At 41.6% G+C, this 220,704-nt stretch overlaps 6 protein-coding genes and 3 long non-coding RNA genes across 18 annotated transcripts; 5 read left to right on the forward strand and 4 right to left on the reverse strand.

Moving 5' to 3' along the window:
* Positions 1-29,430: 29,430 nt before the first annotated feature.
* LOC105012823 lies at positions 29,431-41,007 on the reverse strand. Its single transcript, XR_828183.4, has 3 exons — positions 40,864-41,007; positions 36,828-36,909; positions 29,431-30,319 (listed from the first exon to the last, which is right to left on the reverse strand). It is a non-coding gene; the product is annotated as an uncharacterized LOC105012823 (long non-coding RNA).
* On the forward strand, positions 36,669-41,624 carry LOC105012824 (zinc finger protein 629-like). The gene is made up of 3 exons (XM_010873922.3): positions 36,669-37,005; positions 37,280-38,195; positions 41,025-41,624. Exons 1-3 carry the CDS (start codon positions 36,798-36,800, stop codon positions 41,227-41,229), a joined length of 1,329 nt encoding a protein of 442 aa, XP_010872224.2. The 5' UTR covers positions 36,669-36,797; the 3' UTR covers positions 41,230-41,624.
* Positions 41,625-41,822: 198 nt separating this feature from the next.
* On the forward strand, positions 41,823-47,492 carry LOC105012822 (zinc finger protein 90). The gene is made up of 2 exons (XM_010873921.4): positions 41,823-42,133; positions 44,555-47,492. The coding sequence occupies exons 1-2, from the start codon at positions 41,941-41,943 to the stop codon at positions 45,745-45,747; spliced, it is 1,386 nt and encodes a 461-aa protein (XP_010872223.1). The 5' UTR covers positions 41,823-41,940; the 3' UTR covers positions 45,748-47,492.
* A 2,840-nt stretch (positions 47,493-50,332) lies between these two features.
* On the reverse strand, positions 50,333-161,694 carry doc2a (double C2-like domains, alpha). Of its 5 annotated transcripts, none has more exons than XM_020050596.3 (12): positions 161,599-161,694; positions 160,524-160,618; positions 120,623-120,954; positions 119,117-119,196; positions 118,032-118,106; positions 112,688-112,797; positions 88,005-88,131; positions 87,648-87,707; positions 73,574-73,770; positions 55,501-55,582; positions 53,880-53,976; positions 50,333-53,177 (listed from the first exon to the last, which is right to left on the reverse strand). In XM_020050596.3, the coding sequence occupies exons 2-12, from the start codon at positions 160,550-160,552 to the stop codon at positions 53,041-53,043; spliced, it is 1,326 nt and encodes a 441-aa protein (XP_019906155.2). In that variant the 5' UTR covers positions 160,553-160,618; positions 161,599-161,694; the 3' UTR covers positions 50,333-53,040. The 5 variants fall into 5 exon arrangements, with proteins under 5 accessions (XP_019906155.2, XP_010872219.2, XP_010872221.2 ...); XM_010873917.4 differs by having other exon boundaries at positions 73,574-73,773; XM_010873919.4 differs by lacking the exon at positions 118,032-118,106 and having other exon boundaries at positions 73,574-73,773.
* Positions 161,695-171,805: 10,111 nt separating this feature from the next.
* On the reverse strand, positions 171,806-173,684 carry nupr1b (nuclear protein 1b). Its single transcript, XM_010873916.5, has 3 exons — positions 173,495-173,684; positions 173,153-173,290; positions 171,806-172,931 (listed from the first exon to the last, which is right to left on the reverse strand). Exons 1-2 carry the CDS (start codon positions 173,592-173,594, stop codon positions 173,163-173,165), a joined length of 228 nt encoding a protein of 75 aa, XP_010872218.1. The 5' UTR covers positions 173,595-173,684; the 3' UTR covers positions 171,806-172,931; positions 173,153-173,162.
* A 2,598-nt stretch (positions 173,685-176,282) lies between these two features.
* Positions 176,283-187,169, forward strand: sgf29 (SAGA complex associated factor 29). 3 transcript variants are annotated; one of them, XM_010873915.3, is made up of 10 exons: positions 176,283-176,301; positions 177,071-177,144; positions 177,499-177,574; positions 177,748-177,820; positions 178,108-178,172; positions 178,539-178,668; positions 179,525-179,671; positions 179,877-179,912; positions 180,105-180,267; positions 186,651-187,169. In XM_010873915.3, the coding sequence occupies exons 2-10, from the start codon at positions 177,079-177,081 to the stop codon at positions 186,765-186,767; spliced, it is 873 nt and encodes a 290-aa protein (XP_010872217.1). In that variant the 5' UTR covers positions 176,283-176,301; positions 177,071-177,078; the 3' UTR covers positions 186,768-187,169. The 3 variants fall into 3 exon arrangements, with proteins under 3 accessions (XP_010872217.1, XP_010872215.1, XP_010872216.1); XM_010873913.5 differs by lacking the exon at positions 176,283-176,301 and adding an exon at positions 176,533-176,650; XM_010873914.4 differs by lacking the exon at positions 176,283-176,301 and adding an exon at positions 176,696-176,829.
* Positions 187,170-189,424: 2,255 nt separating this feature from the next.
* LOC117595117 lies at positions 189,425-190,354 on the forward strand. The gene is made up of 3 exons (XR_004576380.1): positions 189,425-189,609; positions 189,712-189,763; positions 189,934-190,354. It is a non-coding gene; the product is annotated as an uncharacterized LOC117595117 (long non-coding RNA).
* A 143-nt stretch (positions 190,355-190,497) lies between these two features.
* On the reverse strand, positions 190,498-197,122 carry LOC109616226. Its single transcript, XR_002197345.3, has 3 exons — positions 197,035-197,122; positions 191,364-191,440; positions 190,498-190,854 (listed from the first exon to the last, which is right to left on the reverse strand). It is a non-coding gene; the product is annotated as an uncharacterized LOC109616226 (long non-coding RNA).
* Positions 197,098-205,943, forward strand: nfatc2ip (nuclear factor of activated T cells 2 interacting protein). Of its 4 annotated transcripts, none has more exons than XM_010873911.4 (9): positions 197,098-197,203; positions 198,807-198,920; positions 201,330-201,384; positions 202,029-202,146; positions 202,587-202,670; positions 202,780-203,038; positions 203,563-203,707; positions 203,978-204,084; positions 205,384-205,943. In XM_010873911.4, the coding sequence occupies exons 1-9, from the start codon at positions 197,189-197,191 to the stop codon at positions 205,543-205,545; spliced, it is 1,059 nt and encodes a 352-aa protein (XP_010872213.1). In that variant the 5' UTR covers positions 197,098-197,188; the 3' UTR covers positions 205,546-205,943. The 4 variants fall into 4 exon arrangements, with proteins under 4 accessions (XP_010872213.1, XP_010872214.1, XP_010872211.1 ...); XM_010873912.4 differs by having other exon boundaries at positions 202,780-203,032; XM_010873909.5 differs by lacking the exon at positions 197,098-197,203 and adding an exon at positions 198,521-198,645.
* Positions 205,944-220,704: the final 14,761 nt, after the last annotated feature.

Raw genomic sequence — 220,704 nt, forward strand, 5'->3', positions numbered from 1 at the left:
ACTGCCATGTGATTGGTTGATTAGATGATTGCATTAATGAGAAATTGAACAGGTGTTCCTAATAATCCTTTAGGTGTGTGTATATGATCGCATTATCTTTTTGATATATTTAAAGCGGTGTGTACATTTTCTTCTTAATTCTCACTATGTAGCTGTAGTGTATGCCACAGTCATATTGCAGTCATATTTATCTAATATTTCAATAACTATCAAAATACTGCTGCTCTATCAAAATACTATCCAGATTGCAGCTAATTTACAGTACTCTTTTTTTTAAATTGCTGCTAATGTTATGTATATTGTTGCTTTATTTTACTATTATTTTCTGTCAAGCTATATTTTTGCTTATATACTCTTCTTCTTAACTCTAAATGCGTAGTTTGTCGGGTGCCATGTCATCAGAATTTCATTGTACAGGATGACGCTAAGTTGTTTAGTGCATTTGACAATAAACCTTGAAACTGGAAACTGGGTCCATGGTAGCTCTAAAAGAGTTAATGGCTGAGCAAGAAGGCACTGTGGATACTGCAACAATTGCCCAGGTACTTCACAAAAGATTTTGGTTCACATTCAATCTCGCTAAAGCTTTTTAGACTAGACATTGTTTGGTGAAAGCAGAACGCTGCACAATATCCTGAGAACACCATCCCTACTGTGATGCGTGGTAGTGGTGGCGTCATGCTATGGGGCTGCTTCTCTGCATCACGGCCTGGAAAACTTGTATACAAATAGGGCAAAATGGATGCAGTCCAAAAAAAATTCTGTGTCCTGAAGTGGCCCAGATAAATTAACAATATGTGGAACATTTTAAATTTGCTGATCAAACAATGTCTTCATCCAACTTGACAGAGTTTGAGTAACTTTCCAAAGAAGAATGGGCAATTTGCTGTGTCCAGATGTGCAAAGCTGATAGAGACTTAAATAGACGCATGGCTGTGATTGCTGCCAAAAAAGCAATATTACGTTTTTTGTTTTGCTTTTGTAATTACTACAATTAAGAAAATTTTTTTGGTGTTGATTAGTGTCAAAATCCCCAAATTAAACCCCTTCTTGATTTCATCTTCCAACACAAAATGTGTAAGAGTCAAAGAAACTTTTGATAGCCACTGTAAATCCTGCATAACAATACCATAAGACATTATAACAACACCAATATGATATGCAGAGACAGACCAGTGTTGCTGTGATGGTGTGACCTGTTCAGATCTGATGACAACCCTATATTTAACCTTTCTATATCAAGTGTCAACCCCCTTCATCATTCGAGACATAATTGCTGTGCAAATGAAATGCACATTGGTCCCGAAATCTAGCCTCTGCAAACTGACTCCTGGTGGAGTATCCTTTTTTTACTACTCAACATAATTCAGACTTTTTATACCGATCGTGCTCTTCACATTAACTTGCTTTTCCTGATGAGAGAAAGTCAGAGAGAGAGAGAGTGAGAAAGAGAAAGACAGAGTGAAAGTGAAAATGAGACAGAGAAAACAGGAGTAAAGCATAGCTTGAGACAAACATCCAAAGAGTATTAAGGGTATACAGGGATATACAGGGTTAATCTTCAGGGATTTTATTAGCTCCCCTGACTGAATTACCTAATCAATAAATCTGAATGAATTATCAAATCAATAAATCAGATTAAGGGACTGCTTCCTCTCCCAGACAATCTACATCTACTCCCATGCTTGGCTAATGGCAGTGTGCAGTCCAGGCTAGGGAGCTACACTCCTCTTCTGCTCCCTGGCTCTGTAGCATTGCATGATCACTCAAGTATTTGATACACTGCCGATTTTGCCGTTTTTCTTTAAGAAGCCCTCCTGTTCTCCACTCATCACCTGTATTAACTGCACCTGTTTGAACTTGATACCTGTATAAAAAACACCTGTCCACACACTCAATCAAACAGACTCCAACCTCTCCACAATGGCCAAGACCAGAGAGCTGTGTAAGGACATCAGGGATAAAAATTTAGACTTGCACAAGGCTGGGATGGGCTACAGGACAATAGGCAAGCAGCTTAGTGAGAAGGCAACAACTGTTGGCGCAATTATTAGAAAATGGAAGAAGTTCAAGATGACGGTCAATCTCTCTTGGTCTGGGGCTCCATGCAAGATCTCACCTCGTGGGGCATCAATGATCATGAGGAAGGTGAGGGATCAGCCCAGAACTACACAGCAGGACCTGGTCAATGACCTGAAGAGAGCTGGGACCATAGTCTCAAAGAAAACCATTAGAAACACACTACGCCGTCATGGATTAAAATCCTGCACTGCACGCAAGGTCCCCCTGCTCAAGCCAGCGCATGTCCAGGCCCATCTGAAGTTTGCCAATGACCATCTGGATGATCCAGAGGAGGAATGGAAGAAGGTCATGTGGTCTGATGAGACAAAAATTTAGCTTTTTGGTCTAAACTCCACTCGCCGTGTTTGGAGGAAGAAGAAGGATGAGTACAACCCCAAGAACACCATCCCAACCGTGAAGCATGGAGGTGGAAACATTCTTTGGGGATGCTTTTCTGCAAAGGGGACAGGACGACTGCACCGTATTGAGAGGAGGATGGGGCCATGTATCGCAAGGTCGTGGCTGGGTCTTCCAGCATGACAACAACCCGAAACACACAGCCAGGGCAACTAAGGAGTGGCTCCGTAAGAAGCATCTCAAGGTCCTGGAGTGGCCTAGCCAGTCTCCAGACCTGAAACCAATAGAAAATCTTTGGAGGGAGCTGAAAGTCAGTATTGCCCAGCGACAGCCCGAAAACCTGAAGGATCTGGAGAAGGTCTGTATGGAGGAGTCGGACAAAATCCCTGCTGCAGTGTGTGCAAACCTGGTCAAGAACTACAGGAAACGTATGATCTCTATAATTGCAAACAAAGGTTTCTGTACCAAATATTAAGTTCTGCTTTTCTGATGTATCAAATACTTATGTCATGCAATAAAATGCAAATTAATTACTTAAAAATCATACAATGTGATTTTCTGGATTTTTGTTTTAGATTCCGTCACTCACAGTTGAAGAGTACCTATGATAAAAATTACAGACTTCTACATGCTTTGTAAGTGAGAAAACCTGCAAAATCGGCAGTGTATCAAATACACTGTACATATAGTCTAAAGCTGGCAGCGCTGATGTCGTATTTGGTGATGTCAAAACGACAACGTCATCACTGATTTCATCCTCACCAACAAATGTTAAATAGCAAATAATAAAATTGACACTTCCCGGCATGTTTTGGCTCTGGCCCGATCCAGTAGTTTCTGTGACCAGTCTGACCAGTTACAAACTTTCTTCTAGGATGTATTGAAATCGGGTAGCCTGTCAATGTAAATCCCTTACACTTATGTGTAGATGATCTAGTCCAGTCATATGGAGTTGGTTGGAAAACTGTGTGCCAAATGTTGCCCAATTACCTGCATAATGCGGATGAGCCATAGTCTAAAGCAGAATCGTAGGGATATGGTGTTAGTGGGACTCCAAATCCCAGTCCTCAGGGATTAGCAGTGAGTCATTCTGCACAGTTACCAGTGCCTGAAAACTCCAGGCCACATTTTTCCATTTCTGTCAGTAAGCAGATGCTATAACCCCCCCCCCCCCCCCCCCAACAGACTCTTCCGCTATCACAGTGTTGCGACTGTTATTAACCTTCTTAAGCACTTAGGTGACGCTAGACACTCCACTTACTGTATCTACATTTTCCCCAGAGAGACATTGTCTACTGCAACATGAGTAAAATTAATGCAAGGCAGGTAGAAATGAATTATGTTTTTATAGCCCCTCCCCACATACAGATAAAAATAAAAACTTCTCATCTTCTATTGTCTTGGCCAGTAATTCAACTCAATTTGATTGACCTCTGTGACTTGCTTCCTCTAAATGAATCGCTTTAGTTCAGCGAGTTAAACAGTCTTTGAGGAAAGCCAGCAAACTTGGTGCAAATTTGGTACATGACAAATCATAATTTGAGCTAATTTAATTTAAAGTCTGCCTTCCTCAATACGGTGTAGTATATTGGCTTGGCAAAGGCCATCTGTTAATGTTATTGGATTACAGTAGCATTTGGTTATGGAAGTTTGGAAAAAATGAACTTCACCATTCTAGACTTTTATTACATATATTTAAGATATTTTTGTGTAATTACAGTGAGGTGATAAAGCATTTGATCCCCTGCTGATTTTGTATGTTGGCCCACTGCCAAAGAAATGATCAGTCTATAATTTTAATGTTAGGTTTATTTGAACAGAGACAGACAGAATAACAACCAGAAAATCCTGAAAAACCCATGTCAAAAAGGTCAGATGTTTCTTGGAGTTGGCCACCAGGTTTGCACACATCTCAGGAGGGATTTTGTCCCAGTCCTCTTTGCAGATCTTCTCCAAGTCATTGAGGTTTTGAGGTTGACGTTTGGCAACTTGAACCTTCAGCTCCCGCCACAGATTTTCTATGGGATTAAGGTCAGGAGACTGGCTAGGCCACTCCAGGACCTTAATGTGCTTCTTCTTGAGCCACTCCTTTGTTGACTTTCCCATCTGTTTTGGGTCATTGTCAAGCTGGAATACCCATCCATAACCTACTTTCAATGCCCTGGCTGAGGGAAGGAGGTTCTCACCCAAGATTTGACTGTACATGGCCCCGTCCATCGTCCCTTTGATGCAGTGGAGTTGTCCTGTCCCCTTAGCAGGAAAACATACTCAAAGCATAGTGTTTCCACCTCCATGTTTGACAGTGGGGATGGTGTTCTTGGGGTCATAGGCAGCATTCCTCCTCCTCCAAACACAGCGAGTTAAGTTGATGCCAAAGAGCTTGATTTTGGTCCCATCTGACCATAACACTTTCACCCAGTTCTCCTCTGAATCATTCAGATGTTCATTGGCAAACTTCAGACAGGCCTGCACGTGTGCTTTCTTGAGCAGGGGGACCTTGCGGGAGCTGCAGAATTTCAGTCCTTCACGGCGTAGTGTGTTACCAATTGTTTTCTTGGTGACTATGGTCCCAGCTGCCTTAAGATCATTGACAAGATCCTCCCGTGTAGTTCTGGGCTGATTCCTCACCGTTCTCATGATCATTGCAACTCCAGGAGGTGAGATCTTGCATGGAGCCCCAGACTGAGGGAGATTGACAGTTCTTTCGTGTTTCTTCCATTTGCGAATAATCACACCAACTGTTGTCACTTTTTCACCAAGCAGCTTGGCGATGGTCTTATAGCCCATTCCAGCCTTGTGTAGAGCTACAATCTTGTCCCTGATCAACACTTTGGTCTTAGCCATGGTGGAGAGTTTGGAATCTGATTGATTGATTGCTTCTGTGGACCGGTGTCTTTTATACAGGTAACAAGCTGAGATTAGGAGCACTCGCTTTAAGAGGCACCAGAGGAAGCTGCTTGGACCACTTGACAACCACAGACTGGGGAGAAAAGTTCTACCCGACACTTTAACATCACTGGCCCACATTACCGCCCCCGCTTAGCCGCAACCACCAGCTTCAGAAAAGCGTGTCAATAGAGAGAGTGTGTTTCAGAGTGTGTCAATACAAGTAAAGATTTCTGTAATGATGACAAGTTAAAGGCCAGTACATAGAAGTTGCGATATTAAAAGATTTTAACCAGTCATAAGAAGTCATCTTTTGACATTTCTGGAAACTCCACGGTCATTGCACTTGCAAAATGAGCTCGTAACACTTGTCTTTTGTCCTCATTCTAATTTCAACAGTTACACTCAGCAGGCAACCTAAAGTTAAAAAGCAGTATACTTAAAGTGTTGTACCTTTGAACATAAAATTGTATAGAAATAGTTCAGTGAGTGAAAATGGACCCCCTTATTTCAACATGTTATATACTTGTTTATAATATGATTCAAATATAATTATTGCATCCATTGTAACACACTGAAATATATTTAGTATAATACATGGTTTAAAATAGTTTTTAAAGTACAACAAAAGTATATAAATAATATTTTGTTTTAATTTTTTTACAGTTTATGGATTATAGGGTTAAGACAAAATAACTTTTTGCTTTTGGAAGACAGTGTCAATTTGATTAGGTTAATTATTTGACTTTTGTTCCCATTTAAGAATAAGTTGATTAGGACATAAAATAAAAACAAGAATTGTAATAACCACCTTTAACTAAATATATGCCTATTGGATAAAAGCCCCCAGCGGGAAGCTTGAGAGTGTGATGGAAATTCCATGTATCGACACTCTTAAAGGAGAAAGAAACAGAGACAAAGTTCTCTTGGCACATTCTAACAGTTGTATTAACTATTATACAAATATGAGAGACGCATCAAACGCTTACATACATAATCATCCGAGGAGTCTCTAACTCCATACATGAACAATCCGTATTTATTACATAGAAAAGGGGTGTGTTAAGATGCTGCCATCTGTTTACCCCAAAGGGCGGGCTGTCCCCCCACCTTATCCTTCTCAACTCCTGAGGAGACACAATGTCTGGATAGTCAACAGAGACACTAAAGGGTTATACAGATTTACGAGTACCCCTCTAATCCACCTGTGCCGGTCAAGGATGTCTCCAATTCAAACACCAGACCCCTCTCGGCATCTTTAACTAGTAACTCATTCATACATGTATGGGACGACAAAGAATACATCCTTCTTCTAGGCAGGAGGACATGGCCCAAATACCTAATAATCCTCTGATATTATACAGACGTGTGTCACAATCAAAGTACAGATTTACATATCAGCCAATGGAAAGACAGACATTTCTCAAATACACCTTAGTTCAAAATTTCCATAACAAGAGTTATGCAGCCTATATGCATATAGTGATTGTCATATACACCGATCAGCCAACTAACCCTAGTAAAACATTATATATATATATATATATATATATATATATATATACCTAGTAAATTTACCAGACTATTGACTTTATTTTCTATTATATTTTGTTCAAATTGGTCGTGGGAACTGCTTGCATTCCAGGAGTCTCTTTTAGTCCAACTTGCTCTAGCTTACTTGCAAGGCACATTCCCTTTAGCATCAATGACAGCGTGCAGTCTTTTGGAATAGTTGTCCATGAGGCCCCGAATTCTTGCAGGTAGTATCTGCCCATTCATCTTGGCAAAATGCCTCCAGGTCATGCAAAGTCTTTGGTCGTCTTGCATGAATTATTTGACAATTAATCATCAACTAAAATTTCATAATCATGACTGATGTACTATTTCGATCATTATTATGGAGGACCAAACCTTCCATAATTTGAGATAAATGAATAAATGAATAAATGTATCAAAAAATATATTTATGCATAAAAATATAATAATACATTTATTAATCTCATAAAAAAAGTTCATCTTCAGTCTCGCTAGAAATTGCTAAATTCTTGTGATTATTCCTAAGAAGTTAGTAGATACCAGTAAGTCTATTACTGCCTAAGCTGTTCAAACAGCCAGTGACAAAAGCTAACAGCTCATAGACACTATTTTTGGTGGAGGTAAACTTAATAAGGAATGTTAGCCAGTTTAACACAATGCTCAATAGTGTTTAGCGACAGGTGAAATGCGTAATGCTGTGGCGATATAGTTAAAGACAGTGCCTCTCATGTGGAAGGCTGAAGTTCTAATCTATTGTGAACTATTACATTTATTTATTTTATTTCCACAATTCTCTGGTGGTTTCACTTGATGAAAAAGTTAGTTATCGTCACCTTTATTGATAGTTATTGTATCAATGTAATTCACGAATGAAAGAAAAAAGTATGTTGTTATGCCATGAAATAAATAAATACGTTCTTATGCCCTGAAATGAAATGGCTTTCGCGGACTTGCTAGCAATTTCTCAATTCCTATAACTATTCCAGTAAGTTAGTAGATACTGGTAAAGCCCATTACTGGTTATCCTTAGGTTAATGAGGGGGTGGGACTAACAGACGTAGCAATCAAGCCCAGAGCAGCAGATAGGATCTGACTGCAAAGACGGTGAGTGCTGTTTTACAGTAGATCCTTGGCGCATCCCCATTTTGCCAATCACTATTCCTCGCACATGCATCGTTTAAGCATAGCCGAGAGGAGTTTTCGAAAAAACTAAATATCATTTTCGCGAAATGAATAGGCTACGAGAATGGCGCGTCTTTGCGGGTCTGTCCCAGGAGTCCTTGCATTGAAATTGTTAATTTCAGTGCCAGTGTATAGGACCAGACTCGTAACTTAAGAGATCGTATTCTACCAAACTCTTTTCGGTTTGGACCTATGCACTGGTGTTGAAATTAAAATGGGGTTATGTAGATTATTTTGAATGGGTTTCAGTTGAGTTGTTATGTGTATACACTTACATCTAACAGAACATTGCACAGTAATGTCATATTTTATACTGCCGGGGGATAATTCTATTCGTATAGCATAGCATAGCATAGCATCATCTTCCGCTTATCCGGGGCCGGGTCGCGGGGGCAGCAGTCTAAGCAGGGATGCCCAGACTTCCCTCTCCCCAGACACTTCCTCCAGCTCTTCCGGGGGGACACCGAGGCGTTCCCAGGCCAGCCGGGAGACATAGTCCCTCCAGCGTCTCCTAGGTCTTCCCCGGGGTCTCTTCCCGGTGGGACGGGACCGGAAACACCTTCCCAGGAAGGCGTTCCGGAGGCATCCGAAACAGATGCCCAAGCCACCTCAGCTGACCCCTCTCGATGTGGAGGAGCAGCGGCTCTACTCTGAGCTCCTCCCGGGTGACCGAGCTTCTCACCCTATCTCTAAGGGATCGCCCAGCCACCCTGCGGAGAAAGCTCATTTCGGCCGCCTGTATCCGGGATCTTGTCCTTTCGGTCATGACCCAAAGCTCATGACCAATTGGTGAGAGTAGGAACGTAGATTGACCGGTAAATCGAGAGCTTCGCCTTGCGGCTCAGCTCTTTCTTCACCACGACAGACCGATACATCGACCGCATTACTGCAGAAGCTGCACCGATCCGTCTGTCAATCTCCCGTTCCATCCTTCCCTCACTCGTGAACAGGACCCCTAGATACTTAAACTCCTCCACTTGAGGCAGGCACTCTCCACCAACCTGAAGTGGGCAAGCCACCCTTTTCCGACTGAGGACCATGGCCTCGGATTTGGAGGTACTGATTTTCATCCCCACCGCTTCACACTCAGCTGCAAACCGTCCAAGTGCATGCTGAAGGTCCTGGCTTGAAGGGGCCAACACGACAACATCATCCGCAAAGAGCAGAGACGAAATCGTGTGGTCCCCAAACCTGACACCCTCCGGCCCCTGGCTGCGCCTAGAAATTCTGTCCATAAAAATTACGAACAGAACCGGTGAGAAAGGGCAGCCCTGCCGGAGTCCAACATGCACAGGGAACAAGTCTGACTTACTGCCGGCAATGCGGACCAAGCTCCTGCTTCGGTCGTACAGGGACCTGACAGCCCTTAGCAAAGGACCCAGGACCCCATATTCCCGAAGCACTCTCCACAGGATGCCGCGAGGGACACAGTCGAATGCCTTCTCCAAATCCACAAAACACATGTGGACTGGTTGGGCAAACTCCCATGAACCCTCCATCACCCTGTAGAGGATATAGAGCTGGTCCAGTGTTCCACGGCCTGGACGAAAACCACACTGTTCCTCCTGAATCCGAGGTTCTACTATCGGCCGTATTCTCCTCTCCAGAACCCTGGCATAGACTTTCCCAGGGAGGCTGAGAAGTGTGATCCCCCTATAGTTGGAACACACCCTCCGGTCCCCCTTCTTATAAAGAGGGACCACCACCCCAGTCTGCCATCCCAGAGGCAATGTCCCCGACTGCCACGCGATGGTGTCAGCCAAGACAGCCCCACAACATCCAGAGACTTGAGGTACTCAGGGCGGATCTCATCTATTCGTATAACTTTTCATTATTTTTCAAACAGGGTCTGTGACCATGTTATCCAGATTTAGTTTACTTTTGATTTGCCACTTTACATTCAAAGCATTTTTCTATTCATTGCAGGGTACGTCCGTTGTCAAATTCCAGCTTTTCGCGGGTATCTGGTGTGGGCGTAGTTGTCGGGCAGATGAAAATATCAACGGCCAAAATATGGCAAATGAATAAATAAATAGGTTAATAGTATATTAAATAACGTAATATTGTGTGACCTATATGATCTGTTGTCAAGAAAACACTACAGTAAGACATTAGGCTAGTGTGCCAGATTCAAAAGCAGCACACTTCGGCACCAGCTCCAGCAGATGACTCCGAAATGTCCAAGGCGAAGCAGACATCCCCGGGCCGGTTTGAAACAAACAAAACAAGTAATGACCACAGAAAAGCATAGTTATTTGAAATAGCCTCCCTTACAAAACGTGTTTGTTTAATGCAATGTATATAGGCTATTTATAGGCCATAGGCCTAGATTTTAATGGGCATTTTCTAATTAGGAAATATGGTTGGAAACAGAGGCGTTGCTACGATCATAATACATTCGGGGCTTCCCTGTGGTGCTGGCTGAAGTGTTGAAATTAATTTGTTGTGATGCCGCGTTGATGTAACCACCGTCTTAATATTAATATTATAGACCTACGTTAGATTGTGACATCTCTGAAACCCAAAATATTCCCTAACAGAAGATTAATTATTTTTCGGCACCAAATCATCAATAGTCTCTATCACATTGTCCTCTGGGTTCATTATCTTAAACAATCCTCTTCCTCTAACAGAAAACAGAACTCCGCACTATTCTTTGGCAGTACGCTGCATCTTGGATGTTTCTGATGGTTAGAATTTGCTGTTTGGAATGCCAGCACTGCTAATATCCCCCCAACCCACGCTTGTTGTAACTTTATTGGGTTATGGCGATTACTTTTGTTAGTTATAGAGGATGATTCTTAAAAAATTTTGATATTTTATGAATACTCACTTTAACTCACTTCTAATAAATTGGGAAGAGTAAGAGGCCTGATCAGAACAATGTATATGCCCTGTTTGTATAGTTTGATTGACAGATTTGAGACACACAACTGGACTTTTGAATTGTAAACGTTTGTCTTAAAATAGCAAAAGATAGGGGAAGATGTGTTGTAAGAGCGCTTGTATGTGTTGACTGACAATATCGTGCTGTTTGCTTGCCAGACTCCAACTTTTATACTAATAATCTAATAATTATGTTTAAGTAGGCAAATGGATTCTAAAATAATTTCCTAATAGGCCTAATTGTTATTGATATATGAATATGATTACAGTGAAGTTGGCACACCAGTACAAAACAATATTTGGATAAAAATAAAATGCAAAAATCGCAGCTTTCTGCGGTTTAAAAATCGCACATGTTCAAATTGCGGTGTCATTGGGATTTTCATTAATTGTGCGACCCTACTCTTCAGTTGCACTTCTTATATTGCTTTTGGAATAATGATTCAATTTTTTTTATTGTATACCCATAGCAGCCAGAATCAGATGGCAACAATGACAAGCCCTGTCAAACGCTCTGACATCCTATGAAAATTGACATAATTCGCATGGTAAGCTATTTCATTGACTTCCAAATCCCTTATTCTGATTGGAAACATGATTTTGGAATGAAAATATTGTGCAAAAATCTATAGAAATTGCGATCAGGATCAAATTATTACGATCAGGCCCTGGTGTAGCATATGTATGCCCAGTACGCAAAGATTGTGAATGGTTCATTCTGCTGACTAAATTCAATTTGAAAAAAATGTTGGATCAGAGTTTTAGTTTTATTGCTTTTTAAATGTTGGCTATTATATGGCTATTTAAAACATAAGTCCGGTAGCAGTTCTTTATGACCGGAATTCCTGAATTTTAACGGCCATATTGGCAGTCAAAAAAGTCTAGCGTAAAGTTGTGATAGGCTTAACCGCATTGGGCTTAACCGACTTTTGAAAGCGATTTCAAATGTTTTTAAGTAGGTTAGTCTATACTTCCGTGGCTTAGTTGTGTTAGATTACGTTTAAAATGATTGCTAAATTATTTAGTTTGATGTAGAATGTAATGGCATAATTAATGTAAAATCTCTGCCTTCCAATATTGTAGTTGTCAAGGTAAGACAAGCTAAGCCTAATGAAAATGTATTATGTTTGCTAGGGCAAACTAGTTGAAAAGTTATCACCCATACTTTGCACTGAGATTTATAATTGTATGTCTTCCACTATAAACTGAAATGGTAAAATGTATTATTAAAAACTTAACTGGATGAAATCTAATATTCGAGATAAATGCAGATTGTGTCTTATACTGGGACTGATGCATAGTTTATAGACTCACCTAAAGGATTATTAGGAACACCTGTTCAATTTCTCATTAATGCAATTAACTAATCAACCAATCACATGGCAGTTGCTTCAGTGCATTTAGGGGTGTGGTCCTGGTCAAGACAATCTCCTGAACTCCAAACTGAATGTCAGAATGGGAAAGAAAGGTGATTTAAGCAATTTTGAGCGTGGCATGGTTGTTGGTGCCATACGGGCCGGTCTGAGTATTTCACAATCTGCTCAGTTACTGGGATTTTCACACACAACCATTTCTAGGGTTTACAAAGAATGGTGTGAAAAGGGAAAAACATCCAGTATGCGGCAGTCCTGTGGGCGAAAATGCCTTGTTGATGCTAGAGGTCAGAGGAGAATGGGCCGACTGATTCAAGCTGAAAGAAGAGCAACTTTGACTGAAATAACCACTTGTTACAACCGAGGTATGCAGCAAAGCATTTGTGAAGCCACAACACGCACAACCTTGAAGCGGATGGGCTACAACAGCAGAAGACCCCACCGGGTACCACTCATCTCCACTACAAATAGAAAAAAGAGGCTACAATTTGCACAAGCTCACCAAAATTGGACAGTTGAAGCCTGGAAGAATGTTGTCTGGTCTGATGAGTCTCGATTTCTGTTGAGACATTCAGATGGTAGAGTCAGAATTTGGCGTAAACAGAATGAGAACATGGATCCATCATGCCTTGTTACCACTGTGCAGGCTGGTGGTGGTGGTGTAATGGTGTGGGTGTTGTTTTCTTGGCACACCTTAGGCCCCTTAGTGCCAATTGGGCATTATTTAAATGCCACGGCCTACCTGAGCATTGTTTCTGACCATGTCCATCCCTTTATGACCACCATGTACCCATCCTCTGATGGCTACTTCCAGCAGGATAATGCACCATGTCACAAAGCTCGAATCATTTCTTGAACATGACAATGAGTTCACTGTACTGAAATGGCCCCCACAGTCACCAGATCTCAACCCAATAGAGCATCTTTGGGATGTGGTGGAACGGGAGCTTCGTGCCCTGGATGTGCATCCCACAAATCTCCATCAACTGCAATATGGGCCAACATTTCTAAAGAATGCTTTCAGCACCTTGTTGAATCAATGCCACGTAGAATTAAGGCAGTTCTGAAGGCGAAAGGGGGTCAAACACAGTATTAGTATGGTGTTCCTAATAATCCTTTAGGTGAGTGTATTGTAGGCCTATTTAGAATTTAATTATTAAATAACAACAATCCCAGATAGCAATGAGCACTGGTAAAAGTAGCCTTTTACTTTGACCAGTGCAAATGTATGCCAGTTAGCAAAAACTGAGAGGGGGTTTTGGAAAGTCAATATAGGCTACAAAAACGGCGCGAATGTCAGTTATTTTGTGAGATGTTGGGGATAATGTGTTGATTTCAATGCCAGTGCATAAGTCCAAGCACAGTGGAGTTTGGGGTACCGACCTTAACTCATAGCATGTAGAATCGTTAACAAATTAAGGAAATTGAGGCTATAATGTGGCTTTAAGTGTGACTGCACCAACGTCTCCATAGAGATGCACTATACTTTTAAATGTGAATTTCTCCAAAATGCTACAGTAAAATTGCTCTTTATGTTGTAGACACATAGAGGGGACCTACCTTAACTCAGATAAAGTGGAATGGTTAACTAATTATGGGAATTGAGGCTGTAATGTGGGATTAAGTGTGACAGCAGCAACATCTCCATAGAGATTAAATATACCTTTCAATTTCTCCAAAATGCTGCAGTAAAATTGCTCTTTATGTGGAGGATATAGAGGGGACCTACCTTAACTCAAATCATGTGGAATCATTAATTAATTATGGGAATTTAGGCTGTATCAGATGTATAAAAACTAAAACAAGGTCTTACTACATCGTATTTTCAGAAATGTTTATTGCTTTAATGTATCTTAAAATAATAAACATTTAACCGATAGAGCAAGACACGCATATGTTTTGCGACACAGATTGCTTTTCAGAGCGCTTTCACGAAAGCTATGGTATAGACGGGCAAATAACTTTTCAGAGCGGCTAATTTGACTGAGTATTTTCAAGAGTCGGCTATGTTGACCGTAGTATCCTATGCACTGGCACTGAAATGAACCCATTTCAATGCAAGGACAGATTATCAGACCAACCGATCTTGGTTGGAGGGATGACCATTGCCCACAAGGAAAGTAATTAAACATGAAAAGGAACCAAGCAGGCCTAGTTCTGCCGCCCTTCATTTAAAGGGGATGAATGTTGTTGCCCAAACTGGATTTAATCCGTAGTTTACTATGTGACAGACTGTGCCTTTAACCACTATGCTATTTAAACAGCGGGTGTGGGTGCATGTGATACGTGTGTGGAGATGTGGTATCTGTTAACCTCTGCATTGTCAAACCAATCAGTTGAAACTCCACAGTTAGTTAACCAAACCAACAGGTATAATAGGATCACGACACTACATTCAACACATTTGAGGTTGCTGTAGATGCCTAGTTAATAGCTATACAGTTTCTATAATGAAAACAATGACTCAAATCATTCCATAGCTGGTTTGTTTCTTTAGAAAACAAATAGACAGCTGAATTGCTAACCACTATGCTGTGTGAATTCGTATATTGAAACGCTACGTATATTGTGTGAACGCTACGTATATTGAAAACAGGAGCAATATGTTTGTCGCCGGTGCAGTTCGTCGATCGTAATACAACGCAAAGTTGTAGTCTGGCCTGAACAAATCCTGATGCCTAATTTGTTTGGGATGGCTAGCTAATAGCTATACAGGAGCGGGAGGAGTCAGGGGAGCTGGAGGAGTTTGGGGCTCTAGGGGAGCTGGAGGCGCCAGAACAAGAGGTGCAGGAGAAGAGGCTCGTAGTCCCACCCTTTCAGGGGTGGCAGCAGGAACCACACTTCCAACCACTCCTTGAGGACCCCCTCCGGCTCAGGCCCTCTAAGAGGGCCCCATAGGCACCCCGAAAAATTATTTGGTTGTCGGATGGCCGCAGAGCAGGTTTGGAGTGATGGATGGCCAGCCGACTTCCTGTCCAGTTCACACAATATGGGGGAAGCTGTGGAACAGGGCTCGGACTAGGACTCTGGGGAGCCCACTGGCTTTGCCACCATCGCTGTGGTCTTTTCACCAGGGCTGGGTTCTGGGGTGGCCATAGGGATGGCAAGTCCTCCGGTGGGTGACGGTAGGGGTCATCCTCCTCGGAGTCGGAATCAGACCATCCGAGGAGTTCTCCTGCCGTCCACCCCTGCTGTGTCCATCGTTTCTGGGTGGTCATTCTGTCACAATTTGGCATGGGTAGCAGGACACAAGCGCAGAGGTTTCAAAAGCAAAAGTAGTGTAATCAAAACTAGCAAGCAGCACAGCCATAGACACATGAATACACACAATGACCAACCAGAAACACTGGGGCAGGAGGAACTTAAATTAGACACAATGAAAATGCAAACGAGACAAAAGGACAAACTGCATTCAAAATCAAAGGACAAAAACCAGCAGATAGCTGAAAATTCTATGCATTATGGCCTTACAGACAAAAAATAACCAATATCTGGTCCTCCTGGAATGCAAAGAGTCCCAGCCCAATGAAGTGTACAAGAGACAATGATGTGTGTTCAAATTGGCACCAGTAATAAACTGCAAGGCAGCATGACAGACTGCATCAAGAGGCTTGAACACAGAGGCTGAAGCATGCATATACAGTATATCACCATAGTCAAGTACTGACATAAAAGTAGCTTCTACAATGTCAACTCTATGCTGGTAAGACAGGCTGGATTTGTTTCAGTAAAATAAATCAATTTTAAGTCTTAGCTTCTTCACAAAGTCAGTAATATGTGTTTCAAAAGAAAGATGTTCATTTAACCAAATCCCAAGGTATTTGTAGGAGGGAACATGTTCTATAAAGAAACCATCCAGGGTACTAATTTTAAGACTACTTCATTTTAAGACTACTACCAATTTATGTGTGCAGCATAGTGCATTAATATATATGGATGTTAGTTAATGGTAATTTATCAGAATAGGGAGGATTTAGTCATGCTTTGAAGTGGACTACTGCTGTAGTTTGTTTTTCTCTTGTGATGCTTTGAAAACCAGAAAAGGAACCAGGCAAGCCTAGTTCAGCCAGCCTGTGATTAGGAGTGATAACTGTTGTTGCCCTCACTGGACTCAAACCTGGCTCGCCCACACAACAGGCAACATCTTTAATCACTACACCACAGAACTAGACATTTGCCAAGTGTCAATGTTGCATCACACCATGATTGAACACTTCGCTAGGTAACATTAAGCATTGTGTTAAATTGTGATGGCAATTCATTCGAATAGAACTATTTTCCAGGTAGGTAAGGCACAGATCAAAATACTCTTAAATACAATTACAGTTTATTATATAATATTTGCAAATAGAGAAAGGAAGACACTAACACAAGATCAGTGAGTGTCTGTCTGAGGAACGGTTCAGAAAACCTCCTTTTTATATAGGTAAGAAAGTGTTACAACATCTCACAAAATAACTGACATTTCCTCAATACATGTTAATCTGGTCTAAACCAGTTTGGTTTATTCCTCTTATCAGTTTCACTCTCCACCCAAGGTTTCACCCAAATGCAGGTTGCCCACCTGCATTTTACAAATACCTCTTGATTTCAATTGTCCACCCATGTCTTGCCTCCCTCTTACTTACGACACTATTAACATATCTAGCATTCATCCTACTTGGCAAAATACAGGTTTGGTACCTTTCTAATTAGCCCAATACTAAACCAGCAATTCTGTTCTCCCCTACACATCTGTAAAAGGCACTAATACATTAGTTAAACACATTTCTATAACATGCCTCTGATTGGTGCCTACTCAGTAATTTGCCCAGACTTGTTGAGTTTAGAACAGATAATTGATCCATACCCAAAGAAGATGGTCAGGGTGTGAAACATGTAGCTTGCCGGCTTTCCATCAACTTTTTTAGTAGCCTAGGCCAGATCATTTACACATTTCCGTAATGTTCTAGTTAACTATTTGACCCGAGTAGTAGCCCTCACAGTTAACGATAGCTTGGTACTTTCAGCCTATGTTAAGTTTTTGTTGGTTGTGCACACATTTTGTTTAAAAACTTTCAGTGTTGTACAGCATTACATTATAATGCCACGATGTGGTGCAACTTGTTAAATGCACACACGTGCCTTACTGTCATTAAAACTCACTCAAACAACAACATACCCAACAACCTCATTGAGCTGGATGGCCACGATATCAGAGCAGATAGGATTGAAATGCGGGTAAGACAAGAGGTGGTGGACTGTGCATTTATGTAAACAAAACATGGTACAAACACTAACTTAACCCCGGAGCCGTTGCTCAACCAATCTGGAATATCTGATGATTAGATGTAGCCTTTTTTACTTGCCTCAGGAGTTTACATCTATTGTTGTTATGGCAGTCTACATACCCATGGATGCTAATGCTAAGCTAGCAATGAAAGAACTGCAGGCTGCCATTAGTAAACAGCAGACACAACACCCAGATGGTGTTTTGGTGATTGCAGGGGACTTCACTCAACTCAGAAAACCGTTTCCTCAAATTCCACCAAAATGTCTCCGGCTCCACCAGAGAAGACAATACACGTTTTGACAACAAAGAGCCAGCCATTAAAGCTGAACACCCCCGAGACGCCCTCCCCCTCAGATTATCCACCACAGAAGTGTGGTCTGCACTGAGCAGGGTGAATGCACACAAGGCTGCTGGTCCTGATGGCATCCCCACGGATGTGCTCAGAGCATGTGCTGAGCAGCTGGCTAAAGTCTTTTCCGACATTTTCAACATGTCACTGGCCCAGGCGGTTGTCCCAACGTGCTTCAAGATCACAACCATTGTGCCAGTGCCAAAGCAGTCGACGCGTCTAGCCTGAATGACTTCCGACTGGTTGCCCCACCCAACACTTATGTGAAGATGCTATTCAAAGACTTCAGCTCAGCTTTCAGCACTGTCATCCCCTCTAGGCTGGTCAACAAACTCCATGACATGGGGATCAGCCCCTCTCACTGCAACTGTACTCTGGACTTCCTAACCAACAGACCCCAGTCTGTCAGGTTAGACAACTTCACATCCTCCACCTTGATCCTGAAGACTGGTTTTCCACAAGGCTGTGTGCTGAGCCCTCTCCTGCACTCCCTCTTCACCCAGAAGAGTTCATGCGCCTGGCGGCATGGTGCACCGACAACAACCTGGCCCTCAACGCAAAGAAAACCAAGGATCTCATTGTGGATTACAGGAAATCTAAAGGCTGCAGCCACGCCCCAGTCCTCATCGATGGCATTGAGGTGGAGCGTGTGTCCAGCTTCAAATTCCTGGGTGTCCACATCTCCAAGGACCTCTCCTGGACCGTCTACACCTCAGCCCTGGTCAAAAAGGTGCAGCATTGCCTGTATTTTTTTAGCAGGCTGAAGAAAGCCTGCCTGTCTGTCCACCAAGATCCTTGTAATATTTTACCACTGCACAATTGAGAGCATTCTGACAAACTGCGCTAAAGTGTGGTTCAGCAGCTGCTCCATAGCGGACCAGAAGGCCCTGCAACGGGTGGTGAAAACTGCCCAGCACATCACTGGTGCCCAGCTTCTTGCCATCGCAGACCTCCAGCGGAAGCAGTGTCTGTGCAGGGCACACAGGATCATCAGGGACCCTTCACATCCATGCCAAAAACTGTTTGCCCTCCTACCATCAGGCAGGCAGTACAGGTCTCTTCGGACCCACACCAGCAGGCTCAGGAACAGTTAATCCCATCTACTGGAACACTGCTGAACTCTGTGACCCAGACAACTCTGTGAACTCTGTGACCCATCACTTACCAAACCCCCACGCCTCTCTGGGACTTTGTTGCACTACTCCCTTTACTACTCCTGATAATGGAAGTTTACAGTTGTTAAAGGTTTGTGTCTACCTCAGGAACCTCACCGCTGCTATCCTTGCATTTCAGTTGCACATGCTACCTTAAAACATCACTCCTTCATTTGACTCGTTTGCACATCTAGAATGCCATTTTGTAATTGCCATTTGTACCCGAGAAAATATGATCTAACTTGTAACATACACTACACCTAATATTTGTAAAATGTCTGCCTTCCTCTATTTGCCTTATTGTATATTTAGTATTGCTCATCTACACATAACACTGGTAATACACATATACTAAATACTTGTAAATGCTTATACATTTTCTGCCCTCCTCTATTTGCTTTATTGCACATTTAGAATTGCCATTTGTACTGCATTTGCCTTCATTGCACAATCTACACATCATTCCACTGGTAATGTACATATACTTAATACTAGTAAATACTTGTAAATGACTATTTAAAAATTACATCACTCGGATGGCATTGCTGCCATCCGAGTGATGGCAGCAACACACCCTGAGGACGCACCTGTTTTCACTTAGTTATTAGTTCAGTATACACTCACCTAAAGGATTATTAGGAACACCTGTTCAATTTCTCATTAATGCAATCATCTAATCAACCAATCACATGGCAGTTGCTTCAATGCATTTAGGGGTGTGGTCTTGGTCACGACAATCTCCTGAACTCCAAACTGAATGTCAGAATGGAAAAGAAAGGTGATTTAAGCAATTTTGAGCTTGGCATGGTTGTTGGTGCCATACGGGCCGGTCTGACTATTTCACAATCTGCTCAGTTACTGGGATTTTCACACACAACCATTTCTAGGGTTTACAAAGAATGGTGTGAAAAGGGAAAAACATCCAGTATGCGGCAGTCCTGTGGGCGAAAATGCCTTGTTGAGGCTAGAGGTCAGAGGAGAATGGGCCGACTGATTCAAGCTGATAGAAGAGCAACTTTTACTGAAATAACCACTCGTTACAACCGAGGTATGCAGCAAAGCATTTGTGAAGCCACACGCACAACCTTGAGGCAGATGGGCTACAACAGCAGAAGACCCCACCGGGTACCACTCATCTCCACTACAAATAGGAAAAAGAGGCCACAATTTGCACGAGCTCACCAACATTGGACAGTTGAAGCCTGGAAGAATGTTGCCTGGTCTGATGACTCTCGATTTCTGTTGAGACATTCAGATGGTAGAGTCAGAATTTGGCATAAACAGAATGAGAACATGGATCCATCATGCCTTGTTACCACTGTGCAGGCTGGTGGTGGTGGTGTAATGGTGTGAGCCGTGTAATTGTTTCTGACCATGTCCATCCCTTTATGACCACCATGTACCCATCCTCTGATGGCTACTTCCAGCAGGATAATGCACCATTATCGTCACTAAGCTCAAATCATTTCAAATTGGTTTCAATGAGTTCACTGTACTGAAATGGCCCCCCACAGTCACCAGATCTCAACCCAATAGAGCATCTTTGGGATGTGGTGGAATGGGAGCTTCGTGCCCTGGATGTGCATCCCACCAATCTCCATCAACTGCAAGATGCTATCCTATCAATATGGGCCAACATTTCTAAAGAATGCTTTCAGCACCTTGTTGAATCAATGCCATGTAGAATTAAGGCAGTTCTGAAGGCAAAAGGGGGTCAAACACAGTATTAGTATGGTATTCCTAATAATCCTTTAGGTGAGTGTATATTGTGTGTTTGTTTGCCACTGCATTTCACAGATTATTTTTTCTGTCGCTTGAAAGTGAGGTGTGTACGTTGTTACTGTCCAAAGTCTAAGAAAACGTAAAAATAATGTAACTGTTTTCGCCTAAGTTTTGTTTTTTCTTTCCACTGCCAAATTTTAAGCACGCTTGGCACTCGCTCCGTCACAAGACAAGTATGAAAAAATTTGGTTGAATGTCAATACTGGTACCAGTTATACTTGTATGAACTGTTTTTTTTGGATGTCATTGGACAAGAAGTTGTCTCATACAGGTGCTGGTCATAAAATTTGAATATCATCAAAGTTTATTCATATCAGTAATTCCATTCAAAAAGTGAAACTTGTATATTATATTCATTCATTGCACATAGACTGATACATTTCAGATGTTCATTTCTTTTAATGGTGATGATTATAACTGGCAACTAATGAAAATCCAATATTCAGTATCTCTGAAAATTTGAATATTACTTAAGACCAATACAAAAAAAATATTTTTAGAAATGTTGGCCAACTGAAAAGTATGAACATGAAACGTATGAGCATATACAGCACTCAATACTTAGTTGGGGCTCCTTTTGCCTGAATTACTGCAGCAATGCGTTGTGGCATGGAGTTGATCAGTCTGTGGCACTGCTTAGGTGTTATGAGAGCCCAGGTTGCTCTGATAGTGGCCTTCAGCTCTTCTGCATTGTTGGGTCTGGCGTATCGCATCTTCCTCTTCACAATACCCCATAGATTTTCTATAGGGTTAAAGTCAGGCGAGTTTGCTTGCCAATTAAGAACAGGGATACCATGGTCCTTAAACCAGGTACTGGTAGCTTTGGCACTGTGTGCAGGTGCCAAGTCCTGTTGGAAAATGAAATCTGCATCTCCATAAAGTTGGTCAGCAGCAGGAAGTGCTCTAAAACTTCTTGGTAGATAGCTGCGTTGACCTTGGACCTCAGAAAACACAGGGGACCAACACCAGCAGATGACATGGCACCCCAAACCATCACTGACTGTGGAAACTTTACACGGGACTTCAGGCAACGTGGATTCTGTGCCTCTCCTCTCTTCCTCCAGACTCTGGGACCTTGATTTCCAAAGGAAATGCAACATTTACTTTCATCAGAGAACATAACATGTCAGCAACAGTCCAGTCCTTTTTGTCTTTAGCCAGGCGAGACGCTTCTGACGCTGTGTCTTGTTCAAGAGTGGCTTAACACAAGGAATGTGACAGCTGAAAACCATGTCTTGAATACGTCTATGCATGGTGGTTCTTGAAGCACTCACTCCAGGTGCAGTCCACTCTTTGTGAATCTCCCCCACATTTTTGAATGGGTTTTGTTTCACAATCCTCTCCAGGGTGCGGTTATCCCTATTGCTTTTACACTTTTCTGGGGTTTGGGGTTTTCATTAGTTGTCAGTTATAATCATCAAAATTAAAAGAAATAAACACTTGAAATATACATTATACAAGTTATTTTTTCCATCAAGTTTTTTTTTTAATGGAATTACTGATTACTGACACGCTGGAGGGACTATGTCTCCCGGCTGGCCTGGGAACGCCTCGGTGTCCCCCCGGAAGAGCTGGAGGAAGTGTCTGGGGAGAGGGAAGTCTGGGCATCCCTGCTTAGACTGCTGCCCCCGCGACCCGGCCCCGGATAAGCGGAAGATGGATGGATGGATGGAATTACTGATATACAGTGGGGCAAAAAAGTATTTAGTCAGCCACCAATTGTGCAAGTTCTCCCACTTAAAAAGATGAGAGAGGCCTGTAATTTTCACCATAGGTACACTTCAACTATGACATTGTAGGATTTTTTATGAATTCATTGGTAAATTCCTCTGTAAAATAAGTATTTGGTCACCTACAAACAAGCAAGATTTCTGGCTCTCACAGACCTGTAACTTCTTTAACTCTTGGTAGCCTATGGGGATTTCGGCCGGATTTCACTACTTGGACATTTTGGGTCCTAGATTCATTTCTGTAACAGATACAACCTATTATGATGTATCCTGGTAATAACAACCCCTCTGGCTACAATAAAAACACATAAAAACAGACTTCTGGGTCACTATTTATAAAACTCATCTGTTTGAAAAATTATGTGTACCGTGACGTCGCCCGGTATGGCGCAGCCGGGGCCCCACCCTGGAGCCAGGCCCGGGGTTGGGGCTCGTATGCGAGCGCCTGGTGGCCGGGCCTTCCCCCATGGGGCCCGGCCGGGCTCAGCCCGAACGGGCGACGTGGGGCCGCCCTCCCGTGGGCTCACCACCCACAGGAGGGACCATAAGGGGCCGGTGCGAAGAGGATCGGGCGGCAGTCAAAGGCAGGGGCCTAGACAACCCGATCTCTGGACACGGAAACTGGCTCTAGGGACGTGGAATGTCACCTCGCTGGCGGGGAAGGAGCCTGAGTTAGTGCGTGAGGTTGAGAGGTTCCGATTAGAGGTAGTCGGGATCACCTCTACGCACGGCTTGGGCTCTGGAACCACACTCCTTGAGAGAGGATGGACTCTTCACCACTCTGGAGTTGCCCATGGTGAGAGGCGGCGGGCTGGTGTGGGTTTGCTTATAGCTCCCCAGCTCTGCCGCCATGTGTTGGAGTTTACCCCGGTGAACGAGAGGGTCGTTTCCCTGCGCCTACGGGTCGGGGATAGGTCTCTCACTGTTGTTTGTGCCTACGGGCCGAACGGCAGTGCAGAGTACCCGACCTTCTTGGAGTCTCTGGGAGGGGTGCTGGAAAGTGCTCCGACTGGGGACTCTATTGTTCTACTGGGGGACTTCAACGCCCACGTGGGCAACGACAGTGACACCTGGAGGGGCGTGATTGGGAGGAACGGCCCCCCTGATCTGAACCCGAGTGGTGTTCAGTTATTGGACTTCTGTGCTAGTCACAGTTTGTCCATAATGAACACCATGTTCAAGCATAAGGGTGTCCATCAGTGCACGTGGCACCAGGACACCCTAGGCCGCAGGTCGATGATCGACTTTGTTGTCGTCTCATCTGACCTGCGGTCGTATGTCTTGGACACTCGGGTGAAGAGAGGGGCGGAGCTGTCAACTGATCACCACCTGGTGGTGAGTTGGATCCGATGGTGGGGGAGGAAGCTGGACAGACTCGGCAGGCCCAAGCGTACTGTAAGGGTCTGCTGGGAACGTCTGGCCGAGTCTCCTGTCAGAGAGATCTTCAACTCCCACCTCCGGCAGAGCTTCGACTGGATCCCGAGGGAGGCTGGAGATATTGAGTCCGAGTGGACCATGTTCTCCACCGCCATTGTCGAAGCGGCCGCTCGGAGCTGTGGCCGTAAGGTCTCCGGTGCCTGTCGAGGCGGCAATCCCCGAACCCGGTGGTGGACACCGGAAGTAAGGGATGCCGTCAAGCTGAAGAAGGAATCCTATCAGGCATGGTTGGCTTGTGGGACTCCAGACGCAGCTGACGGGTACCGACAGGCCAAGCGGGCTGCAGCCCGGGTGGTTGTGGAGGCAAAAACTCGGGCCTGGGAGGAGTTCGGTGAGGCCATGGAGAAGGACTATCGGCTGGCCTCGAAGAGATTCTGGCAAACCATCCGGCGCCTCAGGAGAGGGAAACAGTGCCCTACCAACGCTGTTTACAGTAGAGGTGGGCAGCTGTTGACCTCAACTGAGGATGTCGTCGGGCGGTGGAAGGAGTACTTCGAGGATCTCCTCAATCCCGCTGTCACTTCTTCCATTGAGGAAGCAGAGGATGAGGTATCAGAGGTGGACTCGTCCATCACCCGGGCTGAAGTCACTGAGGTGGTCAAGAAACTCCTCGGTGGCAAGGCACCGGGGGTGGATGAGATCTGCCCTGAGTACCTCAAGTCTCTGGATGTTGTGGGGCTGTCTTGGTTGACACGCCTGTGCAACATCGCGTGGCGGTCGGGGACAGTGCCTCTGGGATGGCAGACCGGGGTGGTGGTCCCTCTTTTTAAGAAGGGGGACCGGAGGGTGTGTTCCAACTATAGGGGGATCACACTTCTCAGCCTCCCCGGGAAAGTCTATGCCAGGGTTCTGGAGAGGAGAATACGGCCGATAGTAGAACCTCGGATTCAGAAGGAACAGTGTGGTTTTCGTCCGGGCCGTGGAACACTGGACCAGCTCTATACCCTCTACAGGGTGTTGGAGGGTTCATGGGAGTTTGCCCAACCAATCCACATGTGTTTTGTGGATTTGGAGAAGGCATTCGACTGTGTCCCTCGCGGCATCTTGTGGAGGGTGCTTGGGGAATATGGGGTCCTGGGTCCTTTGCTAAGGGCTGTCAGGTCCCTGTACAACCGAAGCAGGAGCTTGGTCCGCATTGCCGGCAGTAAGTCAGACTTGTTCCCAGTGCATGTTGGACTCCGGCAGGGCTGCCCTTTGTCACCGGTTCTGTTCGTAATTTTTATGGACAGAATTTCTAGGCGCAGCCAGGGGCCGGAGGGTGTCAGGTTTGGGGACCACACAATTTCGTCTCTGCTCTTTGCAGATGATGTTGTCGTGTTGGCCCCTTCTAACCAGGACCTTCAGCATGCGCTGGGACGGTTTGCAGCCGAGTGTGAAGCGGTGGGGATGAAAATCAGTACCTCCAAATCCGAGGCCATGGTCCTCAGTCGGAAAAGGGTGGCTTGCCCACTTCAGGTTGGTGGAGAGTGCCTGCCTCAAGTGGAGGAGTTTAAGTATCTAGGGGTCTTGTTCACGAGTGAGGGAAGGATGGAACGGGAGATTGACAGACGGATCGGTGCAGCTTCTGCAGTAATGCAGTCGATGTATCGGTCTGTCGTGGTGAAGAAAGAGCTGAGCCGCAAGGCGAAGCTCTCGATTTACCAGTCAATCTACGTTCCTACTCTCACCTATGGTCATGAGCTTTGGGTCATGACCGAAAGGACAAGATCCCGGATACAGGCGGCCGAAATGAGCTTTCTCCGCAGGGTGGCCGGGCGATCCCTTAGAGATAGGGTGAGAAGCTCGGTCACCCGGGAGGAGCTCAGAGTAGAGCCGCTGCTCCTCCACATCGAGAGGGGTCAGCTGAGGTGGCTTAGACTGCTGCCCCCGCGACCCGGCCCCGGATAAGCGGAAGAAGATGGTATGGTATGGTATGGTATGGTATGTTTGAAAGGCAAAAAAAAAAATTCTGAAAAAATTTCTGCCATTCAGCATAAAGATTTTTTTTTGAAAGCATTATGAAGTTTTGTGTCAATGGTATTTCCTCATACTTTCATGCCTTTACTATCAAATTACATTGTAATTGGGTTGAAAATAATGAAATAATGAAATAATAGAAGGTAGAAAATTCAGGCACCCCCAAAAAATTTGGTTCTTCTACCTATAAATAAAACACAATAGAATGAAAGATAATTATCTTATCTCACTTTTTTCCCCATGTAATGACGCAAAACGGCCAGCAGGTGGCAGCACTAGATCGCTAGTTACGTTTGGACTTATATATTTTAAAAACTCAGAAAAATTACCAACTTCTTCCCAAAAACTCAAGAACACCCCCATACTATGTGGACTAAATATTTATTTTTATATCATATTTATAATACAAACAATGTATTATGGTTCAAAACATCATATATAGTGATGTACACCCTTGTAATCCCTATTCTTGTCTACACATTAGCCTTTATAAGATGCATGGTCAATGTCGTTGCCTGGTGAAAAGTTCCCATAGCAACCCAAACAATACACAGACAACCCAAATTATACACGGACAACCCAAATTATACATGGAACGCTTCACGAAAGTGGCTACAAATAATATACCATTGGAATCAGACGATTATGGCGATTCTATTTTTCTAAATATTTATGCAAATGAGCAATGTCCGCGGATCCGCGGATGTCGTCCATGTAATTAAAAGGCTCCTCTGTCCTCCACTCGTTACCTGTATTAATGGCACCTGTTTGAACTTGTTATCAGTATAAAAGACACCTGTCCACAACCTCAAACAGTCACACTCCAAACTCCACTATGGCCAAGACCAAAGAGCTGCCAAAGGACACCAGAAACTAAATTGTAGACCTGCACCAGGCTGGGAAGACTGAATCTGCAATAGGTAAGCAGCTTTGTGTGAAGAAATCAACTGTGGGAGCAATTATAAGAAAATGGAAGACATACAAGACCACTGATAATCTCCCTCGATCCGGGGCTCCACGCAAGATCTCACCCCGTGGGGTCAAAATGATCACAAGAACGGTGAGCAAAAATCCCAGAACCACACAGGGGGAGGGGAGGAGAAAGAATGCTTAGTTGCATCCAAAGAACACTATACCTACTGTGAAGCATGGGGGTGGAAACATCATGCTTTGGGGCTGTTTTTCTGCAAAGGGAGCAGGACGACTGATACGTGTAAAGGAAAGAATGAATGGGGCCATGAATCGTGATATTTTGAGTGAAAACCTCCTTCCATCAGCAAGGGCATTGAAGATGAAATGTGGCTGGGTCTTTCAGCATGACAATGATCCCAAACACACGCCAGGGCAACGAAGGAGCGGCTTCGTAAGAAGCATTTCAAGGTCCTGGAGTGGCTTAACCAGTCACCAGATCTCAACCCCATAGAAAATCTTTGGAGGGAGTTGAAAGTCTGTGTTGCCCAGCGACAGCCCCAAAACATCACTGCTCTAGAGGAGATCTGCATGGAGGAATGGGCCAAAATACCAGCAACAGTGTGTGAAAACCTTGTGAAGACTTACAGAAAACGTTTGACCTCTGTCATTGCCAACAAAGGGTATATAACAAAGTATTGAGATGAACTTTTGTTATTGATCAAATACTTATTTTCCACCATAATTTACCAATAAATTCATAAAATAATCCTACAATGGGATTTTCTGGATTTCTTTTGTCATTTTGTCTCTCATAGTTGAAGTGTACCTATGATGAAATTAAAGGCCTCTGTCATCTTTTTAAGTGGGAGAACTTGCACAATTGGTGGCTGACTAAATACTGTTTTGCCCCACTGCAAATAATTTTTTTGATGATAGTCTAATTTTGTGACCAGCACCTGTACATTTCCTGGGATTTTCATGGAAGGAGGGGTTTAAAGACAGCAGACCATCTCCTTCAAAAGATGTCACTGAAAGACATTTGCACTGATGCTCATACCCAAATCATGGCACTGATGAGTAAGTGAACTATCTACCATATATGCTGTACAGATATTATCTTCATTGTTCGTTTGGTCTGAGTGTTGACACCTTTTCTTGCATTGGATAGCTGAATAACCAAATTGTCAATTCTGAATATCTGTTATAGACCCTGAGCACAGAAGGTACAAAAACCCTGGTGTGGTCCATACATTAGATATGTGGCATGCAGCCAAGAGCTTGTGCAAAATACTCCATGCGGTAAGAACATAAGTGTCTGATTTTCTGTATTCAGTGACTTGTGGATTCATTGGCTGTAACACTTACACTGTGTTTTGTCTATATTCCTAGACTGGAATCAAAAAAGAACAGCAGCTAAAGGTCACGGTGGTCCATCTCTGGTTCCGTTGTAAAGACGCCCAAATCATGGAGCACTTCATGGTTTATACTGTACTTCCAACTACCCAGGTGACTTTGAATGGATGAGACGATCTGCAAAAATGCAGTGGTCACACAAGTTAGGATTTAATGTAGTCGAGCCAAGTGTTTTGAAACTGCTGGAATATTGTCTATTTATGTATTTGTAGGTATATGAAGTAACTGTTGTTGGTCAAAGCTGTTTCGATCTAGTTACAATGGCTATAACCAACATGTATAAAAGGCAGTGTTTATATTGTTATATGTACCCTCCCTTTCCATCAGAACCTGTGGCGTGGTGTTCTGTTTCATGTGACAGGCCGGCGTGAGTGGACTTTTGGCTGCTGTCAGGATGAGCGAAGGCCGTCAGAAAGAGTGGATGGTTCCAGGGTTTTACAGCTCATGATGCACTTGATGATGTTATCAATCTACACTGGCTGAAAGATGTTCCAACATATCTGAACTTTAGCTAAAGATACATTCTTAATTTAAAATTGTGTAACAAAAATGTATTTTGTGCTAAATCAAGTGCTTTTCCTTCAGCCCTTCTGTATATGAGGCCAGGACAATGCTTGCAGCATTGGACTACAACCACCACATCCATCGACCACCAATTCTCAACAGAGAGGGAAAAAGATGTAAGACTCCTATTGATATTGGTGTTATCACTACATTGGGTAATGACACCCATAGAAAGTAGAGCTTTGTCCAGTGATTAATTAGTCCAAGCAATTGAGTATACCTCTTCCTAGATACCAGAAACAATACAACAAAAAGTCACAGCGATAAAGCCTGTACACTGTGAAGGCTAACAAGGACTACAATTACATCCCGGACCTACAGAGAGCCATTGTTGGGAGATGTCTGAGATCTGGCAAGGGACTGCCAAGAACACTCTGAGGCCCGATGATCCAAGGAACCTTGGACATCTACCTCCAGTACCACTACCAACAACTGCTAACCTGCTGCAAACCCAGATCTAAAGAGGACAGGTTTTCTAAAAAGATGACATTTTTAAAACCTCATGTGAAATGAATCAACTTTAATTCAACATTAAAATCGAATAGCTGTTACTCTGTCTTTGCCAGGCCATTCCCTGAATAAATAGGCTCTATAAGACTGCATCCAGTTCCTAAAAATGCCCCCCTGCTTTGCAGACCCCTAAGGACCACAACTTTGCCGCTCCAAAGATATTTATTGAATTTTCTCTCCCCCTCCCAATCATTCCATCTTGCCTTGTGGGCAACTCCATAGCAGGTAGGGGATGGAGGAGAGCGCTCGCATAGTTCCAAGCGTGTAAGTGTGTATTTTTTCTATCTATCTATTTAATGTTTATAAAAGTGTTACGGTAATCCCAAGGGCAGTGTAATAAATTATTACACTAATGTTTTGACTGTTCCTTGAGGTGACCAGGAAACAAAATGCAAATCTGATAAAATGTCTTTGTGAGGAAAACCTTAATTCAAAGTAATAGAAGTGACATTGAACAAGGCTTTATTGTACTGACTTTGTGAAATTTGACTCAGGTTTCCACAACAGTCAATAAAATGTAATCAAAAAGGTCCAAATTTAAATAACACTTGCACTTCAAAAATATAAAATATATTAAAATGTGTATTGCACAAGAACTCCAGTACCATGTACAGTGCTTCCCCTTTACAAAATAAGAATGTATTTCATAAATGGCTTGAAAGTCTCCTAGGAATGAAACCTGTGTAGTTATTGTGCAAGTCAGGATATCGGTCACAAATGTCTCACACCAGCAGCTTGGAATGACCTGCTAAGAGGCGTCCATAGAGCCACAGGACAAACTGACGGTATTCCGCCTGCTGATACTGTTTGTGGTCAGTTCCAGATTCTTGATTGTCAGTCAGTGCATAAATGGTGTTCCTGTACTGCCTTGCATGATGAAGGATCCCCTCTTCCAAGCAGATCATCTCCATGTGTGCCCTTCTCCTAATGCACCCATCAGGTCCTTGTCCACAACAATTCTGCTTGAGGAAAACTGCAGTTTAGACAAGTACACCACGTTGGTTGTCCTTGCATTGAGGCATTGGCAGACTGCTGTAACTCCCCTGAAGTCACAGACAATAAACATTACTCCTGGGAGACAGATGACAACTTTTTCCACAATATTTTTCTCCTCTGTAGATAAAGCTGCCAACTCAGTCTGCAAGGGCAACAACACAACCACAATATTTAGAAACATGCATGAATTACTGTCTGAATTACTGTAGTTATCCTCATTTCTGACTAACTTTGTGCTGTTGCAAATGGGCAACTCTTTTCTAGTCTTCCTGACTAATAAGGTCTGCAGCTCTACCTTGGCCTCTTCTTCTCCCCCTACCACGAACTTGACTTTTTCCTCTGTATACTCTTCCACTGGCCAGAAAAGTATGTTCTTCATCACTGTGACGTATGACAGAAACATTGTACAGCCCCATTATTGTTATAGTCTGCATAGCCTGAATAAGGAACAGTTCCCTTTATTCAAATAGTGCTTTCTGCAACTTATTAGCTTATTATTTCTATAAGTCTTCCATGCTCGGCGTCATGCGTGATGACTAACTGTGGCTAGCTAATATGTCAATTATCGAGCAAACTATACAAAGCTTTATCTTGTCAACTACTGTTAACTTTCTTTTGTAAACAATTTGCTAATCTCACGTTTCCGTATTTATATTACATCAGCTTTATTTAGGTTAATTAATTTTAGTATAATTAAAATAATGGCATGTCAACTCACCTGGTTGAATGAAGATGTTTTTTAGATGAGCTAAGTGCGCAAGATAACATGTGGGGCTTTAAGAGTGAACTGTCTTCACACTAGTGACAGCCGAGACTTCTGGGAAAATTATTTGTTTTGAAAGTTACGTACTTCAGCTTTAATCACCTTCACAGGTGATTGAGAATTATTTTAAACTTTAAAATGTCAATAGCTTTCTCAGCATGTGACTGAGACATATCATTTTGATGACAGATTATTCCCTACTTTAAATTGTATATATTTTACAATTTTAACTGGAAACCAAAGGCTGTGCAGTGATTTGACTTATCTAGGTCATGTGATCATGGAGCTTTTGAATGTCCAAGCATTTTTGTCATGTATATGTAATTTTAGAAAAATATGGAAAATATTTTGTGAAAAGTAAAGGTTGTGGAACATGCAGCTCTACATAGGAAATAATGTAGCGGTAAAATGATATGTCTCTGTACAATGTTGAGAAAGCTATTGAAAATGTACAGTTTTAAATTCTTCTGTAAAATTGTGTAGGTGCTTAACTGGGAAACAAAAGGCTGTGCAATGTGTGACCCTTCCCTCTGTAGTATACATCCTTGATCTGAAGCATCTAAGTCATTTTATCAGAGAGCTATTGATATTCTAAACTGTACATTGTTTTAATGTGTTTATAGAAAATGTATTAGACAGTTTAACATCGGTTTGCGGTTTAAAGGTGGTGTAGTTGAGAGTTGTTGAGATTTGAAAATGTTGACGCTCCCTTGTGTCATGCTTTGGTTATGTGCAGACTGACTACAATGTCGCCATAAATGTCTCCAGCAATTTGAAAACCACGGTCGGAATTGAAAGGTGTGCAGTGTTATACAACTTTTTTCTTTCATAATGAGACTAACCTGGGGTTTGTAGCTTAAATTGCTTGCGAGTTACTGAGCTTTGAATGTCTGCATATCTGAATATCAAACGTCAAACGTTGTTGAGACGTTTCTAACGGTGTAAAACTCTTATTCAGGTTGGAAACATATGATTTTGGAATCAAATAGTGTGTAAAAAGATCATCGTCATAAAAATGATTGCGATCTGGTTCAAATAATCGTGATCAGGCAATGTAATAAATGCGAGAGCTCTGATTTCAATAACAAAGTGATTCAATGTGTCAAGGAGAACATTCTTAAAAATCAGCAGGTTGAAACTGACCCACAGGAATAGATGGACACTTTAAAGGTTAGTTGCTCAATGCCCCAAAAGTTGAATCAGCACCTCTGTGACCCATTTTCCACACAAACTGTTGGGAGCCTTATAAAGCTGGAATTTATGGCTGGGTTTCCTTTCGGCAATCACTGGTATTCCAGGCCAATGCCCAAAGACCTCTCAGCAATGGAAAAAGGAATATGGGCTGATGAGTTGTCTTTCACCCTACTTCCTAAAGTACATCTGGATAGGTATGTGTTTAGAGCTAGCCAAAGGATTCATTCAGCCCAAAATGTCTGCTGACAACTCTTAAACACGGTGTAGGATCCATAAATGGTATAGGCAGCCATATTGTGGAAGTCATTGGGTCTGATGTTTGCTCAGCATGGTCATATAACAACCAAGGAATGAGGCCATTTTACAGGACCAGGTGCAGCATATGGTGTTAGCTGATGGTCATTATGCAACAAAACCCAACCGCTAAACAAATTCCAAAATATATTTTATGAACACCAGGATGATGTCAAATGCCTTCCATGACCTCCCTATTCACCCCATCTGAACATCGAACCTTCATGGGAAATTCTGTAGCAGAAAATGTGAATTACATTTCCAACTCCATCCCTAAAACAACCATAGGCTTCTCTTCTTAAGAATGGTTCAATTTCACACAGCAGAGGTGTTGCTAAGATCACAATACTTTGAGGACCCTGAAAGTATTGATATAGAATACAGTGATGCGTTTTGTAACCATCACTGGTGATAAACCTGAGTGCATAGTGGTAAATAGCATCCAGTGGTTTTAATGTGGTTGCCGAAGAACACATCAGCATAATCTAAGACGGACATAAAAGTAGCCTGAACAATTTGTCTTCTATTAACACAGGACAGACAAGCCCTGTTTACATAAAGGAACCCTAGCTTGAATTTGTACTTTTTCCCCCAGTTCATTCAAGTTTTTTAAAAGACAGCCTATCATCTCACCATACCCCTAAGTATTTATATGGAGAGACCTGTTCGATTTGCATATTATCCAAGCTAGTGAGTACAAATGTGTTACTAAATGAGAATTTGAAACATTCTACACAGATCTTAAACCTGTTTTAAATGCAGACTCCAACATCCTTAAAGCTGAAGGAGCAATGGAGTACATCACTCTGTCATTTGCATGAAAATTACAATTTTTTTATATCATCACCAAGATTGTTTATATGAAGTGAGAACATAGGCGGGACAATTACTGAACCCTGAGGAACCCCTCTAAGGGCTCGGACATGACCCCGTCAACCAAGATGGCCTGAGTTCTATATTTAAGATAATAAAACCATCCACAGGCATCAGTGCCAAGTCCTATGGATGGCAGCCTACTCAAAAGGATAGCATGGTATACAGTGTCAAAAGCTTTTGACAAGTCTACAAACAACACAGCACAGTGCTTTCTATCATCTAAGGCATTTGCAATATCATTTACAACAAACATGGTGGCCGTAGTGGTACTGTGTTTAGGTCTTAAACCAGATTGATTGATGCTAAGAATATTATTAGCAGAAAGAAAAGACTAACTGCTTGTTGACTAAAGACTAAAAGATCTTTGCCAGACAAGGGAGCCTAGAGATTGAAAATTATCCAAGTCATTAGTCACCTCCCTTATGTAATGTCAGAATGAGAGCTGCTTTCCACACCTTGGGAATATTTCCTGTGTTTAGAGTTAAGTTGAAGTTGTGTGTCACTGAACCAGCAATGATGGGTGCTGCACACTTAAGTAAGTACAGGTCTAAGGATTTTTTTTAGTATCTATGGTATGCAGGGCAGCTAGGACCTCTGCTTCTGTGAATAGCTGAAAACTAAAAACAGGATTACCATTTTCCAGGGAAACTAAAAGTTGAGAAAAAGACAAGAAATCAGCTGCCTGACCAGGATCACATTTGCCACTTTTTCGTTCAAATAAAAAAACCAGCAGTGCTTATTTAAAGCATCACAGATATCAATGAAATTGTATTAAATGTCAGGTTTTGTTGTCATAAAAAGTGTTTTTCCATGGTGCTTCAGTAAAGAGACAGCCATTATCACTGTCATTAAACAAGAAACCAGGCAAGCCGACTTCAGCCAGCCCGCAATAGGCTCTGTACACCAGCATAGTAACGAACTTCCACTTTTGTCTAGAAGTCTGCATTGCAGTTTCCGGTTTACTTACTAATACTCATCCGCATTAGTAAACACCTAAACTCACAACAAGATGAGTGATGCTGTTGTACAGAAAAAAAAAGAAATATAATGTACATGACTCATTTAAGTTTCAAGGTACAAGTGGGGCATCATTTTAATCAGGAGAATATCCTCTTTTTAATAAAATATGGCTTGTGCCATTCAATGACTTCAAACGCTAGACTAGAAATAGTCAGAAAAGTAGATTTTTTTTTATATACTTCCACGTAACGCAGGTTTAAGCGCAATTAATACCATATAGGACCAGGTGTTTACTTCCTATGCCAGTTGTTATTTTTCAGTTTCATTGTGAAATGAGGTTACAGTAGTAAAATAAAAGAGGAGACCTGTTTTGGTGCTTTTTTGAGGCTATGGAATTTTAAGCTTAATTCAGGTTAGAAGAGGCTAAATGAAGGTTCGCTTCAATTCACTTGCTATGGAGACGCGCTAGCGTTCCAGCTCAGCCAGCATTCTTTTGCCGTTTTTGAGGCTAGGGTGAATCTTTATGCGTTCTATTGTCCTGCCTAATACTACACTAAAAAGGAACACAACGCTAACTAGCTTACACCACAGTAAACTACTTACCCTCGTAGTTGTGCAGATAACTCGATACGTAGAGTTTGAATCCCTTGTTCCACTTGCCTGTTGGAGCAGGGCACCAGGCATCAACAATTTGATGGACATCACTAATGCTTATTTTAGACAGGTCTTGGAGACATCTACTAAAAACTGAAATTTCGGGCAACGCAGCCTTAAGTAAACCGGAAACTGATATGCCGACATCTGGCTAAAGCGGAACTTCGTCCATACGCTTGTGCACAGAGCCTATAGCACGTGTTGATCACTACGCCACCGAACTTGACATTATATAATTTTCACTCATTAACATTACGCCAAGTTTGAATATTTTGTTAGACACCATTAACTAGTGTTAAACTGAGTAACGTTTCTTATTAAGTTTATCTCCACCACAAATGGCATCTATGGCTTTTGTCACTTGCCGTTTTAACAACTTATTAGCCATTTGTGAATGGCATTGATACAATAACTACTGTATCAATATAGGTGATGATAACAGACTTTTTTGTCAAGTGAAGAGAATCAAACAAAGTGTTTGTCTATCCTGAACAAATCCTGAGACATAATTCTAAAATCCACCAGAAATAGTCACAATATAACAGTAAACAGTTTCATTTTAGGCTTCCCATAACGTAGCTACTCAAGGTTGTAGCCAGCGATGTTTTTGTCTATCCTAAACAAATCTTTTGCCACTGGCCGTTTTAACAATTAATTAGCCATTCGTGAATGACATAGATTCAGTATCCATCAATATACTGGTAGGTGACGATAACTGGTGAGGCCATTCGAGGCTTTATTAGCGTTATTTTAGCAGCAGGATATTATGCTGGCAGCACTCAGATTTTCTTTATAACAATAAAAGCCATAATTTAAATGTATAAGGCAATATAGTTAACAATCTAGTCTGTGAAAAAGAACAGACAAGAATAACATCGGAACGGACATTAAACATAAAATTTACAGACTAGATTGTTAACTATATTAACTTATATAGTTAAATTATGGCGTTTATTTTGACAAAGAAAATCTGAGTTAGCACTGCTAGCATAATATCCTGCTGCTAAAAGAACAGTAATGAAGGCTCGAATGGCCATCACTAGTGATTACTGACTTTCTTGTCAACTGAAAAGGCAAGGGAATCGTGAAGCGTTTGTCTATCTTGAACAAATCCTAATATCCACCAGAACCGTTTTATTTTACGCTTATTACATAGCTATGTAGGGTTATAGCCAGGGAAGTTCTTGTCTATCCTGAACCTCAGCCATAATGTGTTTTGACTGTTACGGGAGGCGAACACGAGACCTGTAGTTCCAGAGCCCGCGTCTATAACCACTACGCTATTTAACAAAAGGCAGTCAGTTAGTGACACTGGCTCTTCTAGGCTGGCTCCGCTTACACGGTCCAGCAAAAATGACACAGTGTGTTAGGATGTAATTTTACAACTCATTGATTATGTTCTGAATATAACATTTTCCTTAGGTATAGAATTAGATGTTGTTGGGGCTTTCACACGACAGGCTCTAAGCATCTCAGGAGAATCAAGAAACTACTTAATGCAGAGCCAATAACACAGGGTTGCAGTGCCACTTTATGGCTGAACATAAATAAAACAACCACTTCTCCTCCAAAACAGAAGATGGCGATGAACATACACATTTTCTACTATTCGCCCAACATACTACCAACAAATTAGAGGTGAACCACAACATCAGCTGAGAGAGACGAGGCGTTATTTTTGCACTATTCTATGTTTTAAAATGACCAAACTGCAGCTGTTGAATGCTTACCTGACAGAACGTTTAACGGTGGTAGTGCGGGAGATTCTGGACGTGGTCGGGGACACAGTGACGGAGTACAGAGAAGAGACAGCTAGAACGAAGAGAGAGAATGAAAGCACGAAGAGAGAAAATGAAAGCCTGCGGCGACAGCTCCGGGACATCTTACTTCTCGCAGAGACAGACTGGCGTAAGTACATTTTAGTAAATTGTTTTTGTTTACTTGTTGCTAAAACAGTAATTAGTTTAAAAGCTGGCGACTAGCTAGCTACAACTTTGGGTGACGTCTGTCTCTGTCTGGTATGACTTGTCACTGACAGTAGGTCGCGATAAGTGGCCGAATTCGAAATATCCCTGCAAAGCACCAATTTTCCTTGTCGTATGGAATTCATTATGGTGCCATATAGACTTACTCCACATGTTACTTATTCACTTGCCTTTGCCTAATGGATGTTTCTATGCAGGATCCACCACCCTTTCTCCCTCCGGGCAGCAGCCGCTCTGCGAGCAGGAGTGGAACTCCAGTCAGGGCCAGGCCCGTGACCCAGAAGCCCTACAGCAGAGCCAGGTCAACAGACGAGGTCTCCAGACACAGACCCAGGTAGGTTTGAGTCAGGATGGAGGTCTCATAGCACCAATCCAGGGACTCAATGAAACAGTCCGAATAGCAGAGAAGCCCAGTCCACTGGAGGCAATCCCTAAGACGGAGCAGAACTCACCCCCAGAACCCAAGGGTTTTGGAACCACTTCAAATTTGGCCCCGTCTCCATTCCCATCCAGTGCCCACTGTGTTGCAACAACCGGGGTAGCAAACTCTGAGGCACCGGCTTTTGGGGTGGAGGATGAGAGGTCATCTCCTGACCCAATCCAGGGACGTGTCAAAACAGAACCAGAAGAATGCGACATCACAGTGAACCTCGCCGACCCTGAACCTCACCTCAGTTCAGGCTACCTAGGTCCTCCTGTAGCACTGCTAGCCCACAACCATGAACCCTCGGGCGACGCTGTCTTCAGAGATCTTCCAGACATGACTGTCTCAGAGGTGCATAACATGCCAGTCCATGACCAGCAAACGCATGAAACTGAGCCGGAGCTCGAGGATGGCCCATACAACGAGGGTAATAACTGTCCCCCGTCCAGTGGCCCTGAAGGACGTTCCCACCGGTGCACCCGCTGCGGGGAGAGTTTCAGTCAGGCGGCCAGCCTCCGCCTCCACCTCCACTGCAGGAAGCCCTATGCTTGTGAATGGTGCTGCAAGTCCTTTGCCCAGTCTGCTGACCTGCGGCGCCACCACCGCATCCACACGGGGGAGAAGCCCCACCGCTGTTCCTGGTGCTCCAAAAGCTTTACTCAGAGAGGCAACCTGAGACGACACCTGAGGTAGGCATACATTATTGTGTATTGTAGAGCAGAATTTCAAACCCAGTGTCCCTACAGTGCTTACAGGTGTGTGCAGCACTGTTTTAATGAGGAATGTATTTACATTATTCAATGAGACTTACAGAAGTGCATACATTTTCATAAAAGACCTTCTGACCCATCTCTACACTCCATCATGACTCAAAGGGGTATAACAACAAATGTCTTGATAAATGTCAGTAAGCCCAAAAGCTATCATTGGAAGAGAGGTTCGAAAAGTTAAACTTTAAAACCTGCAACTGACATTTGTCACCTAAAATGTTGCATGGACCACAATTGAACACAAAAGGTTGTGTTTTCGTTGTGACAGAACATTTCTTTATCACAGATAATATTCACAAAGTTTGATGAAATTGCATTGGTGAGGGTAGAGCAACATTACCAGATGGTAATTTGCTGGCTTTGCTGCATTTCAGTCAGTCTGAACCATAATCCTAAGTCCTTAACATTAACCTGAATTAAAATGTTAAGGTTGCATATTGATATCATAGAGTTATAATAAAAAAGATTATGCTTTCCCAATGAATTCTGACCCCTGATTTGTTTTTTCTTTTTAAACACTGAAAACATATTTTAAGGTGACATTTAATTTGTTGAGAATTATTATTTTTTAATATTTGAGAAATAAAACAAAATATTTTGAAATATTTTGCTTTCATATAAATTCAACCAACACACTTATATTTGGTAGAGCCAAATGATGTTGGCCGATTTATTTTTGGCATATTTGCTCCAGGTTGTTCAGGTTGGTTGAACGACATTTGTGGACTGACATTTTAAAGTAGTGCCACAGATTCTTTGTGGAATTGAGATAAGCACTTTCACTGTGCCACTGTAGGACATTAACTTTTTAGTTCTTGAGCCGTTCCAATTTTGATTTGGCCTTTGGCTTGGGTGAGGGTATTATCCTTGACGTTTGTCCAAAAAAACTCTTGCAAACTTCAAATGTGCTTTCAGATGGTACTTTTTAGTTGTCTTTTTTCTTGCCACCCTCCCATACAGGTTCCCATACATACAGTTCTATGCAGAGCTCTTAATGTTTGGCCAGTGCACCATTGCTCCACTCCAATCCAAGCCACTGAACTCTGTTGCTACTTCAAAGTGAATGTTGGAGACTCACAGCTGTATCTTGAGGCACAGCCGTATCTTGGCAGCCCCTGGCTGGTGTGATGCATTGTCTACTTCATGGTTTTTCTCCAAATCCTCAACCAGATCCTTGATCCTGTGCTCACTGTAATATCCATACATTTGGATATTATTTTCTACCCCTTTTCCTAATGTATGCGTTTGTATTATGTATTACCTTATGTTTAACTCCTGTAGAATGGTCTTTGGTCTTTATTTTCCTCCAGATCCACAGCCTGACTTATGATCTTTATAAATGATTTTTACTGTAATACTAGTGAATAATTGATCTGAGTACTTGAGATATTCCACACTTAAACTTTCTCGTCCTAGATAGGTAATACTATTCTGGATCTTGTTCGGTAAGGGAGGAGGACGAGGCCACAAGTTGTGTTATTGTTAAGAGGCAGGATTCTACACTGCCCCTTTTAATATATATTAAAGTTTTTTTATTTATTTATTTTTCTACAAAATGTGTCTGCAACTTTAATGGTTGACAAGTGCAGACCAATGTTAAGGTGTGTCCTTGTTAAGGCACTTTAAACTGGAGGTTTAATACTTATGAAAGCAACATATTTACATGTTTATTTTCCTTACAAATATTTCCAAACAATAAAACCAATGTCACCTCACAGAACCAAATTAGTGTTCCATTTGTAATTCAGTATTAGGGCTGGGCATCTGCAGTGATCTCCTGATTTAGATTTCTATTCAAATTCCCAATTTGATTGCAATTTGATTTTAATTTAGTTTGGATAGTGATAATTACATTACTCTGCTACCTGTTCGGATAAACGAAACAGTCATTTAAATGAATGATAATGTAATTAAGTCTTTAAACCAAACCTTAGTGTATGTTTGTATCATCACAATCAATTATCAATTAACTGCACCTAATTATCAGTTATAAACATGTTTTCTGCCTTGCTTGATCTGTTATTCTCTGCAAACGTGAACAACCACTGTTCTGAGCAGGAGGACCTGCAGAGATTACCTGCTGCTGAAGTAGTTATTGATGTAACCACGTCAATCAGCAGCTTGTGTAAAGGCAGGTCTGGCAACTTCTGCTCCTCTCTAAGCACATGGCTGACCCTAGTGCTACAATGGAAAAAAAGGTGCAGTGTGCCTCACCCGACCAAGCAAGCATGCTGAAGGTTTGAGAGAAGCCTGCGATTGCAAGTTTCATTTGTGTTCAAAACCATCCATGCCATAAGTGTCATATTAGCAGCATTGTCCATCACACTGGTTGGTTCTTTCTCTCAAACCTCTCACTAAATTAACACTTCCAAAGAGAAAATGCATAGATTTATAAAACAGTTTTCTGGATTTTAAAGAAACGATTTCAGATCGTCCAATTCAGCAAGGAATTGGTCAGGGGTTGAATTATTTTGCAAGGCACTGTATTTTCAGGCATTTCTGCTTTACTGGATAGAGGCAGTGGGAAGAGTTTGAGGAAACAGTTTTTCATGAAAGACCACTGGGACAGATTTAAACCCATGCTCACCTTTCATGAAAGGGTGATATCCTTTGTCCCAGAATGGCTGCTGTAGACCCACTGGTTGTCTTGTCAACCCATTAGTTGTTGTTGACATGGCTAGTTGTTGGGTTAGTCTCTAAACACTGTCGTATTGTTATATCATGATGATTTACTGTTATTAATTAAAGGATCCACACTGGGGAGAGACCCTACAGCTGTCCTTACTGCCACAGGACCTTCAGCGATGGGGACACCATGAAAAAGCACAAACGGACTCACTCAGGGGAGAAACCCTACCGCTGTGTCCAGTGTCCCAAGAGCTTCACGGTAGCCAGCGGACTGCGAGTACACCTGAATACACACCTGGAAGATGCAACACAGCTTATCACATGAGGAAATGGGCAGCAGATTGGCTAATTAGTGGCAGAGTTTGTTACACATGGGGTGTATTCACTACAAAGCAAACTAGACAAAATGGGGACTTGCCTACCTGAATTTGTCCAATGAGAAAATCCTATTTTCTTTCCCATTGCAAAACTGTTTTCCATAGTGTGCACTGTTTTTAACATGAGGATGTGAGGAATCTGTCAAATGTTGATTAGCGTTAATGGTTTTAGCCCTAGGAATATCTACTAAATGTATTTATTGGGATTAATTAAATCACTGAAATAGAAAACTAATGGATAATATCATTTTGGCTGATGTTTCCAGCTTAATATATGTGTGCTTGTGTTTCTGAGAGAAAAGGAATGATAAACAGTAATTGATTTATAAAATTATTAAAACCACATCTGATTCCGTATTTCTCTTTCTACATCAAACACAGCAGCACCACACTAGTAGAGATTATAGAAAATACTCTCGGTAATAACGTTGTAGAACTATAAACGCAGTTTGTATTTTGAGGGGAATTTCCTTTCACCAAAATCCGTGACATCGCTTTTTTCAAGACTTACGGTAGCGTTTGTGTCACATGACCACGTTAAGTTAAATTATCAGGAAGTGAAGGTTTTCGCGGAGATGTTTACCAAACTATCTTAGGTCGTTACTAGGTACCTTTTGCTATATATTGTATCACATTAGGGGCGTCGCTAATTTTCAGAAATGGCAAAACTACAGCTTTTGAATGCTTATCTCACCGAACGGTTAATGGTAGCTGTAGATGAGATCCTGGAGGTGGTCGGCGGAACAGTGTCAGAATTTGAGGAGGAGACTGTCCGGACAAGGAGAGAGAATGAACTCCTAAAACGAAGGCTGCGAGAAATTGGAATCGACACGGACACGGAGTGGTCGGCAGGTAATTATCCGTATACTGTCTCAATTTTGTAAAACGTTTGTCCTCTTCTGCACTGATGCGGGTGTATATGGATCATGGGTGTATTCATTCTGACAAACAAAAGGTTGGGGATTGCGAATCGTTTCGTCTCTTGCTAAACGTTTAACATCTGCATTTTTATTTAAAGGTGACAAGTTAAAAGTTGCTGAGTTACGTAAATTGCCGTCACCCACATCTGAAGAGAGGTCTGCTAGGTTCCTTATAACAGCCGTTCAATTTATCAATAGAAAACAAGACTTAAGTACACTACAACTTCTACTAAACAACGAAAGGGAACTCAACAGCGTTGGCAAAACGTTTTACAGTAAACTTATTCTCGTTTGGAAATCTCTTCTCTGTGGCAACTACATCGTTATTTTGTGACTGAATGAATACACTCCAGGTGAAAACAGTGGCCAACTGTGACTATTGGAGTGGAGCTAGGCCCTCAGTAGCGGAAAGAGATCTGACGTCATACATATAGAGAATTCGTATGCCTGTGTATACAGAACCGGCGTGAAGTTCACTATTTTGGTTGAATTTGGAGCATGTTGGGGGGCTGAGTGACCTCAGAATGACCTTTAAAATATTGTTTAATATCTATAAAATTAGAGCAACACAAATATTTTGCCGACGTTTTGCGTTGGGTGGGGGGTGGGGGTGGGGGGGAGGGGCAACTTCACGCTGGTGTATAACGAGCATGACTTGAGAACTTTCTTTTGCAGACCAATGTAGGGTAAGCAATTATTTGATGACATAGTCCGACGGTCCTAAACCACGCCTGTGGATCACATTAGCAGCAAATGTACACAGCGTTTGCAAATATCGATCGCAGGAACCACGTTAGAAGAAAACAAGTTTGAGTCGTTTCAAATAAACATTTGACAAAACAGTCACTCAAATATTGGCAGAATGAATTCAACCACACAACTACTCACATTGTTTCAAGACAGTATACATAAAGTTGAGCTGTATTCCATATTCAACATGCAACAAAAAAAAGCACCACAACAAGAAATGTCACCCGTACTTCTAATTGCAACGTCATTACCTTTGCTTTTACCACACAACCAGTGATCTGTAGTTGAAATAATATTTTACACAATATATTCAAAATTATATGAACGAGGGCTGTTTTTAGCTGGCAACAAAAAGCAAGCTAGAATGAAAAAAGTCCACTCACAATTATGATTATCATTCAAAAACAAAGCCCATTCTCCTGTCCTTCTTCGTGAAATGGATAATGGCAGGTTCATGTAGCTTGTCTTTTGATTTTAAATCCCAAAAGGCAAAAAGCTAGCCAGTTAGCTAGACTCTAGTGTGAGAAAACAAGATAAGGCTCGCTATTGGCTCTGAATTAATGATCTGTACTTAGGCCATCTAGTGGGCCTTGATGTGTCATACAATTGTCCCACCTATTACAAAGCATTTTGTGATTGCATGATTCTGCTGTCATTACAAAATTATGTTTAATTGAAGTCAATGACGTTGAGGGCCTAGCCAATGAGCATTGAGCACAGCTGGATTACTACTTGATGGGATATTTTCTTCTCTTGGATATTAACCCTTCTTTTTCCAATACAAAGTGAAAATCAAGAGGAAGATCATTACAATTAAGACAAAGAAGATTAAATCAATAAAAACTAAATTGCTAATTATAATATATAAAGATAGATATATACATTTGTATCTATCCTTAGGCCCTCTCTGAGGACGTAGAGGGCCATGTTGGTTCTCCACTGTGTAAAAGTGAACTGTGTGAAAATTAACAAGCTAACCTATATCAAATTTATCAATCAAATTTATTTATAAAGCCCTTTTTACAACAGCAGTTGTCTCAAATTGCTTTACAGAGACACCCGGCCTTAAACCCCAAGGAGCAAACAACAGTAGTGTTGGATTTCAGTGGCTAGGAAAATCTCCCTAAGAAGGCTGAATTTTAGGAAGAAACCTAGAGAGGACCCAGGCTCAGAGTGGTGACCAGTCCTCTTCTGGCTGTGCCGGGTGAGATATTAAGAGTCCAATTAGAATAATAAATACATTTCTCTGGGCTAAATCCAGAGTCTATTTGATTCTAGACTAGGTCAAAAGTATGACCAGGTGGACAAGGACAGGGACAGCAACGGGCCCCCCAAACCAGGTAATCCGCAGGTGTAGACCAGGACCTCATCTCCTCCTAAAATGTAAAACTGGAGGAGACTGAGAAAAGTTAGAAAGTGCATTCCTCATATCCCCCAGCACAATAATATAGCAGCGTAACACCTTGGAACTGAGACAGAGTTCTCTCCAATATTAAAGATTCTAATTAAACATTGGTGCCCAATTTCTGTTTAAATTGTCCAAAGGCTTTCTTATTGGAACGGCCTAGTTGCTGATTTGCCTCTGCTTTCTGTTCGTATGCAGACTCAACGAGACCCATCTCTCTGTCTGTGTCTGGGCAGCAACCGTGGTGTTCCGACCAAGGTCTGGACCCTGGGCCTACTCAGACCCAACAGAACCACACACTAACGGGCCAGGATGAAAGGCCATCCTCCCCAGGCCAGCTACCCGCTGATTGCGCTCAGTGGAAAAATCTGTGTGAGTCTCCCCGTCCCCTCTCCTCACAACAGGCTGACACTTCAGACACCGCCCCACAAGTGGTTTCAATGACTTCAGCGTCTGTTAAAAGGGACTTGGACGAAGAAGAACAGCAACCGCCTTCATCGTCAGACCCTTTCAGCAGCGCATCATGCGCTGTGGACAAAGTCGTTTTGCGTTATAACTCTGAGGGTATCAAAAGTGAGCCTGCAGAAATCAGCCCTTCTCACTCTGGGTCTGTAAGTGCGCAGATGGGTTACGGCGAACCAAGCACCAGTTTAGGCCAAGTACCGCCCGCTGTTGAGAAAAGGTACGCTGTTTCTGATCTGAGTGCCGACCTGGAGTTGGTGGTTGCGGAGAGCAGTAGGTACGGCAGCACCACTGCCACGGTCACTGCGGAACTGGCATCAGCGAGTTCGGTCGCAATACCAGACACCTTTTTTCGACAGATTGGTAGTGACGGTTGTGTAACAAATGGACCAGAACTAGACTTTGCTGATGCCGCTGTTGTTTCCGGAGTTCCCCTGGCCTCCCAGTTTTACCCGGGTCCAACTAGACGTCAGCAGCAAACAAACAGACCAACCAATCGGGGTCGTCAACAAATAAACCGGTCCATGAACAACAGGTGTCCACAGCAACCACAAAGCCAGGGGGACCACAGGAGCCACCCTTGCCCTCAGTGTGGCAAGATATTCAGTCACGTGTCCCGCCTCAAGATTCACCTTCGTATCCACACAGGGGAAAAGCCATACGTCTGCGCTCTCTGCGGTAAGCGCTTCAACAACGATGGTACTCTGAGGAACCACCGGCGCGTTCACATGGAACTACGGCTGTACAGCTGCCCCGTCTGCGGCATGAGCTTCAAGGACGCCTACACTTGCAGGAAGCACCAGCGTGTTCACAACGGGATGCGGCCCACTGGTGGCGGGGCCCACACGTGCAGCCTCTGCGGAAAGGCATTCAGCGACGCGGCCAAGTTGGCCAAACACATCAGGACTCATGTGTCGGACATGGGATGAGAGTGTTAAGGATGAGATCTTCATGCTGTTGATATTGGGGTTTTGATGGCTGCTTGTTAATACTAAGTACATACCTTGGAATATAAATGCCAGTAAAAAAAAACTTGACTTAGTGTGTCTGTGTGTATGTGTCTGTACCTCTTCATGGACGCGACAAATGAAACAGCCTTTCTCCAATGCATTTTAAAAGAAAACAGGCAGGTGTAATCAGCAATGCGTGAGGAGAGGAGGGGAGAAAAGGCATCTAAGTGAACAACTGAAGACCTCAGAAAAGAAAGTGATTAAACAGCTTTCATTAAGATTGTTGCCGTGGACTGTTCCATTGGGCAGCGTCTCAGTCAACTGTATAAAACAAATCTCTATACTCTGATTTGATTTGTGATGGAGTATTTCTTTTTAGGATTTCAAAATATTTGCTTATAGACAATATGGCCAGAAGTATGTGGACACCCCTACTAATTATTGAGTTCAGGTGTTTCAGACACACCCATTGCTCACAGGTGGATCAAATCCAGCCCAGAGCCATGAAATTCTCCAAAGACAAACATTGGCAATACAGTGGGTCGTACTGAAGGGCTCAGTGACTTTAAATATGGCCCTGTCATAGGATGCCATCACAATGCCCGTAAGTGAAATTCATGCCCTACTTGATCTGCCCTGGTCAACTGTGCTATAATTGTGAAGTGGAAACGTCTAGGAGCAACAACCACCCAGCCACGACCACGCAAATCTCACAGAGCAGGGCTGCCAAGTGCTTAAGCATGTAAAAATCTGCTAATGTCTGTTGCATCACTCACCCCAGAATTCCAAACTGCTTCTGGAAGCAACATCAGCAACAAGAACTGCATTGGGAGCTTCATGAAATGGGTTTCCATGGCTGAGCAGCTTTCCGGTCAAGCCTCACATCAATATGCACAGTGCCAAGCGTCGGCAGGAGTGGTGTAAAGCACACTGCCACTGGACTCTGGATCAGTGGATACCTTCACTGGAGTGATGAATCATTTTTCACTATCTGTCAGTCTGTTATTTGGCGGATGCCAGGAGAATGGTACTTACCAGAATGCCTAGTGTCTACTGTTAAGTTAGGTGGATGAGGGATAATGGTCAATGTGTTTCAGTGTTTGGTCTAGGCCCCTTAGTTCCAGGGAAGGGTCATCTTAATGCTACAGGATACAAAGACATTTAAAAAAAATTGGTTGCTTCCTACTTTGTGGCAACTGTTAGGGGAAGGCCCTTTCCTGTTTTGGCATGATTGTGCCCCTGTGCACAAAGTGGGGTCCATAAGGTCATGGTTTACCGAGACTGGTTTGGAGGAACTTGAGTGACCTGCACAGAGCCCTGAGCTCAACCCCATTGAACCCCTTTGGGATTCATTAAAATGTCGAACTTCACGTCCAACTCCAGGGGTGGGGCAACTCTATATTAATACCCATGGTTTTAGAATGGGATGTCCAACAAGCTCCTATAGGGGTGATGGCCGGATATCCACATGCTTTTGGTCATATAGTGTGTCACGAATATTTGAAATACATCGGTTTTACTGTTTGTAAATTAAAGCACTTTTCTTGTCCACCTTGGTTAAAAAGTTAAGTATTAGGACAAATTCACTTAGTTTATGTGTATTCGTAAATTTGATATTTGTGTTCATGTTCCATGAACACAATGACTTACAAACATGTCAGTTGCATTTTGTGGTTGTTTGCCCAATATCAACTAAATACCACTTTGGAGTATGAATATATGTTTTTTAACATTATAACAATTATTTTCATGATTATGAAAATATTTGTAGTGTTAAGAAAAATGAATTCTAGATGCCCAAAAATTACACCTGCACCATAATCTCCTGTATTATTGGGAATGGTAATAGGTTAGTGTGTATTGTTTTAGCCATTGAACTGCATTCATTATTAAATTATGGTTGTTAATCATGGAAATGTCACAATTCATTTAGAAGTGTCAAAAACAATGATATCCACTCATTCCAGTAATAATTTGATTAAATTGTTATTAAGCATAACCACAGCCAAAACATGATCAACTTTGACCTGTAAATGTTTGGTGGATATTTTTTAAGCAGAGTATTTACGTGTCAAGTATATTGGACCAACATTTAGTTTTTACATTTAGGTAAATGGAACTCACTACTGTAAGTTGCTCTAGATATGAACGCCTGCTGAGTGTCTTAAATGTAAGGTAAGATACATTTGGGAGTGGTACCTAAAGTGCTTTAATTTCTAAACTGTAAAACAAATATAAATAATATTACCATAAAATTAAAAATGACATTGTGTAGTCTCTATATAAAGCATTTAATCCTAAATGCTGGAGTATACTAACTAAGAAAAATGCTTAACATTATTGTCCACATATTTATGGGGGGTATGTTGCCATGGCCTCAACAGTAGAGGCCCTTGTCTGCTCTGTATTTTGGCAGACTGTGTGCATCCTGCTTCATATTATACAATTATCAGCGAAGCCTCAAGCAGTAGTGGAAGCCAGGATTGTAGGTGACGGATTACCTTAGGCAAGCAGCAAGCAAATGTATGTTTAGTGTTGTTGTTGTTTTTTTTACTGTGTGTGTGTGTGTGTGTGTTTATTTTACTGTGTGTGTCAAACGTGTTGTGCAAGGGCACCTCAATGGTTTAAAAGGCCTGTCTGTCACTGTAAAAGTAAGGCTATGGATTTTCTGTCTCTTTAGCATTGATTTGTTTCCTTGTTTGGGACTCATGGGGGTGGAGCTTGTTGACATAGGCAGCAGAGGATTCCAGGACGACATTAAGTGAGTGGCATGTTAGTTGTCAATATTCAATTTCTGAATGTTCCAGAGCATAAAAAACTATTGAGATTGCAGTTATGCGTTGATGACACTATTGTCCAAGAACTTTGCCAAGTCTGCTAGATTTAGCTCTTTTTAAAATGTTTTGGATTCTAGACCTTCATAACCTATTTGTTTATGTTTACTTGGCATGAGACAAAAGGAAATGGTCTGAATGTCCATTGGGTTAAGCTTCTTCATTTTTCTGTTGATACATCCGATCTACACCTACATGAAGAACCAGGCTCTTGTTCAATTGGCACTAAAGAAAAAGGTCTGGAACTTCCTCAAATGAGAATGCATTCTCAGCAACACTAAATTCTTGGTAATTTGAGGGTTAACTAAAGATTTGTCCATTATAAAATACTGAAGTATAAAGGATAAATCATACCCTGGTTTATGAGTCCAAAGACACATTGTTTACCCCAATATACTTAATACGGTGACATTCCAGAAAAGTTTGTGACCAGTGAAAATAGTTATATACACTTTATAAATAATTTTGCTGTCATTGGAGAAAAAAAGTAAGGTTTAAAAAAAATCACCTAAACAAACATACCTACAATAAAATCCTTGCTAATTCTGTGTAGAGGATAATGTCATACTGGATAATGTCATACTGGATAATGTCATAACATTCGGGTTCACTCCCGCCCTTCCAACACCGAAAATAGCGTTTCAACTTTTCGCATACTTAAAGGCCCAGTGCAGTCAACAATAACATTTCCTTTTATAAATATTTCCATACTATAATGTTGAATGTTGAATGTTGAACACTCAGAAATGTTGAAGGTTATAATTCCTTTTTATATAAGAGCTGTTTGGAATAAGCAACAAAACAACATTTTATTTCAAAATTCAATTTCCAAAATTTTAATTTCTGCATGTTTAGATGGGATGTTACTTTAGTATCTTTTTCTTTTTTATTCTAACGCTCACACCATCAGACTGAGTTCAAATTCCCAAAGACTCAGGAAAACATACTCACACACACGGGCTGGACAATTACTCTACAGTAAAGGAACACTGTCTGTGCAATGATATTAGACCATCAAAGCCTTACTATTGACATCAAGACTGATTGTGCAACTATTTGTGTTAAGCACAGTATCCGAGAGGATTTTGAAATGTACGATTTTTGTATTTTATGTTTCCAATTGCCTTTAATAAATGTTGTTAAATACAGCAGAGCTAATAGATTCACCATTATTGTTGCACTGTGGAGTTGGACATGTGAGCTGCTGGCTACACATCAAACATTTTAATATGTGTAGCCAGTAGCATAGCAACATGCATCCAGCTTCTGAAGCTAAGCAGGATTGGTCCTGGCCTGTACCTTAATCTGAGACCAGATGCATCCGAGCGCACCAAAGTGGACATTACTATGCATAGTGCCATAATCTAGGTGGGATATTGAAATTGATGTCTTGACTCTCTGTGGTCACTAATGTTCCCATGGCAATAGTTGGGGTGTTAGTCTCAGTTGCCAGATAGCAAATTTTCTATCTGGCTCTCATCCAGGCCATCTAATCATCCCCAGCTTCCAGATGTCTCATTCATCCCCTCTCTGTGTAGTACTACAGGTACTAAACATGGGCATCACTAATGTCAGGGTGGACTGGGGGGAGCAGGGCTTCATAAAATGACTAACATGTAAATGTCTGAAATGTATACATTACACCACTAGGGGGCAGGAGAGAGTTAACTTGGCTGTTTTTAATAGCATTGAGAGGATGTCCCTGATAGAAAAATCAAGTCAGATTCATACAGTATTGCATTCCAAATTTATTGTCATATTGTACACAAAGATATAAATATAGAACAACGATCGTTAAAAGCACAACAAGATTAGATTGTATACAGCCATTGAAACGTGATAGTAAAATCCCACATTCATACATTCAGTCGTGCATTAAGGGACAAATATAAGAAAAACATCTCAGAAAACCAAAATGAAATTACAGGGAAGACACCTCAATAACATGTTACATTAGAATTTTTAGTTATGGATTTTTTTGAGTATTTTAGGGAGGGGACAACAATTTAATTTATTAATACTGTATTGCGTCATGCATCAACATGGAAGAACTGCAGTCATAATATCATTGACAGGTGTGAGAATGTTCCTGTCCCAAATGGAGCCCCATTACCTATGTAGTGCACTGCTTTATACCACAGTAGTGCACTGCTTTATGCCACAGTAGTGCACTGCTTTATACCACAGTAGTGCACTGCTTTATGCCACAGTAGTGCACTGCTTTATACCACAGTAGTGCACTGCTTTATACCACAGTAGTGCACTGCTTTATACCACAGTAGTGCACTGCTTTATGCCACAGTAGTGCACTGCTTTATGCCACAGTAGTGCACTGCTTTAAGCCACAGTAGTGCACTGCTTTATGCCACAGTAGTGCACTGCTTTATGCCACAGTAGTGCACTGCTTTATGCCACAGTAGTGCACTGCTTTATGCCACAGTAGTGCACTGCTTTATGCCACAGTAGTGCACTGCTTTATGCCACAGCAGTGCACTGCTTTATACCACAGTAGTGCACTGCTTTATACCACAGTAGTGCACTGCTTTATACCACAGTAGTGCACTGCTTTACAACACAGTAGTGCACTGCTTTACAACACAGTAGTGCATCTTGGGGAATAGAGTTTTAACAATACAGTCAGGATCTGTTATATATTGGTGATTTTGTGGTAATATAGGCATATCATTACAAATGTAGATATCCATTTGCCGTTGACCTAACCATAACAGTTACGTAAGTCAATCAAATCGGTTGAACAAGCGAAGAGCCCAAAAAACAGCTGAAACGTGCAGATGAAATACGATTCATTTGAAGGTGTGATGTTGAGTTCTGAATGTCAATGTTTGTATTAAGGTCATAAGGCAATTAGAACCGTATTCCCCATACCACTGACAAACCTATAACTTAAAACAGCAGTTAAAACCAGAAAATCATTGAGTCCATTCCAGAGCAGATAGGAGTTGTGTTGAATAAACATCCAGGCCTTGCATATGACTTGTCTTCAGCATGCATCTTCTCCATGCAGTTTAACGCTATATGGGTTTACTGTGCATAAATATCAATACATATTTTTGCTTTATTTAGACTGACTTGAAACAGCAGATTAGCAAGGAGACAGAGAACATAGGAAGGTTTGTAATGTAGATGGAGCCCTAGGTTTTCAATCACGGCAGTGTGATGGGGTGTTATAAAATACCTCTATGGACACAGAAACATACAGGTACATTGCTCCCCATGGTGGGGCAAGTCACCCCTACCTAGTGAGAGCCTGGAAATGTTCAAAGAGTTCCAAATCAAGCCATACCCACTTCCAAGGCGCTACGGTAGATTTGAAAGATTTAGATAGGATCAACATGGTCATTGCTTCCCACTTGTGCTCAGACAAGATGGGTTCCTTCATGTTGTTTCTCCATTCAATCCTCTCAGATCTGAGGGGCCTAGTATACAAATATAATCAAAATGTAACCTGTATGATACGATGAGAATAGATATAGTTAATAGAACAGGTGTCCCAATTAGAGGTGGCCAAAAGTTTCCATATTGCTATAAATTGCCTGAATAGATGTGATGACGATAAAAAGAACAATGTTTAAATCATTACTGTGTATTTGATTAATTATTATTATTACCCTTTAAGCTGCTATTGTTGTAGGTATCAATTATCCTATTAACAATTATCCTATTAAAATTGGCAACGTTATTTCATTTCAAACTTAAAATTTTTCTACTAAAGACTATTTATCATACAGAAGAATTGCAAGTGAGAAAATAATTTGAAAACAGGAATTTCTAAGCAGAAGTAAGTTTCTCTAAGCACATCAACCAAAGGCCTGTGATTAGTGGGCGTTGTAGTCTATGTTGATCATGTTACATCAGTCCCAGCACTAGTCCTCACTCAAATCATCAAGTCAATGATATGTCTGTTCTATTTATTTTATTACTATACATTTAATTGTATTTAATTCCAATTTCTGTTATATCACTTTGTAATATATAATCTAATATATATAAATGTATATATATATATACTGGGCTCAATAGTGCTTAGGTGGTAGGGGGTAAGAGGGGCTAGGCCCGGCATACTGATACCTCAGGCTTCTCCTAAAGCGTGCACATAGTTGCACACTCACCATCATGGTTTGAAAAGTATTGGACTGTTGTAAGCATTGACTGGGGTGGTTCAGGAGCATCGAAACAATGATCAAATTTTACTCATGGCCATTATATTATTGAACAAGGGTTGCCTATTTTCACTGCACCCTGATGGTCCCAGCATGACTAGGTCTGCTATAATGTGTATGTAAGGAATGAAAAATAGCATTTCTACCATTGAGATATCCATGACTGGTAGTGTGCAAGGGTGCATATTCTAATTGCACACTTTGCGAGTAGGGTGGAGAATTGGCGCACATCCTTGGGTCTCAGCAGATGTTTAGCTTCAGTCGTGAGATACTGATCTCGGGAGCTCGTTGGTCAGTACGTGCCAGCGCTCTACCCTCTGGCCCTTGTTTTTAAGGCACTCCATCCAATGTCGGTGGGCGTCTCCCTGTGAGTGACAGCTCAGGCACACACCACCTGCCAATAGAACGAATAGTGTCACCATGGAAACCTCTCAGGAGTTACTAGTCCCATTGGTACCTATGCAGAAACGGTGGGCTTCTGTGAGTCTAACCCACAGACTTGAAACAGGAGATGGGAATTGTAGTCTTATTCAATGTCCTACTTTCAACATTGCTAAGGGATATTTCACTCTTCCCTGTCGTACTGTTTATTTATTTTTAATGGTTTTCAAAACATTTGAGAGCAAATATGCAATCTGTTGACACCAGGATACAGAATACATTTAGATATACATTAATCAATAAAAACATCTGTTCTTTCTGATGCTCTGTTTTTATTGTTTTTAGCCAGCCATTTTATCAGGAATTGTCATAAGGGCATTCTCGTATTTTTGTAACAACATTTTGAGATTAAAGTGTCTAACCTAATGTAACTGCCATTCTAAAACCAAAACCTGGCTATAATTTTTTAATACTTGGCTCTGGGCACAGGGATGTGTCAGGCTAGGGTGTGTGTGTGTGTGTGTGTGTGTGTGTGTGTGTGTGTGTGTGTGTGTGTGTGTGTGTGTGTGTGTGTGTGTGTGTGTGTGTGTGTGTGTGTGTGTGTGTGTGTGTGTGTGTGTGTGTGTGTGTGTGTGTGTGTGTGTGTGTGTGTGTGTGTGTGTGTGTGTGTGTGTGTGTGTGTGTGTGTGTGTGTGTGTGTGTGGAAGAGTCTTACCTATGAAGTCGTTGGAGCGCCCAAGGTCATAATCCCAGACTGTGACCTCCAGTGTCTTATTGGACAGTTCTGACAGAGAGATCTCATAGAAGAATTCCTTTATGAGAGAGAAGCAACATTTAAAGTCAATCAACAGAGGATTTGATGCAGAGCAACTTACAGTAGTGATGAATTGGCTATTCATTCAGCTATTTATTAGAATCAGTTGTGCTAAATTAGGTTTGGAAAAAACACTACCGGAGATTAATTCTCCAAGGACAAGGTTGGAGTCAAAACCAACAGGATACCTCTTTGGGAACACAGTCAATGTTAAGACTAATTGGAGGAGAGTAGCTGTCCAGGAACAGGTTTGGAGTTAAAATCTACAGGAGGCTATCTCTCCAAGAACAGGGTTAGAATTAAGACCAAAAGAAGGGTAGTTCTCCAGGTACCGGGTTAGAATTAAGACCAACAGAAGGGTAGTTCTCCAGGTACCGGGTTAGAATTAAGATCAACAGAAGTGTAGTTCTCCAGGTACCGGGTTAGAATTAAGATCAACAGAAGGGTAGTTCTCCAGGTACCTGGCAATTTAATACATCAAGATTATACAGCTTTAGAAATAGGTGTTGAAATACAGTATTTACTGTATAATGTATTAAACAGATGACTGGGAGCACCTAGCATTAGATTGGCCTATAGCTTACTGAGCCTGCAAATTGTTTCCACTTGGATTTGAATGTAATCAGAAAGTAATAGGTTTCAGAAGAGCTACATTGCTGCCATTACTTCAGGGACTCATCAGAAGTACATTACATCTGACTACATTTAAGTGAAAGGCTCTGCATTTTTATTAGCATTCTTAATGCTGACAGTTTAAAAAAAGGGAGCTAGAGGGCAGAGAGGAAAACGGGAAATGATATTTAGCTATGTTAGAGCCAAACAGACAGCCGCTTTTGCACAAGTGGCAGAAGTGTAGAAAGTACTAGAAAGTGTGGGCTGTGAATAGGCACGTAAATAGATACTTCTAAAGCGAAAGAGCAAGGATTTATTCCAAGGCGTAGAGGCTCCATGAGATTGGTGCTAATTTGACAGGGGTGCATCCAATGACAGCGTCCACGATAGCCTGACTCGGCCTTACCACTCGGGGCTGCTTATGGGTTTGACAGCTCTAACATACCGCCACCGCCGACACTGTCAAAACAACTGCTGTATGCGAGTGTCAGGGAAAAGTGATCTGATCAAATCTGATCCCATGTTTTTATTAATACATTGATGTGTCGCCAGGGAAAGAACAAATGGAAGAGGAAAGAACAGGAGGTGCAGAGAATGAGAGACTGAGAAAAGGTAAAAGTACTGAACATTGTGTACAAGTGAGTAAGAGAGGTGAGACGGAGATGAGAGAGCTAAAGACAGAAGAAAGAGAGAGATGAGAGGAAAAAAGACAACACAAAGACTGCAACAGAGCAAAATATGAGAGATACTTGTGAGGAGAGTGCAGGAAATTTGACTGGACATCTCATTAGCACTGACATTAACATTGACCACCAGAGAGCAAAAATCCACTTCAGCACACAAAACATGCTGTGCGCGCACACACAAACACACACGGTTCCTTTCCCCCGGGTATTGAGCAGGGTCATACCTCATTGAATTCTGGGTTAAGGGTCTTTTTAATCACAGCTGTTTTGTGTTTGGATTTCTTCTGTGTGTCGGGCTTCAGGTATCTGAGAGAGGGATGGATGGAAAAAGGAGGGGGAAAGAGGGAGACAGTGATAATGAGAGAGTCAGAGGGAGAGAGGGATATATCAACACAATGTGTCACTCAGTACCATGTGGTGACTTCCCACTGTCTGTGGATGAAATGATGATATGCTTCCTAAACTGTGGGTAACACACACACACATGCAGGTACTTATAAACACACACACACACACACAGCCACCAAAGGAAACAAATGTGCACAGTGAGAGACTTGGCTTTGATCTGTCTGAGAGACGGGTGGGGTGACGGTGTGTGTAAGTGTGACAGTGTGTGTGTAAGTGTGACAGTGTGTGTGTAAATGTGACAGTGTGTGTGCGGGGGCGAGCGATAGCAAGTGGAGCTCTCATCTGTTCCTGGCCATTTTACCTAGGGATAAATAATTGCTTTGGAACATTTTACCACAATAGACTAAACGAAAATAAAATTCAGAGGAACATGGGGACACAGACATACATTTATTCCAGTTTCGCCAAGTGCTGATTCTAGATGGTGGAAACACATCTGGTTTTAATAGGTAGAAACAAAAAGTCAACCATTTTGGCTTACCAGGATGACTCACAGTCTCAAAGTAACTTTGTGCAAATACATACAAAAATAATGACAAGGTTTTGTGCATTTTTGGGACACCTGAGCTGTATGAAAGTGTACACATTTACAGGCCATATTTAGAGTGTTTCAAGGTGATCTAATTTGTAAGTAAATGCACAAATAATGTTTATGCAATACAATACTTTAATACAGTATGTTTAATACAGCAACTAGGTGTGTTTAATACAGCAACTAGGTGTGTTTAATACAATACTATAATACAGTATGTTTAATACAATACTGTAATACTGTATGTTTAATACAGCAACTAGGTGTGTTTAATACAATACTATAATACAGTATGTTTAATACAATACTTTAATACAGTATGTTTAATACAGCAACTAGGTGTGTTTAATACAGCAACTAGGTGTGTTTAATACAATACTATAATACAGTATGTTTAATACAATACTTTAATACAGTATGTTTAATACAGCAACTAGGTGTGTTTAATACAGCAACTAGGTGTGTTTAATACAATACTATAATACAGTATGTTTAATATAATACTGGAATACTGTATGTTTAATACAGCAACTAGGTGTGTTTAATACAATACTGTAATACGGTATGTTTAATACAATACTGTAATACGGTATGTTTAATACAATACTATAATACAGTATGTTTAATACAATACTATAATACAGTGTGTTTAATACAATACTGTAATACAGTATGTTTAATACAATACTATAATACAGTGTGTTTAATACAATACTGTAATACTGTATGTTTAATACAATACTGTAATACAGTATGTTTAATACAATACTATAATACAGTGTGTTTAATACAATACTATAATACAGTATGTTTAATACAATACTTTAATACAGTATGTTTAATACAGCAACTAGGTGTGTTTAATACAGCAACTAGGTGTGTTTAATACAATACTATAATACAGTATGTTTAATATAATACTGTAATACTGTATGTTTAATACAGCAACTAGGTGTGTTTAATACAATACTGTAATACTGTATGTTTAATACAATACTATAATACAGTGTGTTTAATACAATACTGTAATACAGTATGTTTAATACAATACTATAATACAGTGTGTTTAATACAATACTGTAATACTGTATGTTTAATACAATACTATAATACAGTATGTTTAATACACCAACTAGGTATTTTTAATACAATACTATAATACAGTGTGTTTAATACAGCAACTAGGTATGTTTAATACAATACTATAATACAGTGTGTTTAATACAATACTGTAATACAGTATGTTTAATACAATACTGTAATACAGTATGTTTAATACAATACTGCAATACAGTATGTTTAATACAATACTGTAATACAGTGTGTTTAATACAATACTGTAATACAGTGTGTTTAATACGGTGACTAGGTGCAGTAATAAGTCTATGGAGTTTTAAAGAATGCCTCTTTCTGATCACAAGCATTGGGGTTTGAGTCGGTTATGTTTTCCCTGGCCACCATCCCCAACAACACAACTCCATAGCAAAACCTAACATTGTCACACAAATCTGGTCCCCCTGAAATGAACAAAAACACACAAAATATGGCTTATAAATTTGTGCGGTTTCGCATGAATCAGAAGTGCACAAAACCGCACGCAGTCCTTGATGTTACTTTTTGTATGTTCACAAATTCACTGTGAGACTGTGCTGCCAGGATCAGGATTGGGTGAGACTGTGCTGCCAGGATCAGGATTGGGTGAGACTGTGCTGCCAGGATCAGGATTGGGTGAGACTGTGCTGCCAGGATCAGGATTGGGTGAGACTGTGCTGCCAGGATCAGGATTGGGTGAGACTGTGCTGCCAGGATCAGGATTGGGTGAGACTGTGCTGCTGGTTAAATTAGGCAAGAGCTGAGCATCCGTACTTCCACTGGTCAGCAGTTTAACACTTTAGATACACCTCGAAAGTAGAAAGTAGGGCTCCCCAACTTCCCAAATCCCAGTTTAACCCATGGCTAAATAATTAAAACAAAATGTAAATGACAGTTTCTTGGCCCAATTCCATTACAATCTCTCAGATCCAATTTAGTTAATTGCTAGCTTCTCCCTATTTGATACTTAAACAACTGAAATTTGGATTGGTCTAAGCCAGAGATATTTGAGTCTTGTGAATCAGTCCTTCACAATAGCAACAAGTAGACATCTAAAATAGCAATAGAAGCTTTGACTCTATTGATTTACTGTCCGACCAATGCCAAAGACGAGTTGGATGAGCAGAAGCTGAGAAGAATCCTAATTGGACTAGGCCCAGATAATCCCTTCTACCCTGATGTTTCTACCGCTTTGTATGCTACTCCACTCTCTCTCTTCACTTTTGGCCCTCGCTCTCCTTTCTCCTCACTCTTTAACCTATTCCTTTCAGCCAGCCTTCCATCCTCCTTATAATATTCAGTCTTTCTCACCCATTAACTCTATGTACTTCTCTCCCCCCAACTTTCTCTGTCTTGGATTTCCTATTCTGCCAAATCTTTTTTCTGTCTGCATTTGGGATCAATTTTCGTTGGTTCACCAACCATCTGATCTGATGTTGCTGACACTAAGGCTAAGTTGGTTTGATGTAGTACACTATTAACTTGTCCATAACCTCCTCTATTTGTTTTTTGAGCTTAACAAAACAAACAATATAACACAAATACATTTTACACCTGCAGTGAACCACTAGTAAATCCCACCTCCCAAAAAGTCCTCCCCCTCCTTCCTCATGTGTATCCGTAGGTAATCTGTGTGCAACTGTACGTTTGCATTTTACCTTATAGATGTTACCTTATAGATGTTACCTTATAGATGTTACCTTATAGATGTTATATTATAAATGTTATATTATAATTTATGGTTCCATATTTTTACAATTATATGCACAACTATACATGTATTCATATATGACATGCTCACTATAAATATACAGTATGTATATATTTAAATCCTTGTACAATACCTTTATTTCAAATATTACTGTTTAATATATACTATTGAGACTTGTTTCTTTACTCCAGGATAGCTTCAATTAGAATGCCTAATGTTTGGCAACAGGGCTTGACATTGGCACCCACCCACCAGCTAAATGCGGGTAGAATTTGGCTGTTGCGTGTAACGCAGTCACACTTATTAGCCACTTTAGCGGGTGGAATTCTACATATCTATACACTGGGTTTTTGCTGCATTCAAAGATTATAGGCAACAGCCTTCCCAAAATGTTGCACCGCCTCTGTGTGTTGGCATGGTAAAACATGATTTGGAGCTCATATATAAAATACCAACGAAACACTGCCGCAAAAATGACGGTAAGACGAAACCTTTTCCCTATTGTGTGTTGCCAGGTGGAGTGTGTTTCCTATGAAATTGGGCTACTTTTAATGGGCTTGGGCGAGTCGATTTGTTTTTCTGGAGAAAGTGGCAAAATACAATTTATGGTCAATAAAATCTGCAACCGAGCATAGTACAGCTGAAGAGGTCAAGGGAGATTTACGATGTGGCGTCAAGGCAAAGATGGGGGAAAATAACTTGACAAAGCTCTGTTTCGTTTTTTATGCAAGTCTGTTAACAAGAACATAGCATAACAAAATTAGACAACAATAATATTGACTGCGATTAATTATAAAGCTGATGGATGATTTCATATTTCTTTTTAAATAACATGTTAATAGTTCTAGGTTATGTTAAGAATATACAGGTGCTGGTCATATAATTAGAATATCATCAAAAAGTTGATTTATTTCAGGAATTCCTGAAACTTGTATAACGTACACATTCATTCCACATAGACCGATATATTTCAAGTGTTTATTTATTTAAATTTTGATGATTATAACTGACAACTAATGAAAACCCCAAATTCAGTATTTTAGAAAGTTAGAATATTGTGAAAAGGTTCAATATTGAAGACACCTGGGGTCACTGCCACACTCTAATCAGCTAATTAACCCAAAACACCTGCAAAGGCCTTTAAATGGTCTCTCAGTCTAGTTCTGTAGGCTACACAATTATGGGGAAGACTGCTGACTTGACAGCTGTCCAAAAGACCACCATTGACTGTGCTGCCAGGATCAGGAAAATCTATGGGGTATTGTGAAGAGGAAGATGCGATACGCCAGACCCAACAATGCAGAAGAGCTGAAGGCCACTATCAGAGCAACATGGGCTCTCATAACACCTGAGCAGTGCCACAGACTGATCGACTCCATGCCACACCGCATTGCTGCAGTAATTCAGGCAAAAGGGGAGCCCCAGCTAAGTATTGAGTGCTGTACATGCTCATACTTTTCATGTTCATACTTTTCAGTTGGCCAACATTTCTAAAAATCATTTTTTTGTATTGGTCTTAAGTTATATAAAATTTTTCGGAGATACTGAATTTGGGATTTTCATTAGTTGTCAGTTATAACCATCACAATTAAAAGAAATAAACACTTGAAATATATCGGTCTGTGTGGAATTAATGTATACATTATACAACTTTCACTTTTTGAATGGAATTACTGAAATAAATAAACGTTTTGATGATATTCTAATTATATGACCAGCACCTGTATATTGCTTGCATTTCTTGGTTGAAAATAGAGAGGACAATGTAGCGTGCATTAGCTGCACAAGTGGACATGGACAACATGGCAGATTTAACACTATGCTAGTTGTCTTTTTCAAGTGTGTAGCCACATTATATAAAGTATTTAATAGAGGGGTGTCCACCTTTGCCCAGAGGCGTCGCTAGGATCACAATACATCCGTGGCTTTTTTTTTTTCATTCCTGCGACAAAAAGTACAGGGTCTTGAATGTAGATACGGAAAATGTCGATGTACACGCTAACGACGTCTACATTGTCATAATGCGCGATCGGAATTAGAGATGAGTAGATCAGGGGCAATTTTTTTTGGGTCAATATGAGAACCGGGGCTAGTCATAAAAGAAACGTTGCATTAGCCCCGGACGCCCATGGCTAACGATGCCTTTGCCTAATTGTGACCAGCTGCCTTAATTCTTCGTAGGTTTCAATAATTATGCCTGAAGCTTGGCAAGATCCCTTTATCTTCTAGTGAGATATTGTAGAGTGCCTGAATGACAAGAAGATTTTTCTGAATTATAAATAAAGAAGAGACCGAACTGAAGTCAAGGTCGGTAGTCAGTCATCTCCAGTGTGCGGTTCCTACCCTTATTAATGGACATTTTGGCAGCGAAGCCTTTCTGAAGACTCACAACAACTTTGGGCTGTGACAATAACATGTAATCGTAAGCAGGGAAATGTGATAACAAATATTCATAAAAAATATAATCTTGTACAATGTATTTTAATTAATGGAGATTGTCCAATCATATAAGCTGAGGTTTAAACAACAACGTTTGTTTAAACCTCAGCTCTAATGCTGTCTTCTAACAAGGGCTGTTAAGTCTGCATTCTAATGCTGTCTTCTAACAAGGGCTGTTAAGTCTGCATTCTAATGCTGTCTTCTAACAAGGGCTGTTATGTCTGCATTCTAATGTTTTGAAGTAACATATCTTTACTAAGGGGAGGCTAACTCTCCATGACACAAATGGATTGCTTCATAAATTTGTAATCATACTCCCCAAAATGTTGGAATATCAGTCTGCCTGCCCGTCAGCACATTTTCTCAACATTTGCTCCTTTTGATTAGCTGTGTACATTGCAGCAGCTAGTGGTTGGAGAATTTGTGAAGTCATGTTAGTAAACGCAGCAACAGCCCTTTTATGTAGCTAGCTTTTGGCATAACATATTCAACGTCATGTCCAGCACTGGAATATATGAAAGGTTATGTGTGCTGCACGGATTATGACCAACCATATTCCCTTTGTTTTTATATTAAGTTGGACTGGCTGACCCATCTACATTGTTAGCAAGCTGTTTTGGTCTTTGTTAAAAAAAACGATATGACATGTAAAATAAGTTTCTGATTTGACCTTTTAAATAAAAACATGAATTATAGAATGTTGTGTGTAGTGGGATGGGTCGCATTTGTTTTGTTTTATCAAAAGAGTCTTAAAAGGGAGGCTGAGAACAATCTTACACAACAACAAACTACAAAACCTACAAAATTAATCTAAACACCAATAATAATTAATATATACAGCTGAAGTCGGAAGTTTACATGCACCGTAGTCAAATATATTCACACTCAGTTGTTCACAATTCCTGACATTTAATCCTAGTTAAAACTCTGTCTTAGGTCAGTTAGCATCGCCACTTTATTTTAAGGATATGCAATGCCAGAATAATAGTAGAGAAAATGATTGATTTCATCTTTTATTTCTTTCATTCACATTTTACATACACTCAATTAGTATTTGATGGCATTGCCTTTAAATTGTTTAATTTGGTTCAAACTTTTCGGGTAGGTTTCCACAAGCTTCCCACAATAAATTCCTCCTTGCAGAATTAGTGTAACTGAATCAGGTTTGTAGGCCTCTTTTTTAGTTCTGCCCACAAATGTTCTATAGGATGGAGGTCAGAGCTTTGCGAAAGCCACTCCAATACCTTGACTTTGTTGTCCTTAAGCTATTTTTCCACAACATTGGTAGTATGCTTGGGGTCATTGTCCATTTGGAAGACCCATTTGCAACCAAGCTTTCACTTCCTGACTGATGTCTTGAGATGTAGCTTCATTATATCTGCATAATATTCCTTCCACATGATGCCACCTATTTTGAGAAGTGCACCAGTCCCTCCTGCAGCAAAGCACCCCCACAACATGATGCTACCACCCCCATTCTTCACGGTTGGGATGGTGTTCTTGAGCCTCCCCCTTTTTCCTCCAAACATAACGATGGTCATTATGGCCAGTTAAATTTTTGTTTCATCAGACCAGAGGAAATTTCTCCACAAAGTAGAATCTTTTTTCACATGTGCGGTAACAAACCGTAGTCAGTCTTTTTTATGGTGGTATTGGAGCAGTGGCTTCTTCCTTGCTGAGCGGCCTTTCAGGTTATGTTGGTATAGGACTTGTTTTACTGTGGATATAGATACTTTTGTACCTGTTTCCTCCAGCATCTTCACAAGGTCCTCTGCTGTTGTTCTGGTATTGATTTGCACGTTCGCACCAAAGTACATTCATCTCATGGAGACAGAACGTGGCTCCTTCCCGAGCTGTATGATGGCTTCATGGTCCCATGGTGTTAATACTTGCATACAATTGTTTGTTACAGATGAAAGTGGTACCTTCAGGCATTTGGAAAATGCTCCCAAGGATGAACCAGACTTGTCGAGGTCTACAGTTTTTTTCTGAGGTCTTTTCTTTTACTTTTCCCCAGAGGTGGGGGACTCGAGTCACATGACTATTTTCAGGACTTGTGACTTGCTTGATTAAAGTATGAAAATGGCTTGACTTGACTTTGACTTGAGAACAAGTTACTTGAGACTTGACTTGACTTGAAGTGGAAGACTCAACAATGACTTGAACTTATAATAAACAAACATCAATACAATTATTTTATATGTTGTGACATCAGCAGCACTAATCAGCGTATGTGCCTTTAACGCTGCACAATTCAAACCGCGCCAAACATGGCAGACAGTAACGTTAGTCGAGCTCCACAAATAGTTTGGATACAAGGACTTTGAACTGGACCGTATGAATAAAAAAAGATTTGCCAGATGCAAAATATGCAACAACGTCAAATTTCATTCGTCATTTTAAGAACCACAAGGAAAGTTAAGAAAGTAATCTCAGTTTTCACCACGATTAAGTAATGAATTAATCTTTAGTTTGTCATAATTTGGCCTTGGTTGCATATTTTATTAAATTTTTTCTTGTAAGAAATGTGACCATTATCATTATAATATTTTTTATCATAATATTTTGTGTCAAATTATTGATTTATTTGGTAGGTAGCCATGTAATAAGCGGGATAAGGTATAGCGAGGCAGTTGTTATAGCGAATACAACCCCTTCAGAATGATTCAAGATCCCTCCGCTTCATCCCCCCAAAAAATTGTACCGCGGAGGAGAAAAATATTTGATTTTGAAATCGAGCTTTGCACCAAGCGCACGTCAGAAACAGAGGACAGTGTGTGTGTGTGTTCATCTCTTTAGTACTGTGACTTGACTTGACTTGAAACTTATAAGGACTCGACTTGACTTGCTTAGGGTGAACCCTTGACTTGACTTGCTTGATTTATCTGAACTGTGACTTGAGACTTGACTCGAGACTTGATGGTTAAGACTTGAGACTTGCTTGGACTTGACCATGTGTGACTTGTCCCCATCTCTGCTTTTCCCATTATTTCAAGCAAAGAGGCACTAAGTTCGAAGGTAGGCCTTGAAATACATTCACAGGCACACCTCCAATTGACTCAAATTATGTCAATTAGCCTATCAGAAGCTTCTAAAGCCATGACATCATTTTCTGGGATTTTCCAAGCTGTTTAAAGGCACAGTAAACTTAGTGTATGTAAACTTCTGGAATTGTGAAGTAGTGAATTATATGTGAAATAATCTGTGTGCAAACAACTATTAAGACAAGAAACCAGGTAAGCTTTGTTCAGCCGGACCGCAATAGAAGGTATTGCCCTCTTGGAATTCAAACCCGGTTTGCCCACAAGAAAGGCTGTGTCACTAACCACTACACCACAGAGCTCTACCTTTGACAGGTGTCAGTATAGCCACTTGTCTATAAGTCCTCTTTTGCCACTGACTGTTTTAACAGCTAATTGGCCATTCATGAATGATATTGATACAGTTAAACTGACTAACTATGTTTACCTCCACCACAAATAGCGTCAATGAACTGTTAGCTTTTGCCAATGGCCGTTTGAACAGTTTATTAGCCAGTAATAGGTTTTACCAGTATCTACTAACTTACTGGAATAGTCATAGGAATTGAGCAATTGCTAGCAAGTCTGCCAAAGCTATTTTATTTCATGGCATAAGAATGTACTTTTTCTTTCATTTGTGAATGACATTGATACAATAACTGTAAAGAAAGGTGACGATAACTAACTTTTTCATCAAGTGAAATGACGAGTGGAAATAAAATAAATGACGAGTGGAAATAAAATATATGTCGTTGTTCACAATAGATTCATACCTGAGTCTTCCACGTGAGAGGCACTCTCTTTAACCATAACGCCACGGCATTACGAATTTCACCAGTCACTAAACACTATTGAGCATTGTGTTAAACTGACTAACGTTTCTTATTAAGTTTACCTCCATCAAAAATAGCATCTATGAACTGTTAGCTTTTGTCACTGGCCGTTTGAACAGCTTATTGAACAGCTTATTAGCCAGTAAAAGGCTTACTGGTATCTACTAACTTCTTAGGAATAATCATAAGAATTTAGCAATTTCTAGCAAGACTGAAGAAACAGTCACAATATAACCGTATACAGTTTTAGTAAAGGCTCACTGTAACGTAACTACTGTAGCCTATGTTGTAGCCAGCAAATGTGTTTGTCTATCCTGACCCAAAACACATGCATGAATGTACTTTGAAAATCCACCAGAAATAGTCACACTATAACTGTAAACTGTTTTATTTCAGGCTTACTATAATGAAATCACTGGAGGTTTTAGCCAGCAAAGTTTTCTTCTATACAGAATAATTCATAAAGCGTACTTAATTTCACCTGCGAGGAGATACGAACTCGGGACCAATAGTTTGCAGGTCCGCTTCTCAAACCACTACGCTATTTAACAAGGGGTAGTCAGTCAGTCAGTCACTCAGTCAGTCAGTAAGAGACATTCGCTGTTCTTAGCCGGCTCCGCTTACGCGGTCCGGCACAAATTACTTTTGTCATGGACAAAGTAGATGTCCTAACAGACTTGCCAAAACTATACTTTGTTAATATGAAATCTGTGGAGTGGTTGAAAAATTAGTTTTAATGACTTCAACCTGTAATGTCTGCTCAGCGTGGCACCGCAGCTCCTCTTCCTATCCTGCGCTCCACCACACTGGTGTACTAACAACCGGCCAGAGAGTGCTGGCAGCAGCGCACCCTGAGGACACACCTGTTGTCACGTAGTCATTAGTTCAGTAAATATGGGTTCTGTTAGTCACACTGCTGCACAGATTATTGTTTCTTGTCAAAGGTGTTTTTCCTTCTCTAGATAAAGTTTTTAACCCTTTTGCTCAAGTTTTGTCTCCTTTTTTCCACTGACAAATTTTTACGCACACACTGCACTCGCACTGTCACACAACCTACGTGTATGTAAATCTCTGACTTCAACTGTATATTATTGATTATTATTATTGGCTCACATTCATGGAAATATCGAATATAAATATACTGTACATTATAATATTAAAAACACAATATTAAATAGATTTAATATCTAACACATGCTGGTAGTTAGAGGCTATATATAGGTGTACGTTTTGGAGAAGGGGCCTTAGTGTGGTTTGAAGAGGAGTCCTGGTAAGTGTTGAGGTTGATCTGGGGGGCCCTGGTATGGATTGAGGTGGAGCCTAGGGGCCCTGGTAGTAGTGGCAAACCGTGACTATTGGTGCTAGTTCATCAGTGGAAAGATCTGACGTCATACATATAGATAGAGAACTCGGAAGCCTGTGTGTACAGACCACGACGTCCGTCCTTTCTTTTGCAGACCTTTAAACAATTCTTTAATGACATAGTCAAACAGTCCTAAGTCACGCCTCAGCTGTGGCTCACAAAAGCAGCAAACGTACACAATGGTTGCAAATATCGATAGCAGAAACCATGTTAGAAGAAAATATGGTTGAGTCGTTTCAAAGAAACATTTGAAAAAACAGTCACTCAAATAGTGGCAGAATAAATTTAACCACACAACTACCCACACTGTTTCAAGACCACGGACAGCATATGCTGTCAGAGGGAAAAAGTTGTGCTGTATTCAATGTCCAGCATGCAACAAAAAAAAAGGCAAAGTCCATTCTCCTTTCCTTCTTTATGGAATAGATAATCGCAGGTTCTTGTAGCTTGTCTTTTGATTTTAAATCTGAAAGCAATTTTTCGATGGAAAGAGAAAAAGAGATAAGGCTCGCTATTGGCTGAATTAGTGAAGTATACTTAGGCCCTCTAGTGGGCCTTGAGGCATCATACAATTGACCCACCTATTACAAGACAGTTTGTGATTGGTTGATTTCACTGTCATTCCAAAATCCTGCTCTATTTGAAGTCATTGTCAATGATGTTGGCTGGTATCTTCTATTTAAAGCCTGAGGGGCTAGCCAATGTGCGTTGAGCGCAGCTAGATAATTTCTACCTAGGTATTACCAAAGAAAAATTCTGATTGGAATTTATTTTCTCTTGGATATTAACCTTTCTTTTTCCAAAACAAACTGAAGAAATTAAATAAGTAGATCATTACAATTAGGACAAAATCAATGTTTACAAAACTGCAAATTATAATATGCTCAAAAAAAAAGTGCTAAATCTTTACTGTACATTATGTAATTCGTTCAGAACAAAATGACGTAACAACGGTCAGTGGAAACCAAAATCACTAACCGATTGAGGGCTGGATTCAAACTCACACCAAAAATCTAAGTAAACATTTGAAATCACAGGCTGTTCCAACTTGCATGAATTTCAACACAGCAACTCATAATGTGACTTAGTAGTGTGTATGGCCCCACGTGCCTGTGGGCACTCCCAACAACGTCTGGGCTTGCTCCTGATGAGACGGTGGATGGTGTTCTGGGGGATCTCCTCCCAGACCTGGATCAGGGCATCAGTGAGCTCCTAGACAGTCTATGGCGCTACTTGGTGGCGTTGGATTCACTGATACATCAATCGGGTATGATGCATTCATTGGGTTCAGGTCTGGGGAATGTGAGGGCCAGTCAATGGCATCAATGCCTTTGTCTTCCAGGAACTGCCTACACACTCTGGCTACATGAGGCTGAGCATTGTCCTGCACCAGGAAGAACCCAGGGTCCAGGATTTCATCCTGGTAGCTAACAGCAGTCAGGGTACCGTTGGCTAGCAGGTGGAGGTCTATGTGACCCTCCAAGGATGTGCCTCCCCAGACCATCACTGACCCACCGCCAAACCGGTCATGCTGGATGTGGTTGCAAACAGCATAACATTCACCACGACGTCTCCACTCTTTCCTGTCTGTCACGTGCTCATTGTGAACCTGCTCTCATCTGTGAAGAGAACAGGGTGCCAATGGTGGATCTGCCAGTTCTGGTGCTCTCTGGCAAATGCCAACCAAGCTGCCTTGTGTTCGGCTGTGAGCACAGGTCCCACTAGAGGAAGTCAGGGCCTCATGCCACCCCCATAGTCTGTTTCTGATAGTTTGGTCAGAAACATGCACACCAGTTGCCTGCTAGAGGTCATTGTGTAGGGCTCTGGCAGTGCTCCTCCTGTTCCTCCTCCCACAAAGAAGCAGATACCGGTCCTGTTGCTGGGTTGATGCCCTTCTACGGCCCAGTCCAGCTCTCCTTGTGTAATGGCCTTCTCCTGGTATCTCCAAGCTCTTGAGACTGTACTGGGAGACACAGCAAACCTTCTTGCGACAGCACATATGGATGTGACAACCTGGAGGAGCTGGACTGCCGGTGCGACCTGAATGGGCTGCAGGTACCACCTCATGCTACCAGTAGTGACAAGGACACTAGCAAAACGCAAACATGAGAAGGCTCAGTCAGGAAGGATAAGGTGAGAGCAATTTTCTGTGGCCAACACCTGCAAAACCATTCATTTTTGGGGGTTGTCTTGCTGTTGCCTCTCCAGTGCACCTGTTGTCATTTTCATTTGCACCAAAACAGGTGACACTGATTCACAATTGCTTATGCTTCCTAACTGGACAGATTGATATCCCTGAAGTTTAACTGACTTGCTGTTGTACTGTAATTATGTAGAGAACAGTCCATGTGGATGGTTATACTATCAGTATGAATGTAGAGAACAGTCCATGTGGATGGTGAGACTATCAGTATGAATGTAGAGAACAGTCCATGTGGATGGTTTCATTATCAGTATGAATGTAGAGAACAGTCCATGTGGATGGTTGGACTATCAGTATGAATGTAGAGAACAGTCCATGTGGATGGTTTCATTATCAGTATGAATGTAGAGAACAGTCCATGTGGATGGTTTCATTATCAGTATGAATGTAGAGAACAGTCCATGTGGATGGTTGGACTATCAGTATGAATGTAGAGAAAAGTCCATGTGGATGGTTAGACTATCGGTAGGAATGTAGAGAACAGTCCATGGGGATGGTTTGACTATCAGTATGTATCCGTGCAGAACATGTACATTGGGTCATTGACTTTATTGTAAATGAGTGCTATAGGAAGGTCACCACAGCCTTGCTCTGCGAACACAAATCACACTCACAACATGTTCAGCGAGCTAGACCTACAGTAAATCCTACCCGTGTGAAAAGGCGTTGAGTGATCTGGAAGAAAGGCTAGTAGCATGAAGGCTAGTAAAACTGCAGTTGATTGTGCATATAAGACTGTGTGTCAGCTGGTGCTGTAGTTGTTACAATACTCATATTTTCATTGACGTTTGTAAAAAGTAAAGAAAAAATGAATTTTTAATATATAGCTAATCCAGGCAAAAAACTTTTTTAGATTTCCACTTTTATTGGGTCAGTTGTTTGTACAGTGGGCAGTGGGTATAGGCTACCTTTGAATGCATATAGTTGAGCAGGAGGGTTTGTCTTTTAGAGCGATTAGTGAAAATATATTTTGCTTGGGGAATGGTCAACTATCTTCATTTTTTCGGGGTATTTTTCCCTACGGATACCGGATGTTATAAATAACGATCAGTCCCTAATTGAATCTTCTTGCTACAGTAACCTTGTTTATAGGCACAATCAGCAAATTCTATAGATACCTCACCTACAACCTAGTCGCAAACTTGATTGATTTCAAGAAGGAAGAGGTGAGAAAAATGCCTATCATGGTTGGTAAGACAAGCAGCTTAGTGGCCAAGATGATTTAGTGACTAATTGATATGTTGCTGGTTAGAATCCCAAAACAATAAGATAAACCAAATATAAAAAACAGTAGTTGTGCCCTTTAGCATGGAGTATTTACTCTAGGAAATCGCTCTGAATATAAGTGTCTGCCAAATGCCTTTAATGTAAAGGACACATCAGACATTTTCATGTCAGATGTCATGCACTCCGTGTTACACTACAGACAGTTGTTGTAAGATGATGTCACAGAGGATGCAGGGGCAGGGGTCAGATTCCCCCGGGGCGGTCAGGGTTACAGAGAGGTCTGGATAGACTTGTGTTTGGTGAGTCATGGCCCTCTGGTGTAACTGGAATCTAAGGTCAAAGAAACAATCTTGCAGGCCCTGTTCATATCATTGCTACGCATACACTCTAGTTCTGGTGATAGACAGAAGCTGCTGGAATGGCTGAAAAGTTTGCGAAATTTGTTTTTCTCATCTCAGTGGCCTAGTTGCCTTTTACTCAACATCATTCAAATGCACAAAACCAATGCAGGAAATATGCCCAGGGAAGATAAGCCATATATTTGCTCCAGCAGGGTGAAACTTCTCACATTTGCTTTGCAGTGAGGATTAAAACAAGATATACCTCAAAGAACATCCTGAATACATTGTGTACCAGCAAGCTATTTACGAAGACAGTTTGCAGGGCAGACGTATACCTCGCACACATGAAAAGCTTTGAGCTCTGCATCCTTTTATCCACTTTCATCTGCATGTTTGCATACGCTGATGTGATGTTTGGAGATTTCCAAACAAGTACTTTGATTGACATGCAATTCTGCTTGCCCAGGATTTACTTTTTCTGTAACACTATAGAGGGGGAGAAATTAGAGTCCATCTGTGGGAACAATATGGGTACAACCAGGGTTTTAAGAGGGCCCAAGTGCAAAGGTTTCAAATAGAGAAACAGAAACATTTCCTCAAACTTTACCTTAGAAATATGGAAACAGAAGCCTTCCCCAACAAAGGAGCCTGTTCCCAAGGAATCAGGTAATGAAAGCCTTGGGGAAATGGAAACTCCAACTCTCTCCAACCAAGCATTCTCAAGTCTCGAGTAAAGCTATTGGCCCAATTTTGATCGGCTGCGGCTCAAAGCTGAAGTCACTGTGATGTACTGAATGCCTGACTTTAAGAGTAAGAGCCAGATGGATCTGTTCAACTCTCTTCAGCAGAACAGACTCATTGATAGTATATAAAATCTTTCTGCTTACCTGTCTAGTCTTGACCATTCACATGTCCACTGCCCCAGTAGAAAGGAAATTTTCTGCCCAGCAATGGATCAAGACTTACTCCAGGAACAGCAACGGAAAGGCACATTTTAGGATTGGCTTTGATCTCAATATGGAAGTGCTTCTTTCAGATATAAAATCAAAAGATAAACTATATGTGACCAATCGTGTGTTTGCCCATATCATAAAGAAGGACAGGAGAATTGGGATTTGTTTTCAAATGACCATATATTATGTGTAGTTTAATGAAAGATATGTTTTGGAAAGTCTGTGCAATATTGTCTGATGTCTCAGTGGTACATTTTAATCTCACACCAATGAACCCATTTGCTTCATAAGAGGAGCAGACATACAAGGTGGAGGGACAAAGTAGTCCCACCTGCTCCCATGAAACAGGTATGAAAAGAGACAAACCAACAAAGTACTACAGTGTGGCGGAATGTTACTATTGTAACTAATTACAGTTATTAGTTACAGTTCCCATAAAGTAACTGGTTATGTTACTTAGTTACTTGCTGTAAGAAGTAAGGTGTTATGTTACTTAGTTTAACTAAGTACTTAATTAGTTACTTTAAGATAAGTCCTTTGATTCTATACTCACGTGTTGGTCACTTTTAATGTGTTATTGTGTTATTACATGAGTCAGTCTCAGTCACCAGCATATTACATTATCAATCATTATACAGCAAGAGTGACTAATGAACTTGAACTTCCTATCCTCTCAAATAATCATACACCATAATCAGAAACAATATTTGTATACAAATTATTTTGTATTGCAAGTGCCTCCACATTTTCAGGCCAGGCTTATTATACAGCCTATATGTGCAGACTAGATTTACTAGATAGATCCATTGTGGTGAACAATGAAGAACAAAAATAACAGCTGTAGCATTGTGCACATTCCTTCTCAAAAAGAAAACTGCAATTTGAAATCACTTTGCAATAATGTGCATAATACATTTATGTTTCATGACTATATTCAAAGGTGAAAAATGACTAAATCTATTTAAAAACAATTCATAATAATCACGTTTTTAAAAATAACATGTATTTTGATGTTCTTTTGCAATCATCTTTGGTTGTCCAACAGAGGATGATTTGGTATCGAACTTTGGTTGTCAAACAGGCTAGAGATTACACCAAAACATACCAGCAACCCCGGTGATTTGTTATAGGTGAGGGTAATAATGATGTATTCGAAATAGTAAAGTGCTTCATATCGGCTTTGGTAGTATAATGAACTTCAGCAAGGAGAGCTGATGCTTTGTAACGCATTACCCCCAACACTGGTACTAAATGATATTATGTATTATATTAGTTGAATGAACCCTGTTGTTTGGACTATTAATGTGTGTACCATAAAGGAACAAACTCTCCTAAATTTTTCAATGCTGCACGTTATGTATAATTTGTGTTTATACTGGATGAAGAATTCAGCTAGATCAAGTGATCTACAGTTATGGCCAAAAGTATTTATTCCCATGCCAAATTTTCAGCTATAGTGAATTTTTATTTGACCAATAGGTTTCTTCTGGCTGGAAATGACAAACAAGTGACAAAACACGGTAAGACATTGTGCTGGAGATACAAATGAATAACGTAACTATTTCAATTTTTTTATGAAACATTATTATTTTTTTATGTCCAATATTATTCATACCCCTTGAAATCTTTGCAAATCTTCGAGAAAATGCTAGTTTCTATACCATTTAAAATGGTCTTGTAATTTCCTCCATGAGAGAGCATTCTAATCACCTATACATTGAGATTGAGAACAGCTAAACAGTAGTAGTTCTCTAGTCAGTTACTAGTCAACTGCAAGTCATAGCTAAGACCAGAACCTGGCTTGGTTCCCCAGTGATTTAGATGCATGCTGTCTCTGCAGAGCACGGCTGAGGCCCCTTTTATTTAGTCATCAAAAGCCTTGCTGCTGGAGTTGGCACTACATTGGTAAGAAGTGATCTTTGTGTTGTGTTCTTATTTAATTTCTTTAATTGTACATGACAGCCTCCAGTATTCACGGTCCACCACTGGCACCATTTTGTATGTTCCTCTCCATGACTTCTGGTTTCTCTGTTGTACTTCGTAGCTTGAGAACATAAAATATGGAATGCCTGTCCTTTATAACTAGACTAGGCCAGACAAGACATTCCACCTCGTGTCTGGTTAGTTTTTTAGGAAAATGACATGGGCACATACACAAGTGAGCTGGGCGCTTACGTTTTGACATAGGGGTCAGAGAACCCGTTGACATCCATGGCAGCCAGGTGTGCGCAGCGCTGCACCCCGACACACAGACCCTCGCCTCTCCGCACTTCTCCAACAGCCCTTTTGCCCTCGTCTGGCGGGGTCAGGAACTGCAGCGAGAGGAGAAGTCGGCCTCTCTCCTCCAAACTGTTCAGCTGTTCATTCTCCCACTGCTTGAAAAAGGTAAAAAAGAGGGGGAGGAGAAGGATGAAAGAAGGCTCGACTTTTTCCACCTCCTCTACTTCTCTGAGTAAATTGTTAGTCAGACAATAATAAGGAGTAGGTAGGATGAGGAAGAGGGAAGGAGGTGGAGAAGAGAGGAAGACGTTGGTGCAGAAGGTTAGGAGGAGAAAAAGGAATTGATAGAAGAGAGGAAGCGGAGGAAAAGAGGGGAGGGAGAGGAAGATGAAGGTATAGGAGAGGAATAGGAGAAGGGGGAGGATGAAAAGTAAGAGGGAGAGTTGAGGAGAGTAGCAGGAAGTGGGAGGCTTAATATTCCAGCAATAGCTCCTCAAGGCCTGGTAATAGACTGCTCTAACTACACTGCTGAGACTAGAGAGTGGTGAACAGTGAGTGATCCTAAACAGGGAGTACAGCACTTGACATGACTGTCTGAGGAGAAACGTCGAGCCTCTCCAGTCTACACTCGACATTAATGATAGCAGGGGGAAAAAACACACTGTTAATGAAATACTTGATGTTATTTGAAAGGTCAATTACTACATACATCTGAAGCTTTATGAATACGGTTAGAACAACTGAAAGACTGAAAATTAGATGAGATTGGCGGAGAATAGAGTCTGCGAGCAACTGCTAAGGCATTTTAGGCCGTCCAATTTAATGACTGTCCCGTCCAATTTAATGACTGTCCCGTCCAATTTAATGACTGTCCCGTTCAATTTCAGGTCTTTCTATCCTTTGATGTGGGCTTGTCATCACTCCATCTGTCACCCCGCCCTGATTCCCCTGTCCCCATTGTCCACTCAAAGAGAGAAAGAGAGAGAAAGAAGACGTTTAGATCAATAGCAATAAGACTGGCTCTCCTCCTTCCTCTCTCTCACTGTCCCCTGAAGGAATGCTCGCCCACATTTACCCACCCGCTATTTGGCTCACACCAACATTTCTGGCTCCAAACTCTCTCTTTCTCCAACACACAGACAGACACAGACACCTAAACACAAACCAGTCTTCATTAGAATAGATAATCCATTAACAGCCAACGGAAAACTGAATTTCCATTCTCTCACTTTGTCGTTCTCTCTCGTCTGATGGAATAACAATTGTTTCAATTGAATTGAAATCACATACTTTTTAATTTTTTCTATCTCTCTGTTCCTGTCCCTCCCATTAGTTCACGCTTTCTTTCCTCTCCTCTAAGTCTAGTAGGCAGGCTTTTTTCATCCTAATGATATGGCGTCAGGGACATAAATTTTGACATAAATGATTGTTCTCAGTTGCGAACTACAAAAAAACAAAACGACTGCTGACCACAAGATTTTGACAGTAGCACGGGCACAAAGGCCATGGTGGCTGTAGGGCGTACAATGATTTTCACGGCAACACGACCAGAGTGAAGGGCCATGGCCATCGTGAAAATCCTATGCTGCAATTAACAAAGGAAGACAGACAGACCATTATAACCCTTAAAAGGGTCAAACATGGAGGAATTGTAATGCCAGGGGCTCTTTTGCTGTATCCAGAGTCGGTGACTTGCACAGAGTGAGTAGGACCCTGAACCAAAACGGCTACTGCAGCATTCCTACCGGCTGTGTCAGAAGTGCCTTAGAAGAAAATAATATGGTAGGCTTCAAGTCATGGAATTGCCAGCACAGTCTTTAGACTTAAACCCCATTGACCTGGTTTTGGATGAACTGGGCAGCTAGCTTTGAAAGCAAAGCAACCTACAAGTACAACACATTTGTAAGAACATCTGCGAGTGTTCAACACCTTTGTTTTGCTTCTTTAGATTTTCTTGTAATTTAACTGTCTAGGGACGGTTACTGTAAATTATTGCAAGCTAATGTGTTGTACTGCAAAAAATTTTACTTAGGGTTACATGTCAACATTTCAAAGTTATTGCATCTGTCCCTGTCAAACTAAATTCTGGGTTCACACACCCAGAATATTTTAATTCATTTTAGCTAGCAGTGGCTAAAGTTAGTTGATCCTTACAATGGATGTTTAAAGAAACTGAAGAATGGAATACAGTCTCAGCCCATAGACATATTTTAGGAAGAGTAAAAGTCAAACAGAAGGTTTAGAATATTGTGAAATTCTCATTTAAACTGAACTCATTTAACTGTAAGCTGGTGTTTTCTGCTAATATGCATAATGCTTAAGTGGTAGGGGAGGTAATTTTGAGTCCAAAAATGAAAGACAATTTATTCTCCTCACCTTTAGACATGAATGTTCTGCTAGTGTACCTTTTATAAAACTCAAGCTGTAGAAACAAGTGTAGAAACGATGCAGAGGCTGGCTGGCAGTTTGACCACAAATCTTTGGTTAGCTAAAAGGCTCTAAAGCCGCCATGGAGAACACCTCAAGGACCTTCTTCTCTTCACCTGCTTATTTCTGAATTCTTGAGCAAGAGAAGATTTCAGAGTGAGATGTTGATTTTACGTGCTGCTGTAGCTGCTCTGCTGTACCCGCCTCAAGGCCTAGAATAGATGAGCCACTTGCTGACATGTACTTGTCAGGATGGGAATAGATCCTATAAAAGCAGGCTGGTATACATTGGTCGCTAGACAGCAATTTCATTCCTGCCAAATGATTGATTTTGCAAATGTGCGAACTGTAGATAGTGTTGTGCCAAATGATTGAGGCACTTTGGCCAAGAAGGTTTTACATTTCTGAAGGTCTTGGGTGGACTTTATACCATTGCAGTAGTATTTTCCTGTGGAATAATATTTCTTTCTTCCTCTCTTTTTTCCTCCATCCCTCTACTTCCTTCCAATAGTTCTCCACTCATCGCTTCCCCTCCAGTGCCTCAGGTGTTTCTCCTGGCGGGATAGATCTCCATTTACACACATTTTATTGTAACAGACAGTCTGCTAATGAACACATGCTGAGTCAAAACTACAACAACGGCCGTTGACAATAAACCAGATTCGAGACCTTTTTACACCTGCCGTTAACATGCATCCTGCGGATCTTTTTTAGTGTCTGTTACACTAATAAGGGCTGATTACAGTCAGAACATAGTTTACTATACCTATCTGAAAATGCGTGCACAATCACAATGTGGACAAGATCAGGACAAATGGCACGTTAGAACCGAATGTAAGACCAAACTCAATGTGACTCCTATGCCTAATTTTACAACATTTATCTTACATACTTTCCTATCAGTCTCCTTTAGGAATTGAAATTATGTCTATAAATATTCCAAATGAAATGTAAGCATGATACTCAAAGATGAAAAACATTTTATTAAAAGTTCAGTGAAAAGGCAACTCCGGGATGCTGGCCTTCTAGGCACCGTTCTTCCTCTTTTTACCGGCCAGTCTAAAATATGGCATTTTCTGTGCAACTCTGCCTAGAAAGCCAGCACCCGGAGTCGCCTCTTTACTGTTCACGTTGAGACTGTTGTTTTGCAGGGACTATTTAATGAAGCTGCCAGTTGAGGACCTGTGAGGCGTCTGTTTCTCAAACTAGACGCATTAATGTATTTGTCCTCTTGCTCAGTTGTGCATCGGGGCCTCCCATTCCTCTTTCTATTCTGGTTAGCCAGTTTGTGCAGTTCTGTGAAAGGAGTACTACACATCGTTGTACACACATCGTTGTACACATTGCTGATGCTTCAGATACTCAACTAGTCTAAAGAAGGCCAGTTTTATTGCTTCTTTAATCAGCACAACAGTTTGCAGTGGTGCTAACATAATTGCAAAAGGGTTCTCTAGTGATCAATTAGCCTTTTAAGATGATAAATTTGGATTAGCAAACACAATGTGCCATTGGAACACGGGACTGATGGTTGCTGATAAGGGGCTTCCGTACATCTCTGTAGATTATCTATTGAAAATCTGCCGTTTTCAGCTACAATAGTCATTTACAACATTAACAATGGCTACACTGTATTTTTGATCAATTTGATCATATTTTAATGGACTAAATATTAGCTTTTCTTTCAAAAACACATTTCTAAGTGACCCCAACCTTTTGAATGGTGTCTGACCTCACATCCCACTTGGATTGAGTAGTGATGTCGACAAAATTTGAAAGATGAAATCAGGCAGTAGGAATTATTATCTGTCTTTGTGACAATAAATATATAACTTGACCAAGCCATACATAGACCATCATACTTCCTGTATGGAGGGCTGCCTTGTCACTCACTAGCGATTTCTTGTGTCAGCTTGGGCATCTGTGAGCCCAGTCAAGGCAGAAGACCAAATAATATGTACCATCCAGTGCATAAGGATTATGACATAGACTTGAGTGAGCAACGTCATAAAAACCTGATTGACATTGAATGTGCTACAGAAGATACATATCTCAACATTGACTGTCCTGAGTCTGCTGGGAGTTTCTGCAATCATAAATGAAATATCACGAAAGTAGGAAGGAAAAACACTGCAAACCTAAAACTATAAAATGAAAAAAGAATTGGTCTGCTTGTGTGAATGCAGCCCTGGTTAGACAATACTTTATCCAATGCTGTTGGATAAGTTTGACATTTCTCACTCACAGTATGACAGCTCGAACAGGGGTTAACAAATGACAGATGTTTGCATGGCGCCAGCTGACAGCTTGTTTGGGTGGTAAATTCTCGGTTCTCAACACTCAGTAACAACAGCATAATGGCAACATGCCATCAGTCACGACAACATGAATAAAATATTTTCAGACTGGGAAACACACATACACAAATCCTTGGAGGGACGGATAATGATGGTATTGATGAGGTAGTGGTCTGACAATGAGCAGGTAAACAGACTGGGTCAGCTAGGCAGAATAAGAGTGCAAATGGCAGCAATGAGCTAGCTTTTTAAATTCAGATGTATCTGATTAAATCACAGATGGTCATCCATCACTCCTTCCCTAAACACACAGGCACACACAAGTACTTGCACGCATTCACTCGCCAACACAACCACACACACGACTGGCCACACACACACGACTGGCCTCCACCCAATCATCTGTCTATCTGGATTAAGAGTTTAAAATAAACACTGTCGCCTCAAACTGCCGAGTCACAAAACTCTCCCCTGCTTCGGTTTGCTCCTTTTTATTTCTCTCTGATTGTCATACACTTGCTCTTCTTATCTATGTTCAACACATCTCAGTATCTTCCTCTACCTCTCTTCATCTCTTGCTTTGATCCCTCCATCAGAAAACACCAATGTCACGATCAGGAGTTGTCCCTATATCTGTTGCCCTCAGTTTCTATTTCCATGCATTTGGAGAGCTATGTATTCTGCCCATGAACCTCTTTGCTGCACTCAGGTGCACCTCAGGGCTGTGTTGGTGGCCACCTGCTATTATTAAGTATCATATTCATGCCTAGTTCTGTTTTTCATTATCTCTCTTTTCTCCTGCGCTATGTTTCCCCCCTTCCAATTTCCCCAAGTCTCTTGGTGCAATGTGTATGTGGTGTAAATTCAGCAGAAATTAGGTTCATATTGACTTCCTACCACACTGAACAAATTGAAACTATTTAAATTCAAATTTAGATAGTAAAGGATATGGCAACAATTTAAAGAGAATGGGGAAAACTGCATAAAGGGAGGCCAATTCATTTGTTGAGGAGCTCAAACCAAAACATCAGTAAACAAATTATCAAAATAATCAGAATTAACATCATCATCATCTTCCGCTTATCCGGGGCCGGGTCGCGGGGGCAGCAGTCTAGGCAGAGATGACCAGACTTCCCTCACCCTAGACACTTCCTCCAGCTCTTCCGGGGGGACACCGAGGCATTCCCAGGCCAGCCGGGAGACATAGTCCCTCCAGCGTGTCCTAGGTCTTCCCCGGGGTCTCCTCCCGGTGGGACGGGACCGGAACACGTTCCCAGGAAGGCGTTCCCGGAGGCATCCGAAACAGATGCCCAAGCCACCTCAGCTGACCCCTCTCGATGTGGAGGAGCAGCAGCTCTACTCTGAGCTCCTCCCGGGTGACCAAGCTTCTCATCCTATCTCTAAGGGATCGCCCAGCCACCCTGCGGAGAAAGCTCATTTCGGCCGCCTGTATCCGGGATCTTGTCCTTTCGGTCATAACCCAAAGCTCATGACCATAGGTAAGAGTAGGAACGTAGATTGACTGGTAAATCGAGAGCTTCGCCTTGCGGCTCAGCTCTTTCTTCACCACGACAGACCGATACATCGACCGCATTACTGCAGAAGCTGCACCGATCCGTCTGTCAATCTCCCGTTCCATCCTTCCCTCACTCGTGAACAAGACCCCTAGATACTTAAACTCCTCCACTTGAGGCAGGCACTCTCCACCAACCTGAAGTGGGGAAGCCACCCTTTTCCGATTGAGGACCATTGCCTCGGATTTGGAGGTACTGATTCTCATCCCCACTGCTTCACACTCAGCTGCAAACCGTCCCAGTGCATGCTGAATGTCCTGGTTTGAAGGGGCTAACACGACAACATCATACGCAAAGAGCAGAGATGAAATCGTGTGGTCCCCAAACCTGACACCCTCCGGCCCCTGGCTGCGCCTAGAAATTCTGTCCATAACAATTACGAACAGAACCGGCGACAAAGGGCAGCCCTGCCAGAATCCAACATGCACTGGGAACAAGTCTGACTTACTGCCGGCAATACGGACCAAGCTCCTGCTTCGGTCGTACAGGGACCTGACAGCCCTTGGCAAAGGACCCAGGACCCCATATTCCTGAAGCACCCTCCACGGGATGCCGCGAGGGACACAGTCGAATGCCTTCTCCAAATCCACAAAACACATGTGGATTGGTTGGGCAAACTCCCATGAACCCTCCAGCACCCCGTAGAGGGTATAGAGCTGGTCCAGTGTTCCACGGCCCAGACGAAAACCACACTGTTCGTCCTGAATCCGAGGTTCTACTATCGGCCTTATCAGAATTAACAGTAAAAGACTAATGAAACAAGCTATTCCCTTTCCAAATTATCTTTGGTTAAGTATAAGGGAAAAGTTCTCTGAGTGTCTAAAGCAAGTATTAAGAACCTACAAGTCAATGCAAACTCATAGACAGACTGGTGAGAAAGTTTAAATGCTGTATATCTCAGTAATTTGTAGAAACATATATAAAATATTAACTTAAAACATTAACTGCATATATGTCGTTGTTCACAGACAATGGTTTTTGAAAGAGTTCCTGAGCCCATCCACTACAGAATCGTGTCTGTTTTTACTGCAGTGCTGTCTGAGGGCCCATAGATCATGGCCATCCAATATTGGCTTTTGGCGTTGTCCCTTGCATAAAGAGATTTCTCTGGATTCTCTGAATCCTTTAATGATACTGTGTACCGTAGATGATGAGATCCCTAAACTATTTTACTTTGAGAAACGTTATTCTTAATTGTTGCACTATTTGCCCATGCAGTCTTTCTCAGAAAGGTGAACCCCTCCCCATCCTCACCTCTGACAGATCCAACATTTCTGGAATTATACCCAATCATGTGACTGATCTGTTTCCAATAGACCTAATTAGTTGTGTGATATTCCACCAGGTTTAGTTTTTTTGTGTTACACAACCTTTCTAGTCTTTTGTTGTATTTTAAGTGACCATATATTTTTCAAGAAACAATAAAATGTTTGTTTGACGTGATTTTTTTTAACATTTAATGTGTTGTCTATGTACTATTTTCTATTGAATACAGGGTTTAAATGATTTGCACATCATTGCATTCTGTTTTTATTTATATTTTATGCACCGTCTAAAAGTTTTTCCAAACAGGGTAGTACATAGCTACAGTAGGGAAAACAAGTATTTGATACACTGCCAATTTTGAAGGTTTTCCCACTTACAAAGCATGTAGAAGTCTATAATTTTTACTCTTCAACTGTGAGTGACGGAATCTAAAACAAAAATCCAGAAAATCACATTGCATGATTTCCAAAGTAATTAATTAGCATTTTATTGCATAACATAAATATTTGATACTTCAGAAAAGCAGAACTTAATATTTGATACAGAAACCTTTGTTTGCAATTACAAAGATCATACGTTTCCTATAGTACTTGACCAGGTTTGCACACACTGCAGCAGGGATTTTGGCCCACTCCTCCATACAGACATTCTCCAGATCCTTCAGGTTTCGGGGCTGTCGCTGGGCAATACAGACTTTCAGCTCCCTCCAAAGATTTTCTATTGGGTTCAGGTCTGGAGACTGGCTAGACCACTCCAGGACCTTGACATGCTTCTTACGGAGCCACTCCTTAGTTGCCCTGGCTGTGTGTTTGGGTCAATGTCATGCTGGAAGACCCAGCCACGACCCATCTTCAATGCTCTTACTGAGGGAAGGAGATTGTTGGCCAGGATATCGCAATACATGGCCCCATCCATCCTTCCCTCAATACGGTGCAGTCGTCCTGTCCCCTTTGCAGAAAAGCATCCCCAAAGAATGATGTTTCCACCTCCATGCTTCACGGTTGGGATGGTGTTCTTGGGGTTGTACTCATCCTTCTTCTTCCTCCAACCACGGCAAGTGGAGTTTAGACCAAAAAACTGTATTTTTGTCTCATCAGACCAAGAGAGATGGACCGTCATCTTGAACTTCTTCCATGTTCTAATAATTGTGCCAACAGTTGTTGCCTTCTCACCAAGCTGCTTGCTTATTGTTCCGTAGCCCATCCCAGCCTTATGCAGGTCTACAATTTTATCCCTGATGTCCTTACACAGCTCTCTGGTCTTGGCCATTGTGGAGAGGTTGGAGTCTGTTTGATTGAGTGTGTGGACAGGTGTCTTTTATACAGGTAATGAGTTCTAACAGGTGCAGTTAATACAGGTAATTAGTGGAGAACAGGAGGGCTTCTTAAAGAAAAACTAACAGGTCTGTGAGAGCCGGAATTCTTACTGGTTGGTAGGTGATCAAATACTTAAGTCATGCAATAAAATGCAAATTAATTATTTAAAAAAATCATACAATGTGATTTTCAGGATTTTTGTTTTAGATTCCGTCTCTCACAGTTGAAGTGTACCTATGATAAAAATGACAGACCTCTACATGCTTTGTAAGTAGGAAAACCTGCATAATCGGCAGTGTATCAAATACTTGTTCTCCTCACTGTAGTTCGTTGAACCTGTTCTGAGCATGATTTGGACACTGAGTTGTGATTCTTCTCTTCCCTTGTCTTGTTCTTTGTCATCCTTTTCCACTATGCGAAGCAATATGTTTTTCATTACCACTGCATGGTTGTTGAGAACAAGCCGTGTCCCAAATACATTTCAGAGTAAAAGGTGAAATATATTTTGATACCTGAAATGTATTTTGAATTAAGTTACATTTATTCGACATACAGGTGCTGGTCATAAAATAAGAATATCATTTAAAAGTTGATTTATTTCAGTAATTCCATTCAAAAAGTGAAACTTGTATAATGTATACATTCATTCCACACAGACTGATATATTTCAAGTGTTTATTTATTTTAATTCTGATGATTAAAACTGACAACTAATGAAAACGCCAAATTAAGTATCTCAGAAAATTAGAATATTGTGAAAAGGTTCAATATTGAAGACACCTGGTGCCACACTCTAATCAGCCAATTAACCCAAAACACCTGCAAAGGCCTTTAAATGGTCTCTCAGTCTAGTTCTGTAGGCTACACAATCATGGGTAAGACTGCTGACTTGACAGCTGTCCAAAAGACAACCATTGACACCTTGCACAAGGAGGACAAGACACAAAAGGTCATAGCTAAAGAGGCTGGCGGTTCACAGAGCTCTGTGTCCAAGCACATTAATAGAGAGGCGAAGTGAATGAAAAGATGTGGTAGAAAAAAGTGTACAAGCAATAGGGATAACCGCACCCTGGAGAGGATTGTGAAACAAAACCCTTTCAATAATGTGGGGGAGATTCACAAAGAGTGGACTGCACCTGGAGTCAGTGCTTCAAGAACCACCACGCACAGACGTATGCAAGACATGAGTTTCAGCTGTCGCATTCCTTGTGTCAACCCACTCTTGAACAAGACACAGCGTCAGAAGCATCTCGCCTGGGCTAAAGACAAAAAGGACTGGACTGCTGCTGAGTTATGTTCTCTGATGAAAGTAAATTTAGCATTTCCTTTGGAAATCAAGGTCCCAGAGTCTGGAGGAAGAGAGGAGAGGCACAGAATCCACATTGCTTGAAATCCAGTGTAAAGTTTCCACAGTCAGTGATGGTTTGGGGTGCCATGTCATCTGCTGGTGTTGGTCCACTGTGTTTCCTGAGGTCCAATGTCAACGCAGCCGTCTACGAGGAAGTTTTAGAGCACTTCATGCTTCCTGCTGCTGACCAACTTTAAGGAGATGCAGATTTCATTTTCCAACAGGACTTGGCACCTGTACACAGTGCCAAAGCTACCAGTCCCTGGTTTAAGGACCATGGTATCCCTGTTCTTAATTGGCCAGCAAACTCGCCTGACCTTAACCCTATAGCAAATCTATGGGGTATTGTGAAGAGGAAGATGCGATACGCCAGACCCAACAATGCAGAAGAGCTGAAGGCCACTATCAGAGCAACCTGGGCTCTCATAACACCTGAGCAGTGCCACAGACTGATCGACTCCATGCCACGCAGCATTGCTGCAGTAATTCAGGCAAAAGGAGCCCCAACTAAGTATTAAGTGCTGTATATGCTCATACTTTTCATGTTCATACTTTTCAGTTGGCCAACATTTCAAAAAATATATTTTTTGTATTGGTCTTAAGTAATATTCAAAATTTCGGAGATACTGAATTAGGGATTTTCATTAGTTGTCAGTTATATTAATCATAATTAAAAGAAATAAACATTTTAAATATATCAGTCTGTGAATGAATATAATATACAAGTTTAACTTTTTGAATGGAATTACTGAAATAAATCAACTTTTTGATGATATTCAAATTTTATGACCAGCACCTGTATATTCATCATATATTCTACATACATTTTGCATTGAAAAAATATATTTATTTTATTATTTGAATATTTCAACACCATACTGCAAGCAGAGACAGCAAGGAAACTCTTAAATTCTTGAGTAGAGAACCTTGTTCATTATTCCGTAATACTGCCAAAGATGGTGTTGTTTTTTAGCTTCTTCAAGCCTTTTTTCCCAGTATATTTTGTGCTCAACCATCTGGATACATCAAGCACAAAGAGGGACTGAAGAAATTGCCAATAAAAAGGTAATATAGAAATAAGGTTTGTTCTGCCAATCAATACGTAAATTCAAAAACTCTGACAGACGGGCTACTGAAATGTAATCAAGTATAAAATTTTATTACCATCCCTTAGACTTAATAAAAATAACTGTAAACCTTTCTCACAACAGAAATTCAAAAAGCATGACCCTCCGCCATTTCCCTCCATGTCGAATCAGTAGGGGTGGGCGGGTCAATCACAAAATATCAATACTCCAGTTACTACACTGAACAAAATTATAAACGCAATACTTTTGTTTTTGCCCCCATTCATCACGAGCTGAGACTTTCTCTATGTACACAAATATGTTCTCAAATATTGTTCACAAATCTGTCTAAATCTGTGTTACTGAGCACTTCGCCTTTGCCAAGATAATCCATTCACCTCACAGGTGTGGCATAAAAAGATGCTGATTAGACGATGATTATTGCACAGGTGTGCCTTAGGCTGGCCACAATAAAAGGCCACTCTAAAATGTGCAGTTTCATTGTATTGGGGGGGTCCGGGGAAGTCCAGAGGGATCCGAAAACCAGTCAGTATCTGGTGTGACCACCATTTGCCTCACGCAGTGCAACACATATCCTTCACATAGAGTTGATCAGGTTATTGATTGTGGCCTGTAGAATGTTGATCCACTGCTCTTCAATGGCTGTGCGAAGTTACTGGATCTGGAACATGTTGTCGTATACGCCAATTCAGAGCATCCCAAACATGCTCAATGGATTACATGTCCGGTGAGTATGCTGGTCACGCAAGAACTGGGATGTTTTCAGCTTCCAGGAATTATATACAGATCCTTGCAACATGGGGCTGTGCATTATCATGCTGCGACATGAGGTGATGGTTGTGGATGAATGGCACAACAATGGGCCTCAGGATCTCATCACGGTGTCTCTGTGCATTCAAAATGTCATCAATAAAATGCACCTGTGTTCGTTGTCCATAACACACGCCTGCCCATACCATAACCCCACCGCCACCATGGGCCACTCAATCCACAATGTTGACATCAGCAAACCGCTCACCCACACAACGCCATACACGCTGTCTGCCATCTGCCCTGTACAGAGAAAACCGGGATTCATCCATGAAGAGAACACCTCTCCAAAGTTCCAGATGCCATCAAATGTGAGCATTTGCCCACTCAAGTTGGTTACGACGACGAACTGCAGTCAGGTCGAGACCCTCATGAGGATGACGAGCATGCAGATGAGCTTCCCTGAAACGGTTTCTGACAGATTGTGCAGAAATTCTTTGGTTATGGAAACCGATTGTTGCAGCAGGTGCCTGGGTGGCTGTTCTCATACGATCTTGCAGGTGAAGATGCTGGATGTGGCCTTTTATTGTGGTCAGCCTCAGGCACATCTGTGCAATAATCATGCTGTCTAATCAGCATCTTGATATGCGGTGAGGTGAGGTGGATGGATTATCTCGGCAAAGGAGAAGTGCTCACTAACAATATATTTGTGAACTATTTGAGAGAAATAGGCCTTCTATGTACATAGGGAAAGTCTTAGATCTTTGAGTTCAGCTCATGATAAATGGGGGCAAAAACAAATGTGTTGCGTTTATAATTTTGTCCAATATACGTCTCGTTTTTGAAGATTGATTCTAGCGTCAGTAGGATTGATACCAGTTTCAGTTTCTCTTCTAAGTTGTACCCATTACATCAAAGAGTAGAACTGTACATCTGTGCAAACGTTCCATTGTCATTAACACATTAAGTGCTTCTCCAGCTCCACTGCTGTTGCTTGGGGCCGTGCGCTCAAACAACAAACATGGGCGTTGTGCACCCTGACTACCGGCACCAACCGCCAATCCGACCCAAAGGCCTACATTTATTGCATGCAGGAACGCCATGGCTGAATGAAAGAGGAGCATGGTGTGAAATATAGATTATATTCAAATAGTATATTCAGCCCATTGTAACGTATCTAAATCCCTTTGAATATATTTGGAAATAGGTTTGGAAATAGGTAGTCTTTCATTGGCTATTTTACCTAGGTGATTCCCAAGAGCTCTGGATATTACAAGAAGAGTACATAAGCCACTTCTAATAATAAAAATAATAAATAGTGGTATTGGCATTGATATTGGTGATTCTGTATTGTATCGGATCAAACCAAAAATGTGTGGTATCACACATCACTACTCATCATGTTAAATTCCAGTCCCTCCCTAAATAAAGATACTTTTTCAAATTAGCACCACAGTGAGTCAAACTCAAAGATGTAAAAACTAAATGAAACATCAACAAGGTACAGACTCAGTGACCATAACCTGGTCAGTGAGTGGGGCCCTAAAAAAAATAATGAACCGTTAGAGAAAAAAAAAGCTGTAACATGATGTAAGTCAGGTGAAGGGAAAAATTTACATTTCCTACTCCACTGATCTAAATATGATTTATTCTGAGATATTCATCTCCAAAAATTACAAGAAAGAAGTGTGTCACCAATGATGCAAATAATAGCATGATTTACTGAATCACCTGTATTGTGTTTGATCTGTAGATTGCTGCAGATTATGACCTCTGATAGGAGGGATGATAGTTCAGAATATGTCCTATATATGAGTACATATTTTTGCAGTACTTTCTATTCATTGCTTAAGCAACAGTGACAACCACCCACTCATGCCAATGAAACATTTGTTGATTTAAATGTAAGAGAGGAGAGACATGATGGTTGTTACACAGTCAGAAAAGAGCTTAACAAGGACAGCACCTCTCTTAGGTAGCAGGATATCCCTCTGAGTGCTGCACCCATGGCCGTAGGAGAGGGTAGCTGGGGAAAAGACCACAGAAACAAAGTCAGCTTGGATCTCAGGTTTTTATCACTTCTCAAGGCAGCAAAAAATCTGGTCTTTTGGGATGTCGGGGGGTTCTTTTTGTTTTTAGTTTTTTATGTCTTTGTTCCAAGTCTCTCTTCTTGGTTTTCTAAAATGTTAAAACGTGCACCTATTATGTCTACCATTGACATTTTTGGTTATGTTTAGTTTTTTAGCTTCTAATAAAACAGATTTTACATAAAAGCTGTTTTGTGTGTGTGTGTGTGTGTGTGCATGTGTGTTGAGTTTCCTACCGGGGGTGGGTGCTCCAGGCAGGTGTGGAAGTGCTTGGTCTGGTCTGGCTTGACACGCTTCAGGGGTACACGGGACTCCCCAATGAACTCATTATGAGTCAACTTATCCTCATCACACACCGACAACCTGCACCAGTGAGAAAGAGAGAGGGAGAGAGGGGGAGGGAGAGAGGGGGAGGGAGAGAGAGGGAGGGAGAGAGAGTAACAGAGGGAGAAAGAGGGAGGGAGAGAGGGGGAGGGAGAGAGAGGGAGGGAGAGAGAGTAACAGAGGGAGGAAAAAACCCTGAAGCAGCAAAACCCAACAGACTGCATGCTATTAAAAAGGATATTGATCGAACGGAAGACAATGTAGAAACCTACCAAATATTTTTTTTCCAAAAAGCACAATGTAATTGAAAAATCTATTAAATCAAATCACAGGGATTTTTTTATTGAAAACTCTTACAAAGATGAGTTGCCTATTAAAATTTAAAAAGGATAAATCACTTACTGAAACTAACAAAAAATAAATTATTTAGGTAATTTACAAAACTTTGAATCAGCTAAATAACACAATACAAACTCACCAAACCAAAAAAAGGCCTGTGGTTTTGTTGGTATAATAACTTATCAAATGTACAGACTACAAAATCCAATTAGATGTTCCTAAACTCTTCACAAAGCAACCTTGAAAAAATCAATTGCGGCATCATCAACAGCAGACTCAAACCTTTTTTCAGTGAGAACAATACCCTGAGCAAATATTAAATTGGTTTCTTATGAAATATTGTATGACCGACCATAGTCAGACAGACCAAAAAAGCAAAGTCTTCTCATGCTCGGTTGATAAAAATAAAGCTTTTCAGTCAATCTCTTATAAGAATCTGCTGTACAAATTCATAGAAATGGGCGTCGGGTGAATCCAGATAGAAGAATCCTTCGCTGAATGAGTGACAAAGGGGTCTGGGGTGTCTGGCACGAAATTAAGAAGTACCTTGATTATGTATAGATTCTGTAAGCATAGCCATATTGATTATGTATAGATTCTGTAAGCATGGCCATATTGATTATGTATAGATTCTGTAAGCATGGCCATTATTGATTCTGTAAGCATGGCCATATTGATTATGTATAGATTCTGTAAGCATGGCCATATTGATTCTGTAAGCATGGCCATATTGAATATGTATAGATTCTGTAAGCATGGCCATTTTGATTATGTATAGATTCTGTAAGCATGGCCATATTGAATATGTATAGTTTCTGTAAGCATGGCCATATTAAAAGATGCCACAGCCCTAGGTCTAAAGAGATGACAGGCTATATGCAAATCTGCACTTACTACTCTCCTCCCATATGTATGACCACATTAGATACCCATATTTCCCTCAGATCCCATAAATGCACAGATAATTTAAAATCTAACTTTGATAAACTCCTACATTTAGGTCCAGAAATAATTGGACACTGTCACAAGTTTTGTATTTTGTCTGTTTACCAAAATATATTCAAGTTAAAGTGCAGTCTCTCAGCTTAAATTTGAGGGTATTAATATCCAAATTCAAGGAAAGGTTTAGGAATTACAGCTCTTTAATATGTAGACCCCTCTTTTTCTTGGGATAAATGTACGAATTCCAAAAAAGTTGGGACACTACAAATTGTGAGTAAAAAAGGAATGGAATAATTTACAAATCTCATAAACTCATATTTAATTCACAATAGAATATAGATAACATATCAAATGTTGAAAGTGAGACATTTTGTAATGTCATGCCAAATATTGGATCATTTTGGATTTCATGAGAGCTACACATTCCAAAAAAGTTGGGACAGGTAGCAATAAGAGGCCGGAAAAGTTAAATGTACAGATAAGGAACAGCTGGAGGACCAATTTGCAACTAATTATGTCAATTGGTAACACGATTGGGTATAAAAAGAGCCTCTCAGAGTGGCAGTGTCTCTCAGAAGTCAAGATGGGCAGAGGATCACCAATTCCCCCAATGCTGCGGCGAAAAATAGTGGAGCAATATCAGAAAGGAGTTTCTCTGGGACGCCATGCCATCCAGACTAAAGAGGACAAGGACAACCCAAGTTGTTATCAGCACTCAGTTCAGAAGCCTTCATCTCTGATGGTATGGGGTTGCATGAGTGCGTGTGGCATAGGCAGCCTACACATCTGGAAAGGCACCATCAATGCTGACAGTTATATCCAAGTTCTAGAACAACATATGCTCCCATCCAGACGTCCTCTCTTTCAGGGAAGACCTTGCATTTTCCATCATGACAATGCCAGACCACATACTGCATCAATTACAATGTCATGGCTGCATTGAAGAAAGATCTGGGTACTGAAATGGCCAGCATGCAGTCCAGATCTTTCACCCATAGAAAACATTTGGCGCATCATAAAGAGGAAGGTGCGACAAAGAAGACATAAGACAGTTGAGCAACTAGAAGCCTGTATTAGACAAGAATGGGACAACATTCCTATTCACTAGTGTTTGTGGATGATGTGAGAAGACAGAAGCAGCCGGAGGAATTCCGCTCAGATTCAGCCAAATTCAGCAAAGTTGATTGGACGGCGCTTCACTTTACAGATGGATAATGACACAAAACATACTGTGAAAGCAACCCAGGAGTTTTTTAAGGCAAAGAAGTGGAATATTCTGCAATGGTTGAGTCAATCACTTGATCTCAACCCAATCGAGCATGCATTTCACTTGCTGAAGAGAAAACCTAAGGCAGAATGACCCACGAACAAACAAGAACTGAAAATAGCTGCAGTAAATGCCTGGCAAAGCATCACAAAGGAAGAAACCCAGTGTTTGGTGATGTCTGTGATTTCCAGACTTCAAGCAGTCATTGCCTGCAAAGGATTCCCAACAAAGTATTAAAAATGATTTTATTTATGATTGTGTTAATTTCTCCAATTTCATTTGAGCCCTTGAAATAAGAGGACTGTGTATGAAAATGGTTGTAATTCCTAAACGTTTCATACAATATTGTTCAACCCCTGAAATTAAAGCTGAAAGTCTGCACTTCAATTGCATCTTGGTTGTTTCATTTCAAATCCATTGTGGTGGCATACAGAGCCAAGACTATGAACACTGTGTCAGTGTCCAAATAGACATAACTGTATGTCTGATAGAGGAAAGGCAAAGTAAGCAAGAGAAAAGAAACAGAGTGAGAGAAAGAGAGAGAGAGACAAAGAAAGCAAGAGAGAGTAAGATCAAAGTCTCAATTGGTATAGAATATTCTGGGGAAAGGCCTCTCTCCGCTGTAATGCCTCTCCATCACAGTTCACACGGTGTTTCCCTCCCAGAGTGCAAAGAACCTTGGCGTAATCCTAGAAACACCCTGTCGTCTTGTGCAAACATCAAGCTTGTGACTGGTTCTTGCGCTGCAACATTTGTAGAATATACCCTAAACCCACACAGGAAGTGGAGCATGTTCTAATCCAGGCACTTGTCATCACTCTTCTGGAATACTACAACTCAGTGCTGCCATGGCTCCCTGCATATACCATGAAACAATGCAACTTATCCAGAATGCTGCGACCGGCCTGGTTTTCAAGCATCTCAAGTTCTCCCATGTCAACCCGTTCTTTTGCACACTCTAATGGCTTTTAGTTGAAGCTGACATCTATAACAAGACCATAGCTCTAGCCTATAGAGCAACAATGGTAACTGCACCTCCCTATCTATAGGCAATGCTTAAACTCAACATCCCCAGCCAAGATTGTCAATCTGCCACCTCTGCTCTCTTGGCTGGCCCTCCTCCATCACTCCCACTTCTTCCCACTGATGACTGGTGAACAAATCCTTCTTGTCTTCCTCCTAGCCCTGACTTTACTGACAATAAACTTCAGTCATTAAGTTGTGCTTACTACTAATGAGCAGCATCGTTGTTCCACTTAAAAGGAACACAACTTAACTTAGGTTTAAAAAGTTGCTCAACATGATACCTAAATTAATGAAAAAACATGAGAGAAATAATGCAGGCTAGACCATTAAAACTTTTTTCAAATACCTGTTGTAATCTGAATAGAAAGACGGAATGTGTAATTGAACTAATTAGATTCCATGGCAGCAAGGTGTGTGTTCCATTTGCAAAACAACATCTCTCTCAGTGGGACCCGATTAAACCCCTACATGCAGTTCTGATAGATTATTCTACATGTCCAAAGGAAATCTCCAAATTATGCATTCAGGGTAGAGTAAGGCCAACATCCACTTATTACAAAGACTCAAAATAACTATTTAGTTTTGGAAACAATTAAATACAGTGACCCCCTCTTATAGCATCACTAAAACCTGTAATAATAAGAGTCCTTTCAACCCACTGGTCCTGCGGCTGAGTTCACAAACCAGTTCCACCAACACACTGATTCCTCAGAACCAGAACACTCGGAGTCCATTAGAAGAGACCAAATTACAATACAGTAAAAAACACATTACCTATTGGGAAACACAAGTTCAAAGGAACATTCTTAAACTGACCATGGCAAGCAATTTGACCATGTTTTCTGTTAAACCTGCACAAACTACAGGCTCAGTGAGCACTGCCCCGAAATGTAAAAAGGACGACACAGGAAAACCTCTCAGATAATGAAAAGCTGGCAATCCTATCAGGCGAGAGAAAAGCTGGCAGCACACTATATTCATGCCTGCCACAAGATCAGGGGCGGCGAGGTGGCTTCCAGCCTAGTGGATATAGCATCTGGCCAGTTACCAAAAGGTAGTTAAATGTCATTAAAATGTTGTTAAGAATTCCGTCCCTGACCAAGAAAGTTAACCCTAATTGCTTCCCAGGTTGTTTCTAAAAATGTTTGTGTTCCCCCGTTGACATTGTTTTAATGAATGACAGTGCTGTTTTTATGTATACAATGTTGTGTTATAAAAATTTTAAGAGAGGCTGACAGACAGTGAGGAGGTGAGAGACTGAGATGAGACAGACAGCAAAAGATTCAGAGAGACAGAGATAGATATGAGAGAGAGGTAATGTTCCAACTGGGATTGACCTCTGCATGACAGTATGATGCGCAACAAGAATCTGCTTAAAATAAAATGTACATTTATTATTTATGTTTGGAATGAGAATGGATTTGACAGTTCTTTGAGGTAATAGGCCAGTTCAAAGGGCAATATGCTGCTCTAACCACTGCGGTCCAAACCTCCCAGAGCGACCAGTCCAGATGCACACACAAATATGGACTTGCACAGGCACATGTATAGGCCTGCAGACACATACCAGAAACATGCCCTGCCATTATACCGCTTGTCTGCCATTATTTGCAACATTTCAACAAGTCTATTGTATTTATGTTAACTTAAATAGTGCTGTATTAGAGTTTAAGTAAAGTGAATGATCTAATGATCTAATTTACGATTGAATTTGACATTTTTGCACTTGTTTTTGTACTTTCACAATTTAGACAATAGGGTGTATGTTTGTGGTGAAAGCAAGGATTCTGATGTAAATGAAGGCTGTTCACTAGAAAAGAAATGAAGTAATTTATCTATACAGTAACAAGATCAAATTTGTTTGTATGATAATGATGGTCTTACTATGAATCAGGCATGATCTTATTTTTTTACACTGGTTAACACGGTCCAGTGAGTTTAATGGGAAGGATGCGACAAAAATAAGGTTGACAAATACCGGCTCTGTGTCATGAACCTCAGGCAGACAAGTGGATTCAAGAGCCTAGGACAGATTTGAATGAAGGCTACGGTACAAAAGCAGAATCCAAGTGGTGTAATGAGAATACAGGTTTAAACCAGGTAAACCATAAAGCAGGCAAAGGCACAAGAAGAGTAGGCTAGAGAATGTAGTCAAGGGGTGTCAAGATTGTATGCCTTAGATAACCGAATGTTAAGGATAAAGAATCGAAAAGAAAGGCTCAGTAGAGTAGCAACAACTCATAATACCTCACTACGAAACAACGAAAACAATGTGCCATATATGCAGGTGAACATGACAAGCATAATCGACAGCAGGTGTTCGGTGATGGGGAGCGTGGTCTGGTTGTCTGGTGTAGTGATGTGCAATTTGCAAACAATTCGTTTTGAACAAATCTTTTAACTTGGGACTCACAAGTCCTTTTTTTGACTCGTTCAATTGTATCATTCATTAAAACGTTTGACAGCGTTTTTCTACAACATCTTCACTTGCTTCATACCTGGTCCTCCAGCTCAGTTCACCGATCAACATATGTACATTCACAGAGAAAAATAGATCAAGGCAGGAAAATCATAAAGACATGTTAATAACTGATAATTGAACGCAGACTATAATAATTAATATAGTTAGTTAATTACTGTTGAAAAACAGATGAAAACAAGCATTGGGGCGGCTGGCTTTGTCTAAGAAAAAAGACTTGTGAATGATTGACTCAGTCAGTTTTATTGTTCAATTTAATGGTTGTTTCACCGTCAGTCTTTGTCGGTGAAATTAACGTATGATCATTTTAAGATCAAATTTGATCGTCCTGATTAGGAAATTCAGTCACACTACCAAATATTTGAATATTTTATGTACCATTTATAGGCATATTACACTTTTATTTGTAACATTCAATATGTCTACCCATATTGTTCATATTCCTCATTCTACACTCTTTAAATGGCTGCTAGTTTACTATGTACTATTTGCTAAATTTTTTGCTTTATATATTTCTTAATTCTTTCTGCGTTGATGTTGTGTGCCATGTCACAAGAATTTCATTGTTCAGAATGACGCTGTGTTATTCAGTGCATTTGATAAATAAAAGAGACTTTGATTTTGAGACTTTTACTTTAAAACGCTACCCAATGAACCACAATTCATTTATAATACTGTGAATATATAGTTACACAAACATATTGTTAGCTCTTTTTTTCTGGTTTGTGTGTAATAGTTAAGAATAATGAAAAACCAGTCTACTCACCACCAAGGTGAATTGCCATAGTCTTGACTGTTGGTTGACAGTGCTGGGGGATGGGTAATGTATTGATGCTCCAGTGACAAATTAACACAAATGGATAAGAAATGGTTTGAGCCATCCGGTGGCCAGTTTAGGAAAAAGAGGAGAAACTCGCAAAAGATTAATGTATGCAACCATGTCATCTCTTTATGAGTAAAATCTTTATGCATGTAATGAAATAGGCTAGTATAACACTAATGTTTGTTAGCCTGTGTTGCTTGCTACACTATTACACATAGGGCGACTAAATTTGGGTGTCTTAGGCCTAGAATTAGACCAAGGAGGTTGTATAGTTCCATTTGATTCCTGTTCTGAACTAGGGCCAATAATTCTAAGTACTTGAACACAATTAAAGAGAACAAAAAATATGTTAAAGGTGTTTAACATTTTTGCAGTCTGGGTAATCTGAAGCATAATGTGGGGAGAACAAGTATTTGATACACTGCCGATTTTGCAGGTTTTCCCACTTACAAAGCATGTAGAAGTCTGTCATTTTTATCATATGTACTCTTCAACTGTGAGTGACAGAATCTAAAAAAATCCAGAAAATCACATTGTATGATTTTTAAGTAATTAATTTGCATTTTATTGCATAACATGAGTTTTTGTTACATCAGAAAAGCAGAACTTAATATTTGGCAAAGAAACCTTTGTTTGCAATTACAGATATCATACTTTTCCTGTAGTTCTTGACCAGGTTTGCACACACTGCAGCAGGGATTTTGGCCCACTCCTCCATACAGACCTTCTCCAGATCTTTCAGGTTTCGGGCTGTCGCTGGGCAATACGGACTTGCAGCTCCCTCCAAAGATTTTCTATTGGGTTCAGGTCTGGAGACTGGCTAGGCCACTCCAGGACCTTGAGATGCTTCTTACGGAGCCACTCCTTAGTTGCCCTGGCTGTGTGTTTCAGGTTGTTGTCATGCTGGAAGACCCAGCCACGCCCCATCTTCAATGCTCTTACTGTTTAGACCAAAAAGCAAAATTTTGTGTCTCATCAGACAACATGACCTTCTCCCATTCCTCCTCTGGATCATCCAGATGCTCATTGGCAAACTTCAGACGGGCCTGGCTTGAGCAGGGGGACCTTGCGTGCGCTGCAGGATTTTAATCCATGACGGCGTAGTGTGTTACTAATGGTTTTCTTTGAGACTGTGGTCCCAGCTCAGGTCACTGACCAGGTCCTGCTGTGTAGTTCTGGGTTGATCCCTCACCTTCCTCATGATCATTGATGCCCCACAAGGTGAGATCTTGCATGGAGCTCCAGACCGAGGGATATTGACCGTCATCTTGATATTCTTCCATTTTCTAATAATTGCGCCAACAGTTGTTGCCTTCTCACCAAGCTGCTTGCCTATTGTCCTGTAGCCCATCCCAGCCTTGTGCAGGTCTACATTTTGTCTCTGATGTCCTTACACAGCTCTCTGGTCTTGGCCATTGTAGAGAGGTTGGAGTCTGTTTGATTGAGTGTGTGTACAGGTGTCTTTTATACAGGTAACGAGTTCAAACAGGTGCAGTTAATACAGATAATGAGTGGAGAACAGGAGGGCTTCTTAAAGAAAAACTAACAGGTCTGCGAGAGCCGGAATTCTTACTGGTTGATAGGTGATTAAATACTTATGTCATGCAATAAAATGCAAATTAATTATTACAAAATCATACAATGTGATTTTCTGGATTTTTGTTTTAGATTCCGTCTCTCACAGTCTCACAAGTGTATTTATGATAAAAATTACAGACCTCTACATGCTTTGTAAGTAGGAAAACCTGCAAAATCGGCAGTGTATCAAATACTTGTTCTCCCCCCTGTATATGCCCATTTGTATCTCTATACAGCACGGAAGATACATCAAACAAATTGTCTCACTCTTGCTGTCGCACAGTAGGAAAAGATACACCACCCCAGCAAAGTTTTAAAGCTTTGCCTGGAGTCAGCTGTTGCCCAGGGAAACGGATCATTTGTCACACTTTGTGGGCCACACAGAGGTAATTTACCATGGATAATCACAGGATGAACAGGAGAGTGGTGGTGTTCTGCTCTCGTCCCTTCTGGAGAAGGTTTTGAGTGGCTTTGAGAGGGCCATAACGGAATTCAAGGGGATGTTACTGCGGGTGCTGGGCGCAATTATTCTATAAATATATACGAAACACTGCTTGTTTTCCAATTGGCTCCCTATTGCTTATTAGTACACTATTCAATGTGCCCTCTATTAAAAAGTAGGGTACAATAAAGAACATTTAGTGTGCCATTCAGGAAGCAGTCCCTTTCAACCCTGTTGACAGGAAGATACATAATTTTCAGAGAGGCAACTCTTGCCTGCTAGATAACAGTCTCGGTATGCATGCACACAGACTGCTTTCACTATCTACAAGTCAAATACGAACAGTCACAGAGCTTACTGGTAATGTGTTTACTTCGAGTTTCTCTGTTTATAGGAAATTTAAATTTTTTACATTTACAATTTTATAAACCACTGAAACACTTTGGTAATATTGTAGTAGCGTAATGTAGTGCATTCTGTTTCTTATGTAATTGTAAAGTCTGTACTCATTATGTAGTCCTTCTGAATGTTAGGGGTATTTCAGTTGGAATTTGACTCTTGGAAATGAGTGACTGGTAAATCAGAAAAAAAACATTAAATATGTTTTTTGCACCAGGGTTGGGGTTAATTCAATGGCATTTCCAGGTCAGTCATTGAAATCAGATATAATTAAATAAATAGAAAATCCCAATAGAGAAGGTATTTCCAACAATTCCACTCAATTCCACTTGAATATGGTTTAATCAGGTTTTCAGAGTGTTCATGTCATTAACTAGACCCTTGATATTATTACGTGATTCCATGAAGGGCCTAGTTTGAGAATTTGGCAATAACGCCTTGTATCTACCTCTAAGAGTCAGAACTCAATATCGGTTTTCAAAGTAGCTGAAGCCATAGGCAATGATGGGTTTGGGGTGGAAAGGTATATAGGAAAACATCAATATTGAGCTATAAATATAAGCTAGCTAGCTGTTGAACTAATATGTATGTTAATTCCAAAAATAATGATGTTTATGTCAAGCTCTACTACTTACATTGGTCAGTCCTTGATACAGCACAGTCACTTTTACATCAATTATCAATTAATTAATATCCCGGTTGATGATTGCCAGGATATACTGTATTTCTGAATAAAACATTTCTGGTTCACTCTGCTGTTTGTGCTTTCAATCGCTTTAGTGTGTGGCTGTCTGCTATATTTTTTTTACTATTTGACGTAAATCTTTGACAGACCAATTTGTAAAATACATTATGCTATATGAAGTAACGTTATAGTACAGACCAGCCGATAGAGCCAGTAGTGTGTGTAATAAGAGTTAAATTGAGGGTAATTTCTGTAGGGGATGGTGGATGGGCAGACAAATCCCTGACTATTACTCAAATAGTCACAGGTTCAAATACAAAGTGAGGTGGATTTTTTTCTAATCATTACTCAAACCTTAACCCCAATACTGTGATACTGTACCTAGCGTTAACCAAATCTTTTTTTATTTATAACCTTAACCCAAACCTTGGTTTAGAGGAAATCAGGCTTGCAGTACATAAAGATGTGGCAACTTACATTTGATAAATGAAAAATATAGATGAAAATATAGATGAAAATAAAAGGGAAAGGGATCTTGCAGTGATCCTGAGTCAATGAGCAAGTAATTAACAGATAATCTCTGTTAATCTGTCAAAGAGATCTTAGTTTGACCTGAGCCTTGTATCTGTTCTTTGTTTTGTAGGTCTAAGGATTATTTGCAAATTAATTACTTAAAAATCATACAATGTGATTTTCTGGATTTTTGTTTTAGATTCCGTCACTCACAGCTGAAGTGTACCTATGATAAAAATTTGACTTCTAAACCTGCAGTGTATCAAATACTTGTTCTCCCCACTGTACATACAATCAGCTGGGTAAATAATTGGCTACCAAATGAACCAAACAAATGAAGTATCTGTAGGAAAGAGGACCAAAAAAGAAACACAGTCAGTTTGGAGTTAACAATACAGTTGAATGCAAAACACACCATGCCAGGGAAAGGAGATATCAGAAGAAACCAGGAAGAGGTTAGTAAGAGCTCATCAGTCTGAGGAAGGCTGTATTAGCTCCATCAGTCTGAGGAAGGCTGTATTAGCTCCATCAGTCTGAGGAAGGCTGTATTAGCTCCATCAGTCCAACGTGAGGCGAATCCTTTACAAATGGAGAGCATTAAGTATGGCAGTAACTCGGCCTAGCAGTGGACACCATGTTGAAGAATGTAAGGAACTTGTTGGATTGTTCGGGGTCAGCAGGGAGGTTGACTGTGGAGAAGAGTTGATGATGTCAGAGCAGAAGGATGTTTGAGAGGAGATTTTTAAAGTTGATAAGGTGATCTCTGTATGCTTGGGAGTGGATTTCAAGACCAGTTCTTTTGTAAAGGCGTTCAAATTGCCGTCCAGTGTCTTTTAACTGACATAGCTCAGGGTTGTACCAGGGAGCAGTGTGACTGAAGGACACTGAGCGGGTTTTGAGGGGAGTGAGGGTATCAAGGGAGAAGGACAGGGAGACGTTGTAATGGGTGGTGAGTTCAGGGGGGGACAGGGAGAAGTTGTAACGGGTGGTGAGTTCAGAGGGGGACAGGGAGACGTTGTAACGGGTGGTGAGTTCAGAGGGGGACAGAGAGACGTTGTAACGGGTGGTGAGTTCAGAGGGGGACAGAGAGACGCTGTAACGGGTGGTGAGTTCAGGGGGGGACAGGGATACGTTGTAACGGGTGGTGAGTTCAGAGGGGGACAGGGAGACGTTGTAACGGGTGGTGAGTTCAGAGGGGGACAGGGAGACGTTGTAACAGGTGGTGAGTTCAGGGGTGGACAGTTACGATTGACATGTTGCTTGGAATGGGGAAAAGAGATGTTGACCAGAACAGGTTTGTGGTCAGAAATAGGGAGATGGCCATTAGTAATATTGGAGGGCCAGAAACCTGTGGAACAAATCTAATTAGTGACCTTTGTTATGAGTGGGGAAAGTGACATTCTGTGTGATATTGAGATCGTCAAGTAGGGACATAAAATCGGCAGCAAAATTACAGCTGGCTATTTTGTCAACGTCAATATTGAAATCACCTACAAGACATATATTGGGAGATATGGCACAGACAGAAGTCAGCAATGAAAGTTAAATTAAAAAGAGTTTGGATGGTTTTGGAGGTCTATAAATGATTAAAATGCTTTGAGCTCCTCGTGAAAAAGTATGGTGAAGCCACCTCCACGCCCAGAAGTGCAAGGCAGGCTGATTTATGTGTAACCAGTAGGCACTGATTAAGTTTGTAGAACTCATTTGGCTGTTGCCAGGTCTCCGTGAGGCAGATAATGTCCAGTTTATTGTCAATGATAAAATCATTAACCAATAAGGCTTTGTTAGTGAGAAACCGAATATTAAACAGGCTATGCGATTGTATGACAGACGTGTCTATGGCCAGCACTGTGGTGATTGTGTTGAAAGGTACGTTGAGTGGACCAAAAAGAACGGATGGTGGAGCTCTTACTATGACTGAGGTTTCAACAAAATCCATGGTGGATATATCTTGGTGGGCAGGAAATGACACTGTTAGCAAACAGGACTGGGGGAGCAGTGTAGCTCTGGGAGTTCAGACGCAGCAGCTCGGCTATTACGTATTTCAGCGTGGCGCTCGCATTGATGACCAAGTAGAGAGTAATCCCCCAGGGAAATACATGGATCCACATGATGTCGTTGAGATGCCGGGCTGGTGGACTGAACATACAGACGGGGGCAGACCCCAGTTAGCCCGATAGTGGACAGACCTTCCAGGGAGAGAACACCACGTCAGAGATGAACAGGATCCCTGATTCGCTTCTCCGTTCCATATCAGGCCAAGATTGGAGTAGAGGCCCACAGTGAACAATTGAACAGAGAATGAACAGATCAGGTAGGAGATCAGAATGTGAACTCCCTAGCAAATGTTTGTTGGTTGGTTGTTTGTTATTTGGTTGTTTCAGAAAAGAAAAAGAAATTAAATGCACAGACATAAAGGTAAGTTGTAAACTGCCAAAGGTAAACAAAAAAAGTTTAGATGAACAAAAACTGAAAGATAATGTACATTTCAGAGTTATAAAAAAAGACTAATAACGCTGTACAGCTGTTCTGCTGCAATGGAAGCAAATAATAACATTAATAACAATTCCCACAGGTGTTTCAAATTTGTTACTGAAAGTAGGTCTTTCCTTTAGAGAAATTGCAAAGAAAGCCAAGGTGTCAGTGAATACAGTTTCCAACACCATCAAAAGGCACCTGTAGCAAACTTTTTTAGAAAGAGGTCTGGCAGACTTAAAGCCTCAACAGGATCAGAAAACAAGTTTTTGAAAGTCAGTGGACTACTGAAGAAAGTCTCATGGATGAAACAACATTTGAAATCTTCAGTCTTCGTAAGGCAGGGTTTTTGTATGCTGTCAGGTAGGCCAAAAGATGGTTCCTCCATGTGTGACACCAACTTTTAAACATTGAAGAGGAAGCATGATGGTATGGGCCTCTTTTACTGTACCCAGAGGCTGTGACTTACACAGAGTGGATGGCACCATAAAACAAAATGGCTACTGCAGCATTTTGCAGCACCATGCAATACTGTCTGTTGTACGCGTAGTTGGTCAGGGGTTCATCCTACAGCAAGATTATAATGTAAAACATACCTCCAGGCTATCAGAACTACCGTAGAAGAAAAGAACTGTAGGCTTCAAATCATGGAATGGCCAGCACAGTCTTTAGACTTAAACCCCAGCGAGCAGGTTTGGGATGAACCTGGTAGAACGGTGAAAGCAAAGCAACCTACAAGTGCAACACATTTGTGGGAACGTCTGCAACAGGTTTGGGAAGAACCTTCCAAACAATTTGATTTCCATTGTAGAAAGAAGGCCACAATTGTATTCTGCTCTTCTGTGAGCAAAATGAGGCTATTTTGATAAGTGAAAAAGGTAAATAAAAATGTGTTATATAAAACAGTTGAATGATTTCTTCATTGTCTCCAATTGTTTATTTGCTCTATGTTTTAATTTATGAGTACATTAAGACAAACTGTGTGAACTTCAATAAAATAAAATATGGGAGTTCTAACACCTTTAATCCGGTAACAATAGTACTGTGCAAAACAATCAAATAATGAATTAAAGCCATTTCTCTAAACAGTAACTCTCCATTTCTTAGAAACTACAATGTATAACATTGCAGTGACCACAAAGAAACATTAAAACACTGAAACTAACAAAAAAAAAAAATCTTAAAACAAATCAGTATTTTTGTGGTCTCCCTTATAACTAAGAATACAAGCAGTTTGCTTTGCAATATTGTTGTATACTGTTTTGAAGTAGTTCTGTCATAAATTCCGCTTGCAGGTATTCCCATAACTCTTGTTTTGGCTTTCACTGTATTTCTTGTCTTCAATTTATCCAGTGTCCTAACATTTCTTTATTATTATATATTATTTCTTCTAACAGTCTCACAAGATATCAATTACCTCACAGGATATTATTGTTCATTTGTATTCAATAATTAAATAAATAATGTTATTAAAAAATGTATTGTTAATTAATGTTAAATAATGTAGGCATATAAACACAGCCAGATGAATAGCTTTCCAAAAAAAAGCTCAAGTAACCTACATATGTCGTACCGTATTGTATGTTTTTGTTTGTGTCCTTCATTTGGTATGTCTTTATTACAAATTGCAGTTTAGATAAGGATTTTGAGTTTATTTTAATATTTTATACAAAAGTAATGACCATCTCTGTAGGGTTCACAAACCTCCAAGCAGTATATTACATCACAGGCTGTTTTGTCTAGCCAGGAAATGCGTCCTGGTGTGTCTGACACATCGGTGACAGGACTCAGCAATGTCCACACAAGCTTCCTCCATGGCCTGGAGGTTTTTCTGCATAAAGAGATTTCAGTCGTAGGATGAGGATAAGGGTGTGTAGTGGGAGAAACAAATTTGTGAACCTTGGATCATTGATATGTCAGAACACAACACAGGGAAGCAGGAGAACGGTTCCTTACGCAGAGCACATTCTTTATTCAGCAGAGGACTAAAGGCAAACTCGAATGTCAGACAGGCAGTGGACAGAACCAGGATATCAAAAGTCAAAAGTACACAAGAGCAAGGGAAAATCTGAGTCGTTGACAGGCTGGGAATCAAGGCCAAAAAAGACTCAAGAAATGGAGCAAAGGTACAGGCTAGGAAATAATCAGGTAGGTCCAAACGGGCTAGAAGGTCAAAACACGGAAAGCCTATCACAATACTTATCAAAGGCTTAGAATGTTGTGTAAACACAACATGAAACTGCTAAGGAGCAGCAGGTGAAAGTGATCAAACCAAATGAAAACAACAAACTGAGCATAGAAATACAGAACCTAGAAAGTAGAACAAAGATATACACTAAACTAGATTGGTACAATGTTGTCAAATAAGGGACAAAAACAGACCAAAAGAAAAAACTAAAACCAAGAAGTAACAGAACCTTACAGATTAACTAATTACTGACCAAAATAGCATTGTGGAATTGTACATTTTCCCAAACGATAAAATCACAGGGCAATTTTGGCAATAGAAAATCTGGTACTGCCCTCATGCCGATCAGGGACCACAGGAGCACAGTGGCCAATAATGGAGCAACATCTTTGCTTAGTGAGATTAAACCCTGTCTCATTCACAATAATGATCTCATTTAAGATCTTGCTGGCATCAAGCGATATTCTCTCAATAAAGTGTGATCAAATTGGATTTCAATGCAGTCAACTCGTTATTGTAAATTCCCGCAAATCATATCAGAATAAGTAGATTATTGTGTAAGGTAAATCATATAGTGGAAGATTACATGCAAATTATTGCATAAACACATACTGGTACTGCAGCTCTTTTACTCTTTCAGAGTATCCCTAGAATGCAACCTGATACATTTCTTTATGAGCATATGGTTGTACTGGAATACCAGTCATTATACTAACATTAGTTAGCCATCTGTGAATACATAGCACTTGAAGATATGTGAAACACACTTGATAGCAGTAAATGCAGGGGCGGTCGGTACCATTAGACAAGGTAGGCTGTCACCTATGGCCCCAGAAGGCTTATGGCTCCATGAAAATTCAAACTGAAATACAATTTAAAAAGAAATATAATACATTTTTTATTGTAATTATTTTTTGTCTTAAAATCTGATTGTGTTGCTTAAAATTACAAAATGATGCCTTCTAACGCATTATTTGTTTCAGACCGAACACCCCTCACCTACTCAAATGGTCTTTCCCATAAATGTTTGTCACCGAAGCTGCCCAAAAGACTAGGAAGATTACTCAGTCACCCTGAGCCTGCTACATAACACAAGACATGGACAGAAAAGTTATTAAAATATGTAACGCTCGTATGTGGGCAGGGTAGAAAGAAGAAAGAAGGAGAAAAATGGCGTGAATGTCCATAATAGTTGTAACTTAGTGGCTGCGGCTATTACTAGGCTGGACAATATAACACTTTCACCCGAACCTGTAAAACCGCTAAAGAACGCTGGCTGAGCTGGAACGCTAGCACGAAGCCATAGCAAAGTAATTCAATCGGACCTTCACTGAGTCTCTCATGGCATGATTTGTGCTAATAATTGCATTCCCTCAAAATGGCACCAACAAATGTGTCCATTTAGATTTTACTCCAACCACAAAACTGAAAAAACTTCTGATGTAAAAAGGAAACATTCAACACTCTATTGTGTCAATTGCGATTATATCTGGGTAACCTGTAGTGATGGGAAGTTTGACTCTTTCTACGGACTTGTCGAGTCGTTCAGTAAAAACGTTGAATCGCTCGAGTTATTTAGTTCATTGAGTCAGTATTGCCTAGTGGTGTCGTTAGCCCTGGGCGTCAGGGGCTATATAGATCTTTTATGAATAGCCCCGGATCTCAAACGGACCAAAAATTATAATAATAAAAAATAGCCCCTGATCCATTAATCTATATTCCGATCGCACATTATGACAATGTAGACGTGTAGGCTGCTAGCGTGTACATCGATGGTTACTTTCGTAACCCCAGTTCTATGAGTGGAGCGTCGCCCATAGGGGCTTCGCTCCTATTGGTTTACCCTCTCTGCCAATCGGCAGTCACTGAAAAATTAAATATGCAAATAGCATTGCTCTAAGCCACCTGCCCCATGGCTATAAAAGCAATGCACAGACCCCAATCAGCCTCCCGACATACCTTTCTTCAGGAGAAAAGCAGTCAGTGACAGATCAGGGTCCGAACCCTATGGGCGACACTCCACTCATAGAACTGGGGTTACGAAAGTAACCATCGTTCTATATCATGAAGCTTTGCCCATAGGGGCTTCGCTCCTATTGGTTTAGGGCAAAGCGAGCGAGCCCAAGATGTACTCCCTGTCTGACACTCACCTCACAAAGAGATTAGCACCAAACAGGACGGCCTAGGCGTGGACACCACGCCACTGAGCCGCTTCCATCCGACCCACACTAGCACATACGGTTGCGTGCTGACCACAGCCCTCAACCGAATGCACACACAACACCAACCCAACCGGCACCTCCACAATCAGTCCCTACTGAATCGGAGGATCCGAGGCCAGCCCAGAGACCACGCCGAGACCCGGACTCGGCGCCCCAGCGGACGCTCAAGCACCACAAGGGCGAGCGTCCCACACAAGTGCACAGGCATACCGGAGCTGCGAACGGACCCATACCCTTGAGCCCTCCCAGCAGCTCCACGGCCCCGGCTCACACCCCTGACTCAGCCACGCTGAGCACAGAGTGGGCCAACGTGCCTGTGGCCATGTCACGCAAGTAGAACCGGACAAACGGCGACGGCGTCCCCCAGGACGCGGCAGCACAGATGTCCTCCACCCCCACGCCCTTAAACAGTGCGGCCGAGGCCGCCACCCCACGCGTGGAGTGGGCCCCGAACCCCACAGGCGTAGGGACACCACGTGACGAATAGGCAAGATCAATCGCCTCACACAACCAATGAGACAGACGCTGTTTCGACAACGGCTGACCCACCTTAGGGCCAACGTGACACACAAAGAGTTGTGGCGCGGTCCGCACCGCGGCCGTGCGTAGCACATACTGTGCCAAAGCGCGGACCGGGCACAGACGGTGCAACCTCTCCGCCCTCTCACTCGCATGGGGAGGGGGAGAGAACGCCCACAAGACCATCTTCATGGAACGAAACGACGCCTTGATCACCTTGGGCAGAAATGCCGGGTTAGGGAGCAACACTGCCCTGCTGCCATCGCCGTTGATGGTAAGACAGCCAGGCTGCGTCGACAGCGCACACAGGTCACTGACCCGCTTAGCAGAGGTCAGAGCCAACAAAAGGGCCGTCTTAAGCGACAGCATCTTCAAAGGTATCTGGTCAATAGGTTCGAACGGCGTGTCACACAGCGCCTCCAGAACCAATGCCAAATCCCACTGAGGCAACGTCCGCCGGACCACCGGCCTAAGACGGCGGGACCCGGCCAGAAACCGCCTAACCAAGGGGTGGCTAAACACAGACACGCCATTGAAACCCTCATGACACGCCGAAACAGCACAAGCGTACACCTTCAGCGTGCCAGGGGACCTTTGCTGCTCAAAGAGACTCTGCAGGAACGACAAGACACTGCCGACGTCACGACAGAGGGGGTCCACACCCCTGTCCTCACACCAGCGGGCGAAGACACCCCAGCGGCTAGAGTAACTAGCCAGCGTTGAGGCAGCCCTCGCGCCCTGAATAGTCGCGACCACCTCCGCAGTCAGTCCCTGACGCCGCAGTCTGGCCCTCTCAGGAGCCAAGCCCGCAGCGGCTGGCCCAGCACAGGGAACGCCCCTATCGAGCCGTTCGCCTGCGACAGCGCCCCGTGGCGATAAGGGATCGGCCACGGCGTCCCTACCGCCATCTGAGCCGCCTCCGCAAACCACAGGGCCCCCGGGCGAAAAGGGGCGATCAGGATGAGCGACAGCCCTTCCGACCGCACCCGAGACATGACCGGGAGAATGCACTGCAGAGGGGGAAAAGCGTACAACAGGGCTCTCGGCCACGGCCGGTGAGCCAATGCGTCCACGCCCAACGGGGGCCTGTCCTGCGCTCGAAGAGAGTACCACAGGGGACAATGAGCGTCCTCCCGGGACGTGAACAAGTCCACCTGCGCCCTCCCGAAGCGCCTCCAGAGCTCAGCCACAATGTCGGGGTGAAGACGCCACTCGTCGTCCCGGGGGCCCCCCCGGGACAACAGGTCCGCGCCCACATTGAGCTCTCCGGGAATGTGCAGAGCCCTTAGAGACCTGAGGTGCATGTGAGCCCATTCCCAAATCTGCACCGCCAACAGGTGGAGGGGTAGAGATCTGACCCCGCCTTGCCTGTTCACGTAGGCGACCGCCGTGCGATTGTCTGACCACACTAGTACATCCCGTCCCCGTAGGATCGTGTCTAACTCCAGCCAGTTGATGGGACGCTCCAAAGGAGGCCACACACCCCTGACCGAGCGCGACTGGCACGTCCCGCCCCAGCCCGTCAGAGAAGCGTCTGTGAAGACTGGAACCCGAACCGACACTCTGCCCATGGGAACCCCCCGGAGCAGAGTGCGCGGGTCCCCCCAGAAAGCCAGGTCCCACCCCAAAGAGTCCGGGACTCTGACCAACCGACGCCGGTGGCGCACCGGGTCCAAACGTTGGCGAGCGAACCTACGTTGAAGACCCCTCATGTGCAGCAACCCCAGCGGGACCACTGCGTGAGCGGACGACATCAGGCCCAAGAGAGACATGATGGCGTGCACCGACACCATGCGGGACGGCTGGACATGTGCCAAGGCTCGCAGAATGGTCTCTCTGCGCGCCTCGGACACCCGAGCCCTCATAGAGACTGTGGACAACTGGAGCCCCAGAAATACCACCAGTCGGCAGGGCTGGGGAGCACTCTTCCCCCAATTCACCGCAAAGCCCAGGCGAGTGAGCTGAGACACTAGCCGGAACGTGTGAATTCTGGCCTGCTCCGCCGAGTGCGCCAGAACTAACAGGTCGTCCAGGTAGGCCAGAACCCTGACCCCCTGACCCCTCAACGGTCCCAGGGCAGCCTCTACGCACTTGGTGAAAGTGCGGGGAGCCAACGCGTACCCGAACGGAATCCTCGTATACTCGTACGCTTGGCCCTGAAAGGCAAACCGCAGGAACTTCCTGTGGCGCGGCAGGACAGGGACATGGAAGTAAGCATCCTTCAGATCGATGCTGACGCAAAAATCCCCGGGGTGCACGCACTCCAGGAGACGTTTCGTCGTAAGCATGCGAAAAGGCCGTTTTGACACGCATTTGTTCAGAACGCGCAAGTCCAAAATCGGCCGCATGCCTCCCGTCTTCTTGGGAACCAGGAAGTATGGGGAGTAAAACCCCCTCTCCCTCTGCCCCAACGGGACTAGGGACACCGCCCCCTTCTCCAGAAGGTCCGCAATCTCCCCCTGCAGGGCTGCGACCTTCACAGGAGACGACATGACGGTCTCCATGATCCCCGAGAACGGGGGAGGCTGGCAATGAAACTGCAGCGCGTACCCCTTCCTCAGCGTCACGTCCAACCACCCCGACAGAGTGCACAGCCGACACCACTCTGAGTAGAACAGAGAGAGCGGGCGAGCACGCAGCTGAGGGGCCGTGGTCAGCCATTGATTGTACGCGTCCTCTGCCCCGACCGCCGCGGGAGGGCCGTCCATGAACAGCCAACCCGCCCAAGGCGGGGCCACCACGAAAGGGAGAGGACAACACACGCGCCACCTGAGGCGAGCCGTCCGTCTCCTCATTGGTTACGGCCGTAACCACCGAGACAGAGGCTCCAGCAGGCGGCGCATCTGAGTCCGGTTGACCCAACCTAACCGAAGGACGGACAGAGATGTCTGCCCGGTACAAAGGAAGGCTGTCCGGACCCCCATCCCGGGCCGTCCCCACAGGGTCGACCGGGAGAGAGGCCACAGACTTATGGAGTCGGACATCCCCGTCCCCAGGCAGAGACTGAAGGGGGGAAGTCCGCTCACTAACCATGTCCAGGCCTACAGCGGCCGTCTGCAATGAAGACTCACCCAAAGGTAAATAAGTTGAAAAAACAGCTTTATTTACACAAAAAGAGGAGCACCCCACCGAACACACACAGGGTGGGGAAGCATCCGAGGGACACTCCCCCTCAAGAAGTCATGCACGCCGCTTCTTGAACGGCGGCGCCTTACGACCCCCAACAGCCTGTCTGCGTGGAGGAGGAGGAGGGGACGCCCTCTGGGGGCGAGGCTCCCTCACCTCTCGTTGAACAGGGCGGGTCGCGTCCTGCTCAGTCGACCCCGCCACCCTGGCACGGCGATGCTGAGCTCGGCGACGTAATCGACCCCCCGGCTTCCGGAAGGCCTCAGCAGAAGCAGAGGACACTGCCGATGTGGAGGGGATGGGCAGGAGGGGCCCCAAACGGAGACGCTCCTCCTTCTCCTTCTTCTGTCGCACCAAGGCCTCGGTGACAGAAGCACCAAACAGGGCGTCCTCCTGAAGCGGAGCATTCAGGAAAGGCACCTTCTCTGGTTCCTTCAAAGACGTCAGGGCCAGCCACAGGTGCCGGACCTGCACCACAGAAGTCGCCATCACCCTGCCAGCCGACAGGGAGTTGGCCTGGGTCAGTTTGAGTATGGCTGCAGAAGCGCGCGCCACCTCACTGACCTCAGCCGGGGACAGAGAGGTGCGACCCTCCGTCATCCTGGCTACAGCCGCAGCCAGGAGACCCACAGTGTTGCAGGCCGCAAGGGACTGCACGGACAGCGCATACTGTTTCTCCGCCAGGCTGGCGGAGAGACGGTCCCTCACCGACGGCAGGGCGGGGCGCTTGTCTGACCAGGTGGTCAGGCCCGGAACCAGCGATGACGCCAGAGAGGTCTCCAGAGGGGGGATGCCCTTACTCAGGGTCTCCAACCGCCCCTCCACGGCAGTGAAGGGGAGATGGGACTTCACAGTCCCTCTGGCCGTAAAAGGCGCGCTCCATGCCTCCTCTGCGTACTTACGCAGAGAAGGAACCTCAGGCGCAGCAGTCGGCACCGGGCGGCGGGGCCGTGTCCAACGGGCCGCCTCGAAAAGGTCGTCCCCCTCCTCTGGCGCGGGCACCGGCATGGGTATGCGCAGGCGCCGTGCAGCAGCAGAAACGGCGGCGAAGAAATCTTCCCTCACCGCCAGGGGGTCGGTACCCCTGTCCACAGGGGCAGTGACCTCCTCTTCCTCCTCAGTGTATGAAGAGTCAGAGGAGGAACTGGAACGCCGCCGCTCCTGTTCGGCCGAGCGGGAGGGAGCAGTTCCAGGGGTGGGCGGAGCCGTCACCGGGCCGGTCCCCTCAGCCGACGCCCCCAACTCCTGAAAGGAGTCCTCCTCATCGAGGAGAGAGAGGACGTCGGTGAGCGGGACCTCCTCAGTAAAGAATGCAAGTCGCTCCATTCTCACCGACAACGGGAGAATGGCGCAGGCGGTGCAAACTGGCTCTTCTGTAGCACCCTCTCGAGCGTGGAGCGGTCCCAGACACGCACAACACAGAGTGTGCGTGTCCAAGACCGGGTCCAACGTCGCACAGCTGCAGGCTGACATGGCAGTCAGAGGTTGGGGTGCCGCCCTAGATGAAGCCGCTCCAGCGGCGGGAGATGGTGAAGTCATCCTTGACTGTATAATAATATCACCAAAATGCATAAATAAACTTTTCCATGAAGAAAAAAGGGAGGCTGATTGGGGTCTGTGCATTGCTTTTATAGCCATGGGGCAGGTGGCTTAGAGCAATGCTATTTGCATATTTAATTTTTCAGTGACTGCCGATTGGCAGAGAGGGTAAACCAATAGGAGCGAAGCCCCTATGGGCAAAGCTTCACGATATAGAACGTAATTTTCCGCATCTACATTCAAAACCATGTACTTTCTGTTCAGGGTAGAGCGGGAGGGTTGGCTAAGCCTCAAATGTATTGTGATCCTAGCGACGCCTCTGGTTCTATATCGTGACGCTTTGCCCATAAGTGCTTTGCTCCTATTGGTTTACCCCTCTGCCAATAGGCAGTCACTGAAAATGTAAATATGCAAACCACACCTCTCATGGCCATCTGCCCCATGGCTTTAAAAGAGGTTGTCACACTCTGCTCAGTCTCCCTTTTTTCTTCTTTAGTATGCAATCTTCTGTGATTTCCACTAAGCCAAGGATGGCTTGACCACCTTCGACCCCGCTAGACCCCTCCTGGACACCGACTTCGCCGACTGTGGTGCTGGAGGTCCCTTCTCTGCGCAAGTATGCAGTAAGTAAGCGTGGGGGGACCCCTTCATGACCCAGGGCACGGTTAAGTCCCATCTTGCCTTCACCATGGCGGAGGATAGGCTGGAGCCTTTGAGTAAAGGCATTCCACCTCTGGAGCCCGCCCTGGCGACTTCCCTGGTCCCAGCCCTGCCAAGGAAGCGTATAGTTCCCCAGCTGCATGCTTGCCCTCTCTCTCTGTTTAACTCAGAGAATTTCTCACAGAAAAACTGAGTAGGTATGGCTTATGGGTTGGTGTAAATTACATTCCTTCTGGAACTTTGCATAATGGTTTTGTGTATGTCTTTGATAGAACCGTAGTGTGTTAGCGAATGTCATGTCTCTACTTCCATTGTGCAGGTAGTTTTTCAAGCCTACCATGCTAACTTCCCATAAATACCAGTATTATCTGTTAAAATATAGCACTATATTTTCAGAAAAACTGAAAATGTATCCTCTGTCCAGCCTAGTGCTACTTGTGTCATAAACATGAATAGCTTAGCGGCTACAGCTATTATTTACTGAATATGACTGACAGTCACATAAGAAAGTGCTATCCCTGACCTGGACCATCACGAATGGCCACCAGACAGAGGATAAGAAGACATTGATTCAATTTCATCATGTCATTCTGCTAACATCATGCATGTTGATTATAATGACGCGATGTTGACATCTTGGCTCCCCAAGAAAGCTCTGACAGTGTAGTGACACAGAATATAATGTTGGTTCCAGGTATATGTGGCCCTCCCAGCTGACAGATATGGAAAGGTGCAAGATAGTGAGAAAAGGAAGGTATGCACTTGATCATGAGCAAGAAACTGTGCACTTGAAGAAAATGGCTAAATGCTTTGTACTTCACAGTCGTCGTAGCTTTTAAGGCAGTATGTATCCTTCAAATAATTATTTTTGAACTAATTGATTTACTCTACTGAAAGGGGCAGCAATGCAAGTGTTTTTGAAAGTGGTGGTTCCATTCAAATAGAAAGAAGTATGTTAAAACTTTTGCTGGTGTGGCTTTTTATATAGACAATAAGGTAAAAAACTGATGTTGGGGCCTCAATCAGTCTCTGCCTAGGGCCCCTAAGTAAATGTCCATGTTTGAACCACATATCAGCCAGCTTTCAGTGACCAACAATTCGGTGACTAGGGTAAGGGTGGTCAAAGTGTGTTGTAATTTGTGAAACAGAGGACCACTGCTTAAAGCTCAATGTTTGTCAGTGGATAAATAGGTACTTGTCCATTCAATTAACATTAATAGGCAATGTCATTAGAACTGATTCTAGGGAAGTACTGAATATAAAGAGCTTCATTGTTAAAATTCCGAACTATCACAAAATTTTTAAAGAAGCACATGTGCATGCACACACAATGTCATCCCGACCCCCAGATAGATTCCCATACACAAACACACCTGAGTGTTTTCCTATGCATGTCTTCCTCTGTGATCCCAACGTAGGTAAGGGTTTCGTTCCACACTGGATTCAGAGTGTTCCGGACAATCTTTGTCTTCAACTTATTAGCCTGACAGAGAAACAGAGAATTAATTTACAGTGAATAATGAATTAAAGAAAGGTTCTAAAACAAAAGGAAACATATCAGCAGTCCCTGGCTCATTCTTGAATTACGGAGGTAACTGCTGTCCTTGGACTTTGGCACTAATATTAAATGCTCAGTTGGATTTAATCCTTTAACCTTCAAAACATCCAAATTCAATTTCAACCAAATAAAAATCCAAAGTTAAAGGGCAGCCATCTGTATGCATTGTAGAAGCTACTGGGAACTTGAACATTGTCTGGTTTCAATGGAGATTTGTTGAGAAATAATGACGTTTTGGGGATTTAGAGCAATTTAGAGATCTAATATTATATATTTTGAACACCAGACAGTATACAAATTTGTTTATTGTATAGATCAATATAAAACCACAAATGCTAAGAAAATACAAATAATTATACAAGTAAAATGTGCATTTCTCAGATTTCTGTTTTCGATATGATCACCTTGAAAATCATAGGTTACGAAGATATTGACTGTTATCAGGAAAGGGGCCTGTGTTTTTTTTTAAACATTTTAGTATGGAAAACATTTAAGGATTCTATTGATTACTTGGTTTGTTAGGCTAAAATAATCAGTGGAACGGAGACTAGATGATAACAGACCCATTCAGTCAAACTATCAAAATTTCTAATAATCTCAATGTTGGGTTTACCATCTAAACGTTTATGAAAACGGATTGATCATTTTCTGAAACAGACGCATCATCTCCGCTGTCAACGTAAACCTCCAACTGAGAAAGTATTGGAAATCAGTGACATACAACCATTTCCAGTTGGGACTGTGTAAAATGTAAATAAAAACAGAACGCACTGATGTGCAAATAATTTTTACCCTATATTCAATTGAAATTGTGTTAGTACAAAGATTACATATCAAATGTTGAAACTGAGAAATGTTATTGTTAATTGAAAAATATATCCCCACTTTGAATTTCATGCCAGGTACACGTTTCAAAAAAGTTGGGACAGACGCAACAAAAGACTTGAAAAGTTGTGTAATGCTAAAAAACAAAACCTTGTGATAACAGAATGGTTTAAATTAAGAGACCACTGCAAATTGAACGTTTCTGTTCCTCACTCAAAACTTTCTTTTTCAACTTTTTTGGTAAGGAAAGAAAATGGTGCAGTGTTCTCATGTTTTCCAGAGCTGTGTGTTGGATTCTGATCCGGTATAATAATTACAACCGTTATGTCCTAGGAATTACGTTCACATTCAAGTAGTCTATAAAATGTGAATGTTCAGTATCATACCTCCGTTATCTCTCATGTTGCACCTTCACGTTTTGCTAATATGTAGGTAACTACACATTTTTGATCCCTAATGCGCTTTATGTTAGTATACATTGCATTGTGATTGCTATGCGACTATTAAAAAAGGTTGTCATCCCCGGTCTTGTTCATACTGAACGTACATAAACGCATTTAACAAATTAGTTCCGTATGAGCTTAATTCCCAGGATACTTAATTAAACTTACAGTTGTGCTCATACGTTTGCATACCCTGGAAGAAATTATGAAATGTTGGCATTTATTTTGAAAATATGACTGATCATGCAAAAAACTGTTTTTTCTTGAAGGATAGTGATCATGTGAAGGCATTCATATCATAGTTGTTTGGCTCCTTTTTAAATTATAATGATAACAGAAATCACCCAAATGGCCCTGATCAAAAGTTTACATACCCTTGAAGGTTTGGCCTTGTTACAGACACACAAGGTGACACACGCACTGGTGAAAATGGCAATTAAAGGTGAATTTCCACACATGTGGCTTGTTAAATTGCAATTAATGTGGAAGTATGAATGGTCAATGAGGTTGTTAGCTCTCACGTGGGGGCACTGCGCAGGCTAGATACTGAGCCAAGGGGAGCAGAAAATAACTGTCAAAAGACCTGCATAACAAGGTAATGGAACTTTATAAAGATGGAAAAGGATATAGGAAGATATCCAAAGCCTTGCAAATGCCAAATGCCACTGTTCAATCACTTATTAATAAGTGGAAAATCAGGGGCTCTCTTGATACCAAGCCAAGGTCAGGTAGACCAAAAAAAATTTCACCCAAAACTGCCAGAAGAATTGTTTGGGACAAAGAAAAACCCACAGATAACCTCAGGAGAAATACAGGCTGCTCTGGGAAAAGACGGTGTGATTTGTTTCAAGAAGCGCAATACGACGATACTTGAACAAATATTTGCTGCACGGTCGAGTTGTCAGAAAGAAGCCTTTACTGTGCCAATGCCATAAAAAAGCCTGATTACAATATGTCCAACAACACCTTGACACGTCTCACAGCATCTGGCACACTTTAATTTGGAGTGACGAGACCATGTTTGGAGAGGGGTCAACAAGGCCTATAGTGAACAGAATACCATCCCCACTGTGAAGCATGGTAGTGGCTCACTGATGGGGGTGTTTGAGCCTTAAAGTCATGGGGAATCTTGTGAAAATGTATGACAAGATTAATGCAGCATGTTATCAGAAAATACTGGCAGACGATTTGCATTCGTCTGCACGAAAGCTGCCCATGGGACGCTCTTGGATTTTCCAGCACGACAATGACACTAAGCACAAGGCCAAGTTGACCCTCCAGTGGTTACAGCACAAAAAGGTGAAGGTTCTGGAGTGGCCATCACATTCTCCTGACCTTAATATAATCAAGATACTCTGGGGAGGTCTCAAACGTGCGGTTCATGCAAGACGACCAAAGACTTTGCATGACCTGGAGGCATTTTGCCAAGACCAATGGGCAGCTACACCAACTGCAAAAATGTGGGGCATTATAGATAACTATTACAATAGACTGCACGCTGTCATTGATGCTAAATACGGCAATACACAGTATTAGGAACTAAGGGTATGCAGACTTTTGAACAGGGGTGAGTTAAAAAAACTTTCTTGCCTTGTTTTGTTTTATGATTGTGCCATTCTGTTATAAAACACAATTGAAAGTGAATCCCATAAGAAATAAAAGACAAGTGTTTTGCCTGCTCACTCATGTTTTCTTTACAAATGGTACATACACTGAACAAAATAATAAATGCAACACTTTTGTTTTTGCCTCCATTTATCATGAGCTCAAAGATCGAAGACTTTCTCTATGTACACAAAAGGCCTATTTCTCTCAAATATTGTTCACAAACCTGTCTAAATCTGTGTTAGTGAGCACTTCTCCTTTGCAGAGATAATACATCCACCTCACAGGTTACTGCATCAATTGGTTTGTATAACCAAAGAATTTCTGCACAAACTGTCAGAAACCGTCTCAGGGAAGCTCATCTGCTCACATTCGATGGGGTCTGGCACTTTAGAGAGGTGTTCTCTTCATGGATGAATCCTGGTTTTCACTGTACAGGGCAGATGGCAGACAGCGTGTATGGCGTAGTGAGGGTGAGCGGTTTGCTGATGTCAACATTGTGGATTGAGTGGTCCATGGTGACGATGGGATTATGGTATGGGCAGGCGTGTGTTATGGACAACAAACACAGGTGCATTTTATTGATGGCATTTTGAATGCGCAGAGATACCGTGACGATATCCTGAGGCCCATTGTTGTGCCATTCATCCATGACCATCACCTCATGTTGCAGCATGATAATGCACGGCCCCATGTTGCAAATGTATGTACACAATTCCTGGAAGCTGAAAACATCCCAGTTCTTGTATGGCCAGCATACTCACCAGACATCTCACCCATTGAGTATGTTTGGGATGCTCTGGATCGTTGTATACAACTGTGTGTTCCAGGTCCTGCCAATATCCAGCCACTTCGCACAGATGAAGAATGGACCATTGATGAAGAATGGACCACAATCAACAACCTGATGAACTCTATGCGATGGAGATGTGTTGCACTGCATGAGGCAAATGGTTGTCACACCAGATACTGACTGGTTTTTGGACCCCCCGGACATCCCCAATATAATGAAACTGCAACTTTTAGAGTGGCCTTTTATTGTGGCCAGCCTAAGGCACACCTGTGCAATAATCATTGTCTAATCAGCATCTTGATATGCCACACCTGTGAGGTGGATGGATTATCTCGGCAATGGAGAAGTGCTCACTAACACAGATTTAGACAGATTTGTGAACAATATTTGAGAGAAATAGGCCTTTTGTGTACATAGAGAAAGTCTTAGATCTTTGAGTTCAGCTCATGATAAATGGGGGCAAAAAGAAAAGTGTTGCGTTTATAATTTTGTTCAGTGTATATTAAGAATTCTCCAAGGGTATGCAAACTTTTGAGCAGAATTGTAGCTCAGGCATTCATAAGTAATATTCCTATAAGACTGTCCAGAGACTATAGTAGAAACTGTAGATAGCCCCTTAGTAAACGTAGTGGCTGTAGATTCTTTGGACTTTAGGTAAAAAGTATCTCTCAATAAAGATCCAAAAGATTCTGTGCATGTATTTGTTCTCTGAATGTTCTTTATGGAGGTCGATAATCGCAGCCCGTCATCCCATTTTTTTTCCTTATCTATTACGAATTCCTCCCACCCTTCTAGTTTTCTAGCATGCTGCACTGATTTTATCGACCTGATAATGTAGCCCACGTCTCTCCAGCCTATTTCTGAACATCAAAGATAAAACGTCTGAAACAAAAACCCTGTAGCTATTTAAACGAACATTCCAACACTAAACCCCTCATATGTCCAAAGGACAGATGTTAAAGTAGGGTTATTTACCTCAGGCAATGATATGACAGATAGCGGTAGACAGTTTATGCAGTAGGCTACTGTAATTTCTAGTTGCATTTATACCTAATACATTTGATGGGGAGTCACAAACAGTATGAAATCAAAAAGGTCAGACATCAAAAATATACAAATGAATGGAATGTTCATTTGGAGTTCTGGGTCATGCAGAACAAACAAGTCTGCTATCAAACACTGAGATCAGGTTAATGTGTGGTTGCAGAGTTGAAACTAGCGTATGCCAGTCACAAACTGTCTATCAATTCATGCTGGCATTTTAAATTAGCCTACAAAACAAACACTGTATGCTACATACTTACGACAGCAGCAGATAAGAAAAGTCAGCTGCAACTGACCTAATCCATAAAGAGCATATAGAGAATGAACACAGAACGTGATTAACCCAATGCACAGAAGCTTCTGGATCTTTAGCTAAAGTGATTTTTTTCCCTCTCTTAAGGTCAGAGAAAATAAGGAGCCGTAACTACAGCCATAATCCCTTGACTCACCCTGCAGGCACCAGGGAGAAGATGCAGTTTGACATATGGGTCTGCTAAGCCATTAAAATCCATAGGCTTCAGACCCTGAACAAGGGAAGAGCAGAAAGAAAGGGAGAAAGAAAGATAAACAAGGCTTAGCAACAACCCAATAGAGAGGGCAAAGTTTAGGCAAACATGAATGCCCAAAATTGCACTCTAGTCCATATGGTTTATTTCTTATGACCAGAAGGCCCCAGCTAACTGGCAGCCAGGCAGCTAGAGCTTCTGTGTAGTAACCGAAAGGTTACTGGATTGAATGTTCCAGATGACAACACAAACAAATCGGTTGTTCCTTGTTCAGGCAAGACAATTATGTAATATCTCACTGCATCTATCAGATTTGGAAGGGTTAGGTTGCAGAGACGAAATCTCAAAACCCTATGAGCAAACTGACAAATATTCCCCTTCCATAGGGCCCTGGTAAAAAAAAAGCACCCCATATAGTTAAAGTGTGCTATTTTAAGCCCAGGAGGAAGAATTAATAATCTCCCTACATGTTTCACCCTAGTTGCACTCCTGTCTTTGTTTTTGCCATTAAATTTGCATTATTGATGTTTTATCCCGAACAGTGGCAGCCCTCTTACATTAGATATTCGCTACGAGTAGAAAGTCCTTGATGTAAAATGAATGATTCAACCCCAAGTGAAAGTTAGTCAGAAGTCAAACTAATTAGCCGGAATGCAGTGCATCTTTCCCTGTCATTTGGAATGATTGAAACTTGGTGATTTTTTTTTTTAATGTTCCCACTCATTTTCATTACTGAACACTCTTCTGTCTGGAGAGGAATGCAGGGATTCTGCAGAAGTGTAATGGCAGGGTTTAGTGACATCCATAGATGGCCCCAACTGACTGGATGCCTGTAAACGTGCCTTTGGAGTTCAGGGGATATTATTGTATTTCAGAAAGAAAGGAGCTGTAAATATCTGGCTAATAGTTGTCCCAATCTCTAAAATCGGTCAATCTGGAATTGAGCCGAAGTGTAGATAGGAACCAAGTAAACAATACACATACACACACGTAATTATATACATACATAATATTATTTGTGAGGTTACCTTGGCCCTGAGGATGGTACAGTGAAGCTCACAAGAGGCTTGCTCGTAGCGCAAGTCAAACTCCAGTGTTCCCAGTGCAGCTGTTTAGGATACAACAAGCAAATGTATCCCCTTTAGCCCATTAACCCCACAGTGATAGCTAGTCGTCCCGGGGACTGATACTTAGCGAATAAGACATTACAAACAGAAAAATATAAACAGAAATATTTAAAACCTAGGAAGAAAAATCAAACTGGGTAGCAAAAGTTGATTAGGAACCTTTATATCAGTAAATTTAACAATGAATAAATCAATCAACCAATATATAAATAGTTTCCAGACATGTTTGATGCAAGACAGTACAAGCAGATCTGGGATTGGGCTTTAACAACATACCTTTCACAATAGAAACCACAGAATGGACTCACAGAAGGCTTTGAAACCAACCAATGACTGTGACTGACTTCAACAATCTGAAATGACAATGCTAAAGACATCACATAAATATGTGCCACCACAAAAAACATTCATATGGGATGGAAATCACATTAATGAGGCACTCCGGAGATTTCTGTACAACTTCAGCCAGTAGCACTGAAGGGGTCTTTAGTCATAATTGAGTCCCAGCATTTTTGTACAACGTCATGCAGTTGTTTAGTACTTAATCCATTTCACCCTTCAACCCTTTGAGCTGCTGTGGGAGCAACTTGACTGTATGGTACGTAAGAAGGGCCCATCAAGCTAATCCAGCTTGACTGTATGGTACATAAAAAGGGCCCATCAAGCCAATCCAGCTTGACTGTATGGTACGTAAGAAGGGCCCATCAAGCCAATCCAGCTTGACTGTATGGTACATACAAAGGGCCCATCAAGCCAATCCAGCTTGACTGTATGGTACGTAAGAAGGGCCCATCAAGCCAATCCAGCTTGACTGTATGGTACATACGAAGGGCCCATCAAGCCAATCCAGCTTGACTGTATGGTACGTAAGAAGGGCCCATCAAGCCAATCCAGCTTGACTGTATGGTACATACGAAGGGCCCATCAAGCGAGAGGAGCTTCAGGAAGCATGGGGTGAAATCTCTTCAGATTATTATTTCAATTAAAAATATTTCCAAAAAAAGTATTTCTAATCTCGTCTATGACTATATTTTCTATTCATTTTGCTATATTTCTTATTCAAACTCATTTCATGTATGTTTCATGGAAAACAAGAACATTTCTTAGTGACCCCAAACTTTTGAACGGTAGTGTAGATTACAAAATTCTAAAAAATATCCAATTACTTAAATGTTATAAATATTTACAATATTTTATTTGTTTTAAGTCAGACAAATCCAAGTCGGTAACATATTATATATAAATATATATATATAAGTTTGGTTTGCTTAGGATCCCGGAATGCATCTTTAACCCAGTGTATGCTTGTCAAAGATGAGGGGGAATGCATACCCTGTCCACAGAGTGGACGGGATAGACAAAAACACACACACACAAACACCCCCACGCAGCAAAGTCCAGACTCACTGCAGTCGTCGCTGTCTGAACTGTTGATCTCCACAGACGTGTCCAAGCTGCTCTGCAATGACAGCGACCCACCTCCTCCCATCACCCCCGGCAGCAAGGGCGACAAGAGCCGGCCCCCGACGCTGCCGCCCATCCTGCAGTCAGTACCCCCAGAACTGAGGACCAACGAGGAGCTGTTGGGGTTGGGGGAGAGCGGCTCGGAAGTGGGGGACAGGCGGGGGAAGTAGGCAGAGATGGTCCTAATTGGTCGGATGGGGCCCGGGCAGACGTCAATGGCCATGTGTTCTTGGATGGAGATGCTGAGTTTCTTTCCTTTACGCACCGTCATAGAGCTGAGAAGAAAAGAGGAGGGAGTGGACAGGAAGGGACAGGAGGACAGTAGACATAAGTGGAGGGAAGGAGGTAGGAGAGGAGGGTAAGGGTGAAGAGGGAGAATCAGAATCACCTTTATTTGTGTGCTTTGCAATTCAGCTGCATCATTGCAGCCAGGAGTTTCAAATCCTGGTTGCGGCAAACCAACAGTGTCGAGCAGTGTGTTTAACGGAAGTTGATTGTGTGGACACAAACATCCTGATTGAGTGAGCACCGGAGGAAACGTGTCATGAACTTCAACCCTCTTGAATGTGCTGTGGACTTGCAATTGGACATTGGGAAATTGAGAGGGAAAAGAAATTGACTCCTTTTTTTTTTTATGAATCACTTATTCGCAAAGTACAAAGCATTTTGGTGCGTAAAGTTGTTGACATGATTTCGTTTCAAGTTTCTGTTTCATTTGAGGACTGTTAGGCTGTGGGACAAACATACGCAAAAAAAAAATGTTTTGTCTTTAAACAATAGCTTGTTAAAAAACTATCATGAAATCACGTTTTAAACTTTAATAAAATTGTAGCCAAATGACACCTAAAAACACATTCTGCCAAACTATATCAATATTTTTTTTTGCTGTCACCAAGTTGAATTGTTGACAAAGGCTAATCACTTATATATTAGAAATTTATGTAAGCCACTCATGCACTCCTCGATAATATGGTGAAGGATGACTCATCTGACCATACACTGATCAAACATAACATTATGACCACCTGCCTAATATTGTGTAGGTCTCCCTTCTTCCACCAAAACAGTCCTGACCCGTTGAGGCATGGACTCCACTAGACCTCTGAAGGTGTGCTGTGGTTTCTGGCACCAAGACGTTAGCAGCAGATCCTTTAAGTCCAGTAAGTTGCCAGGTGGGGCCTCCATGAATCGGACATGTTTGTCCAGCGCATCCCACAGATGCTCAATTGGATTGAGATCTGGGGAATTTGGAGGGCGCATTATCCTGCTGAAAGAGGCCAATGCCATCAGGGAATACCGTTGCCATGAAAGGCTGCACATGGTCTGCAACAATGCTCAGGTAGGTGGTACGTGTCAAAGTGTCATCCACATGAATGGCAGGACCCAAGATTTCCCAGAGAAACATTGCCCAAAGCATCCCATTGCCTCCGCCAGCACCCACATGCCCATTGTGGGCGCTTTCTGCAGTGGATCGGGGTCAGCATGGGGACCCTGACTGGTCTGCAACTACACAGCCCCATACACAACAAATTGTATGTTCTGACACCTTTCTATCCGTACCAGCATTAACTTTTTCAGCAGTTTGAGTTACAGTAGCTCCTCTGTTGGTTCGGCCCACACGGGCCAGCCTTCACTCCCCATGTGCATCAACCGGCCACCTGTCGCCGGTTCACCACTTTTCCTTCCTTGGACCACTTTTGATAGGTACTGACCACTGCAGACCAGGAACACCCCACAAGGGGTGCAGTTTTGGAGATGCTCTGACCCAGTCGTCTAGCCATCACAATTTGGCCCTTGTCAAAGTCGCTCAGATCCTAACACTTGCCTATATATCCCAACCACTGACAGGTGCCATTATAACGTGATTACCAGTGTTATTCACTTCCCCTGTAAGTGGTCATAATGATATGGCTGATCGTTGTATATCACCTTTATCCACATGTCTGTACACCAGTGCCTGTGGTTTTTGTATTACTGTACTCTCAAATGTGCATTTGTCTTCATAATGAGGGGTTTATGCACTGCAACCCTACTATAATATCCCACTCTGTGTAGTTATTGACGGACTGTTCTTGCTGACACAGTCTGATCACATCCTGCAAAGACATTCTCAGTCACTTGGGAAAGAGTTGCTCTTCTGTTTTTCCTTACAGATTGCAGTAAGGCACAAGCATCAGTCATCGAATGTGTGCTTTCATACACAATTTCCAGCCATATTTTTTGATGGCTTTCCCAGAACACTAAATAGAAATGCTACTTTTGTCACTGTTCCTTTTTTTTTTCTTCACAGTCAGAATGGCCATTTGTGCTTGCATATGCCTCATTGCACTATTCATTTCCCACTTGTACATACATATACTCAGGGTTGGTTAGGTTACTTTTTAAATGTAATCCGTAACAGTTACAAGTTACCTGTCCACATTTTTAATCAGTAATGTAACATTTTTAATCAGTAAATGAATTACTTTTAGATTACCTTCATATTAAGTAGTAGTAAAATAGGAATAGCCTATAACCAATTTAACACCTTTTGTGGGATCAATCAATGTTAGAGTTAACATTGCTGGCCATAAACGGAATTCACATTTTAACTTATGGGTTGTGTACAGTGCATTTGGAAAGGGTTTCTAAACCATTGCTTCAACTTCCATATGACTGGGCTACATCTCTACTTAACAAGCTAAAGGTATGTCAGATATTTTGTCATTCCAATGAATCCAATAACCCTCAATCTTCCAGAATCTGACTTTTATCTGAACATAACCCAAAATCCAATGATGCGTAAGCCTATTCTGTTATTTGTGTTTTATTCATGATTTTAATTGTTTCAAAACATTGTTGAAAAATAAATGGCAATTACTCAAAGAGTATTGATTTGTTGTATATAAAAATTAAGATATCCGTAGCATTCCGCGCATAAACTAAATCTGCAGTAGTCTGGTGTTTTGCTTCCCAACCAACAACATTGTTAAAATGTTGAAGAAACCCCAGGCACGCGAATGCAGGTTTTCAATCGTGAACACCCGCATAGAAATAAGATTTACCCGCGTGAATGTAACCTGCGATTATTAGGGCCACCATCCATTGATGGATTATCAAAACGCAAATAAATAAATAAACTGTGATTATAAACCTGCACTCATAGCTTAAAGGTCAGCAGCCAATGATAACCAATGAACACAATTTTCAGAGATTCAAAGCAAGCAGAATCATATGGCCTACCTGTATGGACGGAGTTGATGTGGCTGCATCAAATACAAATAATTATCCTTTGGCAGAGTGCTTCCCAACACACTCCTCAAATGTGGGAAACTCCATATAATGTTTTATCTTGAAGGCAGCGCCATTACAGCTATCTAACAAATAATTGCCTGATCTATTAAACAATTCCTGTCTAAGTCTTTCGGCAACTCGTCCTGGCTGTGTTGTTCGGTGCATTTGACCAAAAAAACTTTACAAATATATAACACCAGGTAGGCCTATCATTTTTCTGAGAAAGATGCATCAAGTAGATAACTAAATAACATTTCATATGGCTTGGCTAATATTATCTTAGATGTACTCTGTTTTTACCAACCAACCAACCAAAACCGGTGAAAATTACACTCACCTAAAGGATTATTAGGAACACCTGTTCAGTTTCTCATTAATGCAAATAACTAATCAACCAATCACATGGCAGTTGCTTCAATGCATTTAGGGGTGTGGTCCTGGTCAAGACAAGCTCCTGAACTCCAAACTGAATGTCAGAATGGGAAAGAAAGGTGATTTAAGCAATTTTGAGCGTGGCATGGTTGTTGGTGCCAGACGGGCCGGTCTGAGTATTTCACAATCTGCTCAGTTACTGGGATTTTAACGCACAACCATTTCTAGGGTTTACAAAGAATGGTGTGAAAAGGGAAAAACATCCAGTATGCGGCTGTCCTGTGGGCGAAAATGCCTTGTTGATGCTAGAGGTCAGAGGAGAATGGGCCGACTGATTCAAGCTGATAGAAGAGCAACTTTGACTGAAATAAACACTTGTTACAACCGAGGTATGCAGCAAAGCATTTGTGTAGCCACAACACGCACAACCTTGAGGCGGATGGGCTACAACAGCAGAAGACCCCACTGGGTACCACTCATCTCCACTACAAATAGGAAAAAGTAGCTACAATTTGCACGAGCTCACCAAAATTGGACAGTTGAAGACTGGAAGAATGTTGCCTGGTCTGATGACTCTCGATTTCTGTTGAGACATTCAGATCCATCATGCCTCATTACCACTGTGCAGGCTGGTGATGGTGGTGTAATGGTGTGGGGGATGTTTTCTTGGCACACTTTAGGCCCCCTAGTGCCAATTGAGCATCGTTTAAATGCCACGGCCTACCTGAGCATTGTTTCTGACCATGTCCATCCCTTTATGACCACCATGTACCCATCCTCTGATGGCTACTTCCAGCAGGATAATGCACCATGTCACAAAGCTCGAATCATTTCAAATTGGTTTCTTGAACATGACAATGAGTTCACTGTACTGAAATGGCCCCCACAGTCACCAGATCTCAACCCAATAGAGCATCTTTGGGATGTGGTGGAACGGGAGCTTCGTGCCCTGGATGTGCATCCCACAAATCTCCATCAACTGCAAGATGCTATCCTATCAATATGGGCCAACATTTCTAAAGAATGCTTTCAGCACCTTGTTGAATCAATGCCATGTAGAATTAAGGCAGTTCTGAAGGCAAAAGGGGGTCAAACACAGTATTAGTATGGTGTTCCTAATAATCCTTTAGGTGAGTGTAGACTAGCGCTTCATCCGTGACTAATCTGGTTATGCCAGCAAACCACATTTGCGCACGTGATGATCACAAACTGAATCGCACAATTTTTTTTTTTATTTTTGGTTCAAATAACAACGTTTTTAAAACATTAAATAATAAACATTAAATAATAACTGATTACTATTTCTCCACGCAGCTAGTTAACTGGCACACACGGGAAATGATGCATACAGGCATAGCTAACGTTTGCATAACTAAGTTAGTGTACATAACCAAGTTTTCCAAAACTCAAAACATGATTGCACGCTAGGTGGTATGTTCATGTTTATATATATGGCCTGGTGGAAAACCTCATTCCATACTGTACATTATGAATTGTCTTGTAAATAAAGTTATTTAACATTTTATGACAAATGATACAAATTATGTTTGCAGTTAACACATTTTATAGCACTGTATCTTAACATGACGCCTCTCCTTCACCAAGTTAAAAAAACGACAAAAGATGAACTTGTGCTCAGCCAATCAATTATAAAAAATTAGAAACTACAAAGGCTGATTTGGAGAAACGTGGACAGTTCTCCAGCTACCACAGACTGCACTTGGTGATGACGTTGAACGTAAGTGTAGTTCTTTGAGATTAGCAGCTAATTAGCTTTCTGTCGTTTTTTGGCAAAATTTAGGCAAATATATTGATAGAAGTCACCTTGTCTTATATATATTTACTCAGTTAGAAAAATGGTGAGGTGGTGTAATGCTATGCTAAACACAGACCTTATTTGAACTGGATCTAAAAATCCACTATGGGAAAGATGAATGGGGAAAATGGCAAAAGAACTGGCAACTAGCCAGTTTAGCATTTTGCTGCTAGGTTTTATGGGGTTTATGAGTAAATCTATTTCAGTCAATACACTGCTGAAACAACACTTACACTGTGGTTCTTAACACTTAGATAATAATAATATATTTTGTGCTGTTAAATAACACTGCTAGTTTCATAGAACAAACTATTGTACAATATATTTTATACTTTAATACAATAACAAACTATAAAATACAATATACAGGCCCACGATCAGTCAGTTGCTCAAAACTGAATTCACTTATCTGTGATTCAAATGAACAAGCTCACTGGGCTCGTTGTCTTGAGCTGATCATTGTGACCCTTTTGGTGTTCCATAATAGTAGAACTATAAGGCGTTAACACTTGCCTTCCGTGTGTTTTCGACTTATCTGACAGTCTGATAATAACTGGTGTGTACACCACATAAAAATGAATACATGGTGAAAATGATATGACAAATGTTTAAAAGGAATACTCAGCCCAAATATTAAACCAGTTCCACAAAGGTCGGAGTGTCTTACCTTGTATTTGACTGATCAGTCTACAGCTGTGAAAGGGCAGTCTATTAAAATAACTCGGCTGTGCCGCATTTGGATGTTTTAAATGGTCCCCTAACTGTGGAGGCAGTGCGTTAGTGTAGTGAAATGATGCGTTCATCTAGTGAAATGATGCGTTACTCTAGTGAAATGATGCGTTAGTCTAGTTAAATGATGCGTTAGTCTAGTGAAATGATGCGTTAGTCTAGTGAAATGATGCGTTAGTCTAGTGAAATGATGGCCGAGTCCTGTATGAGAGAAAATAATTACATGATCTACTAAAGTGAGACATTTCCTGTGTTTTGTGTTTCTTGCTTATTTTGTTAACATTTGGTGATTTTACTTTGAATTGTAAGATTACTACAATGCTTGGGCCCCTGCTTTTTTCAAGTTAGACAAAAAGTACCCTTTTTGCCCATCGGTCATTGGTGCCCCCATTCTATCTGCATGAACATCACTCAAGCGTTGTTTGTCTGCATAATGTGCCAGCGCAGAAGCTGACAGTCATGAGGAAGCCGATGGGTGCATAGCAATTTTGTCATTTTGGCCCTTGAAAGGTGTGTGCACCATCCTGGTGGAACCTTCTGGTAGGTCAAAAGCCTGCAGGCCAACCTTTGGACGGCTCTGGTTTAACATGTTATTTGTAAATGAACAGCATACACAATATATGGACCATTTAGCAAAATGTTTGCTTGACAGTTTAGAAACAGTAAATACAAAAATAAATAAGAGTACAATACAAATAAAAATACTTGTATGAATATAGATAAGGGTGCAAACATTATATTCTGCAAGTAAATTGTAACACGAGTCCAAACATGAATGAAGATTCAAATAGAGGTCTAGTAACAGCATTTATGAAGTGTGGTATTGGCAAGAATGTATGTATGTGTGTGTGAGTGGGTGAGTGTGTGTGGTCATCAGTCTAGTCAAGTGTTGAGCAGTCAAATGGCTGCAAAGCTGTACAAAGCAAGTTGATTGAGGACACATTCTCATTTACAATATCAATTAGGGTTAATAGCCCAGGGGCAGAACAACAGATTGTTTTCACCATCTGTCTCTGGGACCTTTTGTTTATTGGTCAGATGATTTACTCACTAGCCCACCTATCGTATCGAATGCGCAGCTGATTTGAATTGGGTGTGTCATCTTTTTAATTATTCTGGCTTTGAGGGAGAGGTTCTTGTAATGGCACCACTATTTCAGTTTGTTGACCTCTTCTGTGTAGGTGGACACATCTCTGTTCATGATCAGGCCTACAAACATGGTGCCGTCTCCAAACTTGATGGAGTTGGTGCAGAGTCGCCCTGTTGTGGGTAAACTGAGTAAAGCAGAGGGCTGAGGGCACAGCCTTGGGTGGCCCCTGTATAAGTCAGCGAGAAGGAGTTGTTACTGATTTTCACGGCCTGTTGTCAGTCCATCAGAAAGTCCCATATCCAGTTTCACAGCTTAGTGTGCAGACCAAGTGATCTGAGCTTGGTGACAGGTTTTGGATGCTGAACTATGGACAATCAACATAATTCTCATAATTCTTGTGTGTTGTGGCCATGATAGAAATGGCATCGGCTGTCGATCTGTTGTGGTGATCCTGGTAATCTGCCTTTGACTTGCACCATAGAAGCACGTCACAATGATAGCAGTGAGCGTGATAGGTCAATAACCATTAGGACATGTTTAGAGACCTCCACAAAGTTCACATAGGACAAATGGGTTCTGAACATTATGGGGTACAACCAACAGTGTCTCATTCGTTTACATCACAAAAACCTGCCATTTTAACAGGGGTGTGTATACTTTTTATATCCACTGTATAGCCACTACAAACCTTGAGGTGCCTTATTAAAACCAGATGCCAATGCAATTAGAGCACTAAAAAGTGATGTGATGTCATACCCTAATATGGACTCAAATACCACAGATTTCAGCCAATCACCATCAAAGCTTCAAACCAAGATGCTTATGAAAGATATTGAGGTATTGAAAATGTAACAAACAGATGTACATAATTACAGTATCAGTGTACTACATCTAGATGCAGGGAGATGAACAGTTATGAGTGCAGTATAGTGCAGTTTTGGAGGTGGCTTGATGTTGTGAGCATAGTCCTATTAGTGTCTACACAACAGATGGCCAGTTGCTGAGGGCCACAGCACGGAGAAAGAAACTGATCAGCTGGCGGGACGTCTTGGTCGTGATTGACCTGCACTGCCCGTCTGCCCCTCTTTATAGCAGAGCAGAAGTTTTGTAAGAGTGTGACTGGGAAAACAAGTGTTGGGAGCTAGATAGGTAAGTAGGGAGAAGACTGGGAAGAAAAGAAAGAGAGGGATTTAGTGTGGAGAAAGGACTGAAGAGAAAAAAGGGGGAGAGAAAAGAGACGAGGGCAAGATAGAACAGGAAGGGATTGAGCCTGGGGATGAGAGAGAACAGTAAAGAGAGAGAGGAGAGAGTATGTACTGTTGAGGGAGAGAAATTAGAGAGAGGGAAAGGGAGAAAAGCCTGTTTAAATGAAGACGATTAGACTGCATGTGTTAAATCTGCCTAACATGGTTTCCAGGACCAAACTGGTGTTTCAAACAACACAATTACTGGAAATAATTGGCTTTTGCTGTGACGGGCTAGCTAAAGTCTGGGGCGGTATAACTAGCACTCAGCTACACACACACCCACACGTACACACAGCTGTCAACATACATCAGGTGTCCAGCATCAGTCTGTCAAGTGTCAGAGCTGTCAGCATGGCAAGACAGTGTCAGGACAGAGAGAACACGTGTCAATTTTACATTCAGTGAAAGGGATGGCAAGAACGACAGACAGTCAGACAGGGGAGCGCTGCAATACAACCTCTGATTTAGGCCTCAGGCAACTATTTATGCAAAGTAAAAATGACCTCACCACACTTATTGTGACATCACAATGTGAATACACTGCTAAGGATGGCATTGGCAGAGTAATGATGACCTCACTGGCATTGGCAGAGTAACTGAGATACTAATTATGACATCAAACTATTTATATGACATCACCACACTAATAATCACATTCCATCACTACAATGGTTTACTTTAGACGCCAAATGCCGGCTTTTCGCCAGTATCAGGTGTAGTTGTCCGGCAGATTTAAATATCAACAGCCAAAATGTCCAGTGGGAAATATGCCAAATGAATAAATAAGTAGATTAATAGCATATTAAACAGCCTAAAATGGTGTGACCTATGTGAACTGTTGCCAAGAAAACAGCAAGCTGCCGCTTGCTTGTGTTTGGTCATGTGACCAAAGCGTGGCACCATATTCTAAAGCTGCAAAATCTGGCAGCTACTCCAGCATACAACTCCGAAATGTCAAAGGTGAAGCAGACATCCCCAGGTTGTGAAAAAAACAAACATGCGATGGTGCAACTGAGGCCAGCAAGACCACAGAAAAGCATAGTTATTTGAAATAGCCTTCTTCACAAAATGTGTTTCAACGTTTAATATGCAATAGGAGAACAAATATTTATATCCATACATTTTAATTCACTTTAGCAAATTAGGAAATATGGTTTGAAATGCCACATTTTGACTTACAATTTTAATAAAAATATTTTATATACGCTTGAATGTTTTTTCCTTTGGTCGATCAGAGTTCATGCGACAAATAAGCGACTGAAACACATTTTTAGATTAAATCCTAATAATGTTGCGAAATTAGGCTACGTTATGGTGCTTTGCAACACAATTTTAAACTGAAAAAAAAAACGTACTGAAATTTAGAAGCAAACTAGTTTCAGTAAATTATCTGTAAATTAGCTTTCCAAAGAACTCTCAAATGTGACATCCTAAAACGGACATAATTCGCAAGGTAGGCAATTTTCTGAGACGTTTCTAATATTGGCTTCATATTGGCCATCAAAAAAAAAGTGTAAACTCTGATCACTTCAGATGACACTGTCACAATAATTACATTACCATATAATTATATTGATCTATCTGAAATAATGGAAACTGTTAGCCTGTGCAGTTCAGCAGCAAGCTACATAATGGAAAACATTGTTAATATACTGGGTGTTGTGGCCAAAGCTTTACATTTGAATTATTTAGCAGCGCACTTATCTGAGCAACTTACAGGAGCAATTAAGGTTAACTGTCTCACTCCTCCATGAACTGCCACCTTAACGTGGTGGAGGGGTTTGAGTACCCGAGTGACCCTAGGAGCTATGTTGTCTGGGGCTATATGCCCCTGGTGGGGTCTCCCAAGGCAAACAGGTCCTGGGTGACGGGTCAGACTAAGAGCGGTTCAAAAACCCTTTATGATGGAAAACATTTTGAGGACCGTGACGTCGCCCGGTATGGCACAGCCAGGGCCCCACCCTGGAGCCAGGCCCGGGGTTGGGGCTCGTATGCGAGCTCCTGGTGGCCGGGCCTTTCCCCACGGGGTCCAATCGGGCTCAGCCCGAAGGAGCGATGTGGGGCCACCTTCCCGTGGGCTCACCACCTGCAGGAGGGACCATAAGGGGTCGGTGCGTAGAGGATCAGGCGGCAGTCGAAGGTGGGGGCCTCGACAACCTGATCCCTGGACACGGAAACTAGTTCTAGGGACGTGGAACGTCACCTCGCTGGCGGGGAAGGAGCCTGAGATTGTGCGTGAGGTTGAGAGGTTCCGACTAGAGATAGTCGGAATCACCTCTACGCACGGCTTGGGCTCTGGAAACACACTCCTTGAGAGAGGAAGGACTCTTCATCACTCTGGAGTTGCCCATGGTGAGAGGCGGCGGGCTGGTGTGGGTTTGCTTATAGCCCCCAGCTATGCCGCCATGTGTTGGAGTTTATCCCGGTGAACGAGAGTGTCGTTTCCCTGCACCTACGGGTCGGGGATAGGTCTCTCACTGTTGTTTGTGCCTACGGGCAGAACGGCAGTGCAGAGTACCCAACCTTCTTGGAGTCTCTGGGAGGGGTGCTGGAAAGTGCTCCGACTGGGGACTCCATCGTTCTACTGGGGGACTTCAACGCCCACGTGGGAAACGACAGTGACACCTGGAGGGCCGTGATTGGGAGGAACGGCCCCCCTGATCTGAACCCGAGCGGGGTTCAGTTATTGGACTTCTGTGCTAGTCACAGTTTGTCCATAACGAACACCATATTCAAGCATAAGGGTGTCCATCAGTGCACGTGGCACCAGGACACCCTAGGCCGTAGGTCGATGATCGACTTTGTTGTCATTTCATCTGACCTGCAGCCGTATGTCTTGGACACTCGGGTAAAGAGAGGGGCGGAGCTGTCAACTGATCACCACCTGGTGGTAAGTTAGATCCGATGGTGGGGGTGGAAGCTGGACAGACTCGGCAGACCCAAGCGTACTGTAAGGGTCTGCTGGGAACGTCTGGCCGAGTCTCCTGTCAGAGAGATCTTTAACTCCCACCTCCGGCAGAGCTTCGACTGGATCCCGAGGGAGGCTGGAGATATTGAGTCCGAGTGGACCATGTTCTCCACCTCCATTGTCGAAGCGGCCGCTTGGAACTGTGGCCGTAAGGTCTCCGGTGCCTGTCGAGGCGGTAATCCCCGAACCCGGTGGTGGACACCGGAAGTAAGGGATGCCATCAAGCTGAAGAAGGAATCCTATCAGGCCTGGTTGGCTTGTGGGACTCCTGAGGCAGCTGACGGGTACCGGCAGGCCAAGCGGATTGCAGCCCAGGTGGTTGTGGAGGCAAAAACTCTGGCCTGGGAGGAGTTCGGTGAGGCCATGGAGAAGGACTATCGGCTGGCCTCGAAGAGATTCTGGCAAACCATCCGGCGCCTCAGGAGAGGGAAACATTGCCCTACCAACCCTGTTTACAGTGGAGGTGGGCAGCTGTTGACCTCAACTGGGGATGTCGTCGGGCGGTGGAAGGAGTACTTCAAGGATCTCCTCAATTCCGCCGTCACGTCTTCCATTGAGGAAGCAGAGGATGAGGGCTCAGAGGTGGACTCGTCCATCACCCAGGATGAAGTCACTGAGGTAGTCAAGAAACTCCTCGGTGGCAAGGCACCGGGGGTGGATGAGATCCACCCTGAGTACCTCAAGTCTCTGAATGTTGTGGGGCTGTCTTGGTTGACACGCCTGTGCAGCATCGCGTGGCAGTCGGGGACAGTGCCTCTGGGATGGCAGACCGGGCTGGTGGTCCCTCTTTTTAAGAAGGGGGACCGGAGGGTGTGTTCCAACTATAGGGGGATCACACTTCTCAGCCTCCCCGGGAAAGTCTATGCCAGGGTACTGGAGAGGAGAATACGGCCTATAGTAGAACCTCGGATTCAGGAGGAACAGTGTGGTTTTCATCCGGGCCGTGGAACACTGGACCAGCTCTATACCCTCTACAGGGTGCTGGAGGGTTCAAGGGAGTTTGCCCAACCAATCCACATGTGTTTTGTGGATTTGGAGAAGGCATTCGACTGTGTCCCTCGTGGCATCCTGTGGAGGGTGCTTCGGGAGTATGGGGTCCTGGGTCCTTTGCTAAGGGCTGTCAGGTCCCTGTACGACCGAAGCAGGAGCTTGGTCCGCATTGCCGGGAGTAAGTCAGACTTGTTCCCTGTGCATGTTGGTCTCCGGCAGGGCTGCCCTTTGTCACCGGTTCTGTAATTTTTATGGACAGAATTTCTAGGCACAGCCAGGGGCCGGAGGGTGTCAGGTTTGGGGACCACACAATTCCGTCTCTGCTCTTTGCGGATGATGTTGTTGTGTTGGCCCCTTTAAACCAGGACTTTCAGCATGCACTGGGACGGTTTTCAGCAGAGTGTGAAGCGGTTGGGATGAAAATCAGTACCTCCAAATCCGAGGCCATAGTCCTCAGTCGGAAATGGGTGGCTTGCCCACTTCAGGTTGGTGGAGAGTGCCTGCCTCAAGTGGAGGAGTTTAAGTATCTAGGGGTCTTGTTCACGAGTGAGGGAAGGATGGAACGGGAGATTGACAGACGGATCGGTGCAGCTTCTGCAGTAATGCAGTCGATGTATCGTTCTGTCGTGGTGAAGAAAGAGCTGAGCCGCAAGGCGAAAGGACAAGATCCCAGATACAGGCGGCCAAAATGAGCTTTCTCCGCAGGGTGGCTGGGCGATCCCTTAGAGATAGGGTGAGAAGCTCGGTCACCCGGGAGGAGCTCAGAGTAGAGCCGCTGCTCCTCCACATCGAGTGGGGTCAGCTGAGGTGGCTTGGGCATCTGTTTCGGATGCCTCCGGAACGCCTTCCTGGGAAGGTGTTCCGGTCCCTTCCCACTGGGAGGAGACCCCGGGGAAGACCTAGGACACGCTGGAGGGACTATGTCTCCCGGCTGGCCTGGGAACGCCTCTGTGTCTCCCCGGAAGAGCTAGAGGAAGTGTCTAGGGAGAGGGAAGTCTGGGCCTCTCTGCTTAGACTGCTGCCCCCGCGACCCGGCCCCGGATAAGCGGAAGAAGATGGATGGATGGATGTCTCACTAGAAGACAAACAGATTTTTTTTCACCTTGCAGCCCTGGAGATTTGATCTACTAATCCTTCACATATGTCTAACCACCAGGCTATGAATTGCTCCTTGGCCATCAAACAAAAAACTTTATTGCACTGGCTTTCCATCTCATTCCAGATAAAAATATTATTGACCTACCAGTGTATTCACAGCCCTGCCCCATTATATCTCAAGAAAAAAAATTCTTGTCCTTGTATGTTTCTTTTCTATTTATTTAATGCACTTTCAGATTATTATAAATAATGAAAAGGGCTCTACTAGCACTACTACTACTAATTCTACAGATTCAACCTGACTCATATACTTCTTTTAATCTGTAAGTACTATCATAACAGTGTTATCTGACAAAAAACATTCAGATCAGATGTCACTCAAGTAATAATCGTATGCATCCATTTCCAATCTGTCCAATAGTGCGTACATTACGCATGACATCTCAGACACCACTTGCCTAATTTTGACAGCTTCTGTGAATGATGCATATTGCAATACATATCTAGCATTCACAAATTGTGCTGATTGGTACAAGGGAGCTAAAGCAATCAACTCAGACATCAAACAGTAATAAAAGAGATTTTCATTTATAGATCTGTACCAGAAATAGGTTTCCGTAATACATTCTTCCATAAGAACACTACTACATTTTCCAAAGATGAGGAAAATTATTGGCCTTTGTTGTCTCGGAATGTAACCAAAAGATTGCTAGATGGAATATCCAAGATGGCAAAATTAATCTGTCATTCTGTCCCTGATCAAGATCATCAACCCTAATTTCAACCTGTAAGTTTCTCCAGATATTGTATTGTATATGGTATTGTGTCTGCTGACTATATAAAAAAAAGTAAACTGTTGCCGTATTACGTTATACAATATGTATTATGTTTGACAACATGAAGGGTTACAGAGTGATCTTCACAGCTTAATGCTGCGCTTTGCACTTGACAGCACTCAACTGCTTGACACTCGATTGCTTCTGTGAATGCCATCAGATTCAGGCTGATCCCAACAAATATTATTGCGTTTATCATGCATATTTTGACAGCGTAGACTGCTGGGCTTTCACACTGATGCATACGAGGGATGGTGACAGCAGGCGCCAGGTGAATGTCTGTGTGTGTATATTTGTGCATGCGTATACCAGTGTCAGTGTTTGCATGCATGTGTGTATATCACAGCAGGAAGCAAAAGAAGTGAAGTTCATTGAGAGCCATTATAATGGTAGCATGCTGTGTTGGAACAGAGAACAGAGCCATGATACGAGAAACCATGAGTAGCAGTGATCGTCCCCTTGTAATAGAGACCTCATTACAAAGACAAGCCATACAGTGCCAGAGTATCGTATTACAGACGCAAACACTGCTATAGTTGTGGTAGCCACAGGACAGAACAACACCAGCCTGATTTCATGGCCATAAGAATGACCACATCGTTTCTTAGAGGAACACAAATCAGACAAACCCACTTCTGATTAGTTTGAAATGTACTGTTGTGGAAATAGGAGAGGGTTCTTCAACTTTCTTTTGGTCTTTGGGAAGGGATGTGACGCCAAAGCACCAGTCTCAATGTCAACAGTGAAGAGGCGACTGGGGAATTACAAAGAAAAAGCTATATCTCAGACAGACACTTAAAAAGAAAAGATTAACATGGGGAAAAGAACACACACACTGGACAGAGGAAGATTGGAAAAAACTGTTATGGACAGATGAATTAAAGTTTCAGGTATTCGGATCACAAAGACAATTTGTGAGACAGACCAAAGGAAAAGATGCTGGAGGAATGCTTGACGCCATCTGTCAAGCATGGTTGAAGCAATGTGATGGACTGAGGGCGCTTTGGTGGTGGTAGGGTGGAAGATTTGTACAGGGTAAATAGGATCTTGACAAAGTAAAGCTACTTTGCAGTGCCATGCCATACCCATTGGACTGTGCTTGATTTGACCCAATTTCCTCCTACAACAAGACAATGACCCAGAGCACAGCTCCAAACTATGCAAGAACTATTTAAGGAATAAGCAGTATGCTGGTATTGTGTCTATAATGGAGTGGCCAGTACAGTCACCGGATCTCCACCCTATTGAGCTGTTGTGAGAGCAGCCTGATCTTATGGTATGTAAGAATTGCCCATCAAGCCAATCCAGCTTGTGGGAGGTGCTTCAGGAAGCATTGGGTGAAATCTCTTGAGATCACCTCAACAAATTGACTACCAAAGGTCTGCAAGGCTGTAATTTCTTCAAATGGAGGATTCTTTAACGAAAGCAAAGATTGAAGGACACAATTATAATTTCAATAAAAAATCAGTGGCCCTCATTCATGAATGATCAAATTTACGATCATTTCACTGACAGAGCTGGTATTCATGAATATTATCTTTGTCGTATCCTTACAAACAAACTCACGTCTGATCGGAGACCGTGTATACCACATACCTCAATCTGAATTTACCACCTGCCATTACATTTCATTGCCATTAGTCTACCCTTGTTTTGCCCTGGTTTATTTTTTGTATCTGTGTACTTTTGTTTCTTACGCACTTACGCACACCCCAAATCACAAGAATGTAAACACAACTGCCAAATGAATCAAAGAATGCAAGTGCTAGATGTAAATAGTGTAAATATTGTAAATTGTATTAAATAGTGTAAGTATTGTATTGAAGTTAATCTGATGGGAAAATTAAAATCCAATTATATATTTTTTTCTGTTCATGCGTAAGGTTTGAAATGCCTTTGTGTATGTAATACGCTAGACAAACTTGGTTTGCCTTACTTTTCGTAAGTCACTCAGGCCGTATCGACATTCTTTGAGGTTGTAAATGGTCATTATAATTTTGGTGGTTGACATCTTGATTAGCTAACAGGTCTTTAATTGACTAGTGAGAGGATAAATAAACCAGTGGTTCTGGTTGCCGAGATACTTGGTGCTTCTGGTGTCAATATTAGATACCTTAGCTGACTGGTGGCTACTTAATTCTAGCAAGCTGGTTTGCTAGCAAGCATTGCAGGTTGTAAGAATTGCATCAATGGGGCATAATTAATGGAATAGAGATGTATAAAATGTAAAAATTTATTAAAATACGTTTCTAATTCAATTTTAACCATTGTAACAATCTGACGTTCCTTCATACAAATGTGCTATTTTCAAACCTGAATACACAGCTTACCTGTTTTATGATTCTAGTTCGCCCAAGGACACACCCACAATTATGCTATGCTACAGGCAAAGCACTCTGGGCGATGCTAGCGTTGGCTATGCGAAATATTGCGAACAGTGTGAATGCACCGTGAAAGATGATCGTAACCCTACGTGCACACTGTCCGCTCACTAAAGCGACAAAGATGCATGCTCTCATTCATTTCCAAGGAGAGCCAGTGATTCACGGCGACAGGGGGCGGAGCTACTCTTGGAGAAAAAATCTCCCAGCCACAGATGAGAGTTAAGATATGTTCAACTTTATGCAAATTCCCAGCGAGCGGGCAGTGACGAAGTTCGGCGACTACCAATAGCAGGGCAGATGTTCTCTGCATTTTGAAGTCACTTTCTACTCGCTAGCTAAAAACTCACTCGCTAGCTTAACTAAGTGTCTGGTTTCCCCATTATTTATGATGCTTCATGCAGAGATATAATTAAAAGAAAATTATGCATGGAGGTTTTTAGAGATCTCCTCCATGAACTGCCACCTTAAGGTAGTGGAGGGGTTTGAGTACCCGAGTGACCCTAGGAGCTATGTTGTCTGGGGCTATATGCCCCTGGTAGGGTCACCCAAGGCAAAAAGGTCCTGGGCGACAGGTCAGACTAAGAGTGGTTCCTTTAATGACCCTTTAATGACGGAAATCATTTTGAGGACCGTGATGTCGCCCGTTATGGCACAGCCAGGGCCCCAAGGCAGGGGCCTCGACAACCGATCCCTGGACACGGAAACTAGTTCTAGGGACTGTCAGAGAGATCTTTAACTCCCACCTCCGGCAGAGCTTCGACTGGATCCCGAGGGAGGCAAGAGATATTGAGTCCGAGTGGACCATGTTCTCCACCTCCATTGTCGAAGCGGCCGCTCGGAACTGTAGCCATAAGATCTCCGGTGCCTGTTGAGGCAGCAATCCCCAAACCCGGTGTTGGACACCGGAAGTAAGGGATGCCGTCAAGCTGAAGAAGGAATCCTATCAGGCCTGGTTGGCTTGTGGGACTCCTGAGGCAGCTGACGGGTACCGGCAGGCCAAGCGGACTGCAGCCTGGGTGATTGTGGAGGCAAAAACTCGGGCCTGGGAGGAGTTCGGTGAGGCCATGGAGAAGGACTATCGGCTGGCCTCGAAGAGATTCTGGCAAACCGTCCCGCGCCTCAGGAGAGGGAAACAGTGCCAACGCTGTTTACAGTGGAGGTGGGCAACTGTTGACCTCAACTGGGGATGTTGTCGGGCGGTGGAAGGAGTACTTCAAGGATCTCCTCAATCCCGCCGTCACGTCTTCCATTGAGGAAGCAGAGGATGAGGGCTCAGAGGTGGACTCGTCCATCACACGGGCTGAAGTCACTGAGGTAGTCAAGAAACTCCTCGGTAGCAAGGCAAGTCTCTGGATGTTGTGGGGCTGTTTTGGTTGACACGCCTGTGCAGCATCGCGTGGCGGTCGGGGACAGTGCCTCTGGGATGGCAGACCGGGGTGGTGGTCCCTCTTTTTAAGAAGGGGGACCGGAGGGTGTGTTCCAACTACAGGGGGATCACACTTCTCAGCCTCCCCGGGAAAGTCTGTGCCAGGGTACTGGAGAGGAGATTACGGCCGATAGTAGAACCTCGGATTCAGGAGGAACAGTCTGGTTTTCGTCCGGGCCGTGGAACACTGGACCAGCTCTATACCCTCTACGGAGTGCTGGAGGGTTCATGGGAGTTTGCCCAAGCAATCCACAGGTGTTTTGTGGATTTGGAGAAGGCATTCGACTGTGTCCCTCGCGGGACATAAACGTATTTTATTTCTTATGGATTTACATTCAACTGTAGGTCATAACAGAATGGCACAAATTATAGTAACAAAGAAAAATATTAACTGTCCCCTCTTCAAAAGTCTGCATACCCTTAGTTCTTAATACTGTGTATTGCCCCCTTTAGCTTCAATGACAGCGTGCAGTCTTTTGTAATAGTTGTCTATGAAGCCCCGAATTCTTGCAGGTGGTATAGCTGCCCATTGCTCTTGGCAAATGCCTCCAGGTCATGCAAAGTCTTAGGTCGTCTTGCATGAACTGCACATTTGAGATCTCCCCAGAGTGGCTCGATTATATTAAGGTCTCATCTTCAGGCACTGTGTTTGTCCATTGCTGGAGTGTCTTCTGACTCTCCTGTGTCACTGCTTCCATTGTTTTTCCATACTGTTTTCGTAGTTTTTCCAGAGGAAAAAAAATCCTCTTTCATGACACATCTTGACCTAGCTAGCTGAGAGATTTTTTCCTTTTAAAAATAATGTAAATTGTTCCGTTTGGGTTCACAGCTGTATTTACTTTGCTTGTGCTGGCATACTGTGTAAAATCTGGTTGGTCACGGAGTAATTTTTTTTAATGTCTCTTCATATCACCTCCTTTGCCATCCTGATCTATTTTTATGAACAGGCTATTTGAAAAACATTTAATTCATCTCCAACATTTTTGGCCACTGGTTGTTAAAGTGGTGCTGTTGAGCCAAAAAGAGTCCCTGAAAATGGTGTAATATATCATGTATACTGCTTTGTGTCATATTGAAAAAACTCACTAGGAATTTCATGGCTAACTTAGGTTAGACAGTGAATCTACTGATAGATTATGCACATATAAACAAAATATTAGGTTACATATGCAGTATTGGGGAGTAAAAGATAACAAGTATTAAAAAAGAAAATACTGTAACTATAATCCATTATGTTACCAAATAAAATATTGTAATTGGATTAGATACTTTTGAAAAATGTATGATTACTTCTTGGATTACTTCAGTAGAAAATAATAGGCACATGAAATTATTATGACATGTTGCATGTTTGATTTTGTTATTTATTGTTCTAAAAACATTGTCAATTGCGCATCTCAGTTTTGTGGTTAGTGGCATTTTGGTTGGTTGGATGGCTGGTAAAAACCGAGTAAATCTACGATAATATTAGCCGACCCATAACTAAACTACATTTTATATCTTGCCTACTGTCGACCTCTCCTTGAACTGCCACCTTAACGTGGTGGAGGGGTTTGAGTACCCGAGTGACCCTAGGAGCTATGTTGTCTGGGGCTATATGCCCCTGGTAGGGTCTCCCAAGGCAAACAGGTCCTAGGCGACGGGTCAGACTAAGAGCGGTTCAAAAACCCCTTAATGAAGAAAAAAATCATGTGTTCTGTGACGTCGCCCGGCATGGCGCAGCCGGGGCCCCACCCTGGAGCCAGGCCCGGGGTTGGGGCTCGTTCGCGAGCGCCTGGTGGCCGGGCCTTTCCCCATGGGGCCCAGCCGGGCCCAGCCCGAACGAGCGACATGGGGCCGCCCTCCCGTGGGCTCACCACCCACAGGAGGGACCATAAGGGGCCGGTGCAGAGAGGATCGGGCGGCAGTCGAAGGCGGGGGCCTAGACAACCCGATCCCCGGACACGGAAACTAGCTCTAGGGACGTGGAATGTCACCTCGCTGGCGGGGAAGGAGCCTGAGATGGTGCGTGATGTTGAGAGGTTCCGACTAGAGGTAGTCGGGATCACCTCTACGCACGGCTTGGGCTCTGGAACCACACTCCTTGAGAGAGGATGGACTCTTCACCACTCTGGAGTTGCCCATGGTGAGAGGCGGCAGGCTGGTGTGGGTTTGCTTATAGCTCCCCAGCTCTGCCGCCATGTGTTGGAGTTTACCCCGGTGAACGAGAGGTTCGTTTCCCTGCGCCTACGGGTCGGGGATAGGTCTCTCACTGTTGTTTGTGCCTACGGGCCGAACGGCAGTGCAGAGTACCCGACCATCTTGGAGTCTCTGGGAGGGGTGCTGGAAAGTGCTCCGACTGGGGACTCTATCGTTCTACTGGGGGACTTCAACGCCCACGTGGGCAACGACAGTGACACCTGGAGGGGCGTGATTGGGAGGAACGGCCCCCCTGATCTGAACCCGAGCGGTGTTCAGTTATTGGACTTCTGTGCTAGTCACAGTTTGTCCATAACGAACACCATGTTCAAGCATAAGGGTGTCCATCAGTGCACGTGGCACCAGGACACCCTAGGCCGCAGGTCGATGATCGACTTTGTTGTCGTTTCATCTGACCTGCGGCCACATGTCTTGGACACTCGGGTGAAGAGAGGGGCGGAGCTGTCAACTGATCACCACCTGGTTGTGAGTTGGATCCGATGGCAGGGGAGGAAGCTGGACAGACTCGGCAGGCCCAAGCGTACTGCAAGGGTCTGCTGGGAACGTCTGGCCGAGTCTCCTGTCAGAGAGATCTTTAACTCCCACCTCCGGCAGAGCTTTGACTGGATCCCGAGGGAGGCTGGAGATATTGAGTCCGATCGGACCATGTTCTCCACCGCCAATGTCGAAGCGGCCGCTCGGAGCTGTGGCCGTAAGGTCTCCGGTGCCTGTCGAGGCGGCAATCCCCGAACCCGGTGGTGGACACCGGAAGTAAGGGATGCTGTCAAGCTGAAGAAGGTGTCCTATCAGGCCTGGTTGGCTTGTGGGACTCCAGAGGCAGCTGACGGGTACCGACAGGCCAAGCGGACTGCAGCCCGGGTGGTTGTGGAGGCAAAAACTCTGGCCTGGGAGGAGTTCGGTGAGGCCATGGAGAAGGACTATCGGCTGGCCTCGAAGAGATTCTGGCAAACCATCCGGCGCCTCAGGAGAGGGAAACAGTGCCCTACCAACGCTGTTTACAGTAGAGGTGGGCAGCTGTTGACCTCAACTGGGGATGTCGTCGGGCGGTGGAAGGAGTACTTCGAGGATCTCCTCAATCCCGCCGTCACGTCTTCCATTGAGGCAGCAGAGGATGAGGGCTCAGAGGTGGACTCGTCCATCACCCGGGCTGAAGTCACCGAGGTGGTTAAGAAACTCCTCGGTGGCAAGGCACCGGGGGTGGATGAGATCCGCCCTGAGTACCTCAAGTCTCTGGATGTTGTGGGGCTGTCTTGGCTGACACGCCTGTGCAACATCGCGTGGCAGTCGGGGACAGTGCCTCTGGGATGGCAGACCGGGGTGGTGGTCCCTCTTTATAAGAAGGGGGACCGGAGGGTGTGTTCCAACTATAGGGGGATCACACTTCTCAGCCTCCCTGGGAAAGTCTATGCCAGGGTTCTGGAGAGGAGAATACGGCCGATAGTAGAACCTCGGATTCAGGAGGAACAGTGTGGTTTTCGTCCAGGCCGTGGAACACTGGACCAGCTCTATACCCTCTACAGGGTGATGGAGGGTTCATGGGAGTTTGCCCAACCAGTCCACATGTGTTTTGTGGATTTGGAGAAGGCATTCGACTGTGTCCCTCGCGGCATCCTGTGGAGAGTGCTTCGGGAATATGGGGTCCTGGGTCCTTTGCTAAGGGCTGTCAGGTCCCTGTACGACCGAAGCAGGAGCTTGGTCCGCATTGCCGGCAGTAAGTCAGACTTGTTCCCTGTGCATGTTGGACTCCGGCAGGGCTGCCCTTTGTCACCGGTTCTGTTCGTAATCTTTATGGACAGAATTTCTAGGCGCAGCCAGGGGCCGGAGGGTGTCAGGTTTGGGGACCACACGATTTCGTCTCTGCTCTTTGCGGATGATGTTGTCGTGTTGGCCCCTTCAAGCCAGGACCTTCAGCATGCACTTGGACGGTTTGCAGCCGAGTGTGAAGCGGTGGGGATGAAAATCAGTACCTCCAAATCCGAGGCCATGGTCCTCAGTCGGAAAAGGGCGGCTTGCCCACTTCAGGTTGGTGGAGAGTGCCTGCCTCAAGTGGAGGAGTTTAAGTATCTAGGGGTCCTGTTCACGAGTGAGGGAAGGATGGAACGGGAGATTGACAGACGGATCGGTGCAGCTTCTGCTGTATTGCGGTCGATGTTTCGGTCTGTCGTGGTGAAGAAAGAGCTGAGCCGCAAGGCGAAGCTCTCGATTTACCGGTCAATCTACGTTCCTACTCTTACCTATGGTCATGAGCTTTGGGTCATGACCGAAAGGACAAGATCCCGGATACAGGTGGCAGAAATGAGCTTTCTCCGCAGGGTGGCTGGGCAATCCCTTAGAGATAGGGTGAGAAGCTCGGTCACCCGGGAGGAGCTCAGAGTAGAGCTGCTGCTCCTCCACATCAAGAGGGGTCAGCTGAGGTGGCTTGGGCATCTGTTTCGGATGCCTCCTGAACGCTTTCCTGGGAAGGTGTTCCGGTCCCGTCCCACCGGGAGGAGACCCCGGGGAAGACCTAGGACATGCTGGAGGGACTATGTCTCCCGGCTGGCCTGGAAACGCCTCGGTGTCCCCCCGGAAGAGCTGGAGGAAGTGTCTGGGGAGAGGGATGTCTGGGCATCTCTGCTTAGACTGCTGCCCCCGCGACCCGGCCCCGGATAAGCGGAAGATGATGATGATGATGACCACATAAACTTGGCTATCACAATTCCCTGGACTAAATCCAATTAAAAACATTTTGTGAGCTGATGAGGAGAGTCCAGAAGTGAGGACCAAGGACTCTGAAGGATTTGAAGAGATTCTGCATGAATGAATGTTCTCAGATCCCTTTCTGTGTTGTTCTCACCTAATCAAACATAGGAAAAGGCTCATTCCTGTTGTCTTGGCAAGGGGATGGTGTACAAAGTATTACATGCAGAGGAAATTTGAATTTGTTTATTCTGATAATTTTGAATAACTTCATCGTTAGATTTCTCTCATTATTGAGTATAATACCTAGTTAATAAACAGCAATAATTTTTTTGCTCTTACTCTCCCTGAGCTAGAAAGCCACTCATACTTGTTTTTTTCCAGCACTACGTCCTGTGTTAATGATCCTTATAATTTTTTTGGGAAAACTCTCACATACAAAACAATGATATTTTGTATAGTAGGTAAACAGTGATTGTGTGATGTTCTTTTTGAGTTCAAAGGAGAAGCTTACTTGCAGATTTGTTAGAAACATTTAGTTTCCAATGTCAAAGGAAATGTTTATTTTTTAAATGTTATCTAATAAACAATTATAAATGTTGTTAGTTCAACAACCAAAAGAGGTGGGATTGTAAAATGGGTTCTGAAAGTGATATCCACTGACAGTTGACTTGAACTAGTAAGTGTCCTAAAAGTTACCCACCATGGATGCCCACTAAATTGACCTGAGTAGAAGAAAGCCAAAAATAAATACAAACACAGACTTAAGAAAGGGAGTCCTTATTAAGGTAGAACAAATCTAAACAGGGGAGAACAATAATGTCAGGCTTTTATTATACCGTAAGGTGAGAGAGGCAACTAAAGGTGTTGCTCTATCAGCATCTCTCTTTCCAACTTTAGCATTGTGCCAGCAGCTATTATATCAGCTGGGCCAGCTCAGGTGAAAGACATCCTTGCAAACAAGGTAACCAACAAGTGGAACACATCCTGACTAACAAGATGACTCCAAAACTATCCCAGCCTCATTCAGAGGGGTGTCTACGTGTTGGGTTTTGAATTGTTAGGAAGGTAACTTTTGTCAAGACTGGGTCAAGATATACTACCACAAGGCCATGCACTGTGAAAACACAGCTCCTTTTCATTTTCAGTGACAGAAAAGCATTGACAAGTGAATTGGGCAGAGCTGTGCACTCCTGGCATGGGAGGTAGTGAACATTTTCAATGTTATGTAAAATGCTGTGAACATTGTAATAACCAGTCACAAGTTTTGCTGTCAGTGTCTAGCTGGAATGTCTTCCTTGTTCTGAAACTAATGTTGGATACCAAATCAGTATAGTGACCTTACCAAGGGGAGAAATTTCAATGTCAAGCTATCAATAACTTTGGGCTATAACAAATAAACAAGTAATAACATGTTCTGTTTCTAAATGTAAAAAAATCGGAAATAATAAAACCAGAAAAGCAACCAGGCAAGCCTAGTTCATTTGGCCTGCAATTAAAAATGATAAATGTTGTTGCCCTCACTAGATTCAAACCCAGGTCTCCCACATGAGTGGCTGTCTTTAACCACTACACCATGGTGCTATACATGTGCCCAGTGCCTGTATTGCATCTAGACATTAGATCATTTTGTCATGCATTAACATCACGCCAAGTTTGAATATTTTGCTAGACACCATTTAGCATTGTGTTAAACTGACTAATGTCTCTTATAAAGTCAACTTCCACCACAAATTGCATCTATGAACTGTATGGATTTTGCCACTGTCGCTGGGCAATTAACAGCTTATTAGCAAGTAATAGGCTTACTAGCTATCTAACTTACTACTTGGAAGATTTGAGCAATTTAAAGCGAGACTGAATATGAACTTAACACAGCCAAAGCTATTTCATGGCACAAAAAATGTATACAATAAATATAAATTTAGGTGACAATAACTGACTTTCTCGTCAAGTGAAAAGATGAGAGAATCGTGGAAACCCCTACTCTTTTACTGTCCAAGGGTTTTTTATCTAGCCTATATTACCCCAAAAATCATGCACAGTCACAATATAAAAATGAACAGTTTTATTTTAGGCTTACTATAACACAGCTACTGAAGGTTGTAGTCAGCAAAGTTTTTATTTATCTGGAAACAAATCCTAATGCATAATTTGCTTTGACTGTGACGAGAATTGAACGCAGGACCTATTGGTTGCAGGTCCTGCGATTCTGACCACTATACTATTTAACAAGGGTCAGTCACTCACTCACTCAGTCAGTAAGAGACATTTGGTTTTCTTGACTGGATCCGCTTACGTGAAAAAAGTAGTTGTTAGTTATCATGTGCGAGTTGAGGACCAGTTAAATCAGACTGCCTACCCTGAAGATTCTGTCATCGTCATCATCATCCTAGGGAGCCTCATAGGTGTGATGATGAATAAAACATTTGACTAATAATTTTGCTGTTGTGTTCAAGAAATACATCTATATTTTTAAATACCTATAACATTCTACATATTATTTACTCTTATTTCAACAAGTAAGTATAACTAACAAAATATAAACATTTTCTGCAATGACTGGGAAGCAATGAGGATTAACTGCCTTACTAAAAGACAGAAATCGTTTGTTTACTGGTGAAATGCTCTGACCACTAGCCTACCTTGTTTCCCCGTAAACATTTACACTACCAGTCAAAAGTAGTGACAAGTGAATGTGTGTGTCCAAACTTTCCATTGGTACTAAATTTACAAGATGCTTTGACAAGGTGCATTTTTAAAGTGACCTTACTGTAAAATGTTCATATGACTGCACTATTATTGAATTAACATTGAAGCGGGGGAAAATGTGCAGATGTGTGTCTATACTAATACATATCCTAGACAACATTAATATTCTCACATGCATTCAAAAGCCAACTAGAATTGAAGCATGAGCTGGAATGTGAATCTAACTAAAGCTAGCTAACTTAAAGGGATAGTTCATCCAAAATTCATATTGTTGTCAAAGTTCACTTACCAAAAGATATTATAGAAGACCCATAGACCAATTTGGAGTGGATGTCACGGTTATGTCACTGAAGTTTGGTGGCAAAAAACGTGTAGGGAAACGGGCAAAAGGAAAAAAGGGAAAGAAATGTCTTGTTGGATGTTGCCGTTGGATGTCAGAATAGAAATGTAAAAAAAGCTGGCCTTCATTTTTATGGAACACCGTTGTCCAAGCCACCCTTTAAAGCTAAATGCAGACGTTTATGGTTGCAAGCCATTAAACAGACGGACTGGACTGATGAAATCATCCGGAATGCTCATCTCTGTAGTGCTCATTTCATATCAGGCAAAGGTCTGTCCACCGTTGATCACACACAGACAAAATCAATGATGTAGTTATAATAATAACAATAAATTAGTAACAGTAGCAACCACAATGTTGGCATTCTCAGTAGGCTATTTCACAATGGTTAAACACATTGGACCAATGTTAGCAACATTAGCTTGCGTGTAAGCAGAAATAGCAAGCAAACAAACCAAATTGCTCATATTTAGACAGTTTAGCTTACATCACTCAGTATTTATGCAAGCATTTAATGAATGAATGGGATATATGGTAATATTATATGACATTTACTTTACATAATAATTGGAGAAGGCATCCGGATGATCCATATTTCTATATGTTGTAAAGAGGTTACTGTCACTTTCTGCCGCCAGTTCGGCTCTGCCCACAAAATATGTCATTGCTAATTACTAAAACAAAAATTGTCTATTGAGTAATTTTTTCAAACAATCCATTATTCAGCTCTGTCCCATTCTGTAATTAGTGTTATTAGCAACATCAAAATTCATGAATGGAAACATTTCGTACAGTTATTGCAAAGCTGCATTGCAAGCGGAAAACTACTCCAAAACACTTCAAACTACATTCAGTAATCTGTCGTGGTTTGCATTGATTTTTTTCAACTGTACGAAACGTTTCCATTCATGATTTTTTTCACTGACGAAACAGCCGGAAAAATTGGCTGACTTCAAGCTGGCACTAGCGAACTATATCCTATAGCAACCATACACAGCTTCTGTTCTTCAGCAATGATATCATCGAGGTGAGCATGAACTTTAACCTCAACAAGCTATATGAAGTTAGGTTGCTTCGCCTAGTTTTTAAAAAACTTTGCATTTATGTATATTATTGCTATATATTTCGCTATACTTTTGCTTTGTATATTTCTTAATTCTTACTACGTAGATGTTGGGTGCCATGTCACAAGAATTTCATTGTGCTGGATGACGCTGTGTTATTATTATGTGCATTTGATAAGTAAACATTGAACTTTAAACATCTGGATTTCCTTTGTTTGTAAGTAATGATGTTGACTTCTGCTTCTGGATCTTAAGATAATTAAATTCTACCTGCTCTGCAATTGGGACAATACCTCTGCCTCTCCCGAGTTGTATTGTGGGAGAATCAGTGGAGCAACTTTGCCAATGAGATGTACAGTTTTTGCAAGAAACATTTTAATGAGGGTTGTGACACACATTCACTTAAAAGAGGACTAAAGGCAAATGCAATTCCATCAAGTTACCCAGTTCAGCCCGTGGAGACAAGACAGATTGTAAGTAATACATTTTCAATTGCTATGTTATAATACAAAGTACACATTGCCTCCGGATATTCTGGGCAAGGGTTGGGGACTAACGGGATCACCATTGCCCCCCTTAAACTGCTGTCCAAACTTCTATTCGGTCAATTCATCATGTGTGCATTATGGGAAGAACAAGTAAGGCTCTATCGCCCCTAAAATTCTTCTTCCTGCTCATATTCAGAGTCAGACATAATATATACAGTGGGGAGAACAAGTATTTGATACACTGCCAATTTTGCAGGTTTTCCTACTTACAAAGCATGTAGAGGTCTGTAATGTTTATCATAGGTACACTTCAACTGTGAGAATTCTGGCTTTCACAGACCTGTTAGTTTTTCTTTAAGAAGCCCTCCTGTTCTCCACTGTATTAACTGCACCTGTTTGAACTTGTTACCTGTATAAAAGACACCTGTCCACACACTCAATCAAACAGACTCCAACCCCTTCACAATGACCAAGACCAGAGAGCTGTGTAAGGACATCAGGAATAAAATTGTAGACCTGCACAAGGCTGGGATGGGCTACAGGACAATAGGCAAGCAGCTTGGCGAGAAGGCAACAACTGTTGGCCCAATTATTAGAAAATGGAAGAAGTTCAAGATGACGGTCAGTCTCCCTTGGTCTGGGGCTCCATGCAAGATCTCACCTTGTGGGGCATTAATGATCATGAGGAAGGCCCAGAACTACACGGCAGGACCTGGTCAATGACCTGAAGAGAGCTGAGACTACAGTCTCAAAGAAAACCATTAGTTACACACTATGCCGCCATGGATTAAAATCGTGCAGCGCACACAAGGTCCCCCTGCTCAAGCCAGCGCATGTCCAGGCCCGTCTGAAGTTTGCCAATGACCATCTGGATGATCCAGAGGAGGAATGGAAGAAGGTCATGTGGTCTGGTGAGACAAAAATAGAGATTTTTGGTCTAAACTCCACTCGCCGTGTTTGGAGGAAAAAGAAGGATGAGTACCACCCCAAGAAAACCATCCCAACCGTGAAGCATCTCTAGGTCCTGGAGTGGCCTAGCCAGTCTCCAGACCTAAACCCAATAGAAAATCTTTGGAGGGAACTAAAAGTCCGTATTGCCCAGTGACAATGTATCAAATACTTGTTCTCACCACTGTATGTATTTTCCTTTCTCTCTCAAGCAAATACATTTTGACTTTCCGAGGTGAATATCAAAGACGAAATAAGTAACTTGCTTTCTAGCTAGCAAATACTAACTTAAAGTTTACTGTGTATACACATACTCTTCCAGAATAAATGTGTGGACTGATACAATTATGAACAAAACTGACAGGTAAACACAGAAAGTACCCATTTATTTGAAATGATCAAAAAAAATGCTTGTAACACCTTCCCAGACAAATCCTCTGAATGTATCTCAGCAAAAGGTAGTGAAAGGGAAGCATATTTTCTCTGTTCAGCAATAAGCTGTTTCCTAGATATGTCTTAATGTAAAGGACCTTTGAGGTTTTTCTAAGGAGATTTACTGGAATCAGGCACACCCATAAAACATTCCAAGAGATCAAACATTGTAGGATCAATTGCATCCTACCCAGCATCAGGCTTTCAGCAATTTGTAGTAACACCCACCCTTTTCCTTTCCTCAATATCTTTGTATCTAATTGTATTTTTGGCCATGTGTTATAGAAACAACTCCCAATGGGAAAGGGAGAGTTGATGATTGTGACAAGCCTTCCTCCTGGGCTTCAGTACCAAGCCATGTGAGGGGGTAGTGATAAGGCAATAAGACCCAGAAATCCCTGCTGACAATGCTTCGTGGGTAATGTTGGCTTATTTGCATCCCCCATGGGACTTCCCAGCATCTCGTCAGTGAGCAGAACAGTCTGGGAGAACAGTCAGAACAATCAGCGTGAGAACGATCTAGAGCCCTCCAACTCAACTCTGGACCTTGAGGCTGGTTAGGTCAAAGAAACTTTAATGCAACCACATTCATGCCTTAAACAAATGGACCATCACCAGGGATTCAACTGGACCAGGAAATCAACTGCCTAAACTACAGCCAGTGAGAGCTGAGCCCTGGCACCTTGGATTAAGTGTCCATACCTAACAATATCTGATAAAAACCAACAGATAATATGAAGCATTCTTGAAAATGTTTCTCTCTTCTGATTATCATGTTGTTTAAGACATAACATGTTTAAGACATAACTGATCTGCTACCATTACATTCAAAAAAATTATATATACAGACTGAAGAGATAGAATGTAATTAAATAATTTAGAGTATTATGAAATAATTGACAAGAAAGTGTGATTATTGTTCCCTTAAACTAATAAAAGTATTTGTATTCACAGAAATCCCAATTCTCATATCAAACCATTCAGAACAGAACTTAGGCTGAGTGGTTATTTGTGAGCAATAAAACAAAATATTCCACTAATATTCTGATTATTTTACATTTTCAAAAAGCATTTTTCCATGCACAGCCTAAATGTTTTTGTAGAACATACAGCACTATGGCACTCCAAAAAATATGATGAGAGATATATTGTATGCAGTGCTTTACTGTAAAGGTCAGCAGGACCCCCAAGGTAGGGCTAAACAAATCCCAATTTAACCACTGACTGTCACCAGTTGCTTGAGTGTCAGACAAAGGCAAAATACCTTTTAATTAAGGACTGGCTTACACCATTGTCTTGTCAGTGTCTTCATGCACTGCTGAAAAGCCATTCTGCATTGTCATAAACTTGTCTGAGAAAAAGGGTTTATACTGATCTTCTGATCTAAATCAGAAGTGTACAATAAACTAGTACCAACCAGAGACTTAACAAGCTGGAGTGCTTCTATAAGGACAAATAACTTTTTAACCTCAAATGTTTGTCCAAATCACAAACAGATCATGCACTCTAAAAAGAAAAGGTTCTGGGGGGATCTTCTAAGGTTTTTTACATAGAAACTTTGGGGTAAACCTTAAGTTCTTCCAAGGCCCCTTTAAAATAACTCACATAGAATTTAATAGATTGTCTTGGGCTCTTGCCCTTCTACTGATAAATATGTTATTGTTGATGCCTTTAATCACCACTTAATTGCAGCAGGTCATCTTTTTGATAAAACAACTAGTGCTACACCTTTTATCTACACCAGGGGCATCGCTAGGATCACAATACAATGCAATTCAATGCGAACCACACATATGGGAGCATTAGGTTCCAGTAGTGGCTGTCCGGGTGCCATAGTCCATGAGAACCAGAATGGGCTGATCTTGGAAGGGGCCCCACTATGGTTAGGTTTTTTTAGGGGCCACCAGCAAGTCCACCTCTTTACCCTGCCACTGCATTTGGTAGTACAGAAGGCCTGCAGGTATAGGCAGCAAGCAAACAAGCATTAGCTTAGTTATCTTCATGGACATTTTGCCTGATGTGAAATTAACAAATTACAAATATTGTCATTACTGTAAATAAATACCTTTTCAAGATTCAGTGTGGTACTTGTGATTAACAAAATACTTTTTTACTTTCCATTTTGGGTTACTTATGTACAGGGTTTGGTAGGTTACTTTCAAAAGGCAATCCACTACAGTTACCTGTACACATTTGATTACTCAAACTCAGTAATCTTAGATTATTTTCATATTAAGAGGCATTAGAAGACAAATAGGAATAGCCTATAACAAATTTAACACGTTATGGAATTTGCAATTGATTGTATGGGTTACGTACAGTGCCATTGGAAAGAGTTTCTAAACCATTTCTTTCTACTTCGATATGATTGGGCTACACCTCTACATTACATGCTAAAGGTCTGTTAGATATTCAGTTATTCCAATGAATCCAATTACCCTTGGTCTTCCAGAATCTGACATTTTATCTGAACATTACCCAAAATCTATGTATTAATCTATTCTGTTATTTTAGTTTTATTCATGTCTTTTATTGCTTCAAAACATCAGTGAAAAATAAATGGCAATTTCGCGAAAAGGGTATTGACATTATTAGATAAAAAATCTGCATATCCATAGCTTTTCACGCATACACTAAATCTGCAGTAGTCTGATGTTTTGCTCCACAACCACTAACATTGACAAAACCTTGCGGAAACCCCACATTCGCAATCGTGAACCAAAACCAGCATACAAATACATTTCCCATATGGAAAATAAATATATTTTTGCAATGCAAAATGTATGTAGAATATATGAAGAATATATGTTGAATAAATGTAACTTAATTAAAAATACATTTCAGGTATCAAAATGTATTTCAGCTTTTATTGTATTTGAAAATGTATAAATACATTTCAGTTTTCTCCAAATGTATTTCACTGTCAAAAATGCTCTCATTACAATATGTATTTTGTACAGAAAATACATTACAAAATGTATTTTGAAGCCCATATTAACAATAATTTTTCAGATCCTGTGAAAGTAAAAAGATGAAATGTAATTACCGACATATTGATCATATCACATTTAGGTGTTGAAACACATTTTATAAAGATACATTACCAAAATACATTTCATCTTATGGTCACAAATATATTCTAACGTACTATAGCAAACTTGGTAAGAACACTACTTGCCCCTCCAATTGAAATAATCCTGTTTAGAGTAATGGTTAGTGCTGTGGAACACAAGGGCGCAGGTTCAAAACACAGCCTGCCCAATGCTACAGTATCTTTCGACATGCTTTTTTAAAATCTATTAAATACATTTTTTACAAATATATTTAAACTGCCAATTTAAAACATTTTGGCATATATTTACCAAATGTTTTCAGGAACATATTTTCTAAATGTATTCAAAAATATTATTATTATTATAATAATAGGGCCAAGTCAGTGTCGTCAGCTGCCAATGATAACCAATGAATGCAATTTTCTGAGTTGAAAAGCAAGCAGAATCACATGGAGTATCTGTATGGAGTTGAGGTGGCTGCACCAAATTCAAATCATCATCCTTTGGCAGAGTGCATCCCAACACACCTTTTCTCCTCAGATATCGTGATGAATTCCATAGAATATTTTATTTTTAAAGCAGTGCCATGTTGCAGTGATATAACAAATAGTTGCTTAATCTAAAGAATTCCTGTCTGAAAAAGGTAGCCCTAATGCCTATCATTGTTCTGAGAAAATGCGTCGACAGTAGGCATAGCATCATCTTCCGCTTATCCGGGGCCGGGTCGCGGGGGCAGCAGTCTAAGCAGGGATGCCCAGACTTCCCTCTCCCCAGACACTTCCTCCAGCTCTTCCGGGGGGACACCGAGGCGTTCCCAGGCCAGCCGGGAGACATAGTCCCTCCAGCGTGTCCTAGGTCTTCCCCGGGGTCTCTTCCCGGTGGGACGGGACCGGAACACCTTCCCAGGAAGGCGTTCCGGAGGCATCCGAAACAGATGCCCAAGCCACCTCAGCTGACCCCTCTTGATGTGGAGGAGCAGCAGCTCTACTCTGAGCTCCTCCCGGGTGACCGAGCTTCTCACCCTATCTCTAAGGGATTGCCCAGCCACCCTGCGGAGAAAGCTCATTTCTGCCACCTGTATCCGGGATCTTGTCCTTTCGGTCATGACCCAAAGCTCATGACCATAGGTAAGAGTAGGAACGTAGATTGACCGGTAAATCGAGAGCTTCGCCTTGCGGCTCAGCTCTTTCTTCACCACGACAGACCGAAACATCGACCGCAATACAGCAGAAGCTGCACCGATCCGTCTGTCAATCTCCCGTTCCATCCTTCCCTCACTCGTGAACAAGACCCCTAGATACTTAAACTCCTCCACTTGAGGCAGGCACTCTCCACCAACCTGAAGTGGGCAAGCCACCCTTTTCCGATTGAGGACCAAAGTGGTCATTGAAATAATTATTTGAAAAACTGTCTTGCTGGATGATCTATTGAAACAGTTTTAACCTTGTGACATAGGCAGGCAGATCTTGGTTTAAAGTTTCCTGGTACTTGATGGAGTCCATGATGCCATATATCCAACTAGGTTATGTCATTGACTTATTTATGACCAAAATTTGTTCTGAAGTTCCTTATGTTTATTGACACCTAAGGTCAATGATGACTACTATAGAGAATGACGTAGATTATCTTGAAAACGATATAAAAATATATTTCTATTAGAATTGGTTTATAAGAATTTTAAGTTATGTTACTAATCGTCACAAGCATGTTTTTGCCCAAAAATGATATTCTTGACTATTACTTTGAATCAGTGTCGAATCATGACTACTGGAGCTAGGCCCTCAGTAGCGGAAAAATATCTGACATTAATTATATAGATAGAGATGCCTGTGTATACCCGGTATGACTTCAGATCTTTCTTTTGTAGACCTATGGAGAAGCAGTTCTTTGATTACATACTCAAACGGTCCTAAGCCATGCCTCAGCTGTTAGAAGCAGCAAACATACACAGCGTTTGCAAATATCGATAGCAGGAACCACGTTAGAAGAAAATAAGAAATTATTATCTATGATGAAAAATAGTTGAACTTAGAGTTCAAAGCGAATTAAATAAGTACTTAAAGAGTTACATAAAGAATTGAGTTTTTCTGTTTCCATAGTTATAGCAGAAAATTGGCATCTGTTAAAATCAGCATCCCTTAGTGTCCGAAAAATTGCAAAGAGTTTGAAGGTATCATCATCTACAGTGCATAATATCATCCAAAGATTCAGAGAATCTGGAACAATCTCTGTGCGTAAGGGTCAAGGCCGGAAAACCATACTGGATGCCTGTGATCTTCGGGCCTTCAGACGGCACTGCATCACATACAGGAATGATACTGTAATGGAAATCACAACATGGGCTCAGGAATACTTCCAGAAAACATTGTCGGTGAACACAATCTACCATGCCATTCGCCGTTGCCGGCTAAAACTCTATAGGTCAAAAAAGAAGCCGTATCTAAACAGGATCCAGAAGCGCAGGCGTTTTCTCTGGGCCAAGGATCATTTAAAATGGACTGTGGCAAAGTGGGAAAGTGTTCTGTGGTCAGACGAATACAAATTTGAAGTTCATTTTGGAAAACTGGGACACCATGTCTTCCAGACTAAAGAGGACAAGGACAACCCAAGTTGTTATCAGCGCTCAGTTCAGAAGCCTGCATCTCTGATGGTATGGGGTTACATGAGTGCGTGTGGCATGGGCAGCCTACACATCTGGAAAGGTACCATCAATGCTGACAGTTATATCAAAGTTCTAGAACAACATATGCTCCCATCCAGACGTCGTCTCTATCAGGGAAGACCTTGCATTTTCCAACATGACAATGCCAGATCACATACTGCATCAATTACAATGTCATGGCTGCATAGAAGAAGGATCCGGGTACTGAAATGGCCAGCCTGCAGTCCAGATCTTTCACCCATAGAAAACATTTGGCGCATCATAAAGAGAAAGGTGCGACAAAGAAGACCTAAGACAGTTGAGCAACTAGAAGCCTGTATAAGACAAGATTGGGACAACATTCCTATTCATAAACTTGAGCAACATGTCTCCTCAGTCCCCAGTCGTTTGCAGTCTGTTATAAAAAGAAGAGGGGATGCCACACAGTGGTAAACATAGCCTTGTCCCAACGTTTTTAAGATGTGTTGATGCCATGAAATTTAAAATCAACTTATTTTTCCCTTAAAGTGATACATTTTCTCAGTTTAAACATTTGATATGTCATCTATGTTGTATTCTGAATAAAACATTGATATTTGAAACTTCCACATCATTGCATTCTGTTTTTATTCACAATTGTACAGTGTCCCAACTTTTTTGGAATCGGGTTTGTAGAATCAACCAATAACAAATTGTCTTGTAATAGGTGGAACAATTGTATGATGTCTCAAGGCCCTCTAGAGGGTCTAAGTATAAGTCACTTATTCACAACCAATACCGAGCCTTATCTTGAAATTCTCACGCTTGAGCCTAGCTAGCTGGCTAGCCTTTTGCAATGAGTGTACCGATGGCCCAGCTGTCAGCCCTGGCTTTGATTTCAATCGAAAAATAATTTATTTCTGATTTAAAATCAAAAGACATGTTACATGATCCTGCCATTAATAAAGAAAGACAGGAGAATTAACTTTGTTTTTAAATGATTATCGTAATGGCTAGTGGACTTTTTGTTTTCATCTACAGCTTGCTTTTTGTTGCTATCTCGTTCATATCATTTTGAATACGTGTAAAATATGTGTAAAATATTATTTAAACTTTAGATCACTGGTTGAGTGGTAAAAAGGCACCCTGCCATGGACAAAACAAATTAGGTATTACGATTTATTCAGGATAGACTAAAACATTGATGGCTACAAGCCATCAATGAATCATTGTGTTCATTATAGGTACTGTACACTCACCTAAAGGATTATTAGGAACACCATACTAATACTGTGTTTGACCCCCTTTCACCTTCAGAACTGCCTTAATTCTACATGGCATTGATTCAACAAGGTGCTGAAAGAATTCTTTAGAAATGTTGGCCCATATTAATAGGATAGCATCTTGCAGTTGATGGAGATTTGTGGGATGCACATCCATGGCACGAAGCTCCCGTTCCACCACATCCCAAAGATGCTCTATTGGGTTGAGATCTGGTGACTGTGGGGGCCATTTCAGTACAGTGAACTCATTGTCATGAAACCAATTTGAAATGATTCGAGCTTTGTGACATGGTGCATTATCCTGCTGGATGAAGCCATCAGAGGATGGGTACATGGTGGTCATAAAGGGATGGACATGGTCAGAAACAATGCTCAGGTAGGCCGTGGCATTTAAACGATGCCCAATTGGAACTAAGGGGCCTAAAGTGTGCCAAGAAAACATCCCCCACACCATTACACCATCATCACCAGCCTGCACAGTGGTAACAAGGCATGATGGATCCATGTTCTCATTCTGTTTATGTCAAATTCTGACCATCTGAATGTCTCAACAGAAATCGAGAGTCATCAGACCAGGCAACATTCTTCCAGTCTTCAACTGTCCAATTTTGGTGAGCTCGTGCAAATTGTAGCTACTTTTTCCTATTTGTAGTGGAGATGAGTGGTACCCAGTGGGGTCTTCTGCTGTTGTAGCCCATCCGCCTCAAGGTTGTGCGTGTTGTGGCTTCACAAATGCTTTGCTGCATACCTTGGTTGTAACGAGTGGTTATTTCAGTCAAAGTTGCTCTTCTATTAGCTTGAATCAGTCGGCCCATTCTCCTCTGACCTCTAGCATCAACAAAGAATTTTCGCCCACAGGACTGCCGCATACTGGATGTTTTTCCCTTTTCACACCATTCTTTGTAAACCCTAGAAATGGTTGTGCGTGAAAATCCAAGTTACTGAAATACTCAGACGGGAACCCTCTGGCACCAACAACCATGCCACGCTCAAAATTGCTTAAATCACCTTTCTTTCCCATTCTGACATTCAGTTTGGAGTTCAGGAGATTCTCTTGACCAGGACCACACCCCTACTTGCATTGAAGCAACTGTCATGTGATTGGTTGATTAGATAATTGCATTAATGAGAAATTGAACAGGTGTTCCTAATAATCCTTTAGGTGAGTGTATAAAGATGGAAATTATATAAAATTATATTCAAAGCCTTGCAAATGTCAGTCAGTACTGTTCAATCACTTATCAAGAAGTGGAACATTCGATACCAAGCCAAGGTCAGGTAGACCAAGAAAGATTTCAGCCAAAACTGACAGAAGAGTTGTTCGAGATGGGCTGGATCCAGGGCTTGCTACTGGGCTGGCCAGCCCACCAGCAGGTGATGGTAGGGGTACTCCTCGGAGTCGGAATCCGGCCATCCGAGGAGTTCCCCTACCATCCACCTCTGCTATTTCCTTGGCTGGTCAGTCATTCTTTCACGTTTCGGATATGGCAGGACACAGGAACTTAAATAGGGACATAACGAAGGGCAAATGAGATACAGGTGAAGACTAAATTAGACACAGGTGAAACCAATCAAAGAACATAGGAACAGAACAAACAGAACCAAAATACATTGAACATAGAAATGTAACAGCCGGCATGGCACAGGCCATGGCTGGTCATTAAAGCTTCCTTACTATTCCATCTGTAACACCTGACTACTCATGTCAGACTTCAACTCTTCGAGGAACAAAACACACCTCTGGAGTGTGACTGGGCGTTCTTGGCCATAAAAACCACACAAATTGTGGGCAGCACAAGCGTTACCCAAGCTAGAACTGAACAGGTGAGCCCAGGAAGTTGTTGTAGAAACCACATGACAAAGGACATGGTCTAGAATGCAAACAAGGCTTGGAAGCCTTCATCACCTGGTTCTGGCTTTATTCATTGTCAGGACTGGCCAAGTAACCACAATATCGAAGCGAAGAAATATTATAATAATGCTTTCAGCAGCAACATCATTAAGGTCACTGGAAAAATGGACAGTTAAAGTGGTCCCAAATAAACACTTTGCTATTTAAATATCAGTGTGTTAAATATTGTTATGTTAAATAGATGTTTTACTGCTAAGGACTAAGGACCATTTTATTGCTAAACTAAGGACCATGCTTGACTTGAATAATAGCCAAATGCTTGTCAAGTCTGCTATTAGAATAAGTTTTGTCGGAAATGCGACTGAAGATTGCACTAATGCATCGCTTAGGCTATCAAAAACATTCAATAATGATAAATTACCATGCTACAAGCAAGGTGTTAGCAGGTGGATTTGCGAATACACAGCATCTCAGGAGCAATAGGAGAAGATGGTCAGAGTTAGAGGAAGAACCGCTGGCCTTCTACTTTGCTGGGTTTGTGGAGGGAGATGGGGATGGGGGATGCAAAGACAGATTTAACAATTTTGGATTAGCGCAAACAGATTTGTAGGCTACTAACATGCTTTTAGGCAGGATTCACAGCCAAGTGGCGTGTAAACGTGATTCACAACATGAATGCCTAATCTCCATTTTCACATTGAAAAAGTACCTGAGAAGCTTTGGCACAAGTTATTATACTTTGTTGGTACTGTGCTCCAGACAGATCCTGCTCGAGTCAAGCACTGACTATGGAGGGTTCTGAAGCTCAAAAAATATAATCCTGCCAAGGATTTTAAATTAATCGCATGCCTATATTTGTTAACATTGACAGCCCTACTTCCAAGATAAGACAATTTGTTTTTTTAATGTGTGAGATCTTTGGTTCAGTGCGATGAAGTGTTGAGGAGACAGCTTAGGGACAAGCCAACACTGTTTTACCTGAACAACAGGGCTTCCAGTCCAGCCTGAGCCTTCGTCTGCCTTAGAAGGTGCAATTGAATAACGAATTAAGATGTCCGCGCAGTCAAATCTTCCCACATATGTGTTGTACTGTGTAGTTATGGCAAATTTTGCTGCTTGCTCATCTAGCAAAATAGAAACACAAGCCGCATCCATCCTCCTGTCATTTCTGTTGATTTTTGTGAATCTACAAAGTTCTAGCTTGCGTTTCAGAGAGGGGGATCTGTATGGCCTTGTAATGTAAGACATGCTTTAGTTCTACCACTCTCACTGAGTTAGTGGTCCACACTTTGACAAACAGTCAAACAATGGGATTAATGTCACATTTTCATTATTACACCTCTAACCTCTCAGCAAGTTTACAGAGGGAACATTTTATCACTGGAAAACTATTCTCCCATGACTGACAGTTTGTGCATCACAAATTAAACTCTATTCCCGATACAGTGTACTACTTTTGACCTGAGCCTAAAGTACTTCACTTATTGGGAATAGGGTGCCATTTGGGACAAAACCCTTTAGACTGTTTGCCCACTGAGAGGCTTTCAGTCACAGTGGGATTAGCCAACAAACCGACACTCCTGCTCCCCCGTTAGCTAAGCTTAGCAACACTGCAACGTAGGATATGTAAATCATTTAACTCTTTCTCCCTTCTAGTTTCTCAAATCTTCTTTCTTCTGTCCTCTTTTAATTGTATTGGGTTAAAGCATCTGGGACAAAAGAAGCTTTCATGACTAGGTCTTGAGGTGGGTTTTAATGTGTTCGTAACCTACCTCATTCAGATTTACAAAACAAAAGGGTTTAAAAATGTTGTTCAGGTTAACAATAGTTTGGGGGAGGCTATGGCAGGAGTCTCATATTTCACACATACAAATGCAAACATACCTATAAACATACATGCACACACATACACAAATCCTCATCTCTCTGTCTCTCTCTCTCTCACCTCACCATTTTGTCTTCCTTTCTCTCCATCTTTGTCTCTCAATCTCATTCGCCCTGTTTTCTTCACCCTGCTCTTTGTTTGTGTTGTTGTTATACCTGTGAACAATAAAGAGTTTGTCAAGTGCTGATCGGTCTGTCAGTTAACCTGCATGCTTCTATCAGTCCACACGCTATGCTATGATTGAGAGAGAAGGGGAGAGAGATATGCAGAGCGAAGGAGAGGTAGGAACAGAGACAGATGTAGAGGAAGTAGAGAGATAGAAGATGATACTGAGAGAGGTAGAAAAATGGAGACAGAGAAAGGACAAAAAATAAATAGAGATTGGAGTATATAGAGGAAGAGAGAGAGGAGTATAGGGAGACATGAAGTGAGAGAAAGAGGTATAGAGACATAGAAAGAGGAAGAACGAGGAAGACAGTGAGAAAGAGTGAGAGAAGAGTAGAGAGAGACAGGGAAACACCTAGGGAGTAGAGCGAAGATGAGGTGGATACGCATGAATGAGTAAGTCGCAAGATCTTAGCCAGTCCCCAAAAGCCACCATACTCATTTTAATATGAATAAAGTAATTTCCATAGCCATATGTGCATGCTTAGAGAAAGAAAGAGAAACAAAATTATACAATATAAATATAGAGAGACGAAGAAAAAAGGAGACACAGAAACAGAGAAAAGGAAAGAAAGGAGAGCCATGGGAAAAGAGATGGAAGAAAATACAGGAGAGAGAGAGAAAAAGAGGAAGGGGAAGCTGCGCTGAGGAATAGTAGACTTTAACCCTACAGGGGCAGCATTAACTAGACTGACACACCAGCCGGACCCCAGAGACTGCAGGGGTTAACATCAAGACACAACTCGTTAATTAATACAAGAAGAGATGGAGAAGGAGCGAAAGAAAGCAAGAGAGAAACAGAGAGGGCAACAGATGAAATACAGATGGCCAGGCATTAACAGCAAAATAATTGATGGTTTTAGAGAATAAGGAAAGTGGAGTATTAACGAGTGAATATCAACAAACACATGCCAGTAACAGAACACTGAATGAAGTTGAGAGAACAAAGGAAAGAAAAATCCCATCTTACCTCTGATTGCGTGAGTATAAAAGCTTCCCTCATAAACAAGTGTCTCAGTGCAGAGGGTCTGAAAACTAACAGGTGGTGAGAGAGAGAAACCGAGAGGGACGGAGGGGGACGGAGGGGGAGGGAGGGGGAGGGAGGGGGAAGAGCTGGTTGGAGAGGGAGAGAAGTAAAGACTGAGTATTCATTAAATACATCTATAATTTCACAGATAGTATGCATATGGTGTGGAGAGGGAATGTGTGTGTTGTTTTTGGGGGGGAGGGTGGGTGGGGGCGGTCAGGTTGCGCAATATTGCTTGCACGGAGTTCTCTATGTGATCATTTTATGACTTTTCCCAGCTCCTCTTTTTCTCCTCTCGATTGCTCTCTTCCTTTCACCCTCTTTTCCTATCTCTTCCTTTCTCCTCACCCTCCCTCTCTCCGTCTCCTCTTTTTTTGTCATTCGTTCACTGGGTGTTCCCTGCTCTATTTGTGTGTTTTAATTTTTGGTGTGCAATATCCTCTTGGTTCGACTGCATTAATCTTCAATGTCAACAGTAATGAGCCGTTATGTTTAATCACAGCACATGTGTTGAATTAATTCTCTCGTTCCCCCTCTTGTTCTCTTCATGTCTATCAATCTCTCTTCCCCTCTTCTTTTATTCTCTCTTGGTTTCTTTCCTCCTTTTCCTCATTCCTTTTTTTGTCCTCTTCTTCTTTTGTCTTTTATCCTCTATCTCTTTATCTGTTCCTCTTTATCGCTGTTCTCTCCTCTCTCCATCCTGGGGTGATTGCAGTGGTAGCAGAGCTGTGCGCTGCCAGCTCCAGCATCTGTCTCTCTGTCTCCGTATAATTTGTCTCTCTTTAATGACGCCTAATGATACATGCATGCACGATTCTCTTATGCACACGCTGAGCTGCAATAAGATATGCAAACGTGCACACGGAAACACACAAACCTTAGTGCAGAAGTGTACTAAGCATGCCAACACACACATGTGCTCAAGCGTGTGCATACACAAACATGCTTCATAAATATTTGATTTGAAGCTCCAAATTAAAATGTACATTTTAAAATGACTGAAATATCATGAAACGTATTAAAAGCCGCTTCTGCTCAATTTACTGACTTAGCAATCCTGTGAATGTGGTCAAGCCCCCACAAGTATCAGTAATGCAACTATGTACTGATTACTGAGGCTGTTCAGGCGTAATAGGAGCTCATACTTAAGCAGCTTGTCGGCCAAGGCCTGCTCCACGTAGCGGTCAGATAAGCAGCCCACTTTCAGAATCACCACCCTCTGGCCTCCCCACAACAACAATATCTGGCTGGTTCAGTACAGTTGTCATCAGTGTCAAAGCTACTTCTTCTGAGAGGAGAGTGTGGATGTGCACAGCAGCCACACATAACATGCGCATAACACGCACACACACAACACACATACCTATGGAGCCCAACTGAAGGTTTTCTTCTCAAGAAGGGTTTTAAATGATCTCAGATGTTCCCTCATCTTGCCCCCCACCCACACCAAACCCCTTTCCTCTCTCCACCCACCCCCGTCCTTTGGCTGTATCTCCTCCCTCCTCTGTCCTGCACTTTCCCACCCCTCCCACTGTCTCTTTTCTGTCTCTGGTCAGTGAATGTGCCAGCAGACCGACAGACAGACAGGCAGGCAGACAGACACTTACAGTAGGTTTCCCGGGAGGGGTGAAGGGGTCCTCCATCGTCTTGCACTCCTTAAAGAAATCTCTCCCACCCTCATCTCCCTTCTGTACCCTCCACCCCCCCCTCTCTCGTCCTCCCACCCACGCACCCATTTCTCCTCCTCCTCTGCACACCAAAAGGATTGTATCAGGGTTCCCGGGGTGTTACTTTCTGTTTTTTGATCTTCAGCTACTCTGCTTCTGTCTGCTCTCACTCTCTATTTTCACTCTCTAAATTCCTGTCTCTAAATTTGTCTTTCTCTCTCTGATCTAGAGGGAATTAAACACCTGTTTTATAAAGCATTCAGGCCATGTTACATCTTTTCTCATGAAATCCCAGAGCAGATTGTTGATTGCTCTTTCTTTTTAGTTTTAAACCAGCCACAGGAAGCAGATTTAGCACTGCTGCCTCAGCTCTCGGATACAGTGGATTTAACTAGGATCAATTTCTTTGGGAAAGTGAGTGTGTGTTTGTGTGCCCATTCATGTCTAGCTATGTATCCCTGTCTGTTATTGAAGAAACCAAATAAATCTAATTCAACAAGCACAGAGCTTCCTCTTTGATTAAATCCTTTGATGCTCAGCACCTCTGTGCTGGATGCAAGTTCTGTGTTTCGACGTGATAGGATATGATACGCTTTATTGTCCCAGAGGGGAAATTTGACTCTTCTGCTAGCATTGGACAAGTTTGGAGGTTTTGAATGGTATCCTTTCTCATATTCATTCCTCTCTTATCAGTCCATGCAGTGAGACAGCCTTTATGAAAAATCTGACCAGATGAAACAACAGCAGATTGGCTGGTAACATTATATTGACTCCAATTTTGACGTTTGTTCAGGTCCCCAAAACATAAAACAAATCATTTGAAAAACATCCAGTGAGCTCTATTACTGTTAGGTAGCCTTGTGGCTAGCCATTGACAGGGGTGGTGAACTCTGGCTCAGAGGCTTGCGTGTTCACTCCCTGGGACAATTGGTACTAGCTAAACTTTCTGGTGTGTCCTACATCACCCTAAAACTATTGTAGCCTGTTATTAAGTATTATATTCACATCTGCCATTCAAATGTTTGTGCAGTGTCTTTTTGTTTTACAATGTACGTCCTGCGTTCATACTCCAAATGTTAAAAAGGAACCCACTCGACGTCTAGAGTCATCTAGGTTCTAAGTGGCTGCCTCCTGTGCACATGTGGTGCAGCAGCATGGGTTTGAATCAGCCCGATGGTCTTTCAGCTAAAACACTCACTCCTCTGTCTTTCCCGCAAACTCTGTCAATGAAGCCTTAGAAATGCCAGAAAATATCTGTGAAAAGAGCTACTATAAACACTGCAGCTAATGCTTGAATTGAGCTCAATTTCAAGACAATATGCTTGGGGAGCTGATGCAGGTCTTCGGGTCTCACTCTAGCAATAACTCATCACAGAGTATGTCCCAAATGGCACCCTAAACCTGTACAGCACATCCATTGATCAGGGCCCAAAGCAGAGAAATATATAGGAAGTAGTGTACCATTTGGGACAGCCTTTCTGCACCATATAAGTAGAGGCACAAACTACATGAGTGATGGATGGTTAGTTCCCCTGGAAAGAGCTAGAAACTCACATGGGTCAAAAGGCTGTTGGTATAGTCAGAGCTTTGCATTTTGCAGTCACACGATATTTCAACACTTTATAGGAATCCACTTGAGAAAATGGTACAAATGGTCTGACATCATGAATTACTCATGAATTGGTCCTAAAGTCTTCCACCTCCTATCACCTGGGAGATATAGCTCATGCACATGTTCAGCATAACAAATGCTCATTATGACAAATGATTGAACTTTGAGGTCTCCATCTCTCATGCAGGGGAAGGATTTTGGCTAATTGATTCGCTAATGAGCAAAAACAAATGAACGTTAGAGCAGGGAATGTCGTTGTGAAAACAGGTTTTCCAAGTGTAACTCCGTCATTCATTTGCTGAAAGAAAAAGTGACATGGTTTTTAAGTTCAATAACTGGAAATAAAAAGAGACAAAGATAGAGAGCATGAGAGATTACATGATGGAGTGAGTGAAAGAGAATGAGAGACAGAATGAGAGGGAATGACAGAGTGAGAAAGAGAATAATAGAGAGAGAATTACAAAAAATGTCAGAATGAGAGAGAATAATTAGGACACATAGATATAGAGGCATGTTATTTAAAGTTTAAGGACAGTTAACTGAGTGGCAACGACCCAGACCGACCCAGAATGTCACGTCCCCATGTCAAGTCGGCGCCATGAAAATAAGTAAAACATTTAGAAGTGGTCTTCAGTTGCCCAGAACACATGTAGAACCGGTTTTCGATTTCCAGCCAACAACCGGCCTATTTCATCTAATGCTAATGGCTAAATGAGTGACTCATTATCGTTCACTAAATTAGGAGCAAACTGAGGAGCAAAGTGGCCCACAGGCCAGAACAGAGAGAGGGGAGTGTGATAAAGAAAAAAATATGAAAATGAAAAGAAAGGATGAAGAATGTAGAGAGAAAGATTGAGGTGAAGGAGGCAAAGGAAGAGGAGAAGGTAAGAGCAGTAGGGAGGCGTGAGAAAGAGAAGAGAAAGGTGAGAGAGAGAGGCTAATGAAAGAGAAGTGAACAGTAGAGGAGTTTATGTGGGTGAGATTGGCCCTGAATTGCTGTTGTCTCATTAATGGAGAGATATTAATTACATTTAATTAGAGCAAATAGCACAGAATCTGCTCTCTGCATGCCTGTCACTATAGGGAACACAAAATGAGGGAACAACATGTCCGCACTCTGCATTATTAATCATGCCATTCTCATTGATATGCGCTGTAGTGTCATTCATCTGGAGTCATGTCAGAGTGCTACTGTTTGAATTACTATAAAAAATGTATTTGCCATTTGAGATGAGAGAATTAGAGAAATAAAGAGAGATATAGAAAAAAAGAAAATGGTTGACGTGGAGATTCTCTTCATCTGCGTCCGTATTTAAAGCTGTTTCTATCACCCCAGGGAAACTACTTTCCACCTTTCTCTCCTTCATCATGCACCACCTACCCCTCTGCAGACAACTCAGTCACCCACCAGGAAAAAGAAAGAAGACATCTGTTCCTTATTGTTTAGTCTGGGTCCACATGTCCCTCTCACCCAGAACTCACCTGGAACTTTCCTTGACTTTTTTCTCCCCTCTCACTCCATATCAAATCCTGTAAATGGTAATGACTGACAGCCCAATAAATCTGATTGTCTGGAGACCTCCCGTTCCGTACTTCCCTAATCCACTCATACTTAATTAAAAGGCTTTTTAGAGTCACACCCCTCCACAAGAAACTAAAACTCAAACCCTATGTCACAATTCCAGACTGGGTAGTTCCCTGATAATACAATGATGAAGTCACTGTAGCACAGAATCATCCAGAGTTGGTAGGTGTGTGACAAGGTTGCCTCTTCACCCTATACTTACTGTCCCAATATTTGCAGAGGGCACCTTTATAATCTACACCCTAACCAGTCAGGCTTCAAGTGAGGTCACTTGACCGAGACTGCTCCCGTCTGTATCACTGAGTCTCTTCTCAAAACTGATAGTCTCTCCTCTGTTCTAATCCTCTTAGATCTATCTGCACCCTTTGACACTCTTCTCCAGCCTCTTTCCTCAGATCCATAGCCATGGAAAGTAGGGGTGCTGCAGCCACCCTTGTCACAAACTCAGCACCCCTGGAATTTACATTTAGTTTCTGTCACTGAAGTGTGTGTAGACTCATTTATCAGTCGACGAGACTGTGATGGTAATTTCATTGATCAGAACTCTTAAAGGAGGAAGTACAGAGACAAAATGCTCCTGGCACAATTTAATAGTTTATTTGCAAATAGAGAGACACGTCAAAATAATCATCCGAGGAGTCTCTGAAGTAGATACATGAACAGTCCGTATTTATTGCAGTTAAAAGGGGTATGGTAAGATGCTGCCCATCTGTCTTGTCAATAAAACACATTCCCTTTGTTCCATCAATACCAATGCTTCACACAAAGAGCCAGCTTTCCTTCCTAACATGGGTAACTTCTTGAACTCTAAAGAGCTCTTACAGCATCCGGACAGACAATAGATGCCCTGATGAGTTTTACAGATGTTCAGATTATTGAGTAACCTTATAATCTGCCGATACCATTCAATGATGCCCCCTAGGCCAATACCAGATCCCCCTCTCCTACATTCCTAAGGAGGAAAGGACAGATACCCTTCTTGGTTTAAGCAGAGGAACATGGTCAGAGTACCTAATAATCCTCTGATATTATACAGACTTGTGTCACAATCAAAGTAAAGATGTACATACCAGGCAATTGAAAGACAGACATTTCTCAAATGTACTGTAGTTCAAAATTTTCATAAGACGCGTCTCACTTCAGCAGACAGGCACGCATAGTCCGTCCGTGCGTGAAGCTGACAAGCCTCACTACGGCCAACAGGCACTTTTCCCCTGGCATATCTCACATACTCACATGGTATCCGCTGTCATAGCTGTGTGGATGACTCCAAACTAACACCCAGTTGGCGACCATCCCTCACACTTGGTAGACATCTCAGCTTGGATGTGGACCTATCACCTCAATTTCAACAACAAAAGGTTTTTCTTTTTATTCTTGCTCTAAGGCCTCTCCATCAAAACTGATAACTCCACAGTATACCCTCACATTGTGCCAAAAACCTTTGCGTGACTCTAGACAACAGCTTTCAACATCAAAGCAACAATTCTACAGGTTCATAAACCCCAACCTATGTAGAGTAGAGCTATCCCAACAGGAATATATTCCTAATGTGGCAACATGTCATCTTCTGTCTTTACAACGGCTGTTGACTAGGCCCCAGTTGTGGCATTAAACCTGCAAGTTATCTGAAATGCTGCAGCTTGTCTGGTGTTCACCCTTAACTCTCTGTTCAGAAAGAAAACAATAGATTGTATTTGCTCTTTCTTTTTTGCTCTTGTTGGTTTCAGATATGATTTAGCAAACTTTTGGTTACAGGTCAGATTCTCCTACTGCTAGACCACCTGTTACTTTCAATTAGAACAAGTGATATTCTAAAGTACTGTATGCATGTGTTTGTTTTGTCTTTCAGAATGGCGGAAGGCAGCATGTAACAGTTTACAGTGCCTGGATGTTGGGGAGAAAAGTTCAGTGATGGGTGGACTTTAATAAGACTGACACACGAACACATATGACATTGTGGAACAGAATACAAAATGATTTCAGGCAGTGATTGATCACACAAGATAAATCACAATCAAATAAACACACACACTACACACTACACACTATACAAAGTTAACAAGTGTAATGAAGAATTGACGTGTACAATTGGCCATGATGAGCTACGCAATAACAGCAACATGTCCATGCACACAAACACGCACAAGCGCCATCTCTCTTACTTAAACACTTCAACATGCACTACACACCCACCACAATGAGAAGATATGCTCCACGGCCTCAGCCGCGTCTTTCGGAATTTCCGAAGGCTAGTTGCTAGGCAACCAGGGGAGCTTCTAAAACCACCGGTAACTCCACTGGGGGGCGGGGGAGGGGGTGAAGAGGCGGGAGACGGGAGGGGTGCAGAATTTGGACAACATAGAAGCATAAAGCACTTTGAAATTCTAATATGTTCTGTACTCTCCCTTTCCTCTAAAGCAGTTTGTGCGATGATGACACATGCGTTGTGCAACATTATAACAAACAATGTAAATGTTGGTCCTCGTCGGTATATAGTATATGTAATCTCTTATTTCATGAATCCCAAAATAATTTATGCAACTGCAAGAATGCTGGGATATAGGGTATCCATGATTTCTCCTGTCGTTCCACAGTGAGTCTGAATAACTCACATTGAAAATTTTTGCTGTCATCCCGATCCTGGGGATCTGACTTTGGCATTGACTTCTTCGCTGTTGAAAAACAGGCTACTGCATCCAACTATTGCATGTTTATCTGCTGTTTAATTTGGAAGGCTGGTAGAAACATCTGTCACTCATCAAGTCAATCACTTGATCCGGAATCTAGTCTTGAAGTCCATAACTATGGGCTCTGTTTTTATCTTCTGCTTACAAAAAAGGTATAAGCAAACATCTGCCTGTGTCGACAATATCTGTGTATAATAATACTGTGTTTTCAAAAGACGGTCATAGCGGTTAATGCAATCCTTATTTTTTATTTTTTTTTGTAAGTCACATGAACAATATAAAGCAAAACCCCACAAGGAAATTCTTCCTTGCAGGTTCCTGCTTGACAGTGTTCGAAAATCTAATAAAAATGAGATACACAAACACTCATCTTCTGTCTGGACAACTGCTGTTGCCTCCACTTGTGACATTAAACCTGCAACTTATCCTGCAGCCCGTCAGGTGTTTGAGTTTATGAAATAGACAATGTAGAAATGTACACAGAAATCTAATATAAAAAAGAAAAGTTGAAAATGACCCCGCAAGGTGTTTGCCCTACTTAGCACCTCCATCAAAACTAGTTTGTATTACGCTGTCCTCTCTAAGGAGGCAGAAAGAGGAATTTGTCATGTATACTGTGGATATAAAAGGTCTACACACCCCTGTTAAAATGCCAGGTTCTTGTGATGTAAAAGAATGAAACAAAGATAAATCATGTCCTTTTCCACCTTTAATGTGAACTATAACATGAACAATTCAATTGAAAAACTAATCTTTGAGGGGAACATTTTTTAAATTAAAGTGTGCACACCCTTAAACTAATCCTTCATTGAAGCACCTTTTGATTTTACTACAGCACTCTGTCTTTTGGGGTAGGAGTCTATTAGCACGGCACATCTTGATGTGGCAATATTTGGCCACTCTTTGCAAAAGCGCTCCAAATCTGTCAGATTGCGAGGACATCTCCTGTGCACAGCTCTCTTCAGATAACCCCATAGATGTTCAATTGGATTCAGGTCTGGGCTCTGGCTGGCCCATTCCAAAACGTTAATCTTCTTCTGGTGAATCCATGCTTTTTTGGATTTGGATGTGTGCTTTGGGTCATTGTCGTGCTGTAAGGTGAACTTCATCTTCAACTGTCCAACGGACGCCTTAAGGTTTTGCCCAAATTGGCTAGTATTTGGAACTGTTCATAATTCCCTCCACCCTGACTAAGGCCCCGGTTCCAGCTGAAGAAAAACAGCCCCAAAGCATGATGCTGCCACACACCTTCACTGTGGGTATGGTGTTCTTTAGGTGTTGTGCAGTGTTGTTTTTGCACCAAACATACCTTTTGGAATTATAGCCAAAAAGTTCAACCTTGGTTTCATCAGAACATAACACATTTTACCATTTGCTTTTGGGGGACTTGATTTTAGTTTTTGCAAACTTCAGCCGGGCTTGGATGTTGTTCTTTGTAAGAAAAGGTTTCTGTCTTCCCACCCTACCCCATTGCCCATGAATATGAAGAATACGGGAGATTGTTGTCACATGTAGCACACAGCCAGTACTTTCCAGAAATTCCTGCAGTTCCTTTAATGTTGCTGTAGTCCTCTTGGAAGCCTCCCTGACCAGTTTTCTTCTTGTCTTTTCATAAATTTTGGAGGGTAATGTCTCTGTTGTGCCATATTTTCTCCACTTGATGATGACTGTCTTCACTGTGTTCCATTGTATATCTAATGCTTTGGAAATTATTTTGTACCCTTCACCTGACTGATATCTTTCAACAATGAGATCCCTCTGATGCTTTGGAAGCTCTCTGCAGACCATGGCCTTTGCTCTGAAAATGTCAGGAAAATCCTACTAGAACAGCTGAACTTTATTTGTGATTAATCAGAGACACTTTAAATGATGGCAGGTGTGTAATGACTTCTATTTAACATGAGTTTGAATGTGATGGGTTAATTCTGAACACAGCCACATCCCCAGTTATAAGATAGTGTGCACACTTATGCAACCAGGTTATTATAAAGTTTTAATTTTTCCCCCTCAAAGATTTCAGTTTGTTTTTCAATTGAATTGTTCACGTTATAGGTCACATTAACAGTGGAAAACGTTGTGACATGATTAATCTTTGTCTCATTCTTTTACATCACAAAAATCGGGCATTTTAACAGCGGTGTGTGGACTTTTTATATCCACTGTATGCATAAAAATACTATTACGTTCATGCCCTCTCTAAGGAGGCAGAAAGGGGAATTTGTCCATGTATATACATAAAAAGACTGTTACACTAATGTCCTCTCCAAAGAGGCAGAAAGGGGAATTTGTCATGTGTATACATAAAAAGACTATTGCACATCTATATGAATGATTCTCCTTGTGTTCCATACATACAGTATTATTACATGATCTTTCCTTTCTGCTTATGTATATAGCATGGTCATTGGTGTCTAACTTGTTATACCCTGTCATGCTCAACCAAAGACTTTTCAAGGAATGAAGAGCATTTTGTATTCAGCAAAAATTATCCTGGCTGTCGGGAAAAAAGTCATACCTTTTGACAGCAAGGTTCTTGGTCAATTTATTTAGAAAATAGGGGATTACTTTCAAACATGATACAGTACTGCAATGTATGTACTTTTGAAAGGATGTTTATTAATTATCTAAAAACCTTGCATAACATCAACTAATTTCAGTTCAAAGGGAAAGGAATATTAAGCACCAAACTCAAGTTTGTCATTATCAGTTAGCGCAAACTAAATTGAAGGCAATACAAATTGCTATTCTTTTGCATTTTCTCTAGCATGCTCTTCAAAGGGTACTCCTCTTGACAATAATTCCTTAAATCTTAGTTACAAATGTATTTTCAGTATTAGCACATCCCCAGGACTATGACTTGAGAGTCAAGACTGTTACTGCCACCTATTGACTTGTTTGAACAGTGCAAACCCCACAACCATCATTGAAAGATGACAAAACCACAACTTGTGAACTCATTTGATTAAAGCATTTATTTTAATAAATGTTATTAGGAACCTCATTGGTTTACAAACTTTAAGCCACAAGTATTGTGAATTAATATTTAGGGCAAATTTTGTGAAAACAAATTAAGCCTAGTCCTGGATTATTATTTTTTTATCGCTCATTAGAGATTATCCATTGAGTTAGATATTTTTTTAGATTTTGTTAATCATGAACTAAGCATAAATTATGTTGGCAAAACCTATCCCCATGCATTCTTTTTAAAATTTAAGATTTACATACAAGGACCTGATTGGCTGAAAGGGTGATGTAGACCCCACCCCTTAACCAAATGTAAAAACATTGGTCTATTATAATAAAGTAATCAAGCCAAAAAGACCATCCCACCCAAACAAGCCAAAAAATGTCATGTCCCTCCCCGAAATAAAATCCAGTTTTTGAGCAATGGGCCGTTATAAACCAAACCATAATGATGCTAAAACAACGTCACATCATTTCAGCCCACTGTTTTTGGACGTCTACCAGATGACCATCTGCATAGGTAGTCTAAACACCACCTTCGGTAGACGTCTACCTTATATTCGCCCAATGGCCACTCCCACAGAACATAAAGCTCTGTAGAGCCAGGACCTGAAAACACCAGTCGTAGAAGCTGCAGTCAAACTCATTGGCAGTATGTAGTCTTTACATTCGCTGCCCTTCATGGGAGTTCTCCGTTCTGTCTGCCCATCTCAGTCTGCGGCCATGGTCGGTTGCCAGGGTTAGCCGTCCGATTTGCCCTGATTGGGAAGACAAAAACACTCTGGTTATGGTCGTGCCTATTTAACTGTATACGTGGAATGCAGGGAACAAAACACTGCCTAAAACCGTCTTTAACTGATAGTTGGCCAAAACAAATGTGACGCGTTGAATATTTACATTTTCAAACTGAACCACATAAGACACATCATGTTTCATTTATTTACGTCGTTACAAACTGCGCAGATAAAGCTGTTTTAACCTTATTTTGCTCATTCCTTGGCTTTCTTTTCGGTGTTCTGAAGTTTCTCCACGATCTTGCGTTCGTGGCCTCCGGGGTTGTGTCGGTTGGTGTTGTCGCTGGCTTCCTTCTTTGTCCTCCCCTTTCGGCTAGCGCCACCTGGAAACACAAGGCAATATTTCAGGTTGCGACTTCGAAAGCAATTACACTATACAACATATTAGTAGGCAGCATACACAAAGTTTAGAAACTTGAGCGTTGTTCATATATCACAATAACATACATGACAATAGGTGACAATTATTTGAGGAAAAATTATAATTCACCACACAAACAGGATGGTTGACATTGAAAAAGACTTACTTGTGTATTTGTCTGAAAGGTTATAATATTCGTACTCGTCGTAGTATGTGTCTTCAAAGGTGGTTGGCTCAACATTATTCACGTCCACGAAACTTGCCATAGCGTTAATCCTGTAGATACAAGGTATCTGTGAACGAAAATATACTGCTCAATAACAATCTCGAAACGAATGGTTGTTGTTATTCTGCTCTCTCGCATATGCTTTATAAAGGATGATCGCTCCTCCCTCTTGCTCCCTCTCCATCCCTCTCGCTAGCTGTACTCCTTGACCCCAAAATAAGATGTTGCGTCAGCTTGTCAATGTTTACTGTAATGGCCATGCCAAATAACTTTCAGCATGTCACTGTAATTGAAGGTCAACCATGCTTGTTTATTTCTCAAGGTAAATGTTTCTTTTCCGCTTTCTAAAATGTTTCATTCTCTTCTTCTAATTTTCTATTCTCTGATAATTTATTTTACACAGGTAAGCAACGCTAAAATGGTGTCTTATTTCTAAATGAATTTAGTTTCCTTCATCGCCCTGTTTTTTTCTACCGTGTCTACCCTACCCATTATAAAACAAATATTAATCTTATCAACACCTGTCCAGTTCTCAAACAGCTACATCACCCAAACCTGTTTTGGTGCCCCTTTTCATTATATCCGTGTGTTGATTAGAGCTTAGACTCAAAAGTCAGTTGTATAATAAAGAATCAACTTTTGATTAAAAAGCAAAGCTATTGACGGATGGAGATTCTGGTAACTTTTGGAATGTGTGTGCATTTATGAATGTTGAGACTAATGCACATTGTACTATATAGACAATATATGTAGGCCTGTATATATACATTTATAATACTATATATTTAAAATGTAAAATACTATATATACTGTATATATACTGTATAACAGGACTCAAACTGTTGTCATGACAGAAAAACATATGAGTATGACTGGATCCATTGGAACAGTGAGGAAAGTCCCTTCACACTACATCTACTCATTATATTGTAGAAATTACAGGCTATAAACTAGGAGCTGTAAGGGAAATGTCTCAAAGTAGACTCATCTGCAAAAAAGCCTGACTGGAAAATTCCATGAAACAGTCTTTTCCAAAATTGTTTTTGAGCAAGGGAGGCGTGTTGGCGCAGGGAAAGAATATTTGGCATACTTTACTTCATAAACATTCATAAAATCCAACTGTACTGGGCTGGCCATAAACTGTATTCAGAGGAAAGTGGTAGCAACTTGCTTAGGCATCACTTTTAATAGTTGTCACCATTATCTCTCTTTTCCCCTATTTAATTACCACTATCCACATTTCTTGTCCACTTCCTTTTTTCCTTTCATCATCAGTCTCTAGGTTGTCTCCCTATTCATGCAATTTCCATTTTCTCCCTTTTCTTTTATGATAAACATTTCACTCTTTCTGGGACTCCTCCTTTCACCATTTCTAGGGCTGTCCCTCAGTAATGTGGGACCTCTGTACAGTAAATATTTGCTGAAATACGAGCTGGCCAATGTAAGTTGTGACTAACCGAACTTACAATGAACACACAGAACCAATGTGCTCTTACACACACACAATAAACAGTACCGACATATTCAGTACATGACAGATAAGTGAAAACTTATCTGTGTCCTGTTTGTAGTCCAGCTTATGACCTTAATTTCTTAATGTCAGCGTTTAATATTAACTTTGTCACCACACTTGTCAACACCCCCCCCCCCCACACACACACACACACACACACACACACACACACACACACACACAAAGCTGAATATTATCATATTATTTCTCCATTATCTTTTGTTCTTAGTGAATGGAGTTGTTTCCTTTATTTTAATGTTTACATCAGGCACTTGTTTCCAGAGGCCAAACCTATCTCATGCACCCTCAATTAATGTTTTAGCAGAATTTTGCAGAGGAGATAACACATGCTTCAGTGTTTTTGTTACTGAATTCGCTAAAAACATGTGAAAATGAACGTTTCTACATATTTCCCCAAACTGCGTTCAACCAAGAAAATTAAAAGGGGGTGAGACTACAATATTACTAGGGCACATTACAGGGGGATGAGCTAAGATGCAATCTACCCACCCAGTCCCAAAGAAGTGCTGGTAGTAGCCAAACAAACAGGAAAGACACAAAACAAGGAAAAACAAATATTATAGCCATCAGCCATGCAACGCCATTTGGGTCTGTGCGTTGCTTCAAGGAAAAGAAGAATGCTGTGCACACCAACACTTGCTGTGCACACCAACACTTGCTGTGCACACCAACACTTGCTGTGCACACCAACACTTGCTGTGCACACCAACACTTGCTGTGCACACCAACACTTGAAAAGAAGACTGAAATGACCCAACTCACCACAAATTGGTATCGTAATACATTCACATGGCATTGGCACAATGTTTCTAGGACCTGTTGAATTTCCAATAAAAAAATAATATTAGATTATAATTGTGTTTTTGAAAGTTTTAGGGATGGATTTTGAAGACTCTAGGTGTGATTTGTTTAATCAAATCAAAGGTTGTAAAAGTTGTCCAGCCTAATATAGAACATTTTGAACTTGGAATTTTCTATGATCATCTCTGAAAAGGTTATTAATATCTCAGTGTTTTTTCAATGTTGAAAACTTAAAAAAAAATTCTAAGATTGTAAAATTGGTCCGGCCGTTTGAGCAATAATTTGCACTTGGGAGAAAGTTTTGTATGATTAGCTCTGAACAAGTAATTGCATAATGAGGCATTTAGAAAATGTTCCACTGAACACAATATTCATTTATCAAAGGTCTGTTATCAGTGAATCAGTGAATAATGTAAGTAGTTTTTAACTTATACATTTAAAGCCTGTTGAACGTCGCAGTCTCTGAATATAAAATCAACTATACCTTGGTCCAAACAACTATAGTAACAAGCTAAGCCCGAACTAATATAGCTTGCAAATACGATTTAAATCCATAAATCGCTGTTTTTCAATCCCACCCACTTCTAACCGCAGGCTGGCTGAACTAGACTTTTTATTTCTTGTTTTATTCCATCTTTGAAAAACGCGTTTGTGTAAACAAACGTAAAGGGTTAGTACTGTGTTTGTCCATGCTGAATGTCCGTAGTAGGCCTTGAGAAACGAATGAAAGCTAACAAGCTAAGTAAGACCCAAAGATAAAGGTAGGAAATGTGCAGTTTTAAATATTTTAGAATTCAATAAAAAAAACTAAGTTCAGAAGTTCGGATGAAAGATCACGTTTAAACCATCGTATAAGTTGTCTATCTAATGCTATCTAGCTAGCTGGCAGGGCTGGCTAGGTAGCTCGCTAGTTACCATGCTTACATTTGTGGTAGCTACAGTAAGTTCTTGCAATATTTGTTTTGACCACGCTATCTAACTCGTGCTAATAACTTGATAGTAGTACATTTCAAATAACTGGCAAACCATGCCGCTAACGTGAGCGGGCTACCATGTAATCTATTAGGTCACAACAACCGCATTAATTTGCTGCTATATTTAAGGCACGTTAATCATGTTGCTGCTTAAATTTAAGTGGAACTAATCTAAAGTCAAGATCTTTTGAAATCTATTCACCACAGGTAACATCATGTCGGCTGACACAAAAATCGCAGAGCTTTTAACAGAGCTCCATCAACTAATCAAACAAACCCAGGTGAGTCTTTCCACCAGCAGTGAAAAACGAATAGGTGTATCGAAAAGTGGAGGTATGGATTTAATCCATACTCCGTGGAGGTATGGATTAAAATTAAAGCAGTCTTCTGTTAGTTTCCTGAATATAAACTATGTATTAATTATGAACAAATGTTTTCCTGCCATAGTGGGCAGGATTTACATGCTGGGCTGAAACCTCAAATAAACATAATATTAACACTTTATATACTATTAATTACATACATACTTACATACCATCACTGGATTATATTATATTCACTGTATTTGTATTAATATATTGCAAAACCGTTTTGACAACTGCACATTGGAAATATCTTTCCCTTCTCTTTTTCAGGAGGAGCGGTCACGCAGTGAACACAACCTGCTCAACATCCAGAAAACCCATGAGAGGATGCAGACTGAAAACAAGAGTGAGCCTCCCCCTAGCTTCTACTTTCGTTTCCAAAATATAGCCTTTTTTTCTTCATTAGGACTGGTGAAATAACACTGCCAGTTCAAAAGTTCTTTCTTTTACTATCCTTGCAGAAATGTATTGTCACACACACAGTGTAGTTATGTAATATTCTGGTCCCTATCTCCCCAGCTTCACCATATTACCGGACTAAGCTGAGGGGCCTGTACACAACAGCCAAGGCAGATGCTGAGGCAGAGTGCAGGTCGGTAGCCTACACCTATGACGCTTAAGGTGTTCACTGACATAATTGGGTTGGTGTTAAGCCATTTTGGGTAATCTCTCCCTTGATCTGTCCAACCGTGTTAGATGTGTTGCTTGGTATAGCTCTGTTGGTAGAGCATGGTTCTGGGTTTAATTCCCATGGGTGGCCAGTAGGAAAGTGAAAATATTCTCACCATAAGTCACTTAATGACTTAAATGTAAATGTTACCGTCTTGCGTTGAGGAACACAGGTCTTCATCGTCATGTTGTGTACTCTCTCTCCCACAGTATTCTTCGTCATGCCCTTGACAAAATTGCAGAGATCAAATCATTATTGGAGGAGAGGCGAATAGGTAAGGAGAGGACTGCTGCGACTATAATTAAATTCCCATTGTAGCAACTGGGGGCAGCAAATAGCCATGTTTACCAGTGTTGGTTCAGAAAGTTTGTTTGCTCAAATCCCAGAGCCTAAAAGTGAAAAATCTTGTAATGCCCTTGAGCAAAGCACTTAACCGTAATTGCTCCTTTAAGTCAGACTGCATAAAAGCTTTCTAATAAATGAGGTAAATTTACCTACCTGAGTCTTGTTCAGTAAGGGTAGTATATGAGAAGCCACCAGAATTGAGGTCAGTTTCAATTTCAGTTAATTCCAGTTTAAGTCCTCAATGAGAAGCATAGAAAATAGTTGGAATTTCAGCACATTTCCTGCATCCCCACAGCGGCTAGGATGGCAGGGACGTACAGTGATAACGACCCCCCGCGGAAGACCATGCGGAGAGGGGTGCTGATGACGCTGCTCCAACAGTCAGCTATGACACTCCCATTGTGGATCGGCAAGCCGGGAGACAGGTAGGATGGTCCGGTGATGATTCAGTCTTCCTCCTGGGCCCAGTTTTTCAAAATAGATTTTTCTCAATTTGACCTGTTAGATAGGATGACATGCCTAGAAATAGAATGAATTGAATGAACAAATAATTGATATGAATAGGGATTCCAGTGTATTTATTGTACACTGAACATAATTATAAACGCAACACTTTTGTTTTTGTGGCCTTTTAATTGTGGCCTTTTATTGGCCTTTTATTGTGGCCAGCCTAAGGCACACCTGTGCAATAATCATGCTGTCTAATCAGCATCTTGATATGCCACACCTGTGAGGTGGATTATCTCTGCAAAGGAGGAGTGCTCACTAACACAGATTTAGACAGATTTGTGAACAATATTTGAGAGAAATAGACCTTTGTAGTCTTAAATCTTTGAGTACAGCTCATGATAAATGGGGGCAAAAACAAAAGTGTTGCGTTTATAATTTTGTTAAGTGTATTTCTATTTCATCCTGTGTGAAGTAGGATTTATTCCTGTGGAATCAAGGTGGATAACTTTTGGGAAAATGGTGTCCTGTGGAATATTCCCTAAAAAGAATGTCAGCACTGAACAATTTTCAGACCCACTGAAAGGAAACTGATTTGATCCTGCCATAAAACAACAATTTTCCTGACTCTTTTTCAACAATAACTAGCTATATTTTACTAAATTTACTAGCAATGAATATTAGCAAAATGTCCAAACATGTCTACATAAGGATCTGCGCTTTAATCACAAAACAAGCCAATTTTTTTTTGTAACTGCTTGCACCTGTTGAGCAATCCTCCCATGATTTCTTTGATACCTAGCTACCCATGGCCTTTTTCCTCTTCCCTTCCAGTCCCCCTCCCCTGTGTGGGGCAATGCCAGCCAGCAGTGATTATGTAGCCAAGCAGGGTGACAAGGTGGCAGCACGGGTGAAGGCTGTGGATGGAGACGAACAGTGGATCCTGGCAGAGGTGGTCAGCTACAGCCACTCCACCAACAAGTAACTATATAACAATGAGATCCAGACGAAAACCACTGTTAGCCAATCAAGTACAGCCATGTGCAGCGTGAGCAAATATACGTTTTATTTGTATTCTTTTCTTTATTGTTATTTATATTATTGTGCATATTCTTTGTGTTCATTTAATTTCCCTTCTTTTATTTGTTTGATTTACTTAAAGTAATTCACCTGCTTTGTATTTCAGGTATGAAGTGGATGACATTGACGAGGAAGGAAAAGAGTGAGTCACGGTCTTCATTTTCACTGGTTTTCTTCCTACCATCTTGCCATGTAGACGTACACTGTTTTAAACCACAGCTCTGTCTTTTCTCTGATGGTCGGAGAAAAGATGCAATCACCCTACTTTATGCACTGAGCATGATGACAATTCTCTTATCTACTTCTCTCTCTCTTTTCTTCCATCCTCTTCCAGGAGACACACCCTGAGCAGGCGGCGCATTATCCCTCTGCCCCAGTGGAAGGCCAACCCAGAAACGGACCCAGAGGCCCTGTTTAGTAAAGACCAGCTGGTGCTGGCCCTCTACCCACAGACTACCTGCTTTTACAGAGCCCTCATCCACACACCCCCACATCGGGTGAGATATGGGAAGGCTGACGTTTTCTTTGGGAGGGGGGGGGGGGGGGGCAGTTGAGGATAACAGGGTTCCCACAACTCCTTAAAAAGTCTTAAAAGGTCTTAAAATAATATCAAGGTAAATAAGGTCGTAAATTGTCTGAAATTTACTGTAAATCTGCTGTAGGTATTACATTTGCAGATGGTGCGTTTAAGGCTGATGGAAAAATTGTCGCGCACAGTGGTAAAACCTCTAATTAGCGTTTGTTTGATTAACTTGGTATTAGACAATGAGAGATTCCGCCATTAATATACACTTTATATTAGCTAGCTACAGACATTGACGTCTGGCTGCGTGTCATCTTTTCGTTGTCGTCAGTAGTTGCTAGATAGGGATCAGCCAAGATGGGGAGATGTAAGTTGAATGAAAAATGGTTGGAGGAAGATATGTTTTGGAGGTGGTTGGCGCCGGTAGGAAACATACGAGGCAAGGTGCAATTTGGAGAGAGCAGCAGAGCTATGACACATGTGACAACACTGAGGAAATGACACTTTGCTACAATGTAAAGTAGTGAGTGTACAGCTTGTATAACAGTGTACATTTGCTGTCCCCTCAAAATAACTCAACACACAGCCATTAATGTCTAAACCGCTGGCAACAAAAGTGAGTACACCCCTAAGTGAAAATGTCCAAATTGGGCCCAATTAGGCATTTTCCCTCCCCAGTGTCATGTGACTCGTTAGTGTTACAAGGTCTCAGGTGTGAATGGGGAGCAGGTAGGTCAAATTTGGTGTTATCGCTTTCACACTCCCTCATACTGGTCACTGGAAGTTCAACATTGCACCTAATGGCAAATAACTCTCTGAGGATCTGGAAAAAGATTATTGTTGCTCTACATAAAGATGGCCTAGGCTATTAGAAGATTGCCAAGACCCTGAAACTGCGCTTCAGCACGGTGACCAAGACCATAGAGCGGTTGAAACAGGACAGGTTCCACTCAGAACAGGCCTCGCCATGGTCGACCCAAAGAAGTTGAGTGCACATGCTCAGAGTCATATCCAGAGATTGTCTTTGGGAAATTGACGTATGAGTGCTCCCAGCATTGCTGCAGAGGTTGAAGGGGTGGGGGGTCAGCCTGTCAGTGCTCAGACCATACGCCGCACACTGCATGGCTGTCGTCCTAGATGGAAACCTCTTTTGAAGATGATGCACATGAAAGCCCACAAACAGTTTTCTGAAGACAAGCAGACTAGGATTCCAGGAATACTGGAACCATGTCTTGTGGTCTGATGAGACCAAAATAAACATATTTGGTTCAGATGGTGTCAAACGTGTGTGGCGGCAACCAGGTGAGGAGTACAAAGACAAGTGTGTCTTGCCAACAGTCAAACATGGTGGTGGGAGTGTCATGGTCTGGGGCTGCATGAGTGCTGCCGGCACTGGGGAGCTACAGTTCATTGAGGGAACCATGAATGCCAACATGTACTTTGACATACTGAAGCAGAGCATGATCCCCTCCCTTCAGAGACTGGGCTGCAGGGCAGTATTCCAACATGATAACGACCCAAAACACACCTCCAAGACGACCACTGCCTTGCTAAAGAAGCTGAGGGTAAAGGTGATGGACTGGCCAAGTATGTCTCCAGACCTAAACGCTATTGAGCATCTGTGGGGCATCCTCAAACGTAAGTTGGAGGAGCGCAAGTTCTCTAACATCCACTAGCTCTATGATGTCGTCATGGAGGAGTGGAAGAGGACTCCAGTTGGAACCTGTGAAGCTCTGGTGAACTCCATGCCCAAGAGGGTTAAGGCAGTGCTGGAAAATAATGGTGGCCAAACAAAATATCGACACTTTGGGCCCAATTTGGACATTTTCACTTAGGGGTGTACTCACTTTTGTGAGCAAATTTACACTGTTATACAAACCGTACACTCACTACTTTATATTGTAGCAAAGTGTAATTTCCTCAGTGTTGTCACATGAAAAGACATAGTCAAATATTTGCAAAAATGTGAGGGGTGTACTCAGTTTTGTGAGAAACTGTATCTAAAGTAAGACTCAATTTGTCTCCTTTCTATCAAAATTTAGATTTGGGTCTTAAATAGTATTTTTTGAGGTCTTAACAAGCTTGGAATTTAACTTCAAAAGTGGTGCAAGAACCCTGGATTATATTTGAATAAAAAAGAAACAATCAAGCATCACAGTTTTCCCTTAATTGCTTGAGTACTTTTGACCAACCAGAATTCACTTTCTCAAAACTGTTACATGCAGGCCAAAACTGATACCCTGTTGGCCAAAATTACACATTTTACTAGCAAAATGCACAGTCAAAACATTAAATACAGTGGGGACAAGTATTTGATACACTGCCGATTTTGCAGGTTTTCCATTGTATAAAAATTAATTAGCATTTTATTGCATGACATAAGTATTTGATCACCTACCAACCAGTAAGAATTCTGGCTCTCACAGACCTGTTAGTTTTTCTTTAAGAAGCCCTCCTGTTCTCCACTCATTACCTGTATTAACTGCACCTGTTAGAACTCGTTACCTGTATAAAAGACACCTGTCCACACACTCAATCAAACAGACCTCAACATATCCCCAATGTCCAAGACCAGAGTGCTGTGTAAGGACATCAGGGATAATATTGTAGACCTGCACAAGGCTGGGATGGGCTACAGGACAATAGGCAAGCAGCTTGGTGAGAAGGCAACAACTGTTGGCGCAATTATTAGAAAATGGAAGAAGTTCAAGATGACGGTCAGTCTCCCTCGTTCTGGGGTTCCATGCAAAATCTCACCTTGTGGGGCTTCAATGATCATGAGGAAGGTGAGGGATCATCCCAGAACTACACAGCAGGACCTGGTCAATGACCTGAAGAGAGCTGGGACCACAGTTTCAAAGAAAACCATGGAGGTGGAAACATCATTCTTTGGGGATGCAAAGGGGACAGTACCGTATTGAGGGGAGGATGGATGGGGCCATGTATCGCGAGAAACCTGAAGGATCTGGCGAAGGTCTGTTTGGAGGAGTGGGCCAAAATCCCTGCTGCAGTGTGTGCAAACCTGGTCAAGAACTACAGGAAACGTATGATCTCTGTAATTGCAAACAAAGGTCTCTGTACCAAATATTAAGTTGTGCTTTTCTGATGTATCAAATACTTATGTCATGCAATATAATGCAAATTAATTACTTAAAGATCATACAATGTGATTTTCTGGATTTTTGTTTTAGAGTCATTCACTCACAGTTGAAGAGTACCTATGATAAGAATTACAGACTTCTACATGCTTTGTAAGTGGGAAAACCTGCAAAATTGGTAGTGTGTCAAATACTTGTTCTCCCCACTGTACATAAAATGTGTGAATGGTTGAGAAACAATCAAACCACTTAAGTTTCTTTTGGAACAACACAAAAACAAACTGGTAAAACTTAGTGATTGTTTGACCTAGATTCAGACTTCATACCCTTAGTTGTCCTTGAAGGCCCATGGAGTCATTTCTCACTACAAGCCATTATTCACCCCTGTCCCTCTGTGACCTCTGCATACTGACAAAACAGCTGGCGGAATTTGGTGACTTCCAACTGGCACTACGCAAAACCTTTTTCTGTAGCCACCACTAGGAATGCACTGATACCAGTATCGGGTATCAAGCCAATACAGGGCTCATGCACTTGTACTCATACTCTGAAAATATATACTGAAATATGCCGATACCACTTCATGGAAACATTAAGTGAAACTCTGGTTGTATAAGAATAGAATATAGAACTCGATAGCTACAATGGATTAGCGTCATGCTTGTAACATTAGAGATTCGGCAGCAACAATACGTTTTTCGTATTTTGCCTTCAAAATAAAGGTCTGCGGTGAAATGTTATATACATTCGGCAGCAACAATAAAACTTTAGATTTAGTAGCATCACATAGAAAAACAAAGTTTCATGAGAATTGGAGGTGAGTTTCAAGAGGCTGGTTACAGTATGATGCTGAGGCTGTGGTGACGAGTTGTTCTGTGAGTGGCCAGTATGCTGAAGATAAAAGCAGAAACAACTAATTTGTTTTCAACAAAATACCTTATCTCAATGAAATACACTGAAATTAATGTATACATGCGAAAATGTCTTTATTATTTTGGCCAGTAAAAAATATGTTTGGCTGGTTTATTCAATGAGTAAATGCATTTATTCATTTACCAGTCCCCTTGGCAGGTGAGCCAACAAATACATTTTTGGTCACTGTATGCCAGTATTGGGACCGATTGGGAGACACTAACTTGTCATCAAATTGAGTTTTAACAATAGATCATTTTGTCATGCATTAACATTACGCCAAGTTGGAATATTTAGCTAGACACCACTAAGCATTGTGTTAAACTGACTAACATTTCTTATGAAGTTTACTTCCACCACAAATAACATCAGTGGACTGTATGGCCACGGAGCAACCGCTAAACCACACTGTGGCACAGTTAGTCAGAATGCTCTCGATTGTGCAGCCATAAAAATGAACAAGGATCCTGGAAGACAGGTGCTGCCTTGCCTTTTTAACCAGGGCTGAGGTGTTGAACAGACAACACAGCCCCATCACAAACCTTCCAGAACACATCTTTCATTACATTACATAGACTTTGTACTGGCATGGCATATCTATTATAGGAGCTATTGAAATGAAAAAGTTTAATTTTGAAACTTTAAATACATTTAAAAAATAACGGTATTTGTTCCCCATCCTATCCCGATCAAGAATATACCATTTGTACAGTCATGGCATATCCATTGTAGGAGCTATTGTAATTACTAAATTGAGAAGAGCTCTAATCAGCTAAATAACTCGGGGGAACTTCACAAGTAGTGGACTGGAGTCAGTGCATCAAAAGCCACCATGTACAGATGTGTGCAGGAAATGGGCTACAAGTGTTGCATTCCTAGTGTCAAGCCACTCCTGAACCAGAGACAACGTCAGAAGCGTCTTACCTGGGCGAAGGAGAAAAAGAACTGGACCGTTGCTCAGTGGTTCAAAGTCCTCTCCAGATGAAAGTAAATGTTGCATTTCGTTTGGAAATCAGTGCATGAATTAACATACTTTGGAAACCTTTGCAGGAGTTTTGATTAGCTGATTTAGAGCTCTTCTCAGGTTGACATTTCTGTATTATAAATGTTTTATTCTAATATTTTAAGATACTGGATTTTTGATTTCCGTAAGCTGTAATCATACAGATTGAAACAAAAAAGCCTTAATGTTTCACTTTGTGTAATGAATCTAGAATATATGAATGTGTCATGTTTCCACAATACAAATTTTTTTTGGAGATGCACCTAACTTCACCGCAGTTGAATCTGGGAAGCCCAGCAGTCAGTACAGGATCATGTTTTTATTCTTCTGGTTGTCTTGTGAATGCCCCTCTAGTTATCTGTTGCTTCTTATTAAATCCAACAGTGCCTGAAAGCATCAAACCAACTTGGTTTTATGAAAGAGACATAACATTTGTCTTAGTTAAATCGCTTGAATTGAATCTCTCTATGCATGCTACTCACTCAAGGAGGACATTGTCAAGATAGCGCGAGTCCAGCTCTGGTTATTTTTCTCCGCCACTTATTATATTTGATAAAACATGTTCTTTAAACAAAAATACTAAATTGGGGAACCCCAATTGATTATGGGATATACCAGTTACATTTTGTGATAAATGTCAGTTGCATGCTTTTAAATTTGACATTTTCTAACATTACCTCCTGGACGGCATACAGAAATGTTTTAGATTCATGTATTAGTCAGAGAGATCAGCTGAATCTCGGTAGATCCAAAAAACATGTGGACAGTCCTACAGGAAGTTCACATTTAGCATATCATTTTGAATCAACCTGATGTTTTAATTTTGTCTGATTTACTTAACTGAGTTTTGTTAAATGTTCAACTTGATCCCATTTTTATTCAAAAAGAACTGTAACATGATGTGAAAGCTTCTTTTTGTTTCAGTCAGTGACTAAGAGACTTCATGATAGTCATCAGGACAAGGCGTAAATTAGTTGAATCAGCATTCTGGTCAAACGTCTTGGTTTGTAGCCATATCAGAATTTTTTTTATTCAGCTGAAAACATTGATTTGTCAGTATGCAAACCAGATAAACGCACTTGGGAAAATGTGTAAGTCTATTGGCATCTATTTACATATAGTACTTCATCTGGTTTTAGGTGTTTCAAGAACAGCCTGGAATGCATTTTTTTGTTTTTTTACCAATAAGTATCTTTGTGGAATTGTTAATACATTTTTATTTTACAATTTCTACCACAGGACAGGTTGAATTTGCCTGTCGGCCAGATCAGGCTGTAGTTTGCTCAACACACCTTTTAACTGAACTCTGTTTTCCCCACTAACAACCATGCTCTGCCTTCTCAGCCCCAAGACGACTACTCAGTGCTGTTTGAGGACACGTCGTACGCAGACGGCTACTCCCCGCCCCTCAACGTAGCCCAGAGATATGTGGTGGCCTGCAAAGAAAATAAAAAGAAGTAGATTGAGAAAAAATGAAAACGCTAGTCAGAAGTCAAGGGGACAGTGACGATACGGTTTCTTATGGTCAGACGCATGAAAGACAATCCCCCCCGCACATACACTGGATTCCATATCCTAGCCACATGTCTGGACAGACAGTTTGGCCAGCTATCAGGGACGTTCAGTCTATCTTTAGAGCTTTGTTGATGTTATGGCCTATCTGGGTGATCATTGTGAGACATGTTCGGGACTTTCTGTGCTCTGTTGTATCTATATTGTTTTTGTATGGTCTGTTGAAGGGCATAACTATGCTTTGTGTTGACTGAGTTTTGCTGCATGTTATTTTAAAATTTTTTTTACATGTTAAAAAATGTTAATGTCGACTATGGACGATGACTGTGAATATATAAAAGTGATAAAACAGTATTGGAAACATTATTTTCAATTATATAGTATTTAGCATGTGGATTGATGTTGATGAGAGTCCATAATGATACTATATTTGTCTTGACATTTCGGCAATTACCTGGTTTACTCTTTTACCACAGTCCCTAAATGTGGAAGGGAGCCTGAACAGAGAAAACTATGAAACTGATTTCACCTCCGTGTCAGAGATGTGACTCTAGCACTGAAATGTTTTCTGTACACTTTAGTAGTTTTCCATTTCACATGCCCACAAGACAATTCCACAGAATTGCAGGTATCAATCTATGCAGTAATCAGTTAATTTAGTATGAAGCTTTGAGACTTGAAGCACTCATCAGTTAATATTCTAGGGTTTCCAGGGGTGATTGGCTGCATAGATGGCACTTATACTCCTATCACTGCTCCTTCAGGAATTGAAGGAGATTATTTGAATAGGAAGGCTTTCCACAGCTATTAATGTGCAAGACTAGGCCAACAAAGAATTTAACTTTTTGATAATTGTACATATTTTTTGCATAGAAAATTTCACTTACTACTTAAATATGTGTTGCATGTAGCCACAGGTGATTAATTAGGTAGGGGAGGCTAAACGGCATCACAATTGCTTGTACTAATATGATTTTTTTCCTGGATGAAGTATATATTTTTATTTTTTGCTGTCAAGTACGTTTTGTCCCTGTTTGGTTGCACCTGCATAAACAGATTACCTCACTTGGTCCAGGTAAGCAAACTCTGCAGTGAAAACTGCCCAAAAGCACCTATACTTCCTGAGGAGACTCAAAAAATGTCTGTAAAAACTCACCAACTTCTACATGTGCACCATTGAGAGAATCCTCTCAGGCTACATTGCTGCCTCGTACGGCAGCTGCTCCGATCGCAAGTCCCTCCAGAGGGTGGTAAAGTCTGCGGGAGGCGCGTCCATCGGTTGCCATCTTGCCTCCGTACAAGGCATCTACCATACCAGATGGCTTATGAAAATCACAGACCATCATCAAAGACTACAGCCACCAAATCTATGGTCTATTCACACTGCTACTGCTGTCTGGTTGACACTGTTCAAATAAACCTACCATTAAAATAGTAGACTGATAATTTTTTGCCAGTGCGCAAATGTACAAAATCAGCAGGGGATGAAATACAAAATTTCCCTCACTGTATGTCTGTGGCCACCACCTGCAAAACCCTTCCCTTTTTGGGGGTTGTCTTGCTGTTGCTTCTCCAGTGCCCCTGTTTTCATTTTCAAACCTTACGACAGCACGTATAGATGTGCCATCCTGGAGAAGCTGGACTGCCTCTGCAACCTGAATGGGCTGCAGGTAGTGCCTCATGCTACCAGTTGTGACAAGTAGGGACAGGACGAGTGAACGCAAAGCTCCGAAGCAGTTCAGTTTTCGGCTCTACTGTTTCGATCCAGTGTACCAGAAGCTTGTTTCAAAATACAACACCATGTGCCCAATGACGTTAGAAGCTCAAACCGGACCCAACAGCTGTAGTTTTCGGAAAGGTTGTTTTGATACAGCGTGCATAAAAGGTTAATGAAATTTGGTCACTTCGAGGGGTGTCAGTAGGAGACACACGTGAATGGAACGTAGAGAGAAGTATTTGAAATAGCAAGTTAGTCAAAACATGAGAGTCATAAAACAGAGCTAGCTGTTTGATAGTAGTCATAGAACAGTAATTTGAGAGTCATACAAGAGAATAAATTAGTGTTGGTTAGCTTTTATTTGAGAGTCATACAAAAGAGTAGGTAATTTGAGAAGTAGACAAAATAATTATTAAGAGCATTGGTAGGTTCTTGGAAAGGGTAATAGGGTTTGACAAAAATACTCTTTAAATATCTATTTTTCAGTGGCAGTTGATGAGACGATGACTGACTGAATAAAAACACAAACATTTCTATCCATGCATTTTATGTGCATTCTCTAATTAGGAAATATGGTTGAAAATGACAAAAGTCGACGTACACAATTAGTAAACATTTGTGCAGAGCTGTCAAACGCTCGTCTGCACACATGCGCTAACTTAATTTGCATGGAATTTACAGCTCCGGAAAAAATTAAGAGACCACTGCACCTTTTTCTTTCCTTTACAAAAAAGTAGAAATGGAAGACTTTGAGCGAGGACCAGAAGCGTTCAATTTGCAGTGGTCTCTTAATTTTAACCCTTCTGTTCCTCACTCAAAACCTTCATTTTCAACTTTTTTGGAAAGTAAAGAAAAAGGTGCAGTGGTCACTTAATTTCTTCCGGAGCTGTATGTTGATGTTTTTAGTCTTTCAGCAGATACTTATATGCATATATTTGATTTCACTTAATAATAAGCACCCTCCTCACAAATTAGTATTTCTGTCACTCTAGAGTTGCTGGCCATGTTTAACCCTGCAATGACCAATACACTTCCTGCTCAGACAAACCTGTATTCTGAATCCTCACAGCACAGGTAAACCCTCCCTACACTGGCTCCTCTTGAGAGAGAAGACAAAGAAAGAGCATGAAAGTGAGAGAAAAATAATGTTTCAGACCATGTTGATTTCATTTGCAGGGCTCTTGTTGACCAGGCAAAGGAACTATCACTCTCCTTCAGGAGTAACCAGGTATTCTGGTCACCCAACAAATAGAATCATAACAGCTTCCCTGTCATAGTTTTTGTGACTCTTATTCTACAGTACATAACCCAAGTGTTAATATATATATATATATATTAGAACTAACTTTAGTTTCCCTGGTTGTCATTTCTGATTGTGTCCTTTTTTCTGTCTGACAGGCCATTAAACCAGAGGACTGGAAGCTAGTAATGCTGTTCGTTCAGGTGGATGAACTCTGTGTATGTCAGGGGCAGGTCAGTAACACTAACCTTACACATATCTGGATTTCAATTAAAGTCCACTTCTAATGACCCCACAATCTTTCAGATAGGAAACCTATGATTTTGAAATCAAAATATTGTGCAAAAGATCTGTCATAAAAATAATTGCAATCTGGCTCAAAATCGGGATCAGGCAATTATGTAATAATTGCGACAGCCCTACTTGCAAGGTCCGTGTACGTGAGTATAATACCTTGTCCTGTCAAAACGACACAAATAGGAACAAGAAAGATTTTTGTCAATCCGTTTTTATAGATTTTGACTTGTTATTGTATTATCTCAATTTGCTGGACCAGGTAAGCGGAGCTGGCCAAGAAGAGCAAATGTCTCTTACTGAGCGAGTGACTGAGTGACTGACAGACTGACTGACTGCCCTTTTGTTAAATAGTGTAGTGGTACTTTAGCTAATAAGCTGTTAAAATGGCCAGTGGCAAATGTCATACTGTTATAGATGCTATTTGTGGTGGAGGTAAACTTAATAAGAAATGTTGGTCAGTTCAACACAATACTTAAAGGTGTCTAGCAAAATATTCAAACTTGACATAACGTTAATGCGTGACAAAATGATCTAGAGTCGAGATGCTATACTGACACTGTATAGGTCGTCGCCCATGTGTGAGGCTATGTCTTTAACCACTACTCCACGAAGCCTGGACCGGAATAACCTAGGTTCAAATTAATTCAGGGCAACAACATTCATCCTTTTTAATCGCGGGCCATCCGAGCTAGGCTTACCTGGTTCCTTTCCTTTTTTCACATAAACTATAAAACAACTTGATATTTCGATCTCATGTGGGTGGAGCTTATGGAGGTCCAAACCTGCCAAAATTTGAAATGAATAAATACATGTATCAATAAATATATAGTTTTTGGAAAAACACAATATAATTTTTGCAAACTGAATAGGCTACGAGAACGGCACATCTTTGCAGGTCTGTCCTAGGGGTCCTTGCATTGAAAAAGGTTCATTTCAGTGCCAGTGTATAGGACCAGACTTGTAATTTAAGCGATTATACTCTACCAAACTCCTTTCATCAGATCCCTGCAATGATCTGCAATGTAAGACAAAAGTTATCTACCACTCACGCGTGCTTCCTCGCTACTACAGGTAAACGCTGCCTTGTGTACAGTAAGCTACTCTTGAGTCAGTCCGCGTGGTATTATAGCAACCCCTCGGGATGGAGGGGTTACGTAGGTTGTTTTCCGAAAACTCCTCTCGGTTTTTCGATACTATAATCATGTCACCTATGCTTAAACGATGCATGTGTGAGGAATAGTGATTGGCAACATGGGGTTGCGCCAAAGATCTACTGTAAAACAGCACTCACCGCTTTCATAGTCAGATTCTATCTGCTGCTCTGGGCTTGATTGCTACATCTGACTGTTAGTCCCGCCCCCTCATTAGCTTAAGGACAAGGAAATACAGAAATAAATACACGCAGAAATAAAAGAACATGGAAATAAATACAGAAATAAAATTATATTTAAATAAATACAGAAATAAAAGAATATGGAAATAAATACAGAAATATAGTAATATTTATATAAATACAGAAATAAATATATACAGAAATATATGATAATGGAAATAAAAATAAAAACAGAAATGAATGATCAAGGAATTAAATAAATTGGGAAATAATATTTGATTAATACATTTATTATATTTTTATGCATAAATATATTTATTGATACATTTATTTATTTCAAATTATGGCAGGTTTGGTCCTCCATAGGAGCTAAACGTGGAACGTCTCACGTTGGCCAAAATCACAGATTCCTTTCCCCTCAAAAAAGCAATTCACCCTTCTTGCGATCTACTACTTATTATAATCTAATATATATGAATAAACTTGCCAGAACCATTCTACTGTTTATGAACATGGTTTCAAGTTTCAAAGTTTTCTCAAACAACAGAGCGTCATCCTGCACAATGACATTTTTGTATAGCAAAAAATAAAGCTGAAATATATATGAAACTGTACACTAGCAGCAGTTTTAAAAAAAGAGTATTGTAAACTAGCAGCAATATGGGTAGTAGTATTGAACATTATAGACATGGAAAGTATGGCAGTAATATACAGTTAGGAAATAACTGGACACAAGTTATTTTGTCTTCAAGTTACAGTTAAATAATGAATATGGTCTCAAAGTGCAGTCTCCAAGCTTTAATTTGAGGGGTTTAGGAATTACAGTTCTTTAATATGTAGCCCCTTCTTTTTCAAGGGACCAAAAATAATTGGACTATTGACTCAAAAGCTGTTTCATGGACAGGTGTGGGCTATTCTTTGTTATTAAGCAGGTAATTGATGGAACTGATTTCAGGTATGGCATTTGTATTTGGAAGCTGTTGCTGTGAACCCACAACATGCGGTCAAAGGAGCTCGAAATGCAAGTGAAACAGGCATCCTTAAGCTGCAAATAAAATCCATCAGAGAGATAGCAGGAACATTAGGAGTGGCCAAATCAACAGTTTGGTACATTCTGTGAAAAAAATAACACACTGGTGGGCTCTGCAATACAAAAAGGCCTGGATGTCCACAGAAGACAACTGTGGTGGATGATCATAGGATCCTTTCCATGGTAAAGAAAAAACCCTTCACAACATCCAGCAAAGTGAAGAACACTCTCCAGGGGGTAGGCATATCATTATCCAAGTCTACCATGAAGAGAAGACTTCATGAGAGCACATACAGAGGGTGCACCACAAGGTGCAAACCATTCATATGCCTCAATGGCAAACCATTCATTTGCCAAAAGATATCTAAAAAAGCCAACCCAGTTCCGGAACAGCATTCTTTGGACAGATGAAGTTGATTGGATGACACTCCAGTTTACAGATGGACAATGACCCAAAACATACTGCGAAAGCAACCCAGGAGTTTTTTATGGCGAAGAAGTGGAATGTTTTACAATGGCCGAGTCAATCACCTGATCTAAACCCGATTGAGCCTGCATTTCACTTACTGAAGACAAAATTTAAGGCATGAACAAACAACAACCAAATTCAGCTGCAGTGAAGGCCTGGCGAAGCATCACAAAGGTGGAAACCCTGCGTTTGGTGATGTCTATGCGTTCCAGACTCCAAGAAGTCATTGCCTTCAAAGGATTCTCGACAAAATATTAAAAATGAACATTTTATGATTGTGTTAAAAAGTTTGGGAAACTCCTGGGTCTTTTTTTTCTAATATATACTGGTCATGCCCATTCGCCCAAATACAGATTACGTTGTGGTGTATGTGACAGAGAGAGAATTCTGGCATATTTCACTACAAGCAGTGGAACTCCATCCATCCATCCATCTTCTTCCGCTTATCCGGGGCCGGGTCGCGGGGGCAGCAGTCTAAGCAGGGATGCCCAGACCTCCCTCTCCCCAGACACTTCCTCTAGCTCTTCCGGGGGGACACCGAGGCGTTCCCAGGCCAGCCGGGAGACATAGTCCCTCCAGCGTGTCCTAGGTCTTCCCCGGGGTCTCTTCCCGGTGGGACGGGACCGGAACACCTTCCCAGGAAGGCGTTCCGGAGGCATCCGAAACAGATGCCCAAGCCACCTCAGCTGACCCCTCTCGATGTGGAGGAGCAGCGGCTCTACTCTGAGCTCCTCCCGGGTGACTGAGCTTCTCACCCTCTCTCTAAGGGATCGCCCAGCCACCCTGCGGAGAAAGCTCATTTCGGCCGCCTGTATCCGGGATCTTGTCCTTTCGGTCATGACCCAAAGCTCATGACCATAGGTGAGAGTAGGAACGTAGATTGACTGGTAAATCGAGAGCTTCGCCTTGCGGCTCAGCTCTTTCTTCACCACGACAGACCGATACATCGACTGCATTACTGCAGAAGCTGCACCGATCCGTCTGTCAATCTCCCGTTCCATCCTTCCCTCACTCGTGAACAAGACGCCTAGATACTTAAACTCCTCCACTTGAGGCAGGCACTCTCCACCAACCTGAAGTGGGCAAGCCACCCTTTTCCGACTGAGGACCATGGCCTTCGATTTGGAGGTGCTGATTCTCATCCCCACCGCTTCACACTCGGCTGCAAACCGTCCCAGTGCATGCTGAAGGTCCTGGTTAGAAGGGGCCAACACGACAACATCATCCGCAAAGAGCAGAGATGAAATTGTGTGGTCCCCAAACCTGACACCCTCCGGCCCCTGGCTGCGCCTAGAAATTCTGTCCATAAAAATTACGAACAGAACCGGCGACAAAGGGCAGCCCTGCCGGAGTCCAACATGCACTGGGAACAAGTCTGACTTACTGCCGGCAATGCGGACCAAGCTCCTGCTTCGGTCGTACAGGGACCTGACAGCCCTTAGCAAAGGACCCAGGACCCCATATTCCCGAAGCACCCTCCACAAGATGCCGCGAGGGACACAGTCGAATGCCTTCTCCAAATCCACAAAACACATGTGGATTGGTTGGGCAAACTCCCATGAACCCTCCAACATCCCGTAGAGGGTATAGAGCTGGTCCAGTGTTCCACGGCCCGGACGAAAACCACACTGTTCCTCCTGAATCCGAGGTTCTACTATCGGCCGTATTCTCCTCTCCAGAACCCTGGCATAGACTTTCCCGGGGAGGCTGAGAAGTGTGATCCCCCTATAGTTGGAACACACCCTCCGGTCCCCCTTCTTAAAAAGAGGGACCACCACCCCGGTCTGCCATCCCAGAGGCACTGTCCCCGACCACCACGCGATGTTGCACAGGCGTGTCAACCAAGACAGCCCCACAACATCCAGAGACTTTTTTTGCCGCCGCAACCACCCAAGCAGTGGAACTACAAATTATTAAAAAGGAATTAGTGCAGGTGCACAAATGAGAGAAACCCATGTTGCATTGTTAAATCAAGTCTGTAAGTATATCAGGTGGGTAAATAATTGGGTAGTGAATGAACCAATCAAAGGAGGGAACTGTAGGAAAGAGTTTAGACAGGACTCGGATAGAGACAAGAAACATGATCAGGATGGTGTTATTCATACAAGTGAATGCAAAACACACCACATCACAGAAGACTGTAGTGAGAGCACATCAGTCTGGGGAAGGCAAACTAACTTTCTCAACCAGATTTGAGCTCTGTCAATCCGAAATGCCTGGATCCAGCGCTTAGCTGTGGTATATTGGCAATATTCCACAAATCACTGAGAGGCCTCATTACTATTATGAACACAATTTCAGACAATCAGCATTCAGGATTCAAAGCAACTGGTTAATAATCTTACATAAAGAAATATAAATGGAGAAATATTGCCATATTTTGTCATTCATGAATTAATTGTAACTACTTATCAATCAATTAAAACATACTAGACAATTAGTATGAAGTCGGGAACCAGTGTAGGAAAATTGGCAAGATCCTCAAACTAAAAGAAGTCTTGTTGTGCTGTTGGATGTCAGAATAGGAATGCAAAAATAAAATACCGTAGTTGAAGACGCCCTTTGGTTGTGAGCCATTAAACAGACAGACTGTTTAATGGCTTTCAGACTGATTAAATCATCCGGAATGCTCATCTCCACAGTGCCCACGTCATAACATACAAGGTTTTGTCCATTGTTGATCACACACAGGCAAAATCAATGATGTAGTTATAATAATAATGATAAATTACTAACAGCAGCAACAACAAAGCTGTCATTCTCACTAGGCAATGGCGCGTTCCATTTGTACTCTGAGGTTGAAATTTCCGAGTTCCAAGTCGGAAGTTTCAACTGGAACGCCCCTCAAGTCAGAATTCCAACTTGGAAAGTGGCAGCAACCCCACTAGTCCTGAGTTCGTAATCCAAGATGGCAGCAGACTAGTGTCCATTTATCAGACTAGTGTTATTAATTATATAGGAAAATGTTTATAATTACGTTACAATATTCTGAAGAGCACTCGCCTGTCCAGGTTACAAGTTAAGTTACCAGTTATGGAGTAGGCAATTAAAAAGTGGTCAATACATTTTTCTACACAATGAAATACAATGAAAAACACTGTATATATTCCGAAAGGGCAAGCACAACAAAGGCTTTAATGGGGGCGTCCATATTGCTTTCCGACTTTGGACACTGGAACGCGATCAACTTGGGTTAACTCAGGTGTGACGTCATTCCCAGTTCCAACTTCTGATGTAAATGGAACGTGGCATGACAGGGGTCTTAAGTGCTTCTCCAGCTCAACTGCTGTTGCTTGTGACCGTCACGGTGCACTCAAACAATGAACATACGCATCGTGCACACAAAGCATGCCATAGAAAGTACAGGGTTTGAATGTAGACGCGGAAAACTTTCCGCATGTCCTGTTGGAGCTCCAACTGAACTCTCAACATTGAAAGCAGTTTTTCAAGGTTTAAGTAGACTATTTACAACGATTTAAATGGAGATATGCGATCAAATAGGTTTATGTTATAAGGATTGCTTGGTGGTTAGTGTTGTGAAAGAATTGGAAAAATATTATGTTTATCGTCAAAGTATTAAAAAAGCATTAAATGGGCAACCATTAATTAATACAACTTCTGTTGTTTTGATTGTATGCCTTAATTAAATTAGCTTGTTTTTGCTTTCACAAGTAGCAGTATATAATGTATCTAACTAACTATTCATTTCCACGTTTGTTAATACTAGAATTGGTGTGGCTAGTTGATAACCATAAACCAGAAGTTAATGTAACTCAGTAGGGTGAGCTGTTATTTTGAAAGGCAAGAAGTGTTAGCCTAGATTTGGGCCTGCTGCTATTTTGAAAGGCAAGAAGTGTTAGCCTAGATTTTGGCCTGCTGCTATTTTGAAAGGCAAGAAGTGTAAGCCTTGATTTTGGCCAATGACAGACATTTCACATTTAGCTCTACCCACAAGAGAAACATCGACATATCAATTTTAAGTTAAAGTTTATCTTAATTTTTTTTTTACAAAAAATATAATTCCATTTTTCAAATAAAAATAAATAAACTGATTAACAAGCCTGTTTCTGCTTGTTTTGTTTTGACGGGACAAGGAATTATACCTTATACAGTCTATGAATTATACTCACGGATTCTTATCTCCCTGAATCTCTGATCATAACGTAGCAAGAGTAGAATCTGACAACAACTCATATTCACAGAGGTTTTTGGTGCACAATGGAGACAACCTCCCGAGTTAGCAGACGTTGATGGGATTGGTGGAAATCATTGGAGCGAAACACGATGGCTGAAGTGGTGGTAAGTTTTGTTCCGGATGTCTAGCTACAAGATAAGAATAAAATAAGTCCTCTGTTGTTAGCTAGCTATGATCTTTTAGGTGGTGGTGAAAAGCAGTCGAAGTTGCATATAAGCATGCAAAATAGTATTCGAAGTACCCACTTATTATTTAAGTTTCGCTTTCATCTGTGCTAGCTTAATAGCTAGCATACATAGGTTAGCTACTCTCTGGCCTTGAATAAATCTACAGTACAACGATTTCAATTTATCACGGGGTTGCGTTTTACTGACGCAAATCTTACACTGTTGACCGTCCTCTGTTTCTATAAAGCATGTCAATATATAAATAATCTTAATACATTATTTGTCCAATATTTAATACCTTGCGGTCTAAGCCAGTTACATTAAGTATAAAACGGGATACTGCCATGTTTATTTCATACCAATTTACAGTTCTGAAATTACATTATTATTCATAACCAATTAAATATTCCTGTATTTTTGACTAATAAAAATCTTCAATCAACTTCGTTTAACATGTTCAGCCATCCCAGTTTACATTTGTATAGAGTGCGACAGTTATATACACATTTGCATTAGGACTAAAATAATTGAACTGTTGAAACAAACTTCAAAATGCAAAATGAGACAAACGTCTTATCTAATTTTAAAACAACTCCCAAAAAAATTAATAAATCCCCAAAAAATCGAATTGTTTTCTTAACAGTGACATCTGCTCTATCAACAATGTCTGTTTGCACGCTTAGAAAGGAAACGACCTATTTACTGGCATCCCCAAAAAAAACAGAAAAGGTACCAGGCTCAGCCGGCCCGCAATTAAAAGTGATAACATTGAACCCGGTTCTCGCACGTGACTGGCAGTATCCTTAACCACTACGCCACACTGCTAAATGTTCCCCCAGTGTCCGTATATATTTCGCTAGACAACATTAAGCATTGTGTTAAACTGACACAATGATTTCTTATTCAGTTTACCTCCACCACAAATAAAATCTATAGTTTTTGCCACTGGACGTTTTAACAGCTTATTAGTTAGTAATAGGCTTACTAGTATCTACTTCTAATCCTTATGAATAATTTGTTTTGGCTGTTACAAGATTCGAATGCGGGACCTAATGTTTGCAGGTCGGCGTCTCTAACGAGTACGCTATTTTACTGCTTACGCGGTCCGACAATAAGAAGGACATGACCAAATGGAAGGAGTTTAGTGGGAGATGGGGCTACAGATGAATGACTCTCTTTGGAGGGGCACTACACAAGGCAGTGCTTTCCAACTCAGGTCCTCTGTACCCCCAACAGTACACATTTCCATTGTAGCGCCAGCCAAGCACAGCTGATTCAACGTGTCAACTAATTATCAGATTATCGTTGAGTTGAACTGGGTGTGCTTGTCAAGGGCTTAAACAAAAATGTGTGCTGTTAGGGGTACTCAAAGACCAGAGGTGGGAACCACTGACCTAGAGAGTGTCAGGTTTTCAAAACATTTGTTGATATCGAGGGACACATTCAATTAATATCGAAAATGTGTGTTTTGCTGAGCTAAGGTTTAATTCATTGACTGTAAAGAATTGAATGTGATTACCATGTGATTCCCCTGTTGCAGATTTCTGACAGCGACAGCGACTTGGAATCGGCAACCCCTCTGAAGCCTCGACCCAAACGGCGTCGTATCATCGATCCATCCTCAATTACCACTGTGCCCATCTACTCAAACAAGGTAAAGTCCTAACTGCTCTTCAAATTATTTATTTTACTGGTCTCTTCATTCTTGATTCTCTGAATGTATACACATTAGGGCTGTCAAAGTTAACGCGTGCGATTAATTTAAAATACTTTTTGTTTGTCGCCGTTAACGCATTTTTATTTTAGTTTTGAGCCTCGGCGCTATCCAATAAGAGCTTGACTTTTGTTGGAGCTGACAGCATCGCGCTACTATCATGCATTTATTGTTTCCAGAAACGTTATTCACGGTTGACTTGACCTAAGCGCTTCACATGCATTTTTTTTCAAAATATCAATCAGTATCAATTTAATGTTTTTGGTAATCTGAGCGAAGCATAAATGTTTCCACTAAATCATATTCTCATAGTGAAATTAGTAAACAACTGTGCTCTGCATGAATTACAGATGTACCCAGATGTAATGTTTGTATATAACATCTCTAGCCACCATGACTATCTATACCTGTTCAAGTACCCTACCTCATGCATTTGGTTGAATTTGGAAAACATTTTCTTGAGAGACTTCATTAAGTATTTGGTCTAATGTTTACAAGCATTCACCTGAACCCCCATTCTAACCACATTTCAGCCTAAACATCAAAGGACAATACCTTGACCAGCTTCGGTGTGATTCACTGGGTTTAATGCCTGCACACCATGTAGCTGTCCAGAGAAGAGGGGCTGATATGTTTTATACAGTACCCTAACGTAGCAGATATTGTCATTGGTGCGTTAATCAAGAAAACAATGAGATGGCAACATTCTATTTACATGGGCTCCATTTAGAGGCAGCCAGTTATTGTGGTAAGTTATGGACTGACATTGTATGTACACTCACCTAAAGGATTATTAGGAACACCTGTTCAGTTTCTCATTAATGCAATTATCTAATCAACCAATCACATGGCAGTTGCTTCAATGCATTTAGGGGTGTGGTCCTGGTCAAGACAATCTCCTGAACTCCAAACTGAATGTCAGAATGGGAAAGAAAGGTGACTTAAGCAATTTTGAGCGTGGCATGGTTGTTGGTGCCAGACGGGCCGTTCTGAGTATTTCACAATCTGCTCAGTTACTGGGATTTTCACGCACAACCATTTCTAGGGTTTACAAAGAATGGTGTGAAAAGGGAAAAACATCCAGTATGCGGCAGTCCTGTGGGCGAAAATGCCTTGTTGATGCTAGAGGTCAGAGGAGAATGGGCCGACTGAATCAAGCTGATAGAAGAGCAACTTTGACTGAAATAACCACTCGTTACAACCGAGGTATGCAGCAAAGCATTTGTGAAGCCACAACACGCACAACCTTGAGGCGGATGGGCTACAACAGCAGAAGACCCCACCGGGTACCACTCATCTCCACTACAAATAGGAAAAAAAGGCTACAATTTGCACGAGCTCACCAAAATTGGACAGTTGAAGACTGGAAGAATGTTGCCTGGTCTGATGACTCTCGATTTCTGTTGAGACATTCAGATGGTCAGAATTTGGCATAAATAGAATGAGAACGTGGATCCATCATGCCTTGTTACCACACTGCAGGCTGCTGGTGGTGGTGTAATGGTGTGGGGGATGTTTTCTTGGCACACTTTAGTTTAAATGCCACGGCCTACCTGAGCATTGTTTCTGACCATGTCCATCCCTTTATGACCACCATGTACCCATCCTCTGATGGCTACTTCCAGCAGGATAATGCACCATGTCAAAAAGCTCGAATAATTTCAAATTGGTTTCTTGAACATGACAATGAGTTCACTGTACTGAAATGGCCCCCACAGTCACCAGATCTCAACCCAATAGAGCATCTTTGGGATGTGGTGGAACGGGAGCTTCGTGCCCTGGATGTGCATCCTACAAATCTCCATCAACTGCAAGATGCTATCCTATCAATATGGGCCAACATTTCTAAAGAATGCTTTCAGCACCTTGTTGAATCAATGTCACATAGAATTAAGGCAGCTCTGAAGGCGAAAGGGGGTCAAACACAGTATTAGTATGGTGTTCCTAATAATCCTTTAGGTGAGTGTATATTAAACTAAACTAAGGGCATTAACAAGTTGCATTTATTTAATTCCAAGTCAAGCACTGTCCATAGTTTGCAATAAAACAAAGTATGTCTTTCCCATAATACACTGCTTTTTAAACAGAAAAGTGAGTATTAAGGGCAGAATCTGAACACCTTCTAAAATTGAGATTAATCATGATTAACTACAGAAGATTGTGCAATTAATCGTTATTAATTATTTTAATTGTTTGACAGCTGGATTGATCCTTCCACATCCATACAAATATATGGGTCTGTTGGAATTACTGCAAATAAACATGCGAAACGTTTGGACTTGCTGAAGTAATGGAGCTAGACTAAAATCTATTTTGTTACATAATACCGGTCAACATTTATGTTCACAGGTGAACAGCAGCTTACAGCTGAACCCAACGGTCTTCACATGTGATGTTGATGCAGGTATAAACTACAGACAGACATTGGGTGTGTTCAAGCAGTAAGCCTAAGGTAGCAGACTAGACATAATATTGGCAAGTAAAGTCAGGGGCGGCGCATATGCCACAGCCCTAATGTAAAGCACTGATCATTATGGCAGTGTCATCATTGCTGTTTGAAACAGGAACCACTTCCAAACACATTTGCAGGTCAAACAAAAGAACAAGACAGTCCAAAAGTATATTGATGATTCACACATGGTGCTGTTGGTGAGAAGCAACTGCCGTGACGTTAAAGCAATTTAATTAACCGGAAGACCTTTGGCCACTTGACTTTTGTAATTTTTATGCAGTTGAAATTTAGTCAGACAGATTTTGGATGCATCCCTATATATTTCTTATTGTGAAGCAATCAGCCAATGAAGTTTGATGTCCCACCCAGATGACTGCATTAAAATGGTGCATGTCTTCAATGGTGTTATTCATGCTAGAATGTGTTTTATCCCAGAGAAGTCCATGGTAGTCCCAACTCAGTCAATTATCCACATAATGCTACACAGTCAGAAGCGACAGAAATTCAGACTTTGTGGCAGTTTTTTTTTTTTCTCCTACAAGTTGCATCAATTCCTCTGTTGGAACTCAAACTTGGAGATGAATTTCTCAACCCAGGTGACGACGCAGAGGAGGTCAGTTTATGGGCCAAATCTCCACCCTCAAAGACGAAGGAGCAAATGAACATTTCTTTAAGTGACTCAGAGGAGGATTCGAAGCCAGAGGACAAAGATTTGTGAGTCACTTGTGGCTAATGTTTGATTCATTAAAATCATACAATTACATTGTACACTGTTCTGTTTGTACACTGTTCTGTTTGTACTTACTCAGCTGACTTTCAAGGGAACATGTTTTTGTACTGCCCCAAGCAACCAGGAGGTGGCAGTAGTGAATTTGTCTCAATGTATAACTGGGCTCAAAACTTTCTGGAGTTACCATTACATGCTTTTGGTTGTCAATTCAGCCCTAGTAGTAAAGATTGGACCCAAAACCTTCACCTGGGTAACTCCAGGAACCAGGTTGGAGCTGCCCGTAGCTTGTCTCAGGAACAGGTTTTGGGACGTGCTGATAGTTTAAATGGCTTGTTGAAATATTGTATAAACTCTTTGTGTAAGTAAGTAGTAAGAGAGACTCATAATGTTTAGTGTTGTAACCTTTCCCGATGCACTCTTGTAGGCTGGACCAGCGCTCTCCCTCTCCACCACCACCTCCAGGCAGTCCTGTTGCAAAAGTATCTAAACGGGCTAATCGAAAGATTCTGTAAGTTGACATTTTGTCTGTCTGAGACAGACATGCTGTTCTTTCAGTAATGCAGTTATAATATTATTGTCACTCACATTCTCTCTTTCTCATTCTGTTCAACTCTCAGAGAGATCAACAGGAAGCTGAATGCGGTTGGCTCTCTCTTCTCTCCCGAGGCCCATGGGAGGTCAGGACACCGCCAACGTGCTTCCCCACCTCTTAATGCATACGATGACGATGACATCATCTTGATGTCCCCAAACTCCCAACCCTGGAGCCTGCTCCCTGACCCGACCCAAGGCCACAGCCCCATATCATCTCGAGAGATCCCCCTCAAGTTTCGCAGCCGTACAGACCTCTACAAGATCCCTGTGTTATCTGTAAGAATGAGGAACAGCACCATTTCTTGTTACGTCATTGCTGGTGTGTGTCTTAGGTAAGGTGCAGGATACCCTAGGTCAGTTTTGATCTGTTACGGACAGTTTTCCGGATTCAGAGTAAACGCAATCCCTGAATAAAATCTATTTTCACAGTGGAGACTTGAGGGCTTTCATATTTAACTCCGGTGAAATATAATCAGGAAATAGATTTAAGCTCACCATTATTGATGATCATTTCATATTTATTTCAAGAACCGTGAGACTTCAGGGTGATCAACAGTTGGGGCTAGTTGGACAACTTCTGAACCTGTCTGCTCTGTTTCTCAAGACTCATAAGCCCACTCTCTCTGATCTGAGGCCTTAAAGGGGTAGTTCTTTGTTAAGTCATAATTTGGTAAAAATCCCTTATGTTGGATTGTCACTAAGGGCTGGCAAGTCTTCTGATGTCAGACTAGATGACTCGTCATGTTAACCTTCTACTGTTTAGACCAAGAGTTCCTATTTCCTAACTTAAGGCTGTCAATTCCCAGACCGCGCCACTAAGCCAAGCGGTGGAGGAGCTCGCAGTCAAGCTCAAAGTCCCACCTTCGCGTATCCTGCTGCTGAGGAGAGATATAGAACTTCCTGTCCACTCCACAGCCAATGAGCTGGGCTTGGGCATTGCTGACATCATTGGTGAGATTAGTCTTGTGCTTTCTAATGTCAAGAGTCAAAATATATCAAATATTGTTAGCTAGTCTTGTGCAGGTAGCTCAATTATGTTCAATCACTAACTATTTTCCTATTAAATCCTTTTCGGTGCTGATCTGAGTGGTTAAAAAACAACTTTGTTTGGTGCAGGCTTAGATGTCCCAATTTTTAGAATGAGGAAAGTGTTTTACCTCACCTTGTAGCACTGTTTGTCATTTAAGAACCCACTTTTCCATTTCTCCTCCCTCCCATCAGATTGCGTCGTAATAGCAGCAGATGAGCCGGAGAAAAGCAGCGACATGCTTACTGTGCGACTGCAGGGCAAGGACAAAGGCTCGATGCGAGAATATTCCATACACAAAGTGAGTATTCGCCAGTGTTTCTCTCTTCCTTGAGGTGTGATTTGGGGTTGAACACAATTGTTTAAGAACATGTAAAGTAGGGATGGGAATCGTTATGAACCTCATGATTCCATTTTGATTCTTGGGGGTTATGATTTAATTCTCAATTTAATTAGATTCCCATTGCTGTCCAGTTCTTCTTGAATTACACTAGCTACGTCCCAGAACTAAATCGTCTCAAGTTTGAATGCACTGGAAAACTTGTTTTGCTCTTAAATATACCCTATCAACTAGGCCACCACCATTTTGTATAGAAATGTATGTAGTTGAAAACATTTTTGGGGAGAAATATATGGTTTGAGATTTAAAAAATGAAAATTTGGATTAGTCCCGAATTCTTAAATTCTATTTTGGCAGCCCAGGCATCATGTAATATCAAATTTATATTTTGTATTTGCCTGAAGGCAAGATAGGTACCTATTCAACACTTCAGAGAACACTGATGTCATTTTAAACAAAAAATAAAAAGGACATTTAATGTACTTGAACAAAATGGTGTTAGTAAAGCATCTGATAAATGGCCTTGGTGGTTGACATTAGGGGTCGAATCTATGTTAATAAACAACCACATGAAAGTAACAATATTTCCTCTGACATCTTCATAAATGGTATTTGTTGACATGCTAATGTCTTAATTTTGTAATAAAAACCTTGCTTAAATACAGGCCAAAAGTTATATTTGCCTTTGGTTGTGAATTTGTAACAATGTATTCAAATATTACAAGAGGCTCAGAGTTTGAAACAAGGTATCTATTGGGTCAAAACACAAACCATATTTCTTTCCATAATTGTTAACTGTTTTCCTGGGTATGCCTGGAGTCCATTGTTTGCGCCATGTAGCGAAAGCAATAATTGAACAAAATATTAAGGTTGCAGTTTGCCATGCAGAACAAAGTACAACTTTGGATTTCAGCTTTGGGTTTCTATGCATTAAAACCTGCAATACAGAATTCACACAGTAGCTCTTCTCAATTGGGCCAATTAACTGACTTATTAGCTCAAACTTAGTCTTTACCATCAAAAAAAACTTTGGACAGGTAGGCTTTCTCTTTTTAGAGTTCGAAGTGTTGTTAATTAATAAAGAGCCTAATGAATTATTTGTGTGGCAGGTTTGTATGAATCTCAGACATCGTTTTTAACTTGCCTTTTCTTCACTACTTACATACAGGATAGAAAGAATACAGTTCATCCTCATTTAATTTTTTCTGTCCTGTCTTTTGTTTGTTTCTATCTCTATCCTGTCGCTCCCTTATTCCTCAGGATGCCCCCATGGGCTCCATCCTCTCCCTGTATATCTCTGGTCTGCCTGTGGAGACCAGACGAAAAGTGCGTTTCCAGTTTGATGGGTCAAAGATAACGAACAGCCAGACACCCTCACAGCTGGGCATGGAGGATGGTGATGTCATTGAGGTGTGGGCATAAACACCAAAGTTGTAAAGAATATTGGAATTGTTGTAAAAATATTGGAATTGGGCAGCATTCTTTTTTTAATGTCAGACATTGAGAATGTTGCACTTTTTCTCATTCAGGTTTGTCAGTTTATATGGTATTTATGTGTTTTGAAACCTTTTTGGAATAAAAATGTATTTCTTCATTTAAATGCACTATTGATTGTATGTGGTCGGCTGGTGGACAGGCTCGTTGTAATGGCACAAACTGATTTTGGGAATGATCTCAAATGCATCACACACTTGGTTTGATGTTTGATTTAGTTTCATTCATTTTCCAGACATTAAACATTACGAGCCGTCCTACTATTGTCAAGCATTTTCATGTTTACCGGGTCATTTGAATAAAATAAGTGTGGATTTATTACTCAATTTCTTTACATATATTATTCCCCCCCCACACTCGGAGAAGCCTCCTAATTTCTGGTCAGAGAGTCACAAAACAGAGCAGCACCCTGTAGCTAGCCCCATATGAGGTACAATTTAAGCCAGAAAGATGTCCTTTGTTTTGTCCATGTTTTAGTTCAAATGGTAGATTTTCGTTGTGCATGTCGTCTGTTTTGTCATTGCAGTGGTATTGCATTTCCTTTAAGTTAATGTCGTTTGCTTTGTTGACCACTTTGGGTTTGCGGTCGTTACCACAGGCATTTGTTTAAATAGTTGTCGACTCCTGTGTTGTTTACTGTAGGATACATCTAAATACTTCCACCTTCAGTCACTTAATGACTGCAGCTTTTGGCCAGAAGATGTCGTCAGCTGGCGTCCAACTTTCCTTGGACGTTTCAACCCTGAACAACAACATCCTCCATTTGGCGGGTCAGTAGTGGTGGCTAGTCACTGCCCATCTTCTCCTGGCTTCCGGCTCAACTCATCCCACCTATTCCAGAGCCAACAAGAGGCTCTTTCTGCTGCCTCCCCCAACCTGCGAGCAGCTACCTTCCTCTCCTTTCCTTCTATTCCCAGGGCTGTGAGGGCCTTCCACACAGACTGCGCCGGGAAACCCCTGATGCCCACCTCAACTGGAAACAGCAAGGCCTGCCACCCTTCATCCCGACATGGCTGGACCAGATCCTGGTACTTGGTGGCTTTCCTCTCTGAGGCTTCTTCGCATCTGTCTACCCACAGGACCAAGCAGGATAATTTTCTTTGCCTCCATATAACCATATCGGGCCTCTGGGATGTTTGGAAAGTCTAGTTTCCTTCCCAGGTCCACCTTCATCTCCTGCAATTGTGTTGTCTGCAGGAGACTTCTTGGTCTTCTTGGAGGAGAGTGGTTTCGCCCCTTCTCTGATGAACTGGATGGATCAGGCTGGTTTTCCATGGGGCTGCCGCTTTTTCTCCCTCCTGCTCTATGCTGTCAGACAGTGCCTTGAGGAAGTTATGATGCCATCTATATACATATTGGAGGTTGGCGTAAGCCATACACTTATTGGCCTCTGGATTCCTTCCCTGCAGCTGTTATGAGCAGATTCATTCCTATGATGAACAAGATGGGGGAGAGTATACCCTGTTATGATTCCCTTCTCGTGTGTGTGTGTGTGTGTGTGTGTGTGTGTGTGTGTGTGTGTGTGTGTGTGTGTGTGTGTGTGTGTAATATATACACACACACACACACACACCTGTCTTTCACTGTTCAGATAAACCTACCATTCATTTCTTTGTCAGTGGGCAAATGTACAAAATCAGCAGGAGATCCAAAAAAGTTTACCTCCACCATAGCATCTATGAACTGGCCGTTTTAACAGTTTGAACTGGCCAGTAAAAGGCTTACTTGTATCTACTAACTTCCTAGGAATAATCATAAGAATTGACCAAGTTTCAGTTAAGGCTTACTATAACGTAACTACGGTATGTTAAGCCAGCACATACGTATGTTTGTCTATCCTGACCCAAAACTCATGCACGGATGCGAACTTCGAAAATCCACCAGAAACAGTCGTATTATAACCAATTTCAGGCTTTCTATAATGTAGATACTAACGGTTTTAGCCAGCGAAGTTTTCGGGTATATGAAATAATTATTAATGCATACTTTGCTTTGCCTGCGATATGAACTCAGGACCTATAATTCACAAGTCCGCTTCTCTAACAACTACGCTATTTAACAAGAGTCAGTTGGTTAGTCAGTCAGTCACATTCACTCTTCTTGACCGTCTCCGCTTACGCGGTCCAGCAAAAAGACAGATCAACATTGAAGTTTCAATTACAACAAAAGTATTTTAATAAATGCAAGTCAATTTAATTCAAGATTGTTACAAGAGATGACCTTGACTAAAATGGTAATATTGCCATTCAAGTTGCTCAGTGAGAGGTTATTTCACTGGCTCTTTTTAACATTCAAATAGAACATGTTACATTGTAAAGACAACTTAAAGCTTTTAAAATAAGTACCAGATTTGTAACTCAATTGTTTAAAGACCACACAATGTTGGCTAAAACGGTGATACCCTTTTCTCCTGTAGGGAATGGGTATCAGGAATAAATAAAGAGAAAGACAGCACAGACATATTTAAGATGCATGACTACAGCACAGGAGAAACAAAGATAACATAACCAACCCCAGAGAGACACCACTAAACTACCTTAACACCAACCACAGAGAGAGACAATTAAACTACACTAAAACCAAGCCCAACTGAATTACAGAAGACGACAGGGGATAACAACATGGATGATAAAAACATAGACCAGCCAGCAGAGAATAAAAATTCAATACAGCAGGACAAATCTTTAGAACTTCAATGAAAAGCCACATCATGTGAAGCTGTTAAACATGAAGTCAGCAAAGGTTTTATCTATCCTGAACAAATCCTAATATCCACCAGAACTGTTTTATTTTAGGCCTATTACGTAGCTGCTGAATGTTATAGCTAACGTTTTTGTCTGTTCTGAACAAATCTTCTGGCATAATGTGTATTGACTGTGACAGGAGTCAAACACTGTACCTGTTGTTCCATAGTCCGTCTCGCTAACCACTACACCATTTAACCAAAGTATGTTTATCATTTGCTCTTCTAGACCACCTCTGCTTATGCAGTCCAGCAAAAATGAACTGACCCCTGTTCAAAAGTCTACATACCCTTGGTTTTTAATACGGTGTATTGCCCCCTTTAGCATCAATGACAGCGTGAAGTATTTTGTAATAGTTATAATTCTTGCAGCTGTTATAGCTGCCCAATGGTCTTGGCAATAATTGCCTCCAGGTTATGCAAAGTCTTTGGTCGTCTTGCATGAACCGCATGTTTGAGATCTCCCCAGAGTGGCTCGAATATATTATGGTCAGGAGACTAATGGCCACTCCAGAACATTCACCTTTTCCTGCTGTAACCGCTGGAGGGTCAACTTGGCCTTGTGCTTAGGATCATTGTCATGCTGGAAAGTCTAAGAGTGTCCCATGCGCAGCTTTCGTGCAGAAGAATGCAAATTGTCTGACATGCTGCATTCATCTTGCCATCAATTTTCACAAGATTTCAAAGCAAACCCCATGCCTTTAGAGCTCATACACCCCCAAAACATCAGTGAGCCACCACCATTCTTCACAGTGGGGATGGTATTCTGTTCACTATAGGCCTTGTTGACCCCTCTCCAAATATGGCGCTTGGTTGTGACCATAAATCTCTATTTTGGTCTCATCACAGTGTGCCGGAAGCTGTGGGGCGTGTCCAGGTGTTGTCAGGCATATTGTAACCAGACTTTTTTGTGGCATTGGCGCAGTAAAGGCTTCTTTCTGGCAACTTGACCATGCAGCTAATTTTTGTTCAATTATCGTCGTATTGTGCTCCTTGAAACAACCACACCGTCTTTTTCCAGAACTGCCTTTAACCTGTGGGTTTTTTCTTTGTGTATCCCAAACAATTTTTCTGGCAGTTTTGGCTGAAATCTTTCTTGGTCTACCTGACATTGGCTTGGCATCAAGAGATCCCCGAATCATCATCTTACAGATTTTCTCATTCATTTTGGTTAATTTCTCGAATGAGCTTTTTGTTTTTCAAAACAACAAGTTCAAATCTCTGAACAATTAGATCCTTGCTCACACCAGATTAGAATTTCATTCATTCAAGTACAATTGTCTAGAATTTGCTCAATTCCTACCTGCACATGGCTTTCTGATTAAAACTGATGAATTGATACTCAGTGAAATTGTCATACTCTTCACAACTTCTGAACAAACTTTCATCGTTTGAGCCGTCACATGCAAATTTTATCCATTCAATTATCAAAATCTGTCACGTATACTCCATAAATATCTATGACATGAAATGTTTGTGATATCTGCTATATTTACAAATAACTTGCCAGGTGACATAGTAATGAAATAGGAATCGCCTATTCTCCGGTGCATCGCAAGGGAAAACATCAGATGTGAAGTTGATAAATCTCTTGCCAGACCAACAAGAGAGACGGGATGTCCACCAAGAAGATGGAAACATGTAGTGTTACATACCGTGAGGAGGTACAATACATTGTTTTTTATGGAACTACCACAGGATTTTTCATTGTTGCAGTTCTTTTGTTTTCATAGATGGAGTTTTCAGCTCACTATATATGTAGGAAATATGTAAAAATGTACATGCAAAAGTGAACAAAATGAATTATTTTCAATAGCTCGGACCCAATAAAAAAAAATATTCAGGGAGACCTGCTCCACCATCAACATCCTTTAGTTGGACTATTTTTCCATTTTGGAGAATTACTTGGTATTATGAATGTTTTGTCAGTGGAGTTGCTACTTCACAGCTGAACCGCCATGGACTTGATGACTGGGTGGGAATTAAATGGAAGAGTGCAAGTGTAGAACACACAATTCAGAAAGATTCCTTAAGCTGCGGGGTATTTGTACTGGAGATCATATCATTACATTATACATTTGCAGTGCAGTACAGTATTAGTGTAAATGAGTTATTATAGTCATAGAAGTATTATAATGAAAATAACATTGTTCTGAATATTCAGATGGCCACCCAGGTGGTAAGTAGCTTTGCAAACCTTCCCTGTTTGAGTGTGAATGCTACAAATGAAGACTTGTCCCATCGTAGACTAGAGTTCGCTGTGACAATTCTTCAGGCAATTCATCAGGTAGGGTTTTAAAAACGAACATTTCGTAATTATGTTATTATTTTGTTGTTAATTCATTTAGTACATTGAATAAACATGATATAAGAATTGACGTTCATGTGTATACCATCCGTCTTCCAAGTCAGCAGAGATTGTTCTGTTCCCCATGGAGATGCCAACATCGTGACCAAATGGGTTTGTGTTTCATGTCCAGCTTAATTAAAATATTGGAAAACAAAGATTTTGATGGTAGAGAAGTTTTCCCTGAAGCTATGTTGGTTGGTAATTTTGATATGAGCTATTGACAATTACATAAACAACTGACGTTTTTCATCAAGATGACCAGATAATGGTGCACTTTTAAGACAGTGCCTAAACCCTCGCATCGTAGGAAAGCAGTTTTCACGCTCTTTTCGACTATGAAAGATTAATATGAAACTGAAATGGAAAAACAAGGAGTGTTGCTTGTTCGCTATCGCCAGCAGATTCCGAATATGTAATTGCTGTCTTTCTGGTAGGTTTCGTTGATGAGGTATTGACATTCAAAGTCCGAAGTGATCAGTTTTTTTCTTTACCGGAAGGCAAGAAAACTATCTACAACTTTCTAGTAGACACTTCAGAGAAGACTAAGATCTGTCAAATTATAATGTAATTCAACAAAATAATAAGGAGGGAAATAATTGGGGACGGTGGCCGATAATAGGGGGTCGTATTTTTAGGGGCAACACTAACCAACTACTGAAAATATAAATTTCCCATTAATTACATGCTAGCTAACATTTGTATATAATTAATAATCAGTTGCAAAACTGTGCGTGTTTTACAGATTCATGTTTGTTTGATTTTGAAGTTAAAGTATTGCAACATGTTCTGTTAAATATTTCTTTTTTTAATTATGGTAAATGTTTTTAATGACTTTATTCAATCAATCAATCAAATATATTTATAAAGCCCTTTTTACAACAGCAGTTGTCACAAAGTGCTTTACAGAGACACCCGGCCTTAAAACCCAAGGAGCAAACAACAATAGTGTTGAATTTCAGTGGCTAGGAAAAACTCCCTAAGAAGGTCGAATTTTAGGAAGAAACCTAGAGAGGACACAGGCTCAGAGGGGTGACCAGTCCTCTTCTGTCTGTGCCGGGTGAGATATTAAGAGTCCAATTGGAATAATAAATACATTTCTCTGGGCTAAATACAGAGTCCATTTGATTTTAGACTAGGTCAGAAATATGACCTGGTGGACAAGGACAGGGACAGCAACGGGCCCCCCAAACCAGGTAATCCGCAGGTGTGGACCAGGACCTCATCTCCTCCTAAAATTTAAAACTGGAGGAGACTGAGAAAAGTTAGTAGTGCATTCCTCATATCCCCCAGCACAATAATATTGCAGCGTAACACCTTGGAACTGAGACGGGGGGGTCTGGTGACACTGTGGCCCTACCCGGGGGAGGCCCGTACAGGGCCCAACAGGCAGGAAATCAATCCACCCACATTGCCAGGCATCAACCAAAGGGACACCCACCAACCGCAACCCCCCTGTATGAGGGCCGAGTATTGCTAGCAGCGTACAGCCCAAACAAAAATGTAATCAAAGAAACTTCATTCCAAGATCTAAATATACTACCCTAGGGTGGACAAATTTACAACCTTTGATTTGATCTAGAAATCACAACTAGATTTGATAAAAATTATGCACATTTTATACAAATGTTTCACTTTAGAAATGACTGTTATCGCAATAACTTTTTCAAAAAGTACAATGGAAACTTCAAATAAAGGATGATTAAAGAAATTGCTTTGACATGGAGGTTATTATTGTTATTTTAATAAAATGTTAACCAATCGGTCAAAATGTAATTACATTTAGTTGTCACAAACTGCTCACATTGAGTTATTACAAACTGCTTTGAAATACCAAGCCTGAAACCCTAGACGGCAACCAACAAGAGTTAATGTTCAGTGGCTACGAAGAAATCCCTAGTAGGGTCCAAACGTAAGAAGAAGCCTAGTGAGGAACCAGACTCTCAGGGATGGCCAATCCTCTTCTGGCTGTGCTGTGTAAAGATTCTAAGGGTACATTACCTTTTGGGCAATGTATTTGCATGTTCATAAAATGTGAATCCAAATATATTGCACCATTATTTTTAACAGTACAGCCAATTAGGAAAAATTCTGATTTGGTATTTGGAACTGACCTAAGTCATAACATGGAAAGACAAGGGAAATTTACATTGAAATCCACTTTGTAAAGTAACAAAAGGTAGGAGAACAGATTAATAAATTATAATAAATTCCAATATATAATAGTACAATAATATTATTCCTTTTTCAATGTTAGAAAATCAGTAAAAATTCGAGGTGTGATAGAATGATAAAATTAAAGGTTGTCCAGCCTACCGGAGAATATTTTTAACTTCGAATAAAGTTTTTATGATGCTTTTTGAAAAGGTTATTTCGATATAACAGTAATTTTCAGTTAGAAAATGTGTACAAAATCTAAGTATAGGATTTGCATCAAATTAAAGGTGATAAAGGTTGTACAGCCTAGTGGAGAATATTTAGAATTTGGAATGTTTCAATGTTACGTTGTGGTGAGGTTATTGCAACAAAACTGTGACTTTCAATCCATCCCCATTGCCAGCCATCAATCAAAGGGACCCCCACCAACCGCAACCACCCTGAAATTTTTAAAAGGTTATTGCAATTAAACTGTATTTTGAAAATGTGTTTAAAATCTAAGTGTTCTTTTTCGATCAATGTAAAAGTTGTCCAGCTTACTGGAAAATATTTTGAACTTGGAATGAAGTTTCTATGAATCTTTTTGAAAAGGTATTGCAATAAAACTGTGTTTTTCCAAATTTGCTATATTTTGAAGATTTGAGTTGTGATTTCTGGATCATATCAAAGGTTGTAAAAGTTGTCCACCCTAGGGCAGAATATCTTGAACTTGGAATGCCAACCATCAACCAAAGGAACCCCCACCAAGCGCAATCACCCTGAAATAAAAAAAAAGGTTTGCGGAATATTATTTTTCAAGGTTTGCGGATTTATTTGAAGGTTTGAGTTGTGATTTCTATTTTGAACTTGGAATTAAGTTTCTATGATACTTTTTGAAAAAGGTATTGCGATGCAATAGCGTTTTTCAATGTTAGAGAATGCATAAAATCTATGTTTGATTGTTTGATCAAATAAAGGCTTGTGAAGGTTATCCAACCTAAGATGGAATATTTTTATAAGTCAGTCATAGTTATCAGTGAAGAATGCAAGTAGTTTTAACGTTGAAATGTTTGCTTCGAATGTCTGTTGAATCTCTGAATATAAAACCAACTTTACCTCGGAACACCATAGCAAAATACTGTGGCAAAATTATGGTTGAACTCGCGTTAAAACACAAATATCCAGAGAAAGGTGAGGAAGATGGCAAAATATGAACACATAGCGAGGCAAATGACAGCTTCAGAATCAGATAACGATAGCTAAATAAGTTACTGGCTAGCCTGCTGCTAGCAAATTACACAGACAGAACCTACTACTGTAATGAGCCGGTGGTGCAAAGCACAAGGAACCAGGCGAGTTATAATTAACAAAGCTATTCATTAATATAAACACGGAAACGAAAGCACACACACACACTAAAGGGCTGAATGTTTCAGAAAAAAACAATAACCTAACACTAACCTAACATAGCCTACATCAGAACTAAAGTGGGCTACGCAACGAAAGATAATGCTCACTGAAACACACTGAAAAAAATATTTCTTCCTAAGAAGGCATTACATGAATGCATTACATCTTATCTACCCACAACATTTGACTGGCTGGTGTAAAAACTTTAAAGGCATTTTTCTCAGTCTCAGTGTTTGCATAGTTACTGCACTTTGCCTTTGTATGGCAGTATAACTTTAACCATCCTTGACAAAAAATATATTTATTTTGATAGATTTTACACTTGTTGTTACTCTAAAAATACATGATGAAAATATGTTTTGGGGACAGGGTTGGGTAGGTTACATTTTAAATGTAATCCATTACAGTTACAAGTTACCTGTCCATGTTTGTAATCATTAACCTAACCTTTTGATTACTCAAACTCAGTAATGTAATTTCTTTCATATTAAGAGGCATTGGAAAACAAATAGGCATAGCCTATAAACAACTGAAAACCTTTTGCGGGATCAATCAATGTTAGAGTTTCATACCCTCACGGAATACGCATTTTAACTTATGGTTTGTGTAGGCTACAGTGGCTTTGGAAATGGGTTTCTAAACCATTGCTTTTTACTTCAGTATGATTGGGCTACATCTCTACATTACACGCTAAAGGTCTGTCAGATATTTAGTCATTCCAATTAATCAAATAAACCTCTATCTTCCAGAACCTGACTTTTTATCTGAACATAACCCAAAATCTAATGATGCTTTAAGCCTTTTCGGTTATTTGTGTTTTATTCATGTTTTTAATTGTTTCAAAACATTGTTGAAAAATAAATGGCAATTCCTCAAAGGGTATTGACATTGTATATAGAAATTAAGATATCCGTAGCTTTTCGCGCATAAACTAAATCTGCAGTAGTCTGATGATTTGCTCCACAACCAACATTGTCAAAATGTTGCAGAAACCCCCGGCACCCGAATGCACATTTGAAATCGTGAACACCCACATAGAAATAATAATTTACCTGCCTGCATATATTATGGTCACCAGTGGTAGATTTTCAAAACGCAAATCAAAGAAATAAACTGGGATTATAATCTGCACTCTTATTTTAGAATAAATGACATCAGCAGCCAATGATAACCAATGAAAACAATTTTCAGAGATGCATAGCAAGCAGAATCACATGGCCTGCCTGTATGGACGGAATTGATGTGGCCGCATCAAATGCAATAAATAATCATCCTTTGGCAGAGTGCTTCCAAACACAACTTTTCTCCTAAAATGTCATGGTAAATTCCATATAATGTTTTATCTTGGAGGCAACTAACAAATAGTTGCCTAATCTATTAAACAATTGATGTAAAATTTATTAGGTGCAACTCGTCCTGGCTGTGTTGTTTGGTGCATTTGACAAATAAACCTTGAAACTTGAAAAAGATATAACACCAGGTAGGCCTATTGCCTATCATTGTTCTGAGAATTATGCGTAGAGTAGATAACTAAATAATATTTTATATGACTAATATTATCGAAGATATACTCTGTTTTTACCAGCCATCCAACCAACCAAAACCAGAGAAATTTAAACTAGCGCTTCCTCCATCACTAAACTGGTTATGCGCATCCACCTTTGCATGATGATCCAAACACAATTGAGGCGCGCAATTCATATTTTGGTTCCAATAACAATGTTTTTATAACATTAAATAATAAACTCAAACATACGTGTCATAATTATTTCACACACCTATTATTTTTCAATTGAAGTAATCCAAAAGTAATCAATGTTTTTCAAAAGTATCTGTAATCCGATTACAATATTTCTGTTGGTAACATAATGGATTACCGTTTCTGTTTTTGTGTAATCCGTTACATGTAACAGTTTTCTTATTCCGTACTTATGCTCAGACCCCCCAAAACAAGGCTTAGCCCCCATCCATGATTTTCTAGTGACGTCCCTGGTCTACAGCCTAATAATCAAGAACTAATAAAATTCATAAGCCGGTGAATGTCAAAACATTTCTGATACACATCATTCATTATCAATAACAAACAGGTTGGCCCAATACCATAGACTTGTTAGAATTGTCTTGTAATTTGGACAGAAACAACACCTGGTCGGTGACTCAACAGTGTAGAACTGCAGAAGGCTATGCAGTTATTTTACAAAGCCCCAGTTCGAGTCCCAATGATTACTTTCTCATATGGTTTTGATGATAACACTGGCAACGCTGTATTTGTAATTCCTACGTCAGGAATATTTCCTTGTCAGTTTTTAATATCACATCTTAAATCAAGCATTGGGTCCACCATATGAATGTTATGTTCACAGGATGAATACCAAGGATGAAAACTTTTATAAATGATTGTTTATCAGGAGATAATTATTGCTTTGAAATTTCAAACCCATTCTAATCCAAGGAAAAGGGCAGAGACTTGCATCGGCGTAATACCACATGATTGATGACGTCCGAAGCCTTGTTTGATCATGTGGTTTTTCTGAAGCCTCTTTGGAAAATGCAGGCTTTTATGGTTGTTCGGTGCGGTTCGGATTTTGAAAGAGCAACCTCTACTGGTCACCTTATTTAGTAATTTATTTCAAAAAGTTAACTTTACAAGTCCAGCAATGGCACAGTTGGTAGAGTTACTGACTACCAATTTCACGGTGCAGCGTGATTTGGAGCCACTGTTGTGGGCGTGGTTTCCTTGGGGATTTGAATATTTTGTAAATATTTAGCTTTACACTTGGCGACACATTTAGATATAACATTTAGATTTAACATTTAGATATATATTTTAGATTTAGATATAATATTTTGATATATATTTAAGATTTAGATTTCACATTTAGATTTAGATACAACATTTAGATTTAACATTTAACATTTAGATATAATATATATATAATTTCTGTCTCAAATGTGAGAAAAATGCGCTAAATGTGAGGAAAGTGAGCTAAATGTTTAAAATGTATCAGCTAAAACATTGTAACCAAACTTTTACATTCGGCACCCCATAGCTATGTGGATATAGGTATTGTGCCTATTGTAGACAATTGTACTTAGTCTGTTGCACACATGCCAAAACAATTTTCTTAAACAAATAAGAAATAACAATCTGGTGTGAGCAAGAAACAAATTGTTCAGAGATTTGAACTTACTGTTTTGAAAAAAATCATTAATTTGAGAATTGAGCCAAAGCGACTGAGAAAAACGAATAGTTCATACGCATTTTTCAATGACACAGAGTAGTAAAAATAAAGTACAATCCAACCAAAGTTAAGAGCATAGTGTAATTAATAGTATAAACTGTAAAATAAAAACTCTTTCAGGATGAGTTGAAAACTAATGCGATTTAAACTAATGCCCGTGGTAACAACCACAAATCCAAAGTAGTCGACAATCCAGCAACATAAACTTACAGGAAATACAATACCTAACGTAACGACAAAGCAGACAAAAGGCAGAACAACATTGACCGTTTTAACAATTTCCAGGAATTGAAATATCAAATGCATATTGTAACAACAAAACAGCTGAGCAAGCAGACGACATGTACAATGACATTGACCATTTGAACAAAAACATAGACATAACAGTGAGCATATTTTTGGCTTAAATGGTATTCCATAGTAGAAGGCTGAGCTCCACAATTCCGGCTTGGGAAGCACTTTACTATTTCAACTACATCATTATTACCCTCACCTACACTCACCTAAAGGATTATTAGGAACACCTGTTCAATTTCTCATTAATGCAATTATCTAATCAACCAATCACATGGCAGTTGCTTCAATGCATTTAGGGGTGTGGTCCTGGTCAAGACAATCTCCTGAACTCCAAACTGAATGTCAGAATGGGAAAGAAAGGTGATTTAAGCAATTTTGAGCGTGGCATGGTTGTTGGTGCCAGACGGGCCGATCTGAGTATTTCACAATCTGCTCAGTTACTGGGATTTTCACGCACAACCATTTCTAGGGTTTACAAAGAATGGTGTGAAAAGGGAAAAACATCCAGTATGCGGCAGTCCTGTGGGCGAAAATGCCTTGTTGATGCTAGAGGTCAGAGGAGAATGGGCCGACTGATTCAAGCTGATAGAAGAGCAACTTTGACTGAAATAACCACTTGTTACAACCGAGGTATGCAGCAGAGGCTACAATTTGCACGAGCTCACCAAAATTGGACAGTTGAAGACTGAAAGAATGTTGCCTGGTCTGATGAGTCTTGATTTCTGTTGAGACATTCAGATGGTAGAGTCAGAACTTGGCGTAAACAGAATGAGAACATGGATCCATCATGTAGAATTAAGGCAGTTCTGAAGGCGAAAGGGGGTCAAACACAGTATTAGTATGGTGTTCCTAATAGTCCTTTAGGTGAGTGTATAATAATGCTGTTATGTTTTGGTGGAATCTTTTGACTTGGAGAACCAAAGTTCAATCCCAAATCATCCTCTGTTGGACAACCAAAGTAGATCACAAATGAGCATCCAAAATACATGTTCTGTTTCTAAATGCAATTATTCTGTATCATTTTAAAACAGATTTGGTCACTTTTACCTCTGAATAAAGTAATCAAACATGGATTATGCATGTTATTGCAGAGAGATTTCAAATTGCAATGAGCCTAACATTTTCATTTTTGAAAATGTATGTTAATCAGTGTACAATAATACAGCTGTTTGTTCTTCATTGTTCACTCCAATCAATCTATCTAGTACTGAAGTCATATAGGCTGTTGAATTAGCCTGGCCTGAAAATGTATTGGGACTTACAATACAATAATTTATTGGTTTTTAAGAGATTCTGGATTCAAGAAATGCAAATATTTTTTCTGATTGTTATATAATTACTTGAGATAATAGGATTGCTCATTCTTGCTGTTTAATGATTGATAATGCAGGTAACTGACTCTGACTACGCAATACCTGACTATGTAATTATACGATAACTCATTAAAAGTGATCAACACATGAATATAGAATCAAAGGACTTAATGTAATGTAACTAAGTAGCACAACGCCTTACTTTCAACAGCAGGTAACTAAGTAATGTAACTTCATGGGAACTGAAATTAGTTACTTTTAAACATTAATAACTTTTTAACGTCCCTCAACACTGGTCTCAGCAGGAACTTTTCAACTGATTGGTATTTTGCTCATATAACCTGTGAATATGTTCTGATACGAAAGATCTTAAGACCACCTTGAGAGTAGTGGTGCATGCAGACAAGCAGCCAGTGAGACAGAGAAATGTGTTAAATGTGGATATGCAGTGTTGTAATTGCCAGTCATCTATCACTGTATATATCTATAATTTTTTTTTTTTTACCCAATGTTATAAAACCAATGTTTTCACTGTTGGTATGTCATCCTTTTCAAACACAGCTGTCTGAGTTTAGCTGTGAACCAACAATGACAAACCCTGGTTCACAGCTAAACTCAGATTGCTATGTTGGAAAAAGGAGGAGGCGTTCAGGAGAAAGACACAGTTCAGAGAGTCTAAATACAACTTTGATAAGGCAGTGAAGGATGCCAAGTGCCTGAATGGAAAGAAATTAAAACAGTTCTTAGCCAATGACTCTGCTTCTGTTTGGAGTGGCCTCCAACAAATTACCAACTACAAGCCTAAATCCCCTCACTCCATTAATACAGTCTGTATGAGTTCTACTACAGATTTGAAAGACAAAAAGCCTCTGTGGTTATGAAGTCAATTGAGCTACGTTGTTCTGTCCCACCTCACCGACCGTCTACTAGACCCACTGCAGTTTGCCTACAGAGCCAACAGGTCTGTGGACAACGTGGTCAACATAGCTCTTTACTTCATCCTCCAGCATGTGGACTCCTCTGGAATCTACGCCTGAATCCTGTTTGTGGACGCATTCAACCCCATAATTCCTGCTTTGGTCCAAGACAAGCTATCCCAACTGGGAGCGCCCAAGTCCACATGCAGGTGGATCACAGCCTTCTTGTCCAACAGTAAGCAACATGTGAAGCTGGGGAAGCACCTGTCCGACCCCCTGACCATCAGCACCGGCTCCACCCAAGGTTGTTTCCAGTCCTACTCTTCCTACTCTTCTCCCTGTCCACCAACAGCTGAACCCCCAGTTACCACTCTATCAAGCTCTTCAAGTTTGCGGATGACACCACCCTCATCTGACTTATTTCTGATGGAGACGAGATTACCTACAGGTGGGAGATTGACCATCTGGTATCCTGGTGCAGTCAGAACAACTTGGAGCTCAACGCTCTAAAGACAGTGGAGATGACAGTGGACAGCTGTCCCCCCATCACCCTGGGTGGCCCCCCAGTCAACTCTGTGGAGTCCTTTTGCTTTCTGGGCACCACCATCGCCCAGGACCTCAAGTGGGAGATGAACATCACCTAAATTCAAAGAAAGCACAGCAGAGGATGTACTTCCTGCGG

This window comes from Esox lucius, chromosome 11 (assembly GCF_011004845.1).
Source record: "Esox lucius isolate fEsoLuc1 chromosome 11, fEsoLuc1.pri, whole genome shotgun sequence".
NCBI classification, from domain to species: domain Eukaryota; kingdom Metazoa; phylum Chordata; class Actinopteri; order Esociformes; family Esocidae; genus Esox; species Esox lucius.

Bases quoted from the DNA above. Each gene is read 5' to 3' on its own strand.
- LOC105012824 (XM_010873922.3), top strand. From the start codon at position 36,798: ATGACCAAACTGCAGCTGTTGAATGCTTACCTGACAGAACGTTTAACG. The intron at 37,006-37,279 runs GTAAGTACATTT...GTTTCTATGCAG, and splicing joins TCTCGCAGAGACAGACTGGC to GATCCACCACCCTTTCTCCC. The intron at 38,196-41,024 runs GTAGGCATACAT...TATTAATTAAAG, and splicing joins AACCTGAGACGACACCTGAG to GATCCACACTGGGGAGAGAC.
- LOC105012822 (XM_010873921.4), top strand. From the start codon at position 41,941: ATGGCAAAACTACAGCTTTTGAATGCTTATCTCACCGAACGGTTAATG. The intron at 42,134-44,554 runs GTAATTATCCGT...GTTCGTATGCAG, and splicing joins GGACACGGAGTGGTCGGCAG to ACTCAACGAGACCCATCTCT.
- doc2a (XM_010873917.4), bottom strand. From the start codon at position 160,552: ATGGAGAGAAAGGAAGACAAAATGGTGAG. The intron at 119,197-120,622 runs GTGAGTCTGGAC...TATCCTAAACAG, and splicing joins TTCAGACAGCGACGACTGCA to CTGCACTGGGAACACTGGAG. The intron at 53,977-55,500 runs GTATGACCCTGC...TCTCTCATAAAG, and splicing joins TTAACCCAGAATTCAATGAG to GAATTCTTCTATGAGATCTC.
- nupr1b (XM_010873916.5), bottom strand. From the start codon at position 173,594: ATGGCAAGTTTCGTGGACGTGAATAATGTTGAGCCAACCACCTTTGAA. The intron at 173,291-173,494 runs GTAAGTCTTTTT...TTGTGTTTCCAG, and splicing joins CCTTTCAGACAAATACACAA to GTGGCGCTAGCCGAAAGGGG.
- sgf29 (XM_010873915.3), top strand. From the start codon at position 177,079: ATGTCGGCTGACACAAAAATCGCAGAGCTTTTAACAGAGCTCCATCAA. The intron at 177,575-177,747 runs GTGAGCCTCCCC...CTATCTCCCCAG, and splicing joins GATGCAGACTGAAAACAAGA to CTTCACCATATTACCGGACT. The intron at 179,672-179,876 runs GTAACTATATAA...TTTGTATTTCAG, and splicing joins TACAGCCACTCCACCAACAA to GTATGAAGTGGATGACATTG.
- nfatc2ip (XM_010873909.5), top strand. From the start codon at position 198,613: ATGTGTGCTGTTAGGGGTACTCAAAGACCAGAG. The intron at 198,646-198,806 runs GTGGGAACCACT...CCCCTGTTGCAG, and splicing joins GGGGTACTCAAAGACCAGAG to ATTTCTGACAGCGACAGCGA. The intron at 198,921-201,329 runs GTAAAGTCCTAA...TTATGTTCACAG, and splicing joins TGCCCATCTACTCAAACAAG to GTGAACAGCAGCTTACAGCT.